Source organism: Gobius niger (genome assembly GCF_951799975.1).
Source record: "Gobius niger genome assembly, chromosome: 7".
In the NCBI taxonomy this organism is placed as follows: Eukaryota; Metazoa; Chordata; class Actinopteri; order Gobiiformes; family Gobiidae; genus Gobius; species Gobius niger.
In genome coordinates, this window is record NC_136858.1 from 13,520,681 (window position 1) to 13,751,251 (window position 230,571).

General features: G+C 42.4%; 2 protein-coding genes across 8 annotated transcripts; both read left to right on the forward strand.

Moving 5' to 3' along the window:
- Positions 1-19,490: 19,490 nt before the first annotated feature.
- Positions 19,491-222,998, forward strand: zmiz1a (zinc finger, MIZ-type containing 1a). Of its 7 annotated transcripts, XM_079559888.1 has the most exons (27): positions 19,491-19,717; positions 67,509-67,655; positions 98,156-98,216; positions 142,114-142,178; positions 143,992-144,075; positions 168,379-168,486; positions 173,032-173,145; positions 180,269-180,374; positions 195,978-196,013; positions 206,467-206,602; positions 212,072-212,186; positions 212,281-212,501; positions 212,813-213,014; positions 214,128-214,409; positions 214,485-214,664; positions 214,795-214,863; positions 214,979-215,141; positions 215,257-215,398; positions 215,701-215,911; positions 216,037-216,142; positions 216,379-216,539; positions 216,629-216,696; positions 217,460-217,528; positions 217,605-217,873; positions 218,136-218,326; positions 219,079-219,360; positions 220,836-222,998. In XM_079559888.1, the coding sequence occupies exons 6-27, from the start codon at positions 168,418-168,420 to the stop codon at positions 220,941-220,943; spliced, it is 3,300 nt and encodes a 1,099-aa protein (XP_079416014.1). In that variant the 5' UTR covers positions 19,491-19,717; positions 67,509-67,655; positions 98,156-98,216; positions 142,114-142,178; positions 143,992-144,075; positions 168,379-168,417; the 3' UTR covers positions 220,944-222,998. The 7 variants fall into 7 exon arrangements, with proteins under 7 accessions (XP_079416014.1, XP_079416017.1, XP_079416012.1 ...); XM_079559886.1 differs by lacking the exon at positions 143,992-144,075 and having other exon boundaries at positions 19,492-19,717; XM_079559887.1 differs by lacking the exons at positions 19,491-19,717; positions 143,992-144,075 and adding an exon at positions 20,123-20,477.
- Positions 222,999-223,953: 955 nt separating this feature from the next.
- Positions 223,954-225,472, forward strand: ppifa (peptidylprolyl isomerase Fa). Its single transcript, XM_079560203.1, has 6 exons — positions 223,954-224,135; positions 224,222-224,252; positions 224,349-224,437; positions 224,507-224,603; positions 224,980-225,055; positions 225,136-225,472. The coding sequence occupies exons 1-6, from the start codon at positions 223,995-223,997 to the stop codon at positions 225,269-225,271; spliced, it is 570 nt and encodes a 189-aa protein (XP_079416329.1). The 5' UTR covers positions 223,954-223,994; the 3' UTR covers positions 225,272-225,472.
- Positions 225,473-230,571: the final 5,099 nt, after the last annotated feature.

Genomic DNA, 230,571 nt, shown 5'->3' on the forward strand with positions numbered 1-230,571 from the left:
TTTCGATACTGAGATATGTTCTTACCTGAGCTTAGACGAGTTGATACTATCTGTCTGGTCTTTGTGCCTGTGGAAGAGCTTGGTCACTTCTAACTTCCCCCCCGGTTGGAGCTATAGGAATACATTGGGAGAGGCCAAATGCTAACAACATCTTTGGTTGTTTTGCGTGACTGAAGGCACGCACAAAGACCGGACAGGTACGCATCAACTCGTCTAAGCTCAGGTAAGAACATATCTCAGTATGGAAAAACGGTGGCCTGTTCCTTTAACCACCACCTAAACCAAGCACATTTTCTCCAGTTTGGCTTCACCCAAATCTAGAATGAATGAACCAAACCGAATACCGAGGATGAAAATTGAGTGTAAAAAAAATGCGACGAAAATTGTTAAAAATAGACTGAGCGGCCAATGTGGCTGTATTGAAGCTAGGGCGCGTGTTTTTACTCCGTGATGAGAGGCGTAAGCTTAGCAAGAGACCGTGAGGTGAAAAAAAGCATTTCCCGGAAATTAACAGTTCAGGAGGAGCTTTTTGGGAACTTACTGGGAGCTACCATGACGCTGCTGTAAATAAGATCCACAGATCACTTAAAGATGCGCAAGTGCCTCAAAACACATCTACAGGTATGTAACATGGTAAAAACCTCTTAAAAGTAGATTTAGCATAACACCCTGCCTTTAAGATTTACACACGGTGAACAGAATAACCAAATATTCTGTACTTTGCATTAATTTTTTGGTTTTGGTTCGTGAGACAGTTATCCAAACAGAGTGAGCCTCACACTCTGCGTTGTGATTTAGCTAAAAGCAGTTTGCGAAATAAAAAAAAGGACTTTCTCGCCTCCCAAATTCAACGCAGATGTCCCCAATAAGTGCTCACTTGATTTCTGGAGGTTCTCTAAAAGCATTGCCTTAATATGTTTTACTTTAGGTTTCCCGAAGCTGCATCACTTTCACCCCGTACACACTTGAAGTCCTCCCCTCTCCTCCGCCAATAAGTGCAAATCTTTTGGGGAGAAGACAGAATGTTCTCGCCGATAACATCGGGCTGCAGATGTCGGGACAAAGATCAGGAGGACAGCATCTTAAGTTTGATGGAGTATCGAACCACTCCTGCTCTCCCTCTCTTTCTCTTTGTGCCTCGGCCCGATGATGTCATGTGTGGGGAGGTATTTCTCAGACACAACCTGTCTACCGCTGTCAGGGGCCACCGTAACTCGAGACGCCTTAAAAGTCTGCGAGGGAGAGGCACACAGGCAGACAAGGGCGTTGTTTATTTTGGCTGGGGGGGGGGGGATTCAATACCTCCTCATACAGTAGTGGATTCTTTTTTTAAAAAGTAATTAGCCATTTAAGCCACATAACAAGCCACATATTGTCGAACGGATCACGAAGCAGCTAAAGATTGTGTCTTTGTCCCTTTATCGGGCACTCAAAAGCACTTAACATTCCCATTAATTCCATTTTATTTCAACAAATATTACAGATTAACAATATTCTGTACTGTCCATTCATGAAGAAATGAACAGGCTATGATAAGAAGCTCCAAGGCTCATATACACTCAAGCTCTACATTCATACACCAGTGGAAGCAAACACACAAGATTAGTGAAGTGATTTACTCAAGGACAGGAGATACACAATACACAACAATATCACAATTAATTCATCACTAATAATGGGAGTTTATATTTATTGGCAGCCTCTCATGTTATTTATTTGGTTGGACGGGCTAATGAACACACAAGAAGACTCATTGACGGAAGCGAACGCTGGTTTCTAATAATGGGTTCATTTCTATCTATCCCTCAACTGCACTTACAAAGACACTCCCATTCAACCTAAGACACAATAAAATAGACGATATAAGAATGTTTTATTACATTAATTTACAACAGGATAGTGCTTGTTTATCAACCGTACAACAATGCCAGAATCTCCACCTCTAGTCCTTCGCCTCATGCACAGAAAAACGATAAGCAAAAGAACATAAAATGCAAAAACGTTGGATGGAAGTCTGTTCCCTCAATCAGCCTCACCAAAAGTGTCCCTGAAGATACAGATTTACAAATTAAGCACCGCCCACTTTTGCCACGGATCGGCACTTTCTTTGTATTGACACTTCTGGTAGAGCGCAAAGTCCGTTCATGAAGCGGAGAACGAGGGGAAATGTTCACCCCTTATAGCAGATTGATTCGTTTAAAATGTCCTATTTTCATTTGCACCAATTTGCTGACATTGCTGCGACACCACCCCCTAGTGGCTAGGAGCTACTCTGGAAGGTTCTCTGTAATATGGGATCCAATAGGGACTTTACACATGTCAAAAACTATTTAAAAGCCCTACTCCAAAGACACTTTTACCCACGCTGGTGTTTATTCAATGGATTTTCCAAGTTTCCCGCCTTTTTGCTTGGATCCTCTTCCATCTGGTGTTATTAGGGTGAAACCAGAACACCTGAAGTAAATCACGGGGAGAACATGCTAATTCCACACTAAACTGAAAATCAAGCCTAAGACTTGCAAGTAGACAAACAAAAAGAAATTCCGAACAAAGTGGATCGCTGAGTGGAGCAGTTTGAGATCTCCCCACATGTGTCCGCTTGGCTAGTGTTTCCGCCATTCTCCTGAACTGAAACCACCCCCTCTGGCATTAAACAGCCCCCCCCCCCGGAGACACGCGAGGGGTCTGTGCGTGAACAACCGGAGCGCTCTGGACAACTGCAGGGTCTGCTCTTGTATAACATGATTAAGTAGCACACATGCAGGAGAGAGCGGAGATCTGAGACGGCCGCGAGGTTTCCACAAGCTAAACATTCACATCTGAGAAGTCCATCATCTAAGTAACCTAGGAGTGTTAGCATAGCAGTTGTAAAGCAGTGTTTAAAGTTGCAGCAGTAGTGATCTTATTCACAGTGTATAGGATCGGTTATAGTGGATATTTTGTTTGGAAATGCATGTGCAGTTCATATTACGGTTTTCTCTAACAGCCTGGACGTGTTTAAAATGTCCACTAGTACGAACTGAATCTTGATATCTGAAGTATGTTTTAGAGCACATTTCATGCAATAGTAATTTGCAGTTAAAATACATACAATACACTCAAAACAATGAATCATTCTAGCCTCAAATTGAAAGTGAAGATGAGGTACTTTCCGTGTCATAAACACAACTACACAGAACTGTTTCATGCCCGGATCTGGACATTGTCTGAGGAGAGGCCTCTGTTACATCTTCAGGAAGACTGTTATAGATTTCAGCTGCATGAAAGTGAAATGCGACCTCACAGTGTCTAGTCCTGACTCTGGGACCAGCAGGTAGCGTTGTCATGATACTTAAATGTCAAACTCAATTTCGCAAGTGAAAATTAAACTCGATTCTCGATGCCAATTTGGATACCACGGCAAAAAAACAACAACTTTTAAAATATATTTGCTGTAGGAAACTCTTCTTCTGCACTGTATTATCTACAGAATACATTATATTAGCTAATTGAGATTTACCATGTTCTTGGGATATTAAGTAATGTAATTGTTCTCTCTAATTAACTGATTTTGCACATCGTCAAATGCTTATACTGTATTTAGCGATTTAACCTACAATATAGTGTAAGTGTTTACAGACTGCATTTTGGCCATTACCACCAGGTTAAAATTCCTCTAAATATATTCATGAGTCAAGTACAGATAGGAAACATGGAACTATACAGTTGACATTGGTATAATTTAATTTAGTTTAAATTTTTTTGGGAGACAAAACGGCCAATGCTAACTGCTACATGTAAACCAATGAACGCCGTGAAGCTAACGTTAGCCACAATCGCTAATTCTACAGTTTCTATAAAAACACCTGCTCCTTTCGACCTGGCACTGCACCAGTAATCAGACAATGGATGCATTTAGCTTTGGACTTTTCTTCAGGGTTTACGTGAGTACTTTTGGTCTCTAATTTAAGTTTTAATCGTAGCGTCGCAGGTTCCTTCTGGCGCTCTGGGAGCGAGCAGGAGGAGGAGGGGCTGCTCTGAGCGCAGCCTGGAGGAAACACAGAAAATCTACCTATCTAGCTTCAATATCATTTTTAGTATTGATTTAGCATCGAGGAATCGATTTTTTTTGACAACCACTCCCTGAGGATGTCAGAGCACAAGCAAAGTTCTATAAAAATCGCAAATAGATACTGTATTTTCTGAACTGCGGCAATAACTTGAAGCTACATTCTGACCAAGAAGATCGTCTCAAAGAAGCATTAATAAAGTCATTCACATAACTGCACTCGTTCACCCCTCCATGCTCTTTCCTTTACAGCCATATGCCGTGAGCCTAACCAGAACAATTAGTCTCCTCTGCCTCTCCGATCTAACCTTTTATAGCTATTTCGTTTTTCATAGATAAATCGTCCGTGTAGCTATGGTGAATCGATGCATGAATCAAACAAAACAACATTACCGTCGAAAAGCATAATAGGCCTAATCTAAACTAATAAACTAATCAATATCCCTCCCTCACCCCTTTTTACTGCGAAGCCGTCCAATACAAGGCTTTCCACTACTGCACGTCATAGCCTCCACTTTGTGAGAAAATAGTGTGCAAATGTTTGGGTGTCCTTGAACATCTTCTTTGATGGCTCAGAAAACCCCAAATCCTCAAATGCAGGCAATGTTTTGCTTGTTTGTGCAGGTCAATATCACAAACTCAGACCCTTTTTTTTTTTTACTGCTGTCGATGTTCAAAATGTAACCCACATTTTTTATTACGGCACATTACTTTTGGTACCTCAGTATTGGTAGCATACTGTATGTTTTATAATTTGAAATAATGTCTGTGTATGGGAAAGACATTTGGAAGTGAGAGACAGGGCTGGTCAGGATTTCAGGTTGGCATTAGTGGGAATGACACGAGGTAAAACATAATACAAGCTGTCAACTCTCAGCCAATGGCATGCCAGCAGAACTTACCATGCAAAATCAACTTTTCCAAGCTTTTTGCCACGCTGCTGTGTTTTTCTCGCATCAAAAGCAAACTTGGAGCTGTGTCTCGACTCACTTGAGCATCTTTGCGAAATCTTTGAAACTTCCCTGGTGGCAATTCTAAGCTCCCAAAAAGCTCCTCCCGAGGTCCTACGTATCCAGGAAATGCTTTCATCACCTCTTGATCTCTTGCTAATGCTGCGTTCCAAGCAACTGGTAACCGGTATTTTTCCCACTTCAAAATTATGATTTATGACCTCAGAGCGTTCCACTTGCAGCCATTACAGCCACCCTTTTTCACCCCTCTTTATTGAAACAGTTGCACAGTGAAGAGGAGCAAGAGGTGAGATCGCTTGAAAATCAGGAAGTGAAACTACTAGATAACGTAATTGCATTTTCTGATGTTAGTGTAAGATAGTGATAATAAGCATAACCTGACAGCAGTAATGACTGCGTTACTGAAAGCTGCTTGAATGAAGTAAAATACTACTCTAAGGAACACTGTGGAGCTTTTAACCATGTTATAACAATGTCGATTTTGCATATATCTCCATTTAAAGGGGCTGGATGCAAGTTGGCCATTTTATACTCACTACTGCCACCTCAGGCCATATGTGTAACTGTACCTTCTATATTAAGCTCGTGCATGACGGCAATTCGGGCCTAAGTGACACCTTTTTGAGTGACAGTGCAGGATTTTAGTGGCAGTTGTGGTGAACAGGTCTGGGCTCATTCTACACATTAGGACATGGCTGGAAAATACTTAATTTTAACATTTTTAAACTCCCTATAGTCCCTTTAATATGATAGTTATTCTCACAAATAATTACACACGTTTGGAAACATAGCATTTCTATTCTGATTAGGTTTATGTTTTGTAATCACGGTTCAATTGACTCTGTGCATAACTTCGAATCATAACAAGAAGTGACTTCCTGTTTCGATCCAGCACACCAAAATAAAAGCACCATCTTATTCATTAGTTCAGCAGTTCATGAGTTCAATTTTCTTTCTGCCTAACTATTAACAGACAAAACCCTTAAAATGTGTGTATTTAATTATCTTCTTGTAATTTTGCAAGTACCTGCTTAATGGTACAAGCTGTGTGCTTTTATTTTGGCGTGCTGGATCGAAACAGAAAGTCACTTCTTGGTGCACCGTTGTTATGATTTGAAGTTTTGCACAGAGTCAATTTAGTGTGCACATTTGAAATATGTTGTTCAGAGATGTTAACATTTGTTTTGTGAAGAGCTGAGAACAAGGACGAGGTTAAGCGAGACGAGAGGTCTTACAGTCTTTTGATCCTTGAGGTTCATTTTGTAGCATAAACTCATGGCCAAACCAAATAAATTGGATTGTTTTCCAATGGGGTAATCTAAGACACCTCAATTCTAACCCAGTGACCCATATTGTATAGAACAGATAAATAACATTGCTGTATAACGCAGGCAATGCTGAATAAAGTTCACTCTGTTATAGGACAGCACATCAATCGATTCACAAGACAGCGAGAAGAATGGGTCACTCAAACTAATATCGCTCCACACGATCTATCCTTGATCATGTTACAACATTATCAGATTTACTTGATCAAAACTGTTTACCTCATACACCTCGGCCAAGAAGACACTCCTCCGAAACATCGTTTGACATGCAAACGCTCCATTGAAAACATACCACAACATAGAGACAGGGAAGAGAGAGCGAGAGAGAGAGTGTGTGCTGCAATCGATTGACTTAAAAGGTTATGCGAATCAATACAAAGCTGTTTTGGGCACCAGCGCTATTATATTAATGTCATCCTGAGAAATAGGCACTAGCTTAGGTGGCTTGTCTGCCAGCCTGTTTTCCTTTTTAACTCCACTCAGAGGGTTTTTGTTCCCAGGCTAAAATGGCTGCTTCAAAGCGATTTACATGATGAGTTGTGACAGATGTTTTTAGAAATGAAATGGCCTCCCTTTAATGCAGAAAAATGATAATTTGAGCATGGTGATCAACAACATGGTGAATGCCAATTTTTTTCCTCCCCTGTGCGAGAATGACAAGCCTGCCTGTATGGAGGAATCCTGAGAATAGAGCAGCCGTATTAGGAACTTGTGTTTTAATGCGTTTTTGTCTCCCCTGGGGCGACCTGCAGGAGCAGTGGGCGACAAAAATAGTAGTGATGGGATTTACAGCTCTTTACTGGGATTTATAGCTCTTTACATTACAGGTATACGTTCATTTTAAAGAGCCATTAAAAGACCGGCTCTTTTTAATATACATTTTTAATAACACCAGCCAGATAACTCACGATCTAAGACGCGGTCAATAAAAGGCACACTTTTTTATTTAAATCATCTGAAATTACAATGGGACTGATTTGCTTTGAAAAACATGTTTGTGATTAAAACCTTGCTCACAACTTATATAAAGAGGCTGCAGCTGTCTGACAAATCATTTTTAGTGCATTTAGCTTTCACTTTGGCAGCACTGTAGTGCAGCGGTTAGTGCTCGTGCCTTACAGCGAGAAGGTCCCGGATTCGGAGGACGGTTGCTTCCACGGAGTCCAGTTATTTCTGATAATGGGAACCTCGGAGTGCATTATCCCGCTTATACCATGGTCCGGCCAACTGAAACTGTTCATTGGGGCCTGTGTGCTTTTTTTTTAAAGTCCTGGGCAGGAGTTATTTCACTTTTTAATCAGTTTTACCTGAAGTTCAATTGTTTATCGTTACTATTGAAACAGCTGCAGTGGAGTGATGTAGAATGTGATTGAACCATTGACAGTGTAAGCTTGATGGACATCGTGTGAGCCTAGAAGTTTTTCGACCCTCTCTAAGTCATTATTGAACACTGGCTTGTCAATCTTGCGCTCCCTTGTTTTAACACGCACTACATCGTCCTAGTTTTTTTCCCCGTAAACCAAGATATTACCCAAAATAACTGACCAATTGGCTGGCTTCTTTCTTTGAGGTCGGCGGCAGCAGCCAGGTTTGATCATTGACTTGACTCGGACACCCTCCAGCCAGTCAGAATCGAGTATTCACCCAGACCATGGTATAAAAACATGTACAATAGGCCAGGGAGAGTGTGTTTGAGAATGCGTATGGGGACAACAGATGGAAATTAGCCCATGGTTAATTGTGGCATGTATGTTTATTAACATGCACCGTCCTAACCAAATAAACCAATACAAATTAAGTGCAAAAAGCTTTCACTCCATTGTTGGGCTGATTCTAGTGTTCGTTCAGGGGAAAAAAAGATTTGTCTCTTTTCACAATTGAGATCCGGTTTGAACCGTTCACATTAAAGGGCCGTTCAAAAGAGCGGCTCGGTCGTCAACACTACAGAATGGAGCTATGGAGGATCATGGTCAGCAGGGGAGATTACAGAAAAGCCTGGTCCTGGAATCAGAGGTGGTGAGTTAAAATAAATAATTGACTTAATTTAAGTTTTTGAGGATCTGTACTATACTTGAGTAGTGTCTTTGTAGAGAATTCGACATTTAAAAGATGAATACGTACTTTCCACACGATTTCATTCCCAAAAAGGCTCCAAAGTAATAAGTAAATTTGGATATGTTTTGTATATTTTATAATCCCAATAATGCACATTCCCATACAGTAGGTGGCGCTGTACAGACACTTTAAAATGCCACTGACAACAAAGTAAGGTTTGTCCCTGTCGAGTTGCCATACAGGTTGCGGATTTGTTTGTAATTATAATGTTTCTGAAGCTGAAGTTATTAGTTATACCATATACTGTATTTAAATGGATCTGTACTTTCAACTTTGAACTTTCTTGTGACTTTGACATTCACTGGAGTAATATTTGATCAGCAGTATCTTTACGTTTACTCAAATAGCGAAGTCAAGTCCTCTGACCACCGCGACTCGTGACCTGCACCTACATGCATTTCTACACACCAATATCTAATAATATGTGCAGTGACTGTATAATCTCGCCACGACTCCTAAGAACTGCCCGGCGACTAGCACGAGGGAGCTAGTTGTGCAGCGGAGGATGACAAAAAGGTTGAGGCGGTCACACATTCGCTCAGTCCATTCATATCCCTCTGGCTCATGTTCTGCACAAGGTCACACACAGCATTGCATAATAATGTAGAGGGGGGGGGGGGGGGGGGGGGGGTGGATTGCGGACAAACATGCAAATGCACAACAATGACGGAAAGACGCACAAGAAGTGGTTTATAAATAGCTCCATCACAGCAGTCATCACCTCCAATAGTAGATCACCGTTAAATATTCTTCCAAATCGTCAAACAATTGAGGACTTAAGCAGCATCCTTGACCTGGGACATAACCTTGATTGCATACAGTATAACAAAAGATAATAAAAACATGATGTAAAGTGGGTCGAAAGAATTATAAGAGAGATGAGAAATTTCCCTTGTGATTTAATTAAGTATTCCGACTCCGATTTGGAAATGTGGCGAGGGCAAGAAAAACAAATGTGATTCTAGTGCGTCTAAAATCTAACAAATGGCTCAATACCCAACACTTTCAAGCATGGGTGTAAATACTTTGAACACTTAGAATATTGAATTCAGCTTACAAGTAGCTGATATTATACTATTAAGTATGTAAAAAACAAGTATATAGGCTGATTTTGAATAAAGACGATTAAAAAATGTAAAACTGTAATGAATGTTTTAAATTTGAATTGCCATAAGTAGCATCTCTAATTTGATGATATGTATACAAATGATGCAATTATTTAGGCCAGATGGAACACTGATGTAAGGGGTGACACTATAATTTAGTTTATTTAACTCTTATCTAGTGTGCAACATATTTTATTAACATTTTTGGTTGAAGTTTAAAGGGTAAGTTCTTTGTTTTGCTTTTGCCCAGCATTCATTTCTTCTTCTTCTATGTAAAAAAAAAAAACCTGTTCAAACTTCTTTTTTTTTTTATTATTCAATTCAATTAAAATGATGTTGATCTTAAGTGATCCTCAAACTAGATTATATTATTTTTGTGTTCTTGGCCAAATTCAAGTTTAAATACTGCTGCCTCTTTTAGGCAATATTTTCCATGTCATCAACCGATTAAAAGGCATTTTCCATAAAACAAACACAAATTTTTGTCCAACTCATCTCCTTTCGGATTCTGTTGTATTTTTCTATAAGATTCTTAAAATACAATATAGGCCATTCTGCTCGGAGGCTGACGTAATGCTCCTTGGTGTGCTTAAAATATGAACTGTACACCTTTAGAAATGCACACAGTATTTGTCAGGGAGATGTTCCTGCTACTTTTTCCATACCTGTTAAAGCGACACATGACAGCCTTGCGTTACCTCCTTTGGTTACACTGCACAGCCTCTCCATCTCTCCTGTCTTCACACCAACCCCCTCTCTCCTTCGCCTCCTTCTCTGTTTGGCCTGGGGGAGCTGTTAGCTATCTGGATGCGGATGCTCTATTGTGAGCACTCATTGATTTGCCTCAATGTGCTCCATACAAGCCTCCGAGTCCCGGCTGGTCAGCATGGGGCCCCTGACTGCCTGCCTGCCTTATACAGCCGAAAAGGAAGAAAACGGCCACAGAATGGGAATCACGGGGAATAGTTTTTACTTATTTTTTGAATTATATGTCATTTCTTCACTTCACTGCAAGTACACTCAGGCGAAGCAGTAGGCGTGGGTGAGGTCCAGGGTCCAGGCCCCTAAAATATCACCTGTATTGACGGTTTACAAAGCAGTCGTGCTCAAGTACTCCCAGGACTTAAAACGTATATGATGTACGTACTTGTTAATATTACAATAGGGAAAAGAGAGCGAGTTTAGTGAAGACATCTGGACTCCGTGTGACGTTTGCAGCAGTGTGGGCAGGCATTTAAAGTGCGGAAGACAGACATGGACTAAATAAACGCATGAAATAAAGCAACGCCTCAGTTTTTTGATGAAAATATAATCAGACGCATGGTTACAAGCTTGAACAGAACTGACCATTTTTAGGACGTGGCTCCAGACATTGAGAAATAGTATTAGATAGGGAAGCCCGGGTTTTGTTACAGGCATTTGTTAGGGTCCCATACTCTCTCTCTCTCACTTCTTCAGCTCCTTGTTCTTCTCACAGCCACAGACGATCAATGGAGTGCTCTGGTAGATTCCTCTCGTCCCACGTTAAATTAGCGCTCTCTCCTCTGGCTTTTCTCAGCAGGAGGTCATCCATTTATTGCCCACTGTCTCGTCTGCCTCACAGATCCCCGCTTTTCCACTTCGCACTGCCGCAGTCATTTGATTAGCCAGATAGGAGTAAACAAACACTATAGATGGCACGGTGATGCAGGGGCCGACTTAAAGGTGCGCCAAAGCAAAGGCGTGTTGTGTTGCAGAATGGTATCAATTTCACATCTTTGAACAGTGCGACGATGCTTATTAAAAAAAGGAATCCTCAATAATGTGAGTAGTTTAAGAACACAAAGTCACAGAAAATGAGAGGGTTGGATCTTCACATCAACAAAGACTGATCCAGTCTCTCCCTCAGAGCTGGATTCTTGACTGAGGTTATGTCACATGAACATGCCCGGATGTTCATCAGGCAAATTCCAGCCTTTTTTGACATATAAATCCATGTGGGAGGAGGGAAGATGGGCTCGTGAAGAGACAGTGACTATTTGCAGAACCTGTCAACACAGAAGCCAGGCCACAAGGAATCTTTGAATAAGCTGCTGTAGACCATTATGGTCCCTTATCACGACTGCAGAATGCGCACTGGCCGTCAGTCTTAAGTCAATGGTTTGAAGAACAAAACAGTTACGGAAAAACACAGACATGAAATTTTCAGGTCCTGCAGTTTTGAATGTTATTCTAATGAAACTTGCTGTCCAAAGTGATATAGGCTCTATACACGTGAGTGACACTTGACTTCTGAGTGCAATCTCCAGACAGTGCAATCTCTTCTTCTCTCGCTATAGGATTAGCGATGTCTTGCACAAATCACCGAATAGTTCAAGAAAACAGTACGGACTGTAAGATACTGATGGAAAGTCATTGGCTATGTGTAAAAAACAACGTTGGATATAACTACTTGATGCAGGAAGCGTCTTCTTCTTTTCTTTTAATACTATGGACCAGGATTCTGTGTCCTTAAAGGAACAGGCCACAGTTCTTCCATACTGAGATATGTTCTTACCTGAGCTTAGACGAGTTGATACGTACCTGTCTGATCTTTGTGCGTGCCCGTGGAAGAGCTTGGTCGCTTCTAACTTCACCCCCGTTTGGAGCTATAGGAATATGCTTGGAGAGGCCAAATGTTAACAACCTCTTTGGTCTTTTTGCGTGACCGAGGGCGCACAGTTCTTCCATACTGTGATATGTTCTTACCTGAGCTTAGACGAGTTGATGGATACCTCTCTGGTCTTTGTGTGTGCCCGTGGAAGAACGCGGTACCTTCCAACTTCACCCCCGTTTTGGAGTTAAAGGAATATACTGGTAGAGGCCAAATGCTAACAACATCTTTGGTCCAGACAGGCACGCATCAACTCGTCTAAGCTAAGGTGAGAACATATCACAGTATGGAAGAACTGTGTGCCCTCGGTCACGCAAAAAGACCAAAGAGGTTGCTACCACGGTGGCCTGTTCCTTTAATAAGCTTAATTTATTGATTGTTTAAAGACATTCAGCAGATTTTGACGTCTTGACTTGAACTCCTGAGAGGAAATGTACCAATATAGCATTTTCTAACTAACAGCTTGTCAGACAGTGATCGAGATGTGGTTGATATGAATAATTAAGACTTGTAAATCCCATGCTGTAAAGAAATTCAAGGTCAGGTTTCGAGTTCAATGACCAGATTCACGATACATCTTAATTGTGTTCTGCTTTCAATGTTCACAGTCCTGATCACTCTCCTCTGCCCCCGTGCGTCAGCCTGCTCTTGTTTACCCCCCGCCGCAGTGTGAAACCTTGGTCAGGTCTCCGGTCTGTTCATCAGGGTCGTGAAAGCCATTTACAACTGCCTTGTCCTTGGCGCTTGTTTGTGCGAGAAGGTGGGATCGCTCACTCACTTAGTCACTTTCAAGTCCCCAACAATGTGCTCTCTTTATGGCTATCTGCAGGGATCATACAGTGCAGCGGAGGGCCTCTAGTGCTGCAGCGGGGTGGCACTGTAAACAAGCTCGCGCCGCCGCCTCGAACAGGGAGGTGATGTCAGCACTAGTCGCTCGGTCCCTCCATCATGTGCTGTGAGAAGACCAGGCAGGATCCATCACTGCTGCTGCTGCTGCTGTGTACAAGACGGGCATGTCCACACCAGGCTGCAGGGTGACCACAACTAAGAGCTGTGCACTATTAAGCAGCAAGTGGCTGAAGCCAGGTTATCAGAGCAAGTAAGTTGGTCATACTTTACGCTACAGACACAAAAAACATGATTGTAGAATGGAAATAGGTAACACTGTCTTTATACTTTGTTGGAATTAATGATATACAACTTAATCAAGTAGAATGACAGGGGCAAGTCCTATTTCCATAAGTGTAAGTTCCTCATTATTACACTATTTTTATTACAGTGCTGTCAAGAAGTGCTGCCAGGTTGATGGTTTGCGTAGCTCTTTTTTGAGAAATCATTACAATTTGTATATAAGGGCATTAAAACTCTACTTCTACGTTCTTAGTTTGTAAATCTTCATTTATCCGGATGCTCTTTCAGCACGGCTGTATTTATTGAGCAATTGTGGGGAGACTTGCGGCAAAAGGTTTACACTGAGATGAAAAAAAAAATCATGGCCTATGTAATTTGCTTTGCTTGTTTTTCTTTTTTTTTTTTTTTACCATCCAATTTTAACACATTTTAGTGCTGTATCATATGGACAGCAATAAAACAGCAATGAAACTGGCCATAGTATTGGCCAGTTTCAATCTAATGTTTTGTCTTGAACACAAGCAGACAATTTAGATTTTAATTTTAAACAACATAAACTGAAAGTATACAAGTGAAATTCAGAAAATTTTAATATTGTTCAAAAGTTCATTTATTTCTGCAATTCAAATGTGAAACTAATTATGATATTGACTCATTACATGCAAAGTGACATATGTCAAGCCTTTGTTTGTTACAATTTTGATGATTATGGCTTACAGTCCATTTTCAAAGTATTCTAATTTTATGAGATGTTTAAAGGGACTATACGGAGTTTCAAAATGTTAAAATTAAGTATTTTCCTCCCCATACATGTTCCAGCAATGTCCTAATGTGTAGAATGAGCCCAGACCCACAACTGCCTCTAAAATCCTGCACTGTCACTCAAAAAGTTGTTACTTCGGGTCCGAAGTGCTGTCATGCATGAGCTTAATATAGAAACGGCAGTTACGCATAAGACCTAAGGTGGCAGTAGTGAGTATGAAATCACCAACTTGCATCTAGTCCCTTTAATTTGGGTTTTTTACAACCTATGAGCCATAATGATAAAAATGATAACAAATAAAGGCTATACATATTTAACTTTGCATGTAATGAGTCTATCATATATGACTTTCACAGTTTAAGTGTTTTTAACGATATTCTAATTTCACCTGTAGGTTATTCTGCTCAAAGAGACGGAAACATATCTGACCAACCAGATTTGAATTATAGCCCTTCTAAGACCAGTGGAGTTTGTGGAGTTTATAATTTTATGTTTGATCATGAATCAGGAGAGTCCTGGCACAGCTTGACAAACTCTTGCGTCCCAACAGTTTTCAGGAGTAAATTTACCACCCTTAACCACAATGCATTGTGAATTAACCTTGTTGGAGCACACTTCACAGAGGTTTCTCTTTGTTCTCACGCTTTTCCCCAGCCCTTTGAAATCCAGCGCGTATGAAATTATACAGAGCCAAGTCAAGCCGGAGTCACCCCACCTATAATCCATCCATCTTGTTGGCAGCCATCTGGCTGTATTATTTTGGAGAGGCTGTGCCACACGCCAGGCTGTGAAAGCAGAGTCCCTGAGTGAAAACCACTCTTTGAGCAGCGAGTGTCCCCACACACTGACCTGGCCATGTAAACACTCTTTGACACCCGACAGCCTTGTGCCGTAAGCAGTCTCCACAGAAAGTTTGATGGATGATCCAGAACATCTATTATTATGATGAGGCTAAAAGTTAGACAGCACAAAACAACAATAGCTCTGTCATATGGAGATCCAAGCGTCGCAGTTCAAAGCAAACATATACTTCTCTTGATCACTTGTCTTCTGCTAAATCGGAGAAGCCAGAATGTATGACAGCCCAAAGCTCTAAGGATTTGGAGAAGACACAGAAATATAATGCATCTTGTGGGAATCAGAATTGTCTTAACGGGACAGCTGAAAAATACTAACAACAGACATGGGTCACTCTGACAGAAAGGCAATTTTCGAAAGAATGTCTGATCATGACTTCACGGCAAGAGCATAGTGACATTGACTGCCCAATCTCCATAAGAAGCAGACCCCCGAAATAAAAATGAGTGAGTGCCAGAGCGGCTGATGTCACCGGCCACATTTGTCCCCATCAGTACGCCGCTGCTCCAAACTGGGGGCTGGGGCGTCCTTGAGACAGGCTGGAACTGTGATAGAGACACCCAGCCAGCCCACCCCCAACAAGCTCACCCACTCCCCCTACCCAAACACCCCCACCCACCCCCAGCACCGGCATGTGCATCGGTGTCAGGAGCCTCCGAGGCAGGAAAGCAGCTCTCAGCCTCTTCCTTCCCCTTCACAGAGCAGAGGAACCTGGCCCGACTAGAGCGGTTCTTGGGCCAGGAGGCACTGCTGCTGCCAGGAGCTTGGCCCTCGGACATGACATTCTGAACGGAAACTAAGGGTGTGACAATATGCTGATATTTTGCTTTGAAATTGATTTGACCATAAAGTGTCGCAGTCTGTTGAATCAATACCTAGACTATATTGATTTGAAGATTATTTTGCATGGCCTCGGCGCTCACAAAACATTTTGTGTCTGTTATAATTTAGCTGCATAAAAACTGTTTACATATTGTAGCCTCCAGACATTTGTGAAAATGAAAACCTTTGAGAGTTATTGATCAAGAGCTTGCAGTATTGCACCATGAACGTTGCGATTATACATTAAACTGGGATAAATTGGGAAGATAGGAATGAGTTTGGATCACAAGTAACAATTAAAAATTTACTTGCTCTCTCTTTTATTGCTTGATAACAAATGTACAGGGTGTTTTCATAAGTAGATGGTGTATGTAGTTTTGCAAAGTGTGGGGCATTCATTCTTTAAAAATAGTTAAGTGCTATGTTTTGTGAATTATCTTGTGCAATAGCCTTTGTTTCTGATGTATTGCCAAATATTATGGAATGGAATGCAATGCATTGCACCACTCCATTGTTATTTCCTACCAAAAAGCGCTGGAATAATCCAATGTGAGGCCACAGCATGAGGACTGAGTGATCCTATCTGATGCATTGCGAGCTGCACCGGCCCTCCCTGTGGGCAGTTGAGCTTTGCCTGAGAAGGAAGAGCTTGTGTGCATGTTTTGTCCCGTGCGTGCGTGTGCTGTGTGGAAGGGGAGCGTGCGTGTGTGTGTGGAGGAGAGACATTGTTCCTTGACGTCAGCTCTGGCCCGGCCTGCGCTGCTCTCTCAAACACGTCTTTGTTATTCCGAGGCTTCCACCAGAGACCGGCGAACCGCAAAACCCGGACCCGGACATGAGGAGGAGCTGCGGAGCGGAGCGAGGTTCACCAGAGTTCAGACACCGCCAGGGAGAGCAGGGCGAGCGGGCTGCAGAGGAGGAAATCACGGTAATAAGAAGCAGTAATGGAATTTGACATGTGCACGTGCGCGTACAACGACTTTATTTTTTAAGGAAGAAAATAATTTCAATAAATTGTAATAAATGAATAATGCATACAAAAACCCCCATTCAAGTAACTTAAGCTACATTTGGCCCGGAATATCTGCATAGGCTAACTCATTTAGCTAATTAGCACTAGCTCGATCTAGTAAAAAGCTTAATTTAAGTTTTCAACGTAGGTCTTTGAATGCTAATGTTTTGGGGAAATTAACAATTGTTTGAATCAAAAGGAATATAAGCAACATTGACTTAAATTATAGACTTGGTCCGTCACCAAAAATACCTGGAGCTGAGTACAATGTAGCTTTTACACAGTTTTGAGTAATCCTGTTTACGTTTATTATATTGCAGAATTGCTTCAAATTGTATCTCCGAGACTTTATTATATAGTTCAAAAGACGTAAGCCTCAGCTGCATTTCTAAAGTGCATAAACCATCACTGGAAATGTTGCTGCATTTATTATGCCACCAATTACTTTTGTTTCTTAATCAAAAAGATGCGCATGTCCTGAAACTAAATAGGCGTGCTGGATCCAAAACAAATGGTTTTTGATAAAAAAGATTCTGCACAGCCGAGAAGCTCCCCGAGAAAATGATTTATTGCTCACCAGAAGTGACGTTTCATGACATCGCCCTTCATCATAGCCCTGTCTGATGTTAAGACCCATGACTTTTTTTTAAACATGCCTTTAGCTAAAAACTGTGCCTTGTCTTTTTTTTTTTCCTGTTGACAGACAATTCCCACTGCTGCCTACAGAGGGAGCCACAGCAAGCCATGATATGCAAACCAACACTGTTTTTGGTGAGTTACTTACTGATGCAGAAATAAAATTAAAGGCCCTAACTCATTTTTATTTATTTTTTTATTATTGCAAACAATGAAAGGGGAAGCCACTAAATTAAAATGTTAGTTGAGGTCCAAACTCATTTGTAACTTTCCTAATATATTTGAAGCATCCAAATTCTTTACAGGGACAAGTTTTTAGGCTCATTTCACAACTTACAGGATCACTTTCAAAGAAATGTTCGAAAAATAGCCTGAAAGTTCATAATATTGATTCAAATGTTTTATTATTTGATGCACACTGTTTTCCCCACGAACGCTTGAGTTTAAAATAAATTTCATTCCATTTCTAGAAGTAAAATCGGGTATAGCTTCTTTAAGTTAATATTTAGTTACATTAATTCTGTATTTATTTACCCACTTTAAGTAACAAAAAAAAAAAGGCATTTGCGATTTGGACTGGATAGACTACATAGTTGTAGACATGTCTAACGAGTCTAAAATATTGCAACTTTCTTCTCTTTCTCTTATGTATTCTTCATGGCTATTTTTACATTTATAACAGAAATATTTTGGTGTCCTGTTTATACAGACTACCATCAAGTACTGGTCAGGTCAACACATCTCGTCTGTCAGGTAGGTTAAAAAAAGCTGGGGATGAAAGAAAAACAAAGCTCGCAATTGTGTCTTCAAAGCCGGTAAAATTTCTGGGATACCTGGTACAGTCCATAAAAAACAAACCAATGAAGATTTTAAAATGTAAAATACGGGAGTTTGTGTTCCTATAAAAGCATTTGGACACTACAGTGTTTTCGATGTGTTTACCAGTAGTGACCTGGCTGCTACTTTTATATGTTGTTTTTAGCTATATATTAATATAAATGTGAACAATATTTCCGATGCCCTAAATTTACAGATGGAACCTTCCATTCTAAAATCTATATTGCATTTGCCTTAGATCAGGGGTGTCAAACTCATTTTGGGTCGCGGGCCGAAATTCAGCTCCCATGGCGTGTCGCGGGCCACATATAAGAGAGAAAATGTTTCCAATAAATGAATAATAATAAGCTGTGATTTGATCAAAGCCCCAACTTGACTGTAGCTTCATCAATGACAACGGCTTACACTTGTATTGCACTTTACAAGCCTGTGTCACATGTTCCTGAAAGTGCAGTAGTCATTATTCATTCACTTGGTGGTGGTAAACTTTTATTGAAGCCACAGCCGCCCTGAGGCAGACTGTCCATTTACCACATGGCTATATAATGTGTTGTTCATATCCTGAGCTCTTATTATGTCAGTGCCCTCTGCTGGACACGTGTGGAACTCTATCCTTTTTTTTTTTATTTAATGCCCCCTAGTGGCTAGAATGAGCATTCTGGTTATTCTTCAAAAATTCATAACTCCGCACAGGATGGGTGAGAGACTTACTTTTTTTTTTAACATACTCTGGAATTTATGCTCTACAGGGCAGGGGCCGGATCAGGCCCGCGGGCCGTATGTTTGACACCCCTGCCTTAGATCATTAATACAAGCTAGTCTGTCAAGTATGTTGCCATGAGCTTTGCCACTTGCAAGCACATGGCAATGAAAAAAGAATCAGAATCACCAGATTAAATAGACTAATAAATGTCTCTATATAGTGTCTACATTTCAAATACTTACCTTTGACCCATTATGTAATTACAGTATTGTAGCCTATATGTATTGTATGATAGAAAGAAAAAAAAACTTTAATATTCCCGCACACATGCATCAGGTTTAATCCAGTCATGTTGCTGAGGTTGGTCACTGTACGGCACATTGCGCACAGCTGCCTCTCCCTTTACTCTCTGTGTGAACGCGCTGTTATCGCGCCATTAGCATCTCCTTACACCTTTTACCACCAGCTTGTCCTAACTGTGGGCGATTCCGCGCCGGGTTTTCCTGCATCCCTCCTCGCAAGCACAGCTCTCTGGTAACTGAATAGCCAGTGTAATCTGACACTTCAACTTGCCGTGCTCTACGGTAGTTGATTCAGTCACTCACTCACACCGTCTCCGGGGCTCTCACGTCGGTCTTTTGTGGAGCGGAGAGCGCGCAGACGAGGGGAGCAGCGACGTAAACACGAGGTTGTTGTGTTTTTTTTTTTACACCCCAACCCAAACACGGATTTACCCCCAGAGCTCCACGCTGAAAGTAAGTTTGCCGCTTGGTTATCTTTTTGTGTTGTTGCAAGAGAGCAGCGCTTGTTTGAATGTGTGCGCGCACTGCCCAAGATGGGGTCCGCTCGGCTTTCCCTGCTGGAGCGATATTACCTGCTAACAATAGGCTGACCTCCTCGAAACCCCTACCAGCTCGTGGGTGAACTCGTGTCAGGGGGCACATAGATTCGCCTTTGCGTACTGAGCGGCGTGCGTAATTTACGGGCTGCCGCTTTCCATCGTAGCTATTTCTATGAATGGTTGTGGAGCTTGAATAGCCCCGGAGTCAATGTGTCTGCAGAAATATGTCATAGCAGCGTGTGTGGGGTGTGTGTGTGTGGAGGGGACACTTGTGATCTTTAAACCCCGCATTTATTTAGCGTAAAGTCGGCGCGTTGTGCATGTTGTGAACCAGGGCAGAACGTGTCGCTACTCTCGGTCAGCTGATGGCAGTCCAGTCACAGCGCAGAGATGCTAAACTGAGAATGCATGTCACTTAGCTAACAGTACGCACGCTGTCTAGGCTTGTCCGACTCCCTTTCAGCTTATTATCGGCTACCTGTTGTAATGCAATTAGCCAAGCATGCCTGTCTGCTACCTTGTTGTTAGCTTGGTTAAGCAAGACGGATGCAATGCAGCTTCAAGTGCGGCTGATAGCGCTGATTGTGGCGATTAGATCCTCGTTGCAGGTTTCATTCAGAGATCAATGCCACCCAACGCGAGGTTATTGGAGCTGCGAAGAGGTCTCGAGTGTGGTAAATATACTTTCCCACTTATATAATTGAACGCGTGCTATTTGCGGCTGTGTAGATAATGCGTGTAATTGGCTACATGGGTCCCATCGCGGCAGGTCAATCTGATCTTGAATTTGGGAATTGAAACGAGCTGCTGCTGCTGCCGCCGCTGCTGCTGCTGCTGCTGCTTTGACTCCGCGCAGGCAGCCCTTTTCTCTGCCTGTGACTGTGTGTGCCTTGAGTCTGGCGGGCGGACCCTCCCCGTTAAATTCCTCCGTCTGGATGTGAGGCCAGCCGGGGCAGAGCGCGGCACAAGAGAGAGGGGCTCCTGGCAGCAGCAGCAGCAGCCGCGGGGAGGAGGGTGTCCATGGTGGTGGTGGAGGAGGAGAAGGTGGAGACTGGAGACTAGCGCTCTTTCATTACACAGCACTCTCCAACAGGACACTTAAAGCAACATTATGGAACTTTTTCCAACTACATGAAAAAGACGGATTTTATTTGGTCCCAATGTTTTGTTTAAGTGCACTTATAGACTCAGGCTATACACGTGTGAGTGACATCTGTAACTGATAATCAAGTTGTTGGCCTACTAGCTTTAAAAGAAGCCAAAAACACTCAAGTGAGATTATTGTTGCTTTACATGTAAAAATAAAAGTTGACTTTGCCAGAGTTATGTCACTATTACTTGATTACTTGGCCTTGTGGAACCATGTTGTCTGTTTTGATCAAAATGAGTATTTGTGCACCATCTATGATAGGGTACGTATCTATGACTCATAATATGTCTCTCTATGTCTTATCAGTTTGCACAGTTCTCAGCTAAAACTTTGAATCTGAACTTTCTCAATTATTACGGCTCAAAAGTTTTTCATTGACCATTGATCCGTTGAGCTAGATGATCAGATACACGGCTCGGAGGGGTGTTTGTTCCTCATCAAAAATCAAAGCCTAATCCGAACCTTCCTGATACACATCCTAAAGGCACTTATACAGTAGCAAAGAAAGTGCCAAACTGTGCATTTGGAAACAGCAGAAGTCCCATACTGTTGCTTCGAAACTTCCACAGAGCTGGTTGACTTTTGCCTGTACGCTTGTCGACTTACCCGGATCTCATTCATAACCATTAGCCCGCCGCTATTACAAGCGCGCGCTAAACTCATAAGTAGCACCTGCAGCGACAAACCCCCGTTCAGCTTGACACGCTCGCGCTCAAAAATAAACATTACGAGCTGAACAAAGGCTGCCAGACTTGCCGAGCGATTGCACGGGATTGCGACTGTTCCTCTGTCCAGCGTCTGTGTACGGTTTTTGAAGTAAACACATTTCAGATGGGTGCACCCTCCAGTCCCTCTTGTAATTCTAATTGGTGATGTAATGAAATAGTTTTCGCGGCAACACTTGTCAGCGGCACCACATTAATTAGTCCTGTTTGACTTTTTTCTTCTCTCCCCCTTCCTTCTGACAAACTAAAGGAGCGTTAGTCATCTCAACAGAGCATGAAAAGAAGGGGGGGGGGAGAAAGGCACACTTGTCGGAGAGCTGGTTACCTGATAGATTGTGAAAGAAAGAGGGCGAGGAATAGGAGCCATCTGCAAGTGTTTGGAAGTTGGACGAGTATTTATGTGCGACTTTTCCTTCCTTCTGTTGTCCCTCCTGGGGCCTCTCCGCAAAAACCAGCAAGCCAGCCAGCCAGCCAGCCAGCCAGCCAGCCAGCTAGCCCGCCAGACAAGACAGGAGAGCGTCTGATTCACTAAACAGGCTAAAGGACGGTGAAAAGAAGTTTGGAGCTTTCTGAAAAGGCCTCGGATAATGGTGCAGGGGTGATGATGTCAGTTCAACGAGTGCGGTGGAGATACTTCACGTCTAGTTCAAAGTAGAGATTGTGCAAAAACATTAGTTGACAAGATCACTGTTAAGAATGCATTGGTGCTTTCTTTACCGTTATGAAATGTAAATGTTGTGACCCACTGGATGAGGCTGGATGTTGTTTAAAGAAATGTATGCATTTTGTAATTTGTCAGGCACGACCAATAACATGTTGGACTTTACACCCTTCAAGCCTTCGAAACTCGACTGAACAATCCTGTAAGTCCCAAATGGTCTGTCATTGCATAATGGCTAATGCCTGTACAAAGATGTCTCAAATCTTTCCTTCTGGCTTCACAGAGCGTTATACGCGGAGAGCTATGGTACTTATTCCATGACTGCACTGTCTGAATGTGTAGGGACAAGCTACAAGCAGCAGCGCGCAGGCACTTCCCCGCTGAGCTGCAGGCTACAGATACATCCTGCTCACTGCATTTCCAGGACTAAACAATGGCAATAAACCCGGCCCTGCACTTCGCACAGACAGACCTGTTTGCGGCACAGTTTCAACTGCTCTCCGCTACTCAATTTAAACTTTTTGTTGTTGTTGTCATACATTACTAGATTACAAGCATCACACAAGTGCTGTTTTGTTGATTTATTGAGCAATCATTTGTAATTGGTTGCATTTGACAGGCTCGGTTTGGTTTTGTGCCAAGGTGAATTGTTTTCTAACCTGACAGCACAAAAGCGGCGACGTAATATAATGTAACTGTCGCTGACATTGCTGTTTGACAAGACTTTTTAGCGGGCAAATTCGAGACTCATTCCATTATGTAATTATGGTTTTGATGCCAATGCCAATACTTGTCAATGTCAGGGCCTCTTGTGTTCATAAATTTCTTTAAGCTATATACTATTGCAAGAGATGACATCAACAATCACAAATGCGTAAATCACAGCTTTTGTTTCTGAAATTACTTTAATTGTAGATGATTTATTGCTGCTTGAGAACTGTATTTGGAGTCTAATGCTCTACTCCTTGCTATATTTCTTAGTGTCTTAGTTTGACCTTTTGTGTTTTTGATTACCTGACGCTTGTATGTCTTGGAATACTTTGAAGCGCCCTATGTAAAGTGATAGCCCCACTTAGCTGTGCTTAGTTTCCCAACATGTTTCCACTTAATCTATGACAAATTGAAGTTGCACATACTTTGACTGTGAGTGTTGCGCAGTTCACCTTACTCCCTCTTTGAACTTCTCTGCAAAACTACAAAGTACGGCCGAATTAAAAAGGGGATACCCGGGGAAATGAAATAAAAAGTCCTAATTGCTTGTGTCTGAGTGATTAGCTCTTTGTTACTCGGCTATTCCTTTTCTGTTTATGTGCCGGCGCGCAGCTGCAGCCCGGCTAGCGCTCCACAACCTGGCGGACGCTAATCAATGTTTTGACAGCCTGACATTTCATCTCACCGCTCACATGGTACAGCGGAGCACGGGCTCTCTGCATGTTTCACTTGACATGGATTCTTTGCTGTCTGGTGTCTCGGCCCCGATCCCACCCACTCGTGTCCTGAGCAGAAGTCAGCTTTTGTTTCCGTCTCTCGCCTGTCTCGCTTGCGGTTCGACTTGGCAGCGCGTTTCATCTCGGTGGTGCCTTTTGTTTTCAACTGCGCCTATTTCAGTCGTTTTAATAAGAGGAAAAAAGTTTGGTTGGTTGCCTTGGAGTGATTTTATTTAAAGAGTAATTTTAAGAAACGGGGCTTAAAGGGAGACTACAGAGGTGCGTTTGATTTGATCGCTAAGCAGAGGTTGTGCCCCAATGTAAGATGCTTAACTACTTCCTAAGCTTTGTAATAGCGCTGGCAGGTTGCAGCCAAATGTTGGCTCATGCTGTGTAACTTTGAGAAATTGCAGCTCACAGACACAGTGAATGTAGGTTTTCACTTAACGTACTATTAACGTAACGTAGTATTTAGAAACTATCTAAACTCCAAGTACATTTTGCTCTCTTTGAATGTTGAATGTTGAATGACTTTGATTTAATCTGTTAACTATTTTACATATGACGCTCTAAGGCTTCTGCACTGTCCCATATCTAGTTTTTAACTTTTAAGGTGTTTCAATGTTGTTTGAACATAGTTAATGGATGTGCTTTATTGTGATTATCTAGTGCGTGCAACCCTTTTCTGTTAAGTTTTATATCTTTGAGACTGTTAGTACTTTCTGTTTTACATTCCTTTCAAAATATACTGTTTCCATACAATAATTCCTATCTATATGAATGTACATCCAACTTGTCGTTCTTCCTAGATCAACAGAGACAGCCATGAGAGAATATCTTTTACCACCCACCCTTTTGCTGTTGTCCTTAGCTGCAGACCTTGAACTGTGGTTGGATTTTTGTGGCTGGTTAGTCAGAACAGACGACGTAAATAATACCCAGTCCTTGAAGGTCGTGAAGCAAGAAATACCATTGTTGAGCAACTGCTTGAAGCGACTCTACCTGACTCCGCTCAGGTGTGTGAAGGCACTCAACGCGCAATGCAAAACTGGTCAACTATTTACAACAACATTTGTGTTTGGAAAAACCATCCTTGGATAAATACAGACCGAAGTCGCCGCTGTTCCCTTTTGGCGTGCGCTCAAAGCCGGAGTAACGTGATTTGGCCCTGTAATTATATGTTTTGTGTCTTTGTCTGTTAGTATTGTGATGACAAATCTGCCTGAGTGGTCTTTTTCTTCCATTTCGGGGGGAGACAGTCCCAGCCTAAGTGCTCTCCCTCTCTCTCTCTCAGGCACAAGAGATAGAGAGGGAAGTTCTGGCCTGCCCTGTCACCGCCTCATGCATGTTTGATTTGGTGTAGAAACGAGTGCGAGGAGGAGGGCGGGGGAGACGCGTCACAATGGCCATGTCCTGTTCCCATCGGCGGAGAACCTTTGAATCATAAATGACACCCTGGAACAATATGAGAGGAGAAGCCCGCACAGGAGGTACAAAATGTTCCCCTCAATCCACCCATCCACCGCCGCCGCCCGCACTTGAGTTCTCACCATCGCAAGCAATTACCCTCACTTTTTTTCCCTCTTACTGCTGACGAAATCCTCCCCGAGTCTGTCTCAGTCGCGTTTGGCAAGACAGGAGATGAAGGCAAGGCTAGTCAGGAGAGGCGAAGAGATAGTATGTGCGAGCGAGTGGCGTTGGCGTGTGTCTGTTTGGCTTGTAAATCCTGTTTAAGCTAAACAAACTCATTGTCCCTATCCTCCCAACTGTGGCTCTGTGCGCGCACCCTCTTCTACACCCCCCCACCCTTCTCCTGTCTTTACCTCACTCCTCTCTCCCTCCTTTCGCTTGTAAGTACAGTCACTAATTAGTCCCCCCCACTTTCTCTACCTCTTCACGCTGGGTCAGTGGGTTTACTGTTGCGCCAAGTGAAGTGCGCTGTTTGCCTTGTCTCTCCTGGTACCGGAGCATGCCCGCCAGCCAAGTCTGCAGCCTCCTTCAAAGTGCTCCTTACACCTTACAGTGTCCCCGCGGACCACCACTGGTTATACCGGATCTAATACCAACACAACTCATGCCAGCAGAAAACTTTCACCGCTACTCTGCTGCTACTTTTACAAGTGGTCTGCCACAACAGCCCTGTCTGATTCCAGTCTTGGTTACAGCTAATGATGTATTGAGTAGGGGAATGTTCTCAAAAGCTCAATGGTAAAAAAAAAAAGTACTTGTACATCAACCTAACTAGATGAGGCTAAAGGACGACTGTATGCCAACCGACCAGACAATCACACTTATCTCTCAATCTATTCTTTCAATTTTTTTCTTTGCACCATCATCTCTCTCCCTTCCTTCCTTCTCTGTAGGCTACTAACCTTCCTTTATCCCATCACCAACCCTGCAGCCGACATGTCAACCACCTTAGCCTCCTCTTCACTGCAGACCCGAGGCTAAATACTTTCCCAAGCAAACCCAGAGTACCTGTCATGGTCTAAACGCCAAAGTTTGCCTGACTCATCACTCCTCAGTCAGTTGCTTTAAGTGTTTTCTGGTTCAGCTGACGTATCGTTTGATATTGTCTGTAAATAATTGACAGTCTAATATTAGCCTGTGCACATAAACAGTTGATGTTGATTAGAGATCTTTCTCCATCTTTGAACAAATACTTCTGCTCCACTGTCATATTCCTCACAACAGGCTACAAATCCGTCTGGTACATTGTCAGTAACGATTCCCTTTATAAAGATATCACGCGCCACGCTGTGCCGCTAATATCATTTGTGCTATAAACGGGTCCCTGTCTCGTTGCACTGTTGTCTCTCGGAGCGTGCTGTGATGCTGATTTTCTGCTGGAGGTTGCGTGGGAGATGGAGAGTGATGGCAAAGATTCTCTGAGGGCGGCACAATAGTCTCCAACAAGCCTCTGGGGAAACGTACTTCCTGGTTTGGTGACAAAGTGTGTTAACCGGGATTTACTAATGCAAAAGGACAGCGTGTGTCTACTGTCGAGGGGTGAAGTCGGTGGCGCAGTATCCACGGTGAAGTAAGGGCCCTGCGCCTTGCACCGAAATGACATGTGCTTGTAAAATCCAAAGGTAAAATGATGGGGCTTTTTATGCGGGAAAAAAATTGATCTTTGTGCACCTTTACTTTTGATCACGGTGGTCACGCTCCAGGACCAATGGAATATTTGCGATTTTACTGACAAACCTTGCGATTGCGGTTTTGATTCACTTGCGAGTAATCTTGCAAGGTCATGGCTTTGCTTGTTCCTGCAAGATGAAATGTCTTTGGCACTCCCAGGGCCCCATTTTGTCAAATCTTTTGCCCGCTTAATGAAGCCAGTTGAGGTTGTTACAGTGAGCCCCTAAATCATATTTGCCACATAATACGGCTCGGCAGTGCCATATCCAGACTATTTTGCTGTTTGACATTGCGCTGTGACAGAAAAGTCTATTACTGTGCGCAGTGTGTTTGCCCGTTTGGTGCCCTCCCTCCCCGTTTTTCTGACACCGGCGATTGAGCCAGACGCTTTCCCAGGCTTCTAAGGACTGACATCCCTTTCATTTTCCCGCCTGGCCGGCTCAGATAAAGGGGCATATTTTAAAACCTCTGTGTGTGGATACACCGACTGTAAAGAGAGACGGGGCTGTGGGGCTGGGGCAGAGCAACAGAATTAACTTCACAGGGAGGAGGGAAAAAAAGGGGACGGAGGGAGGGGGGGCACCGGGGCCAGAAGGAGAGGAACAAGTGAGAAAGCAAGGGATAGAAAAGCCCAACACAATTCCTCAAGCAAAAGACTGGAATGGACTTGGCATTGTTAACTGAATATGATGGGAGTCGGCCTGGGCTGGCTGAGGAATCATATTAAATTTTAGATGTTGCCCATTGTCGGAAATTATTACGAGCAATGCTGATAACCACTTAGTCTTTTTCGCTCTTGGTGCTGCAAAGTGTTTGAAAATACTACAGAGTGTTTTGCATTGTTGACTTTGCCATGCGGATTTGTTTAATGCAAATTAATCATGCTTGAATTCAAACAAACACAAGCGACTTCTCAGACATTTCAAACCAAGTATCACCTATAAAACAGTTTAGTTCCTTGGGCTGAAGCTGAAGGGAAGGAAGACTGACTCAAAAGAGGGCAAAAATATGAAAATTTAACACAAAGAGGGTCTCCAAATTAAACAAAATGACAGCCTTAGAGGACCCTGAGTAACACCCGAAGCTGCCCGTGTTTGAGCCACTGACTTATAAGACTGTGTACACAGATTGTAAGATTGCTGTTAAGGAAAAAAACAATTACAGTAAATGAACGTGTGCCAAATAGCCTTGGGTTGCGCTATGTGAACGAAAAAAAAATGCGTTGGTATTCTAATTGCTGTTGATGTGATTTGTAATGCATTGTGCCGCTCTATAGGTCAGGGGGATATGAAAACAAATGGGTGGAAATGATTCAAAGATTAAGTGAAGCTGGCTGCGGCGGACCCGGGCTACACTCGGGCCAAAAAAACTGCAAATATCACAAACATTATCTGCACCCTCAGCACAGATAACCCATCTCTGTTGTTTATCCCCGCTCTATTAAAGGGCCAATGTGTATCACACCACTCGCTCTTCATCTCCTCTTTTTACAAGTACGCGCTCGCAGCAAACTAAAGCTACACTGGAAGCCGTCGTTTATCATATCAGTAATGAGAGCTGGCTAATCGTGTGTATTCCGGAGACAGCAATGATACACTGCTTGGCGCTTGCCAGGGATCAGCCTCTAAACAATGTTTATCATTGTCTCCCAGGGCTCTTTAATTATCTGGCAACATTATTGACAAAACAGCAAGGGTCGCAGTGTTTTATGACTTTAAAGCCTGCTGCTATAGCTATTGTTCACTAATGTGCTCGTGCTACGGCAATTTGGATTTGATCTAATTATGAGAGCATATGTTTATCGTATTCTTTACTTAAATACGCTCGGATTGATTATGAAGTATGCCGCTGTTCAAAGCAATGATTATTTTCATTAGATATTCATAGTCCGGTCACTCTTGACAATGACAAAGTGTAATCAAGTGGCTGCTTTGCATAGGGGAGCGAACAGTGCAAAGCTCTTATGAATCTCCAAGATAAAATATTGACTGTAAAAGTAGTGCCCCCTAATTTCATTCCCGTTCCTAATCGTCTAATCCCTGCATCTTAACTAACTGGTGCATTAAGTGAGACAAACTACACGTTGGCATAATTAACTCCGCACAGACCGAATGAATGGAATGCTGCTGCACAGGAAGCCCATTGTAAACCAAGTGCAATACAGAACAGTACTACAGAATTTTGAGAAACATCACTGCACTGATTTTCACTTGTCTGCAATGAACTAATGCTTTTGAGTATTGCTAACAAGATGCTAGCAAGACGCTATATATTATGTTTGATGTGACAATGATTTTACGAGTAGAGGGGCTTTAATAACCTGTACCTACTTCCAACTATCAAGTATCGATAGAATAACAACAAAATAGTCCCTTGTGAAGAGCTTTGGCTGAAATGAAAAGCGCCGTACTAACTGACTGCTAACTGCCGGCTGCTAGCATTAGCCAGCACGAGTCTACCTCCACATATGATGCCCTTTTTTACGCAGTTTGTTTTGTCTCGGTTTTGGCTTGGCACTTATGACTAAAGCGTTGGGTACATCGAGTAGAGTCACGCAGGTACTAGTGGAAAGTGTAGTGTGCCAAGCTGAAAATGTCTGTACGGCTGCGAACATTGCAGAATTGAGGCTTGCTAGCGCTTTAGTTTGGGGTTATGTTTATGCTGTCAGTAATAATTAAAGTAACGCATTAACCACAGCATCCTCTGGCTACCAGATGTGTTTGCTGATATACTATACTGAAGAGGATGAGTAAAAAAAGACATTTTGTTAACTGGACATGAAAGGCTTAGTTGTCTTCACTTTGCTCATAAACTTAAAAGTTGATGCTTTCCTGATATTGGCAGTGTGTCCGCATATGGCAACATATTTCACCAATATTCCCTGGGAAGGAATGTGTAACTGCTGTGATAGCAAAGCAAACTGTTGCATTTTTCTTATTATTAATTTTGATCGTTGTGGAAGTTTTCTCATTGAGATATTTCCCTGGGCAGCTTTGGAAGTAACCCGAACTAATATCTAAATGTTTCTGCTGTGAACAGCTTGAGTACTCTCTTTCCTCTGTGGTGAAACTCCGCTGTGTCTGCTTCCGTCCGTACAACTGGCCTTTACCGAATGGATCGCATACATTAGCAGTGTCTAATGCAGTTATCTATGCCATATTGCTTTCACAGTCGTCCAATATAACCTTTAGTGGATCGCTGCCCAGTGGGAGCCCAGCATAAGGCTGAATGGCGTGTGTTGACATTGTTGAGGATCCACGTGAGGAGGACATCACACGTCTGGCGACTGACTCATGTATTTTGGGAGGGGAGAGAAAGAGAGAGAGAGAGAGAGGGGGTGGGTGGGTGGATGGATGGGGGGTGGAGGGTGGGGGGGTGCGGCATAGCACAGCATGTCCCGGAGCGCCTTGAGGCTCTCGCTCAATGCCCCACTAATGCTGTGTGGTCCGAGTGAGGGAAAACTGTTACAGTGAAGGCAACAACAGACATGACAGAGCTGTGAGATATAGCGTATGGTTATACTGTGTTGTTTCATTCTGCTGTCCAGAGCAGAGCACATTCAGCAAATTAACAGTTTACACACGATGTAGCATTTTCAGAAAAAAAAACAATGCTGGATTTCATGCTGGATTCTGTGGACAAGAATACATTTACATATAGCAATATCTTATAAAGTGAGATCATGAGATTTAACTAGAAAATTGTATGAAACCAGCAACTAAAACTGGTATTATTTTTGCCAAGAGATGCGGAACCTGCTTTTGCAGTCTTGTCTAGAGAAAATTGTTTGCTGTATTAAAGAAAATATTGCCATCGTAATATAATACAAACTAACTCTTGAGTCGAATACCAAGGAAAGTCAAGGTACAGTATCGTAGCTGTACGAACAGTATTTGAACACTTTGTACCCTTGACAATATAAACTGACCCACACTGACCTGCCCTATACTGCAGCCCCCCTGGAAAGCAGACTTATTATGCCCATGGAGGTGCGCTGAGTGAAGGTCCACATGGAGCACCTCTGCAGCTCTGTGGATGTGTGTGGGACAGCCGGGGAGGCGGGGGTTGTGGCAGTGGCTCGGGGTGAGGTCCTGCCCTGATTTTCTCTGGAATTCCTTTGTTTTTGGAAGCCAGAAAGGGGAAACTGAATCTGTGTAGCCCCGGGGCTTGTGCTCCTTGAGAATTCTCGGCACACACATGGCTCTGCCGCCACCTCTGATGGTTTTAGGGTGGCTCTGTTTTCAAAGCTGGAAGCAGCCAAGGTGTTTTTCACCTTCCACAAAGAAGAAAGAGGGAGGGAAGAGGAGAGCTGGGGGAAATTGACGACTGCAGCAGTGAAGCCACTCGTGCCTGCAGGGAGTAATGCTGCTCAAACATAAATATGCTCCATATTTAGGAGTGCAAAATGAAAGTCAAATAGATGCTGTCAGTTAGGCTCGACATTCCTCTGAAATACTGAGGCTTTTAGCATATGTATGTGGCACCTATAGTGTCTGGATCATATAGTGCAAATAAAATGTCTAGGGTAATTATTGCCCAATGTTTTCCACCTCTAATCAGCTCTTAGTAAATGAGTAACTGTTGCATGGTGACTTAGGCTAGGAGCTGAAGGAATATTTTTAGCGCCTCACATTCATAACTCATTAAATCAGATAAAACTGGTGTAACGGTGTTAAGATTGTACACATGTCCATTTATCTGTGCCACATGTTTTCCTGCAGATCCTTATCGAGCCTGTCACTTTAAGTGACTAACTTCCACAAAGCAGAGCTTTACCCCCTGTTTGACGGGGGCTCGTGTTGAGCGAAGGGGGAACTGAATAGGCTTGTTGCCTGTCTCTTTTGAGCGAGTCTCATTCTTCGCTGTCCCAGGGAACAGACAGGAGGGGCGCAGAGGATCAGGGGCAGGGGTGAGGAGGTCTGGTCACGTGAGCTGTAATAGTGTTGGTGCTGGTCCCTTTCAGCCTGTCACAGTAAATCTGTTTGACTTGTCACTTTGTAAATCATTACGAAGGCTAAAAGCCTTTCTATTGGATTGTGGTGGAAGGAGGGAGGCAGCAGGTTTCCTTTGTGCCTTCTTGACGATGATGATAATCAAGTTTGTTTCTGGCCATCCTGCTGTGAGGCTATAATTAGCTTCCTTCTTCTCTCGTCTCATCTCCTTTCTGCGTGTTGCTCTTCAAAGTGAGCGCGGAGTGGGAGAGCTGTAGAACGGAGGTCATACATTGAGATTTGTCTCTCTGAAGCTTCAGTGGCTGCTACAGTTTGATCATTGTTTCTGTGTAGATTCACAAGCTGAGCGTGTGTATCCTTCAGCTTTGTGTCAGAGTGTTTGTCTACAGCAGTGCACTGGTTCAGAGTAAGCTCTTGTGTTGACTTAGTGCACGCGTGGCTTCCTGTCCCTCCTCTCAGGTCAGTCGGGGTGAGAGTGGCTGTTCCAGGTTTGTCAAAACTTGCAGTGTCACTTTGTGCCTGAACTGGTTGTTGTCTGACAGAACCATGACAGAGTAGTCGTCCCGTCGCCGTGTGACGTTGGATCAACAGAGAGCCCGCGGCACATCTCCCTCCTCCGCACTGCTCCTCCTTGTGCCATATATCCACTCTGGCTGCTTTAGCTCGGGCTGTTTTCTCCCTGTCCTCTTTGGTGTTTGCGCCAGCAGCTCTCAGCCTGGAACCGAACGCCAGGGCAGACATCTGTCGCACTGTGTCCCTGATCTGATCTGCGCGCCTCCAATGCACCGAGGTCAGGGAGAGGAGCGGCAGCCAATCCTGACGCCACGGGAGGCGACTCAAGAACGCCATCTTCCCGCTTCTCCCTGCTCTGGCCCTTTTTGCTGTCAGTTTCCAATTAAAATTCACATTGCACTCCCACACTCACCAGGGTATTAAGCTGTTTGTTGTCTCCATGTGCAGCGTCTGTTGTTTGGACTGTGCCGCACTAGCTCAGATTGGACTGGCTCCGTACCATGTCTTCTGTTAAGACTCTTAATTTGACTCAAAGGTGCCGCGCAGTAGAAATGACAAGATTTTGTAGCAAACATGAGGACATTTCAATTGATGTCCTGTCACTATAGAATATATTTCAGGCAGTATGATTGTGGATCAAAAGCTGCAAAATAGAGGCGAACATAAAGACTGCATATTGAGAAAAAGAAGTCCCATGCGTTTCAGAACTTGTTTGCAGAGGTGTAAGCTGCAAGAGCTACCAGGTTTTTTCAAATCCTTAGGGAGACAGATTTTTTGGCATCTTCAAAGGACATTATATCATCAAAATGACTGCAGTCTTTGCGAGGGGCTTATTGCGACTGTTAAAGTTGCAACTTCGATTTGACTGTGGTTAAAAGTGCAACCCCAACTCACATGAGCAAAAGCAAAGATAATGCGATTTGGAGTTCACTCAAAAGTTGTTGTTTTTTTGACAGTCAATAATCCAAGCGCCCTGAGCCACAGCTTTAATGGCGACGGCAGTGACAGAAGAATAATGTAAAGTTATTTGCGTCTGCACTGTTGTTGCTTTACCGCGGTTTTGACGTACAGCGTGTCTGCCAAGTTTGATCCCTGCTCGAGAGATGAATGGCCCTGTATCGATTGCCCGCAGCCTTTTGACAGTTATCGGTGTAGCACGCTGGTGGATTTTTCCTGAAAACAGGTGAGTCCACGCCAAGAAGGAAGCCTCGTAAATTCTTCAATAGCCATGGGAGGGGATGGGGGAAAAAAAAGAAAGTTATTTCTGGAAGTCAGGAAGTTGAAGAATGCGGGGTATGTTTGTGCGTGTCTTAACATACTGACAACAAATAGTTTTACTGTTTTTCTTTTCTTCCTACCTGAAAGGCAGAAATCTGACAGTGAGTGAATTTGCAGTTGTAAACTTAGCATGAGTGGAATTATTAATTTTACAGCAGTGGGTAATGCAGTAATACAGTGGAATGATATTAAATCAATCTGTCACATGACCCTGTGATTATGTGCCAATTTGGAAAGATTATTTATGTTTTCAGGTCTTTTCACATGCAGGTTTCTTTTTCCCCGCCCACTCCCCTATAGGCCCGCCTCTCCGTTGTGCTCTGAGTGACTGACAGGAGGATTTAACCAATCACAATGGGCTCTCAAAAGAAGCAGAAAGCCTTCGTCATTTCTCTTTGCAATATAAAGCTGCCATTTTCTCTTATTTATTATTACTTATACCACATTAGGCACATTATAGTAGTTTGACTGACTCCTTTGTGAGGATTTTTAATAATCTAAATAATGCAGATTATAATCCACAAATGGGGAGACAAACAAGGCTACAGGTCTTGTAATGGAACATTTTGAACATGTTGTTTAAAGGCTAGTAATGATATACGTAATGAAATAATAGAGCAGTTAAAACTAACAAGAGAAGAATTCAGAAAATATAAATGTAAGTTTCGATAAGGAGTGGGATGAAGTATAGATTTATTTAATCCCTCCCCAAACTACTTTGACCCTTTTACTTAAAGGATCTGACATTGTTTTCTTATTGTATGGTACACTTATTTTTGTCCCTTAAAAGTAAGCTTTATGGGTTGATGTTGTGTCAATATATGACGTCAAGGGGTTTACCTTTTTCAACAAATAGTGACTTTGAAGGACGGCCATGGCGGTAAAAAAAATACCTATTTCAACTAAAAAGGTTGAAAATTTGGTATAGTCCCTTTAAAGTGATCGTCTGTAAGATTACAGGGCGACAGATTTCAAACGTAAACAATCAAGTCCCGCCCCCCTTCCCTCCTGATTGGCCCTGACAAGCTGGTTCATATGAAAGCTCGTCTCATTGGTCAAAGTAATGGCACCGGGGGATTCTGATTAGCTGCTGAGCTCAGCAAAGGGAGGGGGGAAAAATATAATGATTTAATATTATTAAGACTAATGTGACGTAAAATTGCAGGCCCAGACGGTCAATTACGCAATCTATTATTTGAGAGATTTGTAAAACATTTAAACTTACAGACGATCACTCTAAAGCTACCCTGTGTAACATCTCACCAACTAAACAGAATAAAACGCGAGCTTTGATTTTTATTTCAGATGTTTGTTTGGTTGAATAATCCCTAAGACCTGACGGTAGCTTTACTGGGAGCGTGGTATTTGTCAACATTCCTTTCATAACTGTCATGACAAAAATTGCAAAACAGATCATCTGAAGTCGTTAGTCAGAACATTTAAGTTGTACTGTGGGACATCTTATTTTCAGATGTTGTGTATCGCTCCGAGGTATTCAAGCAAAATGTAGTAAATTCTTGAAGTTTAGGATTTTTTAGAAAGCATTCAGAATTGGCTTTGTCACAGAAATGGCAAACACAACGCACAGTAGAAAGCAGTGTATTTGTTTGGAGGCAGAGCATGCATAATCAGTCGAGCTGCTCTAATTTATGTCAACACGACAGAGACTTTTTTTGTATTCCGGGCCTATACCGTCTTTGAGATTTAATATTCTGCAGTGGAATAGCAAGCGTGTAAAACTGCCAGGAACAAAAAACACATTATCCTTTTCAGGGCACACTTGTTTACTTGCCTGGCGCGCTGATTTGATTTTCCGACAGCAAGCCTCGTCAATGGACTGCTTTTCAGGAGCCGACTGTTTAATGTGTGATGGTTTTATGAATTTTGGCTTGTCCCAAAATTGTCTGGCTATTTGATTCACTGGCGAGCTTCGTAAATTAATTTTGTGGTTTGAGACTTTCGAGATATCAGTCTAACCCATTGAGTCACAATTTATGGTACTCAGGCCTTTTGTGGCGATACTAAAGAGTTTGTGAGCTTATTTAGACGTGGCTTTGCCCTAGTTTAGCAATCAAGTAATCACTTCATCGGTCATGGGTTTAGCCTTGGCTTTGGTTTGCCATATAATTGCATTTTTTCCGTTCTTGTACTGATTTCAGTCTCTAGCTATGCCCTCATTGTTTTCTGCTGTCATCTGTTGTGTCCATGAAGTTGACCAGTAGCTCTCAAACAAGTTTATGTATTAGGAAAAATTGTCTTTGATTTTACTGGTACTACTAAGATATTTTGCTAAACCATTTCAACTCCTGTGAATTTGAAAAGGAATTGTAAATAATTTGATTTCAGCAAATTGTGTTAAAATAAGCAAAACTTCGGGACCTACCATTACACTAAGGTGACAAGCTGCGACCAAAATAAAATGTAATTTGTCATATATCGTATCAAATATTGTATTTTACAATTGAAACAAGCTGTAGAAATGCCTTTAAAGGAATAAGCCACCGTTTTTACGTTGAAATACAGTCACGTGAAAAGTCAACACAATCAAGTCTAGTTACACAAAATTAAACATGTCGATTTTCTAAGCGGATAAAAGGGGGACTATATTGTAAGGCGTAATAATACCTTAGGAGCACTTCGACGTCCGCGCAGTAAAGTCGAAGTGCTCCTAATATTATTACGCCTTACAATATAGAAGACGTGGAACAGCTTGGTCGCTTTTACCTTCACCCCAGTTTGGAGATATACCTATGCTGGGAGAGGCTAAATGCTAACAACATTTGCGTGACTGAGCGCATGCACAAAGACCAGACAGTTACGCATCAACTCATCTAAAGCTAAGGTAAGAACATATGTATGTAAAACATAGGTGGCCTATTCCTTTAGGACTGGCATTATGATCAAAACAACCCAATAACATTCATTTTAACAGACTCCGGTAGTGTTTCAGATGGAAAATATTGAAACAAAGAGAGACAACAAAAGATTCGCGACCCACTGAAATGGTTCCGCACTAGTTGAGAAACACTGCTTTAAAAGTTCGAAACAAGGTGGACAAAATTGAGAAAATCATAACCATGCGTTTTGTTGTTGTTTGTTGTAGGCTGTGTTAGGAAAAATTGCTTCTTGCGATCTGGATATTGCGTCACCTAATATTGCGATAAAGATACTTTGGTGATATGCTGTGCAGCCTTCGTACTTGGGCTACTTCAGATGGTACCTAGGCTTCTCTACAATTCTAGTGTTTGATCAATATAGAGACAATTTAATCATTTTTACTTGAGTCATATTGAGTGACTTGACACATAAGTTTGGATCTCGCGGTAATGGAAGCGCCAACTTTTTTTTTGTTTTTGGTGGGAAAAGTTTGTGAACCACTGATCAAGACATTTCAAATGGCAACTGCAAAAGCAAAGCATGAAAAAAAAGGATCTATCAGTCCATATATAACTGTTCTAGCATAAATGCATTGACCGTTTCATCTGCGCATCAGTCAGCAGACTTGCAAAGCGGTGTGTTATTGTGTGTGACGGGCAGATTAGCTCCCTATGACGCCTGTCCTCTCTCAAAAACAAATACCTTCACTTATCTGGCGCACTTTATATAAATCCGCGAGATGGAAATCGGTCCCGCGATTAGATAAATGGCAGCAGCTGTTGTTATCTTTTCGCTACATAATTGACCCATGCCACTTTGTTGGCGCGGGCCCAAGTCAGCCGCGGCTCTCCCATTTGAATATAAGAGCTTTTGTCAAGTGCAGATAGCAGCGCCATCAAAACAAGTGTTTACAAACGGCTGGTATAAAGAGGCTGTCTGAGGGGATGTTAGGCAGAGTGACCCGGGAGTTGCTCCTTTAAGTATACCAACATGTACACTACAACTGCCGCTCTGCAAATTTCAGATAACATCCACTGAGTAAATATGAGCTGGCTGGCTTTCCGCATTCATTTAGTGCTCTTAACTCGGGCAAGGTTTACCGTGTGCCTCGCTACACTGTACAGACTCTTACTTTGTGGGGTTATACAGTAGCGCCACGCTTAAAACGGTCCATTCATCAGGTGTACAGTGAGGAACCTTGAAAATTACCAGCTTTAAATGTGGTAATGCTTTTATAACGGGGCGATAACGTGGCACACATGCTGACCTTGTGCAGCGTTTATGCAGCGCTGGGGTTTATTCGGACATTTAGAGAGAGGGTCAATTATCTGTCTCATGCTTTGTTAGCTCCTAGTTGGCTGAGAATCTGAAAAAGTGCAGAAAAAATTATATCAGAATAGCCTTCTTATATTTCAATGAAAGGATGTATTCGACCAATATATAGCGCTTTGAAAGCCGAATGTAGGTGGAAAAGCCAAGCACTGAATAAATTGAGACAATTTACCATATCTTGTAGAAGCCTTAAAAAGGAATAATACACCCACATCAAAACCTGCTACGAAAGTTAAATTCTCATTTATTTTTTCCCATAGGCTTTTTGAAAACTAAAAATGTCAGGAGTTTAAAGGCAGAGGCTAATCATTTATGGCAGGGGTTCCCAATCGCAGGCCCACGACCCCGAACCAGGCTGTCTGGTACAGGTTGACGTTCTTTCTGAGCCTTTGCTAGCACCTGCCCGACCTGAAATGACCCTGCTCACTTTTTACATTTGATCTTGGGTGTGATGGACAGAATCGGCGCAGCCTCGAGCTCAATGTGTTCCGTGCGACTCCTACCTCTGGGTTTCACCAGGCCAGCAGCACCAAGAGCGCCTTCTCGCCTCAGGCCGTGCTCATCTCGCAACAGTCTCAACTTTTATTTGCGTATATATTCGAAGCCGAGCTCCATTATTTTCCAAGATATGTTTGCAATCGAAAGGATAAGAAATCAGTAAGAGAACGTAACATATGACAAGTTTCAGTATGAACACAATGATGACTCTACCAGCAACTTTTGTTGTTGCTGTAGCTAAACCTAAAGTTGTTTAATGACAGTGTCCCTTTGTGTGGCTCTTCGGAGTATATAGTTCTTGAACTTCTGTTATCTTCAGTGTCTAAAAATTGCAACCCTTCAAAAAAAAAATAAAAAAAAAATCCTCTGCTCCTCCTCTTTCGCAGCCATCTGGAAAGGGTGTTTTTTACTCCTGACAGCCAAGGTCGCTCGCCGCAGCCCAGGCAGTTTATAAGCGGGAGTATAAAGAGAAGTTGCACGGAATAGAGATGAGACGGCAGCCGGGGACTGGAGGAATTGTGTGCATCACTGCTGTGTCCCAGCCGCTAATCTGCCGCAGTTACAAATCAAACCAAGTGAGATAGCAGCGGAACGATGCCAACTAAATGATCATCGGCACTAGGAAACACTGTCACAGCCGTCTTGAGAGGTAATTAGGAACACTTTTATTTAGATTTTTGTTGTCTGTGCTTAGACGGCTGCCATTTTTTTCCTCAGCGGAACGACAAATGCCAGTTCAGTTCTTTCAATGTTCTGCTTTCTATGGGACATATCTTAAAATCGCTTGATGTTTGACGTCTCATTGTCAATTTTCGGACAATTCTGAAGCCCCGTGAGGCGACTCGTCATGTAGGTTCGTCAAAAATACATTGAATTATCCACAAATTCAACAATAACAAGAGGCGGTCATAGTACTTGAGTTCATTACTTGAGTAGAAGTGCAGATACTACTGGTCACATGTTACTCCAATAAAAGGGAATTGGTTACTTAAGTGAAAGTATTAGCTATTCAAAATAGATAATAGATAAATAGGTTTAAGTAAGTGTTGAAAATAACTTTGCAGCTTCAAAAACATGAAAAGTGCGCTTCAATTGTATGGCAAAACGACGGGGACAAACTTTCTTCCTTGTTCCGAGTGAGTGGCATTTGACAGTACATCTGCACAGCGCCACCTGCTGCTCTGGAGGGTGTATTTTGAGACTTGTAAAATAAATAAACAAAACACACAGCCACATTTTCGAGTAAAAAGCCTTATATTTACCTCTCAAATGTAATGGAGTAAAGTAATAAGTTCTCAACCAAAACACTACTCAAGCAGAAGTACAGATCTTCAAATACTCTACTTAAAAAACAAAGTATTTTCCTTTGATACCGGCCACCTCTGACCACGAGGATCTTTCCATGTTGTCCCTTAGTCTTGTCCCGTGCTGGAGCGTCATCTCGCCCGCTCTAAATCTTCTGCGGCGACACGAGAAGTATGAAGTTGTTGACCTTTGAAACACAAAGGTAGTACCGAGGCGTGACAGAGGTGAGAAAGTTCAGCTCTAAAAGCGTGTCGGCTCAGCGTGTGAAAAATGTATGAACTATGGCGGCGAAAGGAATCATAGTGGATGCCGTATGCATACTGCAAGACAAACTATAGAATGAAAAGCAAGCATCCCAACGTGGAAGCCAAAGCACCAGCTGCTGAGTTAGTGAGCCACGTTAAACGCTATTCTAACTTTACGATACGGTTTTCCCTGTGATCATATTAAGCAGATGTGAAATATAGGATACACACATGCTGCGCCCAAATACTTGTATTATACATAATTCAGTCGACGTAGTGAATTATTTACAGAATTTATCACCCTATACTAATTCGGTAGCGCTATATACATTGATGTTGTCTCAGTGGATATTCCAATACACTCCTCTTCAGCTTGAGGATCAGCTTAAACAGGCTTAATGTCTGAGATATATTGAGACTTTAAGCCTTAGATTCTTGCACTGTGCTTTTATACCTCTTGTGTGTCTCAAATGACCGCTTCTCCTTGGAGTACAATAGAAATTCACGACCATCGTCCGATAGCGCCAATATTTTTGGTGGGGTGACCTCTCCAATTGTTTCTAGTAATAGGAAGGCAATTGTAGCAATATTTTAAGTGGTAGTCTGTAAGTTTTACAAATGTTATAGGTTGTGTATAATTGACCGTCTGGGTCTGAAATATGAGGTAGCACAAGTAATAGTAAATAATAATATATTATCAAAAGTCCCTCCCTTGAACCAATGAGGCAAGCTTTCCTGTAAACCGGCCTGTCAGGTCCAATCAGGAGGGAGGGGGAGGAGCTTGATCATTTACTTTTGAAAATTCCATTACTGCTCTCCTCATTTTCCAAACTCGGAGTGACTTTCTGTTTAAAGAGGGGATAAATTAGATTGTCTACGTTCAAACTTCAATCTCTCTCCCCTCACTTTGCAAACTAACAGACTATCACTTTAACACTAGTGCTAATTCTCGTAAAATTGCAGAAAGCTGTTGGTTAACTCCCCATTTCTGCTCTTTTGAGCTGTTTTGTTGTCGTTTGGCAGTAAAACGGTATGAAAGTACTTACATCCCATTTAGTAGCTCACCTTTAAACAGTGATTAAAACATGGGATCTGGGTAGAAACAAATTGCTACCATGGGAGCTCAGCATCCGCAAGCTCCACCACAATGTCGTTTTCCTAACCGCGCGGTCGCCTTTGTGATCACCCTCCTGTAAAGTCGCACCAAAGTAAGAAAAGTCAAGTGTGTGTTTTTGCATGCGCAGTGCCAGCGCAACCTTGTCTGCGTTCGAAAGGGTACGCGGCAGCGGTGTTACGGCTCTTTGCGAGTGTCGCTGATGCACATCGTGTCCTGGGTGACTTTGACCAGGCCTTGGAGCTTTCCCCCCCCTCCCCCCTTCTCCTCCTCGCTCCGGCGTGAGGACTGCGCGACTGAAGGTGAATTGGATTTGTAATTTTAATTTGATGCTGTTAGCACATTTCGTAGTCCGTAATTATGTGGGATATCATTTGTCTTCAGCAGAAATAGTCTGTCTGCTCTGTTTCAAAGCCAGTAAAGGGGCGGCACATGTTTTTTTCTTACTCACAGTCACAACAATGTAAAATCCATTTTGCTAACTTGCAGTATATTGCGGTCGCAGGCATTTGTGAAAAAAGTGACCACTGAGGATTGTGTGCCCTGAATTATGAGCTATTTTCACCAGCCTTCTCTTTTTGAGATGATATACACTAAAAATTGCCTAAAAATGGAAATGTTATTTTGAGATTAACTTTATCAATGTACAACAAACAAACTATTGAACTGAGTCGTGTAATGATATTTGGTTTGTCCTCCTTTAGTCCATTGTAAACTCAGACATTTGTGGGGAGAAGCACTGTGCTTTTAATTACAAAGCATTTGTATCAATGTCATGAAGGTTCAGGCATGTTTTCTAGCATTCCTGTGTCCGTGACCCTGAAAAGTGACCCTGCAAGTTGTGAAATGTGCCCATAAACTAGTTCCTGTGAGTCACTGGGATGCCATGAATATGTTTGGAATGAGCTTGGACCACAGCTAACAGTTTAATTCAGTGACTTTTTTATTTTTATTGTATAGTGGAGAGTAGAGTGAAGTATTCTAAAGACATGTTGACGCATATGTCAAGTGTGTAGTTTGGATTTCAATCCAAAACATCTGGACAGGCATGAGGATTGACTGAAGAAAAATATATTACAATCGACATCGCGGCATTATCCCCCAAATTGTGCAGCCCTTCTGTTCTGAGCAGCAAACCATTTCCTCACGCTGTGATTTCGAACATTTCCCCATTAACCTCTGCAACACACGGGGAGCCCTCCGTTCCCAACGCCTACTTTTACACTTAAGGCGCCGTCAATTTGGCAATTTTGCAGCGTCATTATCCTAATTTACCAAAATGAGAGTGTATTGTGTTGCCCTTTGATTAAGAGGGGCGTTTTGAGCGCCAGCACCTACACCTTCAGAAGAGATTGGATACTTGAGGGCTCGAAGTGTTTTTGATGGAAACTCCATTAATGATTGATAACAGGAGGAGAGCGGTTAAAAATCTCCCCGCTCCGGCGACATCAATTATTAAGCGCTCCTCTCCTTGTGTTTTGGTGGCACATAAAATATCAGTCACCATCTTAAAATCTGACGTCGATCTTATCTGTCAAAGGAATTAGGGCTTTCTATTGATTTCCTCCACATCTTAATCCGACGTGTGTGTGTGGGGTTTGTTCTCAGATGATGCTTGTTACAGGCAGTAGATAAGACGGCTTTGGCATTGTCTGAGATAGTTTGCGACTTCTTTGCGCACACAATTATTAAAAGTATTGATAGCATGAAAAGGCCTGTTGGCAGATAGTCGCGAGGATCCGGCCACAAAATGGATTATTGTGATTTCGTTATTGCTCCTCCTGATACATGACCCGTTCCTCCCATTGGTCAGTCTTGGTCATGTGTCGTGTGAGTGGCACGCCAATTTAACCAATCACAGTGAAGTGTGACCTGTGTGAAGCAGCATGTGAGTCAAATTAAAGTGTTTTATTGTGATCAAATCGAAATAGTTTTCTGGTTGCTCCGAAAACCGTGACATGTTTCATGTTTTTTTTCCCCTGCACTGCTACACAGATGTATTGTCAACTATGTGATTGACTTCTATTATAGATACAGACGGCATCTCTGGAATCGTCCATATATGGTCATGTTTGAAAACAGTTAAGGGGGAAAACAATTTCTAAAATTCCTCTAATTATTCAAAAACTACTTTAAAGGGACTATACGGAGTATGTATTTTCATGTATTTTGCTCCCCCTACATGTTCCAGCTATGTCCTAATGTGTAGAATGAGCCCAGACCTGTTCACCACAACTGGTCGAAGTGCCGTCATGCACGAGCTTAATATAGAGACTGCAGTTACACGTATGACCTGAGGTGGCAGTAGTGAGTATATAATGGCCAACTTGCATCTAGCCCCTTTAACAAATGAATATAGTTTTCTACTAAATAAAGATACAAAGACATAGATAGGAGCAAAGTGGTTCAACAGCCCATAAATACATAAATAATGAAGAATACTATATACATGATGATGATACATGATTCGTCATGTTAGAATTGTGCTAATGCTAATGCTAGTGCTAGCTACGACTGCCGTTTTTTGCTTCCACTGAACAAGCCGCTGTGAATAAACATCCATATGGACCCGATTTAGACTTGACTTCATTTGTATGTGATAGAAAATGGCTAAAAGAGTGAAAAATTGTGTTCCCTAAAAGATTAGGTTTTCCCCCTTGCGGAAGCCACATCCCCATCTATGACGCGATGCCGTCTGTATCTATATACGGCACACATTTTTAGCGTTAAGTAGTTCAAAATCACACAAAAATAATATAAACTAGTCTATTTCTACAAAATAAATAGGAGAAAGTCAGGGCATTCATACAAACCATATGCAGACAAAGAAGGCAACATTTTACAGTGCAGATGAAGTTCAAATCAAATTCAAAGCAATATCTACTTATTGGACCCTCTATTGCTTTTTCCTGAATCAAACCATATATTCCATATATGTTCTGACAAGTGGAAGCAAATACTCAATGAAAAATTCAAGAGGGCGCTTCATCAGTCCTGCATGCAGCTCTTGTGCTAAGATCACAATCGTGTGCATTTGCAGCTGATGTTGAGATGGCCATGTGCCACAGCGAAGTGCCCCGATACGTGAACGTGAAGTGGGCCTCTCTCTCCCACACACACACACACACACACACATACACACACACACACATACATACACACACACACATACAGGCTGGAGAGGTTCGTGCCTTGGTCTTTTGTGCGGAGAGAGGAGCGTGCGGCGGGGAAGTCGTGTGAAGCGGAGTGTGCTGATTCGAGCTGCCGTGGATGAGTTGACAGGCCTTCGGGGTTCTCCGTGTCACAGCCAAGGTTCCCATCACTGCGCTCAAAGGGAATTCTCTCAGAAAAGCCAGCCACGTCCTTCCACGGCGGAGACCTGATTAAGTCTTTATGCCCGCGTGTGGCGGCAGGCAGGCAGGCGGGCGGGCGGGCGACTCGCGAGCGCTTCAAGGCTGCGCACAAGCACGCAAACTACTTATTGATTAGAATTTGATACACGCAGTAGTTGTATGGCCCTTTCGTTGTGCTTTTCTTAGTTCTTCAAAAAGGCCTATTTGATCACTTTGACTATTTGATACTGCAACATAGTGTGTTCCATTAAATGAAAACAAGATTCATGAGGTTTTTCATCAAATTGTGTCATAGTAAGACTTGAAAAATGCTAAAGCAGGGCCAAAACGAGGCTAAACAGAAGTAAATTAGGAAAACCATACCTCAAAAGGAACATTTATAAAATGTATGAAAGAACCCGCTGATTTTGCAATGACAGGTCACTATACAACTCTCTTAATTTACTCTTGGCTTATAACTGTTTCTGTGTATGTGTGTGTTAATGTTAATCTTAATTTGATCAAACCAATTGTTCCATTGTGGTCCATTAAATGTTACTATAATGGAGTAAAGATGTCTGACATTATTGAACTGTACAGCTCGATAAAATGTACAGACCGGGCTGAAATGTAGTGTCGTCACCCATGCAGCTGTCTTTAACCAATGAGATATGTTTTTGATATTACATTGTTCATATTGCTCATCTCAACAAAGAGCTTTAACCGTTAGCCCAGTGTGTGCAACCCAGAAGTTTCAATGGTGTTATTGTGAGAGCTATACAGTGTGCTTCCATTATGTAGACCTGATTAAGTTTTGATGCTACATGTGGCAGAGCGTGCGGCTACTCTGCTACTCTCCTCCAAAAGTGCTGGGAGGCTGCTCCCAGGCACGCAGCAGCAGATCTCCCCATATTGCTAAAGTGAATGTAAAAAGCTTTCCGAAAGGTAATCATTATTAGCTTAAGCAAGAATGCCTGCCAGCGTTCCCATTCGGCCACACTGCTTTTGCGTCATGCGAGTGACACCGTCATTTACTGGTGTCAATATAGGAGTTACTCATTGACTACAAATGGAGCCTGTCCTTGTCTGTGGTTTACACTTTCCAGTACGCGGCCACACAATGCATTGTGAATTTGACTTTCATAATCTCTGTAGCACAAACCGTAACTGTCGCAACGGGCGAACAGTGATCAACCCGGTGTGCCTGAAATGTTCCAAAAGTCATATGAGGCAACTGCAGCTTTTTGCCTACCAGCAAGACTTTTGGCTCCATTGTTGTAATCTGATAAATAGATACAATGTTATGCTACAGCTATAATATTAAATATTTTATACAAAAATGAAAATCTTTACTTGTTTTTTTCCATGAAACTCTACATCCAAATAAATACACTTTTTGTGGTGAGAAGCAGTTTCCACACATAGTTACATTACGGCTTTGAACTTATCCTACTTAAAAGCATTGTTTAAAGCAGGACTTTCCGTTGTCCCTCTGGGGGTAGTACAAGTGTTAATGGGATAATTGGAGGGTCTTTCACCTCACCTTGGTGTCTCTGGCCTGAAAACCACAATTGCAACTTCCCAGCCACCGGATCAGAGCCACCAATACACACTAATAGGATCACAAAGCTAACTGCGGGATAGCGCCACTTAAACAGCATCTACAGCCAAGTTTAGGTTAAAAAATGTATCTCCATTGTGTAACTGGATGTACAATATCCCTCTCTCCCTTTGTCTTTTCTGTCAGTGTAGTATTTACTCTCACGGACAATTAATGAGTAAAAAAACGCAACATGCTACGACACCTGCAGGGGCGCTTATGGCCTCGAGGGGCAAGAGTTACTTAGTGCTGCTTTAAGATCTACCGTTAGGTATCAGGCTGTACACTTGGATTGTCTGCTGCTCCTGACAGGTCGACACTAAATACTGGGTCAAATGCAAGACACTTGTCTCTTTGGGTATAATTTTCAAGCCTATTTCATGAGTTGAAAGGTAGTTGCAAACCGAATATAGGTATAAAAATCACAGTCTAATCATGTAGGTCAGCCTCACAGCGACCTTATAAAAAGATGTTGTTATATCAAATTGAAAGTGTATCATAACTGCCCAAGAAAATGGAACAACTAGAGCTGAGGCTTATCGGAGCGTGATGCCTGTGTCTCGCAGGAACAGCCAGCCACTCTCCGCTGCCCATCTTGTGTCAACAGCGCTGTATTTACATAAGCCACTTCCTGTCGGCCGTCGCTCTGTGCCCCGAGAGCCGGCCCGGGCGGGGACTCGCCGCCATGATTAGATTTACAGATGGAGATGAAACGTGAACGGAGGCAAAGGCGGGCGGTACATAAATCACACACAAGAAGAGCGGGCGGCGGCACCACGCTTGACCTTTGAGAACGGCGATAATGATGCGGGACTCAGATACACAGTGCGACAGGGGCCAACAGCGGTGGCACCGATGATGACACCAGAGTGGACCCGCCGTGTCACGCCATCACCGCTGAAAGGCCACAAGAGTAAACACAATGAATTTTAATACGTCACTCTGTTGATATCGGGTTAGGGATGTATCACCTGGTAGAGTGTGTGAGGTGCTTGTTTAAGGCCATGTTATGGTTTAGGGTTGTAGTGGATTTTATAGTGTCCAGAGGGAAATTTAGCAACCTAGTGCCTTTTAGAGGTTTTAGGCTCCTGGGACTGTGCCTGTTATAGGTTGATGGGGGAAACCGGAGCACCCAAAACCAAACACAGCAAGGCATAGATTGTAAAATTAAGAATGGACTGAGGGAAGCTCGTTCATGCTAGCAATTTGACTGCGTTTTTGGAACCAGCTCCTTTATTTAGAATTAAGATGATGTTGTGCATGTTCAGACAAACACGTGTGGATGTACAAATGATAAGCCTGTGTTCAACAATGCAAAAAAAAAAAAATAATGTTTCAATGGAAAGCCCATAAGAGCCAGGAACTTCCAGAGCTAGCCACCATTTATGATTCCAGGAAGGAGTAGAAGTCCATTCTTAATTTGACGGTCTATGAAACACCCATGTGGTCAACGGGATATTCTTGCCGTGATGCGAGAGAGCTAATCACTTTACTGCCTTTGAGCTGCATTCATGGCCTCCAGGAGTAGCTGAATTGCCAAATGATTGTCATCGTAAAATGATTGGGCATTACTTTGGTTTGGACATTGTTTTTTTGTTGGGCGATACAAAAACAACTTGATTTGGATAAGGTGTCACAACATCCATATTAAAAAAAGATACAAGAAATCGCAAAAACACTGACTGAGATTTAAAAATGTTTGCGAGCACAGCTTGAAACAAAAGCCTAAAAATGTGACAAAGTTCACTTCTACTCAAAATGCGATGACATCCTTGTTGCGATATTCTAAACATGGCAGACTTCTCATATTGTTTAGCCCTACTGCGCATAATTGCAAGTTTATAAAAAAAGCGGCACATATTATCTCGTTTTGTGATCTCGTTACTGATACAAATCCTGAAATGCTGGATCTGTTTATTGAAGTGACAAGGATCATTACACCACTATATTTATCGCCAAATCTGCTTTCATTCATCTGCCTCCATCTCAGTTAAACACAATAAGACGTTGTGCAGTGGCCTGAAATTACAGCGCACTATCAGAGCTGGCTTTTAATTCCGATCCACGAACATGCGATTTACGTAAAGCCACCATACCCTGCGAACACATGTCATTGGAGATTAATTTAGTAGGTGTAAGGTCAGTCGCAATACCTCAAAGCACCGCCGTACGTTCAAAAAGTCCACTGCAGTTTGTACCAGGTGTGCTCTCTCTGACCGCCGCTCTTTCTTCCTTCCTTTGCCGTCTGTCTGGCCTCGCGAGCGCCGCATCAGCAGGGTTATTAGCCGCGTGCCTTGGCTGCCACTGATAAGGTGCCTATAAGGGCTGCCATACCACTGACAGCGCCGCACTGCCTGTCTCCCGCCGAACACAAGTGGCCCGGGCCGAGGGGGATTACTGCCTGCCGCCATTTCTGCTGATGCCTTTCTTTATGTTATCCTCCCCAGTCAGATGTGCCGCATTTGAATAACCCGGCTGATGTCGTAAGAAATGGAACTCTTCGGAAATCTCCGCCGGAATACAAATGAGGACCGAGGCCAGACCTTTGGAAAAACAGGAGCCAAGGATGAGAGTCTTAAAGTGACAGTTTGATAACTTCACAGGAGAGAAGGAAAAATGGTTCATTTTTTTCTTTTGGCTAAAGCTCTATAGGCGAATAAGTTCATAACATGGGACATTCTATGCGTAACCCAACCTGTCAGATCTTGAGATAATATCACGGTAAGGAGTAGAGATACCGATACTGGGGGATTGAGTTAAAGTGGCTGCTGTGAGTGAAAAAAGTGAGTGGTCTCTTTTCTCCAGCATGAGTCTTATATTTTCTTGCAAACGAGATGTTAAATATCAACTATATCTATTAATAAACTAATGTAAAAGACATTACATAAGGATCACTTGACTTTTTGACTAATTATCCTTGGGGATTATATGACAGGCTCTTAGGTTGCATTAACTCACAGCATAAAGTGATCAGATCATTACAACGTGTGCATTATAAATACGATATCAGTTATCATATCTAAAATGAACTAAAATACAATTACTTTTTATTTAACTCGGTGATCCAATCATAATTTGCTGCCGCTAGCATTAGCATGCTGTTGCTAGCCACGGCATTTTGCATGCTGATCTAAAATGCGTTTGTGAAGGTAAAAATAACTCAATGATTGAATTCTCCAACCCTCAAAATGAGGTGCAGCATGCCCATATGCACGTATATAGCTTGAGAAAGTTGTGTTTTTAAAGCGAGCCAAAACAGGTATCGGTTCAGTATCAGATATTTGTGGCTGATACCTGATATTGTATTATATCCCGTATCGGCTTTGATATGGAATCGGTGCATCCCTGGTAAGGAGCACCAGACTAGTGGAAAATACGCCGATTTGCTTGTTTACGTTGCATGTTCAAAATAAATTTTGACCATAGGAAGCCCCAGCCTGGTAGTTCTGGCTTTTCAGACAAAATCCCTGCAAAAAGAGATTGGCCTTTTTTTTGGTCTGGTGCGAAAAGCTTGAGAGCAATTCAGATGCACTAATGCTACATTCTGAGTACCATCTCATAAAATATTTGACCTTCCAAGCTCCAGGCCAAATTTGACTTAATTTTGCTTGTGCTGTGTGTAAACCATGACAAAGACATGGTTTTCTTTCGGGCTTGCCTTGCTAAACCCTAAAGAAAAAATACCTCTCCACACTGTACCTAGGCTAACATGGAACTAAATTAGAAAAATGTATAGCAAAAATGTGTTAGACCTAAAGGATTTTGGGATATATTGTGGCTTCTTGTGATATAGATATTGTTTACACAAGGGATTCACACACGAACAGAGGAGCACTTTGAGTTTTGTACAGCGTATATATATCAACAGATTTAGCACTGCAAAGTGTTGAAGTGTTTGGTGGTGAAGAAGCCTATACTTCTGCCCAAAATGTCACTCTGGCCTTTTAAATGCTCAGCTCTGAAGGTTCACTACCACTAACACTTTTCCCCCCTGTCGTCCATGTCTTGTTATTTACATGGCCTGTCACTTGCGAGGAGGAGTGATGCTGATGGGTTAGGAGGCTCGCTAATCCACTCTGCCGCTGTCATTAGAGAGAAGCAAACAGACTATTACCACCACCTCCCACCTCCCTCCTTCTCTGCGCTCATCATAAAGCCACACACACACACTTGCACTAGCGCGGGCACAGCTGCGGAGGAGAGAGCCTCTTGTTTCTTTAGCGCTGCTGAGTGGAGCCCTGCTTGGGTAATTGATCCTGTTCTGCGCGAGAGGGGGAGCGGCAGAGGCAGAGAGAGAGAGAGGGAGAGGGCGAGAGGGAGGCCCTAAGTGTTGTCAGTTTGCTGCATTAATTTTTCAGCTACGGCCAAAGCGAGGAGGGGCCCACCGCAGAGCTCGTTCACAGGGACCGTGCTCTGGCTGCATTAATCGAACTATGACGCGCGATTAAAGGCCACTGCGTTGTTAAGTAACTCACAGTTTGTCACCGGCGAAGATCCTTTTGATGCTCGATGGGATTACGTCTATGGAAAGATTTATGCCCTTTGTCTGCTTTTTCAGGGGATGCATGCGTGTCAAAGCCCCAAGGTTCCATCATAAGTAGGATCATTCTTGAGCTAAATGATGTTTGAAAATGAATATGTAATCGGGATTGCAATTATAGTAGTAGTAGTAAGTATGGGTTCATACTAATCATGTAGGGGCAGCAATAGTTGAGAAAAACTACAACTCGAACTGCCAAACTAATGCTGGTATGTACATAGTTTCCTAAAGGGCCTATCTCACTGGCCTAGAGACTAGTTTGAGAATAGAGTCGGCGCTGGTCACGGAGATGTCTTCGATATGTCCCCTAGCAATAAGGCCAGGTAGTCGATAGATAGTAGTAGTAGTAGTAGATAGTTCGGTGAAAACTAACAGGTTCGATCTCAGTGGAGTTTCCGCATGTCCCAGAGAGGTCTCCGAGAGGTCTACGCAGTCTCAAGCAGCTGTGGCAATGTTGCAAACACGATCTCAAAGAGACTCCATACGACTGTTTGAGATCTCCTTGGTATCCGACAGGTCTCCGAGACATTGCAGTGGCTTCACAGAAACGTGTCACAGGTTGAGGACAACAAATAGTATTTGCGACACAAGTGCATGAGACCGTGTAGACTTCTTGTAGACCATACGGTTACCACATGGAGGCTTTTTCAAGTCTCTATCAACTGAAATCGTACCTGTTCGTTTTCACTGAGACTGCCTGGAGAGGTGGGTAGTACTCAGTTACATTACTCAAATACATGTACTTGTACTACTACTACTTGAGGAAGGATTTGGCAACAAAAAACATCCGCCATATCTCCTCTACTACAGAGCAACAAAGAGGAGCCTGCTCTGGGGTTTGTTGTGAAGGGGGGCAAGAGGAGGGAGGCGGGGCTTAGGGACAGAGCGCTTGTGTAACCAGGAAGAATAGCTCGGGTAGAATTTGATCACTCAGTGTGTGTTTGAAATTATTACCAAACAACTGCAAAATTAGTAATAATGGAGACTAAATGTTGAGGATCTATAAGGATATGATCTATATACTGCATTGTTTGTAGTAATTGCGATCATTACTACTTAGTGCCCTACTTTGCACTTGCCACAAATCTTGCAGCGCTATCCACAAGTAAATTGGCTGGTAACTTGCGTGATTCAACGCATTACAGCCACAATCACGGCCAGAATAAGTCAGCAGTGGCGTGATTCAACTCGCCTCCCGCTGATGACATATTTGTTTTCCGTCGTCGTTCAAAAATAGCCTCGTGGTGGTTGTGTGACTTTGGCAGCCGCTGTCCGCACACTCTGCCGCTCCGGTGTACTGTATGGGCGTCCGATAATAGACAGACCTCGCTTTGTGGCTTTTGATCCCGGCTCCGGCCCCTCCACACTGACTCACTGGCGAAGTCACCGTGTGGGCTGTACAAGATAGAAACAACATGGGGTTTTCCTCTCCTTGCTGGAGAGTGACGACCTGAAGGGCTGCTCTGTGGAGAATTGTAACATAAACGGTACACTGTCCGGTGGGTAAACCAGACTTAGGTTACAGTATATAGTGTATGGGTTATATAGTCTATTGTGCGAGATATTTAAAGTAAAAGGAAAGTTACATTTCTATCTGCTGACCTCATGTTAATAGTCCTTTGAAGTAGCGCAGTAGTATATTTTTAGTATGCATGCAAATTCATTCACTTGAGAGATTGCTTTAAAAAAATATTAGCTTTGCATAGAATTTCTTAGGCACTCTCATTTAAGTAACTGTGTGTTTTCGGCGAGGAGATGGTCAAATACAGTGAATGAAGTGATTCCTCTTGACGGCAAAATATGGTTAGTTTTGCTGAGAATAAACTTATTGGGCTCTTTTTGAGAAATCATTTCTACGACAGCGCTTCTTTTACACTAGACAGGAATTAGGGCTTGCACAATATATACTATTGTTGAAATATTAGATGATGCAATTTACATTTGTTCTGCTGTTGCAGCCTTAATGCATGGTATCTCAAAATGTGCAGATGTTTTAGTCATGAATTTTCTCTAATACTACCTTGTTTTGATTTTTGCTTCATTCAGTATTTTTTACGTCTTGTTTGAACACTATTTGAGAACTGGTCGAGTGCAATCATAATATGGCACTCATAATATGCCACTACCAAATATAGACACCCTCTTTTCCAAAACAACTCTCAAACCTCCATAGCAACCATTGAATTGAATCACTCCTCTCCATTAGCTCCTATCTCGACTCCTGCCTATAATTAGCAGGCGTTCTTATAATCTCAATGTGGTCACCGTCTGGAGAAGATGCTGCCTCCGCCGAGTGATCCCTCTCAACCGTCAGAGCCACGTTGTCAAACACATCCGTGAGTCACTGACAAGGTGCCCGCGCTCACCCGGGACGTCACTGCTGACATTTGTTGCAGATATGACTCATAATTTCTTCATTTTTCTCCCCACCGTGTCGTACCAAGCGAAGAGTGCGATACATTTCAATTAGCGCTTGTAATACTGACTGTGAGCTGGAGGCTTAGACGGCAACCACTCCGAAACTCTCCACAGATGACTAGCCGAGTGTCTAAAACGGCTTATGCGATGATGCACTGTGGACACCGCGGAGGAGAGCTGCCTTAGGGGCCACACGAGAGAGTCAAGTCACAGTCACCACATTACTCCCAGGGACCGTCAAGTCCTAAATAGTCGGCGATGGGTCAAATGTAGAGGACAAATCTTCCCCCCGGGGATTACATCTCTTAGCTCATCCCAGACGGCGCGCTGTCTTGTCTGTCTTGTCCACAGCGCTTTCAAAATCTTGTGTCTTGGCAAGCTCTCCCCATTCTTTTCCGTCAGCCGACCAGCGGCGCTGGATTGATGCGGCCGTCACAACCTGAAAAGCAGCGTGTTGGGATTGATAAATGAAGCCGCCCGGTCGATTATGTTCATAGTTTTTCAGCCGACACAAAGAGAGGGAAGCAACAGGGTTCACTTAAGTTGTTTTAAGTGGTTCAAAAGGAGCACTGTTTAAAGCGCACGGCTAAATTTGAAGACATTAGCAGTCACATTGTCTCGCTAACCTGACCGAATTTCAAACTCTAAAGAAAAAAACTATTAGCTGCACAACTATGACAACTTTCTTTCTCACTCTTTACTGTCACACGGGGCAATAGGGATCAGTGAAGTCACACAATATAGGCTACTGCACAAAATACACTACTGAAAGCATGACAATCCAAAGTTAGGGGCTTAAATGCTAACCATCGATTAGCATTAGCAGGTCTGAAGACTCCTGTACATGTGGTAATAGTGTTTCACAAACACGTAATTATTTCTAAAGCAGCACTAAGTAACTCTTGCCCCTAGAGGCCATAAGCGCCACGGCAGGTGGCGTAGCATGTTGCGTTTTTTTAACTCATGAATTGCCTGTGAGAGTAAATTCTACTCTAACTGAAAAGACAAAGGGAGAGAGGGATATTGTACATCCATTTACACAATGGAGATCATTTTTTTCACTCAAACATGGCTGTAAATACTGTTTAAGTGGCGCTAGCCCGCAGTTAGCTTTAACAGTGTGTGTTGGTGACACCGACCCAGAGGCAGCAAAGTTGCAATTGTAGTTTTTTGGCCAGACACACCAGGGGGAGATGAAAGATCCTCCAATCACCCCATTAACACTTGTATTACCCCCTGAGGGAGAACAAAAATGATTCATTAAGATAAACAAGTTACTTAGTACTGCTTTAACCATGAGATAGTGAACTTTTAAGAGCTCAACATCTAACAGTTAAATAAAATTTAACATGAGCAAGGTTAGCAATAAAGCAATTTCGCTAACATTAAGATAACATTAACTCGAAAACCATGAGTGTCTAATAAAAGAAACATGTTTACAACCTGCAGTAAAATAAAGCTATCTTATTCTTATGATGATTATCTTTCCCTTGCATATATTCGTGGACATGTTTAGTTCAACGTTTGGCAGGTTTCAGCTTAGGCACAGCTGCTTTTGGTTTAGCCCTAAATAAATGGCTGATATGGCCGACGTGCCCCATTTTACTTGGAAGATTTACACGCCGCGCAGTCGTCCCTTAAGTCAAACCCGTCTCGCTGCAGACAATAAATGAAAGTAATAACCTGTTGTGTTATTATAAGCATAAATTAGGCAAGCCCTGCCCTAAAAGACACGGCAAAGGCATTTACATCGTCATGAAACCAAGTATTTCCCTCCGGGGAGATAGCTGCGATGTTAAGCGCACTTGGATGTCACTTAATATGTTGCGGTGATTTATCTCGTTGTTAACTCGACGAGAGATGACATTTGTCTGATCTGCTAAATGATTATTTGCAGACATGAGATTGGTATTGATATTCTCGTCTTGAAGAATGGCCAATGAAAGTCTGTAAGCCGCCCACAGAGTGAATTACAATTACAGCCAACACAGCTCTTATCCAACAATGAAAACCCGTCAATTTGTTATTTTGTTTTGTTGATGGACTGCTCAATATTAGCACTGAGATAAAACTGAACATTGAACATTGGGCAGCAGTACAGCATATTTAAATGCTCTTTTGATATAATGCAAGTTGATCTTATTGATTTGAAAATGATTAATTAGGGCGAAAAGCTTTCTTATAAAAAGGACCTTGAATTTACACACAAAACCCACAGTAAAAGTGACATTATCATTGCAGTTGCTTCTTTTTTTTTGTTATCTAAATGTTGTATGAACATGTAAGAGGGGATGTAGATTATCAGTCATCCTAGTTGTTTTTCATTAAAAACAAAACAAATGGAATTACATTTTTAGATCGATGCCAACGTTTCGCTCACGTTGCTTCCACAAGGCAATGTAAATACACCAAAAAAAGTCCATTTGTTTTCTTTTGGATTGAAAGAATGTAAGAATATGCAGGGGTAATATATATAACAATCTATTGCAATGTTATACGTCCAATCAGGTGAATTTTCTTGTCTTAGGCCAACATTTCGAAAGCTATTGCAATCTTATCTGGAAATGTTAAGGCTTTTTTCAAAACTGTATATATTTTCTCTTGCTGCAACAGTGAGACTTTTGATAGTGTGATTACAAACCTGAACATTGTTAATATATTCTTTTGTACTATAGCTCACGGGGCAGACTCACAGCGTGGTGCCTTCCATTAGCAGACAGAACAGCGTAGTCAGCTTAGTGTAATTCATTACCAGTGTCAGGTCACACAGGTGAGTGCTGTGTGCCTCTACAGCAGGTGTGTTTTCTCCCCTATACGTCTGACTGCCATGCTTTTTTTTCTCAGTCCCCTTCACCACCACCTCCCACCAACCAGCCAGCCAGCCAGGACAAGCCCTCTCCCACTCCAAAACACCATGATTGCATTCTTGAGCTATTCCCCCCACCTCCTCCTCCTCCTCCTCCTCCTCCCTTCTTCTCCAGTACAAGAGCTCTCTGCATCCCTCTCCCTTTCAAGTAGAGGCTGCCGGCCGTGTTTCCCCCCTTTGAAGATATAATCTGGGAAAACACAGAGACATCTCCGGGATTAACTTAAATGTCTTCAGTATGTCAACAGACCCGCGAATGATGACAGACCGAGGAAAATGCCGCGCCGTGGAGGTAATGGCGGGGGTCAAACGCGAAGCGAACTCCGCTCAGGACAAACGCCCGCTGATGCCGCCGCCGCCGCGTCTCTTTAAGTAACAGACGCGATGAAATGATGTATTTCCCCCATGCGGCCCGGGCTGTGTTTACAACCAGGCGTAATAGCAGGCAGCGGATAAAATACAGTGCAGCGAGTGGAGGTGAGGCCCGCTTTGTCACGGCAAATTGGAAATGAAAACTGAGCAGCACAGTCTCTGAGGTATTACTGTGTTGTGGCAAAAGGAAAGCGTTCCAAGTAATAAAATTTCGATGAGATTGTTAGCGCTGTAGACCAAATCAAATAGGGAATAAATGTTTTAACTACACTGTCTGACCAAAAAAAATAAAAAATAAACTCCTGCCACCTGGATTTAACTAACTGTTAAGATCTGGGGCTGCTGCAGTTGGTCAGGTTTTGGTTCAGCAACACTTTGTGCCCAAAGAATCAGGTTATTCCATCACATGGATCGGCCACCACAGAGTCCAGATCTTAACCCCATTGAGAATCATTGGGATGTGCTGTATCAGGCTTTGCGAAGTGATCACACTCTCCCATCATCAATATAAGCTCTTGTTTGAAAAATGAATGCAAAACTGGATCGTTTGACGTTGCAGAAGCTTATTGAAACAATGCCAACCGAATATTACAGCGCGTGACCTTTTGTGGTTTCTGTTGTTTTTGGTCCGGCAGTGTATTTCGTTAATCCTGCCGGTTTGTTCCTGACAACATAAAGGTCTTTCTCCAGTTTCAGTTTTACATCATGGGACAAATTATATCTTTTATCTGGATCTCGAGCTGTTTTTTCTACACATGAGCAATACTGGACTTAACGTCAGCCCCGATATAAGACACGCTGTAGGTGGTTCAAAGCTCTGAATACGATCGTGCTTTTGTATTCACATGGGTCGTTAGCACTTGGGGATTTTTTTTTTCTTTTAGGGAAGGGTAAGTGTTCCAAAAAGCAAATCAGAGCGAGACCTCTTTTGGGAACACGGTGTTATCATAATTACCCGCTGAGCGATGACGGCACCGGCCCGCTTCATGTCGACGCCGATGTGCCCCGTATCTTGTGTGGGCTGTCCTGCTCGCATCATCCCTTTTTGTTATTTTTTTTTTTCTCTTCTTTTCTTCCCTTTCTCTCCCGTGTTCTCTTCAGCCAGGAACACACACTGCAAGCCAACGGCACAAATATTGTTTTGGTGAGATCTGGCCGGGAGATTGGGAATGGGACTTGCGTCAGTCAGTGTGTGTACGTGCGGGCGCTGGCAGTGCTGCACGGGAAGTGTTCCCATGAGCCCAGACTTAGTCGAGGCTAACCGTAGACCTCATCTTCTCTGTTTCAAACAACAGCTCGCTCCGGCCGCCGCGCTGGGGCCTGCCCGCCTGCCCGCATGGAGTTTGATTTCAAATGGACTTTCTGAATGAAGCTCACCATCCATTCACGCAGTGGGGTTAGTCAGGCTGTGTGCATAGCTCGGATTAAGACATGGATTTCTTTTGACTAGGTCTTTGCACAGGAAAAAAACATTTCTACAGAACAGCCTGCATATTTATCTTACAAGTGACATTAGCATACTTGGGTAGTTTGTGCGGTATCATTTAACATTAGAACTCCAAGACTTATTCCATAGAGAGTTGTTTGAAAGAACATTGTTTGGCCAGCATGGTCCTCTTGCCTCACTCCAAGAAGGTCCTGGGTTCCACTTCAGAACCAGGTGGGACCTTTCTCTGTAGAGTTTGCATAGGCTTCCTCCATGTGATTTGGCCTCTTCTACTAACAAAAACATGCACAATAGGATACTCTCTGGGGCCATGAAAAGATTCAGAATCTCAATTGGATTTTCCTTGTTATATGAAAGTATGAATATATAAAAAAAAAAAACTCCAATCCCAATAAGACCAAGACAAAACCTCTCTCTTTGTTTTTTCTTGTAATTTCACTGACTGTTTGTTTGTTTCATTCAAAATATTGATTGATTGATTGATTGATTGATTGATTGATTGATTGATTGATTGATTGATTGATTGATTGATTGATTGATTGATTGATTGATTGTTTATTCCGACATCTTAACATACTTTCATATACACATGATACTGTACATAAACTTGAAAAGGAGTGGGAGGAAGTATCATAATTCCATTAATGTGGTTGGAGCCAATGGCAACAATCAGCACAATGATCCCAGCCAATCCCAGATCCGGCAGGCCACCAACGCAACCCACCAGCAAAGCACCAAAGCCACTGAGTTAGTGAAGCACAAATCTCCCTCCAACAAGTGACAGGACCCAACATTCAGTCAGTACGACCACGAATACAGTTTGCCAAGTTTGGTCATGAGAAGTCTGATGAGAAGTCTCTTTCTTTGTAACATTATTCCAGTAATTCACATTGGCTTTAAAGCCCTTCATGGCATGCACACATCATTTCAGTACTAGAACACAGCAGCGGTAACATTTGACCCATTTGTTTTGGGCAAACGCTATTCCTCTGCTAATTTCCTCTTGATACGTATCTGACAGCTCATAGTGAAGTGTTTTATCTCGACTGGAAGGAAATGGCCTCTCTCACACACACACACGGGGCGCACGTCGATTCGAAAGACTCTGCTTCATTTTAAATGGCATTCCCCTGTTTTAAAGTTAGTCTATTTACATAAAGGCAATCAATTAGGTGTATTAGTGGCGCTGCGTTTTAGCTTAACACTGACTTTCTCCCTACACCGGCGCCACACTGCATAAGGTTCTTCCCTCCTCCTTCCCCAACATTGACCGCTGTTTGCTGCATTGGAGGGGGGGCATTGATTTTTACCGCTCTCCTCTCTTTTCTCTGGTATAACAGTTGATGAGTTGTGTTAAGACGCCCTGGGACAGCCTCTCCTGGTTATTTTTTTCATACCCTTCTTGCTTCCTCAGCCTCGGATGATGAGGTATGTATACAGTAAGACGAGCGGATCCGTCGTATGAAGCGCGCAGGCCGCTAGAGACCAGGAATCCCACCAGGAAGCTAAAGTAAACGCGGCGGAGTTAAGGGCTTTTAGCAGGCAAACTTAGGCTTTGTCATCGAATCACTTTAAAGTCTCGGCGAAGAGAATTGGTTTATCTCAAGTCAATGAACACGGCGCATCATCAGATAGGAGGATTCAAAAGTGTTAAGGGAGTAATACCAAGCCAGATTATGAAACACAAGGGGGTGGCCTTTTTCAATTACTTAGCATTTATCTATGGGGCTTTTGGTGCATTGCCAAGTGTGTTTTGCGCTCTGTAGACTATGGAACGAAGCGCTTGTTTGGATAGAGGTTACAGTTCTATGAAGCATGAGTAACTTTTATCGGTTTCGCTCTTAGAAAGGGTAAAACTTTAATGTGCAGTTGATTGATTGTATGAAAAAGAGAAGTAAAATGATCTTTATTAGCTTTTGAATGTTAGCTTAGCTTTTGAATGTTCGCTTAGGTTTTTTATTTAAATTATTTTTTTTTTCGGCAGAACATGTCGTGGAAACCAACAAAAACGTTGCATGGTTTACCCATTTTTTCGATGAAAGAACATTCAAATGAAAGAATCCAGAAAGCAGACTGAAACCCAGCAATCTACCATTTATTTGCTTAGCGTAGCTTCTTAATGTTATTTTAGGCAGAACATGTCATGGAAACCAAAGACGGATTTCGACCGTCAAAAACGTTGCATGGCTTACCCTTTTTTTGTGTGAAAGAACGTTAAAATGAAAGAATCCAGAAGGCAGAGTGAAACCCAACAATCTACCATTTATTAGCTTTATAATGTTAGCATAGCTTCTTGATGTTCTTTTATCTGTCAGGCAGAAGATGTCGAGGAAACCAAAGACGGATTTCGACCGTCAAAAACGTTGCATGGCTTTCCCTTTTTTTAAGTGAAAGAACGTTAAAATGAATTAACCCACAAGGCAGAGTGAAACCCAACAATTTAACATTTATTAGCATGATTAGCATTCAAGCTAACGGAACAGTTGCGCTTCGGTTAGCGTTTGAGCTTCACAGCTAGAAGGTCCCAGGTGGACGGGGTCTTTCTGTGTGGACTTTGCATGTTCTCCCCGTGTCTGCGTAGGTTTCCTCCGGGTACTCCGGTTTCCCCTACCGCTAAAAACATGTACAATAGGCCAGGATGAATGAGAGTGTGTTTGAGAGAACGCATGGGGGACGACAGATGGAAATTACCCCAAGGCTACAATCCGGTGTGGCGTGTTTACATGCATGAGACCCATGTATGTTCGTTAGTATGCACTGTCCCAACCAAGAAACCAATAAATAAATAAGTCTCATCAATCTCAGCTTTTGTTGCACTACATAGGTTTCTTTCCTATCCATGTTTATGTGGAAACCATATTATGCTTTTTCCATTACACATATGTTGAAAAGAAACACATAGGCCAGTATCAAAACTGTTATGTTCACATGTCGACATAGAACTCCCATCTCTACTCCCCCCCCCCCCCAATATTTTATCAGTTTCTCAATGTTGTCGACACTTGGAGGAGAAACAAGTTCCACTCATTTGAAAGCACCTATAAACCCCCCACATGCAAGAGGCGCGCTCAAGTCACGGATTCAGACACAAACCTCATTTAACACGATTAGTTTCTTTGAGGATTTCACAGCAGCCTCTTATAACCCAGGATGAAAGCGCTCACACTCCTGACAAGAGTATAGGGGGAGAAAAAAAAAAAGAAGCTAGCTCAAGAAACACGTTTAACTGCAATATTCACCACATTATTAAAGAACACATTGCCTTTTTTTCTTTCTTTTCTTTTTTTTAACGCAGCGTGGCTCTCAGCACCATCTGCAGTGTGCCGCTCAAGTGGTAGCAATTTCGCCGTAGTCTCGCGTCTCTCGTGCCGCGTTACAAGTGAAACTCGATTGCAGATCCCGGCTCGCTGTTCTAGTGCATTTAGTTTCTCATAAATGTTAGCATTCTTCGCTGATTGCTCCCCGGCCGGTTTCAATACACGCACAAACGCACTCCCCCATCCCTCTATTTAGCTCATTGCTCAGCTCCTTGTCATTAAGGTCTCGTGTTGTTTCAATATATGGGGAAATCTTGCACTTCTCCCTTTAATGAGAACTAAGATGAGAGATGGGTTTATCCCCAGCATCCTTGGGAAATCAGGTTTTGAGGTTGGTACAAGCGAAGCCGCAAATGAAACGCAACGCTCATGTAGCCGATGTCAAGATACAAGATGACAATTGCGAAGTTGACCAACAGTTAACCGTACAACAAAAGTCTTTTAACCTGTGAAGTTGTGAAGGATTAAGGGAAAAGGTTTTGGAAAATGTTTAGCTTTCTAACATGTTGGTGAATGTTATTCGCTGGACTGTCTTATGCTATACAGTGTTTTGCGCATGGCCTTGCCCTGTAGACTAAGTGGTGGAAATTGAAACCCTTAAAGTCTAGACAGTAGGGATTGGGATCGTGTCGTCCTACTGCATTGAATTCCCAGTTAGCGTAATGGTAAACCAGTGGAGAATTTAAAATGTTCAATTCTGGGTTTAGCATTTGCACATTAGCATCCTGTTGCTATATAGAGTTACTTACCCAGTTGAAGTACTTGACCATAAAACCCTAAACCTAAACCCTAAACCCTAAAACCGCTGTTTTAACTTCTCTGTATTGTTTTGTTTATGTAACTCCATGGATCTGGACTTGTTACAAACATGATAGATTTTACCCTTAAAGTGATAGTCTGAAAGTGTACCACCTGGTCTTGCATTTTGTTGTAAAGTAAGTAATAATATATATTTATTATTTTTTCTAAAGTCCCTCCTTCCTGGATCTCAGCAACCAATCAGAGTCTAGTATCCTCCCACGTTGACCAATGAGACGAGCTTTTCCTGTGAACCAGCCTGTCAGGTCCAATCAGGAGGGAGGGGGAGGAGCTTGATCGTTAACTTTTGAAAACTCTGTTCCTGCTCTCCTCATTTTGCAAACTGATTAAAGAGGGGAGGGATTTGACTGTTCACTTTTAAATTTCACTCTTTCTCTCCTCACAGACAGTCACTTTAATGTTTATTTAGAACGTTTGCTCAACATCTCTAAAAGCAGTAGTTCTTAACTGCTGAAGCTTTGGGACCAGCCCTAAACCCAAAGTAAATCACGACAATTTACGATCCCCATTAAAATATGGATTTTCATTTAATAAGAATTTCCTAATCCGTCATCAGTACTGAATAGCACTAAAAACTACAATTTCTTGACCAAGTTTGTTCAGTCAAGCATTGATCATACAGCTAACTATCAGAAGCCCTATGAACATTTAAGTATGTCCGTTTTTATTGCCCGCTCTATAGTATTGTTAGTTGCATTTACATAAAACTGAAAATAAACTCAACAAAATAGTGCCAAGGCAGGCAAACCATCAGACTAGGCGCATATTTTTAGCCTCACAGCTTCTGCCGTATGCCCTTGCGTTAAATGATCTCAGTATTATTTCTCCAAGCATTATAGTTAACTCCTCAGTCGGGGGGTAATGTATGGCTAATGTGATATTCTAATCTTTTCCCTAAACACCGTCACCTGCCTGTGCACACATTTTTACCAGGGTCCATCGGTGCGTGTTATAGCTGGCTAATATCAACCTAATAGGCTTACCTGTCAGCGCTGAATGGGACATAGGGCCTGTAAATCACATTTGTCTGCGGCACCTGCTCGCCTCCCTGTGTATTTATGGCTTTCTCCTCCGCCCTGTCCTCGTCTCTCCTTTTTGGCCCCGCTCCAAAAAATCGGGGCCCTCTTCCCACAGTGCGCCCATACCCCCTTCTTTTCATGGATTAAATGAATTAGCAGGTGTTGAGAAAAATGGGGGGGCCCCGCCGCTAGCCCCCCTCCTGTTCGCCTCTGTTGCTTTAACCATCTGTTTATTGTTTTAGGAGACGTTAGCTTAAAAGATGTGTGTTAACCCTTACGATTTAGCAAAGTACCCTTCTGGACAAAGCAAGATGTTTCAGTAATGGTTTGTTAGGCTGTTGTACTTTCATATTTTGTAAGCGTTTTGTTACTGTTGGTGTTGGTATGTCCTATGTATGCGCCTACTCAGTTCTTTTAGCTTTGAAGCAGTACTAAGTAACTTGTTTACCTTAATAAATCCTTTCCGTAGTCCCTCTGGGGGTTATACAAGTGTTAATGGGATGATTGGGGGGTTTTTCATCTCCCCCTGGTGTCTCTGGCCAGAAAACTACAATTGCAACATCGCTGCCTATGGGTCAGAGTCCCCAATACACACTAATGGAATCACGAAGAAGAAGCTAACAGGCTAATGGGTAAAGCTAACTGCGGGCTAGCGCCACTTAAACAGTATTCATTTTATTATTTATTTTATTATTTTAAGTTTGAGTGAAAAAGATTATCTCCATTGTGTAATTGAATGTACAATATCCCTCTCTCCCTTTGTCTTTTCTGTCAGCGTAGTATTTACTCTCACGGACAATTAATGAGTAAAAAAACGTAACATGCTACGACACTTGCAGTGGTGCTTATGGCCTCTAGGGGCATGAGTTACTGCTTTAATGTCAATGCTACCGAATGAAAGCACATACATTTGAAATTGCTTTACTCCTCAACTCTTAAAGCAATTGTGTGCACAATAAGAGGGGAGGGGGAGAGTTCAGCTTCTCGACAGCCTGGTGTATGAAGCCGTCCTTGAGTCAGTTGGACCCGTCACCAATCGACACTCCCTAATGGCAGGACTGAAGAGGTCGTGAGATGTCCCACTCTGAGATAACCCCGTCCACTCTGCAGGAAAGTCGGTTTGTTAGTTTATCATTTGTTTAGCCCAAAAGTCAACAACTTGTTCAAGTAGGGCAAAAAGTCAACATCCTGTTCAAGTAGGGGATGGGCTAAGATCTCGTATCACAAGATCTCGTAAGATCAATTTCCAAAGGGTCTACTCAGGTCCAGGGTAGATGAATATTGTGGAATTTTCTTTTTCTTTTTTTTACTGTGCTGCATCCATATTACTCATTGTAGACGAAAAGCTCCGAGGCACTCTTTTTTCTCTTTTGTGTGCAGAAACTTTTTCTTTTTGATCCCGAAGAGCACCTGACCTTCTTCACAACCTATTCCACCCACTGAAGCGATCACTTTTTTTCCTCTTGAAAAGATTTTTATTATAGTTAAACTGTTCAGTATAGACCTATTTCATCTTTATTTTTTTGTTCCAACTCATGTCAAAATCTCGTCTCATTCTCATGAACCCAACCTCGTGTCTCGTCTCGCGGAATTTGTATCTCGGTCCATTCCTGATATGGCTTTTGCATCGCTTGCATATTAGTAATTGTATTATAACTCAAAGATGAGATATCCCAGGTCACTCTTCTCACATAAGTGTGACTAGTTTAGACAAAGAGGTCATCCAGTTCCAAAACCGGACAAAAACAAATAGCCAAATGTTTATTCTACGTTTCTATATGGACAGACAAGCTATTTAACCAGGACTTCAGGTTTGAGTCCTGGTTTTAAAAGCTTTTCAAGATCGATCTGCCTTTGTGGAGGTCTTTGCTTCCCGATTGCTAACCCTTGTTTCTTGTTTTCCCCAAAGCTAATATTTGGCATGCACATTTATTAGCGCTTGAACGATTGGCAACCCGCTCGATCAATCATTGGGATTAAGTTCCATTATAAAGTAGCCATCACCGCCTTATTATTTCATCGCTGTAGTAAAAAATGAATGCAGACACATGTTCAGCGCAGGGAGCGGCGTGTTGGCGGGCGGCTTGTCACTGCGGAAGACTAATGCTGCTGTTAAGTGCACTCACAACTATATTTATTTCCCATTCTCAAACTTTTACAACTATAGCGTTTTCAATTAATCCCAGGCATTTATCTACGGGACATTTTTTTGGTTCTCGCCTCTGCCAAGTTTGTTTGTGTTTTGGTTGGAAGACAATAGATGGAGCCAAAAGGATTAGATAAAGCTGTTTACAAAGGAAGAGGAAAGTAAGTGTTGCAAAACATGGATTTTAAACGTAGATGTTACATTTGTGAATGGGTTTTTGGAAATTTTGAAGTGAACACGATTTTTATTTAAGTAAACTAAGTGGAACTATACCAATTGAAATAATCATCAGTAGATTTGTTTGTAGGAGGCAAAAGAGTGCAAGGACCCCAAGCACCTGGAAACAAGGTCATGAGACATAAATGTATTTTTTTGTAATACTAACTAATATGCTTAAATAGGCAAAGTTCGAGCAGTACATATTCCTATTATTATATAAAAACGTCAAATATTATTGAATACCATGACAAACTAAGAAACAGAGCTCGAATGCAGAACCTTCATGATGAAAAGACAACTGAACTGATAAGTCCTCAATCCTTTCTCTATATCTGTCATGTTTTGAAGCTTTCAGCAATCTTTTTCATTTGACCTTTTGTTGACCATGATATAGTCCCATAGAGATTTCAGAATCTATTTGTCGGTCCTGGCCCCAAAGTTAACTCTATTTTACATGATTTAGTGTTTGTTGAACCCAAAGTAAACTTGCACAAACATGGGAGAAGATGCAAACTCCCCGCATAGTGTCCTCACAAGAGTCGTACCCATGAACATCTTCTTCCTATTTCTTTCTCTCTTTTTTTTTTTTCAATTATTATCAGGGACGTTTAACAAAAGCACTCCCAACAACAATGAGCGCCTGAGTAATGGCATCTACCCCTGCCCTTTTACTCTCCTTTAACCTTCCCTATAGTTTCACGTGGCATTTACTCCAAACTGCGCTCTAAATGAAGTGCCGCGTCGCTTTAACTTTATGAATGGCGGCGCTTAGATTATCCCATTTACCTCCATGTGTGCGTAAGCCTGTGTCGCCTCGCCGGGCCCTATAGTGAATTTGTGTCAGCCCAGGCGAGAGGAAGGAAAGAAGGAAGGAAGGAAGGAAGGGCCACTGTACCGCAGCGGAGCGGTGAGGAGTAACTAAAAGAGCTGTATAAAAGCCGCGAATCTGGCCCCCTCCGTGTGTGTAATAGACTCTTGGATGAGGGGCTGACCAAGCGCCCGGGCTGCTGATAACCTTTAGGAAGGACATTGTTCCTGTGCAGCCAGGGGGGTGGGGTGGGGGTCCCATATGTGGAGAAGGCTGTAGCGGTGTGATGGGTGGCGCAGTTGTTCATTGGTTCATTGGTTCTCGGGCAGGGTGAGGAGGTAGCGGTAAATGGGGCCGGCATCGTCGCAAACTCCCTCCTGGATTCCGCCGCATGCATTTTTCTCCGTGCCGGTGTGTGTGTGTGTGCGGGGCGTCCCGCGCGAACCATTTGTCCTCTGCCTGAACTGGCGCCTTGGCGTTTTATTCAATTTTTCGTTATCATTTGGGAATCATTGGTCCACCTACTCGAGCTAAATCAAATACATTGCTTCATGGGCAAACAATAAAGGCGGTGTATATGTTTGTTCGGCTGCTCTGTGGCAACGGATAATCATACTGTCCCCCTCTTTTTTTTTTATGTGTACGCTACGGTGGCCTCAAAGGGACATCACTTTTCTATAAACATACCGATCTGGCAGATTTGTCTGATGTTGATTATGCACGCTCAGGGGTAAAGACTATCTTTTAAAGCTTTTCATTTTACCATGTCACAATGCAGTAGGGTAGCTAGGGGAGGGGGTAAGGGAGGGGCTTAGGGAGAGCGCGCTTGTTGAACCAGGAAGTAAGGCTAATCTGTTTTAACCGTTTTCCTATCAATATCCCCCTCTTTAAGCATACAATAGTGCCAAAAGAGATGTTAAGATTATGGGATTCGTACTTTTAGTAGTTTCCTTTAGGGCAGCACAATATGTCTCAGAAAATATTGTATCGCGATGTTAGGTGATGCCTTATCCGTATCACAAGAAGCCACGATATATCGCAACATCACGAAAGTTTTCATTGGACTGTAAACAATTTGCTGAAAAAACTAGTTACGTGTACACATAATTTGTGTTTAATGAGAATGGAACATATTTTGGTGAAATGATTTAGTGAAATATCGCAATAATATCATTATCGCAATATTACACAGCTATATCACATATCGCAAGTTACGTCCATAACATGTAGCCCTAGTTTCCTTGTAGGAACATGATTATGCCATTCATTTTCTTATTGTTAGTCATATCATCCCCCAAACTATTACCTTCGTTCAAAACTTTCTAGAATGTAGTTAAACTAACGATCTGCATTGACATTGTTTAGTAAAACATGTCGAAGAGGTTGAGTGAATGGGAGCAGCCTTGCAAAGTGCCCGCATACATTTTTCAGCTCCGGCGTGCGTATTATGTGTGCGTGTGCGTCGATGCCTATGCGTGATCCATTTGTCCTCTGTCTGAACCAGCTTCTCTTGGCCGTCCATTAAAAGAAATCTAACGTCCTCGTCTCGTTCCCCCCCCACCTCCTTGTCTCGCCTCCCCTCAGATCACCGCTTAAGAAGAAGTGGGAGAAGAGGTCAGCGAGCGAGCGTTGCGTGAGGAATACATGAAGACCAGGGCGGGGGAGGGGCGGCCACCATAGCAGGACCGGGGCATCGGCACTCGAGACCGCTGAGGGCAAGAGGTCACGCAGGTAAACGGATTATTTTTGTCTTTTTATAATCCTCTGCTCCGGAGCTGCAATGTTGGGCAAGATTGTGTTTAAATCAAGATTCAGTTCACTGCGCACATTTTAAACACGTTCACATTTGAGAGTAGACTAGAATGAACTGATGAACTAATACATGACAAGAGTAAATGCAATTTTCAGTGAGTTCCTAAATGTTTTGATAATCAGTCTTATTATCGATGTTTAGATCAACAGAATTTGAAAGATTTTTGTTTTCTTTGGTGTTTTTTTTTTTTTTTTACTTCTTGAACCGGAGCAGACTTGGCACGCAATGGCAAAGTGAGGCAGTTAATGTGGCTGGTTTTGATTGGACCCTCCCGAGGAACTGGGAACAGAGCAGGCTGCAGCTGCTGTTTATGAGGAGCTGTGCAGGATCCTGTTTGGCTCGGTTTGAAAAAAGGGAAAAAAAAAAAAAAGAGAGAAAGAAAGAGAAGAGCCAGTCCTAACCGAGGAGCCTGTGGCCAGTGTCAACACTTGGGGGAAAAGAATACAGGCAGCAGGCTTTGATTAGTGGAGCATTTGTTGAAAAGATGCAAGGGTTGGTGGAGTCAAGGCTAATATTGTGGTAAAGCACTAGTTTTAGCTGTCTTTATTAAATTCTTTGGGAGCATATTATTGGCATTCTTTTGGGGATAGCTTCTCTAAAAGTTGAATATTTGTTGCTGCGCGGTACAAAAGATGGAACCATTTAGCCAACTTGTTTGGGGAAGGAGGCGAAAAATCAAAGTTGGTTAAAAACAAGCATTTTAATTTTGGCAAGAGTGTAAGACGTATGTTTGGTACAGCTGCCAAGTTTGTGTTTTTATTTTTACGACAATACATTTTCTTTTGTGACGTAGCAGGCTAATATATAGCCCGCAGAGTGCTTTTAAGTACACTCATATGACATGACATATAGCCTGACCATTAACCCTAAAATAAACGGACCTTCTTGTCTACACGTCATGAAGGTCATGTCACCCATACTAGCTTTAATGATGTGGTGTGACATTATAACTGTAAAAACTGCTAACACGCTTGGCTAGCTAGCATTGCGGGCTAAATAACAACTTTACTATGCACATTTTTTCAAATCATAATCTTTGGGAGAAACTATAATTGCTCAATTGCTAATGTGACTGTACTACATTTTCACTGTAAAAACTGCTAACATCCTTAGCTAGTTAGCATTATTAGCTAAATAAAAACCTTTGCACATATCCTTCCAAACGACGATATTATAGAGAAATGCTAATTGCTAAGTTGCTAATGTGACTGTATACGTTTTTCACCATAAAAAAGGCAAACATCCTTCGCTAGTTAGCATTAGGCTACTAGCTAAATGAACAACTTTGCAGCACATATTTGTCCAAACCATGATCTTATGGAGAGATGCTTATCACTAAGTTGCTAATGTGACTGTATAAATGTTTTTATGAAAAGAACTGCACACATCCTTAACTAGTTAGCAATACTAGCTAAATAAACAACTTTGCTGCACATGATCTTACGGACCATGCTTATCACTATGTTGCTAATCTGACTGCATACATTTTTTTTTACTATAACAACTGCAAACATCCTAAGCTAGTTACCAACCTAGCTAAATAAACAACTTTGCTGCACATAATCTTATGGAGGAATGCTAAGTGCTATTTTGCTAATGTGGCTGCCCTCATTCAGTGGCCTGTAGTGGATGACGGCAACATTTATTGTATAATACTTAATATGGCGACTATTCAAGTGCAAAGCAAATCCCTGCACCTCTTTTTCCGGCTTAGCCACCTTGCTCTGGTTTCCCCACAGCTCTCCTCTCTCCACCAGGGATTAAGAAGGAGTGTGGTGGAGGGGCGGGCGGGCCGGGGGAGTTTGGGTGATGATGACGCTGGGGTTGAGGCAGATCCATGTAGCAAATAAATAATAAAGTGCCGGTTAATCTTCCTAAGTGTAGAGACTGTGTAAGTGTGGGGAACATGTGGCTCTCACACACAGGCAGAGGCAATACGCGCTCACATGGAGGGCCAGCAGCGATCGGCTTAGCACGTGGACGACGTCACCGCAAAGGTTTTAATGTAGCGGCAGCAGAGATAAAGCAGTGAGTGGAAAATGTCGATGGGCGTGCATTATGACCTATGGTTACATGTCCGGCTTCAGGGGTCCATTTATTACGCAACAAAATCCAGGTAATTCAGATTGAAGCACTTCTGTCTGATTGAGGCAGTATACTGTTCTCCAGGTATGTTTTTGACAAAGAAACACTGTAGAATGACTTCGGTGGATAAGCTTCCTTTAAAGACAAACTTATTATGTGGAAAATAACGTTAATATGTGTATATTTGACCTTGTAGTGACCCAGCCGCTGTATTAGTGGTCAGCATGGCGCCTTTACTTTCCATCACATCACATCTCTAGGACGCTCCAGGATGAATTGTTCGGAAGGTTTTCACTGCTGACGGAGCCTCTCACCAGAAAACCTACACAACAATTGATCCTGGAGCGTTGTAGAGACCACTGTAATGGAGAGTAAAGGCGCCATGCTGACCACTCATGCAGCCGCTGGGTCACTACAAGGTCAAATACGCACAAATACCAACTTTTTTTTTGCCCTGCATAAAAAAGTTTCATAATGCACCTTTAAGGTACGTTGTGGCATTGTGTATATTATTGAACATAAATCAAATCAATTGCAATAAAAGCAGAGTTGCAATATATCTTACAAGTATTCTACAAGACTGACTTTGAAGAAACTGTACTTGACCTCTTCACTTTATTTGATTCACATTTACTTGTATTCACAGCATATTAGATAAATTATCTGTGGCACAGATAACATCTTGGCTTTGAGGTATAAATTAATGGCTGCAGCTGATCCAGAGAAAGTGGCTCTCAAAGTGTTTCTACAGACAACTAATAGATACATTATTATGACAACACAACATTGTACTATGGACCCATAACATTTAAATTAGTTTTTTTTTTTAACATATATATATATATTTTTTTCCATTTTTTATCAAAGTCTTTATGTAGCCATTTTAGCAATATCTCCACTGCCACCTCTCCTGTGTCGCCCTGTTCGTATCTATTTAAACCCACGGTGATAAAGTGTTACGTGTTGCTTCCCCTCAGCTTCCAATAACATTTTAATACAAGAAACAAATGTACAGCCTCATTGAACATTAATGCATTAAAACAGCGCCAACTTGTGCCCACGGAGCTGCGACAGAATTTACCCAGCCAGAATGACTAATGCAAGGCTCCGGTGGCTCGGTTTGTTTAGAGGGAGCCTATCAGCGCTGCAAACACGCCACAGACCGTTGCCATTTACAGTGCGCCGTTTTCCGCTGCCGTTTTTAATTGGGTGCATTTTTAATGTTAGCGGGCGCATAGTGTGGCCAGTGTAGACGCCGAACACTGTGGTCGTTGTGAGATGCAGGAGGCCGAGAAGTGCTAGTCCCTCCACTTATATTGCCACTGCTGTTAAACTTTTGCATATACTATACGTTATGCTGTATTGTAGTGTTGGAGACTTGACTTGACTAACTTCTGCAGGTTTCCAGAAGTCATTCATGACATTTTTTAGGACCATTTCTTGGATCATGCTGATGATGTTTGTACCAGCACTCAGTCATCAATGAGTTTTCCATTGCAGATTTGTAATGTACTCCCCATGAGGCTTTGTCAGCAACTAAACATTTCTAGCAGCAGGCTGGACTGGGAGGGACTTGCCTTGTCCTTGGCTCCACCCATTTTTATTCTAAGAGCTGCTTTCAACTTGTTAATTTATCCAACAAGGTATAGAAGAGTTTTCAGACTGATTCCAAACATCCAGATTTCTAAAAAGAAAAAAGAAATCCCTTTGATGTGTTAGTTCTGGCTATATTTAGCGAGATATCCATTACAGGCAAAACCGTTTTTATAATTAATTCATGAGCGAAAGGAATGTGAACATTTCAAACCGTTTTGTCGCCAAATGTGCCAATAGGAATAGTGGGCAGTGTTTGTGCCTTCTACTCCTCTTTGCACACATGGCTTTTCCGATAAAGGCGAGAAAGCTTAGGATTAACTTGCACCATAAGAAATTAGCATCCGCATTTCACCGTCGTTCCTTTTCTCTCACGAGTAACATTTGTCTGGGAAAAAAATAAATAAAATGTTCATGTGATGCATTCAGATGTCGAGCAAACAAGACCTTCTGTGTCTCGCTCTCTCATCTGTCTGCGGGAGAGACATTGAAAGAGAAAATCTAATCAACACTCCCATTCTCTTAGAAGCACCACTTCAGGGTGCTGCGGCCGGATTGACGACACATAGATATTTAAACCCTTGATTTTCATTATGGCTGGGGTTACACAGTTTAAGAGAAGTATGTCATTTTAAAGTTTTATCATAGATGTTTTCGAACCCAACACTGCACAACCGCCGCTGGACGGGCTCAGTGATGTCAGTGCCGTGCATCTGTACACGCTAAGCTGCCGCACTATTAGCAAAACATACCTTGTAGCACGTGTCCGAGGGCAATCAGGTCGCACTTTACTCCGATGGAAATTCATAAGTGAGCAAGAAATACGGAGCGGGCTTTGGGAGTTTACAGAGAACAGATGATGGAGTTATATCGCTTCATTTTATGATGCAAACAAAACTAAGAGGAGCTCCATCCAAGTTCAAAGCGGGTTAGTCTGACTGGTTTCAATTTAGGAGCTTGATTGAGCATTTTTAACACGTATTTAAAGATAACATGTGGTTGCCTTACATACGTCACCAAAGAGTTCCTGGTATGACTAGAAAGTACTATCCCCAGGGAGCTGAAAAAGGTCCAGTAACCCTGTTCTCCTCTGTCGGAGGGGGATCAAAAGGGGGACTGGTATTTAAAAAGCACCAAGAACTGCAAAAGGTTCCTGGGATGGAAAAACGCCTGAAGTGAAGGCTCTTTAGACTCTGACATAAGACACCATTGTTCTACTCACGTCTTATAGAATTGTGATTAATCCAATAAACTCCTCAATCTCCTTATAAGAGCCGGACCAGAGTGCTGCTGCTGCCACATAGACAGAAGTGTCTTTTTTTTAAGCTTTACTTATTCATTTTTCTACAGTTGTGCCTATTTTTGTTTGGCCGCTTGTGCCGCGCAAGAAGAAAATAAAAAATAAAACAAGCAGAGGTATAAAGTAGTGAGGTGTGGGTGGATGAGAGAGAACATTGTCTTCTCTTTCCCAGTTTAGGGACAGTGCGGAACAGGTTGTGTGAGGATACTTGCTATCCTTAACAATGTCTCGGTACAGCCCCGGGGCCACCTGTGCCCCTGTGATGTGGCTGAGGAGAAGCTGCTGTTGCATTCCTCAGCATCAGATGGCATTCTGTGTACAAATGTGTCCAGCCGCCGTAACTGAAGGAGCTGCGCGTCTGCGGTCGTACGTTTCGCCGCAATCACTCACTCAGAGGAAGATTGTGAATGGCTTTGCAAATTGAGGTTGCCGAAAAGTGTCGAACAATCACAGGAGTCGTGTTGAAGGCGTGTTATGAGGAGCGTTACCTTTGTTGTGAATAGTCGTGTAAGATTACGAAGATGACTCGGTGGATATGGAACAACAACACACTAGTATTACATGTGCGTGTGCCAACAACGCAATGCCGGAAAATGACGTTGAACTACTTTTTTAAACACAATTCTAGACGAGGATCTTCTCAGCCAAAGTTTGTAATGTTTTAGTAGTTGTATTTTAATAAAGGTCTGCTTTGAGGTTTACTTGAGTGACTTTAAAGGAGACACACCACACAAAATCAACATTTTTAAGGTTTAAAGGGACTATAAGGAGTTTAAAAATGTTAACATTCAGTATCTGAAGTGAATCGTCATGCACGAGCTTAATATAGAGACTACAGTTACGCACAAGACCAGAGGTGGCAGTAGTGAGTATAAAAATGACCAACTTGTCCTTTTAAACCAGATTCCCGTGTCAAAAACATACCTGGAGTGGTATTTCACTACATTCAAGCGGTTTTGAGCAGTCCACAAATAGACCTGTTTAATTTAGCGGTTTGTTTACGGTTACAGCGCCTCGGTTTGTACTTCCTGGATACAGTTGCGTCATTGTTAAAACCCGAAACTGTTCTCTTCATTATTAAAGCCCATAATCCAACATTATATCGGTTGTGAGCCGTTATATAGTGTGTTGATCTCGCCATGCTGAACTTATTAAAGGGATATTTCTGGATTTTTGACATCGGGCCTCATTTCCTAGTTATCCAGAGTGTTGCTGATTTCTGGAGATATTTTTTTTTGTAATTCAAGCAGTTCTTATATTTGACAGAGTTATGTGGCGCTAGGCTAGTGCAAGGCTAGCACATTGCTACGGTATCAGCTAGCCTGCATTAAAAACAGTCTGACCCGCTCCACAGTGCACCTGAGGCAAATCACTTATAACACCAAACTAACCATATAAATGTCTGTGTCGATAGAGTCATTTGAACCATTTTGCATTTAAAATACCTTATATTTGAGCAGCATCAGCTTCGTGTTTGTATAAGCTACGCAGCGGCGGAGTGATCTGCTGAAAAATAGTCCCTCAGAATGCGATCATTCATGTGATGCAAAAATTATTCTATCGACACAGACATTTATATGGTTAGTCTGGTGTTATAAGTGATTTGCCTCAGGTAGACTGTGGAGCGGGTCAGACTGTTTTAATGCAGGCTAGCTGATACCATAGAAATGTGCTAGCCTTGCATTAGCCTAGCACCACGAAACTCTTCAAACATAAGAACTGCTTGAATTACAAAAAAAATATCTCCAGAAATCAGCAACACTCTGGATAACTAGGAAATGAGGCCCTATGTCAAAAATCCTGAAATATCCCTTTAACCACCCTGTAAATAGAAACAGAAAGTTAATGAGTTATTTGTACTGCTGCCAGAAGGAAGATAATTCTTACAGACTTAATTTCAAATTATAAAACATAAAATATCAATGCTGAGGCACCCAAAGTAATGTTTCAAGTCTATTTTTCGGCCCCATATACATGACATGTCTACTTTAATGCAGTACGACAGCCAGACAAGCAAACTTTATACTTTCCAAGCCTATTTGTAAGTAAATTGAACCTAAGTGGGTCAAATTGCGCTCAAACAAGTTGAAAATGATCTTGGATTGTTCCCTTTTTAATCAGAGCCCTGTTTCCATGACCTTTTTTCAAAACAAATGATCGACAGGACAATTTAAACAAGTTGAAACTTTCCCCCTCAAACGGATCCAAGAGCTGATTTAATCTGGAATGACATCAGTCAGTCGACCACCGTCTCCACGCTGCTCCGCGCTCCGTGATGTTATCCATCACCGGGTCGTCGTCAATTACCCAGAGGAAAACAACATTAGAGGGCTGAATGGGACACGCAGCGCGGCGGGCCTGACATGGCTGCGTTTATATGATTACACAACCTGTTGGCCGTCCGCCTGTCAAGTGTCTCCTGGCTCTGATGAATGACCGTAATATGCCGCGCATCACAATACGCCACGCCGCACTCTCATTAATGGACACTCGTAATGCCCCGCGCCGCTCCGCCAATGCCGCCGCAGAATTCACACTCCCAGACGGTGGGACGCGGGGAGCAGCAGAGTGAGAAATGGCGCTCATGAATACTCCAGCCTTGTTTCCTTGTCACCATCCGAGGCAATAAACAAAAGGACCATGTTCTCATTTGACTAATTTTACAAATGGTGCGGCTTACTGCCAGTTTGGCTGTCACTTAGAACCCGCGCCGCGTAAGATATTGCAAATTTATTGTTATTGCAATATCAACATCTATATCTTCGTCGCGAGAAAGTGCCTGCGTATGGGCTTTTGGTGTTTAAGCCTAATTGCCCAAACAATGCATTCTCCACACGTCATCGGGGGCTGTAAGCGAAGCACGCGTTACATTTGGATTTCACAGCTTCGTTTTTAGCCGTTGTGTAGCAAAGCAACATGTGTCATGTCGGATAGAACCGTATACCAAGTGACTGCGTTAGCCATTTTGAAGATGCATCGCCAATTTTCTCACGTTTTCAAGCCGTGAAACGCTGGGGTAGTTGAGTATACTGTTAGCTGCACCCCATCTCGTTTCTAGCTCTCACAATACCCCATGGAGAGGGAGATGTCTTCCCTTTTCCTGATTAAAATATGTTATATTAGAAGCTAACATTGCATGGGGCCTGTTTTTATTCAACTTCAAGAAAATATATTGAAACTGCTGCAAGATGTGCTGAAGGTGACAGATTTTTCTCCTTGACCAGTAGCTACAGTACTAATGGAATTTTAAAGTGATAGTTTGCAAAGTGAGGAGAGATAGATACAGACGGTATCTCTGGAATCGTCCATGTATGGTCATGTTTGAAACAGTTAAGGGGGAAAACAATTCTCAAACTTTCTCTAATTTTTCAAAAACTACTTTAACAAATGTTGAATTATTGATATAGACTTCTACCCAATAAAGATACAAAGACATGGGGAGGAGCAAAGTGGTTCAACAGCCCATAAATACATAAGTCACGGAGAATGCTCATATGCTAATGCTAGCACTAGCTAGCGCTAGCTACGACTGTCTTTTTTCCGCAACAATCTGCTGTGGAAAAATATCCATATGGACCTGATTTAGACTTGACTTTAATTGTATGTGATAAATAAGTTCATATTCCACCAGAAAATGACTTAAAGATTCTGCTTCCCCCCTCGCCAAAGCCACAAAAAATAATATATTATTTCTTGCTTTACATCAAAATGCAAAAACCAGGTGGTCGATTTTGAACATTTTCTGACATTTGTAAAACATTTACACTTCCAGAGTATCACTTTAAGTTCCACCACCAATTTTACCAGCAATGCCATTAAGCCATCCACGAACATCTACTTTAATATTCCACAATAGGGCTGTGAGATAAGTGAAAATAATGTGATATCCGATTCAACGCTCACAATAACAATATTAGTACAGGATTTTACGCAAACAGTTCATCACAGTGCATTCAATTGAATTTAAACAAATATTTGTTTTCAACACATAAAAGCAAATCCGCTTGAATTGAACAAAATTAGGGGAAAAGAGGTGTAAATCTCAGTGTTGCAATGGCGATAATTTGGCAATATATTGTGTGGGCCTTCTCCACAGCCTTTATCAAAACTCCAAATGGTACTAACAAGACGAGGCGGTGGGGGGAAACCCTTGATATTAAGACTATTACTTTTAAGAGCGACACATATGCTTTTCAACGAGACACGCACTTGTCCATCTGGGCCCCATTTGCATAGATTATCAGAGAAGTCGTGCGCCGCGCCAGTGTGTTGTGAGAACATTACAATAGCGGCGCTCGCACAAGAAAGGAGATTGAATCGCTCGGATGCCATTTGAAGCTTAGCTGATTGCTCTTTCTCTCGCTGAATAGAAAAACTTGCTCGCGGAGATCCTCCAAGACTACTCGACTCTCGGCTATAACAAACAGATTTGATTCCGCGCTTCAAAGAATTAAAATGGGGGGAAAATTGTCCTCAATGAGCTCTTTTCCGCAGAGATGTCAGGAGTATGGAAACAATGTGGAATACATCGACTTTACTTGACCCGACGGCTTATTTGCTGTTGTATTTGCGGCCGGGTCAATGATGGGCCACATTGATAAGCCCATCTTCTCTTGATTTGACAGGTTTGCACCACTACAGTGTCTGCAGGCTCGGCGCTGTCATATATATTCTGCTGTTGCATCACAATAAAGTCAGTATTTTTCTGTAAAGAGACACAGATGTTAAGAGATTTTCGATTTCACCTCGCTCAGATGTGCCAGCATTTTCAGGCGTGATGCCACTGAGGAGCAGCGCTGCACCTGCACTGTGCCTGCGTGTGTGTGTGGCACAAAGAATGAAAAATCTGTCTGTATATTCCTCCATCTCGCCTCTTGTATTAGTAAATGTGTTTTTTTCCTCCCAGCTTGAGTTTCTCAGTTTGAAATACAACACCTGCAGATGTGTCTTGTAAACTGCAGCCCCCAGCCTCGCTCATATTCAGAAGGGACCACTGAAACAAAGCAATTAAAGTGGCTTGCTACACGGGGCGAGCGTTTGGAGCATATGCATGGGTGTGACTGCTCATGTGTGAGCACTGACATGCACTTTTCCATTGTGCTTCGCCCCAGGATTCATCAAATGCAAGTGGAATAGTTTAGCGCAGAGATGAGCCCTCTGCCAGTCCTAACGTTAGCATGTCTGTCATATTCATGTCTGTTTTTAAAAATGGAGGTCGGAGGTCGGAGGACGACTTGTTGACAAAGAGGAGATTTATGTGCAGTCTGACATGCGGCAGGCTCGGCACACTCTACAGTGGTTTCTGCTGTGTGTGGCTGCCTCCAGCTCCACAGCCCAGAGTTCCTCTGCGCTCCCTGACCTTCCTAATTGAGAACGGCTGTGGCTTTGGAGCGCACAGGCACAAGGAGCAGGAAAGAGCAGATTTTTGTGTGAAAGCAGGAAAAGTAAGAACAAAAGGCTGAGCCAATGAAAGGGACTAAAGAGTCAGACCTGCGTGGGCCAGTCCGGTCAAGTGCAGCATGGCTGCGCTCAACAGTTGGCCCCATGGAAGGCCCCATGTCCTCTCTTCTGTCTCTGGCCTCCAGCCAAACATAGCCAGCACAGTTCCTTACATGCAGGAGTGGCTTCTCAAATGTGATATGATAGCAGCAGATGAAAAATAAGAGACACTATTTGCAGTGCAGAGAGAATTGGAAGAGAAAAATGTAGGTGAGCGCTAAGCTCAGTGACAGCTGCATGCATGTGGTAGTGGGTGACGGTGTGTCCGTCTGTCAGAGCAGATATTTCTGTCTGTTTAGTGCTGCCGCTCTGGCTGCCTCAGACACTCCTCATGTCATCGCTGGGTGCCTGCTGTCACTGGCTAAAAAGGAGAGAGAGAGGGACTGTGTGAGCGAGAGTGACAGAGAAAGAAACTCGAGCAGCTGTCTTGAAAGCTCCTCCACTCTGTCAGTACATCTTGAATCTGTTTTCCCCTGATATCTTCTGAAGACAGTGTTGCTGTTGCTGCGTGGCCTATAAGGCACTAAATGCACTGGTGTTATGAAAGCATACTGCTGCAAGTATCACTTTTATGGTGTGATCATAACTGTCTCACATCCAACTCGCCAGTGTAGATTGATTAGCCGACTGCTTGTGTTTGTTGAGAGAAATCAAGGAGTAATCAAGGATACAATCTCAACAGCAGTCACTTGGAACCAGTTCAGTGCAAAGCCAGTCATTTTCTCAACATCAAACGGCTGGTTAATACTACATTTCAAAGCAGTACTGCTTGTTTTCAACCTGCCCTGATCTGTGGGACATGACCTGGCAAGTTCAATGGAAAAAAAATGAACACAAATTACCACATCTACTTTATTTTGAGAGAAATAACTAGTTTATGCCTGCTTTGCTCTGTAAGACTCAAACTATAATTCTCTTGGCTTTCCTGCTCTAAAAGGTCAATGCACATGTGTGTTTTATGCATTGATAACTTATTACTTACCCATTCAACACACGCACCATAACCAACCCTGGGTGTATTATTAGAGAAAACCTTTTACAATATGATGAGATTACATCTGTCATATTTGTGTAGGAGGTGAAATTTACATGAAATATTAATCTGAAATGGCATACGGTTTCAATTTGCCTGGGTCACGTGGATGTGAGTGTGGGCGGCTCTGCGTGCAGCTGCAAAATCCCGCTCTAAAGTAGTCGAACCTGGCAGGTGTGTTGTGTGCTCTTGTCAAAGTTAGGGCTATTGTTTAAGCTTGCGTGGCATATGTCTTTAGGGCTCCAAGTCGGTGGATGATTTTGCAGTGTGTGCTCTTTGTTTTAAATCTATTGTATTGCTTGAAGTCGCTTTGGGTCTTATTATTATACCTTCTTTGTGCTTGATGGCTTCATATAAGGCTGCGTTAACAATTTCAATCATGTTATAACATTGTTTCCACTTCTGTTTTGATTCCTTCACATGTAAATCCGGGAAGAAGCTGCTGCCAAACTAACAAAGAGAGCGACTTGACTTAGACCTTTATTTCACCCACAGTTTGACCACACACACAAACTGTCACCCAAAGCACCCACAGAGAACACATAGCCTAAATAACCCGGTTAGCATTGTTTAGCTTATCCCCCGTGTTAGGTAGGTAGGTAGTCGGCCGCGCATGGCCCACCTCACTCTAGCCTGGCCTGCAAACCACTCCCACTTTCGGGGATTCAAATCACAGACTGAAATTTGTAATGACGCATCACTCAAGCGTGCAAGACTCTTTATTTAGGCCACATCACTCGTCTTTGGGAAGAAGAGTAAGCTCAAACTAACTGGTAGACTGATGTTCTCTGGGCGCTGTTACAGAAAGCCTTTAGCGACAAAGAGGATATATAAGGGCTCGTTTGTGCCTTATGTGGCACTGTACTGAACCGGCACTAGCGGAGCATGCGGCACATGACGTTGCTTTATCACTAACTTATTGTCTTTGATATTTATTATTGGAACTGCCATCGTATTTTCCTGCTGTGGTTTGACGTGATTTCGTGACTGTAACAATGAAGCGAAGACAAATTCCCACTTATTGCATACATACATACATTCCATTCCAAACACTAGTTCATTACATAGAACGCTAAGGCCATTGCTAAGGTGTCCTGAAATATTTTAAAGAGTCTGAAAGACACTCAGTATCGCATCTTCAAAGCGCAGTCCATTGAACAATTACAATCATCTGGCGTTGGGGGTTGTCGATTACAAACATGTGTTTTTCACCAACAGTAAACTGGCTGCAGAGTGAGGTAATGGAATATGCAAAGCGTTCGGAGGTTTTGTGATGCACTGGCTGCATGGTGGTTAAGCGGTTAGCAGGACGGTCATCCAGTCTTTAACCAAAGCCCATTTGCTATGACTGGGTTTAGAAGTCAGAAAAAAGCATTGTCGTGCCTCTTTGGTCATGCCATAGCGTAACTGATTTGGTATTTATGGAATTGGGGTTTTACATTTACATAAAGTTGTTCTATTGCGTGATAGACGATGGTTATATCCTAAGTCATCTTCTTTACCATGGTTGTTTCTTCTTCATTCCAGAAACTTTGGGATTTTTCCTTCTTGGATTTTGTTGAGAACCCGGAAGTGTTCTACGCATTTTCAATGACCTTGAGCCATCATCAGATCTGTAAAATACGGAGGCTGATGTGCTCAAAAACCTGCCTTTAAGCCACAATTATGCATGACATGTACTCTTTGAAAGAACCAATACTAGCTTGTCATTGGACATATCAACTGCTGCGTCGTTATCATTATCCTGACAACTTTCTGCCCTCGATTTTGGCTCTGGGGTTGCGTTTCCTCTCGCTGTTTTCCTTCCCTCGCGCTGCCTCGTAGCCACGCCGGCCCGATCGGATGGCAACTGTAAATGGCAGGAAGGCGCGAGCGTGTACAGGACGTCCAGTGCGCACTCGTGTTCCGCTCGCACCAGCTTTATCCCCGTTGACCTCCGGAATTTCACTTGACCTTCCCTTAAACTCTCAATGGGATCTCCAAATAATACTACTAGTATGATTTAATGAACCGTGGACGCCGGGGTCGCATTATTCCCAAATGCAATTCCCAGGCTGGAAACTCCCCAGATTCTGCCGAGCTTTCACCAGTGACGTTTCCCTGTAATTTTGCGGGGAAACATCAACGCTAGTCCGACTTTTAGACTCGGTAGTGTCTCTTTCCGTGCGACCTGGCGATGCAGTAACCGCGCACCGGTGTTTATGTTCTTTAGGTTAACACGGTTATCTATGTACGTAACCAGACCCTTCAACCTACATGGGCACTTGGCACAACATTGGTTGCGTGTGTCTCCCCTCACCCTCCCTCCCTCCCTCCCTCCTCTCTCTCCCACTCTCTATTTCCTTGCAGGGACTTGCCAGTATTTTCATTCCCCTCCAGAGGCATTTCCGCACGCTAACAAAGAACTGGCTCCCGTGTGATGAAACAGGAGAGGAAGCAGCTTTTGTACAATTGCAATTCCGAGCGACTCAGGACAGGGTGTAAAATGTAAATAAGACGGAGCGTAAAGCCCTGTGAGTGTCATAAATGATTACTGTAGAATGTAAATAACAAAGAAATGGCGAGGAACGTGGGGAGATATTTGACAATTAGATGAAAAGTGATCGCGTATTTTTAATTGATAGTGCAACACGTCTCATATACAGTAGATTGAGCCAGGGCAACATACACTACTGTGAGAGCTGTTATCCCATGCAGTGTTTTCTATGTGAGAAATACAATAGGATTATGCTTTGAAGCTTAGCCATATTGCCCAAATAAACCAAATCTTTTTTTTGGTGTTCTTTTCTCCATCAGATGGCCGCCGTGTTTATTGTTTCAAACAGGGTGTCCAAGGTGTCTTACAAAGTTTTAGTCACAGACTGTAGAGCAGTGATGGACTAAGTGAGAGTGGCTTCCCCAATAGCATTCTGCACGGGCTAGCTCGAGCTCGTTCATGCTAGCAGTTTGGCTACTTTTTTTTGCAGCCAGCCCCGATATTTAGAAGGTAGCGCATGTCAAGACAAACACGCAGAGGATTTGTAGAGCACAATCCATATACAAGGCGATTCAAAGTGCTTCACAGTTGCATAAAATTACAAGAAAGCAGATCAAATCAATCCATAAAACATCAACATGAAAATTGATTAATTAGAGTAAAAAGCAAGAGTGCAGATAAAATACTTTCAGTTGTCATATTATGCAGGGGTAAAAAGGACTGTTTTTAGCCTGGATTTGAACGTTGAAGATTCTGAATACAGTGTTGCTGATGCTGCGTGGCCTATAAGGCACTTAATGTACTGGTGTTATGAAAGCATACTGCTGCAAGTATCACTTTTATGGTGTGATCATAACTGTCTCACATCCAACTCTCCAGTGTAGATTGATTAGCTGACTGCTTGTGTTTGTTGAGAGAACGTTGAAATATACTTTGGTGCTAAACCATGAAAAGACTTGCACACAAGCAGAGCTGTAATCTCAGACACCTGAGCACTGGACTAATATGGTCGTATTCACCAGGAACCAAAAAACGATTTAAAGCTTGACTGAGCTAGTGCTAAACCAGGCCCAAAGCTTATACAATTCCCTTTTGTTCCAAATGTTGTCTATGTTTCCTGTTTTTCCCCCCCGTTTTTTAAAATACAGTGGCATTTTTTTGTTCCCCTGTCCTATTTATTTGAGATGTTTTACCTCCGATCCCTCATTTTCCACCCATCATGTATTGTTTATGTTCCCTGTCTCTAGACTTTGCGTGTGCTGCCGACCCATGCTAACAGTTAGTTGCATGCAAATTTACTTTTGAGCTGGCAATTCAGGTTTCTCCCCGGGCTCTTGTTTGCCGACGTGCCTACTGTTGCGTGAACAAGCCAACCCTGTGTCCCATTCTGACACAGACTTGCCCTCTGTTTGGCTCTAATTGACCACTATAATACCTAGCCTGTTGCATGGTTTAGTCCCGTTTTACGAGGCTTGTTAACCGCTGGATTTGCAGAGACCTACTTCCTCTGTTACCCTTGCCAAAAGGAAGTGTGTGCCGTGTCCTGGGTCACTATTCTCTCGGCTGTCTGGCTTTGGCTAAAACAGGCCAATAATAGTAGGAAATATAGCTGTTTATGAACATGTACAATGATGGAACAATGAGATTAGATCAAGCATGATTTAATGAGAGTGACATTGGCGGATGACAATGGTACTTAGTCCAGACTCATTTTTCAGAACTGGTCTCATCTTGCAAACAAAATGCTGTAGACTGTAGACTGTATATCTACGACTGAGATATATATCTGTAAGGCTAAGCAAAGATAAGGTCAGTTATTACAAGTAGACAGTTGACAGACAAGACGCGAACATAAACAAAGTCTCATAAGTGTGCTGACGCAGCAAAGGCAAAATGGAACTGCAACAAAAAAGTGCTTAACTTCTTTGCTAACTATTTATTTTATTTTTTGTTACTGTTTCTTGTACACACAATCATTTTGTGGTCCGAGATAGAAATAAATTAGGGAGCTAACTAATGCTGTTTTAAGGCATTTGAGCATTTTAGAGTAGTATTTTAATCTGCACGGACTATTTGCCTGATCCTTCAATTTACCCCAAGCTCCTCCTCCCGTTTTGTAGCACAGTTTATCCTTTCTTTGCAGAGCACCGCCAGGGAAACACATCTGCCAGAGCTTCACTACTACAAATCAACATGCCACAGCACCTTCTTGAGCTAGCGCTGATGTCCTGATGGCACAAGACAGGTTTGTTGAGAAGGGTAGTGTGGGAAGGAAGGCTAAGGGCACATGTTGAACCAGATAGGACCATTGTGAAATGATTACCAAATACCGTTAATAGCATAAAAAAGCCTGGCGGACACACACAGCCTAGTGGCTGGTGAGCTTCCGACTGCTAAGGCCAGGGCCAAACTGGTCTGTGCAGGTGTTAGTTTAGGACCGACCTCTGGCTGTGGCCAAACCGCTAAATCGTGACTCACGTGACATGTACAGACACTGGCCTCTGATTGGCAAATAAGAGAGTGTTGTAACATAAATATTTCACATCATAGAGTTGTTCTAAAAGGGGATTTTGCCGATATTAGCATTTAGCCGCTGTTAGCGCAACTTTAGCCTGTGTTACAGTTCATATTTTAGCTGCTTCTTTCCTGTAGTATTAGCCTTGGCACCTCTGAATGATTCCATAACCCGCACCAGAAGGAAGCATTTGTCCACAACTGTTCTTATCGCAGCTTACACAATTTCTAATGACGTTTGTACAGCGTGCAAACCACAACTACGGGTGTCTCCCTACACAAGTATGTACTGAGTAGAGTCGATACGTGACAAGGCGAGTACATAGATTGTGGGGTTCACGCTAGAACCGTGTTCAGTGGAAACGCGGCTAAACATAACTAACATAGCATAACTAGCATCTGACGAGGCTATGTTTCTTTTCTTATTTGTCGATACAGTGCACTTCCCCATTGCTTATTTTACAAGTGTGCTCGTATTGACGGTTCCACATCTAATTCGATGCTATTTCTGACATATAGCATCGTGAGACATGTTACTTGATGCTGCTCTAATGCTCTTCAAATTGGCAAAGGATTAAACACCTCTGTAATAGTAGCAAATCAGTTCTGTTTATAACCGAGCTGATACAAACATCAGCGCTGCGTGACAGGCAATAAATAGCAATCATTAAAATTTTCGCCTAGATATGTGTCTGCGAATTCACCTCTGCTGCCTGATACACTTTGTTAGCCTGTGCTTTCCAGAAATACCTCCATGTTTTCCTTTTTTTTTTTTTCTAGGTCAAGGCTCACACGAAACATTATTTTTGCTGTCTCACTTGAGGTCGTGACACCGCTACCGAATTATTATTTCATTTTTCCTTCAATTCTAAATGGAAACGGAGGCAGGAAGAGCAACCACAGTGAGCTTTTCTGCGGGGTTGTCCGTACACACATGGCTTTGACAGCTAAGTGACACACGCTCATGGCTCATAAACAGGGATTTGGCCGTGCTGGAGAAAATAACCTTGATAATTACTGGGTGCGTATACGGACCTGCCCACCAAGCGGAGGGAAGGCAGAGAGAAGAGAGGGAGGGGGGGGGGGGGTAAAAGCCACATCTATTGGTGCATTCCTTCATGCTGTGTCATAGTAGTGCGAGGCTGCAACGAAGGGGCCCTCATGTAGTGCTCAGGGCTGCGGACAGTGCCTTTAAAGTTTAACAAGTCTGCAAGCTGCGTGTGGAAAGTCTGCAGAAGAACAGGACCGTCCAAAAAGTCGGCGTGCAGTTAATCAAAATAAAGATGTGACGTAAAGTGTGGTTTCGAATGGAGTGAAGTAGAAGTAGAAACAATTGCTGCTTTTGAACCAAACTAGTATTTGTGTTGAGTCTGTGATGTTAGTAAGGACTTTCTGGTAACAGTTAGTAATTACACATGTAAGTACAGGTAATTAAAGTACAAGGTTTATAAGTTTGTTTAAAGAGTAATAAAGGTGTACAATATGTAGGTGTATGTGCAACAAAGGGCTATAAGGACTAATAAAGGTGCACTTTGCATTACAGCTCACACTCATATAGTTATACATTACAGGGTTTCCGCGGGGCGTTGAAAAGCATTAAAAGTCATTAAATTGGGCCAAAATCAAGGCTTGAAATGTCATCAAGCCTTAAATTGGATTCAAACTGACATTAAATCTAAATTTCTCTGAAAATTATGAGATTTTTTACCAATTTTTACCATATAATTTTATGAAAAATACTATGGATTCAAACATTCCGATACAGTTTTGGCTGAAATTGAGATTCTCTTTTTACTCAAAATGTTCCCTTTTTGTCCAATTCTCTTTCCTCTGTTCGGCGAAATGTTTGCAAATATGCGCCAATTTTTTTCTGGATTTGTGGCGTTAAATAACACTATAAAGCTACAAACACCTTTGTTACACTTTGGAGACCTTTATTAAACCTTGCACTTTACTTTGTTGTTCCCTGTACCTACACATGGAACTCACAGGCTGTAATCTGAAGTGTTACCGACTTTCTTATTACTCTCTTAGCATTTCCACAGAGTTTATCTTTTAGTCATTAAACGACACTCGACACACTAACTATCAAACTTTGACCTCCTTGGTTGAATCAGAGTAGTCGACTTTGGAAAGGGTTGGCTGTTTATGTGAAGAATCTGTTGCATGCATCATTCATCGTGATAAATGATTGGAGAACAGTAGAAACTCCTGCTGTTTTACTACCAATAACGGTGTTTATTTCATGCAGTGGCACCTAAACACTAATCCATCCATATGTTTTTACCTATTCTCTAGGTCTTTGTAACATTTTCTTGGACCATTTTGTTCCCATTACTTATTTTCTTGGCTTTAGCGGCAACACATTTATGATCGAAAGTTTGGAATGCCGTGACATTGTGGTAACTTGTGAAACCTTTATGATATCATTGTTTATGTAGACTCCGGCGAACCGCACATACGCCTCTTTAGGGGGTAACCCGTGTGGAGCAGTGCTGAGTCTGCAGACCAGCGGGCCGTGCCTTACACTGGAAGCATAACCTTAGCGCTTACTAAGAGTGTCTTCCGCCATATTTACGCTTGCTACTCCTACTCGTTGTCTGCCCTCGTTCGGTGGCCTCTCTGGTCTGGTTGAGTTGGCACGCTTGCAGCAGCCAGAGCCGAGAGTCTGAGTTTGGCCCCGCGCCCGTCGGCCTGCCCGTCATTCAGCTGCTCAAAGAGGCCTTGTTGAACCGCTGCACTGTGCCGGGCTGCTGCGAACCCATTCACGCCTGAAACGACCAGAAACAAGCAGCTCCTGTCATCAGCGCCGACGCTTGTACTGTAAATGACACGGCCGCGGTATGTTAAGTTTGTCGATCCAATGTATTTCGTCATTGTTTTCTCGTCCATGTGAAAGCTTTGCTGATTATACAGAAAGTGATGAGGAAGAAGGCTATGTTCCCACTTGGTTGAGGGATGGCAAGCTTCATTTGGGTGAATGCACCTCCGACGCTTCTAAACATAACTATCTAACTATGGAAGCCAGTGGACTAAAAATCAAATGGCGAAGGAGACATTTAACAAGCAGCATATATCTAACAGATAAAATAGTTTTAGTTGGTTTCACGTACATCTCCAGAGAGTGTTTGAAGGGCTCAATATGAACGCCAACCAACCAGACTGATACGCAGGGCCGCCTTATCCACTGGACTTGCCGGGGCTGGAGACCAGGGGCCTACAGTAGTCATGGGCCTATCAGAATTCAATGAAAAACAAAATCCAATTTGTTGATTTTTCTGTCAATCACTTACATTTGCGGCACGAGTTAACCAACGAATAGGCGTGCATCTCTGCAGTTGCCATGGCGTACCAAGAGAGTAGTCAGAAGTCATAATAGTTTGATATTTTTCTACCACATGTTGAATTTTCTGTCAATCACTTCATTGCGGCACAAGTTCACCAAGGGCCGTGCTAATGCCAAAGGGCCGATCGGAACTTAAGTAGCCTTAAGTAGGGTTGGGGGGGGGGGCTATATTTCATGGTTAGCCCAGGGGCCTATGGGTAGGTTAAAGCGGCCCTGCTCACGAAGTGACTCATGTCTCGAAGCCCAATCAGTGTCAGACACCCTAAACCGATATCTAAATCTAAAACAAAATAATGGAAACATTCGTCCCTTCTGTTCAAGCTCTGAATGCAACCGTTTGGATTTAATCTCTCCTTTTCCTTTAACATCAAAGAAGCAAGTCTGGTTCGTTCTGCGTTTGCTAGAAGTTCAAGACACCCTTGCCTGATGAAAGTTACTATTTGTCACTTTTTGATTGGCTAAATGTACATAGATTTTGACTTACGTTGCATGACATACTGTTGACTAAAGCCAGACGCAAACAGAAAGGAACTGCTTCTTGCCAAACGCTACAGAAGGTTGTCAAAATATTAGGCAAAAAAATGAAATAAAAATGTGTTATCTAAATCGTAAACGGCAGAAACCACTAAGCGGTTTCTGCCGTTTACGATTTAGATAACACATCCTGACCCTTGTCCCAACTCCCTGTTGAAAATGACTGGGTTGTTTTTATGGGTAACCACAGTTTCTCCCCTAAGCGACCCCCCCCCCACATAACCTGTTTGTCTCAGATTCGGAGAATGAGACGCTCCTCTCAAACGCTCTTTGTACAAACACGAGCTGCGATCACATCTCAAATATGTTCACTGTCTCTGTTGTATGCACGCCGCCTACGATGGGTGTAAAGTGAAGCAGACTGATCCGTTCCCCAAGGAATCGCACAACAACAGCGCAAGACGACAACAAAAAAAAGCCCCTTTGTGCCACGCAGAATGCTGGAAATCTCATACCCAGGATTTGCAAATAGAGTTTGTCAATGTGAGAAATACGACTGCCGTCTGCCATTCTTGCGTGCGCCCTTGGCTAATGGCGGCTCGTCATGTCGTGGATGACCTGTGCCTCGGTGCTCTCGGGTATCTCAGTCCCACAGTGAGAAGCACGGGGAGGACATGCATGAGCGCCATGACTTCATCCTGCCTTCTCCAAGCCCATCCTCGGTTCCTTTTGTCAACTTGGACCAGTTCGAACCAAAGCATGATGTATTTGGCTACATCATCTTTGGTGTTCCTTTCAAAACAGCGCAAGGTTCTCCAGAACACAGCGAGTTCAGAAAGCTTTCAGGCCTCGTTTTGTTTTTTCTATTCAAACCGAGAAACGGCAGGTGAAAAGATCTTCCATGCAGTGGTCAGTTTTGAGATTTTGGTTAGTTTCTCAGTGACGAACTCACCCCTTACAATGTTTATTTTATGTTTTGTCCACTCGCTTGTTGGATTTGGGGGGAAGTCACTACAACTTTCCTTCCTAAGTTCATTTGTGGAAAATGCAAAGGTTCGCATGAAAAAACGTAAGGGACATTTTTTTCCTCAAAATGTGTTTTTATTACACTCTTGCAATCTCCCATTTTGAAACACCTACAAACACCTTATATTCTAGTCTTTTATTGAATTATATTTTGAACGGATAAAAAATTTGAACATTGTCAGGGTTTAGGCCTGTCTCACGTCCTCATGAAGATCAGATTTTAGCTTTAGCCTCACCGTGTTTAGTCCGGACTCTGGGAACCACTAGCTTGGAATTACTAGCTGATTCAAATACTAAACCAGGAAATCCTAATCTTTGTAAGTGATGGTTCAAGCAAAATAATAATTACTAAATACAACAACAACAAGCAAATATGGATGGATGGATGGATGGATGGATGGATGGATGGATGGATGGATGGATGGACGGACAAATAGCATTAATTTCAAGCAGTACTAAGTAATTGTTTACTTAAATAAATATTTTTTGTAGTCCCTATGGGACTCTGGCCAGAAAAGACCATAAAACCACAATTGCAACTTCACTGCCTACGGGTAGGAGCCACCAATACACACTACTGGGATCACGAAAAAGAAGCTAGCAGGCTAACGGGGAAAGCTAGCTGCGGGCTAGCGCCACTTAAATAGTATTTACAGCCAAGTTTGAGTGAAAAAAATTATCTCCGTTGTGTAATTGGATATGCAATATCCCTCTCTCCCTTTGTCTTTTCTGTCAGCGTAGTATTTACTCTCACGGACAATTAATGAGTAAAAAAACATACCATTCTACGACACCTGCAGTGGTGCTTATAGCCTTTAGGGGCATGAGTTACTTAGTACTGCTTTAAACCTGGCCCCATCCATTATTTAGATTTTGTTGCCCAAAGTATTGTCATTTATTATTTATTATTGGTCATTTTATGCATCAAATATCGTATTTTTACGTGAAAACATAAAATGACAGAACACTTGCAATCGATTTTTCAGACTTTCTTGTACTGTAGTTTTCTCAAGGGATAAGGCACATCATAGTTCGCACAGGTACCGACATTTCTCTCTCAGAGCACTTGGCATAGCCTTGCTCCTTAAACACATGCTTTATCCACAACACAAATGATGAAAAAAATTGATCACGCCTTCATTTACGATTGGAATTTCACGTGAAGACACATTGATTGAACAGTATTTTTACCGAGCAGTCTGCTGTATTTGCTGCGTGAGAGCAGGTTTTGTCGACTTCTACTTCTAACCCGAGAGTGCAGCGCTTTGTGAATTTGGTCCGAAAAAAAAAAAAAAAAAAGTCTGCAGAAAGAAATGTGTGCTCCTCTTCTGGAAAAGTGTCTTATCATTTGAGAAAAACTATAATTTCAAGCTTTCCAAAATACTTTTCTTTTGCCAGACTACCAAAACATGATTCATGTGACTACATCATCTTTGTTTTTCCATTCAAAACACGCAAAGTGAACCAAAATAAGTGCAGCCGGGGGAACTTTCAGAGCTCCTCTTGTTTCATGCTTAGAATTGACGAAGCACAAATCCCTTACAAACAAGTTCTTAATAGTGTGTAGCTTTTTTTTAAAGGTGTTATTGCTTTATGTTTTTTTCATTTCGCGCTGTTGTCTTGACAAAGCGTCGGCCCTTGTGACTTGCTCATTAATACAACACTATCTTTGCTTGGGAGAGAAAGGGAATCTCGTCAGACATTTCTCCAAAACAAAGCTTGTTTTGTTCTTGCCATAAACAGTCACATACCAAGAAGAAAAACTCCAAATGCTGCGCAGTTTTTCCCAAGTAACCTCTAACACAAGCCATCCCTTTGTCTCAACTTCCAGCAGACATCTTATGGCTCAACCCAAAAAATCCCGCCAACCGAAAGCAGCCTTTGTGATGTGTTAAAAGCTTCCCTCTCCCCTCTGCCACATTTTCATTTAGCGTCTGCGGCCCGAGCATCTCCCTGCTATGATTAGCGCGGGCGGGTTTTTTTTCCCGTTTTTTTTTTTCTCCGCCAGTGTAATGTCTGGAGCCTCCTGTGTCCTTGGAAAGCAGCCTAATAAGCTGAGACACACACTGCCGTCTCCGCTCACCACAGGCCCTATTCTCCAGTGTCACCCGGCGCACGGCGAGGTAAACAAAGAGCGCCACACACATGCCCACCCGCTAACCCGGTACCGGCGCCGCACAGCAAAGAAGCCCGGGTTTGGATTAGTTTAGGTGAATTTTTCATTTTCAGAATATTTTTCTCTGTGATGTACTACCGTAAGGTAAAAATGCTTCCTTTTAAAGCAGCACTGCCCATTTACTCCAGTCCTGAACGTCAAAAAGGAGCTTAGCATAAGCTGTTAGCTGCTGCTCCAACTCGTTATAGCTCTCACAATACCTCCCACACATCCCGAGACAAAACATCAATTACAAAACCAATCCAGCACAGATGACTTTACTAATACGCCAGATGTTTTTCTTTTCTGTCACGGGTTTGCACATCAAACCATGTTGTTATCTTTGTGCCAGAACCATTCACCAGCCTTGAATAGAGCGGGCAAATGGAGTAAAGTATCTTCGTCCAATGCCATAATAACAAAGGAGCTAAGGTTTGGTACAGCAACACTCTGGTCAGAGGTAGGGCTGGGTACAGGGTATACTGGGTAAAAGAAATAAGAAAAAAGATGTTTAGGTACTACAGGTAACGAGAATATAAATAAATACCAAATTGTTTTGATGCTATTCATCCAAGGACAGTATTAAAAGAAATAACTTGTTTCAGCTCAAATGAAAGATGTTTGCTCATTTCCCCTCTCCATTTTTTTTCTGAATGTACTAATTGTTTCTTATTGTCGCCAATTTTTTATAACTAATATTTTCTCTATTTTTTCCCAATTTCCCCCCCAATTTCCCCCCCATTTACCCATTTTTTCCCTTTTTTTTTTACACAATATTTGCCTATTTTTAGCCACAATTTCTCCCAATTCTCCCCCCTTTTCTCCCCAAATTATTTCACATTTTTTCACACATTTCGTGACATTGGAGATGACCCCGATATTGGAGATGAAGCCGATATTGGAGATGAAGCCGGAGATGAAGCCGATATTTTGTAAATTTGCAAATCTCCCACTCCTTATTGTTCTGCTTTCTGGTTCTAGATGACAAATAGTTTAGTATAGGTACCGGAAAAAGTATCGTCCAGGTATTGGTATCGTAAACCAAGTATCGTTAAAGCATTGGCGTTGAAAAAAAAAGTAGTGGTAGTGGTACCCAGCCCTAGAGGACAAGTACTTAACAATTGCACCACTGTTGCCCCAGATCATTTAGCTTGAAGTAAACCACTAATCCAAACTACTTTAACCATGCCTTTCTGCAGCATGTTAGCCCGTAGAGTGCAACATTGATGCTAGCCCGCTAACGCTGACCTTCCGCGTGCCAATCACAACAAATATGCCCCCCTCCGAATTTGAATACGGCGCAGGGAAACAGTGCAAATTGAAAGCAGAAATCCCCCCGGTGTGAGGCAAGATGAGCCTCGGAATAAATTATTCACATGGCAGCCTCTTTTGCCGCGCGATTCTCTCGCCTTCTGCCGCGTTTAATGGCATCTGTGAAGACGCCCATTGGAGATTAATCCAGATGTAAGGAGTGTGCGCTCGTATGCGCGCTCCGGTTCGCCTGTGTGTGCTTGGCCCGCTCGCCCCTCTGCACGCGCGTCCCGTTGTGTCGCGTGATGGGGAAACAAAGCCTCAACAGGGGAATTTATCTCTTCTCCGGAGAGGGCTGTAAATAAACAACTAGTGAATCAATGCAGCCATTTGTTTATTTTTTTTTCTCCCCCCCCCCCCTCGCCTCTTCCCCTTCTCTGATAACTCTGCCTGTGTGTCGTCAGGCGCGGAGACAGTGCAAGGCGAAGGCGGCCATATTTCCTCCCAGCGAGAGTGAGAAGACGTGCCGCACCGGCCTCATGTTTCATTAGGGAGAATTAGCAGATTAGCATAAGGCTTTCGTATCACTCGCTACAGCGTACAGTATCAAGATCCCGGGTTCCATTGGAGTAGTTTGACGCAGACTGGGAGGAAAAAAGGGTTTCATCTTCAAAGAGCGGTACCCAGAAAGGATGCTGTTTCACTTCGGGGATTCCTCGGCCTCGGTCCCCAGTGCGTGTGTGAACTTTCCAGCGAGTTGACAAAAAATGTTGTACACAGCGCGTTAGCACAAACTGGCAACTTTTCCGAGCGTGTCCCCAAATGATATGACAACAAAGCAAGTATTTTCAGTGTCTTGCTCTGCTCATTTATAAGACACACAGACCTTGTGAGTAAGGTGTCTGCCTGCCGCCTTGAGTATATATATTTTTATTCCATTGGTTATACTATTCAAACTATTCATACAAAGTAACAGAATATAACAACATCCAGCCAGACTGTGTTAACTCAACTCCAAGGTTAGTGCAGCGATGAATATGCTCTCTCGGTAGCTATTATGTGAAACTGTACTAATATAATGATGGCTGTATAAAAGGCGCATGGGCTCCACCTGTGCTAATGCTGGCTTCAATGCAGCGTAATTAGGCGACTGCACAAGTAGACATTTGTTCCATTATTGTATCGCACCTATTTGGCTAGACTGAAGTATTCATTATAGAAGCGAGCTCCTCTGCATTTTCGAAAATAACACTGTGAAGAAACACTGCCTGACCAGAAACAAAAGTCACCACGAAACGAAAGGTCACACACGTGCTTTTACTTTGTTTGATCACTTTAAGCTTAGAGATTTATTTACTTCCAGTGTTGTGTTCACTTTTCAACAAGAGCTTGTGTTGATGATGGGAGAGTGCAACCAATAAGCAACGCCTTCTCCAGCACATCCCAAAGATTCTCAATGGGGTTAAGATGTGGACTCTGCGGCGGCCGATCCGCGTGTGAAAATTACGTCTCATGCTCCCTGAACCACTCTTTTGCCTTGAATGTGTGTTTATTGTGGAAATATGACTTGATTTGAATGTTTGGACTTTTCCTGCAAAATTTCCTGTGATATTCTAAACCTCCTCCTGGACCGACCACATTTTCTCCAGTTTGGCGTTACCCAAATCGAAAAGCTTCTTGAATAAAGCGTAAAACAAGCGACAAAAACGCAACAAAAATGTGAGGAAAATGCAACAAAAAAAGAGTCAAAAAAGCAAAAATAGAGACAAAAAAAGTGATGAAAATGTGACAAAAGAAAGTAAAAAAGCAACAAAAGTGACATATAAGTGATGAAAATGTGACAAAAGAAAGTAAAAAAGCAACAATAGTGACTTATAAGTGATGAAAATGTGACAAAAAGAGTAAAAAAGCAACAATTGTGACAAAAAAGTGATGGAAAGGTGACAAAAAGTAAAAAAAAAATGAACAAAAATGTGATGAAAATCCAGCAAAAAAGCGACAAAAGCAACATGATCGGCATAAAAGTGACAAAAATGGAACAACAGTGCGACAGAAGAGTTCTCGGCAGTGAGCTCCAATCAAGAAGCTTTTAGATTTCGGCAAAGCCGAACTGGAAAACATGCGCTCTGTGAAGGTGAGAGGTTAAAGAGACTTTTTACATTCTGACCTATTGCAGTCTGTGTGAATGGGTTTCTGCTGGGTCTGAGAGATGTCTCATTGAAATTTTACGATTCAATTTCTGAATTATGATTTTAAACCAAGATTCAATTTACTGTGCCCACATTGAGAGGAGACTGAAACAAAAACAGCTAAACTTAATCAGGAATCACATGCCTTTCATATGTTGTATGAGCTCTAAACTACAGGGCTAGCATAACACCCATGGAAACCGCATATCTTTTGGATGTGCTGATAAGCATCCATTCAAATCGCAATTTTGATTCGATTGTGATTAACTGAACAGCCCCAGTTCATGACTTACTCAGAGGAACGGGGAGTTAAGAGTGTCAAGCCTTTTGCGTTAAATTGATCGCACGATCCAAAATAAACCATTGTTAATTTAATTACACCACGTTTTTTTTTTTTGGGGGGGGATCGAGCTGTTCAAATGAATGATTGCGTTTCAGCTCAAGCCTTATCTCAAACAAAATTACCTGAATACCTAATCCCATGTCACACGTCGCGCTTGAACCTGTCAGTTCCTTCATTTTCGCAGCTAAAGGTGTTGGCTAATTTACCTCATTATTGATTGTGAATGCTAATTTGACAAGGTATCATCAAAAATCATCTGCTAATTCTGACAGCCCTACGCGCCGGTGTCGTTTATCATCTGCTTCGCTTGTCAATCACCGAGCATTTTCAAGAGATATTAAAATAAATAAAGCATGTTGTTTTTGGGACACTGTCAATTATCTGTCATAACTGCTCTGTCGATTGAGCGCGATGTCCTCTTTGCTGCTTCTATTATTCTTTTGATAGTTTATCCAAAAGCTCCAAAAGCGCCTTTAATCGAGCTCGTTGTTTAGACTTTGATTCTTTGCAAGTTCGGGGTCAGATTTGGACAAAAACGCATCAGTAAAGGCCAACGCAAGTTTAGTTGGAACTTAAGAATCAGACAGACTTCTGACGGAAAGATGCTATGTTTGAAAGCAGATTTCCTTTGTGTGTCTAATTTAGTGTTGTTGTACAAAGTAAAAGCAGTTATAGTGACAGTATTGTAGTAGAAGGGAAGTTGCTGCAAATTGTGGTAGAATTATTTAGTATGCACTGCAGAAGTGGGAGCAGCAGTAGTTTTTGTAGTAGTTTTGCAGGCCTGGGGGTAAGTGAATCGGGATTCAACCATGAGGCGTCACTTTTTCCCCCCTTCTGGAATACTCTGGGCTATAGGATTGGTAAAAATTACTATAGGCTTTGTGCACATTTTAAAGGGACATTTCAGGATTTTTTACATAGGGCCTCATTTCCTTGTTGTCCAGAGTGTTGATTTTTTTTTTAAATTAATGCAGCCCTTATATTTGAAGAGTTTAGTGATGCTAGGCTAGCACATGTCTATGGTAACTCGTAGCCTGCATTAAAAAACCTCTTCAAAATCATCGGGTTGTCCTTCAAACGTTGCCATATCTGATTTGTAGAAAGCTCCTTTGTGAATTCCAAGTGTAATAATGCCGGCCGCAGGTAAACAAACTACTGTAGACCCGGTTACCTAGCAGATCACTCCGCCGCTGCATAACTTACAACCAGGAAGCTGATGCTGCTCAAATATAAGTTATTTTAAATGCAAAACGGTTATATTTCAAAGATTATTCAGTCAATACAGACATTTCTATGCGTAGTCTGGTGTTACAAGTGATTTGCCTCAGGTGCACTGTGCTTGGGTCAGACTGTTTTAAATGCAGGCTACTAGTTACCATAGACATGCGCTAGCCTCCCACTAGCCTAGCACCGCTAAACTCTTCAAATGTAAGGCATGACTGCATGAATTAAAAAAAAAAAATATCTCCAGAAATAAACAACACTCTGGATAACTGCTATCAGCTTAAACCCATAACATGTTGACAGGAAGTAGTCTACACTGGCCAACAGGAAGTTAGCTAAAAACATTCCATGCTCAGAACCAAATAGTAGAGTATGTTAATAGTAGTAGTCATTGCAGCAGGCGCTGTAATTCACCGCTTTCACAGAAACCAACAATCCATCATAATACATGTGCATAAATGACATTTACATAAAATGACATTTAAAAGGCAAATCAAATCAATATAATATAATATAAGTATTAGATACAGTTTAATAAATCTTCAGCTTTATTGTCAGCGTGTAATTTGGATATTCATTCATTGATCTCTTTGGAACAGAGCCCTTTCACCGAAACACTACACAAACACGCTTACAAGCGCTCCCTCCTCTCCAGAGAAGTGACCCCTTAAAGCACCATATCAGCCATCATTTCCCTTAATTGCAGACTCGCGGCTTGCCGTACCCCACATGAGCGATGCGCTGCTCCCCCGAAAATATGAGGGGTGTTGCTTGCATTAGTCACGGTTCAGCGCCTAACAGGAGCACGGAATAATGGTCGGAAGATTCGCCAGATTCTCGCGAATAAAAGGTAACCTCCCTGCGTGTAGCGCCTGATTAGGAGCAATCACTCAGTAATGCCGCCACTGGAAACATGACTGCACATAAGAGCTCCTAATGAACACTGGTTTACTCTGCCTCCGTGCTCAAGCACCCCTTTTTCTGCATCCCACATCCAAGTGCAAAATTACAATATCAGATCGTATTTAGTTAATTAAACCCACATGACTAATTAAATTCAATGGCAAAAACGGATAAATCGCACATTTAGGCTGCCTGTGTTATCCGTAATTAAATAGCGGACAAATGTAGCCTTTGAAGATCGCGTTCATAGCTACATAGCTTTTTGCCTGATGTATTTGTGGACATTTTGAAAGGGGTTTATTCGATGACATTATTTTTGAGCTTCCAGCTGTGGTATGATGTTGCACACTTCACAAAAAATATGCTTTTAGTCGCGTATTGTTTCTGTCATGCCAGTTCAAAGTCCATATTCTCTAGCACTTAGTTTCAGAGTCCTTAAAATGACTCCAGGAAGCACAATAGAGCTGCAATCCAATGCCTTGTGTTTCTTGTATTGTAAACTTTTTGTTGTTGTCGAGTTGCACGATGTACAATGCTCGAGGTCACCATCGGTTTAAAGATATGCATAGAGTCACCCTATCACCCTTTTCCCACCCAAATATTTTAGGTTTTGGGTCTCAGTGTCTCACAGAATATTAACGAAAAGACGTGGGAGTATTGCAACAAGCTAGCAGATGTGTATGTTAAATACGCTAGCGCATTGACAATCCGCGGGTGGACATGTGCATGTTGGTAGAATCGAGCTGGAAGCATATAGACATGATGTGAGCGTGGTGTGTTCAAAGACATTGGGAAAGAAGCAGGAAATCAACTTGTGTCGTTATTTTCCCAGGATTCGACTCGTCCGTCGTATCCGCCAGCGCTTGTTATACGCCGCGGATCTGTCACAGCACTATATCATTCCTCCATAAATGATGCCACCTAAGTCTAGTTTTTTTCCTCCATCACTGTATTCTGTCACTGTCTTTCCCTGACGTACCTTTGCTTTGTGTTGTTTTTCATTGCAGAGTGCTATGATTGATGAGGATTAGGAAGCGGATTTGGACCTAATAGGAAAACACAACGACGGTAAGGATACTGATTTATCGCTTATTGTATCAGATGATTTAAGTAGCGGCTTATGCAGCGATATGGATGTGCTCGAGTGTTGGTTCGCTGGATGAGATAGTGCAGGTCAGGTTCAGTGTCAGCTAATAGAGACAGAAAACGCATTAGAGATCAGTGGTATCTTTCAATGCGTACTTTATGTTGTCACTTTTGCTGTTGTGTGGAAGCTATGATGCTAACTTCCCGTGCTAACAACTGTTTCCGGTTCTCGTTTATGCCTTTATGTTAAAACCACAGTGTAAATGCTTCACTGGTGGAGACTTCTGTGTTTATAAATGTAGGCGTTTAAGCTAAAGGCTAACTTTGGCGCATAGTTACCTTAGCGTTACAATTGTGCCTCAGTCTGAACAAAGCACAATTGTCTTGCCTTTTAATGAATTTGTTTTGCTTGTTTAATCTTATTTTGGTTTTCATTTACGTAAAAAAATTGGACAGGAGACGCGAGAAATTAGCTTAAACATTCTGTGAACAGTGCTAATACAGTAGCATATTGATTAGCGGTTAGCATGAACAAGTTATCATGTTGTTTATTTGTGAAAGTTGAAAGGCATTTTGTAATTTGCTGTTATTTTTCCTGATATTAGCATTAGCCACCAAAATTGTTGTTAGAAGTGAATAGAAACATCGTAGATGTACTCAGGTTAGCGAGAACATTAGCAAATGGTTCAATTATTAGCCAAGTTCTTGTGGGAGGTACTTCCTGCCTATAAACCTGCTTTTATAAATGATTGTCTCAAAGTTGGCTTGGTGGATTTTCAAGGCTGGTTTCAACAAAGGTCAAGTCATCTCTATATAGATTCCAAACCTAGTAACATCACTGTATATTAATGATAGGAAGCTGACGTTATGTAACATAAGACGTGAAGACAGAATCATGACAATACTTCTATTTCAATGTGTTCATTCATCAAACTCTGCTGGTCACGCTGTGTTTAAAGAACTGACTTCCAGATTGCTTTGCTGTGGTTTTCATTTACCCATATTGTCTTTTAACAAACTGGTTGGTCCTTTCTGTTTAATTGATTGAAAAAGTCTGCTACTATTGTCATGAAGTGCGACTCTTAGGTGTACCCACACTTGTTTATCATTGCAAATTACCTAATTGCATTTTACATTTCATTTCCAATGGCTTCTTTCCGCTCTAAAACACAGCCGGATAGTGGTTCGTCATCTCTGCCTCTCTCTCATTGCACATATTTTTATAGTAAAAAAAAAAAAAAAAGCCTCTAACTAGTTTCATGTGTAAATATTTTTCTGATATGTTGAAAATGATACTATCCCTGTGTCCCATTATTCAACATGAAATCCAGGCGCACAGTCGCTCCCAAACACACTGAATTAATCCTGATCCGGGCTCTTGTTTTGCCCAAAGCATATGGGTCGCATGACGTCTTACACAACCGGCATTGTGATTTGTGCGGGCAGAGGCATTTCCTCCTCGCATGGCAGGCAGCTGGCTCTTGTCAGGTAACACGACGTTCGCTCACTGGAAGCCTAAACATGTTTTGATGCCAAGTCATTGTGCACTTCACTGTATCTGTTACCCCTCAGATGTGGTCGATTTCTGCGATGAAGGAAAGAGAAAAAAAAAGCCTGTCTTGGAGGATGTTTACGAAAGTCCTTCCACACGCACATACGCACGCTTCAGCGGCGATGCGAAGGGTCTTATTGCCTTCAAGCTGTCCCAGGGGTGCGAAACACGAATAGCAACGTTAGCAAGACTTGGACCAATGGCGGCGTTTTTTAATTTTTTTTTTTTTTTTTTACCATGTATGACTATTGATCGGACTCTATCAATAGCAATATCCATCTCCACGAGCGCGACAACGGCTAATCCCCATCCTCCACTCGTTTGTCTTTTCTTTGTAAAAAATCGTGCCGCGTTTGATGCCTGGATACCGTGTCTTCAATTATCCTTTCAGCAGAGGCCAGTCTTATGTATTCAGTTATCCAGTGAGCGGCATGAATATTAAGTGTTCATTTATGTCTTGGCAGGGGAAAGCAGCCCATCAATCGTCATCAGCATTAGAGCACCTTTGACTGGCATGATGGAAAATGTAATCACGGCAATGAGGATGCGAGGAAGCGTTAAAGGGAAAGGTCGGGCGTTCGGGCCAGGCGGGTTTTTGGAGAAAACATCTTATTGCCGTTTTTTTTAATTTTTTTCAATTGCACATTTCGAACAGGACCAATTACGATTGGAATGAAGATATTTGTGTAAGCTCTCTGTCGGAAAGGAGGTTTCCATTGTAGATAAAGGTCCCCGAGCTATTATCTGGGCTGTTGTAGCCTCTCAACTCAAGAGGCTTTGTCAGCAACTAATGTTATTTTAACAGTCTGCTGTATTTGTAGGGATCTAGTAGGGAGGAGCTTACCTTGCTTTGGTGTTTACATTAGTTTTGAAATGAAACAAAAGCAAAGTATACCCCTTTCTACTAGACGTGTATTAATTCAACCTTTTGCTAAAGATCACTAGTTGCTGACGAAGCCTAAATACTGAAATATGAACTGTTTGACTAATACACGAATCCCATGCATTTGAGAACATGTCTAAAACAAGGAAGCCTATAAATAGCAGTGATTGCTGGCTTTATACATTACCAAATAATGACCTAACATTACCAAACATTACCTAATACAACAATCCATACAGTCCATCGGAGGCATTGCCTGGCTAAAAAGGCGGCGTGTCCTTTGAGCTTTTGTTTTACGAGCGAGTCCAAAGTGTCGACAGCGTAGTTTGTGTACACGCAAAACTGCATCAAAGCGCTGGAAGGTGAATAATTTTTGGTGGCATCTGCACATTCTGCAATATGCTAATGAGCGAGCCTGCAAAAGCCAGATTGCCAGGAGAGAAAGAGAGAGAGGAAGAGAGAGAGAGTGAGAGATGGAGAGAGGAGAAGGAGAAAGGAGGGGAGAAAAAAAAAGAAGAGACGGCTGGGGGGGCGGGGGGGAGATAGTGCGCGGAGTGGAGAAGAGAGGAACAGACGGAGGCGCGTGTAAATTATGGATGCAACCTGCGATTTCCAAGAGGAAAAGAAAGGCACAGAAACCTCAAGTCATGCATATCAGAATACGCATTTACCACGTTCCCTCCTCATGGTCCGTGAGCAAACTCGACGAGAATCTGGCCAGCGCTGTGACAGACAGGCAGGAGGAGGGATGGGTAGAGGGAGCACTTTTTTTTCTTCTTCTTTTTGCTCCGTGTCGCCTTGTGTAGCGCCGCGTTGTGCTGTCAGGCGTGCGCGCTCGCAGCAGGCTCAGATGACTGTCGCCGCGCCGCTTTGGTGTTCCCAGAGACGCGCCTCCTTACACAACATTTCGAGTGTGCGCCGCGGCCTTTCGTTTGAAATCACACACTCTATATGTAGATTATATGTGGGTTTAATCTATTGATTTATCAACACCAGATGGCACAGCATAAGCATAGATCCCCAAAGAGGCAGCTCACAATTTTGTCCTGCTTAGAGATCCTGCACCTGCTCATGCATATTAACCGTACCGGTGAGTTTTACACAGGCCGGGGACGTCGGAGATTGCATGGTGTCAGCACAGAAATTATATTCATTTGTATCACAACAAACTCGTACTGTTTTACCCTACATACGGTTTCAATATTGGCCTGCCACTAGCTGCCTTAAAGGTGCATTATGCAACTTTTTATGTGAAAAGGAAAAATCATATTTGTGTGTATTTGACCTTGTAGTGACCCAGCGGCTGAACTGTATGAGTGGTCAGCATGGCGCCTTTACTTTCGGTCTCTACAACGCTCCAGGATCAATTGTTTTGTAGGTTTTCTGGTGAGAGGATCCGTCAGCAGTGAAAACCTTCCAAGTAGTTGACCCTAGAGCGTCCTAGAGACCACCGTGATGGAAAGTAAAGGCGCCCTGCTGACCACTCATACAGCTGCTGAGTCACTACAAGGTCAATTACACACAAACATCATACATTTTTTTCAAATAAAAAGTTGCATAATGCAGCTTTAAGCTTTGCACTTGCTCTGACAGTGCATTTTATATTCATTACTCACATTGCCTTGAATCAATATTAAGACTTTGAGTTTGTGATCACTCCTGATCTAACTAGTTCTAACTAATACTTTATCATTTGAAAACATATAAAAGAATTTTCATATTTTCTTGTGATGTTCTGTTTTCTGTCCTTTAAAATTATTGCGCTATGGTAGAAATTAATACATAACTGATTAATACATAAGATTTTACATTTTAATATTTGACTTTTGGGAAGGTCTATGAGGAATCTGAAGGAGAATTGAACTTTCTGTTGAGCTCCATTCAGGCACACTCTCATGCCTGCCATTAAGAACACTTTCAGTATAGATTTAGAACAACTGTCAGTCCTGCCATAGTGGGAATTGCTTCAGGAATGCCTCCGTGCTTTTCCCCATCTTACTAATGCACTGCAAGGGTCTCGACAGACTACATTATACAAGAAAATCTTACCTCCACTTCCCAGTATTTAATACTCTAATAATGCTGCGACATTTTCCCCAAGTTAAAATATGACCCTCATTCCTTTTTATCTGTTAGCGCAGCATGTAAAAAGTGGCGTGTGTGCGTCCCGCCCTGGTGTGCCAGTCCCTTAACAGCCCGTGTGAATAATGGATCCATTCTTGAGCCATGTCTGTGACAGGAGCCTGTGCCGTGCTGTGGTTTCCCCCACCATTCCAGAGGTGGAGAGGGGAGGAGGGGGAGAAGCAGGGCCAGCGGTCTGGAAATAGCACTTTGCCTGGGTTACAAGCACCTTAAGTGGGCCTCTGTGCCAACCTTACCTTACTTTAGTCTAACACGGCGACAAAGGTACACACTCTGGCTTCTAAAATGGTTCTCTCTGCCCTGTTTCCTTGGAAGTGCTTGCTTGATTATGGCTTTTTACTGTTGGACTCCCTCCTTTGTGTTGAGATTTCACAGCACTTCCAATGTTGGTCGCTATGTTTTGTTTTCACGCATTTTGCTCGGATTGCACATGGATGTACAGTCTGGCGTCATTTTGAAGTGAAAAATTAGCTGCATGGCTTTGTGGTGAAGGAATGATCTGGTGGAGAGGTGTGGAAGCGGCAAACACTTCCTGGTTTCAACAGCTTATGGAGTTGAAAATCAAGAGAGTTCAAACAGAGAACTGTGATTGAGATGAATGAAAATATCACAATAATCATTAATACATTTCTTATGGTGAAGTGATATATATTAGAAATACATATTTAGCTAAATATCTGCTTAGGGTTAATATCTATGTGTGTATTCATATTTCATAACTCATTTGGTGCCTGACTTTACATATGAATTTGACTTGAGAAACATAATTTGTTCCACCTGGATAAAGCTTATACAGATTTGCAGTCACTGTTGAGTTACTGGGAAAATAGCTGAATGAGGGACTGGTTGGAGACGCCTGTGCGATCCTTCTGTATCGCTCCGCAAATGGCTGGTCTTCGGCAAAATGCTGACGCAGGAACTAAGCTACAACTTCACTGTGTTTTTCTGAAAGAGGGCTCATAGATGCGAGCTGCAGCTGTTCCCGGTTTGGAAGGTACTGTAAATGCTTAGCTTTGGGGTGTTAGCGGTAGCTTATAGCTGCTACAAGCTGTCGCTAACACCTTGAGCAGCTATAACTGACTGTGACGACACAGCAGACGATTCAGAGAAATCACAGAGAAAGTATTTGTATTACCTCGCTGACGGCATTGTAAGTCTTAAGTGTGGAAGCAGAACTTTGTCAGAATCATGTACCTGGACTGTTTTGTTTACATAGCCATGTGCTCTGGGGAAGCGTTTTTTTGATGATCAGCTTTCATGAACAATAATCCCAATCATGAAATGCTACGATCGTGGCCTCTTTTCATTGCGATTAGGGATTTTATTGTATATCGTCCCACCCTAACTCATTATTATTATTATTTTGTTGGGACAGTGCCTTTTAATGGCCATAGTGAGACATGTAAAACTCATTCAAATCAGACTCCTTCAACCCTGGAAGCAAGGCGGGTCAAGTGTCTTGCCCAAAGACTTATCAACAGTACTCCAGTGTGCTGACCGCAGCTGGAACAGAACCAACCAGTCTTAGAATCGGTGGGCAAATGCTCTGCCACTGCACCGCCCTTTCACACCATGTCTTTGAAAGCATAATATGTCTCCTCTAATTTTGTTTTCACACAGCTTTGCGCGTTCGAGCGATCCCTTCTAAACGACAGCGCGAAAATTAACAAGACCTAAGACATTTTTTTTCCAAGAATTGGACATGAGCCGCCATGTGAAACTATGAAGCGTGCCCCGGATCTTGCCTGCATGTAGATGTGTGTAAATGTGCAAAGTAGGTCATTTATTTGGAACGGGGACAGGCGTTCAGCGCATGTGTGTGTGTGTGTGTGTGTGTGTTAGCTCTTCTTCTCTGGAGCGCAGACAGAGCCGGGAATCATAGCAAGGATTTGGTGGGAGAGGGGATTTATATCGTCCAGCAACATTTTTGTTTTAAATATGTCAAACGGCGTGCCATAACGGCGAAAAGTGCGCCGGGAGGCTTTTTTTTTTGGAGGTGAAAAACGGGTACGGTCAATCCAGCGACAGCATCAGTAACCACAAGCAGAGATAGCAGCCTAAAAATCAGACTAAATCAGATTACCAAACAAACAGCTAAGAGGATTAGTCCTGATCTCTCCCTCTTTTTTTCTCTCCCCCCCTCTCTCCCATCAGACGGACATTAAATCTGCAATCTATAAAATCCCTTCAAATGATTTTCCCTTTGACTTCTCTCATTTTGCGGACACATATTTGGAGTGGAGCGCTTCCTGCCCCGTCTGAACTCTGGCCTTTTGTCCTGCCTCCAGGCTTCCAGAAATTGCTTTACGAAACATCCGTCAGCGCGGTTACATGCCAAGTGGATAAATGCGAAGCGCTGCTTGTGTTAGATCACAATCAAACTATTAGGGCGAATTCAAACAGACCGCGCCAACGTGCTCGCAGATAAACGCGCGCCGTTGTTGCAAAGATGACGCTTGAGTTTAGTCGGTGACTTGGCCTGACCGAACCCATGGACTTGATGTGGGAAGAGGCCGTCACGGTATAGTGTGCGGATGGGGTTTAGTCATATTACTTCTTCCTGTTGCGGATGCCATGTTGAGGACTCTTGACCATTCATTCGAAAGATAGTGTATTTGCTTTGTCTTTATTGACGTTAGTGCCCGTTTTCCACCGCCAATGGGCAGTAGAGCTGGGCAAGATATTATCGAAATCGCTGTTGGGAAGATATGCAAATTTACAACATCGAGATTATCTCCAATGTCAAGAAATGTGGAGCGACAAAGCGATGTATATTCAGATGTTTGCAGCACATTTGTACATATTTCTGATGGTTTGCCATAACATCGCTTCATTATTGTTATCGAAAATGTATTAATCGTTGTCAGTATCGTCCGGCCCTACTACTAAGTTTATGTCAACTACAGCAATCGTTTTGCAGACGTAATGAATTTTTGACACAGGAAGTGCCTTTATATGCTAAATATGCTTATAGACCGCTACAAAGTTGTGATTCCCACGAGATTAAACAGACAGAACTCCCACCTTGTCAGACAAAACCACCTAGAATACCGACTACTTCCATAACTATCGATATTTTGCTTCGTAACCTTTCCATCACTACTGATTACGTACAATTACGCAGTATTAGCCGGATCATTTATCGCACGCTCCTTCTCTCTCCAAGCTTAGCACATGCCCACTGAGCTATGGCTATAAATTACACAACTGTATCATTCATAGCAGCCTTTAAAAATACCTGCACTCGCTAACCCATATCAGTCGTCGCACTACCGGCTACTGAAGTCCCCTAATGCTCTAGTAATGTTCTCGCTCGCTGTTAAGAATAAAACTGTGCCCACAGCTCTTTGGCTGTCAGTACCGCACAGGGGACCTTTAGTTAATAGAAAACACACCTCACCAATGGGGCTGAATGATTCTACTTGCAGTTTTCTGGCGGATTTATGTTCGGAAAATCAAGGTTTAGATTGGGAGGAGACTGCTAATTCAGCTAATTCAAGAACAGGATTACTGCATCGTCAGCAGGTTTTATACACAATGAAGCCTGGTCATTTTGTTCTTTTCAGAGGACATTATGTCACCTCCCTCCCAAAAAAGGTACATTATGAGATTTGCAACCTTTCAACGTTGCAGTGTTTGACGTCTGATCACAATTATTTTTGCGATATTTTTCTGAACCATTCCAAAAAAACAGGGCGTTCCATTGCATTTATTAATTTTTTCATCAAATTCTGTGAAAAAATTATTAAAGCTGCACCGCGTAACATTTCACCCAATAATTCGGAAAAAAAAAATCCAAGCATTTATTTTGTTATATTTTTTTTGTTGAAAAATACCTTTAGAAAAATTAACAAACTAAGGTGGATCTTTGCTGTGAGCGGCTCAGCTCTGCTAAGCCCTGACTTCTCTGGGAGCGGGGACGTCTCCAGCTCGTCTCCATGGAGACATTGACTAAAGGCAGCAACATATGAGATTTAAACAAGTCCTGATCCAAATCCATTCCCACCGCCCTGGAGAAATGGCTTTTTCTGTGTCAAGCCCAAGCATCATGTTTTTTATTGCTGGCAACAGTATTGCCCAAAATGTTGCGCAGTGTGCCTTTAAAAACACACAAAATCAGGTAAAAATCATTACTAAAACTGAACTGTTGCCTATTCTTAAGCTACAGCACTATGCATTTTCGGTGTGTCAATCTGAGGCAAATGGAAGGCCCGCTGTGATTTGGCGATATGGATATTGCGTCGCCCAACCATAATTTGCAGCGTTACTCGCAATCCCGCTCACAACGCTCTTACAGTCTTGGAACCATAATCCCTCAAATGGGTTTTCGGTTTACACAGCATCACTGGCAGCACAGTATGTTCCCCTCAAAGACCGTACATTAATTTGGTTAATATTTCACAAAGCTGCACAAAGGCGAGAGGGCATTCGGGGCTTTTGAGCTTATTTGTTCTCAGCCAATATTGCGCGGCGTGGTTTGGAGCTGCCACTTTGTCTACAGTGCAGCGAAACAACAGCCCCGTACTTGCCGCTATAAAGTGTTTGCCTGCGATAGCGTTGTTGTGAAATAAGAGTCCTTTGTGATTTCCCCCTCCCCTTTTCTTATTTTTTTTTTTTCACAGTGATATGCGATTGAGAAGGTCCTGTGCGTGTTTTGCCGTATCTTGCGTCAGGAGTGCTGATAGCTACCAATATCCTCCTCCCTGCGCCGCGCTTTGATAACAGCTGATTCATATTGAGGCCGGGTTACAGCCGAGGACAAAGCGCCGAGCTGTCTCAATCGGGACCTCCACTCCGGCCCGGCATGTGTAAGCATTTTAAAATGACTTGAAAGATACATTCATGAAGAAAACTCACAGTTAATCCACGTTGAGGGTGAGGGTCCTCCTGGCTTTAACTGTTTGCTAAACGTCTCTTCTGCTCTTTGCAGTCCTGTCCAATAAAGAAACAAACAAAACTAAACATTTTAATAACAAAAAAGACGCTCATTTAGTTTTGCATTTTCTCCACAGCCTAGTCACTCTTATTGATAGATACAGTCGGCCTTGCGTCGTACAAGGGGGCATGGCCTTGCCGAGGGGTTAGGAAGTATGTTTTGGGAAACACAATTATTCACTCTTCTTAGCAGTTTTCGGGCAGAATATATATTTATCACACATAAATTAAGTCAAGTCTAAATCTGGCCCATATGGATGTTTTTTCACAGCAGATTGATCAGTAGAAGCGAAAAAACGGCAGTCGTAGCTAGCGTTAGCATGTAGCATGAAGCTAACATGAAGCATTATGCTAGCATTCTCTGCTATTTGTGTATTTATGGCCTGTAGAACTACTTTGCTCTTCTCCATGTCTTTGTGTCTTTATTGGTTAGAAAACTATAGACATCATTCAGCGTTTGTTAAAGTAGTTTTGGAGTAAAAAGAACTTTCTCCCATTTCTCCGCCATTACTTTAAGAAATACTGAATTATGAATATATTTTTCTCCTGAATAAAGATAGAGAGACACCGAAAGGAGCAAAGTGGTTCAACAGCCCATAAATACTTAAAAAACGGACAATGCTAACCAGGAACCTAACGCTAGCTTCACGCTACATATGCTAACGTCAGCTACAAGTGGGGTTTTTCCGCTTTGCTTGCGGTCATTATTTGTTTATTTATACATTTCCAAGTGGTGGTTGTGTCCAAACTCATTCCTAACTTTCCACACACATTTCTTACATCCCAGTTTTTCACAGGGATGAGTTTATAAGCACAACTTTCAGAGTCACTTTTCAGGGACAGTGCGACAGCAATGCTAGCAACAACTTACCTGATGAGTTCTTGTCCATGAAAGAAAAAAAAAAAACATTTCTAATTAGATGCGCAGTGTCTCTTTACAAATATCCACTTTTACAATTCATGGAGGTGGAAGGGAAAAAACGATTTCATTCCACTACCGAGAAAATTGTCAGGCTCAGGCTATTGAGCGATATTGTGACATTGTGCCTCAAAAGTGACCCTGAAACTTGTGAAAACGTGCTTATAAACTCATCACTGCGAACAATCTGTTAGAAATGTGTGTTTAAGAAAGGAGTCTGGACTTAAGTAATACCATTCTCTAAGCACTTTGCCTGGAAATTGGAAGGTCGCTAGTTCGATAATAAACAACAAAGAAGGAAATCTTGTTGCAAATCTGCCATGTTTAGAGTGAAATAGAAATAGTGAAAACATGTGCAATTCAAGATGATCACTTTAATTCCAGAAAGAGGCTACATCTTCAACAATCAAGTACAGATGACTACATTGTGAAAAACAGTATGTTCCCTTCTGTCTTCCTCCCTCCTCCCTCTCTAATGGAGCTGCACACTGTAACCAACAAGACCCGTAATCAGCACAAACCTAATCAAATCATTGCTCCAACAAGGCACCGCCAAACACATGGCACATCCGGAGCGCTCGCCTGTATACCCGGGCGCCGCGGCGAAATGTCAGCACAAGTATAGGCTTATTTCCGTAAATGTCACTGACAGTGTAGTAGCTTAGCACGGGGATATCTCCTCTTATGTTTTTATCGCATGTTAGCAGGTGTGTTAGTGGATTGGTTGTGGTGCCGTAGACTGCACTAACCTGCTACAAAGCCTAGATAAGAGTGAAAGAGATACAGAAGGGGCACATTTTACGCTAGGGCTTCGAGAGTTGACATCAGATTCATAAAGTTGATTTTAATGGGCTGGGAAAAAGTCATGGTGTTTGGATGTGTTTGATATCACAAGGCGTTTGATATGGAAAGAGGAGATTTTGAAAGTGCATCTCATCATTTAAATTGAAGATTCATTGCACAGTGGACGTTTTAAACATATCCCATAACCCTAACATTTCAGAGACATGAACTGCTGTATTACATGAAGCGCATGCATTTCTTTTTTCCACGTTTGAAGGGGTCTAAACCACAGTTTTAGGGAAAAAAGGGAGGTGACTGATGCCAGGAGAAAGGACTCTGACATGACACAGATCTCTCATGTGAAGCGCCTGTTTGAATACTAATGTCTTTATGACGACACAGTTGCAGATGTAATGACATCAGCCACTGCTCTGTGTGTTTAGCGCTAATTAGCAAATGGCTGCTTAAATGAGAGCGCTGAAACAGTGCTTCATAAACATGCTAATGCCTCGTTACGAACTTGTTTGTCTGACCCCCTTGGATTCACCGGACTGAACATGATAGAGCCTTTCTTCAGCTGGACAAAATTCAATTTAGATCAGTATGTTTAATAGTTGCGCTGTCTTTTTGCTGGCGTATGCAACAAAAGCTCCTGCTCTTATTTTGGCTTTGATCATATAAAACAGGGTCATTTTTAGCTTGTGTAGCTAATGTTACAGTTGCTTATTCGGTTACGATAGCTGGCAGCATTACCAAACACTAAACACAAACTCGTGGTGCGTTGCCGAGCGAAGCCTTCTGCTCTGCTCCCTGCCCATACAGTCAAACAAAAGACTAGTTTGGCCAAATCAGGACTGACATCATTGGCAACAGCTGCGGGCTGTACGAGCGGCGTGTCTCCTTGTGCGCGCGCATCCGCAGAGCCTGTGTGTGTGTGTGGGCGCGCACGTGTGTTTGTGCCTGTCAAGATGAGGTGACCTGATTGCTCAGCTGAGCAGTGAGGGAAGACCCAGCCTTGTGTTGTCACGGTTGCACCAATGGAAACCACAGGAGATGGAGCGCAGAACGCCCCCTCCCCACATCGCCCAGCCCCATGTGCCCGGCCCAGTGTGTTTTGTCTGCGTGCCATGCCCCTTCCAACCATCCTCCTCCCGTCTCCAGCCTCTAACATGGACACACTCCTGAGCATGCCAAAGCAGATTTGGAGATGAAAAATGATCCACCGCTGGCCGTGCAATGCTGTATCAGCTCCCAGCTATAGAGTGGAGGGTCAGGCCAAATCCTGTTTAAAGAGCCTTTATCCTTATTGCTGTAGAGATAGCGCTAGTTACAACCGGACCTGCTTTATTTTAGCAGGGAAACCAGAGGAATGTGCACTGCATAATGTGGGAGTGTTCCCTGTGAGCTGCCGAACGGGCTGACAGTCTGTAAAACGTGCAGTCAGACATGCCTCGCTCTGCCTTAAGGAGCTGTTAACGCACTTCAATGCACTTCATTTGTTTAGGGGTTGGCGTTACATGACTGTCTGAAAGCCGGTTTCAGACGCTTCTGCTACGACAGTTTGTGCTGTAATGCATCGCTCAACATAAAGCAAAGATGTCACTACTGCAGTATTGTCATGCATCTCGAAGTAACATTAAAGCCACACTACAGAACACTCCGGGATTACCAGGAAAAAGCTTTTGGAAGAGGACCTAGTGTATTTAGACTTCCTGTTTGGCCATTGAAATAATAGAAATGCTGTTAGCTATCTGAGTTTGTACCTATAAATGCATAAATTACATACAGCGGCTTCCCAGGCCTGTTTGAATTGAGCGTTCTATCCCCATTGAAATGAATGGTGAAGTCAGGCCCTTTACTGGAGTATGGCGAGGTTTGACACATCTGTTTCATGACATTTAGCCATTTCTTTATCATTGACACACTATAAGATATATTTATTGGCCATTGGATGTTTTTCTGACCCCACAAAAAGCAGAAACTTAGCCTTATATGATTTAGCATTTAGCTCAGAGGCCACTTTAATACACTAATTCTTGTCAAAAGTAAAATGTCAAAAGATCTGCACATTCATAAATGATTTCTAACTATATATCATATATTTGATCTAAGATATATCATCTCAATGTGGCAAATGTAACAACAGCTAAAAACACCTGGATCGTTCATAGTTTGCGATGTTTGATGGCTCAATGCTAACGGCTATCGGAAAAATACACTGAGCAGGCTAACGAACGCTAAAAAGTTTCCTAAACAAGCCGGCTTGCTAACTGTCCGCATATGTTTGAACCGTACACCGCTTCTCCATTATATATCTATGATGTTTGGCTTTGTGTTGTCAAATCATCTCCATGGAGACGAGCTGGTGATGTCCCGCATCCAGCAAAGTTTACGAGTCAGATCTTAGAATACTGCACGCTCATAGTAAGAACACATGTTTTTTAAGGGATTTTTTTAAATTAATTTTTTTACCAATAGCATCATTGTATTTGATTCTACACACTGGGGGAACGGTTACGTAGTATGGCTTTAAGTTAGGGCTATTACAGCGCAATACGCAGGACAGGCCAAAATAATAAACCACCAATTATTCAATCGACCGAATGATTCCCCCTCCCCGCTATCATCACAAGGGCCATACTTTGCGCGTCAGATTGGTTAAACCCAGTGATTTCCTTCATCAAGTGGGTGGTCTTATTACACCCCTCTCTGTGGCAGCATGTACACACACATACACAAACACAAAGACACAAGTGGCCCCTGGCCCCCGGGGGTCTCACCTGACACGCACCGCGGCCCACTGTGTGTTTGTATGTACGCCTTAATAACCTTACCAGAGCCACATCACCCCTGCTGCTATGCCTTATTACTCCCACTAGCCTCTGCTGCTTTGTCCAGGAGGAGAGGATGGGGGGAGATTTCAGGCTGCTCCTTTGGGGGGGGTTGAGGGGTAGGCAGTTGGGAGAGTGTGTGTGTGTGTGTGTGGGGGGGGGGGTTCTGCAGCAGGCGGTGTATATAGTATCGACGTGGTGCAGATAAGTGAAGGATTAGTTCACAATGAGCCCAGAGCTGCCGTTCTCTCATTCACAGCCACCGCCGGTGAAGTGGCCGCTCTTAATCAGCTGTGAAAAGGGGGAAAGGACGTTACATACATGCAGCTCTCCTCGCGGCTTATCCACCTAATGGTATGTATAGATACTTAAAGCCACACTGCGGAACGTTCCAGGTTAGACGTCGGTACTTCTGAAGAGCAGAGCTAAACAGTTAGACACAGACACTGCCGTTTTTGCAGTGAGTTACCTCAATAAAGCATTTTGGAAGAGGGACCACACATGATGAAGCGCTTCCATGGAGGCGAGCCGGTGAAAGTTCACAGTCTCATTTAAAGGGCAGGCTGTTTTTAAGGTATTTTTATACTGATAGATAGTTTATTTATGTGCTGTGTGAAATCATGCACATATGACTTTATAGGCGGATTATTACTAATAATACAAATCTGGGATTGTTTGGGATTGTTTAGGGTTAGTTCTAAAAGAAAAATCTGATCTACCTGTTTCCGACAAGTATTGCAATTAGATTTGTGATTTGATTTGCATATGTTTGAAATTAAGATCAAGGCTACTGTGCACTGAGGATTAAGTAAAATAGATACAGAATATTTTGGGAAACACAATTTTTCACTCTTTTTAGCCATTTTCTGATAAAATATAAACGTATTTATCACATACAAATAAAGTCAAGTATAAATCTGGTCAATCAGCAGATTGTTCAGTAGAAGCGAAAAAACAGCAGTCATAGCTAGCGTTAGCATTAGCACGATGCTAACATGAAGCATCATGCTAGCATTCTCTGTTTTTTATGTATTTATGGGCTGTTGAACAATTTGCTCCTCTCCATATCTTTGTATCTTTATTTAGTAGAACACTATATTCAGAATTCAGCATTTGTTAAAGTAGTTTTTGAATAATTAAGTTTAGAATTTTCTCCAATTGTTTTCCCCTTTAACTGTTTTCAATCATGACCAAATATGGGCGATTCCAGAGATGCTGTCTGTATCTTTGCACATTTTTCGTTCTTTTGGTGTATTAACAAAAGGTTAAATCAGTGTCACTCGGAATAATAATTTGGTGACATATCGCTAGCTCTATCCATAAGAAATGGAGATAAAGTTTGTTTCACTGCCTGAACATAAAATGCAGTTTTTGCAGTTTTGCTAATCACAGCCAAGAGGAGCCCACTTCCTCATTGCCCCTTTATCATATCAAAAGCTGTGGCACTTTAGTTTGATCTCTGAAAGAAAAATAATGAAGTAGGTCATACACTAAATTTCCTCCGCACAAAACTATTTGATTCAGTGTTATGCCAAGAACTCATGGAACTTACACAACGAATCTGCGTCACGTTGAGCAGTGTTTTACAAAGTGTCCCGAAAAGCCTCCTTTGCACTGGCGCCCGCGATCCATTTCATTTGACATGATGAAACTGCGGATTCACACATACAAAAAGCTGGAATCAACAAATATGTAGAAAAGGCAGTTCCAAGAATCGCTCAAATGACACCTCCGTCTTCAAATAGTTGGCAGTGCATTTCCCGAGAGAGTGCGCGCATGCTGGAGCAAGGAATGGTTGCAAATATTTGGACGTCTCGCCACAATGATACCTGAGCACTCACACCAACATTCTTCTTTTTTTTTAACAATGTGAAGAGTTAAGGATCAGCTTCATAAATGGGAATGAAGGATTTTAACCTCCACTGTCTTTTTCTTGAGCTATAGCGTTTTATTTATGCCCCGAGCATGTGTTGTTTTCACACATTTTGGCTCGGCATGTACCGGACTGCAGCATTGATCAGTCACTGTCTGTTAAACCAACTCATGTGGCTCGTTTTAAATAATATACGTCCATGTGGTCTGATAATGATCATTTTACAATCTTACAGACGATCATTCAGATAAACGTATAAAGCTGCTAATTATGTTGGCCGTTTGGACTGACTGAAGAAATGTTCCCTGTGAAAGTCTCGTGGCCCTCTGAAAATGCCTCCGGGACTCAATTTGGGTCCGCGGGCCACCAGTTGCGAACGGCCGATTTAGCTTGTGCAGTAAACATCTGTTTAACTCTGGTTTTACTTCAGACGCGGGGATTCTATCCAGCTGCAACAACCAGTGTAGTGTTTAGTGAGACTTTTCTGTTATATTCTATATGTTCAAAGTTTTGATTCGGCAAACTTTGACTTTCATTATGTTCTAAACATGGTGGACACAATCTGCAAACATTTGGGTGAATATAGAAAAGTAATACAAGAAAACTAAAGTGTGCCAAACTAAAGGGCCTATTTCACCGGCCTGGAGACTAGTCGGAGACTCAAGTTGCCGCTGGTCACAGAGATGTCTCCAAAATGTCCCCAGATAGTCTTCAGCGGACACTGCATGGAGACTTTTTCAAAACCCCTCAGAGACTCCACTGAAATCAAACTTGTTAGTTTTCACCGATGCTACCTGGCAACTCACCTTATTGCCATGGAAGAGGCCTTGTTACACCAGCAGCCTTGTTCTCCAGCCCTTCACAGCCCTCCTGAGGCCTTTGTCTGGTCTTTGTGCGCACCCGTGGAAAAGCTTGATCGCTTCTAACTTCACCCGTTTGGAGCTATAGGAATATACTAGGTGAGGCCAAATGCTAACAACATCTTTGGTCGTTTTGTGTGACTGAGGGCACACAGTTCTTCCATACTGTCATATGTTCTTACCTGAGTTCAGACGAGTTTATAGGTACCTGTCTGGTCTGCCCGTGGAAAAGTGTATTAGCTTCTAACTTCACCCCGTTTGGAGCTATAGGATTATGTTGGGAAAGGCCAAATGCTAACAACATCTTTGGTCGTTTGGGGTGACTGAGGGCACGCACAAAGACCAGACAGGTACCTATAAACTTGTCTAAGCCCAGGTAAGAACATATCTCAGTATGGAAAAACGGCGGCCTGTTCCTTTAACTGCCCGGGGTGTTCTCCGCCTAACGTCCATAGTTACTCCCAAACCTCCCCTCTCCAAAGTAGGTCTCTCAGGAGGAGCAAAAGATGCTAAAGTTCACACCGGACCCAAGTTCACCCCAGAGTCCAAACCCCAAAACTTACCAATTCACCGACCAATAATTGAACACGCCAAATAATAGATCCAACCCGTTGCATCGACTTGTGGAGAAAAAACAAAAACAAACATTGCGTCATGTATTTCACACTGTGTATTCCATGACAAAGCCTCGCCTCGTCTGCTGAGGAAACATGAGCGCTGCGTACGATTATTGTTCCCCTTCCCCAGACACGCTCTCTCTCCGGCCGGCTGCGCAACACAATGGACAGTGTCGTAGTAATGTCAACTGTTGATGTTGAAGAGATCCTTAGTCAAAGTCACATCTCACTGTACGAGGAAATGGATGCACGGCTCGAGTGTGCGTCATGGTAGGTTCGCAAGGCGTGAGGAGAAACTTGATATTCCCTTCTGAAGGTTTTCCATTGAGTTTACATTCAAACATTGCAACAGTTCCTTTTCTTAGAATGACAGAGCAATCATTACTACAACAAAACAGGCTCCAATGCGACTGTTCTTTTAGGTAAGGAGGTGGCATTTCTTGTGTGATTTCAACTATATGGATGTACTTTTGCTTTTGCCTGTGGTTTTGAGCTGTAAGGAAAAACTCTACACTTTGTGCTGCATGAGCGAGTTCTCTGAGACCGGCACTTGACGCATCGCACGGCTTACACTCATTAATATTTGCTCCGGAACTTGTGGAGAAATGTTGCCAAGTTCACGTCACAATGACTGATAGCAGGACAGCGTGTTTTCTAGCAGTGAAAGAGTTTGTTTATTTTGCACTTTGGAGCCGAAGTGCCGCTTTGGAATCACGACTTATCGGGGTATAAGTGGTGCATCTGAGCGGAAAAGTCTTGGATTTTCAAAGCAATACATCTCCTTACTATACTCTCCAATCAAAGTAAAACTACGCCTCGCCTTATTGCCACGGCTCTCTACTAAATGACACTTGTAATTGCCTCTGCTGCGTGGCACTCTACAACATGAGCAGCGAGTGCATTAGCTTGTACTCGTACTTGTCTGCTACTCGACTTTGTACGCCAACTGTGGATAAGTCCCTCTCCAGTGGGTAAAAGATCTAAACGCTTCCACCATAAATAAGGCATGAGGAAGACTGCCATATTAATAAACTACCTGGGGCTGTCATTGTCCTATTTCCCAATGAACGGGTTGGTTGGTTCAGTAGCAGCAGTAATTATTTGGCAAGCAGCCCGCGTTCCTGTTGCATCTTCATTAGTTAAGCCAAAAATTGAGAACAGCGGCGTCTCGTGTATTGTCTCTGTTATATTTTTGAACCCAATTTCCAGGCACTTGACATTGTTGGCACATTTGGAGAAATGATATTAGCTTTTAATAAGGCACACATGTGTCTCTTCTTGCGCCCTCTACTGTTTGTCCTAGTACTTCTCTAAGACAGGAAATGGTGGTAGTGGCTTGGTGGAAGGTGGTCGCCCATAAGCAGAGCTTGAGCCCAGCTCCAAACAGAGCTCTTTGTGTCTTTAGGCAAGACACTTCGACCGTCTTCTGCATGTGATCAGTGTGAACGCAGCAGGGTACCTTTGTGAATCTGATTGATTAATACAGAAGTAAACGCTCTCTTCCTCTTTTTGACACAAAGCCTTTTGTGGAATGTGTTACAGACCCTATACCTGTTTTTTGTTTAATTTACAGGCAATGAAAGAGGGAGGGGCTACATTTTAGTTTAGTAGAGTTTCTTATTTGGTGTCTTGCATCAAGCCTGATGGGCTTATAAGATGCAAAAATGAACAGTCGGCAGACATAAAAAAATATTAAACAAATGCTTATGTTATCGCTTAGCAAAAACTTAGCCAAATAAAAAGGCTTAGAATTGAACAAATACTTGAGCCTTTCCTTTGAACAGATGTACAGCTGCATCAGACAGTTTACAGAATAATTGCCTCCTCAGGTCATGGTAGAAAGGGCAATGAAACAAAAAATACAATTCATTTTCAATATCATTTAACTGACACAAACAACATGTCCGCTCCTCCTCCCGGACTGACTGGAATCGTCCCGTCTCCAGAGCCAGAGGCAGTGTACCAGACCTCAGCTGAGCACAGACTGACCTCTGACCTCTGGGCAGGTTAAGAGTCACATAGGGCTCAGGACCAAAATGATCTTTTTTTAAACTACAGGTTCTCAGCTTTGGTTTACACAAGACTTCATTTGACCATTTATGTTTATGCTTTTCAACGTAGACTTTTTTCATTGGTAATGTAACAACAGCAACTAGCTGCAAGCTTTCTATCAATAAACAGGTTATATAATTAGATGCACTGCACAAAAAAGGTATTTTTTTTTCACAAATGTTTGCTTTTAGAATTTACTTCAGGGCAGAACAAATTTTAACCCAATGTTTGAACAAAATCAGGTGTAGAGCCTTTCAGTGTAATTTTAGGCCCTCTGATAATTTCTGTAGACATGTACAATATGATAACTGATGCCATTTACACCGTGAATGAACGGTGTAAATGGAAGGTCCATTTGCACAGATTTGTGTAGGCCCTGTCTGCCCTAAAGGGCAGCTGTGGCTACATACATAGCTCACCACACTGAGCATGGACTGAATGTGAATTGTTCCAAGTCTCCTGTTCTCAGATTCACTTTATTTATGCTTTTATGAACTCTTGTGCTCTAGAAATGAAGTTGTTTTAGTTCATAGCTCTCAATAGCACACCATAGGGCCAGTCATTTGTAAGTCTGTCAAATTAAACTGGAATTATTATACAACCTATTGTGAAATGCTGTGAAAACAGGATTGTGCTGTTACCTGCCTGCAGTCTTCTCACAATTTACAGCACATTTAAGACTTGCAGAGCAGTCACCAAATTATGATCCCTTGTTGCCACTATTCAAATGGCAATTTTGATTCCACTGTTCATCAGTAAAGTAACAGGCTGATCACTGAGCTGATGGCCAACAAGGAAAATTGGTTTATAATGTTTCCAAAATCAGAAATGGTAAAATAATTTTGTGTTAGCATGTGGGTCTTTTTCGAATAGCTAATAACAGCCTCCTGCTTCAGTATGTGTGGCCAGATCCCGGTGGTAAGGGAGATCCTTATTGCCCCCGGCACTGCAGCACATGAAAATCAATGTCTGATTTGCAGGCTACTTGATAAAGGATTTAAAGCTGGAACATGGCCCCACCTTGACTAGCCAATGTTTTCTTTTAGCATTATACAAAAGGAAAAAAAAAACATGCAGCTGTGTAGTTTTGAGTAATCCTGTTCATCATGGTTGTTTCTTCTTCTACTGCTTAAACTCCAGCAAACTCCATTTGCCCTTCCTGGATTTTCTTGCACCAGAGAAGGAACACTGTCTTTTTTATTTTAAAATCCCATAATTCAGTGCGTTGGTTATGACTAGCATGCCCTCAGCTGACAGTGAAAGCTTGTTTTCACTGTTTTACGCATGCCATTCCCACTGCTGCCCGCAGAGGGCACTCTAGGCCAATTCTAAATCCTGTCCCGCCCATTCTCTCACCTCTGACTGTCTTTTCTTCACATAGACATTATTTCCATTCCAAAGAGCGTTTATGAGCCGCACTTCTCTCCATTAATGGCCAACTCTGACTGACCCGTGCCCCCTGTTTGAAAGTTGAACGCCATCAAATTATCGCAAAGATGTGTCCAAACAAAGCATTGTATAAACCTCCCACCTCCTCCCATCCCCGTTCAACCAACCCCTCTGGTACTCCTTGTTCTCTGTACGTCCGTATCGACCGGGCTCAGGACTGGAGAAACGCCTGGCCAGCACACAAAATCAATGGCTGCTGTTTTCCCTCCTCCAAACGGCCCTCCTGTTATCCGCAATGAATACAAAGCACATATTGTAGCACGCCAGACACGCACTCATACACCTCATCTTTTTTAGCGTCTAACCGGCATTCGCGCGCCCAGACCACCGGAGATCGCGGCGAATTACAGGTCCGTTAAGAGCGTAATTGGGAGAAATATGGCCGTCACGCCGAGTTTTCCCCGTGTTTTTATTTCAAATATTGCTCAGCTGCCACCGGGGTCCGCCGCTGAGTGTAGGGCAGGGCTGCGGTTTGATTTTACTCCCACTACTGTGTATGTTGGGGGAAATCAAACAAGGCAGTCCAATAAGAAGTTTAAGTTCAAGGGGTAAATGCTTGGCCTCCTAATATTGGACTAATCAGGGATAACCGTGACTTATAAACATTATAATTGTCTATTGGAAGACAGTAAGGCAGCAGTGGGAATAACACTTAAAATACAACTTAAACCTACAATGTAATCTCCAAAAAAGTTCACATAACGCAAAACATTTGTGTAAACTGGATTGCGACAGACATTTTAATTTCACATTCTTAAAAGTGTCAGGTTTAGTAGACTCATCCAAACTAGTTCTGTGTTTACATTTTTTATCAATGTTGAACCTAAACTTTTTAAGTTCAGCACACTCATTACATTTACTATTTGAACTTAAAATAATAAAGTTAAACAGAGTCATTACACTATTTCCTGTCAATCTGAACTTAAAATTTGAAAGTTCAGCAGACTCAATGCATTAAGTTTTTCAATCCATTTCAACCTATAGTTTTAAAGTTCAGTAGACTCCTAGCACCTCTTAGATGGAAATTTCTACTTAAAATGTATAAGTTTAGTAGACTCCACTCAGTAGACAAAAAATAGAAACAGCAGCAGCAGCCCTTGATGAAAAGCAAACAACCGAGAGGGTGAAAATGTTCTGATTCTATGTCAATTTCATTCAAATCTATGCAGAGAAAAAGTTCTATTTGTAAAAAAGTGTAATAAAGAAAACTTAAAACAGCACTAACTTAGGGTTTCCTTAAAAAAAAAAAGTAAATTAGGACTGATTTGCCTTTACAAGTAGCTCTCGTCTACATTTCTATAAGCTTGGTACGTCTTGTGATTTCTGTCTTGGCCAAAAAAACGTAATTCCAAAATAGTGAATGCAGTGTGTTTTCTATTCTTTGCCATCAGAATTGATTTGTTGCTCTAGTGTGTGGACTTTGGAGACACAACACAATTCCACTGCATTCGATCTTTTATTATACAGTATGTAATAGACAAGAATCTACTCACTAAAATCATCTGCCCTATCACTCTATATAGTATCTCGTATCTCTAAAATGGTTTTGTAACCTTTCAATAAAAGTGCTCCTGGAGCTGAGAGCTGACGTTGATCCGCACCAAATTTGCCACCAGCTAACAGGACCGGAGTCGGAGGGGTCCCCGGGGTGTTGCAACTCTCCCTCGAACTGCAGTTTATTATTGCCTCCTCTCTATACACTCGGAGCAAAATCAAACAAGGCAGGGGCTAGCGAGCGAACAGCGCCGTCATCCATCTTCCATTGTGTTGAGTAGAATTAGCAAAGTGGCCACTGAGTGTTTGTTCAGCCAGAGGGCGTCATCAGACCCCCCGTTTACCATTTACGCTCTAGTCTCTGCGATACTCTTCAATCTTTATGGCTCTGCATCTCTTTATTTTGTTTATTTACTTATTTGAGAGGGAGAATACAGTGCGGCCAGTGCTAGTTTTCACCTCCTGTTCTTGGTTGGGCTTTTCTGTACTATGTTACGAGTAGGAATTGACAAAAAGGAATAGGAGGAGTAGCTTAGTTTGTTTAGTAGTGTCTTTTTTATTTGTTTTTACAACAAAGCTTTAGTATTATCTTGTAGTCGACACTATATTGTCCACCTCAAATTGCAACAAAAGTATTAAATCTGCAGTTACGGAATTGAAACGGCTATCTTAACAATGGCCTTTACAAACATCATAATATCCTGTTTCAATGGAGTGTTGACGTGTTTAAACAAGCTAACCTTCTAGATCAAACCTCACCAAACATGTTCTGGCAGACTGGGATTCTTGTATTAGCTTAGCAGTTCATTTTTCAATACTATTCCGGATGTTTACGTTCCTGGACGCGCACTTGAAGGCGCAAACCGCGCAGCAAAGTGCATCGCGATCGCTGTACATGTCACTGTACATCGCTATAAACATGTCACACGATATTGTTTTCCCAAACCGTGGAGCCATTGTGCAAGATCTGTGAATTCACTCATTCACTCATGCCACACATGCGAGGGATTATAGGTGGCTGCGGGAGGGAGGAAGGGAGGGAGGTAGGGAGGAGGCTGCGAGGGAAGGTGGCAGATTAGCGTTTGGCCATCCGTCTGTCTCCTGTCAGAAAATAGAATTCATTTGTGTGATACAGATGCTTACGCTGAGCCCCTCTCCGCGTGCGCCGCTGTTTGCGGTGCAGAGCGGGGTGCGGGTTGCTCAGCCGAGGCAGTGGATTGGCGGCCGGGGCTGAAGGGGGGGGGAGGTGTCGCCGGGCTGTGGCTGTAGATGTAGCTGACATCCGCTATAGGCAGCTTTTGTAGCCACATCAAAGAGGCTGACCTTGCCCTGATGGCTATATGTAACCTGTATTACCACCCCGCCGCGCCGCACTATAAACACGGATTTGCACAATGAGTGTTGGTGGGAGAGTGTCTAGGTCAGGGCCTAAGTATGTAGGATGAAGTTGGCCATGTTGTATCCTGTGCATTTGTTTGTTTAATATGTACGATGTTTGCCTAATGTGGCACTTATTCATATGCACTAAGACGATCATTCAGGAATGTAAGGTTATTTCTTTATTGCAATGTTCCAATTGAATCAATCGCAAAAAGTATTATCAAGTTTATATCAGTCAAAGGAAACACATCAACTAAATATATATATATATATGTTTTTTATTTTTTTGTTAATTTCTTTAGCTTTACGGCGAGACACTGCTGTGGATTACTCACATATATATGAGTCATTTTATGTTTTCATATCAAAAGAAGGCACTTTTCTCCATCAAAATTACCTATATTTTCAGCTCAGTTTAAGTTTATGGTTTTCATTTTGTTAATGTATCAGTTTTCAGAGGGTATTTCTTTTTTGGGGGGTATGTATTTAGTTTTTTTTTATAAGCTTGTTGATAAAGCATTTGGAAAAATTGAAATTTTACCAAAAAATTCAATAAATCACACTTAAAAATATTCGTCAGTGCCGAGCCTGGAAGGTTTGGAGTCTGTAGGAGTTACTGAAGTGGAGATATTGCTGCAAGAGTGTAAAGAAAACCAAACTTTGAAGAAAACATATAGTAAATATTATAACATCGCTCTGATCAGGTGTGGAGTGATTTTCCCCCAAGCCCAAACTCCTTATTTTAAAGTGTAAAGCAGTCGGTTTCTTTCACCTCTGTTTTCAGCAGTACTTTTCAGATTTGTAAAGCATTTCATCCGTGCAGCGATATAAAGGTAATGCGAAGGCAGCACAAAGCCTAATGATGGCGGTCTCTGCGGACGAAGACAGAGGAGAAGACAGGAGCCATGTTAACAGGGAGTGTGTTGGGGTTACCGCCGGAGGGGAGATGGGGTCTTCTGTGGCGTGGTTGAGGGGGGTATTGATGGATGGAGCCGGAGTGAAGATTTCGGGATGCTGGAGGTAGGTCTGCCTGTGTGTCCCATAAGGAAGTGTGTGGAGGGGTGCGATGAGAAGGGCGGGGGGGGGGGCGCAGACACACGACGACCTGTCATTTATCAAACTACCTCCTGGATACACTCCGCTGAACCACTTTACTGCACCGCCTAAAGCTGTGGCATCATGGGTGAAGTTGGGATGGCACTGTAGCTAGATTGGTGTTTGTTTGGGCACCACTACACTAGTATTTCATGTTTTGTAACTTAAAATAGTGTAAATCTTTAGGGAAAACAAGTCAAAGCACATCAGTGCTAATGTGGTTGTACTTTACTTTGCTGCACATGAATGCCATCATAATTGGGGGGAGTAGTATGGTACTTATAAGAGTAATAACATGGGAATTATAGTTATTACATGGAGACTGGACACACACCTACTTTGTTTGAGTTTTTGAATTGTCATAAAGCCAGCGACACTCTAAAAAGTAATGGCCTCGTACTGCAAAAAAAATGAACGCAACTTTCTGCGTAAACATTTTTGCATTGTTTCAGTAAAATTGCAATTTACCTCTGCCAGATTTTTTAAATCTGGGTAACTTGAATTAATCTTTTATTAAAGAGGGGGTATTATGCTTTTTTCAGCCACATAGCACCAGTCTATAGCACACTACAATGATGACGAAACCTTCTGTTGGTCTGTCAATGCAGTAAATTAGAATAACTGCCTTGTATAAAATTGCTCTTTCAAAATGGCGGTAGCAAATGACTTGAAATAGGCCCCTGTCTCTTTAAGAACCTCTGACCCTTTCAGACACGCCCCCTCCACACGCTGTCTGTGGCATCACAACAACACTGCACTCGTTGTCTCAACTGTATTGAAACTACGATCGGTGCATTTTAATTTTTATTGTTGGAAAGGACCTACTGTTTATCACTTTGTGAACAATGGCCACACAGGATATTATTTGGAGACAAACCTTCCACACCGGACGCTTGGACGGGGCTCTTGCCTGAAAAATAACTGCTGTTTGGAGGCTATCTCTTTGCATCTGCCATGCCCTATGGATCTCTAACTATACCCCCATGGACGACACCAGGATCTGCAGGAGCCCATACAATTCAAAGACGGACATTATCTGTGCAGGTGGACAATGGTTTTTCGAGGTTACCCGTTAGCTTGTTATAATCGACTACAGCTCATTGTTGATGAAAAGTCTGTAATAAACCACAAATGTGTAAAGCCAGGCTCATTGTGTGATCATCGTAAAGGCTGCTTCGAGTAGTTGCCGGCTTTATTGACGTTATTTGTGCATAATATGCTGCCTGTTTTCAATGAATGTTGTGAAGGTGAAGGTTGTTAGCTTGTCGCGGCTAATAGTGCCTTAGCTCCGGGAGAAAACCACTCGGCTACGACTCACTGTAGATGAAATGTGAGCAATAAACTACACAATCAACAAGCCAGGCTCCGTGTGTGATCATCATAAAGGCTGCTTCAAGCAGTTGCCTGTTTTAGTGACGTTTTCAATGCATAATATGCTGCTTGTATTCAGTGAATTTTCCCGTTAGCTTATCGCGGCTAGCTTGTTAGCTCCGGGAGAAAACCACTCGGCTACGACTCACTGTAGATGAAATGTGAGCAATAAACTACGAAATCAACAAGCCAGGCGCAGTGTGTGATCATCATAAAGGCTGCTTCAAGCAGTTGCCTGTTTTAGTGACGTTTTCAATGCATAATATGCTGCTTGTATTCAGTGAATTTTCCCGTTAGCTTGTCGCGGCTAGCTTGTTAGCTCCGGGAGAAAACCACTCGGCTATGACCCATTGTAGATGAAATGTGAGCAATAAACTTCCAAATCAACAAGCCAGGCTCCGTGTGTGATCATTGTTAAACGGTTCTTTATGTGTGTGGTGGTTTTATTGACTTTATGTGTGCATATTTCTCGTTTTCACGTGATGACTCGAGGTTTAGCTTAGCATTAGCTTTCTCCGGAGGCTCTGTGCATCATCAAGGCCCAGCGCAGAACCAGACACTGAAATAAGTGTTCTTGTCACCGGTTTTAATCCTGGGTGTTTCGGTAACAGAAACACTGATGTGTGTCTTTGTAAAAGTCTGCTGTGGCTCCGGTTCACAACACATGAAGCTAATCCTCCATGATGACTCTGTTTACGTCTTAGGGCTAGACACTGCGGGGAGGGGGTTCTGCTGAAGAGCAGTGGTTGGTTACTCGGCTGGTGACGAAAGGTCGGAGGCGTATCCTGGAGGTCGAGGGCGTTTCCTGAAGGAATCAGGCGTTTTATCCCTAAAATGGCCGCCATCAGAGTTTCTACAGATTACTCGAAAATACGTGAATGTGCCAAGGCAACACTTCAGGCATGGTTTTAATGAGGGAATGACTTAATAACATGATGTAAAGCTTGAAAAAGTCGATTTTGCATAATAGGCCCCCTTTAACATCGGACCACCTCAATAAATGCACATTTTTAAGTTGAGAGAGTCTATTTTTGAGTAGCACCAACTAGTTTTTTTTGAGTCGATTCAACACCATATTTATTTATCATTACAGCTGGACAAATTGGCTATAATAAGTTATAAGTTAAGTTATTACAGAAGGCACATCTTGTTTTAGTAGAAAAAATCCTATTAAAGCAATAAATTATATGACCATGATTTGAATTATCAGATTCAGATCCGGACCTCCAGAGGCTTTAGTCCGGACCCTAAAGTCTTTTCATCCTCTCAGTATACTTAATTTCTCAGGCTGAATTAAAAATTATCGAAACAATTTGAATAACATTGAAATAAGATGCCACATTTTTGATTCATTAATCTGTTCAGCTTTGTAAATAGACAACCTGTGCTTCATGTTTTAACATTTTCAAGAGCCATGACTGCATATGTCCGGACCCTGGACAGTTTGTAGACCTCGAGCTGATTTAGTTGGGGACCCGTGTACTAGAGGGATTATAATTATATTTGCAATTTCAAAATATTGTCCATTTAACAATATTCACTTCAAACTGCATACAAAAATGAAGCCATTTCAATGGATGCTTTGAATTATTTCTTAGAATGTTGCTAAAAGACTGTAGCAGGAAACATGGTTGGCATTTTCTCAGCAACAAATCAGTATTAATCAATCTTCATAATGTTTTAATCTTGTTTTGCAGTGTGTTTTCCCTTCAGGTGGCTTTGAGTGTTATGAAAGGTGCCCATTATTAATTATCACATTATCAATATTATCAAAACAGGGCTCCAAAGTGCACTATCTACCTTTTATTTTTATCGCTAGCATGCTATTTCCATCCTGCATTGTCAGTGCTGTGTGACCCAAAACCCTACGGTTAATGTCTACGTGACGCAAAATGCAACTGAAGGTATGATTTTGATAAAGAAACGTCGTAGCACAAGTTTAGCATAAAGTAGAGCCATTGTTAACAAAGAAAAATGATAATCTTGTGATAGTACTATATGTTGTGGCGCAACCATTCCTCTAAGTTTGTGTCTTTGTTCCTTGTGTCTGTGATTTTGTACCGTATCTCTCTTAACACTCCTTCCGAGCCTCGCTGACCTTTGCTGAGATTTTCACAGTCAAAATAAAACTGCTTTATTTATTGAAACACTCCTAACAACAGTTTCGCACCTCACCTACTACTTTTGCACAAAACTGTATGTTCCTGTCAAACAAAACTGCCACTATACTACACCCGCTATACTTATTCCTCTGCTATAAAAGCAATTTAGTCATTGTAAATGCTGCATGTAGAGGTTTCGGCTCAAGCTGTTCAAGCAGTCGGCGCTTTTACCTCACAATAATAAGACCCCGGGTTTTGATTGTTGAACAGTGTGTGGTTTTTGTTATACCAAAAGAATAAGGAACTAACCTTCAAAACCTACAATACATACTTCAGCGCACCGGAAAATCTTGTCTGTTTTTCCTCCTTTCACTTGACTTTTTAGACATGGAAACTCCCCGACATTCGCTCTTTTGAACTGGCCGTCCTGAGCGCGTTCCTCCATTGCCCGTGCTCTCCCTCCTGAACACCACTCTGGGAGCTGTTTAATGCCATTACGAGGTGGCGGCCCAGGCAACATGCCCCGCAACATGGAGGGATGGACGGCAGCCAAGGCCCCGGCACAAGTTGGCTTTCCGTAATTCACTTAAAACCCGGGTGATTCCCTGTTTTCTTGACTTCCCTTGATTGGCAGCAGACCTCTGCGGTGCCCGCCCGTGGAAAAGGTTGCGCTCTCACTCTCTCTCTCTCTTTTTTTGGCTGCGAGGCGGGTTAAGAACATTACGAGGCGTTTGGACAGGTCAAGAGGCCTGGCTGGAGCTGGTGAGAGTGTGTTGCCCGCTGGTGGCTGTGAGACAGAGAGGTATAGGGACTAGCATTGAGGGCATTAGCTGTGCTGTATTGATATTTTCAATGCAGTTTGAAGTGCTTAGGGAAGCGCATGTTGCATTAACCTTGAAAGATGTATACAATGGTCTATAGAAGGAGCTGCTTTTACAAAATATAAATTGCAAAGAGCTCTTCACACACAAAGAAAGAAGATGATTTTGCTTACCTTTAACAGTTTAATCGCTCATTTGGTGCGCAAAGAAACAGTGCGATGAAAAATGTGTTAATCAAATGTAAGTAAGTCAGTCTTTGGCGAGCGAGCTACTGGTTGTGTAGGAGTTTTCAAGGTTGTCTCTTCAAAATAATCATAGTCCCTTCTAACCGTGTTCACAACCAAAGTGGCATCAACTTTCTGTAAAATACTGATCTCATCTCGGAAGCTAAGCTGGGTTGGGCCACGTTATTGTGTGGGAATGCCGGGTACTGTAGCTTTGGTAAGCGGTGTTACAGTAAGTGCACGGTTGGTGTTGGTTGAACAGCCTAATGGCACAGATTGACTACAGTCTGCTCAGATCAGCTGTAGTAGCATATGTAGCTAACCCACTATCGAGTGTGGGGTGAATGATAAAAGATAATTTCTTCCTTGTAGAGACATGTGTTTGTGAACAATGCTATACAAGTAAGATTCCCTTCCCCTTTTTCTTGGTTTAAGTAACTAGTATTGAGGTGCCATAAACAAAGATTATTCGATTCACTTGGAGTCAGGCTGCGGACCAAACGCAAAGATATTTTATCAATCCAGTGTATCGTCCATACGAGCCGGGCGTTTTGGTCTGTAAACAAACATTTTCCAAACTAGGTCCCAGAGTGGAAAGATGTCAAAACGCTGTTTACATGGCGCCGTTGTTACGACGGCTCCGCAACTTTTACTAAAATGATGACATCACAGCCCCAGAGTGGTGTCTGTTATCCATAATCTACTGACCTTATAATGAGTTTTTCACATGGATCTATGATGGTTTTACTCCGCTCCTCTTTGCTCCACTGCAGTCCACAAGCCACAGGTGACAAGTGGAAAAACACGGCCGAGTCAATCTGTGTTTTTGGACTGACAGTAAAAGTGAAGAAGAATAAACTCGCCTCCTCGTCTCTTCTGTAGATCGTAAATCCTTGAATCAGTTTCATTTTCACTGTTAACATTCCACAAAGGTTTACTGCGCATGCGCCCTCTACATCTTGTTCTTTTTTCTGTGCTAGTGTCACAGCGCCTCACACAGGCCTGGAGGATGAATTGTGCCATTTTCACAGACCTGAGTCAACCCATGTGGACGCACACATTTTGCTAAGCTGCTTCGTGCTTACAAACAAAGTTTCTGAAAACATAAGCGTTTTGTCTTCGTGTGGATATAGTCTTATTCAAAGCGATCTTCTCGGTGAAAGGAGGACAAGAGTTTTCATCCCTATTTTGTGTTTTGTCAACCTGCCCTTATAGACGGTGCACGGAGGCTAAATCAAACACGGTGTTTGTGTCATCTCTGTCACAGGAAAGAAGGCCATACAGCAGAGTACTGCTAACATTAGGAGGCATTTCCGCCGCAATTATCTCGTACATGCTTGGAGAACATTAACAACAAAGAGCGCGTTGATTTAATGACATACCGCATAATTAAAACCACATTAGATCTTTTACCTCTCCCTTTTTCCTCTTTCTCTCCTGGTTTTTACAGTATATTAACTGAGCAACAGCGTGTGGGCTCATTAAAAATGCAGCTGCAATGAGCTTAGGAGACCAATTACCCCACCTAGCTGCTTTACAATAGCCCACGATCTAAACCTGTGCAGTGGACACTCTGGTACTGTGTAGTATAGGGCGGGGATTGAGCGCAGTCAAATCCAAATCACAACTGGCCGATCACATAGTCTGCAATGGTGAAGGTCATCTTTTAGTTTAAACTAGGACTACTCGATATGTGGATGAAAATCCCGGGATATTGCTGTAAGAATGTTAATGCGATATTTTGACTGAACAATTTCAACACTGTTCAATTCAAGTTTTCGTCAATTGGTGTCTAAACTTGCTTTTGCGTATTTCAGAGTTATCATGTTTTGGTTTAAGGCGTTGTTCTAAAAAGAAAGGTTTATCCAAAGTAGATAGAAGGCTGCAGTGATTTTACAACGTAGTGCGGCGTCTTGGATATTTCCTGAAAGTGAACACTTCCCGATGATCCCTCTATACTGGGGCCACTCTGTCACATCCTCCCCCCCCCCCCCCCCCCCAAGCCCCGCACTCGCTCGCTCTGTCTCCCTCCTGTCTGCACACGGGATCATCAGTAAACAGGCTTTTCACTGGATTTGATGGAGTGCGCTGTTTTGATCTGCCGGGATTTGCGTGCGTGTGCGCTCTGCAGGTGGCGGCGGACAATGGCGCTACAGAAGAGGAGGCAGATGTGGACCTTGCGGCGCGCGCCGGGGTGATTCACAAGCACCAGCCTACTTCCTAATCAGGACGCTGAGCATGGCCCGGCTCAGCGGGGCGCAATTTGGTTCGGCAAATGCCCCAAAAAAGTGTATTCTGCTAATCTTTGTCCTGATGTCACACGGAAGTATTAAGAAGAAGACAATGAAAATACTGTTAATGCAAGTTTTGTGTTGACAAAGGAGGCAAAGAACAAAAGTTGTACTAATATGAAAAGCTTTTTGAGATTCTTTTCTTTGTATTCCAGTCAAGTAAATGGAATTGGCTGTTTAATTCAGCCGTGTTTGTTGGAAATACTTCCCCTTGATCTGATCTTGATCATTGTAATAAAGTAGTATCTTCTCTTAAAGCAGTACTAAGTAACTCATGCCCCTAGAGGCCATAAGCGCCACTGCAGGTGTCGTAGCATGTTGCGTTTTTTTACTCATTAATTGTCCTTGAGAGTAAATACTACACTGACAGAAAAGACAAAGGGAGAGAGGGATATTGTACATCCAATTACACAATGGAGATCATTTTTTTCATTCAAACTTGGCTGTAAATACTGTTTAAGTGGCGCTAGCCCGCAGCTAGCTTTGCCCGTTAGCCTTTTAGCTTCTTCTTTGTGATTCCATTAGTGTGTATTGGGGCCTCCAACCCGTAGGCAGCGAAGTTGCAATTGTCGTTTTCTGGCCAGAGACACCGGGGGAGATGAAAGACCCCCCAATTATTCCATCAACACTTGTATTACCACCAGAGGGAATACGAAAAGGATTGATTAAGGTAAACAAGTTACTTAGTACTGCTTTGAAAACAATTCGACTAAACTTTTGCATCCTCATGGCAGTTTTTTTTGGTTGTTTTTGCAATCACTAGCGGCAGATGCCGGAGGAGCTGTTTCATGGGGAAATGACACTTTGGCTTCTAGCAGTTAGTGCACTATCGTATCGGAGAATATCAGTTGAGAAGAAAGAATATCCCCGGGAGCTACATTTAAAACTTTCGGGGACCAGATGTATATAGATCAACATCGGCTAACTTCTTTTCACACAACTGAAACATTAGCATTTGGACATCCTTAATTCCTCAATTATCTATATTTGAAATGGCTATCATTTTGGTTTAATCCATTGTTATCCAAGCATGTTGCATCACACATGACTTTGACCCCTTACTAAGGCTGGGTACCGTTAAACGATGTTTGGTATCGGAAAATAGGTTTAGGTACTACCAGTATCGAAAGTATTTTTTTCCTATTTTTCCCATTTTCTAATATATTTTTTTAATTTTGCCTCAATTTTGTCTTGTTTTCTCAATTTCCACCTAATTTTTACTTTACTTTTTTTCATCACTTTTATATTTTTCCCCCTTTTGCCACTATTTCTTCCAATTTTCCCCAAATTATTCCGCATTTTTCCTGACTCGGAGATCATATTTTACTACACTGCGTTCCAAATTATTATGCAAATGACATTTTTCTAAGATTTTCTAAATTGTCAACTCAAATGAGAGTCAGCATAATTTTTAAGTCTTTACCTGGTAGAGGATCATTTAAATGTGGTGGAAAAAATTTCCTAGTGATAACAGTATTTTTTTCAAAAATAAATATAGTAAAAACCTCAAAATCCACTGTTCCAAATTATTATGCAACTCATCGTTTCAATACATTTTAAAGCTTGTAATTAACTGAAAATGGTCATTTGTTGTATTTGTAGCATTAGGAGGTCATTTACTGAAATCAAAAGCTATTTCAATCAAAACAATATTAACAGGTCAAGTTATATTTTACCATAGGAGCCCTTCTGTGATAGCAGCTTCAACATTCTTAAATCCATTAAAATTGTGAGTTTTTGGACAGTTTCTGCTTGGATTTCTATGCAGGATGTTAAAATAGCCTCCCAGAGCTGCTGTTTGGATGAAAACTGCCTCCCACCCTCATAGAAGTGTTTTTTGTTGAGGCTCCAAAGGTTCTCAATAGGGTTGAGGTCAGGGGAGGAGGGGGTCCACATCATGAGTTTCTCTCCTTTATGCCCATAGCAGCCAGTGATGCAGAGGTTTTCTTTGCAGTATGATATGGTACGTTGTCATGCATGAAGAGGATTTTGTTAGGGAAAGCACGGCTCTTCTTTTTGTAGCATAGAAGACAGTGGTCAGTCAGAAACTCCACATATTTTTCAAAGGTCATTTTCACACCTTCAGGGATCCTAAAAGGGCCTAATGGGGCCGACCAGCTCTCTCACCATGACTCTGGCCCAAAACATGACTCCGCCACCTCCTTACTGACGTCACATTCTTGTTGGGACATTGTGGTCATTCACCAACCATTCACTACTCCATTGATTTGACCATCCAGGGTTACACGGCACTCATCAGTGAACAAGACTGTTCGAAAATGAGTCCTCATGTATTTCTGAGCCACTGCAGCCGTTTCTGTTCATCAGCATTCAATTAACCGTTTAGGGGAGGCCCGGATAGAAGGTTTTTGCACAACTGCAGCCTCTGGAGGTTCTTACACCTTGATGTTCGGGGGACTCCAGAGGCACCAGCAGCTTCAAATACCTGTATGCTGCTTTGTAGCATCTGTTCTCCTAATCTGATGTGTTTGTCTGGCAGAAACCGTCCATATTGTGCCATTATCTGCACAAAACGGAGTGTGCTCTGAATCATCCACAAATCTCTTATCAGTGTGATGATTACACTTAATCTTTCATGAAATATCAAAGATTTTCATATCTAGACCAAGGCATTCAACTATTTCATGCTTTTCATCAGTAGAGAGACCCTTTTTCTTTCCCATATTGCTTGAAAATGATGATCTGCATAATAAAGTGGAACACCATTTTCAGCAGTTTTTCCCTTAACTGGGCTTAACCTGAACACTAATTATCCCAGGTCTCTGAGATTAATGTCAGTGATTCATAGAGCCCCAAGACACAATACCATCCATGAGTTTCATTATTATTGCTTTTTTTTTTACCTTTTTGACACAAAAATCCAATTTGCATAATAATTTGGAACGCAGTGTATGTATCAAATAAAGGTATTGTTATCAGTATTGAAAACCAAGTATCGTCAAAGTACTGGTATCTAATTAAGTGTAACGGCCCCCAGCCCCACCCCCTTGCATTGTCACTTCTTAATCCAGTTCTCCTCATTATAGTCTTAGTCTTCTTCCATAAACTTTCCACTAAGCATATGGACCTGGCAGTTGAGGATCGCCATATCTTGTCATGCCTCGTCTTACGAACATCAGAGAAGCGCCGCGAGCCCTGCGCCCGTTTTTCCCCCCGCCACGCGCCGTTCATCAAACCTCCGGCACGCGTGTGGGGAGCGACTGTGCCGACCCGCTCTTCAAATGGCCATTATCACTGTGTACATCGGAGCCTATATAATTTACAGCCTCCACCTGTTCTGTGCCTCTGCGCGCGCCGCCGAAGGTGTGCGCTCTTTGAGGATCAAACGGGGGTCAGTTTGAGCTCGCAGCGGGAGAGTAAACAGTGCATGAAAGGGAAGTGTGCAACAATGTGTCTGTGGCGGCTGCTGATTAGGTGTGTTTAGGCGGATAAATGGGCGCGCGTGGCGGGCAGCCGTCACCTCTATCAGCGTCATTAACAGACACATGGCTTAGATGTTATTCACGCAAACCAAGGAAGGAAGCGACGGAAACTCGGGATCAGTATGGACGGTGTGTTTAAAAGTTGAATGGTGGACTTTTGTTACTGTCTTCGATATTTCTTGTGAACATGCAGTATTCTTCCTTATGGAATAGGAATATGATACTTTTGTGTTTCAAGTGCAGGGGACTCCAAGTAAATTTCCCTTGTGGCCAAAATATATGGTAAATGGTCTCAACTTATATAGCGCTTTTCCACCTACATTAGGCACTCAAAGCACTTTACAGCAAGGATCCACTCACCCTTTCATACTGTCATTCATACACCAATGCACGTAGACACTGGGGGCAATGTGGGTGAAGTGTTTTTGCCCAAGGACACAACGACAGTGTGCACTTTCAGGAGGTGGGATTCAAACCCCTGACCTTCCGATCATGAGACGACCCGCTCTACCATCTGCGCCACTGTCGCCCCTCTCCCCTATAACGATTGTGTATTGCCAGGGTCCATAAACAAAAGCTCCAGTAGAATATGTTGTGATTGGGAAAATACTATTGAGGAAAGTTTTTTTTTTTTAATAGATGAATGTAGCCTCATAAAAACGGCTTACACTTGTATTGCACTTTACAAGCATATTGTAGCCACAGCTGCCCTGGGACCGACGTGTGAAATTCTTTCCTTTTATTTATTTAAGCGGCTTCCTAGTGGCTAAAGTGGGCATTCTGGTAAAAATGCATAACTTCGCACAGGAATGGGCATTGACATACTCAGGAATTTGTGCTCTGCAAGTCTAGTTTCATCAAAAACATTGACGATGCTGTTCAAAAAATGACTTCTTATGATTTTGATACTTTAGAGCAGTCAACTGGTGGGTTGGGACCCAAAGGTGGGTTGTGGAACCATTTTCAGTGGGTTTGCGAGCTTATTATAGAGCCATACCACTTGAGAATCACTGCTTTAGCGGCATTAAGTGTTTTTTATTTTTTTATTTTAACTAATTATATTGTAATAAAAAATAAAAAAACATTCAACTTCGTCAACACAGTCTCAGGAAAATCTATGGAAAACACAGTCCCATCTCTAAAAAGGTGGGTCGGTTTTGAACAAACGTTCATCTCTCAAATAACGCACCTGAATGTGTTACAATGTGCACTGTGAATACAACATTCATTTCGAATCTTAAAGGGCAAATATGAACACAATTGTTGTCGGAGAAAATGCTATTACAAATGGTTTAACCCCCGTAGTCTATAATAGCATTATTCAAAAACAAAAAGTAGGGAGTCATTTTGCCTTGTAACACAATTTGTACCACAAATTAAATTACACTGGTGGTAATTGGTGCTAGTAGATAATGAAGCAACACATTTATTCAAAGGTACTTAAAATGAGGCGAACTCACTGCAGCTGTGAAAGCACCTGTAACACTGCATTTACATCAAAAGCCCATGGTACGAGGCTGTTCTCTTCAAGTTGCAATATGTTTCAATCACAGCATATTAAGTTGCAATGCCTTCTCATAGTTTCAGCATTAATGATCATTGGAATAATAGTCATCCAATGCATAAAACAATCATATACTTGCATTCACATCATTACTGGTGTTATTTTAGGTAAGAAGTCTCAACTGTGAGTGCGTTCACCTCTCGTCCGAGCTGACTCGTAACCTGCTTGGGAGCCAGACATCGTCAGCTCGTCTCCATGGAGATGTTACTGCATTGCTTTGAGTATAGGGAGCCAAATAGAGATGGCATTGTGACAGCCCGATCCGCACTGTGACCTGATCCGCAGGAAAATTCGATCTGCACATCCTCGGATCTCCCGCTCCTGCTACAGCAACATATACAAGGACAAACTTCGTCTAACCTGCTATCGATCTAGTTCTTTACACTCTTCAGGTACATTGTAACAGTTAAATATCTGCCAATAATTCGTGGAAACAAGTTTTCAAACTGTAGAAAACTTTAGTGAACAGCAGAGCAGGGGAAACATAAAGTTGATTTATTTCAGGTCAGTTTTTAAGTCGATTGGTGGTTACTGTAGGTGTTAAAGAGACTGGATATAAGTCTGCCATTTTATACTCACTACTGCCACCTCAGGTCATACGTGTAACTGCACTTTCTATATTAAGCTCGTGCATGACAGTAATTCGGACCCGAAGTAACACCTTTTTGAGTGACAGTGCAGGAATTTAGAGGCAGTTGAAGTGAATAGGTCGGGCTCATTCTACACACAAGGACATTGCTGGAACATGTAGGGGGAGGAAAATACATAATTGTAACATTTTTAAACTCTGTATGGTCCCTTTAATATAGAAAATTAATGTTGACTTTGAGGAAACATTACTTCACCTTTTTCATTTTCATTTTTGGAAATTATTGGAAACATCTTTGATAAATGTAGGTAATAAAGAAGTACACTACACTCGGCGAAGGTTTGAACCGATTAACCCCTGGTGATCGGGCGGCTACTCAACACAATGTCAACAATTCCTAACAGTATCTTTCCCAATAATATATGCGCTCTTTAAAACCCTGCTCACTCAGTGGCCCATAATTGTAACGTCAAAAGCAAAGCATGTTTTAATTGCCTCCTAATAATGTCACGCGGACCTGGTTTTTCTTCTCAGAGCGACTCCCTCCTGCCGCACCAGTCACAAGTGTCAAGGCGCGGGGCCCAGTCCACCGCGATGTGTTGGCGGGCCGAGGAAAGCCCTGCCTTCAACTCCCCGTAGGTGTCGTTAAAAATCAGACCCACTTCATTAAAAGTCTGATCTGGATGTAATTAAGTATGAGGGCAGAGAGCGGGAGGAGAGGAGTGGAGGAGTGAAAGGAGGATGGACTCTCCAGGCTCCTGCTCTCGCTCTTTAAAATCACTGGTAGTGACAAGGTTAGAGAGGGAGAAGGTCAGCGCACTTGTTTTGATGAAACACTATGATACGGAGTGTCTTTATGTCACCGTCCGGTAGCACTTCCCCGGCGGCGGTCCCACCTGGGATTTTTCAGTCCTTAAATCCCTGTGAATGCTGCAGTGAGTCTGCCATGTATATCGCCAAATTATTATCGTAATATTAACGTAACACTTACTGTGTATCAAATCACTTCCATCCAACTGAGATTTACACATTTTGTGTGCACGGTAGCCTCAAAATGTTCCGTTTTAATCAGGATCTTTCCAGTTTACTTCCAATTTATGCTGCATTTCAGGCAACTGGTATCTGATAAATTTCCGACCTGCGACTCGAAAAAGTGCCTTGGAACGCCGCTCAAGTGGGAAAAATGCCTGGAGCGCAGCATTAGTCATGTTTTGGTCCGGATTTAGAGCAGTATTTTTGCTTTTTGCTCCGTGTTTCCAAGTTTCGAGCAATTCTTTTCACTTTGGTTGTTTCTTCTTCTACTGCTCCATAGAGGGAACACGAAACTGTCCTCCACATTATTAAAGCCCATTGTCAATCATCTGCGCAGTCCTGCGTTCACCACAGCGCTGTAAACCTGCTAGCACGCCGTTAGCTGAAAGTGAAAGCTTGTTTTTTGTTTGTTTTTTGTGAGTCATTCCCAGTCCTGCCCACAGAGGGCTCTCCAGGCATATAATCCGGACTAGTCTCTCGCTCTTTGCTGTCTTTTCTTTGCGTCGTTTTTTCAGATGTTAAAGAATATCGACGCTAACATCAGTGAAATTGGAGACACAGGGACATTTCGGGAAGGAAATTTTCTCCTCAAACTTACTCATCTCCACCAGAATCCATATCTTTTGCCGTTCCCCCACTTCCCCATCATCAAACCCAAGCTCAGCGCACCTCCTGGATGGAAACGAGTCTCCGACGCAGCTGCAAAACATCGGGATCAACTCAGGGATGTTTCGTCTCATTTGCCGGTGATTAGCGACTAGTGCCTGCCTTTTGTTCCGCGGCGTAATCCCCCCCCCACACCCCCCACCCCCGAAAACGCACATTCTGCCGCATCAGAGTGTAGCTCCAGCGCCGGTGTTTACGTAGCGCTGCGGGTGGAAAACACAAATTGGAGACAGAGTGTTCCCCCGTCTGCGAAGGCTTGGACCGGAGCGAGGGTGCGCTTGGAAATCTGGCTTTCCTCTCAGGAAGTGTTGTTCCTCGCCACTCTCCATAAACACTGGAAAAGACACCCAAAGAAAATGTCCCCGGCTCACTGTTTCCACTGTAAACACCCAGGCGTACACATTTTACACTCAAACAGCTCCGTTCACCCAAAGGAGCACACACTACGGCAGTAATCTTTAAATCCAAGGCAGCATCCAAGCATCTCCAGCTTGTACTTTCCATGGATGCTTTTTGTATTCGGTGTTGTAAATAAAGAACTCGCTGATGGATTTGTTGTGAGGCGAATTGAGAGTGTACGTCTACAGCTGAAAATGGTGAACTATTTTCAACAAATTATATGTCAGAATTTGTGACTGTATGTTTGAAATGCGAATGTTAGCGTCGTACTGATGGGTTCAATCTAAAATTTCTGGCATCTCTGATTAAATGACCCTTAGCAAATACGTTCATATTTGTCAAGGTAGTTCTATTGTTAAAGGTGCATTATGGAACTTTTCATGTGGAGACAAAAAAGTTTCTCTTTGTGCGTATTTGACCTTTTGGTGACCCAGCGGCTGCATGAGAGTTGAGTATGGAGCTTTTATTTTCCATCACAGTGGCCACAGTGAATTCTCAATTTTTTTTACTGCTGACGGACCCTCTCAACAGAAAACCTACAAAACATTGATCCTGGAGTGTTGTAGAGGCCACTGTGATCGAACGTAAAGGCGCCCTGCTGACCTCGCATACAACCATTGGGCCACAAACTGGTCAATTACGCACAGATATCAATGCACCTTCAAGCAGTTTAGAACTTTAGGCCATATATTGTCAAACTATCATATTGTGCCAGTGCCTTGGTAGTGATCTGTTTATTTTGGCCACTTGTCCTTGCGGGGGAACTCGTAAGGACAAGTGGGCAGCCACCTGCGGTGCACAGGGACCCATCTCCAAATGTTGAGCTGGGCTAACGGTCAGCATCACCTATTGCACATGTTTTGGGATGATAAGGGAAACCAGAGCAGAGGGAGGTAAAACCACCCAGTCACAGAGAGAGACACATGCTAACTCCACACAGAAAGGTCCGCTAGCCCGGGACCACTAGCTGTGCAGCCACCATGCTGCCAGTGGTTGGTGGTGGTTGAAGAGGCCGATGGCGCAGATTGGCAGCCTCGCTTCTGTCAGTCTTCCCTTGGGCAGCTGTGGCTACAAGCGTAGCTTACCATCACCAAATACAGTATGTAGTGAATGAATATTGTGCGGAATTGCAAAGCGACATTGAGTGCTATACAAGACTGATGAATTGTTATTAATGTTAGTCATATCAGTGTTAGTTGTAATAGTGTATGAATGGACACATATATTGTATATTATATATCAGTTTATTTTAGAGTAAAGTGTTCTACATTAAGATGGATAAAGCCCAGGTCAGGAGTGCAAAGGCCTAAGGGCTATATTCGGCTAAACTGAGGGTTTGATTCGACCTGCAAGATGGTATTAAATTTGTAAGGACTAGTTACTAGTGCATGGTTGCTAGACTGTTTATAGTCACTAGCAACACCAGAACAGTGTGTCCTCCCAAATAACACGCTGTTGTAATTAAAGAATATTATTCATAGATCTGTTTGCATGCAGTCTTTCTACATGAAAAACATGACTGCGTTCAGCCACTTGGCCTGCTAACACGTTTCCATTTTGGCCCGCTGAGGTAAAGAGTCTGGGCACCCCTGGCCTTTCCGGTTTTCAGTTGGTAGAGCATTCTGGCGCAGATCCAAAGGTGGCGTTTTAATTCTTGCTCCTGCCAAAACATATTGTTGTTGTGTGGGATAGACATTTCACCCACGTCGCCTCCTGTGCCTATGCATGCAGGTGAATGAGACACTGACTGGACGACTGGGTTCCTTGATGGAAGAGCTTCGAGTTCCCAGTGAAGGTGGAAGAGCACTATATAAACTGCTTTTATTAAAGAGGCAGAACATAAACAGGTGAAATGTGTTTATAAATGTGACCACTTAAAGGATTACCGGAACACTTCTGGATTTCCTACCAGGAGTATGTTATGGCATAGTATTGCGACACCTTTTTGTTGTTAGCTACCAGCTAGCTATCAGCAGCGTAAATGTTACAGTTCTCTCTCCGAACAAGCGGTTATTCCGCCGCTCCCCACGTGCGCGCTGCAAGTTCATAAATCCTTGCCAGCCGCGGATAGAAGTAAAGCTCTTTCCATCACTTTTACTTGTCATGGCATTTATTCCAGCGCAGCAGAGTGAAGGGTGGGAGTGAGGGAAAAAAAATCATTGGTAAGTCGTCCAAAAATCTGGAATAAGACTTGAAATGTTCACAGTTCATCTTTGTCAGGGGCTGGATTTGACAGCAGGGAGCAATGGAGTTGATCACATTAGAGCGGCTCTGGTTACTGGCCGCGCTGATATGAAGACAGTTCGGTTTTTAATCAGCAAACTTCTATCTCAACCTGTCATTCGCTTTGACTAGGGCTGTGACGATCAAACGTTTATGTGGAGCTTGGCAACAGCATTTTTATTTGTGTTTGCTTTAAGATTATTTGGCATGAAGACTTTATTACGATGGTTGTATGTGTGCCGAAACTTGGGCTTCTTCAAATGATACCAGATCACTTCATTAAAGCTTGAGTAATTTGGTCTCCTCTTGGTTAGACTCTACTTACACCGTGTTTATTAATAACTGAGTCTAGTTCATTTGAATTTTCGACTCTTTTTTAGGACCTGTTTCCGAAAACAATATATTTTATGAGGTGATAGTTTGTGTGAAAAGTTTGAGAACGACTGCTTTATTGGATTTGACAGCACGCGGGAAAATCCCCCTGTGCCGCACAAGCGCTGCAACCTAGCACATCGACCAGTGGTTCTCACACTGTGGTATGTGTACCACTGGTGGTACTCAGGCTTCTTCAGGTGGTGAGATAATTTAGCATATGTTTTAGTTTAGATGTCTTTTAGATCTCCTTTAGACCCTTTTTTTAGACCTGATTTGGTCCTGATTTGATCTTGATCTCATGGAACACTGCTATAGAAATGTCTGTGTAGGCTCTCAGTCGTACAGGAGTTGTCCATCTTCAGTACTCTGTAGTTGAAGTGTCGCACGTTTCGCCTCTCATCCAAAAGGCTTTGTCAGCGAAACAGCAGACTATCTATAGACCACTGAGAGAGACTTAGCCAAGCAAAACTCCTTCCTGTGGTTGATATCTAGTCCATGGGCTGAGCTTAAAGCAGTACTAAGTAACTCATGCCCCTAGAGGCCATCAGCGCCACTGCAGGTGTTATAGCATGTTACGTTTTTTTACTCATTATTTGCCTGTGAGGGATATTGTACATCCAATTACACAATGGAAATCATTTTTGTCACTCAAACTTGGCTGTAAATACTGTTTACGTGGTGCTAGCCCGCAGTTAGCTTTGCCCGTTTGCCTGTTAGCTACTTCTTCGTGATTCTATTAGTGTGTATTGTGCTTCTGACCCGTAGGCAGCGAAGTTGCCATTGTGATTTTCTGGTCAGAGACTCCGAGGGAGATGAAAGACCCCCCAAACATCCCATTAACACTTGTATCACCCTCAGAGAGACTACGGAAGGGATTTATAAAGGTTAACAAGTTACTTAGTACTGCTTTAAACTTAAGTGTCGCTGACGAAGCCTTTTGGATGAGAGGGGAAATGTTCAACACTTCAACTACAGAGTATAGAAGCTGACTCAAGAACCTTCTTTGAGAACTGCTATAGACAATTCAACAAAGCATGTAACTATGATGAGGTGAACTACAAATGAATAGTTTATTTACAAAAGCAGAAAAGGATTTTTCTTACTGTACTCTACAGATGCTCGAAGCTACAGTGAAAATAAATTTGCATGAATTTGATTAAGAACAAGTGTGGCACTGAAACAGATTTTTCAAATGTACTTGCTAATACTGTTCTACATACAGTTGTAACTACATGCATTTTTGAATGTTTTTTGTTTCCAAGATTGGTTGCGATCAAATCAAAATTGCAAATTTGATATTGCTGGGTTGCAGGTTCTAGAATATGATGATGTCACAGGACCCAGTGGGGGGGGGGCAGGAGCCAGTTTTTCTTATTAACAGCATTACACTTTCACAAGTCGTAGCTAAAAATCTATGAAAAAATCTATGAATTAAAAAAATGATCATTAATATCAGTCACTGGTTCCATGATCTCTCCGTACTTGACCAAAAATTTCCTCAAGAACAAAATAATTTTTCCTTTATATAATAGTATAGGCCTTTGGAACACTGTGATGTCACCTGCAACCCAACAATTGGCAATTAGCATCTGCGAACAACAAAGCAACAAAACTTAAAGCTAACTTTTCGACAAACAGTCCGCATGTGATATTAGTTTAGCGGTTTCCATTACTGCTTCTCGATAGTGTTTTATTGCGTTTATCTATTGGCAATACTTGCCTGGGAAATCGCCTTTGGTTATTTCCTTGAGATCATACGGCGTGTATCGCATGTCAAACCCCCGCGCCCCGTAATTGCCAGGCCTTACTTTTGTGTGTGTCCGCGGACGCTTTCTCGAACCCATTCCTTTCTGTGTGAAAACAGCATGTTCACTTTACCACTGCTTTAACCTATTCACGTTTGTGTGTTTACAGAGCGCCAGAGCGAGCGAGGCGACCAGAAGAGGCGGCGGCGGAGGGAGAGAGCCAGAGCGAGAGAGGTTAGAAGACCCCCCCCCTCCTCCCTTTTTTTTCTTCTTTTTTTTTTTTATTACATTTCCTCCGCAGTGAGAGGGGAGGCAAGATGGACACTCCATATCTCCCCGCTGCGCCAGAAAACTCATCTAAATGGAAAACACATTGTCTTCATTATTTTGCGAGAGCTGAAAGAACCCGGGGTTGTCATGGTAACAGCCATCTGAGCGAGCGAGCGAGCAAAGAGAGTGCAAGCGGGCGGCCGAGGGGCTGGTTGTAGGGCCGGAGGAATGGAGGGAGTGAGAGTGAGAGAGGGTGGGTGGATGGAGAGAAGACAATAGGGATAAAGGGAGGAACAGGAGAAAATTGACAGGTGAAAAAGGTTCATGAGAGGAACTGGCTTTTCCCCACTTGCCCATATGTTCACACGCAGTTTAGCTGGACTATTTAAGTTTGCATCTGGCATTAGCTAGGATTAGCCTTTCAATTAAAGGTGCTATACCCGATTTTCCTCTGATTTCAAACTGAGTTCTATTCAATCAATGTATCACAAACCCAGAAGCAGAACTGATGCTAAAAACGTCCTTGTAAAACGTACTGTAAACTGATCGCTGCAGAGATCTACGAACAATTTTAAAGCCCCGTTACTTGATTTTTTTTGTGGAATGAAATGTGTCTTTCAGCATATTGTAAAAGCGGACATTTGTGAAGAAAAAATAAGATCTCTCTAACTTTTTTTTTTAATCAATGGTAACCTAGCTGAGGAGCTAGTTGTTGCTGTTGTTGTTGTTGTTATTGTTGTTGTTGTTGTTTACATCACCATGACAGTATTGCTCCCAGAAGGTAATGAAAAAATTGACTAGCCCCCCATTATTGATTTGAAAATGAAAAAAAAGAAGAAAAAAATGGGTACAAGACCTTAACAGCAGTAATGAAAACTGAATTTTTTTCACATTTTTCAATTTCTTTTGTCCAATGTTTGCCCCAGTTTTACACACTTTTTTCTTGTTTTTGCCATCATTTTTCAGCTTTTTCCTATTTCCCCCCCAAAAAATGATTTGCTATTTTTACTATTTTGCTATTTAAATTTGCTATTTATGTTACTGCAAATATCAACCCTATTTCCCCCCAGTTTTCCCCCAATTAATTCCCTATTTTTGCCCAATTTACAAAATTATGTCTGTATTTTTTGCCACAATTTCCCCCCAAATTATTCCCCATTTTTCCACACATTTCTTGACAGTGAACTCAATATTGTAGATTTCCAGATCTTCCAAACATTAGTGTTCTGTTTTGTGGTTCTAGATGCCACATATGTTAGTATCGATTGGAAAAAAAATAGTATCGTTCAGGTGTCGATATCGTAAACCAAGTATCGTTTTTACAATACCCGGCTCTAACTATGGGACACTCGGAATTTCCATTAGCCAAGACTGTTTCAGAACAAAGGAAGAAAATTAACTAAAACTCTTAACCTTAACCTTTAACTTAGCCTTAACTAAACCTCACCTCAACATATTTCACCTAATGCCATTAAATGCTTCTTACGTGCTTCTTTTCTAAATAATAATGACCGAATTTCAAACTAAAGCACACACCAACTGCAGCCCTATGAACATACTTCTTACATTCCTACATACGAAAATCTTTCTCTTGACCTTTATTTTTTTTTAGCTTTTACACCTTGACACGCCAGAATGACCTATAAACGTTTGCAAGCAGAGCAGTGATTTTAACGGTGTGTCTTCGCCCGCCTAAAAAAGGTCCCTGGGTTTTTCCATGTTTGTTTACTTGTCTCACACTCTGCCCAGTGTCCAAGTCTCTTTTTTCCACCTGCAGTGCATGAATCTGGGAGCTGTGTCCGAGCAGCAAATAGCCAAGAGTTAATCGGATTATCCAGTGGAGATGTCAGAGTGTCTGACTGTGAGAAGATACATTTAACACGTCTATTATTTGCTTTGTCTTTTGAATCACTTATATTTGGCAACTCCCTTTTGTCTTGTGACACACTGATTTAGCTTGATTATTTTCGGAGAGTAGATTACATTGAAACAGATATTTTCTCCACACCTTTTTTGTCATTAATCTGGTTAACTGAGATCGCAAATCTCTTTCTGAAGGTAACCCCGGCCAAGAGTTGATCAGCAACACATTCCTGTGACATTCCTCGCAAAACGTATGGAAACGCACAATAACGCACATGACAAATAGAGTTCAGGACATGCTTGGAAACAGCGAAAAAGGCTAATGATTGCTTTCCCGGGTCGTTCAGAATGAAGTCCAAAGGAACAAGAGGATTTATAGGTTTATATCGGTAAATCTGTCATGAAGATTAATTGTTAAACCGGTTTGTTAAAGGTGTATTAGTTCGGCCAAAAACAAAACAAAACAGCAATTACTTCCCAGCCTTTTCCAGCCCGACTTAGACCGTTTTAAAAGACCAAGGCAATCATCCGAGTTTCCCCACTCGCTTGTAACCACACCAAATGCAAATGACCAGTTAGTGGCTCTCTGAGTGCAGTTCAGAGGGCCTTATTAATTTCAAGGGGCTGCAAAGATGGCGGAATTAACATCTTAGAAAATCTCTCTGGTCTCTCTTCTTCTCTCTTCTCTCTCTCTCTCCCGGGCAGTGTCGGTGTGAGCGCGAGCGCATTTGAAGTGCGGGGCAAAGAAAGGCAGGAGCTATATTTGCCGCGTTGAGCTAACATTAGTCGTTGCTTTGGTAAACACACCCGCGGAGGGGGCGACAGGCTCGGCTCTCCCGCCACTTGATGGACAAGCTGCCTGCGCTGCCATCTTTATTAGGCCGCTCTCTTACTCCAACCCCTGGCACCGCCGTATAGCGCTCTCATCAAATATTTACCGCGCTTCAGTCGACAACATGCGGCCCAGGCCATATCCAATACATGCTGCGAGTGCCAAGGCCGGGATGATACCTTTCACTTGTCATGTAGTGTTTATATTTTCCTTCCTTCCTTTTTACTTAAGCCAGAGATGCTGCACTTGAGAAAGGCCCTGTCTTTCCCGAGTCATTTCAGATTGAGTTTCTGAGGAGCAGTCGCTTGGGGTTCAGGCTGGATGGAGACTTTGGCCTCGGGCTTGACATCTCTCAAATCCTCATGTCCTCGGCAGTGTCGACCTCTGTGTGCCTTGAGAAGATTTAAAAGTCTGGTTTTCAGTAGGGATGTTTTTCTTTTTCAGGTATTTGGTGCTCATTTTAGACACATCCACAGTCAGTATATCGCACTACAGCTTTGTGATGAGCACATTGTGTTGGTGAACTCTTGTCGCAATACTTGATGTTATGCAGGAGGTTCTCCACTGCTTTAAAGTAGAGAGAGGACAAGAATCGAGTCATGACAGAAGAGGACAGCACTTTATCTTCGAGCTTTTTACCGTGTTACAATGTGTCATCAGACCATTCACGCATCTTTGAGTGGTCGTTCAATCTTCACCAGAGGTTATTCACAGTGAAGGAAGGGGGTGGGAGGAGCTTATGGTTACTCGTGTGGAGAATCAGGATGTGAATCTACTTTTTGTATATTTTGTTGTAGCTGTTTGGATCAGTATTGTATTTTCCAGACAACAAAGTGTAAGATAGTGATAAAGATGTGTTTGACATTATTACTGAATACCTGCAAAAAAAGAAAACTTCTTTAACCTCTTAACCACCACATAAACCAAGCACATTTTCTCCAGTTTGGCATTACCCTAATCTTCAGGCAAAAGAGCGACAAAAACGTGCCGGAAAAGCAACAATAACACAATAAAAAAGCGACATATCTAAAAAATTATGAAAAAGCCACACAAAAAAGTGACAAAAATGTGATTAAAAAAGACAAGAACCCTACAGAAATATGACAAAAAAAGCCAACTAAAATGTGCTGGAAAAGCAACAATAACACAAAAAACCACATGACTAAAGAGTGATGAAAAAGCATTAAAAAAATCAGCAAGAAAGCCACAAAAACAACTACAAACAGTTTTGTAGCTCTTAGCATTGAAATGAGGGGTTTCCCTGGCCTAGAGTCTGTAAACTCCAGTCCAGAAGCTTTTAGATTTGGGTAAAGCCGAACTGGAGAAAATGCACTCGGTTAAAGGCGGGAGGTAAGAGGTATTTAAGGGCTGTTGTTTTGGTGAGACAGTATTAATACCCGCTTGATCTAAACCAGGGGTGTCCATAGTGCGGCCCGGGGGCCAAATGCGGCCCTCAGACCAATTTTCGGTGGCCCTCTGCCTTCTTGCTGAATCGGTACAGTATCAGAGATGGTCCTTTTTATTTGAAATGTAATAATTCTGCACAATTCTAACCTAACAGCTAACATTTTATTGTGAGACAGAGCTGGCATAAAGGTTTAAAGCATAAATACAGGTATGGGGCACAATTGAAATCTCTGCTAGTCAAAGGTTTGGTGGCACTAACCATCGATCTACGGCCCTTCAACCCGTGTATGATTCAATATGTGCCCCCCCCCTGATCTAAACAAAAAGAAACACACCAGCACCAAAAATGATGTGGGCTTTTTTTCTGTTTCAAATATTTCACTCACTGTCAGACTGACTCACAGTTGCTTAATAACTTTCGGCAATTCACTATCACTATCTTTATTTTGTTATTTACCCAATAGCAGAGTTCTGTACATGTGTTCCAGTCCTCCTCTTTACTCCCTTTAGCGCCGTCAGAAACAATCTGCTCACAAAACGTACAAAGATATTAAATTCCTCTAAAATCCCTCTGCTCTAGACCTAGGACATACTCGGTTCCTGTCACTTAACTTGGAGCTTTATGGCGGTATAGCCGGTGGCAGTGATGTGATTGAGGCGGGATACAACATCGTTTTGACAGCTGCCGAGTGATTACAGGAATTAACGTAATTGACTAAGACTTTAGCGTGTAAGTGGCGAAGACCTCCCCCATCAAGTATTGCTTCTTTGACTTTTCCAGACTCCTGATAGTGCAGTGCTCTTATTATTCGATTTACATAAACAATTTGGGGGAGAAATTGCCGTGTTGTATTGTAGTTACAGCGGGAAGTTAGTTGCCTTTTTTAAGCGAGTCGTTAATTTGTTAGGAACCCCAGCGAAAGACGACAACAACAAAAAATCTTTCAAGGTTTGCCAAGAATTTTGTAAGTGAAGTGTCTTGTTTTTCTGCACAGTTAAGGTAATTTGCCAAAGCTGCAAGGCCACACAGAACCAGGCGAGATTTGCACAAGTGTAAAAAGGCATTTCTTCCTTATTTTAACAGCCCGTCTCGACAGCACTGATATCAACTCCCTGCAATTTTGTTCATTTGTTACAGTAAGTGCCCAGATACCAATGCGATTGTCTAGACGGTATTGAATCCCCTCGTTCTCCCGGCGGCCTTTATTGTTGTCGGAGAATTGGCTTTTATTTGTCTATTAATTATAACAGGGGGAATCGATTATTGTTGTGAAAGGACGAGCTAAAAGAAAGACGGCGTTCCAAATCAGCTATTGTTCAAACAAGACATGCTGCAACATGCAAAATCGACTTCATCAAAATACTACCTGGAGTATGTTTAGCCTCATTCACGGTTGCTTCTTCTTCTACTGCTGAAGCGCGCCCATCTGTATTCTCAGATTTTTGTCCTCCACGTTCCAACGCCATTGATTTCTTCTTGTGCTCTTAGGTTAAAGTGAAAGCTTGTATTCACGTTTTTTCCCACTGCTGCCTACAGAGGGCGCTCCAGGCCAATTCGAAATCCTGCCCTGCCCTATCTCTCACTCCTTACTTTTATTTCCACATAGATTATTATTATAAATGATAAAAATACCCTTTTTGAAAACAAAATACTACTCATATTTTGTAAAAAAATAAATAATAATAATAATAATAATCTTTATACCCCCACTGTTGTGAGTGGAGGGATCAGGTGTAGCCAGAGACCATGTTTACCATTCCCATGCATTTGAATTTCTAAGACGTAAAATTCCAATGCAAAGCTATCCAAACGTATTTTAATAGATTATGGTCCTTTTAATGAGTCTGCAAACCCAACCTGGAGATGCCACACAGGCCTCCACACTGACCAATTGAGGCTAAAAACTGTTAAATTTAGCTGTGTAAAGGGCAACGGAAAGTATTTTATTCACACGCTTCATTTTTAATCAAATTGTGTAAATATAGGCTCCGTGCCTGGAATGTTTTTGGCTAACTTCCTTTTAGCCAGTGTAGGATAAAGACTACTTCCTCTCCACATAATCATATAAGGTTTAAAAAACAAATACTTAAATAATCTTCAAGTAGAATATGCTTGATAAAAATGTGTTCAGATCGTGGTGCAATTTTTCCATTTGTTAGCGTCAAGTTAACGCTAGCCTTTAGCTTCAGTGCTAAAACACTCAGTTATAAACACAGAGGTCACTTCATTTAGCACTTAAATACTTAAAGTATACGTTTCCTTATTGTATAATGTTTAAGATCTTTGGAAAAAATGTGACATGTGATCTAGCCGTTTATAATAATAAATAAATAAATATAAATAAAATAAATATAAATTACTACTACTACTACTACTATTTACTTCCTATATACACTTTTTAAATATGTTTAAAGTGAATATCCAATGGCTGCATGTTTTCAACCACGTACTATTTATATATTTATTCATTTCAGCAAAACACGGCTAACTCTCCATAGGATTAACACACAGACAAGAACCAGTCGTTACCCTAGGAGGTTAGCATCATGCTGCTATGTCACAATCCGTGCCCAGAGCCTATTGTTTATCTTTATTGGCTTGTTTGCCGTTTAAGTGTATATGAATTACTTACAAAGCCTTCTCATTTCTCTTTCTTCAGTATATGATTGTCCCTGCCAGCACATCCTAATTTAATCCCATGCTACTGCAGCATGTCCCCACGTCAGCCCCCATCTGAAACATCTCACTGCGCTGGAAATGAGATGTGCCTTTGCTCCCGTCAGTGCCTTTCCCGTCGTCCAATCCCAATCTGGGGGAAACACCGCTGACCGCCGGTCCCGATCGACCATCTCTCCCGAGCACAGACACTTGGTGGGCTGTTTAACCGCCATTTCTGCCTGTCGGGCTGGGCTGTGTGCGGCTGCCTGTAGGTTTTAGTGATTCATGTCACACTGTAATTGGTTTACCTGCTCCCTGTGTGTCTGCGCGGTGAGGGGACCAAAACAAATTACCCAGGGATGACCTCTCGCCATCTCTCTCCCGCTCACTGCAAGCCCCACCTCCCTGGCCGCACGTCACTCCCTGCCTCCCCTCTACATGAAATATGTGACGGCGCTGTGTTTTCTCCCGCACGCTCGCGGTGGATTTGACCGTCTCATCTTCAGGCTCATCTAACAAATCGAACTCACAGAACAAGAGTGGAATAAAAAGGTGGCTGAAATGGAAAGTGTGGGTTTCCAGCATTGGAGGACCATCTGTCATTTACCAAGGGTTTGAATTAGAGCTGCACAATATGGGGAACAGACTTGATTGGGATGTTTCTGACTAGTGTTGTGATCGATCGCTGTTACATTCGCGACTTGTTTTCTAAAATCAAGATTCAGTTCTGAGTGCAGATTTGAAACATACTAGAGAATTAAAGGAGACTGAAATTTTGTTTGTTGACAATATTTTCCTTTCTACTAGGTTTTCGTGGGGCTATAAAAAGCATTAATGTTGTTAGATCAATTATGCAGAAATGTAGGCCTTTGATGTTTCAACATGCATCAGATTTTAAATCTCTTGGAAAATATTAACATTTCTTAACCATTTTTGCTGCATTAGTTTGTCAAAAAATACATAAATATGGCCATATTTGGGCATTAAAAACAAGTATAGATCTTTTTATAAGTATGCAATAAGTAAGTATGCAATACTACAAAGGTGAATGGTCGCACTACGATTGCAAAAACTTCTAGAGTCTCAATTTTGTAATGGCCTTTTTGAAATTCAAACTGTAGGTTGTCAAAAATACCATGTTTGGGCATTAAAACTGCATTAAAAGCAGCATAAATCCTTTTCTAGGAGTGTGCAATAACACAATGTATTTCAGACGAACTAAAACATTTGAATTTCAAAAAGGCAATTACAACGCTGAGACACAAGAAGTTTTTACAATCATGGTGCGACCATTCAACTTTGTATTATTGCACACTTGTGTTATTGCACACTCCTAAAAAGGACTTATACTGCTTGTATAAGTAATAAGTAAGTAATGCAAATTAATGCCCAAAAATCTCACCATTTATCAGGGTTTGTTGCTAGCTATGGCATCATTGTTGAATATTGTAAACATTTCTAATACTGTGCAGTCCTACATGAAGCCACTTTAAAGATACGTAGCTGTGAAGTGTAATATTGTACAATCCTAGTGCTATGTGGTGGCAGTATGGTCCAGTACCTTCTTACCAAATGACCTCAGGGAAGCTGCTGCTTTGCTAGAGTAAGACAATCATGCTGTGCTCTGGAATGGCACAAAATGCGTATTGGTACAGCTTGAAGTAGCTTTAAATCCAATCCTCTATTTGCACAGTACTCATCTGTTTACCCACACCATTCCAATATTTAACACATCCATTTGAGCCGATAGGATGATGAACTTTTGTCTATTGATACTTGAGATGACAAAAAAGCTTCTTTGTGCAGCCGCTGTGGCGGGTTTAGTTTGAAAAGCTGGCACGCCGTGGAGTGCATTAGCCTTTGAGTGCGCCCGGCTGCGCCAAATTGTACCTGCGCGGATTGTCCCCCCGGCTGAATAAAAACCATTGCTCTGTGTACACCATTAGGCTGCATCCCATTCAACGCCAAGCAGATGTTTTCACGTTGTTTGCTAACCGGGAGAGCAAGATGAATGCGTGCATCATTTTCTCCTCCGCCCGCGCGGGAAGGTCTCCCCGCCACCGAGGTTATTTTCGTTGTTCTGGTGAAATGAAATTTAAAAAAAAATACTCCAGTCAAAGAGGTTTGTGAGTAATAGCTTGATTTGTTTGTACTTGTTGGCGTCGGCGCTTGAACACAATGTACTTTTAGTGAGAGGAGGTTCGTCGGTAAACACGGGGCTCGTTCAGACGTCCTTGTGTAAGTCGTGTAGAGGTGGAACAAAGTGTCATGTGTGCTTTCACGTTGCTCTGGGATACAGGATAGTGTCAGCATATTACCATGCGTTTATATGTCCTTTTCCATTACAATTTAAAGACCGTATTTGTGATAAAAGCATGATTCTGTATGAAGACTTTCAGGGTGGAACATGTCTTGATTGGATGAAATTCTAGATACACTTCCGTGAGACTCCTGACATTTTTTCCCCGTACAAATATATGCCCAAAGTCAACTGTCTAAGAAGGCTCAATTCTCACCAGATACAAAATACCTGGGACTGAGACTTGTGACTTTCTGAGAGGCAGTGACTTTTGACTCCCTTTAAGGTTCAGCCAGGACTTGGGCTTGGACTCAGGCCTGTTTTTAATGACAAGGATAAGGTTGAAGTTTGCTTGTCGTTTAACTACTGAGCAGTTCTTCCAATCTGAGAAGTCGTACAAAACATGCTGCCTTAAACACTGAATAAGACACACACTGGAGCATTTTATCGTCTACTTTTCTTTTTATAATCTCGCCTTCAAATTTGCTGTTAATTCAAAAGAGCAAGGTTGCTTTTTTCTCAGCTTGCTTTAAAGTGTCATTTTTCTGAAGAGGAAAGAATTGTCTTCATGGTTGAATATCTTGTTCAATGAAATGCACCAAGGCTGATCTAGTTGCTTTTTTTTTCTTGTGCTTGTGCTTTTGGAGTTTCACAGACTGAATGGGGATGGTATATATTCTATGGCTTCTTTAATAAGAAAATGACACCACCTGGATTTAACTTCAACAACTGAAAACCTATTCTGACGATGGGACGATCCAGGACAACGCAACCCGTGTACATGGCAGCAGCCTTTTCTGCTATTGACTAAATTAGACTGGAAGAAGGATGAATCAACGGGAGAAAAGACAAGATGAAAACCAACAAATGGATTGCGCAATAGTCTGTCCTTTCCATCATCAACATGTACAAGATAACCTGGTCATTGAACACGCTCAAGTAGGGCGACATGGTGGCCGAATGGTTAGCGCTCCCAAAACCCAAGAAGGTCCTGGATTCAATTCCCAAAGTGTGTGAGGCCTCTACATCTGGATGAGTTTCCAACATCCAACAATACCTGCCCAAGAACAAGAAATGTAAATGGATTGAAAATGGGTTCCTGGGCTGTTTCTCTAAAAGCATTGAAGGATGAGTCCAATACAGAGGACATATGTTTCGACAGGACCATGACCTTATCTTTCTTTGGACACCTAACATGCTCTGAACTTTGCTGAACATCCAGTGATTACCCAATGTGAGGCTCTTTCCTTTTTCCTCCCTTAATTCCAGGTGGTGTCTTTCTTTTTGTCCATCCCCGTGTATTCTTGCTCTCCCTAATGACACCTGCGCTGTTTCATGGCTTACCGAGCAGATTGAATCGCGCCGTCTCGGGATAGACCATCACACTTGCGCGTGCTCGTACACCCCCCCACCCCCCACCCCCCACCCCTCGTGCACCGGCGCGTTATGCTTACCCCGGTGGATGTTGTTTAATTGCATTTGGGTCAGCAGTTTGCCCGCGCTGAAACCGAAGGACACGGAATTTGTCAGTTTACCCGTTCGGCAGTGGCAGGGAGGGGGCAGCGTGTGAGCTAACGGCCCCGCTGGAGTCAGGCCCATAAGGTTAGCTTTACACAAGGCTGTCAGACTGCGCTGTCAATCACCGCGCCGGCTCCTCATCTCGTCTGCCCCTCTTGTCTCTGCGCCTGAAATATGTCTCCTTGCAAATCCGCCTAAAGAAAATGTACTCGACTGCTGCTGTTCTCTTTAATACCGCCTAAAGGGACACCACATTTTGCTTGCCTTGGAGTAAAGCAAGTCAGTCCAGACCAGCAGTAGAATATGGTTGAATTGGTCTTTCAACTAGCATTTGTTTGTTTGTTCCTATTGATAGAACTACACGACGTGTCAACAATCGACAAATGGCATCATTTTCAAGGCTTATGTTACAAACAAAGGCAGTTTTCAAAGTGTAGTAGGCGACAATGGAAACAATGTTGTTAGATATAGATTTGTCCAGAGCTGTTGGCTAACCCTTCAGTGCTGCTGGAGTAAACTGTAAGGAGCAATCATCTTGGGTTATGTTTGTGTCTGTGCATGTTTTGGGTTGATGAGGAAACTGGAAAAGTTAGAGGAAAGTTGGAAACACACCCAAATATGGATAGAACATTTTTACTTGCTCATTTCCCTTGTTTTTCATTGAAAGGGTTTGGGTTAGAGTTTAGGTGAGATTGCAAGGTCACCGTTCAGTGTTCTGCTTACACAGACTTGGTATAAATAGTATGAAAGCATCATCACTATAATGTTTGAAAGGACGGTTTGCATAATTCTAAACTTTGGTTAATGCTAACACCTAAAATGTCATGATTCGCCTTCAACCATTCCCTCGAATTGTTAGTCTTCTGAATTTGTAAAGACATCACTCAAGATTGTACAAGGTAAGGCAAGACTGTGAGAAAATATCTGCAACCCAAGCAGGGGATGTTTATAGGACGTTGAGCATATGAAATACTCCTCTATCCACAATGTACCTTTAATATATCTTAAGATGAATGTATTCCCTGACTTAAAAGAGCGGGTACTTGAGGCTGTCAGTGATAAGACTACACAGCAGCTCTGCCTTTTCGCTCCCCGTACACCCTCAGTCGTACAAACGCACAGACCCCGCCGCCTGTCTCATCCCCCCTGCGCATCACGAGTGATAGAATCTCGCCTTCCGTGACAGTGGAAAATGCTATGTGGCAGCCAGGACATACAATCTTCCCCAGCTGGTATTTATAGTCCTCGGCAACTGGAACATTGTATGGAATAGGGAGTTCATTCATTCATCATGTGATGCAGACGCCCGGGCTCTCGCTCACGGCTGACCTGATTTCGTATCTTACACTTAGACAGATAGCCTTTTTTCTTTATTACAGCGCCGGACGCACACATTAATTCCTGTAAAACTTCTCGCCATGAGCAGGAAATATTTGCCTTTGGAAAATTGGGCTGCACTATATTGGGTGGGAAATGTAGTTGCAATAGCGATTAGCTTTGCAATTTGTATTTGTGAAATTTTAGCTCATTATGCACATTTTCTTGAGGCTGAAATACAAACTGCAAAACTATTACATGCATTTCAGAACATGCCTGTAGAGGGCTAAAATGAACTACAGAGTAAGCAGCTTTTCAGCATATAATTCAACCCATGGAGATAGGACTTTTTCGTTATTTTAATCGGATTTTATATCATCTGAAATGCAGCCTTTGCTATTCACATAATGCTTTTGATCCTATAGCAATCAATAGTGCGGAAATGCATTTTTATCAACATCCCAATCTCTATCCCTTGTGTTTGCGCTATGGTCTGATAGTCTTGTGTAAAGCCACACTGCAGAACATTCCTGGTACATACTGTTTATTGCTACATCTCAAAAGCAGCGAAACAGTCAACAAAAACATGAACAAACATGCGACTAATAGTTCAACCGTTACGATTGACGAAACGAGGAATTGTACCTCCCCAAACCGAGTCACAATCAGCTCGTTTTGCCCGACACGATGAACATTATTAGCTGACTGGAAACCTCAGTTTGAGAACACCAGAGGGAGAACTTGACACAAACCCACTCTCGGACACAGTGGCGTGCCCGGCGCCTGATGAATTATTAAGTCTATATTTTCACATTAGCCGTTTTAGTGTCTTATATTAACCACACTTACCCGGCAAGCTGCTATTTACTTAATCATAGCTTTCACACTGCGCTTGAGTCGCACAAATAGCTGAAGAGAATTTGAACATCGGCGTAGGAATAATTACTGCGCTTTGCAAGTTGCTACCGAATAATCACCGTCAGCCGCTCGCACGCTCCTATTATGTTTCAGGAGTTTAACCAAAGTCCACCACAGGCACGTTCCCACTGATTGATGAGGCCCGGGGGCAGGTCAGTATGGCTTGGGGTAACCTTTAAACAGGCTAGCGTTTCCATAGCGGAATGCAGTAGCGAGTAAATGTGATGTCATTCATCTGCCACGCTTCAGCTATAAATCAGGCGATCGAGTATGAGTGCATGTATCGCAGTGCATTGCAAAGCCGAAGGCAAATATTTTTTATTTCATTGATGTAGATGATCGTAGTAGGAACATGCTGAGGTTTGTGTTTAGGATTCGAATTGTTCAAGAGCCCTGTTCGCATGGGGATTAGAATTATCTAGGGACCCGTGGTAAAATGTAAAAATTGCTTTGAATTCCTATGCCCGTGCGAATCTGCCATGTCAGTAATTTGCAAGGTAAAACTTCCCTTGCATTTATTTTTTACATAGGTTAATTCAACAAACTCAGAGAGAACCGCAGGTGATTCTACCCCGCTTATTCCTCGCAAATGTCCAGCTTCACCGAGGTTCCAAGGTAAGTCTTGTCCCGTGCGAACAGGGCTTAAGCTTTGTTTTTTGAAATGTAGCATCTTTGGTTCGATGCAACGCTAATGGGTCTGCCTGTCTTTTGTGCCTTTTTCGCCTTTTCCGACAGACGTTGTGCCCCATTTCTTTTGCTCTATAGAAGACATGCGCTCGCATCATTTTCATCCTGAACAGAACCCTCATTGTTCCAGACTGAATGTCCAAACAAATTTCACAACTCAACGCCAACACTTAGGCTCCTACTGTCCATACTGTGACATCATATGCATACCCTCTACACACCTCACCACCCATTTGACTGATGTGCCTGGAGCTGAAAGCATTACTGAAGTCATAGAGTCCGGAACACTCGGAATGGAACGCTATGAATCACTTTTGACAATGTGTTTTGACCCATCGTTGTCAAGTCTTGACTTCTGAACCCTTACAATGAACTGCTTATGTCACCGACTGTTACGATCACAAATCAACAGAGGTGGGAGACTCGAGTCGCAATTTTCGGGACTTGACACTTACTTGACCAAACCTCTAAAAAGACTTGACTTGGCTTGGGATTTGCTGTTTGTAACTATAGACTTAACGTGGACTTGAGGCCAATGACTCTCCAAGACTTGCTGTGACTTTATAGTTATTATTTATTTGATTAACAGGAAAACTTTCGAAAACAATGACTGAAGCTACAGCGCAGAGCCGCAGACAGGCAGCCTCCAGAACGACGATGCGTAAGAGCTGGATTAATGACAGAAATCTTGGGGGCGGTTCAGTGTTTTAAAGCGTTCTCACGAAAGTTACAGCATTTAGAGGCTATTTTACGCATCCGCACACGGCCCGGTGACAGCTTGACTGAAGGCTTTACAGAATCTACTTTGAGCAGGGGCGAATCTGAGTATACAGGGGCTGGGGTGTTACAGGGAACCACAGACAGAAAAACTGCCAGAAACCCCCTCCCCAAAAAAGAAAAAAAAAATGTATATTATCTTTCAGACTACAGGGAAAAGCAACTCATGTTTAAAAGACTCTGTTTCTATTTTTTTAAGTAGGCCCCCCAGGCCCCCTTCTTAGAATGCTGTCCCAGTAATTTTGTCCATAGATCGGAGCATTCAAACTACAGTATATATATTTTAAATTTTGTTGCGATTTAAATATTAATTAGACTTTTAATACAAATCGATCCAATTGACTTGGACTTGCTTGGGACTTGGACTTTCACGACTTGGACTTGCATATAGTGACTTACTCCCACCTCTGCAAATCAAGTCTCAGTTAATTACAAATGTTGCTTAATATATATTTCCCTCAAATTGTTCAGCCCTACGGTATTTCAAACTGCCGCTTTCGTCTTTCCCCTAAGATACCCAACATGTCTGAATCCAGTGGAGCCATTCCTCTTATAAATCACCATCTCGCCAGCCCCCGAAAAGTTCACTCTGACAGAGCTTTAATGAAGAGCCGGGGACATGTCTATTCTACTGGTTGGAATAAGATTAGCTTGATCTTACAGCTACTTAAGCGAAGTGGAGAAAAAAAAAAAATCCGTCCGTAACTCAAATCCAAAGTGCCCCTTTTTTGGATCTGGGTATTCAGAATCGTGGATAACGGCTCGCTCTCTGGGGGTATCTGGTGTCACATACCTGCAATACTCCACGACTAAAGCATCATATTTTTAGATGGCAACAGAGCGGATCGCGTATCACAGCTGTTTGCATTGCAGCGTTGGGTGTCACATAGCTCAGCTCCGGCTCGCTCCTGTGGTTGTCACATTAAAACGCTGGATAAACAAACAGCGACATTTCTAGTAGATTTTGTTTTTGCTCTCTCCGTCTCTCTCTCTCACCCCTGGGACAAATCATTCCGTATTTATACAGTTAGTGGCTGTTGAGGAGTGGGGTTGAATTTTATAAAGGCCGCAGGGAGCCTTGTGACTAATAGTTGGCTTTTTACAGTAAGGCGGAAGAAGAGGGATTAGTGTTAGGAGGGATTAGTGGGTATAGACTTCGGAATAATGTAGGTATACGAAAAAGGTACTGAAAAAGGTCCTTAAAAAAATGTTGGTTTTTTTAATAAGATGTACTAACATAATCACTTTGGTAGCATAATATATCTATTTGTTGTTGTTGTTATTAGTTACAGAATAATTGCCAATCAGAAGGCTTGTAGTATTAAAACATCTTTAAATACTGCTTTGCGGGCTTGTCTCTTAACATATCTGACTGGTATGTAACAACAACATGTGCTTAAAACACATATGGTTCTGATTCAAATGCTTTATTTTGATAATTTAGTGCAAAAATAGCAGTGCAGGTGCATGTTTGGTACTGCTTCCATGGCTGATTTTGAAATGTTCGGTTACACTTCATTTTACACCTTGATACATTGTACCTTGCTATATTTAGTACAATGCAATCTGCTTTGTAACAATCTGTATTAATTAGTACCTGTGTGTAGTACATGCGCAATGGGAAAAAGTATTGGTACTTTGGAGGTACATGTAAGACTATTGTGTACCTCCAAACAACAGTAACTATGTGTATGTAACCCATAGGTGTAAGTTATTACACATTACATAGCACATTACATTGTATTAAATTAGGCAGGTGCAGTGTATAAAGGGTAAAATTAAGTGTTCCAAATCTTCACATAATGTCTCTGAAGTAAAAATATTAAGTGATAAAAAACTGATTTATGGCTCTAAAAACTATTTTCTTCTCCCTATTTCAAAGTACCCAAACTGCTATTGGCAAAAGAAATTTGCTCCTTTTTCTGGCAGATCATTTTCTCGGAAATTAGGATATAAAAGGAAACCCATAAAATTGTCTTGAAACAAGTCAAGCAATCTAGGTCTTTTAAGTAGATAAGTTTAAACTATGCTAAAGTACTCAAAAATGAATAATTGATCCACTACATATGTATTTTCTGTATAAAGGAAATAGTGAAAACTAAGACAAAATGAGCCATGAAGCCTGGTGCGGGAGAATGGTGCTGGTTAAGCTGAAAAGTGTTTTAGCAGTAGTGATAGTGCGTTTCTTTGAAAGCTGCAAAGTCACTTTCGGGTCATATATTTTTGGAACACAACTTTTTCAAGAGCTCACGAGAAGGGCTGAAAAACATGACTTTGTTCACACGATTTATTTATTTTTTGTTATTATTTAAAAATTTCTCCCTAGAAGATTCTCACTTTGTAAAAAATAGCTATGATTTTGTTTCAGTGTTGTATCTGTATTTTTTAATCCATGGCACTCATAATATGCTGTATTTGGGTACTATAGGTTACATGGAGTACACTGAGCAGCCATACATGTAGATGTAATGTGATGTATTTTATAGTTTTCGTACCATGTGTGGATTAATGAGCCACAATACTAGAAAGATATATTATATATACTATATTTTAATGTGTAAGCCATTTAAGTGTATATTTTAACTCTTTATAGTGGTCACTGTCAGAGTCATTTGACTTTCAAGTTTCATTTGACTTTGTTTCATTTTTTCTTTTTTCGAACACTATCCATTTTTGGTGCAGCCTGTAATTTTGTTTCCCTTTTTCCTCTTCTCCCCCCCCAAATGGCAACCAGTACACTCTCGAAAGGCAAAAAACAAGTCAAATTGTCCACTGGCTCTTCACCGTCTCCAAATTGCCCGACTGGAGGAGAAGAAAAAGTTCTGAAAAGAGAGTGGGGAAAATACCACCACTACAACTAACGGTTTACATGTAGGGGGACATAGAAGGGGGTCTGGTGGCTTTTGGAGACATCCTGAGAGCAGTGGGAGCGAGAGGGCCAGCAGCACAGTTGAGTGGTGCTGATTGGCTTGTTTGAAAACACACAGACACACATCTAAAGAGTTGCGGGGAGAGTGTGTCACCCTGCCTGGTGCCCCGCTGCAGCTCCAACCACATTATGGCAAATGAATCCATTCCAACCTCATGTTATGGCACCTCCCGCAACAGGGCCCCAGGAAGGAGAGAAAAAAAAAAAAGAGGAAGAAGAAGAAGAGCGGGGAGGGTGAAGTCGGAGGGGGGATGTGAGCGACAGCAGAGGAAGAAAATGATAGGAAATAGAAGGAGTGCCTTGCTGGGTGGCTCTAATGATGTCTGAGGGCTATAGAAAAAGCACATACTATCAGCGGTAGACTACATAGGCGCTGTGGCCGTAATAACTGCAGAGGGGAGAGAGATGACGGCAGAGGAAGAGAGTGGGACCGCATGCTGAGTACAGAGAGCCACAGTGATATTCCTAACACACGCTGGTGAATAATGGACAAGATCTGGGGGCAGTCTGCTCCCAACTGTTACAGTGCAGCAAACTGCCCTCTGTGCTTTACAAGAACAAGGGGGTGAAGGGGTGCAGAAGGAAAGGGCTTACTGTATAAATCAACTTTTTAGCAAGTGGAAAAAACAATTAGCGCTTTTTAGCGAGACATAAAAAGACAATTGGCATTTTAACCAAGTTAGACAACAATGCTTCCATTTTGTCCATGTCTGCTGAAGCAAACGAGTAGTAAATATTATGATAGATTAAACATTTACCTTAAATTAACCCATAGTTAATTGGTCCTCATAATTCACCCAGTTTGCACAGTTAAGGAAATGCCTTCTTACTCCCATGGGATGGATGGCAAACATTATACATAATCCAGTGACACAAAGGCACCAAGGGCTAGCTGTCCACCAGACCAATTAAGAAGAGTAATTTAGTTGCAAACAGACAATAATATGTCTTTCAGGGTTATGTGTAGGTAAAAAAAAATGTTCAATTGATTTTCTTTCTTTTTTTCTTTTTTAAGGATTTTTAGCTGCCATGTGCTCAGCGGGCGTTCCCCTGAGGCGATTAGCTGCACATTATTTATTCATGCTGTACTATACAGTATAAAGCCTACTGCACATACAGTAGTAGAACTGCTATAGCAGTTCAATATCCTACTCATTTGAACTGAAATACTTGTAGATTGTGTGAGTCTGTACGTGCCAGGTCTAGCCTCTTAACCCCCAGTTTGGTGTTACCAAAATCTAAAAGCTTCTTGAAAAAAGTATCAAAATAGCAACAAAAATGAGACAAAAACGAGGATAAAAATGTGCCGAAAATGTGTGACAATAATGCAACAAAAATTCATTGGAGAAAAAAAAGGTCAAAAAGGTGACACCAACTCGAGGAAAAAGATCAGTTTTGATGAGTTTTGTGGGTCTTTGCTTTCAAATGAGGCATTACCCTGGCCGATAGGCTGTGACCTTTTACATCTATGTAAAACTGAACTGGACAAAATGCAGGCTAGCCGACTGAACAGCAGCTTCATCCACCAGGCTGTCAGGAAGATGAACTCTCTCCCCTCTCTGCCCTCGCTCCCTCTAAATTCTCTCTATCTTTAATCTTTAACGTTTTCCCCATCTAAAGCAGAACTAAGTAACTCTTGCCCCTAGAGGCCATAAGCGGTACTGCAAATGTCGTAGCATGTTAGGTTTTTTTACTCATTAATTGTCCGTGAGAGTAAATACTACGCTGACAGAAAAGACAAAGGGAAAGAGGTTTGTTGTACATCCAATGACACAATGGAGATACATTTTTTCACTCAAACTTGGCTGTAAATACTGTTTAAGTGGCGCTAGCCCCCAGTTAGCTTTACCCATTAGTCTGTTAGCCTCTTGATTCGTGATTCCATTAGTGTGTATTGGTGACTCCGACCCGGTGCAGGGAAAGCTGCAAGTGTGGTTTTCTGGCCAGAGACTCCGGGGGAGATGAAAGACCCCCCAGTCATCCCATTAACAGAGGGACTACGAAAAGGATTTATTATGGTAAACAAGTTACTTAGTACTGCTTTAATGAGATATTCTTTTACTTTTAAGATGCCGATATTGGTCTCATATTTAGTCTGGAAAACAGCATTTCAATGAACTTTTTCCCCCCCTTAAACTAAGAATACTAGTTGCTCTAATATCTTTTTGTGATTTCAAATTGCACCCTTTCACGCTCTTATAATTGAATCCCGTTTCTTCTGCGTTTCATTTATCCGCCGCTAATGTGTTGTCCTTCATTTGCCACAGCACTAAAGCACTTGCATAATATGGTAAACAGCCTTGATACGTTTAATTGAAGACACAATGCTTTAGTCTATCTCGCCGACCACATGACCCCGCCTTGTGCGTTCCCATTCTCCTGTGCGCGATAAGTGTATCAGGCCCCTGTTTAAGCAACTCCCACCCCCTCTACCCTCCTATTCCCTCGCTCTCTCTTTCTCCTCCCATTGGCTGATTACTTTCAGTGCCGCGGCGGTACTTGACAGAGGTGTGTAGTCATTTGTCTGCTGAAATGAGAAATCACTCATGCTCCCAATGATCATACTCTGTGAATGAACCACTGTGTGCTGCTTGCTGATAATGAAGAGATAATTTCAACACTTTTTTCCCCCAGCCCATGTCCCGCACCCGGCCCTCCATGCTCCCATCCTGCCATACTCCACTGCTTTTCATATTACCGCGCTTTTGTTTCTGAGCGCCTATTTCTTGCCCCACTTCCCCCAGCTTGTTTGGGAATACGAAAGAGTGAGGGAGAGAATCCCCAATGTGTCGGATGTTTTAGACGCTATATCTTTTGCTTTGTTTGTTTTGTCACATGTTTGTCACCGTGATTTGTGGCGTCCTCCCACTTGCCGGTAAAAAGTACGGTTGTGATGTTGCGCGCTGTAATTGGGTGCGTAATCCTTTGCTTTTTTGCACCTCTGGTTAAAGCGGTGCTGAGTGGAGCTGATTAAGATGTTTGCGAGACAATAAAGATTAAGCTGTGCCTGTCTTCGGCGGAAAAACAAATGCCGTGAAACAGGAAAACACAGAAAATGGAAGCCGAGCTGTCAGCAGTCAATCTTTGGAGATGTGCAAACTGTTACGACAGTGTTTACTGTAAAGACATGTTGTTTTGGTGAGATGACAGACGAGTTGTTTTATTTTGATAGTGCGCCGTGAGAGAGGATGCAGCGAGGAGCGGAGTCGGCATCGACTCTTATGCAACACATTTTCCCTCAGTGTGGGGAACAGTTAGTGTGATGCATGCGGGACTTTGTTGCTCATTGCACCTGGATTAACCAGTGATTCTCTTGTTCTTAGTTGCAGGAGGCAGGATTTCACTTTATTTGTCTCCCTTGGGGGAAATTTGGTTTATATATGTTATATGTTGCGCTCCAAGTAAAGTTGCATTCAGGTCTGAGGAGAGGTGAGTTTGCTTGGTGATAGAATACATTCTTGTAAGTTATACTACTTATTGTGTGAAATCTTACACAGTGTGCCTTTAAGTTTAAGTGACATCATTTGAAGTAACAGAACTCTTTCCACTGTGAGTAAACCTGTATGTGACAAAAGCTTTTTACTGATCGAATAAATCAATTGTTAGAATTATTTCTTTCTTCTAACTTTTATTGCACATTATTTGTCAATACCATAATTTTCATGCTATTTATGTTTTGTCCATTGTATTGCATCAACACTAGAACCTACTGCAGACTTCAGCGCCCATTTAGTCTGTACTACTTTCAGCACTTATTTATTTTAACTTGAAAAACTTTTGAAAATCTCAATTTAGTAATATTTCAGGTTGTACATTATCCATTGCAAACAAGAATGGGGTTTATTGTGCTCAATATCTGCTACAAACATGTTCTGAAATACATTATTCTTTTCCCCTCCCCTCTCAAATGTTCTCTCCCCTGGACATGTTCGATGTATATGCACTGTGAACTAAATCTGGACTTTAAAACGCACTATAGATATTTTCCCAAATCGTGCAACCCTAGACATCCCTGAAATCCAGCCATTCTTTCACTCTTTCCCACCTAGTGGCCTTCGCTGAACAGAATCCGAGTCCTGTTAAAGCTCTCACGATATCCTCCCGATATATATCCCGAGTGCATGTAAAAACTTCAACATTAATCAACCTCCTCGCATTGTCCGGCGGCGCACACCCCTCCATGTAAAAACATACTGATTCGGGCGCTTTGCCTCTTTGCGCAACCCCGCAGTTCCACCTCACTCATTTTGCTCTTTAGAACCGCAGGGCTCGTCTTTTCAATGCCAAACAAAGGCGCACACAGGAGCAAGAGCGCTAGTCTCCTGAAAGCACCGACAGAGGCCCCCCGACTGCACAAGGAGGAGGGGGGGGGGAAGAAGAATGGATCCTCCTCGGGTTAAAGAGGCAGCTATCTCCCCCCCCTCCCTCCCCTCTCCTGGTTGTACTCCCTTCTCACTCTCCCCCTGTAGTCTGGGCTATGGCGGCAGGAAAGGGAAGCTGTTTGGTTGGAACAGTTAATCAATAGCCACAAGGTCGTATGGTGAGCGTTGGGGCCGGAGCGTGCCCTGTTAGCGGCCCGTATAGAGCTGCCTGCGCCGGCCGCTGAGGGGGATTTGTAGCACTTGTCAGGGGCTTAAAGGAGCCCTCTGCGGAGCGCTCACTCAAGTGTGTACAGGGGGAGGCGGGAGGCGCACGGACGGGCCAACAGCAGGGGAGGGAGACATCTGCTGGACGAAGGGGGGCGTCGCGGCGGAATGGAGGGCAATGTCGGCCACCCAGGGTTGAGTTTGAGTGGAAGGGGGCGATGGGTTGTTTTGAACTTGACCCAAAAGGAGTATAAAAAAAGTTGCTGTTATTTCAAAATAGAGTAGTAGTGAAAGTAGTACATGTTGATCCGTCAGTGTTTCCAGAGCACAGCGGCCCCTTTGTCTATCCGCAAATCCCACGGACCCCCCCCAATAATAATTTAAAACTATTTGTAATGTTTTACTTCTGCGACAAAATCTGAGTAATGGATTGAGCCAGGTTTAAATTTATGGTTTCACTTTCTTGACATTTTAGTTACAAAGTCTTTTTCAGAGTTTTTTTTTGTGGAGATCTTCTATCTTTTTACCATAAGCTGTTTTTTGTTGTTGTTGAAAAATCTGTAAAGGCTCAAAACCTGAAAATTAAAAACAAACAAACAACAAAACAAAAAAATGCTTTTCCTGCAGTGAGTCTCCTTAAAAGGCCGTATAAATAAACAAAACGCTATGAAATGTAACCGAAATACTGATATAAAGTTGTATATTTGAACAAATACATTTATTTTCATTGTGCTTATTTGGTAGACAAAATCTGGGGGGCCCTATGCACCGCCTTGGGGGATCCCACTTTGGAAATTACTGCAGTAAAGTGAATATAACCTTGAGTACAAAATGCTATGAAAAATAACCTCCATTAAAAGGTACAGCAAAGACCTATTGGCACTACAACTACTACTATTATTACTTCATCTCCTTCCGCCTTTGTAGTGCAGCCATTTTATCAGTTTAAGTCATTCGTTCCCTCGCAATTTGTTTCCTGTAAATAATTACAAATTTGTGGCACACCAAATGTTTTCCCACGCATATTCATTCACAAATATCAACAAGTTTGGTATCCATGTGTTGCACGAAAGGCAACCGAGATGACGCTGTAATCCAAATATGGTACTTTCCTGTCTGCGAGACCATGGCTAAAAATACAGTGTTTTTACTCTCTTGCAACAATATATCCACTTTAGTAGCTCTTACAGACTCCGAACTTTACAGTCTTGTAGTCTTTTTCCAGATCCCTTCAGAAGGTTATTCAAAAACTAAACAATTTATCCAAAATCCCCTTAAAACGTATCTTTGTATTTAATAATTCAACAAAATGAAACCATACACTTAAGCCTGGCTCTGTCCATTATTTAGATTTGGTCGCTGAAATCCCTATTTACATGAAAACATAAAATGACAAAAAAACTTGCAATTCTCATATTCATATCATAATCTACAGCTTAAGTCTCAAATGAATATCTCTAAATGTAGTTTTCTTTCCCTATATACCAGGGCTCACCAACCTTATTTCAGCTGAGGGCTACTTTAAGAGCATTAAGTTGTTCGAGGGCTACCAGTTAAAAACAAATCCTAAAGACTTAAACGTACACTGTTCACTTATAGGATATTGACCCCATATTATATTAAAATAGCTTTATTTTAAACTCATACTGAGTCACAAGAACCGAAATAACTGTAATTTTAAGAATTAGATTCAAGAAAATGAAGGGCCCAAAGAGCCCCTGGGTGCCCGCGGGCACCACGTTGGTGACCCCTGCTATATACAGTACAGCTACTACGATCCCTTGTCATTACAATCACATTTTACATCCATGCTGTTAAAAAAAAAGTCCAGTCGATGCATTTGAACGCGACGCTGCGCAGCCTCCCGCCTCCCACTCGACCGCAATCCCGCGCTCCCTCTGTCTCCCGTATGAGCAATGTACGTACCTATGTTTAAGACTTTTAAGAGCACTCCAGGTAATTCCGCTCGGCTAATACCCCAGCTCGGCGGATTAGCGATACACTTTTCATTCTCTAAGTGCCGCCTTTGAAGTCTTACCTTTTTCTTTTTTTTTTTTTTTACTCCTCACTCGCTCAATCAAAGTCAAGAATTTGCGCTTTTGTGTTTTTACGAGCTCTTGAGGATCTGAGAAGAGGGAAAAAAAAAACCTAAGAGTAGAATACTTTGCAACATTCTTCTCTAAAATAAGCCTTGTAGCGGCTTTAGACATGAGAAGTCCCCCCCCCCTCGCTGGGTGCTGCTTGGTTTTCTGCTCGGGCTGTGTTTACCTCGGTGGGGGATCTAGGGGGGAACCTTTATCAGCGCCAAGCAGCTTTCTGGAGCCCTGACTCTCCCGCTACCTCCTCCTTTAAGTCATGTTTCTTTTCTCTTTTTCTTTTTTTTTTTTCTTTCTTACTTTTGTGTGTGGAGGAATGCCAGGCGGGCCAAAGCTGATGCTGATAATGCGGAAAGATGGTGGTCAGACAGAAGCGTATCATTTACTCCTGACTCTCCTGTAATTTGTTTATGTTCGACTTTACCCCAGAAAATTGCCCTTGGTATGTGCGATATGGCAATATATCAACTCAAATGGTGATGGAACGTTGCATCGTGATTCAGCGCTTTTCTGTATAATAAAGGATTTTTTACACAAGAAAACTCAGGGTTAGTGAAGTTAAGACAAAGTGCATACACAAAACATCAAGACACGGGAAATACACCGCACACAAGGTCACGTGTTGGAATTTTTTCTTAGGTAGGGAAGGGGACGGGGGTGTTGAGAAACGGTCATGAATGCAGACGCCGAAGGATTGGGGCGTGGTTAGGGAGGGGATGTGTGCGCAGTTATTTGTCCTTGAAATTCATTTGTTTCTAAATGTAGTCGCGCCATCTCAGTCCGTATCTGGTTGAGCTCAGGGGAAAAAAACTGCTGTCTACATTGCCCCGCCCACTTCTCCTATTGGCCACTGTCTGTCATGATGCTCTCTGTGAGTGACAGGTGGATTTGACCAATCACGGTGTAGTGTGAGCTCTAACACACAAGTTTACAACCTTCATTAAGGCAATTTAAAGCTACTAAGTGAGCAGGGTTTTATACTTACGCTCTAATACATTTGGAATACATTTAATAAAATTATGATTCATTATATTTTATGGTGTTAGCTCAATCGCCCACCCCTAAGCCAAATTATACACTGAATTGTCTCCTGGATTTAACTGACTGTTATGGTCTGGGGTTGCTGCAGTTAGTCAGGTCTAGGTTCAGCAACACTACAGTATGTCCCCAAATAATGAAATCAGCCGACGACCTGAACATCCTGAATGAATGTGCTGGAGGAGGCTTTGTGCAGTGGTCACACTCTCCCATAATCATACAAGATCGTGGTGAAAAACGCAACACTGGATCTTTTTGGTAGCATATTATATGTAGTAAAAATGGCCAAAATAGTTATGACTCAATCTTAAGAACAGACAATACATATTCTGGTGGCAGCTGTTCATGTCTTAAAGGGACTATACAGAGTTTAAAAATGTTAAAATTATGTATTTTCCTCCGCCTCCATGTTCCAGCCATGTCCTAATGTGTAGAATGAGCTGTTCACCCCAACTGCCTCTAAAATCCTGCACTGTCACTCAGAAAGGTGTTAATTCGGGTCCGAAGTGCCCTCATGCACGAGCTTAATATAGAAGGTGCAGTTACACGTATGACCTGAGATGGCAGTAGTGAGTATAAAATGGCAAACTTGCATATAGCCCCTTTAAACAAAGAAAGTGTGTAGCAAAGTGGACAGTGTCTTTAGTTTACTAGAATGAAGCGTAGTAACTTTGTGCTAAACTACTTCCAACAGTATTACAATAATTAGGCTCCCAAAAATGAAGACTTCTGCAAACTACTACTAAACTAAGTGCAGTCAAAGACACTTCACCCGCTGTAATCCACTTTTCCACTGAATCGTTTTCAGCCATGAAGCTTGTGCTTGCGCTATCCTCGCGTTGCATAATATTTGACCCACTGTTCTGCCGATAACCTCGACAGCGATGCATGCTCATTTAAAGCAGCTCACTCCGGTCGTCCTTTACTGTTGTTCTAAGCCGTGCCATTTCTCAAACTTTTCTCCAACTCTGTCTGCGCATCATCATCATCATCGTTTTTTTTTTCTTCTCTCGCTTACGCCAAAAAGAAACCGTTTGTATCAGCAGCTGCACTGGAGGCGCGCCATGCCCTTCAACCAAGTCACTGTAAAGGCGCGCTTCCTTGTTTGAGGTGTCATGTTGTCAGATCTGTCACACTCCACAACGCCCCCTTCAACTCTGTAGGATACAAACGGCTGACATGAAAAGAACTTGTCTTAACAAACATCTCCCTTTGTTTTGCTTCTTTTTTCCTCGCAGAGTGCTGAACTTTAATGGCGTCCCGGTAGAGACTCCAAGATGAACACGTTACCGTCGATGGACCGGCACATCCAGCAGACCAATGACAGGCTGCTGTGCATCAAACAGGTGTGTTATTGCCATTACGCGCCAGAGACGACTGTGCTGCCTTTGTTCGGCTCCATTTACAGACGCTTGTTATGTGGCTATTTTAAATCCAGATGTGCGATATGGTTTTCATGTCTGCGCGGCGCCCGGATCCTTTTGCACTGGCGTGGCTCTCGAAGCAGGACTCACAGGGGGGGGGGGGGCGGGGGTTCACTATTCATGAACTCATTTGGATATTTCATCATTTCTCAAAGCAGATACAAACTAGCAAACACTTTTTACTGACTTTTTAGAGCTTTTTACTGTCACAATCCCTCATCAAAAACATGCCTTGAGGTGTGCTTCGACCCACTCGCACTGCTTTGAGTGCTCGTTGAATCTTCCTCAGTGGCTAAAAGTGTGGCTGCAGCTTCCACAAAAGCTCCTCCTGACGTCCTTCATACCGAGGAAAAACAGTTGCCATAGCTTCACTACAGCCACACATGTATTGAAACAGCTGCACAGCAAAGGGGAGCAAGAGGAGCGGAGTGGGAGGGGCTAATGGGGAGACAATCAGGAAGTGAAACTACTGGATATTTTGTTACAGCTGTTTTAGATCAATGTTGCATTTTCCAATAAACAAAGTGTAAGACAGTGATAAAGATGTTTTTGACATTATTACCAAATACCTGCAAGAAGCACAGTACTCCCTCTTTAATGAGCAAGAATTACTGTATATCACTTACCATCAGGTGCTACAATTGTATAAGCAGCACCAAATGGAAATTACACTTTCTACCATATTACTATGTTATCCTTGGGATTCTTTTTTTTTTTTTTTTTTCATACATTGCTCCTCCATTTACCTCGACGTCTCATCCAAACTGTGATCCAAAACATGGCTCATCTTTCCATCGAGAGGCAAAAACATCTGCCGGAGCTACTGCAAAACAACATGGTGTAGCGCCTTGTGATACTTGGACCGACATCCCGGCTGTAAAATGTAACCTTGGGACAGTAGAGTTTGTTTTCATGAGGAGTGAGGAAAGAAGTGTCTTGGATACAGAGGCACTGGACGAAAGACAATCAAAGTGCTGTTTTGGATAAATATATCACTTTCTAACCTACACAATGTAAACTAATTTTCATTTCTATTTTGATTACTATTTATCATTATGATCATGACATCTGTTTTACTGTATAGTAGCGAATCAGAGTGCGGCTTCCTATTGAAAAGAAACAATTTGATCATTCACTCTTCAGCAGCACTGTAATAGATGCAAGTTTTCACATTCAAATACAGCCATCTCAACCAGTTACACAAAACCTCTCTAATCCTGCAATGATAGCCCCAGACGATGTGTTTTTTTTTCTTACACACCCATCTTCCTTTCTCATTCCCCTTCCCTCCTTTCCCCCCTCTCTTCCCTTTTATGGGCATGGCTTTCTCTGGCCATTAGCTGCAGTCACACAGATCATGTTGCACTGGGTCATAGCCGGAGAGGGAGCGCGAGAAAAAAAAAGAGAGACATAAAGAAGAAGAAAATCTGGCGCGGGAAGCCGTAGCCGAGACTTCAAAGAGGCTTCCAACGCTGCGGCAGACTGCACTTTTTCTCCCCCCCCCCCTTCCACCTTTTTTAAACAACCCCTCCCACCCCAGGCATCACATCATCATCATGGCTCCTGACGTATGGGTTGCACCATGTTTGTGGTTAAACGCTTCCAGGACTTGGCCCGTCCTTCTAATCGCGGGCTGATGGGATTGTAGGGAGAGAGACGCAGAGACGTGACCCTGGGCGCCCGCCTCTGCCCTGCCCATTAAAAGTCGATGAGTAGTGACATGGCTGGCAGGGCTGTTGCGACGCGTGGGTGCGAGGCTCTGTGTCTCCCAAACAACCATGCGGCACCAGGCTGTACAGTGAGGTAGTCACTTGTGGAGATAGGAGGCTTGGTGATCAGACACCTTGCCTTTTCAAATACACGCCAGGATCTCCCACGAGCAGTTTAACACACTGCCAGCTGTATGTGTTTGTATGTGTGTTTGGCAAAATGCAACAGAAGGTTCAAAAGGTCACAAGGAGACCTGCTGCATTTCTGAATTTGTGAAGCATGTATTAACAGTTGCTTGCAGTTTTCACATGTTGGTGTGTTGGGATTGACATAACATTGTTCTTATCCGTAGGCATGCATAAAAGCCTCTCTCTAATCACCTGCACTGGGTTGTTTTAGTGTTGAGAACATTTTGCTTCTCAACTTGTCATTAAACTGACAGTTGTTTAACAGCAAACTAAATGCAAACCAATCTAGTAGGAAGGAGTTTGACCTTGTTATTGGTACTGTTCATCTTTATCTTGAAAAGAGACTCTCAGCTTGTTCAAGAAGGCTACTTGTATGGAAAAGAATAGCTTTCACTGTTTATCTGTAGTCCGATAATGTACACTGTTCGCAACTGTGCAAATGTTGATAAGTATTTCATAATATTATGAAATGAGATTGTTTTGATAAGCTTGGCAGCTCGTGTTTAGCTAACACTACCTAATTATTTTCAATAGTGTCACTTCCAAGCCCTTTAAAAACTCGCGTTTACACATCTGGTCTAATAAATGCTCTCATTGTCATTTGGTTTATATACTTTGCCGTGCAGCACCAGGGCTCACAGTTAAACCTGACTTCAAAGGCACAGTTAGCAGCGAGCTGAGGGCTGCAGGGTGTTGTTTTGGTTTGGGGAAAGCCTCTGGCTCCGAGCCAGCTGCTCTGCTGTTTTTCACGGAGCAGGTAGACATGAGAGAACAGCCTGATCCCCGACTAACCTGAAAAAGCACTAAGTTGGTCCATCATCGCAGAGGACAGTCTGTCATGTGTCAGGATGTTTCTGTTCCCCCCTCCTCCTCCTCCTCCTCAGCATTCTGTCCTCATCCAACCCGGAGCACAACAACAAGCTCCTCTTTAAAGTCACTGTCCTCCCCCTCACGCTGGAGCTGTCAGCCTGAGTCTGTGGCAGTGCTGTGGAGGGAGACAGACAGCCCCTGCCGCGCTGCTTCTCATGCCCCTCTCACCGCCCATCAAGCAGCAATAATGCCAGATTATATCACTCCTCTAGAACACTCCTCTCCCTCACTCTCTGCACTTGTCTTCATCAGTCAGAGTAGTGCGAGGTCCAGCGCTAACTCTCTGAGGTCTAATCTCCCCATCACAAAAGGCTAGTCACTCACGGCCTCGCCTCATACTCATGATATCATCAGGGGCTCTCAGTAGGAAGCCGACGATCCTGTCATGTTCGCCCCTGAAGAGCTGCCCTTTTCAAAACGCTCACCTCTGCCGCCCCTAAAGACAATAGCCCTACCTTCTGCGCGGACCGTCCACAAAACAAGTGACTTTAGCCCCAGATGAGAATAATAAATACTTTCAAGTGGGCTCAGTCTAGCCGAAAGAGCTCTGCGGACATTTCAGAGCTATTAACCTCCTGAGCCGTAGAAAAGGGAGCCCCCGAATTCAAAAACGTGCATTGTGTCGTGCCAAGCCGAGACGTTTTCAGACAGTGCGAAGAAAGAGTCGAGCTGTTTTAGGCCCGACTGAACAAGAGCCGGGGCCTCAAAGAGATTAGACGACACACCGGTGGCCATATTGAACCAAAGCGCTGCCAGAACGAAGGTTAGCTTCTAAGACGACCAGCAGACTTCTACTAGTACCCGGGCGGCTCCGTGAATGAGAAGACGAATTGGAGGGAAAGATGCAGTGCACTGGGGTGTTGCCAAAAGAGATTAACAGGAAACACTGGCATCTTTGTTGACATGTCGGAGTGAGCTTCGCCGCACAATGCAATGCAAGCCAGAGTGGGCGGTTATAGAAGAGACTGGAGGTCCTTACAGGGTCGTGCCAAAGTACAACACACAAATCCAAGCTGGTTTAGAAGTAAAACTGCAATGGAAACGATTTGGGTGACTGTTTTTTTTCCAGTAGATACAGACGGAATCGGCCTTAAATGGTAGCGATTGAAGATGTCCGAGGGAAAACAAAGAGGGACAAGGACTACTCTTTCACCAATCACAAATGCTGAATTATAGTTTATACTAAATAAAGACACAGAAATATGGAAAGGAGCAAAGTGTTTCAACAGCCCATGAATGCATAAATGACGGATAATGCCAACCATAATGCGAACGTGCTACATGCTAAACGCTAACTTTGCCTGTGGGTTTTCACTTCTACTGCTTCATTTTCAATACCAGAATCAGACAAGACGTTGACACGAAACTGATTTTGACTTAACTACATTTGTGTGCGCTTAATATGCTCATAGTCCGCCAGAAAACGTGGAAAACTTCTGATTCCCAAAACAAGCTTTCCCTTTGAATACCATTACCATTCTTGGGACTGTCTCATTTCTCTCCTTGACTTCTTTGTTGTTTTGCCAATGGGTTAAGGTCACGCCAGCTGCCAACAAACATGGTGGATATCAGCCCTGAAATTTCACACATGACACGCAATCTTTATTTAAACAATGCACCATTTGGACATAGCAAAGAAAAACCCTCTTATTTCCACATTGTTTGTGACAGAGTCTTTCTCTACCTTTCGTTTCCGCAGCACTTACAGAATCCGGCCAACTTCCACTCGGCAGCGACGGAGCTGCTAGACTGGTGTGGAGATCCCCGGGCCTTCCAGAGACCTTTCGAGCAAAGCCTCATGGGATGTCTGACGGTACGTAAACACCAATTATGTCTTTTAGGTACTTTTTTAGCACCAAAACAATAATTAACTTGAAAGAAATATGAGCTGTCCACTTCAATGTGTTTTTGTTCTAGCCCAGACGGTGACGAAAATTCACACCAGTTTGTTTTCATCAGATAATTTAGAGTCCGCTGGGATTTTTTTTTGGGCCATTCTGCAACTTTTTAACCCTTTTGTCGACTATTGTGGCACTTCTTGCCCCGGTGCTTCCTCTTTGACGTTGACTTCTGCCAAATCGTGGCAGAATTATTTTTAAATTTTTTTATTGTTTCGTTTGTCTCGTACAAAATTAGAATTCAGATTTACAACAATATATCACTAACAGTCTATTGTAAACAATAGACACAACTTCTTTTATTATTTATTTTTAGCTTGTTTCATACATGTTTTGCAGCTTATTTATAGAGTCCACCTTATGCTTTTTTTTTTTCCATGTGTCATTTCAGCACTCAATTACAAAGCACACAATTATACTTAAGATGTTTCTAGTTTTCCCTGGTTCGACCATTTTCATGATGTTTTATATTTCACTTCCTTATTGGACATGGGCAGTAAGTGACATACTGTACACAGAGGTCAACTTTAACACTGTTACTGTAACTGAACACCCACAAATGGTCACGTTTGATGGAAAAGAGCTACTCTTTCACCGATTACTCTACCACTACTTAAACAAACACTGAATTATGGATGTATTTCCTACAAAATAAAGATACAGGAACATGGAGAGGAGCAAAGTGGTCCAAATTTGTACATATTACAGAGAATGCTAGAAATAATGCTAAACGTTAGCTTCATGCTACATGCTAACGCTAGCTTTGAGTGCCGATTTTTCACTTCTAGCGTGCAATCTGCTCTGTCAAAACAATCATGCAAATCTGAATGTGTTTATAGTCTGTGTCTAAATGTTTAAAAGAGAGAAATAGGCCACGCCCCCCGTCTGTAGCTATGAGAAATAAGTGAGTCCGAATTCTATGGAACTATCTCTCTATGTCACACAACTTTTTTTCTATTAAATTTGCCGCTTCACAGTAGAAAAATCATGATTAATACATACCACAGATAATATCCATCAAGCTAAGTCATCAAATGGACTTTAAGGTACTCAAAAGTATTTTACAAAGCCTGAATAAGGCACAGTACGGGACACCTTGTGATGTGTGTCAGTTACAGCCTCGGCGCACTTGTATTGAGCGGTTGTCCCGGCCGGCTGCTCAGTCCGCTCGGGTTCAGCAGCAGAGGTTAAAGTCCTTGTCACTGACACACACACACACGCCGGGGTAGCAGGCTTAAACAGGGCTGTCGGGAGACGCTCACCTCTGGCTATCCCTTTTCACTTCACTAGCCACTGCCGCGCATCGATCGGGGGCGCGGGGCAAGGAGAGGTGGCCCCCGACAAATCCACACCAGTTGTCCGATGCAACATGGGAGGCGTAGAGACACTGTTGAGAGTTTTAGACGGGTTTCTTGGTGTGAGGACATATGTGGCAAAGGCTAAGTGCTTCTGAAACTGTATTGGCACTATTTTTTTATTTGTCGTTTTTTTTTATTTTGGAACACAAATAAATAGGCTATTAGAAAGACGCGCTGATGCTAAATTCTGTCAACACTTTTAAAGTAATGCCCTCCAAAGCCTGGGGACCAATGTCTTCCTTGATTGGAGAAGTATTTTCCTCAACTGGAGTGGTAGCGTGAGCGAACAGATACGACTCCTTTTAATGTGCAAATGGTAGGAAGCTCCTCACAGGCTGATAAAGAGCTGTACAATAGTCTCAGCATGGGGCCGCAGCTATCAGCCAAACTGCCCTGTCTGACTCAACGGCTTAACTTATCCTTTCAATTACTGCGTGCAACAAGTCGGGGCATTCTTTAAGGATTCAGTCCTACTCTCTGTGACTTGCTTGAGGAAAGGCCTTTTTTCCATTATGCCTGTTTTATTAAGTAGCAGAGATGACAACACATTGATTACTCTACAGACTTATTTTAAAGGCCCTGTACCTTTTTGTAGTAGTGTATAAGGATGGGGCAAAGGCAGAGGATAACTTTCCCGACAATAAGTGTACCTTAACTTGAACCTTAAAACCAGAGATTTTGGGGGAAAAAATATATTTAGCATCTTTTGTGAACCAGTAAGCTAGTTGTTAGCAATATAGAGCTCAACAGTCCCGCCCACTTTTGCTCATTTGGCAAGTAAAAATCCCATAATTTTTTTCCATTGAAATATTAAGAATGACGGAGGCTAATCAGCTATGCGCTAACTACAGACCATAGCGCGGATATTTAATGCATTTATAACTTCGGATTATAACATTTTTGATAAATCTTCATTTTAAAATTGAGCGTTTAATGTCCGTGAGTCATCATAGATTAGCTGCATTCGCTCTTTTAAATTCTTGTTATTAACGTTTTTCAAAAGTCAATGGAAAAACTGAATGGGATATTTACTTCCAGCACCAGACAAAGGACCCGGAAGTGGGCGGGACAGTGTTGAGCTCAGTTGTGACTGCTGAACTCTGTTTTGCTCGCTAAAAGTCATGAAACTTGAATTTGGATCTCAACTTAAGGTGTCATTGTTTGTAAACAAAACAAAATCCGGTACAGGGCCTTTAAAATCAACTTTTTTTCCCCCCACAGTAATGTAAATAGACTCTATACAACAATCTGTTTCATTGCTATTTTTGAACATACATAAGAGTTTAAGTTTGCGGTAAAGAAAAAGTGTAGATCATCATCACACTTCAACATAATGCAGAAATAAACAGAGGGGTAGGAATACTTTCCGAACGAGATGTAAAACAAGGAGATTATCCAAATTCATAGACAGACCAAAGGATTATGACATAACAAGGCGGTCATACTTGCACCATTTTCTAAAACCCTTGCAACATAAGCTAAATGTAGGAGTGCGTATTGTGTCTACTCCCACAAGGAACCACATCCGCCATCCTCTCGGAGCGGACAGGAAGAAATAAAGCGCAGTTGTTGTTTCTTCTGACAAACGGATAAATAAAGACTCAGACTGAGCGGCTCTGTCTCCAATCTGTATGGTTCGCTACGATTAAGCTGCGAAGGGGCTTATGAGGTGAAGAATTGACAAATCTGTGACGGCTTTTGAGCTGTCTGTTCCGCCATTGGCATTTGGAGTGGTTCGGATCTATTTAATCTTAAATAATAGTTAGCATTTGATAGATTGAAAAATGTATAACACTTCTTTTCATGACAGATCTGTACAAATTAAGGCTGAACTCGCTTCTTTACGAGATACATGTTTTCCCAAGATGCCGTCAAGTTTTTTCAGCTTTGGTGATATCGTTCAGAAGGTTACATTTGAGCAGAGAGCTAACTGAAGCCTGGGTTTGATAAATAGCCTCTATGCTAACCCTAATATTAAGTGCGTAGGGCTGGGTATCCTTACATGTTTTTCGATACCAGTCCTTTAACGATTCTTGGTTTTCAATACCGATACCTGAACGATACTTTTACCGATACTTTTCCCAATACCTTTTCCGATACTTATGTCGTCTAGAACCAGAAAACAGAGCAATGCTGTGGAAGATATGCAAATTTGCAATATTGGGTTAATCTCCAATGTCAAGAAATGTCTGAAAAATGGCGAATAATTTGGGGGGGGGGAAATGGCAAAAATAGGGAAAAAATGGGGATTAAATTGGGTAAAAAATGGGGGGAAATAGTGAAAATATTTGTCTTAAAAAATTAGGGGGAAAAATTGGGAAAACGAGAAAGGATGGGGGAAAAAAAAAAAAAAAAAAAAATTGAGGGGGGAACAAAAAATTGGGGGGAAAATGTCACTTCTTTAAATGCTGTCACTGGACCAACAACATCAAAACTTGGATCTAAAGATATATATTAAAAAATCGGTACCTGCTTTCATTTTTTCGATACCAGTAGTACCTTTTTTTCCCCACAGTTTAATGGTACCCAGCCCTGTATCTTGCGGCATTTCTATTTGAATAACTGTGTTTGCGATACAACCCGTATTAGCAGCTAGAACCTAAACGTTTGCACATTCATGTCTATATGAGCATTAGCAGAGGCTTTACTCAGGAGCCATCGTATCTACTGCAGCGACTTAACAACCCTCCTCAGCCCGTCTCGCTGGCACCTCTCCTGACCTCGTTGGCGCTAATGTGTGTTTTGAGGTCGGGGGGAGAGGCTGCGTTGTCACAGACTAAAGCGCGGCGGTCTCCGTATTGATAATGATTTATGATTTACCTCGGTCCCCGTGGTGCTGTTTTATGTCACAGCACATCTCCTCCAACATCACCGTCCCACGGCCTGCTTCACGTCCCGTTAACGTTCAGTGCCGTTTGAAGTCATTAACACCGGCGGATTACTCAAATCTCACTGCTTGGGGCTGGCTATCGTCCAGATCAGAATGAGGGTGGCTGACCTTTGTCCACCTAAGGGACGGCAGATAAAGGAAACATATTTTTAATTTAATGCTCATATTACTCAGACAGTCATGTTTCATGAGATGTAGACAGTGGAGGGTCAAAGACATGTTGCCGTAACCAAACGGGGTTGAGGATTGGAGAAAAATAGATTTTTGCAATTTATGTTTTTATTATTTGAGCTTTTATCCTTCTTTTTTTTTTACATAATAATCCTTAATCTGTCCGTGGCTTAGCTGCTGCCCTCAGTTGACAGGCAAGTGGTTTGATGATTCAAAAATAGATCTGTATTTGCTTTGGTAATGTTGAGCAATATGGTCAGAAATCTTCAGTCATTCACTTCTGCCTTATCATAATTACTTCCGACGAGTGTAATAATATTGACCGTGTGCCGCATGAGTACAAAAATCCATCTTGGAAGGTTCATTGCAACAACAAGAACTTGATACCAGTAAATGACACGGCAGCGACGGAACAATGCGAGGTTTGCTGCTACATTCTTTCAAACACAAGTGGCATTTTCAATCCCTGGGCCGGGGAACGAATGAGCCTAAAAGTAAATACTTTCTCTATCGAGATATTACTTGATGCAATATACATATCACATCACTTAAAGGGACTAAACGGAGTTTTAAAATGTTATATTCACCACAACTGGCTCTAAAGTCCTGCACTGTCACTCAAGGAGTTGTTTCTTCAGGTCCGAAGTGCCGTCATGCATGAGCTTAACATAGAAGGTGCAGTTACATGTATGACCTGAGATAGCAGCAGTGAGTATAAAATGGCCAACTTGCATCTAGCCCCTTTAAGTCGTCATCTGACTGAGATCGACACATTTTTTTGCAAACTAAGCCAAAAACAAACAATGCATTGAACTTTTGTTAAACATTAACTGCCTTAGTTAAATTTTAGTCTTGTTTTGGTCCTGCTGTCGTCTTTCTTTAAGTCTTTTTTTCACACAATTTGCTGAAAAACTAGTCACTAATGATTTGTGTTGAATTAGAATGGAACATATCGTGTTGAAATGGTTTGGTAAAATATCACTGTAATATCGTTATCGCGATATTTCACAGCCACATCGTATATCGCAAGTTACTTAAATATTGTTCAGCCTTAAATATAATGTACACGTTTATATCACAAGTTTCCTTTATGATGCAAGGGCCCTTTTTTAGTATATAGCTGCGACCACTCCATTTACAAAGTCAACAAAGTGGTTGACCTTTGAGCTTTACCCCAAAGACAGAAGTTTCCCACACTGATGCACACAATCTTTTGGCCTATTCCCCGCTCGTCTGCCAAGGTGAAAAGAAAGGCTGCAAATGTCGATCCACACTGCCCGGTGGTGAGTGTGGTTTGGCCGCTCATCTCGTGCAGAGGTTGAAGCAGTCATCACTGACTTACAGACTCCACATTAATCTCACTTTGTCTGTCTGAGGAGCAGGATGTGCCCGTGCCCATCCTCCAGTGAACTTCAATGAGAGCAATGACTCAGAGTATTACCACTGTTTGGAAAGTGAAAGGATTACAATGCCTTAACGGGGGCTTACGCTTTTAGCACTCATTTAACAGAGTGGACGGCTTTGTTTATGTATAAGGAGGCAAATTAAACAGAACCAATTGATTCGCTTGTCATGTCGAGACCCCATCTGCATCCGCCGCATTAACAACAATGTGGCGGTAAAACGAGACAGCGTGTTTTGTTTTTTTGTACTCATAGCCAGTAGTAGCAGTAATGTATTTCTCCCTCTTGCAACTTCTAGGGTTCCTGGGCTTTTCCATAATAATAATCCAATTGAGATTTTAGAATTTAAAAAGCATTTGACCAAGTACAGCCAACGGTGTTCTTCCATGGCTCTTTCTAGATTATTATACACTAACATTAGCTTAACAATGAAGATAATGTATGTGTTTTAAAATCTTTGCTCGTTCCCACTAAAATGGCCGATTTGCAACTTTAAAACTTAAACATTTCGAGTCATTTGAGGAAAATGAAGACTCCTGTGCACTTTTTGCGTTTGCTTTCAAAATATTTGCTGTTAGCTGTTAGCAGGCTAGTTGTTGTTAGCATTTCCGGGATTGGAATGAGTTGGACTGTAGTTAACCGTTCATACTTGCATACACTTGCAAGGTCAAGTTGATGACAGGTTTCATGAACAGAGAAAAATAATTAGTTAAATATAGATAGTTCTAAAGCAGTAAGTAAACCAACTGAGAAAATAAGGCATTTACTTTGCTTGTACTGCTACATCACATTGCTTCGATATCACTTTAAGATAAGATAGCCTTTATTGATCTCACAATGGAGAAATGTACTTGTTACATTCAGCTCTTAGAAACACTCAGGGTGTGCAAATAGGCAGAAAAATGTGCTTGTTACTGCGAAGTATCTAGCGTTGCTCTGATTGGTTGATTCCGTCTGTCAATCACGCCTACCGGGAAATCGTTGAGATCATGATTGCTCCCAGACTGTATGTCTTTGAAATATCTATGAAAAAGCATGTAGTTTGGCAAGTACTACTTCATCCACACTTCAAATGCTTTGGTTATCCCTTTACTGACCCCTTGTGGCTGGAGTTGGTATCCACAGGAAACGCTAAAAGAAAAACATCCTCTTTTCTTTTTCCCTCCCTGAAGCTGTCAGTGGTGTCTTCCTAACCATGTCCGCTCCTTCCCCGCAGGTGGTGAGCCGGGTCGCCGCGCAGCAGGGCTTCGACTTGGACCTGGGCTACCGGTTGCTAGCGGTGTGCGCGGCTAACCGGGACAAATTCACACCCAAGTCGGCAGGTAAGGGAGACCTCTGAACCCCGCTATGCTACGCTAGCCGTTGCATGATCCCATTTTTGCTGCCGTTGATTTGCTCACAGTGGACAGTGCATCGCTTCCATGCCGCTTTATTGACTTGTTGAAAGAAACCATTTTTATCGCTTCCAGTCATGTTCCACTCAGCGTTTTTTAAATTGTGTTAGTCTCTTCAAGGCATGAGATTACTGTATAGAGGCTTTTTGCGCTTGCGGGCACTCGTTTTATGTACTGTAACTTAATACTATTTTAATATCTGGATAGTTTTCTTGCCTGTATTTCAAACCACAGCAACCACCGATTATAATAGAGGCTGCCCATTGAGAATTGTAATGTCAGATATTTTTAGGCCTCATGAAAAATGAATGGTGTATTCAAATGAGCGTGCCAGGTGGTAGTTGTGCGCCGAACCTTGGAGCAGATTGGTTTACCAAATCAGATTCTTCTTTGTACGTTGCTCCGTTTTAAGCCCTCGTGCAGTTATTTAAGAGGCATTTGTTAAAGCGAAGCCTGTTGAAGAGGGAAAAGGGAGAATTGAAAGGGAGATAGATGGAAGTAAGAGGTGTCACTGATGTGAGCCGGGCCACTCGCTCACTCTGACAAAGTCCTGACAGAGCTGTAGACTCACATTTGGGAGCTGAATTCATCGGTTTAACCTTAGTGAGTGAGACTGTGTCTGACTGTTGAGTTTGTCCATTAAGCTGAGAAATGCGTAGTTTATAGTGAAAGATCATTGTGCAATGACAGTGAAAGATTTATTTGCAAGTTCCCTGGAAAATACGATCCGGAGACTGCAGAGGGGGATTTAAAATTGTTCAGTAAAATGTCTGTGGCAAGTGTTATTTAAATGTAAAACTTGCAGCTGTTGTAGCATTGTGGTTTTGTTAAAGTTTGTTTTAGCTTTGGCTCATGTTAAATTGTACTTCTTAAGTTTAAAAAAGTAAGTGCTTTATTTGTCAGTGTACAATTATGTAACAAAATTGCGCTGTTGAGTTAGTCCTGAGCCTCTGCGACTTGACCGGCATGTTTTTGGAGGCCGGAGAACCTGCCTTCAGTCTCCTCTGATCCTCTGAAACGGTGCTCTGCCTCCTGGGTTTGTCCCTGTTTCAGAGCGTGGTGTCCTGCACTGGTCAGCTCCTCCACCTCCTCCTTCCTCTTCCTCCTGCGCAGGTCCCTCCGCTCCATCTTCTGGGAAGAGCCTAACAGACAAATAGATGCATACTTTAAGAGTAGGAGGAGTAAAAATGAGTCAACTGATTATTAAAAAGTATTTGTTGCAAAGACTGCATAAGCACTGAGTAACCATTATACTTGCAGACAAACATTGTGAAAACTGTTATGTGTCCTGTTAACACGGTATGGACATTTTGTAAAGGTAAAGATTACTCTGACAAGGCATAATGGAGCAAGTGCAAATTAGAGGAAAGAAAAGATATGAATCTGTTGATCTCACACTTGTTACATCAGCTCTATGTCACAGCATCAGCACCAATTGACAATTAACTTCAAATCATAGCAACGCTGGCCAAGAAGTGACTTCCTGTTTCGATCCACCACGCCAAAATAAAAGCACACAACTCGTCTCATTGATTAGTTCAGCAGGTACTTGCAACATTACAAGAATATAATTTAATTCACACATTTTAAGTGTGAATAGTTGCCTGTGAATAGTTAGGCAGGATGAAAGTTGAGCTAATGAACTGCTGAACTAATAACTAAGATGGTGCTTTTATTTTGGTGTGCTGGATCGAAGCAGGAAGTCACTTCTTGGGCGGTGTTGTTATGATTTGAAATTATGCACAGAGTCAATTGCGACAGAAGCTAAATGCATTATTATTTGCATCTACGCAATTCTGTTGTACAATTTAATACACTTCAGTGTCAGGTGTCAGTGTCAGACAACTCTCCAATGTTCTACACTCATTCTGACAGCATCTACATTTAATAGCAGCCCAAAATATCTTGCTCCTACTCTGTGAAAACGTGTCCGAATTGAACAAACTTCCATTGCTAAAACCCTTCCAGCTGATGTTGTTTCAAAGCAATAAAGAGCTTTATAACGCTCCTTACAAACTGTAATGTGTTTAAGCGCAAACACATTACGAAGAAATGCCAGAAATGCCTGTTATTTCTGTCTTGCTTGAGTCTTTCCAGCGCTGTCAAAGGCGCATCTCCAGAAGGTAAATATCCTCTTTCAGACGCGTTTGCAAGCATCTTACAGGGAGGAGCGTAAGTGGGCAGACAGCGTGGCGTATTGATTTGTACATTTCTCTCTTTCTTGTCTGTGCTCCCGCGTCGGGGTAATGCGATTGTTTGTCCAAGGCATGGCTCGGACCGGCCATGATGCTTCTGGGATCTAATGCGAGAAGGCACGAGCTTTCAGGAAAAGGGGGCTGTTTATGCGCACTGGGTAAATGGGAACTGTAGATTGTTGTGTAATTATATGGAGAGAAAGGAGGGGAGAAAGAAAGACACAGCGTGGTGGTGGTGGTGGGGGGGGTTGTAGATATGATGCGATGCGGCCCGACGTCAGATGAGACAGACAGGCAGATGTGACTCAAGGCGAAGCGTATGGAGGCAGCATCTATCTTACCGCCAGCTCCAGGATGACTGTCTCAGAGAGCAGACCGGAGGGCGGCGTGAGATGAATACAGGCTCCAGACCGATAGAAGGAACGCTGCCGACTGTCCAATCAGAAAGCCACAACCTACCAATACGACAGACATCAAAGTAACAAAACAAAAACTCAACAGTCTTGAAACACAGGTCCTTTCTTGTGGATTCTTTGTGACCTTAAAATAGTTATTGATAGCCCATGCTCACAGATTTTTCTTCTTCTGTATTACTTCTGAGACTACAAAGAGGCTTTAATATTTCATTCCTATACTCTTACCAATATGTTTTTAAGCAACTGAAAGATTTAAATGGGATAAAAAAAACATGATGTCAAATATCGATAATAACTGACACAAAATCAGACTTTTTTTGAAAGTTTCAGGGCCCTGTCAGCTGAACTCATGATTTGTATTACACTCATGTGTTATGCTCATTACTACCATGCAGCAGCCACCAATCATATCAACCAAAACTCAGAGAGGGCGGTACCCTATCCAGTTCTTTTATAAGATCAAAACAAAGCTCACTAATCGTTTTCGTCGCAGTGTCTTCAGTTTTCCACCTTTATTTGGCAGTCGAATTCTCAACGATCTGTAATAGCAGCACATTTATATTATGATAACATTTTATCCCGAGAGACTGTTATGAAGAGCAAAACTGGTCAATACTGAAGCAAGTGTTGCTCTACAAAGTTATCAAAAGTTGCAAAACACAGCTGAGCCACTATCCTCTGAAGACCGCTTTCTCTCCAGTCCTCCTCGGGTTTATTTTTTGAAACTTTCTTATTGCCAGGCCTCGATTGTGTATCTAATTGTGCGTGTGCAGCACATCTCCCACAGTCTGCATGGCGACAGAGGGCTGGAGCTGACACCGGAGAGCCCCGTGCAGGAGCAGGAGTCTTGGATGCTCTCCCTCCCTCTCTCTCTCTCCCTCCCTCCCTCTCTCTAGCTCTCAGTCCTCCAGGGAGCAGCCCCATCTTCAGACCGGGGATCAATCACACTGACGCTGCCTTTCTGAGCGGTTAAGAAACGCATTCATTCAAAACAGTGGCATCTTCCTATCTGTTCAAAGTTTTATATGAAGATTTTCCAATAGAATAGTCTGGAATGGAGAGGCTTCGCTCCGCCCAGGAATCCACAGCAGTATCTCCTTTCTCTGAGGAAGAAAAGCCACTCTGCCACTCATCCGTAGACATATTTTGCTCAAGGCTTTCAAATGTTTTAAATAATGGCCCTCTGTAGGCCGCAGCAGGAATGACACTTGATAAAACAGTGCATGCAAGCTTTTATTTTATCTAATGACATGCTAACAGATGGACAGTGCTGTGATGAATGGGTCCGGTGACGCAACTAAATCCAGGAATTACAGATATGAGCACTTTAGAAGTAGAAGAAGAAACAGTCAAATTGATCAAAGCGCCGTGAATGAATTGAAATGCTACTCCGGGCGTGTTTTTGATGAGGCAACATCGGATTTTCGCTATAGTTTTTCTGTTTCATCGATTTCCCGGGGAATCCTTTGTGTGAGTGCGGAGGCTCCCCGCTTCAGCCCGCGCTGTGCTTGTCCAGTGAAGTGCTTGGATTTGTAGCAGCAGCAGCAGGCTGGAGCTGATGAGCTGTCTGGAGACTGCGGCCCTGCAGTGTGGCCGGGGGGGATTAGTGTGTGGCTCTAATCTTGAATCAGTCACCGAGGAGACTTACCTGCTGTTAGCCTGCTCAGCTAGCATTAGCACTATTAACACTGTGCAGCTTGACCGCCAACTCCTACCGCAGTGCTTTACAAGTAGAGCCAAGTCATTTTCACCGCACATTTTCTTGCAAATTGCGCATTTTAGGCATGCGTAGCAGCATTAGAGCATGAAATAATAACTGTGTGACAAAAAAGAATGTTCATTTAAGAACTGTTTTGTGTTGAATGGTTCTGAAGCACAAAGCATTTGTAGGTGTCTTTAAAGGAACAGGCCACCGTTTTCACATACTGAGATATGTTCTAACCTGAGCTTAGACGAGTTGATGCGTACCTGTTTGGTCTTTGTGCCCGTGGAAGAGTGTGGTCACTTCTAACTTCACCCCGTTTGGAGCTATAGGAACACATTTTGCGTGACTGAGCACACGCACAAAGACCAGACAGGTACGCATCAACTTGTCTAAGCTCAGGTAAGAACATATCTCAGTATGGAAAAATGGTGGCCTGGTCCTTTAAGAGATCTACGCTAAAAATCAAGCATGTAAGTCTAATCTATATAATTTTGTGTTTGAAAAAAAAGAAATGAAATATTACCAAAAAATTAAATGGATTGATAGGATAGCATTGTGTATATTTTTGCCATTTCGCTCAACCCACTTCAGAAAACATCATTACAATCTTCCAAAACAGCAATTTCTATCCTGATAACTCGTTTAGCTTTTTCTACTTTTTATCAGTGTGTGATTTAAAAGCTCCCTCTCCAGAAATCCTCTTAGACTTGTTGATGTTTTGCAGGCTGTAATCTAGGGTCTGAAGCGAGCCGACTTCAAACTGTGAGCTTCATTAGATAATAACCACTGTATACGCCCCGGAAGACTCTCAGCTCTTGGGTTTCACTTACAGCATCGCACGAATCAGATTAGCCTTATATTTTTTTTATCAATGGTTTCTTTCCACGGCTATCTTTTCAATTGGATCACACTGTGTTACTCTCTCAATAGGAAAACCTGACTGCTGTCATGTATTATCACCGACTCTTTTGTGCTAGCTTCTCTAGGATTTAATTAGATGAGAGCACGTGTTGAACTTATACTGTTTTGGTAGCGGCAAGACTTGACATGCTCCGGGTAAAGCTAGCTGCTTTTGGAATTGTTGCCATGCTTTAAAGACTTGTGATGTTTACGGTGATGCGGGTTCCTGCTTGTATAGTCTGAAATGCTGTGTCAGTCGTTTATAAGGTGCATAACACGAGATAGAAAAAGATGTGCGGTAATAAAAGTGTTAGAATGCGACATGTTGTTCTGTATTGCGGCTTTTAAAAACGTATTTCCATTGTACTCAAGGTTTTCAAAGTTGTTGAGTCAAAGAACCCTGTCCAGTTTAGAATTAACCCAACGGCGAGAAGACTTGGATTAGAGTCAACACTTTGTACTGACAAGAGTGTGAATGAACCACGCTGTAAAAAGCAAAGTAAGCCAAGGTAATTGTAGCGACATGACCACTAGCAAATTGATGCTTCTTAGTAGAGGCAGTTACTGGAATCCATCCAGTGTAAAGGACTTTGGCAGCTTTTTCAGCACCAACACTGATAACTTGAGGCTTGAGAATTTGAGAAAGTAGATCATTCATTGTTCCTGTAAGGAAATTGGTTTGCAGTGAGCGAGTGAGTGAACGCATTCAAACAAGATGTTTTTTCCACACTAAATCCATGCCACACCGAGTAGATGACACCTAAAATAAATCCAAAAGACAAAATGATCTGATTATCAACTGATCCAAATACTGTGTGCTGACAGTCATTACATCATAGACTCTGAAGTAGCATAAACTAAAAGGCAAACATTGAGACCTTCTGCAATGGCCTCTACATACATTTGAACACATTTTACTAGCTGCAGTGATCAAAACATGTCTCGGGAGAGCAAAACTAATTAAGCGACTGAATTATAAAGGTTAAGAGCTTTCAAACGAGATAACATATTCATATTTGGATGGATTGAATTTGGAGCATCACTACTTTTTGGTTTCAACTGCTTACATAACAACTTGAAACTGAGCCATTTGTTTGTTTTCAGAAGAAGATTACCAAACAGGTTTATTTAAAATGTGTTTTTTGATGAGAAAACGTCATTAGAGCATGCTTAAAAAGTCAGAGCATAAACTCTGTGACATTTGTTGTATAAGATCTTTCTTTGACTGATTGGTTCATGGGAGATTGTAGCCCGGCGCGTGTTTCTTGCTCCTCGTCTTGGCGCTGCAGATTTGCTGACAGCCATCAATCACCGGGGCAGGCTCAGAGTGCGATGTGGAGCTCCACTTGAGCAAAACAAGCGCCTGGCTGCGTGCGCGGTGACAGAAAACTTCCAGGGCGCGGCTAAAGCTGAAACCTACTCTCTGTGAACTAAATCAGCCAAGAGTTCAAGCACTGGACTTTCCCAAACGCCGAGGAGGGTTTTGAAGAAGAAACGCGTATCCTGTTACGAACATAAGGGAATTTGGACTTTTAATAGTTTGTGGTTTATACAGCAAAGTATGGAAAGTGTTACTATAGACCTTAGCAACCTCCACACTGAAGACTAAATGTGACTGCCTCGCGTTTGCTGCTTGTTTTAAGTTGGGCAATACAGTATTTTGATTTATGAGCATAGTTATGAGCCTTCAAGGCCATAGCGTATAGAAACCTAATATGTGTGTCACTTATGATGTCATTATCTACAGTATATCGCTGACTCTGTTGTCCCCTCCCTCTCCCGCTGCATTGGAGGCATAAGGCAGCTCAAATTACGCCGTTTCAAACTACTTTCTATAGCATAAAACTGCAAACTCAATATTTTGGGATATTTTAATTCCATTTCTTCACACTTCTTCCTATCTTCAAGTGCCACCTGCTGATGTCATTAGGAAATGTATTTTGACATTTCAAACAGCAGGAATGGACTCTTTCTGATCATTTCAGCGCTCAGATTGTGTCTCGTGGAAATTAGTCCTTGCTAAAAGCTAGCAGTAGTAGATGAGTGCTTACTTTGCCCAAAGATGTACATTATTTTAAGTTACACTGCAAACCAATTTCCTTACAAGAACAATGAATGATCTACTTTCTCAAAGCATAAAATACAGATCACATCTCCTTCTCCATTCACAAGTGTTGCATCGATCTTGTCACCCTGAAGCCCGCCCCGTTGGCCATGTTTCAGCTGCACATGTACAACCAGAGTTCGGTGGTAGCCTCTTTTGTCAGCGACCTAATCAACCTCACGGACTTTTATATTTAATTACTGCTGAGTAAGAGCAGCTCCCTCAATTATTTACGGCAAACACAGTTGTATTTTTAGCCCGCACCCTCCTCTGTGACACTCTCCTGTGGCTTGGCTCAGATGATGAAACCCCTTTGCAACTAAAAGTACCTTTGTATAGGGAAAGCATTGGGAAGTTGTTGTGTTTTTGCCTTCCATTTACTGCCTAATTGGATTGGTTTTGGTCAAATTGCTTCATAGCCAGTTAACTGTTTAATGCTGCTTTATGCAAATTACGTTTTGTTCAGCATATTGTGGGACAAGAGTGGCCAACAACCATGAGATCAGGGGTTCGAACAATGCCTATAAGCTTGTATTTTTATGACACAGTGATTTTGGGCATCTGCTTTTTGCATTTTTATGCTATATCACTTCAGTGTGTTGATGGAATTGCCAAATTTTGCTCATGCTCTAGCTGAAACATGAAGATTTATTGTGAAATTGTTTTTTTCTTCCCTATAAAAATCACTTATCCCAAATTAAAAGGCAGTTTTAGGCCACAGTGCTGCATTCTTAAAGGCTTTAAAGTGATATCAAACTTTGGTAATTTAATTGATTTATTGGGACAAGACAAGGTTACCACTTTCTTCTATACTATTTCCAACAAAAGCTGATTTTTAATACGCACAAGCAGTTCAATTAAATGCTTCTCGATCAAAATGTTGCATATTCTCACTTACTGTCTGCACTCTTGTCACAAACAGGATGTACCAAATGATTTAAATCCTCCTTTTGTACATAGATGACTGATCTCTGCCCCTTCAAACTCGTCTAACCACCTCTCACCTAGCGCCTGATGCATCCGTTTGCGCTGTTCCTTTGCTGCTCAGACCAGGGTATTTGTAATTTTTATGATAATTATTATAAATTGCCATTGAAAAATTATGATTTAGTTAACCGTGCACATTCTAAACAAACCCAAGAACATTAACCATTAAGCGTATTGTGAACGATCTTGTTACAAGCTTGGACACAGCCATTTTCACTTAACTCACTAACTCACCGCAGCTCTTTGTGGGACTTTCTGTCAAAGCAGCTCTACAACAAAACAACTTCCCTCCTCAGTCACAGGGTCAGTGGGCTCTTCCCTCTTACTCACCACAAGTCACATTATGGGCTCAACAATGACACTAGTGTTGTCTTAACCAGACGCTTCCAGGTTACACTGAGTTCGAGGCAGGGGAAAAGATCATGAACTTCACTTCACCCCCTCAGAGATTTTTCAGGAGTGGTAGTAGAGTTTTTGCAGCAGTTCTTACAGGAGACAGGTTTCCCTTCATTGATGGTGATTTAGTGTTTCCTCACCTTTGAAAACACTCCTCTTGGCTTCCTCCTGTACTATAAAATATCTCGGCCGTTTTCAAAGAATTGCGTTCTGATGCCAATGACAGCAGTAAGTTATGTGACTGGAGTATCTTTTAGATGTTTGATTTATACCAGTACACTGTCACTTTGTCTTATAGAAATATTGGCTATAGGCAACTGCAAAACAAGAGTATTTCTCTGTTCCAGTAATTGTCAAAATGTTATTATCCATGCATTTTTAAAGAAATATTTTTTTTTGGTACATTAGCTTTATTGATTAAACTGGTATTAAATCTAAATTTCTTGAACAATAATGACATTTTCCAACTACTTTTATTAAGTTTATCAAGAATACAAAAGCTTTGGTAATTAACAATATAATAATTGGGCATTAGAATAGCATCAAAAAGCATCAAATTTGAGGATGCGTTCATCTGAATATTTTCCACTCCAAGCCAAAAGATAAATACAGAACAATTTGCAAAATGAATGAATAATTAAACCTATAAAGATATTGAAGATGGTGTATGACTTGTCTCCAATAGAAATTCGTTGGTTCAACAATTTGAAAATAGCTTAATTTTTGATCATATCGGCTCCTGTCCCCATCTGAAATGGACATTATCTTTTTCTACAGCCTTAAATCCACCACAGTTCCTTTCCACTTTATTTATACCCTACACCTGTCTTTTTGTTTGTTGCTTTCATTGTTTGTCAAGTTATATTGTTAAACTCACTTTTAACTTTCTAACATCATTTCTAACATCCCATTTGTTCACTGGAATGACACTTTTCAGGGTAACAATAATGCCAACAACAACTTGCCTGGCCGTTCTTGAGAAATAAATGCTTTACACTGAGATCCACTGTGTCTCCTCACAAATGTCAACTTTTGGAGGACAAAACAAAATTAAGGTACACGACCTTTAAAATAAGGAAATAAAGACATAAACGAGAATACGCTAAAAGCAATAAACAAGCACATAAAACAATACATAGAAATAGATCGTAAGAAAACAGAGGACCACACAACTCACGCCACCGTTTAGCGAAAACCACATTCTTTTACTCATTGTCAGTCATTGGCCTAGTGTAAACAAGACCCGCCCACTTCAACAACCCCCTGACAAATCTTCAGCGCCCCTAAAATAAAAATAAAACACACACACAATCCTCCATTCACCGCAACAGCACATCAGAGGTGAGAGAAGCTCACACAGCCGCATATCTCCTCCTCCTATCTGTTCTCCTGTTTGTCTGTGTCGGCCCCTTATCTCCATCCCTCCCCTCCTGGCCCCTCCCTCCCCTCCTCCCCCTCCTCCCCCCTCCCACTGTCTCTCCAGAGTGCGCGGTATATAGCAGGTACAGCAGGAGCCCATTAGCGGACCAGTGCCTGAACTCTGATTGGATAAGCCGAGGAAAGAAACCCGGAGCCTTCCTCTGAATAATTGATGGGCATTGTGCAGACATTGGACAAGGGAGGAAGAGAGAGAGAGAGAGAGAGAGAGAAAGGGAAGGAAGACTAGATCACAGAGAAAGAGAGCAAGAAGATAGGAGAAAACAGAAGCAAGTGAGGGGGGGAAAGCTTAGGAGTGATAAGGTGTAGCAAGCGCTTACAATTGGAGCATTTGGGGTGACAGCGGTGTAAGAAGGATGACATGAGATGCGCCCAGAGTTTGCTCGGTGTGGGGTAAGTGTGTTGTGTTTTTTTTCTTTTTGGTTTTGTTTGACAGGACGGGTTGTGGAGTGCGCCCCACGTGTGCGCACAAACTGTTGTCAGTGCGGTGTTAGAGGAAGTTAAAAATTGGTAGAGGAGGAGGAAGTGGCAGCGGCGTCGGGCTTGAAATGGGAATCAAAATACAGTTGTGCGATGTTGTTTAACTTGTGAGCAATAAACCTGTTTACTTTTTATTTATTTTTGTACTTTTTTTTTTCTTGGCAAGATTTCTCAGACTCTAACAACAGTTAAATGTTTTGTTTTTTTAAACAAAGCTAATTCCAGCATTACTTGTTCTATTGACCTAGCTAGCATCCTCGTGGGCTCTTAGTGAACATTGACAGTTGAGTTCTCCAGTCTGATTGGTTGTTTTTTTCTTTCCTGGTGACATCATTTTCAACTTATATTTTATTGTTGATAGTTGTTGTGAGTATATGAATACTGCAAATACTGTTATATTCTGACATACAGTATATTGTACATACACATACTTAATATACTGTATATCAACATATACTTCTAAAATAGCTCTGCATATAGGCCACAGTATGTCTCCATTTATTTTGACAAATACTTCAAATACTTCTACTGATATTTGTGCACATACTTTTGACTTATACTCATATACTTCTACCTACAGTATAAGTCTGCAATATACTACATCAGCAAATACCTCAAATACGTCTGCATGTACTTACTACAAATCATTCAACACAGATACTACTAATACTTTACTTGTACTTGGACAAATACTTATTGATACTGTACTGATACATTTACAAATACTAATACTAATCTATAAAAGTACAAACTGCAGCAGTTTCTTAAACTTCTTCTATGCCTCAAGTCTAAATACTACGGCTAAGGACTCAGAGTGGCCAGGATCAGGGCAGGTCAGCTGACCACAGGTTGACCTATATGCTGCTTCGTCAGAGGGTCAGCCTGTGCACATGCACACGCTCCATTGGGTCCACCTTTGAAACCACTGCCCGGCCTGACGCTCATGTTAGCCTCTTCACTCGGGTAAGACTCTTCGCTTGGTTACGTTTTACTAGAACTCTGGGTCAACATTACTGCTGACGTCGGGTCAGTCTTGCAAATGCATGTTTAGATCTTAAAAGAATGCTTTCCTGATTTAGATCATTAGATCATTGATCATTTTATTTACTTATGAGACTAATGATTTTCTCAAGATATTTCAGACTGATTGAGACTATTCAGACTAGTTATTTATTTATTTTATTTGAAATGTATTTATTTGAGAGTTAAGCAATATTTGGCACCTATTCATGGGTTACACTCACATCATTTTCCCTATTATGGATAATATGACAAGTCGAAAAGATACAACTAAAATATGTTGAATTTATTGCTTTAGCTGTCAGGAAGCTGAACTCTCCCCTTCCCTCCCTCTGCCGCCTCCTACTGTGTTACATTTTGAACTGAACTGAACTGGAATTTATGGTACTTTTTGAAGCAGTGTCTCTGTCAGGGAGTAATGACCTACTTTCGCGGGGAGTGTGGACTCAGTTTTAAGTTGAAGACCGGTGTTTGCAGCCACCGCCTGTGTGCTTGTCCACTCATTAGCAGAAGAAAGAGGAGGAGGAGGGGAGGGGGAGGGGGAGGGGGCAGACAGTGAAGGGCAGTGCAGTCTGTTCTGGACACCCTGCTTTGGTTACTAAATATGAGCTGTTGTTTGGGGAATATTGTGTACACTTTACTACCTCTACTACTTATTTTTCCTGGTTTGTCATTTTGTTTGTGGTGTTTATTATTTCACTTACTTGTTGGACATGAAGAGATAGATATTTCCATAACTGTTGCCATGTAACCATTCTGTACCAGTGAGCCTTGACCTGTATTAGATCCTGTTTATACATACATCAAATTGCTTATTTCCATCATGACTTCAATTGGGCATTGAGTGCACTGTGAATTGCATTGAAATGACAAATTAGCAGCGTGGCTATTCTCAACGCATTCAGACAGGCAGTTTAAGCACTATATTTTCTTTCAGCACCTGGTTTTCAGTTTTGCTGAAAATTCTTGGATTTGGTGTCTGACGCTGATAACATTAGTGAATGAAGCAAACAGCAGTAATGTTTTTGCCAGCATAACACTTACAGATGTTTTGTACAGGAGGCAATTTATGGGTCCAGTGAAGGTTTAAAGAATTTAAAACACCCTGGTACACACACTTCAGTTGATTGTGCAGGGAATGATCATATAAAGAAAGAAGTCAAATCAAATGAAGCTGTTTTTTTTATATCGCCCCAATTGTTGCCTCACAGGGCTTCCCAAATATTACTGATTTACAAAGAGTAACAGTTTGGAAAGCAGCAATGATACAGACATCAAACAGTGAAACAGACAGTCAGCAGTGAAACAGCAGATGGATAAATGCCCTGAGCGTTCCCGATCCTTAGACCCTCCTTCGAGGCAAGGACAAACTCAAAAATCCAGTGGTAGAAAAGAGGAACTTCTAGGAGTCCCACTTTGAAAGAGAGATGTAACTCCCTTTGATGGTCCAGGGGTGATGGGAGTCTCACAGCATGTAGGGCTGAAGACTACGGAGCTAACGTCCAGTCCTTTCTGGTGCTTCAGGACAGTGGAGAGCAGAAAGGTCTGGGGGTCCACAGGTTGCTTGGACGATGATGGGGTCAGTCAGTCAGTCAGGGGATCGACCAGCTCTCGGCCAGGCATAAAATCTTATGCTATGTCAGGAACAAAAAAAAGAAAAAAAAAAGTTTAATACTAGGGAGCTGCCGAATGATATAAGAGTGTCCCCTTTTATATCCCCCCGTATAGCCCAGTGCCTGTTTGAAACACTGCACCACATACCATGAATCTTGCATTTGTCTGCACAAATTGTACGGAGTCTCGGCTGCGGTGAGAGCTTCCTGTTTGGCTGACTTCTCTCGCAACCGCTGAGACCTGCTTCCTAAACCCGAAACGGCCTTCCTCTTTCTCTCTTTGTCTCCTCATACTCTCCTCTCAACTGATGCGCTCTGCCCTGTGCACTTCCCTGTCCAATCCGTAGTGACTCACCCGTGACATTTGACAGTCAACTGCTGTTGTTCCATGAATCACAGCCACGTTTGACACCAATAGACTGTAGTGACAGATTTGACTACTACTTTCTCTCTGTTGGTTCCCAGTGACATATTTTTTTCATTCATGTCAAGCCAGCGTTGGACAGTAAAGTTTATTTACTTCAGTGCTGTACTTGCATAGATTTCTTTAAAGGCTCCACATTAAAAATACAAAGTTGACTGCTTGTTTTGTCCCAGTTTGAAGCTTTATGATGCACACTCCAAAGCAGTAGCATGTGCATAGAAGGTGTGCTCTTAATGCGACTGGCTCACCACAAGGATGAGTGTTTGTCCCGGTAGTGTTGCCATACAGTTGGTAAATTTGGCTTTGATCTTCATGATTTCGAATCTGCAAAGTAATCCCTCATAGTATTGACTTATTTGTACTTTCTGCTTTGAGCACCTTTTTCTCCAGTTGAACATTTCTATAACAATTATCCACCCCTTCAGACGCTAGAATGGACGATATGAAACATCCCCCTGTGGTATTACACACTCTTGCCTGATAATACCACCTCATTCATTACTGTTGTAGACCACTCATAGTTTTCCAATTGCTCATCAACAAGACCTTCTGTTTGTAGGTCAGTCTATCTTGTCACATCAGTCACAGTTCCATTAGTATTGCAGTATTTGTGCTCAATCCATATAAGGCTTTTTGTCATATGGAAGTACCATATATGAATGAAGGTGTGACATTACAGATCTCAACTTAACGGCCCCAAGCTGCTGACTCACACACCAACTGGAGCATAAGTATGTGCGTATTACACTTCTGACGTAATGTGTTTGGAAAAATTCTATTCCCCACCCACAAGAAAGTCATTAAGGTTCGACATTAGCAGTAACAATGTAGCAACAGTGTAGATCTTGCTCTCATTGATCTCATTGGCCACTCGAGTTTTGTTTTGTTTTCATTGCGCTATTTGTCCTGCCGTATATATATTTGCATGTAAAGAGCGTGTAAGAGCTTTTGAATTTGAAGATGAAGAGCTAAGAAAGAAAGGAGTTTGGATCTCATTCCTGAAAGAGTTTTTTAAGCTTTGTTTGTACGACAGCCTTTGCCCTTGATCTTGCTGCGATGGTGTCTCAGTGTCAGTTGTGGTTCGCCCACTGATCCAAAGGGCCTGCGGTTCAGTTCCCTCTTTGTATTACCGTTGTGTCTGCGGGCAAGACACTTCACCCACCTTACCTCCTACCAGTGTATGAATGAGAGTGCATTTATGAGTGGGAAGGCGGGACAACGGGCGCATTGCAACTGTCTGTCGTGGCATAGTATTTACATGCATGTGTCTCATGCACTGTCCACACCAAATAAACGAGTTTAAATTAAACTGCAAAGTTTTCCGCGTCAGTGCTGTTCACGCGTGTTCATTTATTTTGATACTAGCTGTTTTCAGATTATAGAATGTAATGAAGACGCACTCTCAGATGGGGCGCAGATGCCAAAAATCCTTTCAGAAAATGGTAAACCTGATCATTTATATCAGTGAGCACACATTATCACACTAAATTTATACAAAAAAAAATTGAAAAATAACTCCTACATTATCTGAACTATTGGATAGATCAGTGACAACATACCTTGACATACAATGGCTGGTTTTATTCATAAACTTGTGACCATTGTATTGCAGATGTGACTGTCTTAGAAAGAGAATCCCAGCCACAATGCCGCAAAGCCCTCACCAAAACACCACGACCATCAGCAGCTATCAAAACCTAGTCACCTATTGTTTACTTCTGCTCCCATTCATACTTATGACATTTCACGCCCCACATTGCCACAGCGAGGTGTGTGCGTGGTTGTGTTGCTGCTGCTGCTGCTGCTGCTGACCGACTGTATTCCTGCTTTAAATTGTACCATTTGAACCCACAGAAACCAGCAGCTGCAGGAGATGTCAGAGTGACACAGGTAGAGATCCCTCCCTTCTGGGCTGCACCATCTTTTGTTGGCTTGTGTCCACTGGCATCCCGTTGCGGAGGGGGTCTGCCCACTCCCCCATCTCCACCTGTGCACTGTCTAGCCATGCCTCCATCCAAACCAATCACCTTTCATCCATGCCTTTCTCCATCTGCGCAAATATGTCGCTCCTCCACTGTTTGGGTACAGGGCAGGACGTGTCAATATGTTGCGCTGTTGTTTTGCAGTAAGCTAGTCGATAGGGCTAAACGATATGGATGTGAAATTAGGATATTCCTATATTCCCCATCCCGATATTCCTCTTTTTGATTTGATTATGATTCAAGTGTCAAACTTTAATTTTGACATTTGAATAAAATCTATATTGCAATAAGGAAAACTGGGTTGCCCTGCAAAATGCCCTTTTTTGGAAAGCTGTTTTATGCCGATTAAATTCTCATCACACTGTTGTGTCATCCATTATAGGTACGACATGAAGGTAAAAAATGGACACCTCTCTTGAATGATGTGGTAGTTATATAATTCTGATAGCTGACCGAACCATTTCCACACAGTACTTTCAATTGACTAGAAAGCTAATAAGAATGAGGCTTTTTTTTAATTCGTCAAATTGTGTAAAATCAAGACAGGAAAAAACAATAACAAATCAGGACAAAAACAAGGCTAAAATGGAACTAAATTAGGGAAACATTTTTTTTATTTGTTTTTAAGGATTTTTTGATTCGTTGGCTGACGGGGGTGAAGAGCAGGGGGAGACATTCAACACATTGTCGTATCCGCAACTTTCCATTTTTAAGTCAATATGCCTTTTTGTTTAAGACTGTGTTTTGCAAAAAGAAAAAAATGTTAATCTAAGTGTTAGACCAAAGACCTCAGTGATTTTGCGTTTTATTGTGTCTTCCTGAAATATGGATGTCTCACCGTGTATTGCAATAATACTGATGCTTTATTGAGTCACCCTAATTTGTCCGTTTACAACCGGAAGAGCATCTGGGCTAAATACTACCAGATCATGATCTTTGAAGGCAACTATAGGTGAATCTAGGGATAAAACCTTAAAAATGTGCTTTATTCAAAACAGATTCTGCATTTTTCATGTTTCAGCCATTATTGACAGTATTTCAACCTTTCCCTGCTGTCAGTGCAAATGTATCCACTAAATTACCCATAAGACTACATTTGGGCTGTCATCAGGCTGTGAGTGAATAGTTTTGTTCTGGCGCAGGTTACGGTACGCAGTTATGCCTGACACGATGCTGTCTGTGCAGGCCGTGCTTGAGCTCGTGTGCCTCCGAGCTGTTCATAAACCCATTTGATATGCTCCTCTCCTCTCTCCTCTCTCTGAGCGGGAGACAGGATGGGGGATCTCATTGACTGTTCAACACTGGCTTCCATCACACTTGTGCTAAAGCATGGCTCCTCTGCAGTGCACCTCAGCAGACCTCTGCCTGTTATGAACTGCTTCTGCTCTTTGTTGCATTCTCACGACATCACACCATTTCAAAGAGTTGGGTTTCTATTGTAGAAGTTGCCTTTTAAAGTGGCTGTAACTAATTTTTTATGCTCGTCGTAGAGTGAAAATAATGTTGCCTTGCTGGAGTATGCTGTATTCGCAGATATTTGTGTAAAATAGAGACTGCTGCAAAGTCAGTTCTGCCAACGGTATTTGAACATACCTAACTAAGAGTCGACACAAACCCAAAATGATCATGTTCAACATAATGGATTTCAGTTTTGTCGCCTTCTACCTGAAATTCTGAACAAATTCTGGAAAGTCGTGAACTTTGACCGCTTAACTGGCTTCCATTACACTCGTGCAAAGCTTGGCCCCTCAGCAGTGCACCTCACCAAACCTCTATTACCTCCATTATGAACTGGCTGTTATCATCCCACTCATTTCTCTGAAGTCTCGGTGCCGCAAAGTGCAATTGTCCGTGTAGTATTTTCTCTGTTGTTGTTATCTGTACTGTGAAAGCGCATGCATAATATTAAGGGATTAGACATTGAAAACCTGCCGAGTCTAGCCCCGCAGACTGTTTGAACAAGAGCTGTTTGTGTAGCAAAGGTAGACAGTTAGCGCGGTGTCATAGCTCAATTTGGAGTAATAGACCCATTAGTGCTAGTTTGGTGGAGTGCGAATGTTGAAAATGTGTGAGCCGAAGCGTTGGCAGAGGTTTGCTGAAAATGAAGGTGTCAGTGTCAGAAGAAGAGGGTGAAAGGTCGTCTTTAATACTGTGGATGGATACTGAGTTAAAATTGCATATGAATATTGATTTTGTGCATTTCCAGTGGAGTGATTCTTGGTAGCTCAGTGTTTGATGTTGAAAGAAGCTATTAAAATGTAAAATGCTCTTGGTGTCTGACTCAGAAATGTAAACATAAGGATACATACAGATTTTGTACTAGGGGGTGTGACCTAGCCAAGGAGGCAGGAAGTAATGGAAAAGGAATGTAATGGAAATCACAATTTTTCACAATAGCACATCCAAATAAAGTTTCGTCAAAATCAGGTCCTAGTGATTGTTTTTGTCTCATTCTTACATGACAAAATTAAGCACATTGAAAAGCCAGTACTTAAAGCTAGCCGTTAGCATGTAGCTTGAAGCTAAGTTAGAATTTTGGTTCGCATTCTCTGTTGTTTATGTATTTATGGTTGAACCACTTTGCTCCTCTCTCTTTATCTTTAAATAGAAAGGAAATGCATCCATAATTCAGCATTTGTTAAAGTAGTTGTGGAGCAGGAGGTGAAAGAGTAGTTGCCCCTTTGTTTTCCTCTTCATGGTAGCTTTGAACGTAACCTCTTGTGTGCGATCCCAAAGATGCTGTCTGTTGCTTATCATTTAGGAACAGGGTTAGTTTGTCATCATTTGTAAGCTGTTTCAGTTATTGAGTCATGTAAAATGTCAGTTTAATGCCAGATTCCCAGAGATAAGGAAAGCATGGAGGTTTGGTACTCTGTTGAATAGTTCAATATTTACTGTACAATAAGACTGTGAAGTAACGCCGACTGTAACAAGTGAATTTCTCCTTAGTGAGATGAATAAAGGTTTATCTTATCTTATCTTACAGTATTTACAAGTTGTGGCACATTCAATTATGTATACACTACCGTGGAGAGGTACAAGCCGTATTATCTCAAATCAGAAATATGTAGGGGATTTTTTTATAGTGGGAAGATGATGTCACAGCATAGAAAAAGATGCTATATGAGTGTCAAGGTCAAGTCTTGAAATTATTAGTCCGGGACGCTGGAGCTCTGTTTAAGTAAGTGCATAAACAAACCTTTTTTTTTGCTTAACAAATGTGTTACTTTACTGTCTGTAATTTCATCATCAAAAATCATGTTATGAATTTCTTTTGCTTTGAATACAAGTCTATTTTCCCGGTGTGTGTTTTACTTTTTGTGTGAAAATGTGTCTATAAACGCATTGCACCTATCATTTCTTCTCCTCTGACAGCATGATATCTGTGGACAGTACAGCGCAGCAGTCTGAACCATTACCCCGGAGAAAAAGCCGATTTCCCATTTTTACAACAGCGTGCTACTTCCTCAGCCGGAGCAATGAAAATAGCAGCTCTTCAACTGCCAAACACTCGGGCTAAGACTCGGTCAGACGACTCTCTGATCCTTAAATTGCACACTGCTTCAGTCTGCTGAACTCTCCCCTTTTGGCAGCTGCCCCGTCATAATGGGCAGCAAAATTACTGCCTATGGGCGCGAGAGAGGAAAAAGATCGGTTGTGAAACTGCCATTTTGACTGAGTGCGGGATCCCTCTATGAGTGGCATTTAATAAACACGTTGTAAAAATACGACTAGATTAGCTTCCACACAACTCCTTTTAATACGCAATTGTACATGGGGAAAATGATACAGCCAGTGAGCGATTTATTTGCAAAATTAGTCATTTATATTCAGGCAGTGTTGCGCGCAGCTCCACTGGTGGTCATTTAAGATTTCCATTTTAAGAGTCGCCTCAGGGTTCAACAGCTCTTTGGAAGAATGTGCATCTCAATCACTGTGCCGCACAGGATTTAGCTAGAAAATACAATGTGCAGGGGAGTTATTGCGGCACATATGAGCTTGCCTGGACCCCCATCAACTTAAAACATGCTCAGTAGGTTAATCTTCCGGCTATAGCTCAAAGATGTTGCGATTGATTCCCGGGCGCTGCAGTAGCCAAAAGACTGTCCAGCCAAAACTACTTACTTTTCATAGTAAGATTACCCGAAATTCACATGGATGTCATAAGCTCACAAAATAATGTAAACATAACAGCTACCTAACTGCTAGCAAGTTTTAGAATTGAAAAATAATACAATATGGAACATGGAGCGGTGATGCATTCAAGGTTTTGTGTCCCCTTCCTTTTTTTCAATACCAAAGGTGAGTGTGACCAAACGACCGGTGCTAAATGACACAAGCTAGTTTTAGCTAACACTAGCTTATGGATACATAGTATACAGTATTTACGAGTCAGTTCTTTCATATGGGAACAACATGTAAAAAACAAAGCCCAGACTTTTGTTAAACTTGAGTGGACCAAACGGTGTTTCAGACAGTGCAGGAACTTTAGCCTGTTAGCCTCCCAAGCAAGCATTGCCATTAACCATGGCACTTGCTAGCGTTTTGACCTTGAAGAGTGTTGCATAGATTTACATTCTGTACAAATATGGATAGAAAGACTAGTTTGGATTGCTTTGAGCTCTGAATGAATCGCTGTGAGCAGGTTCCCAGGTGCTATCGCTACTACATTTAAGCGAAAACAATCCCGCATGAAAAAAGTGCTCAGTTATCACCATTTCTTGTTGTGAATCAGAGTTACGCTACATTGTGATTTATCAGATTATCTCTGCGTAGCCACTAGCCGGATGAGTATAATCAGAGCCAGGCCTCCCTCGTAGCGTACTCTGATACACACTCTCTGTCATTAGCTAATGGGCCTTGCTCGCAGCCTGTTCCATGGCTCTAGTCTTTGTCCCTGGGCTCTGAGAGTGAGGTGAGAACACGGCCAGGCCCAAGCTATCGCTCAGCCGTACAGCATTAAACACCGGTCAGATCAGGGGCGCACATATGTTTAAGGGTATTACTCAATTAAAGCCGCAGCTTCTGAGAAATGGAGTTAAGAGGTTCCTGAAAAAAATCAGCTTATGACCTGGCTTCGCTGCCGGGCGCGGATCCCACCACACAGTCAATATGGACAGACCAATATGACCTACTTATGCGAAGGGACAATAGATGACGCAATATGGACCGCAATGTTTTCTTTGAAGGCTAAACAATGATATAACTAATTGAATAAAGGAAAACAGTTGTTATTGTATATAAAGCGGTTCTTCAGTACTTGTGTTTGGAAATGATAGATACAGTGAGGCTATTATGCCCTGCAGCAGACAGGAGTCAGCAAACCTCCAATTTCGGATTATAACCTATACGGAAATAATACCTTACAGACGTTGCCACACTACACGTAAAGGCGTTTGAATGATTTTTGCTTAAAGACACAAGGTGTGTCCTCCTTGCATTTTCATTTCCCATGTCATCAAATCGAAGCACTAGACATAAAAGTTTATTTTAAATTAATGTAAATTAAATTAATTTAAATTATGAAATAGCCTATACAATAATGTTAAGCCAATGGGGATTTTCATATTGCCACTAGTTGGAGTTGGACTAATGGAGTTTCACTCCTTTTTTTCCTCTACTTTTCTACATTGTACTCGCTTATTTTACTCCATGGGCAACAACAATGGTGGATTTTACCTCTAGCTTTTGCCCCACACATCCGAGATAGAAAGTAGTACACTACATACATGCTCCAACGAAGTTTCGTTTAAATGACAATGACAATAAAGCGATTGACTGATACAGTGGATAGAATGCCTCCTAAACCCCTTGTATGTTCTGGCTATTAGATTTTCTAAATTTAGCTAATAAATGTATAATGGGCCTTGCGATATAAAAGAATGAGTGATTTCCCTGTTAGTCTACTGAAAATATTGAACGTTGTCCCATACAAATTCTCTTATTTTCTATCTTTATCTGACAAAACACCAAATCATTACGCTAACAAGTCTCATCTTTCCTTTCAAAAAGTGCTTGGGGGCAGCTTTAAAACAAAAACACCTGTGCTCTTCCGCATCTGTCATGTCGACATATTTCTAACAGCACAGGCGTACAGCGGGGGATCTGCCTTTATCTTCTACAAATCAAGTGATGATCAAAGATAAGCTGCATTTCACATTCAAACCACATGAACCGCCAAACCTGTGACTGCTCACCCTTGCAGTACAACAGCCATTGAAGACTGCTTTTATCTTCGCATTTAAACAATTTACGCTTTATCAAACTTAACCTTTTAGTTTGAATGTCTTTGTAAGTTCATATTGCCACGGTTAGCATTGCGTTGTGAGAGGTAGCGTGTTGCTGTGCAGTTGTTTGCGAGCACAGACATTGTTGTCTAATAGGCTTGGATGCTAACAAGTGCTAGCTTCAGAGCTAAGGCGAGAGGCTCAGCGTAAAGGATTGAGGATGTCATGTTAAAGGGAAAAAGGATTAGCCGAGAGTTGTAATGAGGGCTAATCATTCTTAAGCTGTTTTGTGGAGTTTGTACAGAGTCTGGGATGGGATGTTAGCATTAGCACTGATATGGCTTTGTTAGCAAACAATATTAGCTACAAACAATGCAAAAAGTAGAGAAAAAAGGTAGAGATACATTTTATTGCATGGAAATACGAAAAATAAAATAATAATAATAATAATAATAATAATAATAATAATAATAATAATAATAATAATCTTTAATTTAGCTTTAAATTTAAAGGGCCGGATCTTGTGCATAAACGGAGACGATAGCGTGACATTTTGCGCTCAGTAGGAGCGCACTTTGTGATCTTGCCACTCCAGACTTAGCGCATTTAAGTGGGTGGAGACACACACATTTTCCTCCAACCAGATCGACTCCGCATCCAGGAGAGTGGTTGTGGGGGGTGAACATGTGCTTTTGTTTTTCTTTGCGTTCACGCCAGCGCGGGCCGATCCGCGCCACAGCGGACGCTGTAGCTCTTTTTCTCTCGAGACGTGAACATCGTTTAGCTCACGATGGGGTAAATAAAGTTTTTAGTTTCACCTGTGAGAGCCTAAGGCTTAAGAAAGAACGCAAGACAGCGCAATGTAAACGAGGAAGTGAATGTCAGCCGGGTTTCCATCAGTGCAGTCACCTCCTCTTGTGACGCCCCCTCACAGGTCGCGGAGGCGAATGGCACATATAGCGCCGCCACTCGGAAAATAATTCGCCAAGAGCCTGCGCCGCCCCGTGCGCCGCCACAAGATCTGGCCCAATATCTCTATTCTTTTATTCGCCTAAATCTCACAACAGCGCTTTCCTCAAAAAGATAGGCTCAATACTAAAATGGATGTTGTAAACAATCAAAAAACTCCTCCATTTAATTTACATAAAACCGTTTGGTGCTGTTGTCTATATCTAAACTCCCTTTATCACATCAAGTAGCTACTGTATTCAATCATACAGTCAGTTTAGCAGCTGTTCACTGGCCACGGTTTACTCAGTTAAGCACAGTTACAAGTTAAGTACTTAAAATAAACAAAGCTCGCATGTGAGTGACAGGCTTTAGCGCAGAGAACACATAGAAGCCCTGTCATCCTGTCGGCTTGTTTTTAGAGGTTGAACTCAGGCCACTGTGGGGTAGAAAGCAGGTCACCACTCCACCGCTCTCTAAACTCTTTCATTTGCTTTACTCCCCTAAATAAAAGTTATTAAGGATCTTCAATAAAAGTATAAGTATCTTGACCTGCGATTTACATTTGTTGAGGTGTCATGTCCAAATAACTAGATCTAAACAAGTCATAACTACTCCACAATACAAGTATAAACAATATACTCAAGTCATTTCAGCACTCAGTCTGTCTCCCCCTCTGCAGCTGATCTTTGGGCCTAAATGGTGGGTTGCCAGCAGAGGAGACAGTCCCTCAGTGCAGTGGAGGTGGTGATTTAGTGCGGCGATAAGCCTTGTGTAATGGCAGGGTGGAATAATTCCTCTTTAACTAGGAGGCTGCCGCTCTCCACCCTTGAAATGAACATGTCGGACATGTTTGGCTTTGTTATGTGCGCCTGTGACCTTCTCTGTCGTTCTTTTTTGTTGTTGTAAATACTTGTATAATGGGCTAGCCCATTCACACTATGTTTGTTTGAGCTATTAAGCTAGTGTTTGGGGTATTAGTGTGAAGTCTGTATATGTGACAAAATGATAGGTTCATATTGCTTATACAGTAATAGTTTGTATGCCCTGCTTGTTGCCATCTTGTGTTTAACTCATGGTTTGTTCTATTTATCTGCGTACAAGGTGTTCTTTAATATCAACCCGTCTTGGAAATATAGATAAACATTGGCATTCAAGCTCTGACCTGGCACCAAGCATCGATCTTTCCAACCGTCTCGGTCAATGTATCGATGTGCACTGTCCCCAAATGAAAGCTTGCCATCTCTTTATTGTTACTGCTTCCTGTCTAACAGAGGTACCTTTTTGTGTAGATCTTGACTATTTCCACTATTCTCAGTCAGAACATTTTGAATGGGACTTTTACTCATAGAACCCATGGGTCAGGCTATTGAGCTCCATTGTGAAAACCGTCTGACTCACTATTATCTACACACAAACAGTGGAAATGGAAATCCATTGGCATTTTCCTATTCTAAGCCATTGACTCCAAACATCTTCAAATCTTCCTTGCTCAAATAAGAGCAAATCTGGCGACGTGCTGACTTTTAAGGCTGGCTGTTGACTGACGGTTTTAGGAAATGTAAAAATTGGGTCGCGGATCGCCCGAGGAGGAAACATCTTGTGTTTGCAGTGCTGCTGCTCCTTTGTCTCATTATTACCACGATGGAAAGCCGACCCGCTCTGATCAGTCCTTGTCCCTAGACGTTTGAGAAGACTTGTCAGAAGCGAAATCCACATATTTGAGCTTGTTATAATGTTCTTTGTTTGTCTCAAATCATTTTGTATAAAACCTGCTAACCCTCCACAAACATGTGAAGCTGTCACATATAACATGCAGTTGCAAAGGGGCCATGTGTTGCGAAATTGTTCAAGTAATGAGTAACATAGGGGGCGTTAAGATGCGCTGGAGTTCCTTCCTTCCCCGGTAGATAACATCAGCGGTCTGTATCGGCGTTTCTCTGTATTCTGCGCACGCTTCACTTCAGCCGATTCCCCCCCTCGCGGCGGAGAAACTGGGAGGTCCTCTGCGTTAGATAGATTTCAGTGCAGCTCTGACACTGCAGGTAGAGAGGCTGTGATGAGGGAGATGGGAAATCAACACAGGCAGCAGAGGAGGAGGGTTTTGTTTTGAGTAAGACTGCCCTCTAGAGGACTGTGAAATATTGACAGTGTTGTGTAACGCTCACAACTGTGCTGCCAGATTGTTGCGGATGCAGTTGACTCGTTCAGCCAGGCAGCATTTTCAAAACAACAAATTATGCTCCTTGGAATCAGTGTACGATATAGCAGTTGTTACAATCGCTGAGCCCAAAAGTACATAGAAAAATACAAACAGGAACAAATTAATAAATACTTTTGTCTAATTAAAACATGTCAAACTGCTTTCTTCTTTTGGCTCTGTGATCTAAAAGTGATTGAAGAAAGACATTGTTCATCACTTTTACACATTCACATGTTTGAGTAATCCTTATATCTCTTTTCAATGAATCTAACATTCAGTATTTTGCTAATTACTAGAATGGGGGATAGTGATCTAGATGTGTGTGAAATTCTCAATGAATACTCAAACAAAGCGGCATTGTTTTCTTTATCTCATTTATACTGTATGTGTCTAAATGCCTTGAGGTGCTGCTGTAGAATATCCAGGACTATGTTCTGTGATTCATCGTGATAAGCTTTATTGTATCGTATCTTATGTATTGCATATTAATCAGCAAGGTTTCCAAATTAATTGTGCCAAAATTAAGGCCGTGAATATCATTCAAAAGCATTACATTTGATTCAAACTGGCATTAAATTAAACTTCTTGGAAAATAATGACTTTGACTTGACTCATTTTCCTGCTTACTTCTATGCATTTTTTCCTTAAAAGTTTCCCATTGTGTCCAATATGAAAACAAGATTTCCCCTCATTCCTTTGGTATTTAGGCATTAATTAATTGTATCAACCCTGATCAGGCTATGGTCTTCTACAATTGTTTTGTGTCGTCAAGAATTTGCCAGACTTCCTTTTTTGGTATCGGAAAGCGCATCATCCCAGCCATAATACTATGTAGCGCATACTTGCATCATCAGTGTATTCAATAACGTGATGTGGCTGTAATTGCATGAATGAGAATGCCACACTGCAGCCTGTCACGCAGCCCGCTGCCCGTCCCTCTCCGTGCTGTCGGGTCTGACACGTTTGCATATTGTTTCCCGCAGCCCTGCTGTCGTCTTGGTGCGAGGAGCTGGGTCGGCTGCTCCTGCTGCGTCACCAGAAGAACCGGCAGAACGAGCCCCAGGGGAAGGTGCCCATGCAGCCCAGCATGAACAGCATGAAGCCCGGCCTCACGCACAGGTCAGTGCGCAGACACACAGACACTCAGACACATGGTGCGTTAACACAAGGCACACTGTAATGTACTTTCACCCAGATATCAGTCATTATCCGCCATTCGGTTGGGAATGGGCAAATATTGTCCATAGGTTGATGTTGGCTACAGACAATATAAAAGTAAACAAATAGAGCAACTACATTTACATTTGTACATATACATTTGTGGCCATACCGCCATACGCTCGATCCCGTCAGACCTTGGGAGCTAAGCAGGAAGGGCCTGGTCGGTACTTGGATGGGAGACCATTTAGGAACACCAGGAAGCCTAGCGAATGTGAGTGAGTGAGTGAGTGAGTGAGTGAGTGAGTGAGTGAGTGAGTGAGTGAGTGAGTGAGTGAGTGAGTGAGTGAGTGAGTGAGTGAGTGAGTGAGTGAGTGAGTGAGTGAGTGGTGGTAGTCGGAGGAGCCAATGGCGCAGACTGGTTGCCTCGCTTCCGTCAGTCTACCCCAGGGCGGCTGTGGCTACAATAGTAGCTTACCACCACCAAGTATGGAGTGAATGAATAATGCAATGTAAAGCGTCTTTGAGTCCAGAAATATATATATATATATATATATATATATATAAAACTGATGCATTATATATATATATATATATATAAAACTGATGCATTATTATTATATTATTGTACATTTCACACATTTAGCTGTAATTAATGTAAACTCGGGTGTTGAGCGCTGACTTTTAGAGCGTGAACACTTACTATAGTAAATGGTCTCAACTTATATAGCGCTTTTCCACCTACATTAGGCACTCAAAGTGCTTTACAACAAGGATCCACTGTCTGTGTACACTGGGGGCAATGTGGGTGAAGTGTCTTGCCCAAGGACACAACGACAGTGTGCACTTCCAGGAGGTGGGATTCTCCTGGAATTTTAACACCATCGGCGCCACTGTCGCCCCAGTATTTCTGTGTTTATCATCAATAAGTTTCACGTGATCAAGTTAGGACCGCAGTCACAGCAATAATCAATTCAAAGTGCCACAGTTCATTCAAAAGTCTTCAAAATGTTGTCCACAATAAGTATTTTCTAACATGTTGAAGAAATGGTGTTAAAACAATCTCTTGTGCACTCAAGGATCTTCCCTTAACCCCCACCTGAACCGAGCACATTTTCTCCAGTTTGGCTTTACCCAAAATTTAAAAGCTTCTTGAAAAAAGTGTCAAAGTAGCGACAATGTGCCAGAAAAGCAACAATAACAAAATAATTAGGTGACAAAATAGTGGCAAAAGTGTGACAAAAATATGACAAAAACAGGAACAAGCAAGAAAAGTGACAAAAACATGATGAAGACACGACAAAAAAGCAATGAGAAAGCCGACATAACCGACACAAACACAACAAAAAAACCTATGAAAAACGAGACAAAAAGGGACGAAAATACGAGAAAATGAGGCGTTACACAGGCCTATAGGCTGTAAGCTTTAGATTAATGCCGAACTGAAGAAAATGCGCTTGGTTAAGGCGGAGACTAGGATTTATCAGTTTACTCATGACAAGGTTAAGTGTCTTGCCTGAGGACACAATGGCAGTCATTCGAAATCGTAAATAAAAAATAAAAAACATACAAAAACCAACAAGCAAAAACTACATAATGGCCAATACAAATCTATTATAGAAAACGCTATCTCAATGGCCGCCGCCTGGGCGCCGCCATGTTTATTTCCCATACCGACTTTGAAGCTAAGCAGGGACGGGCCTGGTTAGGACTGGGATGGGAGACCGTTCCTCCGAAGCTAAGCAGGGAAGGGCCTGGTTAGGACTGGGATGGGAGACCGTTTGGGAACATCAGGAAGCCTGGCGACAGTAGTGAGTTTGTGCGTGGTGCCGGCCCCCACGTTGCGGTCCCGCCGCCCGAGGGCATTGACCACGGCTCCATATGGACCGCGGTGCTGCTGTCCGAGGACAACCCGCCGTCACAACAACGCGAATGCACGCGATCTGACTGCCGTGCGTGTGCGCGCATCCACACAGGGCGATGTGTGTGTGTGCGCGTGCGCGCATTTGTGGGTGCGTCGGTGCGTGTATGTGTGCGCGCGTGCATCACAACAGGGCGGTGTGTGCGTGCGTGTCTGTGTGTGCGTGCGTGTCTGTGTGTGCGCGCGCACACAGGGTGATGTGTGTCATTTGCTTTCACGTATTGTGAGCCCAGAGGTACATTTCATTCTAAAGCTGCTTTGAATGCATTGCCAATTTTATTGTAAGGTTATCAATACTGTCTAACAACGATCATTAGGCTATTTCAGTTCAAAACCAACTTATTTTTTTTTTACATTGTACACTACCGTGATGGACCAAAACACGGGTCCTGCACCGTGAACCGAACCGTTAGAGCTGAACCCCTAATATTGATCCATGCTTATTCCACTGTCTCTTCAATTCTACTCCCTTTTAGCGAACATATTGTGGTTGTAGTTTATAAGAAAGGAGTACGGGTGCATCAAACACTCTAATTGCAGTTGGTTTGACATTATTTTTAGCATTAATTATTTTAAACATTTGTAGTGGCCATAGTTTTTGGAATGGGTTGGGAACCACTGGTCTACAGCTGAACTGTGTGACGGCTTGGACATTTCTTTGTAATAACTCATAATCTCAGACCATCAAATGTGGAAACTAGCGAGGCCCGGCCGAAGGCCGGGTCTCAGCTAGTAAATAAAGAAATAACAAAAGGAATGTGAAGTAACTAATGAGAAAACAGTGCCTCTCATTTGCAAATGTCACATTTTAGTTGTCCAGTCAAAATTAGTCAAAAGGCTTTTCTCTCAATTGTTAACAAATTCCTTTTTATTTTCATAAAAAATAAAATTAAAAAAACACTTCAACACAATCTAGTGTTCCTTTTCAATTATTTATCAAAGCCACATTGCGAAACATTCTAGATTTGTTCCAAACGCTAATGCTTAGCTGGACACTGACAATGCTATATTTTTGCCATTGCTTATTGAAACTAAACATGAAAACACCCGTATGATTTTAGCGCTTGTATTTTACTTGATGAAATGTTACACTTTAACTTGAAGTAGTGTGACATATTGCTTGTAAAACTTCCTCCCAAATGGCTCCGTCTCCCCTTATTGCCCAGACTGAAGAATGTATCCTCTCTGTGATTGTCAGCTCCTTAGTTCCTGGAAGACTTTGGGATCAATAGCGGGATATTTAAAGACGCACTCTCGCCTTGTTATACCAGCCCGGCCCCTTGAATCATTACGCTGATTTGAACTGGAGCCAGCTTAAGTATTTTTCTGGGAGACGAAGTGCTAAAGCGTGTCAGTTTGAAAACCCGCCCTCGTGTGCGAAAACAGTGGAGGAGATTCAGGGTGGAGGGGCCGTGGACATACGGAGAAGTGAAGTAATGCTTTGTGGAACATTTTGTGCTTGTGATTGAGATAGAGACTCCAGCCAAGTGCTCTGTTTGCGTCTGCCGAGGATCTTGGGATGGTGTTCGAGCTTTATGAGGAAATATTGAACACGCTGTTCAGTCCAAAAGGCCAAAAACCTCTGAACAAAAACAAGCGCCTCTCCAAAATCAGCAGTTCTTTCCCCGCTCCCTGGCCCCCGGCCCATCCCAGGATAGTTTAAGGAGTCTAACATGTCAAACGGACTTGCATATTTGTCATTTTCCAATGGAAAACTGAATTCTGAACATTGCAGTACTTCTCGAACTCGAAAAGCATTCATCAAACATACTTTCATCACATCGTTACATGGTTTACTTAACATTCGCCTTATTTTGAGCAAACTATGTATTATTTATCCAACAGGGGCGAGTCCAGAAATGTGCCACCCCACTCAGAAAAGTATGATTAGTTATCATAAAACAATTTTAGTAAGTGAGCAACAATGTGTATGTAGGTTTACCTGAAGGCTGTGAAAAATAAATATCTGGACACGCCCCTGTTAACCAAGCTCACTTGAGATGGAGTTTGGCGATGCAAATACAAAATTGTATTTTATATCTTTAGATTTAAAAACTAAACCAACTGTTTCATAAAAGTATCGTATAGAAGTCATTGCGTTCACAGGGCCTAGTGTCCAGCAGGGGGCAGCATGTCAATGTTGGATGGAAACATGGAAGTGGACCTTAAAACTAGATTACAACAGACTTTTCCTACAGACACCAATGAAGTGTAAAGTTTAGTGCTGTTTGAGGATAACATTAAATCACTATTTATCATACTGGGTCAAGCTGTAAAGTCGTACAATCTCTGTCATAGCCTTGACTGGTGCTCAGACTCTCAGCCACTGTTTGCTTGCATATCAGTATGACGCTCTGAGAGGGTATTTAGTTAAGTTTATTTATGTATTTGAACAGGGACAGTGTACAATATACATTAACCTCAAAGGGAGAGATGCATTGTACCAGGTTATAGCACTTGTGCTAATTTCCACCTGCAGTCCCTGGGCAGACTGATGTCAACAAAGTCATAAAAATACTAATACAGAATAATACATGTCCCCAAAAACAGCATTAAAATCAACACACACTTCATTCATTCCAAAGCATTAAATTGCACACTGTTGCACACACACCAATTACAGGACATTATGGGAACAAGTTTGTTTTAAAATAAGCCATTTTTTAGCCTGGTGTGAAAAAGTGTTAAAATTTACACATGTGGTCAGCTCTGTTGGCAATATATTCCACTGTTTAATGGCCACACTGGAGAAAGCGGAGCTGCGGAGTGCGGATTTACACTGGGGGGTCCTACACTCGCCCCGAACAGTCGACCGAGTGGCTCGAGATTTATCCCTCTACTGTGGAAGCATAGACAGACTTGAACGGTAGGACTAGCGCAATGTCTCGAGTTCATGTCTCCGGGTCCCGTGCCGATGGTAAATAAACTTCTCCTGTATGAGACATCCAGAATGCTGCCTATTCTTCATCTATCCTCTCCAACACCATTGTTAATTCTCTAACAAGTGCAATGATATTAATAGGCATTCACTCTCCAAATATTTATCTGACACTTGTGTTGTGTTGGTGATATTTAAACTTTGTTGATGCATCTCAGTCTAGATACACCAGCTGCACAAATGTAGCAGATTTTTCCCAGCAATATGCTAGCCTGGTGAAAGAAGACTTCACCAGACTTCAATACCAATTGATATTGAGGGAAGTCCCCCCGCAAAACCGCTAATAACACCGCATCAACGGCAGACGCCCGCATTGCTTGCATATGTACTGGTGTGGGAAATGGAATTGATGGTGCAGTGACCAGACTCACTCGCTGGTACAGTGGTGAGTCTGGTTCTCAGGCTAGCAATTTGCACCAGGAGAAATGTAAACAAGTTTCACATGTAATAAATCAACATATATATGTATTCGATTTGAACATGGTTACTTCATATCCCTGACTTTTTTTGTTTTTAATAATTGTTTCTAATAGTTTCATCAAACGTTTGTCTCCTTTGCTCTTCTCTGCAGTGATGGGTCCTTTCCCTATGACTCTGTGCCCTGGCAGCAGAACACTAACCAGCCTCCCGGGTCTTTGTCCGTGGTTACGACAGTGTGGGGTGTCACCAACACTACGCAGAGCCAGGTACAGCTTCATTAGCGCGCCGCCAGCCGAGAGATGAATTCAATTACTCCTCATCACTGTAGACGCTTTCATGTATTTGACTATGCTCTCATAGGTTTTGGGGAACCCTATGGCTAACAGTAACAACCCCATGAACCCCGGAGGTAACCCGATGGGCACAGGGATGTCGGGCAGCGGGGGAGGCATGAGCTCGCCGCAGTTCAACGCACAGCAGCAGCAGTTTCCAAACAAAGGAGGGTCCAGCCAGGGCTACATGCAGCAGGGCATGTACGGCCGGCCGGGCTACCCAGGAGGCCCCGGGGGATACAGCAGCAGGTAACCCGAGCTGACCATTCACTGCTGCAGCCACATGACCTGATTTAAAGATACCACTGGAGAGTCATCAACAATTGACTCATTAGTTACTTATGTTATTTGTATTTTTTATTATGTTCTCCATCTTTTATTTGTACTGTAAGACTTAGGCTTTGAGCAAGAGCAAAATGCAAATACTATATAGTCTGTCTATTTGCATTTTCATCTTGCACAAAGCCATGCGATGATGAACTGTAACTGCTAACAAAGTAAATAACCTTCTCGTAATCGAACAAAGTCACGAGCGCTGACGGACTGTATCTCCTGTGCAGTTACTCCGCAGGTCCAAACTCGGCCCCCGGAGGGATGGGCATGACGTCCCACACTCGGCCTACCGGTGACTTCACACAGCCGGCCGCCGCCGCTGCAGCTGCTGCTGTCGCCGCCGCCGCTGCCACGGCAACAGCCACGGCAACCGCCACCGTGGCAGCGCTGCAGGAGACCCAGAACAAAGACATGAATCAGTACGGACAGGTATGAGCGCGCTGCAGCTGTGAACAGACTGGAGCTCTCATAGCAAATATGTATAGGCTATAGGAGCGTCTCGCACCCTGCTGGGAATCAAAGGCCAGACACTGCAGGGGAACAGGAGTGCATTTACATACATTCAAGATATTACATGGATACACACACAAAAAGTATAGTAAGTCAAGACAAAAACCGACGTATGGATTGAGCCAGGTATAAATTCATTGGGTTATTTGGTGACATCTTACCTACATTTTTAATACAATTCTTATTTAATATTTAAATAAACTATTACTGAGGAGAAAAGCAAACAAAAAATGTTTTCCGGTCTTTCTTTTTTAGTTTTAGCTAAATTCTCAATAGATCAGGCTATAAACGTTATATCAACAAATTCGTCTTGATAAACTAAATCTAAGCACAGTTAAAGATGCACTATGCAACTTTTTATGTGAAATAAAAGTTGATATTTGTGTGTATTTGACCTTGTAGTGACCTGGTATGAGTGGTCAGCATGGTGGCTGTCCATCACAGTGGTCTCTAGGATCAGGATTGGCAGGTTTTTGGTGCTGACGGACCTTCTCACAATAAAACCTACAAAACAACAAACCTGGAGCATTGTAGAGAGCAGGTAAAGGTGTCATGCTGACCACTCATACAGCCACTGTGTCACCACAAGGTCAAATACACACAAATATCAACTTTTTTTCCCCACGCAAAAAGTTGCAGAATGCACCTTTAAGTGTAAATGTTTTACAAATTTTGTGCCAATGCGACCACTTGGATTTGCAATTTATTGTAAAGTAAGTAATATATATACTGTATATTTTTTTTTGTAAAGTTCGTCCTTCCCGGATCTCAGGAATTAATCCGTGTAGTATCCTCCCGCGTTGACCAATGAGACGAGCTTTTCCTGTGAGCCAGCCTGTCAGGTCCAATCAGGAGGGGAGGGGGAGGGGCTTAATTGTTTACTTCTGAAAATTCTACTCATTATGCGAACTAAGAAGGACTTTCTGGTTAAAGAGGGGACGAATTTGATGGTTTACTTTCAACTTTGACTCTATCTCCCTTCACTTTGCAAACTTACAAACTATCACTTTAACTCCTCTTCTTTTCCTCCAGCTGTGTTCTTCGTTTCAAATGGGCCCCACACAAGCCTACAACAGCCAGTTCATGAACCAGCCGGGTCCCAGAGCGCCCCCCGGAGGAATGAACCCGGGTAACATGGGCCCAGGCATGAACAACCCCAACATGAGCGGGCCTCCCATGGGCATGAACCAGGTCCGGGCGCCCGGCATGAGCCCCTTTGGCGGGCACGGCCAGAGGATGCCCCAGCAGGGCTACCCCGGCGGTCCCAGACAGGGCATGCCCATGCAGGGGATGAAGAGGCCGTATCCCGGAGAGGTGAGTGCAGCCCTCTGCTTCTTCATGACGCTAACTTCTCCAAGGACGTCTTAACTGTTGTCCCGTTCCTTTCAGGGAGGTTACGGGGGACAACAATACGGACCCAACAGCCAGTTCCCACCTCAGCAAGGACAGTACGGCTCGTCCAACGCGTCCAGGCCGCTCCCTTCTCCAAACTACCCCGGGCAGAGGATGCCAGGGCAGCCGGGGCAAGGCCAGTACCCCCCTGGTGTGCCAATGGGCCAGTACTATAAGGTGAGCCGCCGTTCCAGTTCTCAATCCGCCTTTGTTGGCATTTATAATTGTGAGAAAATCCATTAGTCTTCACAAAAAAGCAAACAGATTGACGTGGCACTAAACTAATCGCATGTTTTCAAATTTGTAGCCTGAGCCTTTTAATGGTCAGAGCAACAGTTTCTCTGGAGGAGGTTACTCTTATGGCCAAGGGAATGGGGTATGTTTCCTTGATATCCAAAACTGACTTAGTGATGGAACTCTTTTTGTACTTTTAATTCTGAATGTATGAAAGCGGTCATGTTCAGATGTGTATTTGTTTGTCTTTCACGCAGCCCCGGCCGGGCAGCTACCCTCACTCGCCTGTCCCTGGGAACCCAACGCCCCCCATGACCCCAGGAAGCAGTATACCCCCATACCTGTCGCCAAACCAGGACGTCAAACCCCCTTTCCCCCCTGACATGAAACCAAATATGACCGCGCTTCCGCCCCCTCCAAGTAGGTTTTTCTTACCTCGTTATTTTTGACACATTCTTATCGTTTTGTCCTGTCTTGGAACAAAAGATTATGCACGTAACCGCTAAATAAATGCCCTTTGTGATTCTCGTCACAGTTAATCCCAACGAAGAGCTGCGGCTGACGTTCCCGGTCCGGGACGGTGTGGTGTTGGAGCCTTTCCGATTGGAGCACAACCTGGCTGTCAGTAACCACGTCTTCCACCTCCGGCCCTCCGTCCACCAGACGCTCATGTGGAGGTGACAAAACACGCACAGTCGCATTAAACTTACGGTTTTCTTTGGATTGAGCCAAGACTGCACTCTTTTCTTGCACCCAGTTTAGACATCATGTAGCACTTCTTTCAATAAGTACCAAAACACTACCTGCGTCCTGGTGCCGTTCCAGTTGGGAACCACAGATTTAGCCCTGTGAAGATCTATTGTACACCATTCCTGATTAGTTCTTGATCTAGGCCTGGTGGTTTTGTGCTATTGCAATAGAAGGTGATGCCGATGATGAAGCCGAGTGCAGTCTTAATGACAAACGTGTGCGCCTCCAGGTCGGACTTGGAGCTGCAGTTCAAGTGCTACCACCACGAAGACCGGCAGATGAACACCAACTGGCCGGCGTCGGTGCAGGTCAGCGTCAACGCCACGCCCCTCACCATCGAGCGAGGGGACAACAAGACGTCCCACAAGCCCCTGCACCTCAAACACGTGTGCCAGCCGGGGAGGAACACCATCCAGATCACCGTCACCGCCTGCTGCTGCGTGAGTCACAACACTTTCACTTTCTTACCTTCACATTTTAGCGCAGTCAGATTCATGCCTCCGTCGGTGAAAGCCCAAACTGCCGGTGGTTGATGTGCGATTGTGCGCTCCTCCTTGTGTTGCAGTCCCACCTGTTTGTGCTGCAGCTGGTGCACCGGCCATCTGTGCGCTCCGTCCTCCAGGGGCTGCTCAAGAAGAGACTGCTGCCCGCCGAGCACTGCATCACCAAAAGTGAGCTCCACTCTGCCTCCCACGCCACTTAATATGCCACTGCGCTTCTTAATCACAGCACCTGCTCAAACTGCTCCTGTTTTATCAGCTGTATATGAGCAGAAATGTTCAATTATTGTGCAGTGCTTTTCTGTTTTAGAGTCAAAGGCTTCCTCTTCAATGAGAAATAAACTACGATTTAGCAATGTTGTCCCGTTTTGGAATGAAGCGCTGAATTTCATCTTGTGTCTTTCCAGTTAAGAGGAACTTCAGCAGCGTAGCGGCGTCGGCGGGCAGCACCACTCTGAACGGAGAGGACGGCGTGGAGCAGACGGCCATCAAAGTGTCCCTAAAGTGTCCCATCACCTTCAGACGGATCCAGCTCCCGGCGCGGGGACACGACTGCAAACACGTCCAGGTCAGTCAGGGAGCGTGCCCTGTGCCCTGTAAGATTATGAGCCGGGACAGGATTCTGTATTTGACATTTGTGCTGTTTTGTGTCCGCAGTGCTTCGATCTGGAGTCGTACCTTCAGCTCAACTGTGAGAGGGGGACGTGGAGGTGTCCTGTATGCAAGTCAGTGGCCATTTTAGTTTTTACATTTACTGTATGTTTTGTTTATTAAGTCATGATTCGATACGATGCACGATACATGACTCACGATGACAATAGCCTCACAACATGCCTATGCGGAGATAATCGATGTATTGTAGTACATAATAACCTACAATACATCACTATTATTTAAGAAACATGCCATTTTTAACCTTTGTTTTTTTATATATATATTGCACTAAACTACAAGCTCCATTTTTATGATTTACATTTGTTTTCATGGGCTTTGCTCCTTTTTCATAAATAAATCAATGATACTTGACTTGGGCCGTTTAAGTAGAGGCAGATCACTTCATTCACTGTGTCCGAAAGTGAACATTAAACATGAGTCCATCTTATATAATTAGAAACACTATCATTAAAGTAATGTATGTGTGTGACAGTGTTCAGCTATTTAAATATGCAGTACTGCCCTCTACTGTCCTGATTTTTCACCATTATTTGTCCTCTATTAAAGGACTGTGACTGCAGCCTCATTCACATGCATGACGTTGCTCCTTAATATACATCATCAAAAGTATCAGCATTATGAGTATCGTATCGTGCTGCAAAAATATCGCGATTTATCACAAACTCGATATTTATCCCTGAGAAAGTGTTTTTACAAGCAAATATGTGGGACTGAACGTTTACAATGGCCGTGAATACTCACAGGTCCTGCAGTATTTTTATTTGTTTGTCATTTTTAGAATACAGTATTAAACGTGGCCTTTTGTCCTTTCAGTAAAACGGCGTTACTAGAAGGTTTGGAGGTGGACCAGTACATGTGGGGAATACTCAATGCCATCCAAAAGTAAGACTTGCTCCTAATCTCTCAGTGTTTTTCTATTGGGCTTGACCATTACCAGTATCCTCTCCTCTGATCGCAGTTCGGAGTTCGAGGAGGTGACCATCGACCCCACGTGTAGTTGGAGACCGGTGCCCATCAAATCGGAACTGCACATCAAAGAGGACCCGGACGGACCCCTGGCCAAACGCTTCAAGACCATGAGCCCCAGTCAGATGACCATGCCCAACGTGTTGGACATGATCGCACAGCTGGGGCCCGGGCCGGGTCCTGGAGGCCAGGGGCCCAGTCCGTATCCCACGCACCCAGGACAACACGGCAGCGGCAACGGAGGAGACTACCCGGGACACGGTAAGTCTGCAAAGGCATCACAGTATTAGTTTGTGTATGAGATTGGTGAGATTTTACACTTCAACAACAGAGGCTGCTTTCACTGCACCTCAGTAACTGTAGTTAGCTTGGCCTTTCAACATAAAACCAAAACAGGCATAACGTTTCAGGTGATTCATTGGATGTGTATTATTGTTGTCAGATTGAACGCTTAATAAGGGAAGTTTGTGGATCCAATTACTGGGAAGAAATTAGAACTAATGTTGTTGTCCTTGTTTTGTAGGTAACAGTTACCATGGGCCGGGGAGCTTTGACTTCCCTCACGGGAACCCGTCAGGAGGAGTTGGGGGAGGGCCAGGGGGTGGCCCCCCCATGAGCGACTTCATGCACGGACCCACGCTGTCCCACCCCCCTGACCTCCCTGGAGGTCTGCTGCCCCAGGACAAGCCCCTCAGCCACGCCATGAGTGAGGTAGTGAGTACAGTTTTACCTTTGCGGCTACGTCAGTGATGAAAAACTGTGAACTTTATATGAGAATATTTAGCCCTTGAAGTAATGACTGACTGTTCAGGGCTAAAGAAGAGAAAACTACACGGCCAAATGTTATCTAGAAGATTAATATACATCTATATATGATACATCTATATAGTGGTGTATAAATGTCAAATAGCATATTCCAATTCCATATTCTTTGCTCTCTTTTTTTCATAATTTTGCTGTTTGATATTATTATATGCACCAATACCTTTTAAAGTGGGGGTCGTGAATCGAGTGCAACGGCCTGAAAAGTTTTGGGAACCCCTGGTCTGAATTGAGTGTGAGCCAAGTTTATACCAGGACTAAAACTGAGCTGCACTATATGAAGCACATGTGGTTTGACAAACTTCAAAGACTGCTTTTTATAAGAACATGGCTCAAAGTATGACAAAGTAGCCATTCCAAATCACTGAATATCTTCTCTGAGCCCACACCTGTCTCCCTCAGTACAAAGGCCTCTTGTCATTGGGAGTGGAGGTGCAGCCTGTCCCGTAGCAGCATGTGTGCTCACTCACGCTCACATGCTCATATCGGCGTCTAACGTTGCAGCTGTACATGTCTCCTGCGCCCAGCTCCACTTTAAAGTCCCCGTTCCACATAATTCACGCTGGACTCATTCCACTCTCTTCTTCTTCTTCTTCTTCTCCTTTCCCACGCACACCCCTCTCCATCCCCCTTCCCCCCCTCAGATGTCCCACCCCGACCCGACCCATAGCTCCATGCAGCCGAGCTTGCATGCGTCTCCGCATGCCGGCAGCCAATCGGGGCCGCCCTTGCATCACAGCGGCCAATCATCGCAGCCTCCTCGCCAGTCGCAGCCGCCCCCGCAGCCCCCTCCGCAGCCTCCTCCTCAGCAGCAGCAACAACAGCCTGGTCCCACCGGTCACCCACACAGCGATCTGAGTTTTAACCCCGCGTCAGATGTCTCGTTGGGGCACGGGGCGCAAGACATGCCCGAGCCCTCGCTGGATGTAAGTCTGCGCGCTTTTGGCTTTGTGTGCTGTGGCTGTGGACTCATCATTTGTGTCTGTGCTTTGGGTGGATAAAGACTGTGGTGACGCCGCCATCGTCTGTAGAAACAGTAGTGACGTTTGTGACCAAAGTGAACACTTCCACTCAGATCTCATTTTTGAAAACATGAGACGGTTCGTTTTGTCTGTTTATTAAAGGTCGTCTGATATGGGTGTTTCTGAGGCTGATGCTCCATAAAATAATGTCTGACTGTGACAGAGACACTTCTACACCTAAAACTGCTTTGTCCCAACCTAATCCATGCAACACAAACTATTTCTGCCCAAAAATCTCACTTCTCTGTGAAGCTGAGAAGGCTGCTAACAGCTAAACTCGGCTAACTGCTAATAGTAGCTACAATATGTTTATCTTAAAAACAAAATTGTATTCATATCAAACATTTGAAGATTCAGCTCTCTGCTTGTTTACTGTCATGGTCTTTTGGCCCATTTAAACCACTGTCAGTGAAAGTCCAACAAGAAGCACAAGAAATACATGTGGACTGTAGCCCGTAAGACATGGTATGATTGATACAGACAAATACCTTAGGCTAAAGTGTTTGAACAAACTCTTACATTTCCTCCCAAACTACTTTTGAAAGTTATACTACAGCCCTTACACATGCAACATTTCAGAAAATGATGTCAATGTTCCTGGTGGGAGTAGCGGCTCTGAACTTGTGGGTCCTGCAGCTCAGAGGCGGCCAAATTAAAGCCTGAATAATATATCGACATTATTTAGGCCAATATTGTAAAATAACCATATATCGGCCCCTTATTTCGACCAGCCAATCTATTGGTCGACCTCTACTGGTTAAATGTAACTGAGCAAACTCTATATAATGACCCAAGAGCTGTACAGAAACCACAAGTGACATTTTTTCACTCGAAAAATGACATGGTTCGACTTAACAATTGTAATATCTATTCATTCATTGTGGCACACAGTTTTATTTACAGCACATAACACACCTTTCAAACGTTAGAAGGAATCCTGATGTAAGCATCAGTCATTCTTATCAAAATGTATTAGTCTTATGGCTGGTTTCTTAAATAATGTTAATGTATATAAAAATGAGCCAATCTTTCGAGCAGCTCTTTTAAGAACAGATCCCAAAGATTCAGCTTCTATTAAAGAGGCATAAATCCCATCTATGAGAAAGTGCGTAGAGACAATAGAGACACCCATTCTTCACCACATCGTCTGAAATCAAAGGTAGAAAATGTAGGAATTGTGTGACATAAAGATCTGAACTTTCACTGACGCGGTAAGAAACAGGTCTGTGCTCTGTTCATGTGGGACAAGTTCAACTTTACCAAATATGATTTTAAATGTTTTTTTGTCATCCAACATGAGTTTTTTTGTTTGCTCAAACTAAGAGACTAAAAACTAAATCACTAACTCCTTCTCTCCCCCTCCCTCTCTCTCTCTCCAGCTACTTCCAGAGTTGGCCAACCCAGACGAGCTCCTCTCCTACCTGGACCCCCCGGACCTCCCCACCAACAGCAACGACGACCTTCTCTCCCTCTTTGAGAACAATTAGCCTCCTCCTTTTCCCCCGCTGTCTTTCCCTTCTTCCCGCGCTGGAGCCTTTTTTTTGTCTCTCCAGAAGGAAACACCTCACCGCCAACCTCCGAACTGGCTTCCTATGCTCACGCACACTTGCACTCACAGAGACCTCCACGGCTGTATGGCATAGGAATACACGCGGAGGGGGCGACACAAGCAAAAAGACGCCTACACGTTTTTACGAGACTTAACGGTAGTCGTGGTTGGATTTTTTGCGCACTCCTTTTGTCTTTCTAAAGATTCGACGCACCAGTTCCTCATATACTGTATCTCCTCTTTTCTCTCTTGGCCATTTTTTTGGCGGGCACTAATGACACAAAACGGTATTCTTTGACTTTGAAACTGTGCAGCTATAATCACGTCTAAAAACAACATGGCCGACGGGGGGGGAAGTGTAGCTTTTTTTTGTTTTTAGGGAAACTGTTCAGTGTTTTTTTTTTTTTTTTTTTCAGCAAATGTGTTCTTCCAAAAACTCCAGACACATGCCGCAACTGTTCTTTTGTTTTGTTTTCTACCCCCACTTCCTGGTGTGCGCACGAATGTACAAATAAAAAAAAGGTGTGAGTGTTTCGAATGTGGCTTTTCCCGTAAGACTGAGATTTTCAAGACGACCTCAACCAACTCCGCCCGCGCACTGAGAGATCGGAAAAAGCCAGAGTGAAGACGACAATGACGTGTGTTTGCGTTTCTGAATGTTTTTTTTGTTTTGTTTTGTTTTTTTGACGTGTGAATTTCTATCTATGTGGTGGGGGGGGGGGATCTCGGAATCTCGAAATCTCGAAATCAAGACACTTTTTTTAATTTGAAACTTTCCTTTTACCATCCCGTCTGTCACCTACGGTATTTATAGTCCCGCTCTTCCTCGTCCGACCCTCCTAATGTGCATGTGTGCCAATGGCTTCCGATGTCCTCGTCCAGCCTAAATGTGCTTCATCGATATTTATTATTATTTTATCTTTGTTTTGATTTTGATTTTTTTAAACTATCTCCCCATTCTGGATCTACTGTCCATCACCAAAGCTGTCCTATCTTCTAAAAGCTGGATATCACCATCTTTTCTGGCAACTTTTTTCAAAAATGGCTGTGTTTTTTATATAAGTGTCCGTGTGGTCGTATTGGTGTTTTCTTTTGTTACTGTTAAACTGTCTTTTAGGGAAAGAAGAAGAAAAAAAAAATAACACCGTGCATGATCCGACAGTGTTTCCAGAGCTGTTCTATATAATACCCATGTGAATAGTTTGTGTCTGTAGAGTACTGGACCTTTCTATTACTGCGACATGGTACGCACAACACATGAACACAGTCGTCCCCTGGTGAGAGGAACCCACTGGCCTTCTATTGTGTGCCCTTTTAACGCAAACAATGCTTTGAACCGATCAGTGAGTTACTTTTTGGACACAATCAGAAAGCTGAATCTTAGCCTAAAATGATATTCAAGCAGCCATGAGGTTATCTGAGATCTGGTTCTTAAATTATGATGATGTGTATCATTGGAACTTTGCCCATTGTATTAATATGTGAACGTGTCTTTGGGATTGTTGAAATTTACTCCAAAATTAGGATTTTCTATTTTTTTAATTACATTTTCTATTTTTTCATGTTTAAGTTATTACCCAGATTGTTTGGTCTAATTTGGTTTACATACATGTATGCAGTACATTTGAATTGGAAACATACTGTATGTCCCTCTCTGATTGTAACTTTATGTGAATCACCTGTGGGCCGCGTTGAAGGATCTGTCGTTCTGTTGCTTCTATGTTGAGACAATGCACTGCAGCATGGAGACGGTTCGTCCATACACAGTGTGTAACTTAAGCTTTCACTAAATCATGTCTAAGAGCTCCACTTTGACTTTCAGGGCTCTGCCCAACCACAGTTTGTACTGTCTGATCACAGACAACAGAAAATGAGTTGGGGAATCAAAAGAGAATGCAATGAATATGCTAAAATGAGTTTTTGGAGGCCCTCTGAGCAGGACGTGGGCGGCTTGGGGGGATCAGATATGTGTACATAATGTAAATGACAAATAGAGACACGTTAACAGAAATGTATTCATTTTCTCCAGGAGGAGTGTGCATAGTGTATTTAGAATTTGTAAAGCTTGCATCCTCCTGTCACATTGGATTGGGAAAATGAGTCTGTGTTTGTCTGTGCAGACCTCTAACACGCCTGTTCATGTATGTAAAATACTTTATGTATCCCTCCGCAGGGTTTCTAAGAAAAAAGACATTTGCTTTGTGTAATATCAACTTCAGTGTATTTCTCTATGACCTGTGTACTTTCTAAAGGTGCTACTAAAGTATCACAACCTTTTGAGGTAAATTGGGACTTGGAGACGCAAAGCCATGGGAGGCTTTCTACAGCTGTTTCCAAATTTACACTTTGTAAAACTTTGTCAAATTTATAATTTTTATGCAATTTGGCAAAATCTGCTATAAAGGTACAATCTGAAATGATTGGCACAACAGGTGGCAGTTGTCTCTTCGGTTTTGTACATTCTATGTACAATCATTTCATATTCTAAACTGGTCAGAAAACATTGTGATTTTTAGTGTTGCAAATCTGTATGTAGTTAGATGATGTGACATCCTAATATTTATCTAATAAATATGTATTCAGACGAAACACATTACCCTCGCCGTTTATTATTTTTTAGTATTTTTCTCTACTTGATGATAACCTTTAGGCAGTTGATCTATTATAATTTACATTATCTCGCATTTTCTCTGTGAACCATGTGAAGAAACATAATATAAATGCAAGTATAATTTATTGCATATTGTAAATTAATATAATTGCGTATTATCTCAACAACACAATAACAAAACAGCCCTGTGCTGTTCGTACAGTAAATGTCAAGCATTAATGTTAAATTTCATGCGGTATCTGTGCGACCACGCGGTGTCGCTGTTGACGTAAGCGTCACTTGTCATGCAGGTGACGTCACATGTAAACACGGAAGTTCGGCCCTGCTGCTGCTGCTCCTGCTGCTGCTGGGCGAAGGTAAAGGTAAAGATGCAGAGCGATGTTGCAGGTGAAAAAGCGGCTGAGGTTCAGCTCCGTGGCGCTGGCCGCGGTCAGACTGTTGTCTGGACCCGCTCAGAACCCCGTGGTGTTCCTGGATGTGGAGGCGGACGGTGAGCCTCTCGGGAGGGTCATCATCGAGGTGAGTCAGCCTGCTGCACATATGGGTTACACACTGTAAGGGCAAACAGGTTTCACCTGTCAGATTCTTTCTTTCTTTACTTACAGTTATACGCAGACACAGTGCCAAAGACTGCCGGTCTGTATATCCACACTACAATCCCGAAGACTTTTTTAATTCAGATTTATATGCATTACACATGTATTAACTGGATAATTTCCTCATATCTGACAGAAAACTTCCGATGTCTTTGCACTGGAGAACATGGCTTTGGATATAAAGGCTGTGTGTTCCACAGGATTATCCCCGAATTCATGTGTCAGGTATAAAAACCCTCATGCATGAGATACAGCCCCATGTTAGATTATTTATACTTCTGTATCGCTTTGCAGGGAGGAGACTTCACCAATAATAACGGGACAGGAGGAAAGTCTATCTATGGAACCACATTTAAAGATGAAAACTTTAAGTTAAAGCACACTGCACCAGGTAGGATGTCAATATTTTGGACCATAAATGTCATCCCAGTTAGATAAGAGCAGCTTTGTTCAACATAAATAGTGTTTTTTGTACAGACGACCTTTCACTTTACAAAGCTGTCATATTTGCACCATTTTCAGCTTCAGTTCGACAGTACAGCTTAACCTCCACTAGATGGCAGAGCGTGCTGCCTCATCCTGCACAAAACATCTCAATTGAACTTTTTCACCTCCTGGGTCATTCACCTTTTTATTGAATGGTCTTACGAGAACATTTTTATCATCTTTACTTCATATTTGTCATACCATGCCAGTCCGCTCTGTCCAGTTACATGAGAGTTTGTGCTCACAGCTTAATTTCTTTAAACTTTGCTCTTTCTCTGGAGGTATACTTTCGATGGCAAATTCAGGACCCCACACGAACGGCTCTCAGTTTTTCATCTGTACCAAGACAACTGAATGGTAATTACTGGTCTGCTGTACTTCCACAGTAACCTCACACTAATGACTTACCCCAGTGTCTGTCTGTCTGTCTGTCTAAGGCTGGATGGCAAACATGTGGTGTTCGGTCAGGTAAAGGAAGGCTTGGATGTCGTTACCAAAATGGAATCCTTTGGTTTACACGACGGCGGAGTGCTCAAGAGGATAGTCATTGTGGACTGTGGGGAGATCAAGTAATAAGCCATGTGTGGACTTTTTAATGAGTCACTATGCAGCAGCTTAACTTAATGGGCTAACCCTATAATGCGTCTTCCTTATCCAGACACTTGAAAACATTTTAGCAAGGTCTAAATAAAGTTTTAATGATACTACACCCACCAGGTTTTTTCTATATTTGTGCATGTTATTTCGAATCTGTGGACTGTAATATGAAAGTTGCACTGCCAATTAAAAACATTTCACCAGAAGAAAACTTTTTTTCATTATTAAAGGATGATCACAAAAAATACAGCAACCCACAAGGCAAGCACACAGGTCAGACTCAACCCTAGAGATTTTCTAATGCCCTGCGAGTTAGCCACATAAGCACATACTGACTGTCATGAGTTATTTTTGCCTAACTTTAGGCACGTCCACCATTCATTTTGCTGTTTCATTACATATCAAGACTAGTAGCTTGAAGTGATGTTCGCTCAGTGAGGAGAGCACACTATACGAAGACCTATATAGACCTATGATACGAAGATGTGACAGTATTCTAATGAAATGCAGGCTTTTCAGCAATACCATTCCCTCTCAGGTGCCAGGCCCCAGTAATCATCTGGATACAAAGCTTCCTGTAACCATTTTGTTTATTTATTTTTAAAATCACAGGTCTATTCCTTCCTGTCACAGCTGCAGCAGGATGTGACATCATGTGACATCCTCTAACCAGCAGTCTTTGTGTCCTTGGGCAAGACACTTCACCGAGATGCAGTTGGCGCAGACTGAGAGAAGAGGTAGCTTATCATCACTGTGTGAGGGTGGTGGAAACGTTTTTTGACCTAAAGGCTACGGTAGTTATGAAAACAGAACAGTTGTATATGCCTACACCATGAAATAAGCAGAGATAAAACTCACATTTTGAGCTTTTAGCTTTTAACCATATCACATTCCTTATCAAAACCATCCCCAAAGAAGTAATTGGATTCTCCACCTAGTCCTGGAAAATGACTGGTCACATCCATAGATTTAATATATACTATCGCCATTCCACCCCATTCATGGTACAGAGAATTTACACTGAGTGAAAATATTCCACGAGAGGCCCGGCTACAAGCCTCCATAGTGGTCCAGAGCCTGTCAATCAAAGTGACAAGAAATGTGATGAAAGATTTGTGACAAAAAACAACGAAAAAAAATACAATGCAACACAAGGAAAAAGATACTAGATCAGTTTTGTAGGTCTTAGCTTTCAAATGGGGCATCACACTGGCTTATAGGCAGAAACCTTTTAGATTTGGGTAAAGCTGAACTGGAGGAAATGCACATGGTTAATTGGGGTTAAGAGGGTTTAATTCCATGTTGTCACATGGGTCACAGTGATCTTTAGAAAAAATAAGAGAAGTCTTTGGAGCCTGGCTTTTAAGCTTTTCTTGGGTGGTGTAAAGTCACCATTGGAATTGGATTTTCTTTCTTTCTTTCTTTCTTTCTTTCTTTCTTTCTTTCTTTCTTTCTTTCTTTCTTTCTTTCTTTCTTTCTTTCTTTCTTTCTTTCTTTCTTTCTTTCTTTCTTTCTTTCTTTCTTTCTTTCTTTCTTTCTTTCTTTCTTTCTTTCTTTCTTTCTTTCTTTCAGAATATAACCAAAGTTAACAGACAATGAAACAGAAATTAAACGACACGTACATAAATAATCAGTTCTTTACAGGTTCATTGTGCGTTCTATGTAATCGGTGTATATAAGCTGAGGCGTAGGGACTGTACAAGTGGTGAGAGTTGTCTTTTTTCTTTTCCCACATGCGCATATGGATATGCACATGATAGAGGGGTTGAGTAGAGAAGTATGAAATATACAACCATATGACCATGTAACCATAACATCTAGAAAATAAGCAGCAATTAGAGGCACACCTATGGGCCCCGGCAAAGGGGTGCAACAGAGCCCACAAGGGAGCATGGGCCAAGTGGGCACCCAGGCCCTCCGTGGAGTGCATGCATGACCGCTTCGCCCGCTTAATATTTAAGGTCGCTTTTTTAACAATAGGATGCATTAAAATTCACATATGTTAAAGTGCATACGACAGGTTGTAAAGTTTGTGTCATTCTTCTTGTTTTGCTGAGATAATACCTTTGTTTAGGGAAATTTCACAGTTTTACACCCATAAAATATCAGCTTGTGGAGAAAGCATGAATAAAATGTCAAAAAATTTGCAGGAATCGGACCTTAGCAACACCGTAGCAAAGAGTAAAACGCTCTTTAGTGATGACGTAGAAGAAAATACAGCAGATGGCGCTCTTATTTGTAGGTATTTGACAGTCTTTTTTTCTATATTCTTCTAGATTTTATGATTTGCTATATTAAACTGCATTGGTAATTTACTTCAATAAATGTAAGTTATGTGTGTGTGGAGTCAGCCATTATTTGTATAAATGCACTTCTGGTGGAGTTTTCTTCAGCTCAGGTGTAGCTCGTTTTATTTTATAATGTTTATGCAATTCTTTGATTCATTAAAAAGTTGCATATTTAGAAATGTACCTTTTTTTTGTTTATTTTTAATATATTTATTTTTTGCCAATTGGTTCCACGCAGGAAACTAGCTCCTCCTTCACTTTGTACTGCCTGCATCAAAACAAAAACATCCACCAGGACACATGTGCATCAGAAACATCCACCATGCTGACAGGACACACGTATCAGAAACATCCACCATGCTGACAGGACACACCAGAAACATCCACCATGCTGACAGGACACACGTGTATCAGAAACATCCACCATGCTGACAGGACACACGTGCATCAGAAACATCCACCATGCTGACAGGACACACGTGTATCAGAAACATCCACCATGCTGACAGGACACACGTGCATCAGAAACATCCACCATGCTGACAGGACACACGTGTATCAGAAACATCCACCATGCTGACAGGACACACGTGTATCAGAAACATCCACCATGCTGCCAGGACACACGTGTATCAGAAACATCCACCATGCTGACAGGACACACGTGTATCAGAAACATCCACCATGCTGACAGGACACACGTGTATCAGAAACATCCACCATGCTGCCAGGACACACGTGTATCAGAAACATCCACCATGCTGACAGGACACACGTGAATCAGAAACATCCACCATGCTGACAGGACACACGTGTATCAGAAACATCCACCATGCTGACAGGACACACCAGAAACATCCACCATGCTGACAGGACACACGTAAATCAGAAACATCCACCATGCTGACAGGACACACGTAAATCAGAAACATCCACCATGCTGACAGGACACACGTATCAGAAACATCCACCATGCTGACAGGACACACGTGAATCAGAAACATCCACCATGCTGACAGGACACACGTGTATCAGAAACATCCACCATGCTGACAGGACACACCAGAAACATCCACCATGCTGACAGGACACACGTGTATCAGAAACATCCACCATGCTGACAGGACACACCAGAAACATCCACCATGCTGACAGGACACACGTGTATCAGAAACATCCACCATGCTGACAGGACACACGTGAATCAGAAACATCCACCATGCTGACAGGACACACGTGAATCAGAAACATCCACCATGCTGACAGGACACACGTGCATCAGAAACATCCACCATGCTGACAGGACACACGTGTATCAGAAACATCCACCATGCTGACAGGACACACGTGTATCAGAAACATCCACCATGCTGACAGGACACACGTGAATCAGAAACATCCACCATGCTGACAGGACACACGTGCATCAGAAACATCCACCATGCTGACAGGACACACGTGTATCAGAAACATCCACCATGCTGACAGGACACACCAGAAACATCCACCATGCTGACAGGACACACGTGCATCGGCATTGTGAGGAACAGCGGAACCACGGGAGTTTATCTGTGCACACAAGAACTGTGTTTTGCCCGCGGGACGATTCCGCTTTTCTGTATCCATACCAGGATGGATATTTTAGCTGCTTGTGGAGCATAGGCTAACCTACGCTGTGGCTAAGGAGGCGATGTTTTCCAAAACATTATTTATGGGATACTTTGAGGACTTTTGAAGCTTTTACACAATGGAAGAGCGATGTCTGCGTTTGGTGAGTACTGTAAGTTTTTTTTTTTTTGCATGTTTAGTGAATCAACAAGTGGCACAACAAGTATAAGATACTGCTGCTTTGTGGAGGTTAGCTTCTTAGCTGGTTAGGGCTGGTGTTCACTGTGCGATTTGTCTAAGATTTCTAGATGTCACGTTGCATGACGTTGGGTTTGTAAAATCGTGAGTTGCTCTGTCTCCAGTGTACAATGGTTCAGAGAGAGAATTGTGGTCACGACCAATGTTACCAATATCAGGCTACAGACGTGTGCGGCCGCATGCTAACGGATGCTAGCGGTATTTTTACTTCCAGAGTCAAATCCTGCTGTTTCTGGCACAGATCCACGTGTGATTTCTTTCTGCAGACTTGATCTGATGATTCGGTTTGTGTTTGTGAGCCTTTGTACCGCGTATGTGAGCCGCGTGTCTCCTGTGGTTGGCTTTGGTAATGGCTACTGTGGTTAGCTTTGGTAATGGCTACTGTGGTTAGCTTTGGTAATGGCTACTGTGTGCCACAGTGTAGAGGCCAAGTTCATCATCAGCCACTGTCATTTTACATCTCCACCGTGAGTGAATCACCCTCCCGTTAACGCAAAGCACAACATAAAAGTGGTGTGACGTAAATAAACTGATCCTGAATGAATCTGCGAGCCTGCTAGCTTCTTTGCGTTATCAGCGCTGATCTCCATTCATTGCATCAAGACCTTTTTAAATGTCATAATTCAACATTTGTTCTTGGCATTGGTCCTCACTCTATATCAGTGGTTCTCAACCTGGGGGTCGGGACCCCCAAGGGGGTCGCGAGACAAATTTGGGGGGTCGCCAGATCATGTAGATAACATATACCGTATTTTTATTAGGATATGCTATAATATTTTATTGTCGCATGTGTGAGCTATTTTACCAGAGTGCCATTATATGTTTGTAATTTGCTGAATTTTATTTTAGCCATTTGTTTTTTTCTTTGTTTTTTAAGAATTATGTAGACTAATGTTCCGATTTCTCAAGGTGTGACCCGGGCGAGGGGTCCCAAACCCCTTTAACTGTTATAATGGGGGTCACGGCTCCAAAAGGTTGAGAACCACTGCTCTATATCACCATGAACCTATATCAGGTTCATGGTGATATAGTTGTGGTTCACTAAATGTTTGTGTGTGAGAGACAGTTTGCAGTTTATTTGGACAAATTATCCCATTGACTTCAATGCGACCGTTAACAATT

What these genes read in the sequence shown, in the direction of transcription:
- zmiz1a (XM_079559888.1), top strand. Translation starts at nt 168,418, where the DNA reads ATGAACACGTTACCGTCGATGGACCGGCACATCCAGCAGACCAATGAC. An exon ending in GCCTCATGGGATGTCTGACG is followed by an intron (nt 173,146 to 180,268) that starts GTACGTAAACAC and finishes CCTTCCCCGCAG; the next exon opens with GTGGTGAGCCGGGTCGCCGC. An exon ending in AGAGGCCGTATCCCGGAGAG is followed by an intron (nt 214,410 to 214,484) that starts GTGAGTGCAGCC and finishes CGTTCCTTTCAG; the next exon opens with GGAGGTTACGGGGGACAACA.
- ppifa (XM_079560203.1), top strand. Translation starts at nt 223,995, where the DNA reads ATGTTGCAGGTGAAAAAGCGGCTGAGGTTCAGCTCCGTGGCGCTGGCC. An exon ending in TCGGGAGGGTCATCATCGAG is followed by an intron (nt 224,136 to 224,221) that starts GTGAGTCAGCCT and finishes CTTTACTTACAG; the next exon opens with TTATACGCAGACACAGTGCC. An exon ending in TGTACCAAGACAACTGAATG is followed by an intron (nt 225,056 to 225,135) that starts GTAATTACTGGT and finishes TGTCTGTCTAAG; the next exon opens with GCTGGATGGCAAACATGTGG.